At 34.5% G+C, this 288,358-nt stretch overlaps 4 protein-coding genes across 32 annotated transcripts; 1 reads left to right on the top strand and 3 right to left on the bottom strand.

Annotated features, from left to right (window-relative positions):
* Window positions 1–30,017: 30,017 nt before the first annotated feature.
* On the bottom strand, window positions 30,018–46,345 carry LOC143253863 (uncharacterized). Of its 8 annotated transcripts, none has more exons than XM_076508340.1 (5): window positions 46,157–46,313; window positions 39,788–39,860; window positions 37,187–37,350; window positions 34,851–35,010; window positions 30,018–32,777 (listed from the first exon to the last, which is right to left on the bottom strand). In XM_076508340.1, the coding sequence occupies exons 4-5, from the start codon at window positions 34,944–34,946 to the stop codon at window positions 31,311–31,313; spliced, it is 1,563 nt and encodes a 520-aa protein (XP_076364455.1). In that variant the 5' UTR covers window positions 34,947–35,010; window positions 37,187–37,350; window positions 39,788–39,860; window positions 46,157–46,313; the 3' UTR covers window positions 30,018–31,310. The 8 variants fall into 8 exon arrangements, with proteins under 8 accessions (XP_076364455.1, XP_076364463.1, XP_076364456.1 ...); XM_076508348.1 differs by having other exon boundaries at window positions 30,018–32,773; XM_076508341.1 differs by having other exon boundaries at window positions 37,207–37,350.
* Window positions 46,346–86,082: 39,737 nt separating this feature from the next.
* LOC143253860 (uncharacterized) lies at window positions 86,083–89,026 on the bottom strand. The gene has a single exon (XM_076508326.1). The coding sequence runs from the start codon at window positions 88,336–88,338 to the stop codon at window positions 86,086–86,088; it is 2,253 nt and encodes a 750-aa protein (XP_076364441.1). The 5' UTR covers window positions 88,339–89,026; the 3' UTR covers window positions 86,083–86,085.
* A 4,125-nt stretch (window positions 89,027–93,151) lies between these two features.
* LOC143253858 (small G protein signaling modulator 1-like) lies at window positions 93,152–155,493 on the top strand. 17 transcript variants are annotated; one of them, XM_076508313.1, is made up of 25 exons: window positions 93,152–93,393; window positions 93,529–93,572; window positions 109,491–109,566; window positions 119,187–119,367; window positions 121,914–122,063; window positions 122,671–122,738; window positions 123,012–123,172; window positions 123,526–123,669; window positions 124,503–124,648; window positions 125,806–125,873; window positions 126,573–126,737; window positions 127,703–127,849; window positions 128,090–128,321; window positions 128,646–128,710; window positions 133,085–133,299; window positions 134,840–135,050; window positions 135,982–136,085; window positions 138,558–138,672; window positions 139,769–139,992; window positions 140,240–140,364; window positions 140,856–140,938; window positions 141,245–141,354; window positions 144,905–145,001; window positions 151,664–151,831; window positions 152,120–155,493. In XM_076508313.1, the coding sequence occupies exons 1-25, from the start codon at window positions 93,366–93,368 to the stop codon at window positions 152,206–152,208; spliced, it is 3,216 nt and encodes a 1,071-aa protein (XP_076364428.1). In that variant the 5' UTR covers window positions 93,152–93,365; the 3' UTR covers window positions 152,209–155,493. The 17 variants fall into 17 exon arrangements, 16 of the variants coding, with proteins under 16 accessions (XP_076364428.1, XP_076364426.1, XP_076364424.1 ...); XM_076508311.1 differs by having other exon boundaries at window positions 121,911–122,063; XM_076508309.1 differs by having other exon boundaries at window positions 121,896–122,063; window positions 141,248–141,354.
* A 70-nt stretch (window positions 155,494–155,563) lies between these two features.
* LOC143253859 (uncharacterized) lies at window positions 155,564–278,839 on the bottom strand. 6 transcript variants are annotated; one of them, XR_013029871.1, is made up of 20 exons: window positions 278,411–278,839; window positions 273,226–273,282; window positions 267,963–268,016; window positions 230,601–230,720; window positions 220,196–220,300; window positions 218,306–218,341; window positions 204,463–204,489; window positions 171,701–171,740; window positions 163,270–164,338; window positions 162,462–162,703; window positions 161,446–161,629; window positions 161,077–161,124; window positions 160,333–160,404; window positions 159,515–159,544; window positions 159,030–159,189; window positions 158,762–158,839; window positions 158,525–158,602; window positions 158,149–158,395; window positions 157,712–157,744; window positions 155,564–156,899 (listed from the first exon to the last, which is right to left on the bottom strand). XR_013029871.1 is itself a non-coding variant. In XM_076508325.1 (14 exons), the coding sequence occupies exons 1-13, from the start codon at window positions 278,660–278,662 to the stop codon at window positions 160,350–160,352; spliced, it is 2,289 nt and encodes a 762-aa protein (XP_076364440.1). In that variant the 5' UTR covers window positions 278,663–278,839; the 3' UTR covers window positions 159,052–159,189; window positions 160,333–160,349. The 6 variants fall into 6 exon arrangements, 1 of the variants encoding a protein (XP_076364440.1); XR_013029873.1 differs by lacking the exon at window positions 267,963–268,016 and having other exon boundaries at window positions 278,411–278,838; XR_013029874.1 differs by lacking the exon at window positions 273,226–273,282 and having other exon boundaries at window positions 278,411–278,838.
* Between the last annotated feature and the right edge of the window lie 9,519 nt (window positions 278,840–288,358).

The raw sequence follows: 288,358 nt of genomic DNA, 5'->3' as shown, positions 1-288,358 counted from the left end.
CAGTTATCCTGTTAACGATTAGTAAATCGACAGTTTTCCTCTGACGCAGGAAACTGCTAGGAAATGAAAATGGTACATTCAGGAAAGTCACAGATACTGAGAGTTTGTTAAAAGTGAAAAGCACTTCCTAGTCTTGAGGGAAGATTGATATTTATGACAACTTTAATACATCAAGTGTACCCACCATACGTTACTTTACGTACAAGAACGTATCTTTCCGTCTTTGTCTATCTCTGGCTAGACTTGCAGGAATCGGACTTATTATGGTCATTTAATGGGATTGCTGACTTAACCCTCGCTAGGTATGGAGAAGTTGTATGTCGAGCGCCCCCTGTGTAACGTATGCAATTTTCACTATAGTATAAACTCAGAGTACCTTTTGTATTATTTTTATTGCCATAATGGAAATTATTAAAATAAATATTTCTCGGAAGATGTTAGCTACTACTGTTGTTAGGCTTAATGGAACACCATGTCAGGTTCGTCAGGTTATAATTTTCTTTTAAACTAGGGTCACCAGATAAGATTACTTTTACCACATTTGACAAAAGAGCTGGAACCAAGGCTCTGACTGGGCAATCTTAAAATATTCAATCAAGTGGAATTTGAGGGACAAAATGCTAAACAGTTTTAGCTTTCACGTTATAACAACGGACAGCAATATAACACATTACCCCAACACAGAAATATCACATTAACACATTACCCCAACACAGAAATATAACACTAACATCTCTATATCACCACAACCTGTCATGAAAATGCACAAAATATGTATAACCTAATAAATCTTCATATCAAACCATCATCAAACGCGCGAACTCTTATTGTCGCTCGATTATTTCACCTCCATTTAGAAAATATATAAAAGAAGGTTATAAGTTCTAACAGGTCCCCATTTACCGCAACTCCTGATCAAAATATACAAATAACATACACCCCAAGGGTAAAACCGTTTATCTCCTTTTATTCCTACAACAAAATAACAGATTCGGTATTATTACTACCCTTTTGTGTATCTAATTATATATAATACATCAGAAAATCGAATAAAATACGTTTGTTTCCAAACCAAAGTATACAACAACACTTCACCGAAAATCGGTTAAAATCTAACATTAAAAATTAACATTTTATACACAACAACTAAGTATAAAGTCAGACACCGGTTTAAACTAGCCCTCTATAACGATTTTACTGAGAAATTAATTTTGGACGCTAAGGATAGCAAGTAAAAAAAGTAAAGTTTAGCATTGATATCAGACTAGTTTGATATTTCACTCACATCTCTATTAATGTAATATCCTGAGCTCTTGAGACACGTGTTAATATTCTTTGTGTTATAAAAGGTGGTGACTGTTACAAACTATGTACGTCTAGGTTCAACACGGTGAAGCCTAATAATAAAACAAAGAAAATCGGAACATATAAAATGTATCAACAAAGTACTAGAGGATTTTCTTCGTTACTAACAATATACCGAAACATCCTTTGAAGTCAGGTTAATTACAAGTTACTTTCTAAAGCATGACAAATAATTTAAAATATTCCAAATCATTGACAACCTGAAATGAAATAAACTAACTATTCCTATTGCGATATAAGCACTTAATATTCCTTTCGCTAACGTAATAAATTCAGCATTCGTATATTTAACTACCGTCCCTTTCAGTGCACTGTACTTCTCTGTAGTAAGGTATGTACTGTATGAGACTTGGTGGTTGATAGCACGTGTTCATCAATTCTGAGGGGGCGTTAAGGATTCTACAAAGGCATTTGCTGTGCAACATTTGTTGATATATTTGTATTCTGGAGTAGAAACGCTCATAGTTTTGACACAGAGGTGTTGCTGTAGCAACAAGATACATCTTCACCGTTGCTAAGTAACAGAAGGACAATACGAGTGAAAATGTATATAGATATTTGTCTACGTTAGGAGCTAATAATATGTTTTCATTTCCATTTTGCTTATTGAAAAACTGACAGCGTTTTTTTTTTTTTGGTTATCCGAGTAAATTAAACGTTTGTTTATAGCGTTTTACGCCTTTCATCCCGACTTTCATTTGCCAATCAAGATCCAATAACAGAGTGTGTTATCCAATGAGCTTATCCTGATCCACATAATGAATTACCATTGGTTTAGCTTCATTACTAAATCCTTCTTTGTAATGAATTATTATAAGTTTGGCTTCATTGTTAGAGCTTTTTGCACGTGCTTGTTAGAGCCGTCTTCTGAAAATGATCATCACAAGCTGTAGCCATGGGTGACGAGATGAAATTTAATACAATGTTCTCTGCAAATCTGGGTCACTTGGCCATACTAGATTGGCACCATGTGGTCGTGTGGAACCTTGGATTGTTTCATTACATTCGGTGTACACATGAGACCATATAGTTCCAAGAGAAATTATAGTATCTTTCCGTTTCATTAAAATCGAATTAGAAGGTTCTTAAGCATTCTTTTCTAACCTTCGATCGCTTGGATTTATAAAATAAACAAAGTAAAAAACAAAATTGTTAGTTGTTGTTTTTGTTTCGTACTTAAGGAAATTTGACAAACATTTAAGATAACAAAACCCTTTTGGTATCCAGTCTTGTGAAATAATATACGATAACTTTAAATAATAAAACTATAAATCTAACACTTGTGATTCCTGTGAAAGTATGAAAACATAACAGTTGAGCAGTAGGTGACAAGCCCCAGAGATTTCGTCGACAGACTCTAATTCCTCGTGGGGAAGTTCTACTAGCTTTCTTTCTTTATCAGTGTCATTCTATTTGTATGCTGCCCTAGTAACAGTCAATAGTTACTTAGAAACGGATTTTTCTTAAAGCTACAGTTTCAATCTAATAAGGAAAGTTGAAATCTTTGTTACGGGTGTGACATTATGAACAATTACGAGTTTGATTGAAAAAGTCGGTCCTTATCAAGGGCTTTCGCAACAATAGAAGAGCTTTGCTTATTATTACAATATGAAGAACAGATTAGTTCTAATTTCAGAGATAAACTTTTTCAAATGACTGAGCGTAATGATTGATGACAGGGCCCTTTATCATTTGCGGCTACTAGGCCTGACCAATGTCTCTAAGCTGTTTATTGTTATATTATTATAACTATTATTATTTATTACTGCTATAAATTGCTCATTTATGACTGTGTTTTGTATATTTAATAAATAAATTAAAAAATTATTTTGAAATTCTTTTTCATATTTTGAATTCTTACTCATAAATGTCGTTATCTGCATCGTTTTTATCTTCGCCTCATTCTTTTGTTGGTGAGATGACGATTTTGTATGTCTGGAACAATCGTTTATCCCGCCATGCGCCACAGAAAAATCGATGCAACAAACCGTACAAAACGCATGGATGTCACTGACTTTTGATGCAATGACCGGATATTTTGCACTTTACTATTTCCTAAATTTTTGATTCACAGTTTTAGTCCTTTTAGATTTGTCAGAAACAAGACAATCTGGTGAACGAGGCCTCTTTTTTTTCCATCTTGTGAACGATCGCATTGGTGTTTCTATGCCGCTTAGAAAACGAGAAATACCCATCTACGCGAGCGCTGATTGGCTGACAAGCACTGATGACGTAACTATGGATTCCCCCACGTACCCAGTATGAAGAAGCACCGCACTCAAACTATTGGTAGACGTCGGAGATACAAATATTTTTTATTATTTCAAACACAAATATGATTATCGCAAGTAGCCATTTGGACTATGTCTTTTATTTAATATCAAAATTCATTTGCATTTCTCTAGAAATTTTCTTTTCACCCCTTTCACGCCCTGGGGGAACAATTTATCACTTTATTGTATAAGCCAATATAATATATAATAATTTGGGAGTTGCAACAAGTCGTAATATTTGCGTGTATGAACGTATAGTCATAATGTATACACCAAAATCTTAATGATTACGCTCGAATCGTAATGGTTGGGATCTCTGTAATTTTAATAATCCGTAATGAAATACAAAGATGAGATTATAACTTAGTAATTCTGATCAATTAAAAAGTTTAATTCGGTGTTGAGCGTATAGCAATTTCAATAAAGGTTTAGGAATTATGTAAAAAACCTATCAGTTCTATAACCACTCAAAATTCGACATATAAACATGTAATAAAGAAAATTGTGTTTAATACGGCATAACTTGTGTTATACGGAACAGAACTGATGTTTCAATAGCTTGAACACACACTTAAGTGAAATACAACATAATTACTACGTTCTAATAAATCAGAAGAAAATGTGTTCTGAAAACAAGAGTCCATAAATCACAATAGACACAATTTTGAATTAAAAACTACAGGCAAATATCTAGAAAACACATAACACTTTGTAACAATCAAGTGTGATATAGTTCACACAAGTCTGTATGGAGAACATAATTTGTGTTAATGTGCAATATCACAATGCTTGTGTTATTTACAACACAACTTGTTTCACAGTGTTAAAGAGATTAAGTATGCTGTATTAAATATGATTTTAGAGCCTCACATGTGCCAACGTCCGGTGACGATGACAGCACATTTTAACACAAAGTCTACAGTATAGTTTCCATTACATAAAGCACTGTTGTAAGTCTGTCATTTCCAAAGCATACCAGTTCTCCCTCCAGGCACTCCATAGGTTATCTCTTGTACGAGTATGGCAGTTTCTTGTTTCCACAGTCTGATCGCATAGAAATACCCAGGCCAAAGTTTTAACCGGTATGTTTTCGTATGGAACAGCATGAATAACCATTTCATTCTCCAACTGTTTGAGGTATGTGACAGTTGAACGGATGTGTCATGCAAGCAACTTATAAATACGTGAATTTACTTTGTTTGAGGCGAATATCCTTCTTGATTGTTTTGCGACGTTGTTTGAATTGCGTGGACGGCTTTTGTCACTATTCTGTGCAATTGTGGATTATCATATATCAGAAGATGCCGCAATTTGCTTACCATATCAAGGGGTACGATGTGTTACAGGTTCTCCTTTTGGATAGTTCTGGTACCCTAAGTTGATACATGCACCTCCATTTTCCATTACCACTGCGTACCCCGTTCTAAGCACATATTCGTGATCTTAATGTTTACAAATATTTTTTGCCATAGAACACTGTTCTTAAGAGAAAACAATTTTCCGGAGCGTCACAGTACCCAAGTAATGCAAATCAGTGTCAAAACGTGGTTTGATACAATCAATTCCATAGTAATTTTTTTTATTCGTTGTGGTCATCGCGTAACTCACTGATTTGCTTATTGAAAATTGTTTTAATATAACGTATTCAACTCTTTCTGTGCGCCAGTTCAAGAGAGGAAGTAATTTTTTTTAATCACATGAACAAGAACTTGTCGTTTCAAAAGAAAGATAAAATAACTATTAAATAGGGGGAATTAAATAAAACCATTATTCTTGAAAAACTTGACAAATAATCTAATGATTAATTATATTTAATGTATTGTAAGTAAGTGATAATTTTAGTTAACTGATATGTTAGTTGAGTAAGTTATGATAAAAACAGGTTTACTATTTAGAAGGTCTGACCATAATGTATACATATAAGTGATAATGTAGGCGATATAACATACTTTACAAAGCTTCCGCATTCGTAAAATGTGGTTTTTAGAAAACTTTAAAATAATGACAAAATTCAAGTAATCTAGAACAGTGAAAAGAATGTCCTTGCTTCAAACAGGAATTAATTATTAAAAAAAAAAAAACAGGCCAGCTAATGAGAATACAAAACTTATGACACCGACAAATTATTCGTCGATTGCTTTTCTTAAGTATCGATTATTTGATTTTATTAGTCGAGGTTTACGACCAAATGTTTAACAGTGATAGATAAACGTTTAAAGAAAGAAACATGAGTAAGCTATGTCCTAGGAAGTTCCAAGAATGTTATACTAGTTACTAGGTAGAGATTAACATAGTTAAATGCGTGCAACTTATCAACCAGTTGTTAATCATTTTGACTCGCCACATATTGTTCTTCACCGTTTCGTTACGAAGTTTTTTTTTGTTTTTACCAACAATTTAATTATTTTCTAGAAACCAACTAAACTTTTTACATTAGTGACCAAACCTATAAAATAACCATTGTTGTCGCATGCTCTTTAGAAAACCTGGTCAGATTATAACGAATGTTCATTATAGTTACGTTAAAGATACGTTCATCAGTCGAGAAAAACAAACTTTTTACAAGCCTGTTAACATGAAAAAATATTTGTTATAGAACGAAATCGGAGCGCGTGAATTTACAGAGAAGCCACATTACAAACACTTGTATTTCTGGTGATTAACTAGAAAACCAAGTTAAAAACTATACGTGTTTCTATGGATTAACCGGAAAACCACATTAAAAGACCACACGCTTCTGGTACTTTACAAGAAAACCGCATTTACTCTACCGTTATAACTACACCACCAGGTGAAGCTCACTAGACAAACATAAATATCTTAGTTTCTAAGAGTCTCCACACTACTCTCCCCTAGTACAGCGGTAAGTCTGCGGATTTACAACGCTATAATTAGGGGTTTCGATTCCGCTCGGTGGGCATAGCAGATAGCCCGATGTGGCTTTGCTGTAATGAAACACACACCTACAAACATAAGTGCAAATTTCCTAGAATGTTTAAAGGAAAGGAATTCTTGTTTTATCTCTAACTTTGATCCATTATTAAATCTTTAAAAAGTAATATGAAACTTTACTATGAGCAAAGTTTCACAGTAGGCTATGTCTCCTATGTCGAAAGCAGGGAACGAGACCTAAACTTTAATTATGAAGGACAAATAGTGAATTAGTTATAGTTGTTGTTTGGTCGACATTAGAATGAATGTTTTATTTCGTTAACGTTCCCGAAATAATTGAACACATGTAGTGTCATCCTTCGAGGCCTGACAAAAATAAAGTTGAATATTTTCTCAGTTAGCATCACGTGTTTACATCAACATCATTAAATACTTCATCTGAACCCAACTCGGTTCGTCGAGTAAAAAAAAAACAAACAGATACGTCATTGCAAACAACACTAGACTTAGTTCGTCGAGTAATAATAGATAAGTTATTACAAACAATACCTAGAATTCTTATTTTCTCTTATTAGCTAGTGTCACAAGTTCACGAAACCTTAGCTGCAGTCGTTTCAGTTTGTATAAAAACATTGAAGTAATAAAACATTAAGCTGCTAAACTGCCAGAAACACTTACAAAAAAAAAAGCAAGTTTTACCCCACGTGTCGGAGAACTGCAGAATAAACATTCAGTGACCATTCACTCACAGCTGGTGTTTAGCACGTGACACCTTGGTGCATTAAGACTTGGTTCACAATAAATATGGAGAGGTGAAGTTTACATCAAAACCCTTTTGAACAGTCATCTCTCTCAATAATAAACAGCTTGTTGAACAACGTAGCCATTAAAAATAACAAATTTCAATACCAAACAAGAGAAACTCTTAAAATTTAACCTTTGAATAGCGGGAGAAATTGGGCCACTTCAAGTTTTAAAACGAAGAAAAATACTTCGAATGTTTTAAACTATTCATACCCACATATTTCTCCGAGAATCATCTTTAAACCTCAATCACGAGGTGTAAAACTTAATTCCAACACTAAATAAACCACGCGCTCATTTACACGTACTACACCTGAACAGGTTTATATTGATTACGTGGTACGCCACCTAGCGATTATAGTGCATTATAATAAAATATAAAAGTCATAGTACCGTACAATAAAATATAAAAATAAAAGTTATGGTATGGTACAATAAAAAAAATTTTTGATTAAAAATAAATCTCTGAAATTTATAGAACGAAGGTAACAACAAATACACTTAGAACACTCTCAGTTATTAAAATCCAAGTTTTATTCTGATTTTCAACTTTATTATATTTTTGTCGTTTGTCTGTAATGCTCTAGTGGCTAGAGAGTTTAACCTGTAATCTATGGGTTCAAGTCCCCATCACCGAGTATGCTCGCCCCTTTAGCCGTGGGGGCGTTATAATGGACGATCAGTTCTACTTTTAGTTGGTAGAAGAGTCGCCCAAGAGGTAGCGGTTGGCAGTGTTCGCTAGCTGCCTTCCCTCTAGTCTTACCCTACTAAGATAGGAACTGCTGACAGAAATAGCCCTCGAGTAGTTTTGCGTATAATTAAACACAAAACAAACAAAGAAGTTTTTGTGATTAAGCACAAAACCACACAATGGGCTATCTGTGTTGCGATAATCGGGTTTTTGAATTACAAGCTTTTATACCACTGAGACAAATATGGGGGGGGGGTATTTATTCTAAAACTCTTGGCGATTTTCACCTCTTATTTATTGTTTCTTTAAGCACGTGACTCTTATCGCTCATTGTTTTACACGTCTCCAGTTTAATATTACTCACGTTCAAGACGCCCCCTGTGTTTTAATTGATCATTATTTGCCAATGGAAAATGATAAATTCTCAAAAATATCATTTTAATAGCAGCGGTGAATTTTTGTACGGAAAGCTTTAAATATAAAAGTTATAACAGAGGTTATTGGCTCTCTTTATCAGAGATTCTTATATAGATGTTTGGTCAGTATTTAATAAAAGTTAATGACTTGTGTTATAAAACGGCTTATGTGGATTTGTGGTCACAACAGAGGTCAAGGACTTGCGTTGTTTTAGGGCTTACGTCGATTCTTATCGTAGCAAAGGATGACTTCTTTAAACATGAACGTAGGCCTACCAATACCTCTTTCAAAACAGACAACGGAAAACATATAACATGACGTCGACTACGTTGTCTTCACACGTTGTGGATATTGTTAAGGATATTAGTACTTAATAATAGGAATCGACAAAGTTATCAAATAATTCACGCGCCGAAAAACATCATCTTGAATTCCTAAGCGAAGAACCGAATCTCGAACCCATTTTTCTGATATTTCCTTCTTAAATATAAAGCGTGGGTTTTTATTTGTTGTGGTTTTCAGTAATTTATTAATAGAGCAAACAGCATTTTATAATTACATCTGTGATTGTAGTGAAAGTCCAAACAATTATTAATAATTTAATGATGAACACGTGCATACTGAAGTTGATTTTTTTATTACAGTATTTATGGTGCTTTCGATACTTCTTACAGAAATTCTACCAATAACCAAAGATCCCCGATTTCCTCCAAAATTCATTTTTTCTATATATAAAACTAATAGTAACTACACACACTTCCATTGAATTTCAATCAAATACACATCTTTTAAAAATTCCAATGATTTCTGGGCAACATTTAATTAAGAGTGTTTTTTGTTTGTTTTCGAATTTCGCGCAAAGCTGCACGAGGGCTATCTGTGCTAGCAGTCCCTAATTTAGCAGTGTAACACTAAAGGAAAAGTAACTAGTCATTGATACCCATAGCCAATTCTTGGGTTACTCTTTTACCAACGAATTGACGGTCACATATTAACGATTCCGCTGCGAAAACAGCGAGCATGTTTAGTGTGACAGGGCTTCGAACGCGAGATCATCAGATTACGAGTCGACCGCCCTAATCACCTGGCCATGTCAGGCCAATTAAAAGTGAAGCTAAGAGTCAGTTTGTGGTTCTGCACTGTTGATCTGAAGATGTATGGTTCGCATTTAATAAAGGAGTGATGGTCAAATGCCATTATTCGATTATAGTAGCCCGAGAGTTGATAAAGGGCACCGTAGAAAGTTTTACATTTAATTTATCCGAATTACACCAAGGGCTGCTAGTTTGGTTGTCCGTGGTCTCTTACATATGTTCGTGAACACATCAAATTGTAGGGCAGATATAATGTTACCTTCAGCATTTGGTAATGGTAAATTACGTCCGTTCCGCACTGGGAGGACAAGTTGTGGTAGATTACGTCCGTTTCACCCTGGAAAGATAGAGTGGTAGATCATGCCCATTCCATACCGGGAGGACAGCTAGCGGTAAGCCATGTCCGTTTCACACTGGGAAGACAGGTAGTGGTAGATTACGTCCGTTTCACATTGGGAAGATAGGGGGATGTTAGATTACGTCCGTTTCACACTGGGTGGACAGGTAGTGATTGATTACATCCGTTTCATATTGGGAAGATACGGAGTGGTAGACAATGTTCGTTCCACACTGGGAGGACAGGTAATGGTAGATTACGTTTAAGGACGTAAGAGTAGACAATGTATCCTTTAAAACAGAGCAGTTCCACGTGGCAATATTATGATAACTATACTGATAACGTCCATATTTTTAATAGTTGTGATAGGGAAACAGTTTCCTTAATTACGTCTTAATTGTATCTACATCCTTATTAACGAAACCCTAAATGTTGATAACACAATAAGTTCTATTGTTTAGCATTTTGATTAAGTTTCCTTTGAATTTGGCCTGGCATGGCCGAGCGCGTAAGGCGTGCGACTCGTAATCCGAGGGTCGCGGGTTCGCGCCCGCGTCGCGCTAAACATGCTCGCCCTCCCAGCCGTGGGGATGTATAATGTGACGGTCAATCCCACTATTCGTTGGTAAAAAAGTAGCCCAAGAGTTGGCGGTGGGTGGTGATGACTAGCTGCCTTCCCTCTAGTTTTACACTGCTAAATTAGGGACGGCTAGCACAGATAGCCCTCGAGTAGCTTTGTGCGAAATTTCAAAAAAACAAAAACAAACCTTTGAATTTAATCGCAATTAAACATTCCTAATTAATGTGCAGACAAGAAAGAAAGATTTACAATAAACAACAACCTTATAGTAATATTTGATCTTATTTTTAATAACAGTATCTAAAAAGGCAACTTAGATTCTTGTCGATCTATACAATAAATTTGATGTGTTTGTGTTTTTGGTTAAAATAATTTTAAAAACTTTGTCGCAAGTTCCGATATCCTACAACTGTAAAAGCGTCATCTGTCGTATGATAGGGATTTAAAAATATTCGTTAATTTATTCTTTTTCGAAGTGACGCATGGAATTATTCGCCATAGCAACTGTTAATCTCCAACCCATCTTTCTGCTGAGATATCACATTTTTAAAAATAAAAAGTGCTTTTATTTGTTATGGTTTCCAGTAACTTTGTTTGTTTGTTTGTTTTTGAATTTCGCACAAAGCTACTCGAGGGCTATCTGTGCTAGCCGTCCCTAATTTAGCAGTGTAAGACTAGAGGGAAGACAGCTAATCATCACCACCCACCGCCAACTCTTGGGCTACTCTTTTACCAACGAATGTGGGATTGACCGTCACATTATAACGCCCCCACGGCTGAAAGGGCGAACACGTTTGGCGCGACCGGGATGCGAACCCACGACCCTCAGATTACGAGTCGCACACCTTAACACGCTCGGCCATGCCGGGCCATTTCCAGTACCTTATTATAAGAAAAAATAACAACATCTAAGCATCTTTTAGTTACATCTGTAATTGTAGTGAAACTCTAACCAAACATTAATAATATATAATGATAAACAGTAGAACAACTGCAGCAACAATGAACACTTGACACGTATGTGATCAGTAAAAAACATTTACTTTTTGAACGTTTCGGATTATACATATTCCATCTTCAGAAAGCTATATTAAAACATTAAATAGGGTAAAATATTAGGAAGAAACATTTATAATGTTTAAACATTTTATAAAAATGTAATTAAAATACGGAATAACATGATGAAGTAAATTAAAAGACAAATGAATAAAAAAAAGAGGACAATACAACAAATGTAAGAATGTTATTCAGGACTTAACTGTAGTGATGTGTTATTTTTAAAAATAGATAAACTTTCTTCAATAAAAAGTTCAATATTGGGTGATCCAGATAAAGCGATTTTTTAATTCGTAATCAAAACAGATCGTTGGTATTTTCACTGTGTGTTTGTTTATTTTGAATTTCGCGCAAAGCTACACGAGGGTTAAGTTATCTGCGCTAGCCGTCCTTAATTTAGGAGTGTAAGACTAAAAAGAAGGCAGCTAGTCATCACCACCCACCACCAACTCTTGGGCTACTCTTTTACTAGCGAATAGTGTGATTGACCGTCACATTATAACGCCCCCACGGCTGAAAAGGCGAGCATGTTTGATGTGAGGGGGATTCGTACCCGCGACCCTATGATTACGAGTCGAGTGCCTTATCCAACTGGCCATACCGGACCCTTCACTGTGTGTGTGAAGTTTAACGGATTTTATTGTGTTTTGTCAATTCTACTAAATTTAATGATGCAATAGAGATGAAGGTTCCACATCTCTACTTGTCATGTATACATCCTTATCAAGTTCCTGATTCTCTCTACAAATAAAAATTATACTTTAAAGTAAGTTTTTACGTCATCGTTCTAGAATGTTACTTGCATATTTGAATATATCTTCTATCAGCTAATATATGATACACTAGATCATATCGGCCAGATTTGTAATCTATATAAAAATTTCAGTGTATGAATCTTTGGGTCTAATTTCTCAATAAACCTTGTTAATTACGTTTTTGTTTTGTTTTTCTTATTCACTTTAAGTAAGTAAGAATATTAATCCTTTCTGTAATCGGATTTTTATTAAACCGAGTGAATTTTATTAAGCCTTCTTTGCTTAATTCTCTCAATCAAGAATAACGGTTTTCTTTCCGTTTGTCGGTTTTCACTTCTGCTTCACAGAATTAAATTAAATTGTTCCTTTTAAATTTGTTTACAGACAGTCAGTTGTGTTTCTAGAAATGTTATCGATTTTTGTTAGTTTGATTACATTAACAGAAAATTGTTTTAGGTTTCCTTATATTGCCTTAAATATTCTAAATTCAATATTTACCGATAGAAAATTATACTGGGTTTTCTTATGCTGTCCTGAATGTTTTAATTTGATTCTACCCTCAAAGGTATGGACTTTCCTGTATTATTTTAAATGTTTTAATTTGATTCTACCCACAAATTTATGGACTTTCCTCTATTATTTTAAATGTTTTAATTTGATTCTACCCACAAAGTTATGGACATTTCTATATTATTTTAAACATTTTAATTTGATTCTACCCACAAATTTATGGACTTTCCTTATTACTTTAAATTTTTTAATTTGATTCTACCCATAAATTTATGGGCTTTCCTTATTACTTTAAATTTTTTAATTTGATTCTACCCATAAATTTATGGGCTTTCCTGTATTATTTTAAATGTTTTAATTTGATTCTACCTACAAATTTATGGGCTTTCTTGTATTATTTTAAACCTTTTAATTTGGTTATACTTACATTGTTATTTTGGGCTTATCTACGCTGCCTTGAATGTTGGAATATATAGTTGGCTGTTTTATATTTTAAAAAATGAATTTTGGAATAATTTGAACGTTTGTAATTGAGGACAAAGCTGCACAATAAGCTGTCTGTACTCTTCTTACTCGGGGTACTGAATCCTTTGTAAGTCTACAGATATACTGTTTGAAGGAGAAGATGCTTCCAAAGTTAATTTTATTTATGTTCTGTCACATTTTTCACAACTCTTTTTCTAGAATAATCTTCATTAGACTCTTGTGTGTCTCAAGAAATGTATAAAAATAATGAATCCATTACTTTACCTAACCATTCCTACGATTATGACTTCTTTTTACAAATTAAATTATATTTCATTTATTGTAAAACAACGTAAGACTGACAAGTCAGTGTGCTGCAAAACTGTCAGTTAACCTTGGTCTTAGGGCGATCCCCTCTTCACTAGAGTTCACAGCAAAACATCTCGACATTCGGCAAGGTACCACTATGATAAAATTACTTTCGAGCGAACGTGATCTGCAAATACCATAGCAGGACTACATATATAAGACCTATATTAATTATACATGTTTTGAAACCCATGATTAGACAGCACTTTAATAATATTGTTAAAGGATGCATCACTTGATAATATGTCGTTAGTAGATTTAGACTAAATAATTTAACAATATATCGTTAGCAGATTCACATTGAATCATTTGACAATATATCGCTAGCAGTTTCAGATTGAATCATTTAACAATATATTGTTAGTAGATCACACTAAATCATTTAACAATATATCGTTAGTAGATTCAGAATAAATCATTTAACAATATATCGTTAGTAGATTCAGAATAAATCATTTAACAATATATCGTTAGTAACTTCAGCCTAAATCATTTAACAATATATCGTTAGTAGATTCAGAATAAATCATTTAACAATATATCGTTAGTAATTTCAGACTAAATCATTTAACAATATATCGTTAGTAGATTCAGACTAAATCATTTAACAATATATCGTTAGTAACTTCAGACTAAATCATTCAACAATATATCGTTAGTAACTTCAGACTAAATCACTTAACAATATATCGTTAGTAGATTCAGAATAAATCATTTAACAATATATCGTTAGTAACTTCAGACTAAATCATTTAACAATATATCGTTAGTAACTTCAGACTAAATCATTCAACAATATATCGTTAGTAACTTCAGACTAAATCATTCAACAATATATCGTTAGTAACTTCAGACTAAATCACTTAACAATATATCTTTAGTTTCTTCAGGCACTTTGCAATCGACCGCCATTCCTTCACTTCTCGGTGAACTGACTTTAAACTTACTAAGGTTATGCCTTGGTCCAATATGTCCAGAACGTTTTGCGTTTATTTTTTTATTTAAGCCTGATTAAAAATTTTATAGGGCCAAAGATAAAATAGCCCCAAAATGTTTATTTTAGACTTCTGTACGATCATATTTACATAAATCAAAATAAACATATTAGAAATACAAATTTTATGCGTCCAATACACTGACATAAAATTAGTTGGATTTACTCATTTTGAGTCTCTCTAGGTGGATCAGAGTTTACAACAAACATAATATTGGCGGTTATGGTCAATTAGTCGTCCGTAGTTTTACAAATTTACATGGAATTTAGTAAAAAAATACTTTTTTACAAGTTCCACACGCTCACAGACAAAATTGATGAACTTGTCTACTTTTAGTAATTACAGGGAGGTCAAGATGCCAAAAAAAGCATTATAGAAGGTTCAAAATGTCACAAAGAGCATAATTTTATGGTTTATTGACAACTACCCCGGTATGAATAAGAAATCAATCAAATTTATAAACACACATACACATATGTATAGAAACAGTAAAGTAATTCCTCACATAGTTATCATTTATAATAATCTAGATGTAAGAAGTGTGATTTAATTTTATATATTTACTGACGGCATATTGTAAATCGAATCATGTTTGCAGTGGAATGACTTTACGAACATCATCTAGAATTTAATTAAGGGTAAGATACCTCTGGGTTTTGGTTTCTTTCCACTGTGCTTTAGTAATCTATCTTTCAAAATAACTTCAGTTTTCTTACTTCTCATACCTTTGCTTTTTTTCATCTTATTAGAGCGAGTGCTTTAGCTTCGCCTTATAATCGAGTTAAGTAACAAGATGAAACACAAAGAACTTTGAAATAGCGGGTAGAACAAAAAGCCCATTTCTCTGGAGAAAAGCACGAATTGTCTGGACGCTCCCCCTCTTAATCGATTCGGTAGACAGGTGAAGTCTAATTCTATAGTATCCAAGAACATGATCTATAGTAACGTTATATTTGTTTTTCCTAAGTTGGTTTTCAAATTTCGAATATTTTTCTAATTTTTTACATTTCGTGTGTGTGTTTGTTTCTTATAGCAAAACCACATCTGGTTATCTGCTGTATTCACCGAAAGGAATTAAACTCTTGATGTTAACAGTATAAATTCAAAAGCTTACCGCAATCCCAGCAGCGGACTACATTTTGTAATTTTTTTTTACGAACAATTTTCAGTAATGTTAAATTTACGATGAAAATAAATGATTAATCAAAACATGTCTTAATTGAATTAAAAATAATTAAATTCTCGATACATAATATCACAAGAATAAATAATATTCGTTTAAAATATAATTTAATAAATAATCAGACCTTAAATCGATATTTAAGACATGAGAAGTAAAACTTCGCCACACTACACCAAATTTTATTTACATTTTTGCCCTCCAGCGACGACAAAACGAAATAATTAAGATGGTTACCTTCATAGAATAAATTGAAAAAAATGTTGAAAATTATTAAGTGTGTTCAGAAAACCAATAAAATATTTAAAAATTAGGTTTGCTCAAACATTTTACATCAAAAACGTGAACAAAGAAAAACAGATGAAAACAAAGTACATTTTCAGCTGGTTTTACTGCTAGAGGATAAAAAGTACATTTTCACCTGGTTTTAATGCTAGTAAATAAGTTTTCTGGTTATTTGATCTTATTCTTTAGTTATATTTGATTTTAATATAATTTCGACCACAATAAAACCACACATGATTAGGTGTTGTTTCAATCAGTAGCCTCTAGATGGCACTGTAAATTATAGTGTGTATATGTACAGAAGTTTCGAGTGGTCTTTTTATTTACGATAGGAATCTATTTCTGTAAAAAACAAAACTTGCATTTTTCACTAACAACTGCACCATTAAGTTAGATCATTTTAATATTCCATTTCCTGAAGTTACAGATGAGGGGTGGAATTCACCAAATCGGTATAACAAAATACAAGATGTGAGTTGAATGATAGACATTATTTTTACTAACTGCAGAAAATCAGTGTTTCTATGAACGCTATTATTTTCAGGTACATCTATAACTTAATCTTCTAAATGAATTCGTTTCAAACCCATAATAAAAGAAAACAGAATACTTTGAACGCTCACAAATTCACATAAGTATCTCAATATAACTTCAACATAAACGTAAGTAAACAAACTGAAAGTAAAACACGTGCAGCATCTTAATTAAACATATATATACAAATTAACGTGCAACATCTTAAATAAACATAATTATACAAACTAACAGCAAAGCACGTTCAACATCTCAAATAAACATAAATATAAAAAGTATCAGTAAAACACGTGTGTAGCTTTGTGCTTAAGTTCAAATCAATAAATAAAAATGTCCACTATATCAAAAGATTTCGGTAATCTATAACCAATTCGCCCTATCAATCTCGAGGCATGTAGAGATGTAAAATATTTGTAAGCCTATTTTTGATGTACTTAGCTGGTGTGTCATGTTACAAACTAAAATTATTATTAACATTACACAACGGAATGATAAGCTTTATAACTTCTATTAGTTTTATCATTACCTACTCTCTAGCACTGAAGTATCCCAAACTATACTTAAATAATGGACGTTTTTTAACAGTAAGTCTTTATCAGACAACAACAGAATGGCTGTTCTTCGAAACTGTTAATGACAGAAGAAGATAACAGACTTGGCGTACCACTGAACATAAACAACGGTACTATCTCAGAACGTTCTCCACTTTTCACTTAAACAATAATGCTTCTTGGTGGAAGATAGTATCAAACGATTAATATTTCTTCACAAACTGAAATTGTAGCTTTTAATTGTCAGCAAAGTTGCATTAACCTATGAGTTACCTTCACAAAGCTATTCAGTCGACTTCCGAACGTCTAGTGTACTTCGTATATTCACGAAATTAGGCCTAACAAAATACGTTTATATTACCCAAGGATTGTTTTTAATGTTTCGTTTACGTTTGTTGTCATTATTATTATTAATTCTTTACAGTTCCTGTTTCTAATGTTTGACATAAGTACTATCTAGAATTAAAAATAATATAATACTTATATATGAGAGCCATATTTTTGTTGAGCCTAACATCCATCGACTATAACACGTCTAAAACAAAAGTATCCGCTGGGATAGCAGTAAGTCTTCAAATTTATATTGCTAAAATTAAGGGTTCGGTTCCCCTCGGAGATCACAGCAGATAGACTGATGCGGCTTTGCTACAAGAAAAACAAACTAAAACAAAGTTGGATCACATTTGTAGAAGAATTTCTAACGTTTGATGATTTTTAATTTAATTTTGGTTTGAGTTTATAATCACCAGTCTTTTTTATTCTTATAACTCGTTCGTTGTTTTTCATCATCAGTATCATCACATTCTTTACGTGGATACAAGCAGATATTTGAAAAGTATCAAAACTACGCCTCAGATTCTGTTCTATACTCTGCTCTAAACGACAAGACGGCTCATCCCACAAATAACGAGATTAAACGGAATTACTCAGCGTCAGTTTAAATAATTACAAATATCCACATCACAAAAATGACGGAATGATAATAAAAAAAACTTTACCATACCACGAAGTTCCAATAAATAACAAGATACAAATACCAGGTAGATTCTGACGATTAAATAAAACTCCACCTACAACTGAGCTCGAACGTTCATAACATAACGTTGACTGAAGAAAGACGTATTTATAACAACCACCCCGAATTATCCAGTTCGTTGCATTCGGATTGAAAAGAACTCACAAAATGATCAAATAATATTTTTTGACTTTTTATGAATAAATTAGTATTTTACGTTTGGCCCCCTGTTGTTTTTTTAATATTTTATTTTAATTTATTAGAGCAATAGTAATGACAAAAAGTAAATGTTATGTAATCCAATAAACTGATGCAGTGTTTAAAGTTCTTGTTTTTTTTAATAATATAAATGATATTTTAATAATTGTAATGTTGATATTTGTCTATAACTCTTCATTATAATCTGTCTTCAATTCATCAAATACAATTGTTTGTGCATTAATTGTTAAGTAAATGATACATGACCGAAAGTTTAACTACAGATGTTTCTAGCGCCAACAAAAGAAAGCAATTTATTTAAAACAACCACAAAATCAATTACAGAATCTAGACACAGTGGCCAACGTTTTGGCTGGCCAAAGAAAACGTTCAGCAAAGCGGTTTATGAACTATGTTAGGCCTTCAGTTTTTTAATAATCTGGTCTTCTACTCACTTTTATATTACCGTTTCAAATTTTAAAATGTGGCTTTTATTTTGAAACTTATTTGAAATAAACCAAAACATAATGAGCTGCCTTACTTCACCAATTTATGTTTAAGAACACAACAATCGTGAAAGTATCTTCATTAAATAAGAAACATCTAATTATAAATTATAAATTAATTTTTAGTTATAAATTAGCAATTAATAAACCAATTAATCATCAATTATAAATTAACAATTACTAAATCTATTAATTGTCAATTATAAATTAGAGATTAATAAATCAATTAATTGTCAATCATAAATTGACTATTAATAAATAAATTAAGTTATAAAGTAGCAATTAATGAAGCAATTAATAAATTATATTCTATGGAGTTTTATACTACAACAGTATTCAATTCAGCTGAGATGAGGTTTCAAATCAGTGAGAGGCCCGGGCATGGACAAGTGGTTAAGGTACGCGACTTGTAATTTGAGGGTTTCGGGATCGAATCCCCGTAACATCAAACATGCTCGTCTTTTCAGCCTTGGGGTATTATAATGTAAAGGCCAATTCCACTATTCGTTGGTAAAAGAGTACGCCAAGAGTTGGCAGTGAGAGACGATGAGTAGTTGCTTTCCCTCTAGTCGTAAGCTGCTAAATTAGGGACGGCTAGCGCAGACAGCCCACATACAGTTTAGTGCAAAATTAAAAACAAACCAAATAAAACCAACTCAGTGACGGAAACACAAGAATCGATTAAAATTGTCGTTAATAAATTATATCTGGAAAAGGAGAGAAATTAACGCAGAAAGTATTTCTCATGCACATTTTTAGAAATTAAACTATCTAGCAGTAGGACACCAAATATGTCACATAAAACAATCGTCAAGTTTTTTGTAAATCCAGAGTTATAATAATAAAAAAATATAGAACTGTTGATGTATATCATGGACTGTAAATCAAAGGGTAACTTTGAATATTATGCAGGAACCTAATCGCATTCTACAGAAATCAGTTCATGTACGTCTAGGTGTTTTGAAGGAGTGTATTTCACGTACGTGTACGTTTATGACAATACAAAGTAAAGATTCAAGTCATTAAATTTGTCGTCCTTCCCTCTAACTGCTCAGCGGGAAGTCTTAAAGCTCATAACGTTAAAAATGGTTTTTTTATTCCCCTGGTGGTCAGAGCAGACATGACACAATGTGTATGTTTCTGCTTAACACCAAGCAATTAAGTACGTCTCAACTGAACGACTTCTAGGAATGCTACACATTTCGTATTAAAAATACGAAATAAAATGGACCAAGGAGTTCAAGTCAAAACTGTCTCGTAACACTGAAACAACGAGACTTAACACTTAACTTTTAATGTAAGGTTAGTATTTTGAATCAGTAGATATATATACTCATTGCTATATTGATAAAGTAAATGAATTAAATACTGTGTTTACTTAGCGACTGTCAGAAATGGAACCACATAAATAAGAGGGCAATCTTATCTTTCGGTTCCCACATTAACTCTTTCTGGTGAATAATAAACACAGTTAACCCATATTAACACCTTCCGGTGAGTGGCACACATAGCCACCACCGTTTACTGTGCTACCACTGGTATTCCCATGTCATAACCGTCTTCGAAATAAGAACGAAAGCACAGTTTATTAAACAGTTGCTAAATAAAGAATGTTGTCGGTGGTCGTTTGGTTTTATTTGCAGTTTCTAACGCTTGAAAAATGAGAGGATTTGTTGGTACACAGGAAAAGCTGTCTAAGGTTTTTTTTAAACCGTCTTATTTCGAAATACGTAAATGTACGAGCCAAGAATGGAAGCAACCACCGTTAAAGATTAAACGATTCGATAAAGTAGGGGGGCATCCACTCTTTCTCACCAATAGAATTGGCTATAAATATAACAATAAAATAAAAACCCCAGCAAAGACCAAAGGAAGATAGTATTAGAAGACCAGTTCGAATAGCCTTTCCTTCTTCTCCGAATGTGGAAGATTGGCTGGTACTAGAGTTACGGCGGCAAGATTTTATTCTAGAAACGAACGGATTCGAACCCGTGATTTGTACGTCTAAGATGATGGTTCCAAGACTGTACTTTCTCCTTCCCAAATTGTTGGCACGCGCAGCCCCAAACATGTAATAGTAAATCCAACTCATTTTAACGAAAGGGACAGATAACCCGACAAGGGTCAATAATCCAGCACAAAGCATGCTCGTAAGGTCATCTAGTGGACCAGAAAGTATACAATGATTCCAGGTAGGTTTGAACCTAATCTTGAAGACACCAACAATAGGTGGTAAAACTAGAAGAATGGACACAAACCAGTTACTTGCGATAAAAGATGCTGTTTTTAATCTTGTATTTGAAGATGTGTATTATAGAGGATTAATGACTGCTCTGTTTCTATCAACAGAAATCAAAACCAACGAAGAAACTGTTTCCAAACCTAAACAGAGTGATATGGTTCCGCTCATTTGGCACCAGATGTCGTCAAAAATCGATTCTTCGTGAATTACTGAGATCAGTGTGAATGGTAGTAGGAGCAAAGAGTGTAAGAAGTGAGACAGACAGATTTAATACAGACCTGTTTGAGCTGGTACGAAGGAGATGTTTTTTGTAAAACAGAATTAAAGCAACACCATTAATAAATAAACTAGCTATTAAGATAAGAAGGGACGTGCACGTTCAAGGAGAAAGCTGTGTCTCTAAAGAGATAAGCACATGTGCTGTTTCATGCAGAACTTTCGCTCCAAAATTCATGTGAAACTGATTCGTTAATCATGAGGTCATCCTTTCCAACACCCACTTTGTCTCGTGGTCCCCTAACGCCGTAGCCACTGTCTGTTCTCACTTTGAACTGTAAGTAGGAAGAGAGGTCATGATCAGAAAATGAAGTGATTTATAAAAATATAATTATAGCCACACGGTTACGTATAGTTTGAATAATTGTTAGATAAAAGTAGATCACAATAAATCGGAAATTCACTGTCTTAAATTTAAACAATGCGAAAGGTATAACCACTGTTACGAAATATAATATAATCTCTCAAATTTAAAAAAAAAATACAGAAAATAGAAATTGTTCTAAAGGAATCATCAAATGCATGATGTTTTGAAGAAATCGGGTTTTGATACCCGTTGTGGGCAAAGCACAGATGATCCACTGTGTATTTTTTTTTTTTTTTACTTAAAACAACAAACAACAACTGTTTAGATGTAGTTATCGCTGCATCGTATTTGTAACTATTAGGTTTTGGTTTCGGTTCGTTCTAGAGGATTCGAAGTTAAACACAATTAGAGCTATGTCTGATTGTGACGTCCGAGATCATTCAGTATCTTACACTATGTTAGAGGCTGTATAATTTTAACTAATACATCTTGGAATAATCTGGAGTAGCTGTTAAGTCTATATCGTAAATGTTGCGTCACTAACACACAACTTTGGCCGTCGATTTACACACTAAACGTAAGGTCGTTTACCTACGTCAATGTCGTAACGTGCGAGTAATTTAAGTCAAAATAAATTTTGCAGCTGCGTGTGTGAGTTTTAAAGGAAGTGGTGTTTTTCTATTACACTTTGACCAGTAAACATCTTATTACAGATCCATCTCATGGAACGTTTATTCTTTTTTGAAACTAGATAAAATTTAACTAGAAGATCTGTAATTACAGTAAGACCTACTGAAAACATGGTCAAATGCATCGGTTTAGGAGCACGTTCTTATGTCGTAGGAAAGCAACAGACTGAAGAAAAATTAAAGAATATTTTAGTCCTTCTCGATGTTTCCAGAGTTCGTTAAATCTCGTATGATTTAACTAAGTTAAAAACAAATGTCAACCTAACAGATTTGTATCATAGAATATGTATCACTAGTGAAAGGTTTCATATAGTAACTTCAAATAGACAGATAAGGAGGTAATGGTTTGTTTGATGCATTCTGTGCAAAACTACCTCAATCAATGGCTCTGTGCTAGTTGTTTCCAATTTAGATGTGATACGTTAGAGGAAAAACTAGTCAACACCACCGACTGCCAACTCTTGGGCTACTCTAATCGAATAGTGGGATTAGCAAACACATTATAAAGCTACTATAGCTGAAAAGGCGATCATGTTCGTTAATGGGATTCAAATTCACAACCTACATGTTGAGAGTCGAGCACCCAAGCCCTAATTACCAGGCTATGTCAGGCACACAAGTATTGGAAACACAAGGATACATAAAGGTGATAGACACATACATGGATAGTGATTCCTACATTAAATCCGGTGAAAACTGATTTTCCTGATGACGTTTGACGCCGTCTATCGTAAACACCTGCGCTTCAAGAGTTTCATATTGTCCCCGCCCACATTTACTGAAGAACCCGGTAATTGGTTCTCTCATCAATGAATCTTTAGACCTGAAATGTACATATAAAATAATGAACCAAAGATTTTGTATCTTTCATATTTCAACGAAATTTGGCTAAAAGATACCACTATCTGTTTAACATAATAGTAAAATGGGGGCTTCCAGATATTTTTTAACCTTTAACATTGAAAAGAGGTCAACTTATCTGTTTTTATTTAAAACAATATTTTGTCACGTACTACAAAAGGATTATGAAAGCTAATGTTACCATCACCGATTCTCTCAATACACGCGTAAAAAATAAAAACTATTTATCTACAAACATTTAAGGATAGTTTTTACTATTCAGTTTTTGAGAGTGTATCAGGTTTCGTTATTTAGGACATTTAAATAATCGTAAGATTATCTCATGACCAAATTCCTCTAAATAAACCTCATTAGACAGATATCTGGATGAAATAACCTCAGTAATCAGATACCTGCATGTACTTGAAATGTCTATAAAAATATAAGATTTTATTCTCAAGACGACTGGTATTGGTATTAAATCTTTAATTAAAATAAAGTACAGAACAACGTTTCGACCTTCTTACGTCATCTTCAGGTTAACAAAGATATTAAGTGTTAATACCCGTACCAGCCGTCTTGATATACATTTTACTTCATCGTCATCATGAAAACATAAGATTGTTATGCGAGTAAGACATTTTTTTAATGTACTATATATATGTATTCCATGTTACAAGGTGTTTCGTTATGAGTTTGGCTTATATAACAAGTTGTGCCAACAAAATAAATGAACGAAATAAAACTGTGGAACAACGTCTTGTGTGTATTATAACAGATATGTATTCCTGTTAAACGAAATAAAACTGTGGAACAACGTCTTGTGTGTATAATAACAGATATGTATTCCTGTTAAACGAAATAAAACTGTGGAACAACGTCTTGTGTGTATAATAACAGATATGTATTCCTGTTAAACGAAATAAAACTGTGGAACAACGTCTTGTGTGTATAATAACAGATATGTATTCCTGTTAAACAAAACTGTGGAACAACGTCTTGTGTGTATAATAACAGATATGTATTCCTGTTAAACAAAACTGTGGAACAACGTCTTGTGTGTATAATAACAGATATGTATTCCTGTTAAACCTTATTTACACTAACTCGCTTTCCGAGCACTAGAATGTTTGTGTGTGTAAAATTAAATGTCATGGATCAGTTAATTAAGTAACATTTTCTGGTATTGTTACGATAAATAAAGAAAGTTGATCGGTTAATTAAGTAACATTTTCTGGTATTGTTACAATAAATAAAGAAAGTTGATCGGTTAATTAAGTAACATTTTCTGGTATTGTTACAATAAATAAAGAAAGTTGATCGGTTAATTAAGTAACATTTTCTGGCATTGTTACGATAAATAAAGTTTATCAGTTAATTAGGTAACACTTTCTGGTGTTGTTACGACAAATAAAGGGAGTAGATCGGAAATTAAAAAAAAACAAAAAACTTTATAGCAAGCACGTGATGAAGAGATGTCCAAACTGAATGATCTGGTATATAAAATACAAGAGAGCGAGTATCTTTATGCTATAATGATGTTTTATTGATTCTGTACACTTGATGCTATCAAAGTAACAAGAAAACGGTTCATGTTTTGCAAATTACTGTTTGTAGTCACAATAAAATATTAAACCTTATTTTATTTACACTAACTCGCTTTCTAAGCACTAAAGTGTTTGTGTATGCATTTTTGTAGCAAAGCCACATCGGGATATCGGCCGTGTATAGCGAGAGGAATCGAACCTATGATTTTAGCGCTGTAAATCCGTAAACTTTCCGGTGCCCCCCCCCCCAGCGAACAAGTCTGTTTATTTTGATATTATGCAGAAAATTACACAAAGGGTTATCTGTGCTGTGCTAACCGCGGGTATCGAAACCCAGTTCCTATTAGTATAAGTCTGCAGACATACCACTATGCCACTATTCATACATAGAAAAATGAAACACCGTCTTATGTGTATAATAACAGATATGTATTCGTGTTAAATCTCTCTCTAGTGTTACGCAACATTAGATATTGAGATTCCAACTCACTGTGTTTGTGTTACACACTTAGAAAGAGCCTTTCAGTCCGAAATCCTTAAGAAACTGTGACCTGATTACAGAAATATTCCGAGCAAATAGAAGTTCAATGGAACATTGACCGATCTCAATCAATATAGTGTAAAACAAATACACAGAATTCGAAATGGTTAAGGATGTTTACTTTCAAGTCCGCGTTCCACTGTAACGTCAATCAGTTGATCTTATTATAATTTCCTTGTTTAAAATTTCTCAAAACACATTTTATAAATTATTCTCTACGTATTAAATGCACGTTTTATATTCACTTCGCAGCTTCAGATCGCTCGTGGTTCACAGAAAATCATTCATTGAATGCCACCATGTCCAGAATTTTTTGATTTTGATTAGTGAAAAAATATTTAACTGAAACTTTTGTTTCATTTTTGACTTAATCCAAAAACTGATCAAGACGTTTACTACACATTGTTAAGGAAAGTATAAATATATGAGAAAGTTTAAATGTGTAAAATATAATAATCTTTGTACTTAAAACTTCTACTTAATTATTTTTGAAATGCGAGATTGTATAAAAAGACTTGGGTTTTACCATTGAAGTTGAGAAAATAAATTACTAATAAAAACCTAAACCTCTTGTCGTAGTTTGGAACAAACGAACAGCAATAAGCAGTACTATCCGCCAATTCTTAATTGAACAAGCATCGAGTTGAACTACGAATACTGTTCGCGACTTCAACCTTTGGCCTTCCCATATGTATCTCAAAATATCGTTAGGCCAAGCAGTGCTAGTATGATATGTTTCTAGAAGTAAGGCTTTTTACGGTAATTCTAACTAATTTCATTTTAATGTTTAAAAAACAAATATGACAGATTTCACAACATAATGAGTTTTATGTACAAATTCCACCTTCCCATAAAATGTTTTTTTTCTACAAGAATTAATTCATCTTTAAACATGTGTTTACACTTTATGAAACCTGTTTAAGTGGATATGCTAATTAGATAACACTTTCTGATATTGTTACAATAAATAAAGTGGATAGGTTAATTAGGTTAACACTTTTGATATTGTACATCCGTGTACAATTACGAACAGAGGCCTACAATATCTAAACTTTAGAAAAGTTGGTTTGATTTTAATAACAGATTTTCAATAATTCAGCTGCACAGATTTTAAAAATAATTTTTGTTTTCATCTATCACGTAAGAATTTCTTGTAAATCGTGAATAATAAAAAAACAGTTACTTAGATCGAATTATTAATTACCATAATGAACAGTTTTTATTATCAATTTGGTTGACAAAAATACAAACCAATCAGATAAAAAGCAAGAAGACTGAAGCCAAACTAGTATGTTTTCTCATTCCGTCTGATTTGTCTGTGTAAAACTTACATTTTTTAGTCTCGAAATTATAAAGTTTTGTGAAAAATCTGTACGTGATGGAGAAAAATGGATACTATTTTCGGATCTACCTTATTTCAGTTATCGTAAAACATGTAAACATCTCAAGACCACAAAACTATCGTAGGCTTGTGAAAAATGTCAGTGCTCACATTTAACATTTTAAAACGTTTTCACTTTAACAATCTAGTAAGACAACGTTTTAATCCCATGGAGTCTGTTTTTCTGGAGGAATTTATTTTATCAGTATCATATAATTTTCACTATTGCTTGTCTTATGGTTAGTTCTACTCAAACAAACCAGAGTGAAAAGTTTTAAAGATGAATCATATATAACAGGAACATCAGTACTTATAAACGAATGTTCCTTCTTGAACCTACTTTTGGTTTCAACCCCCCCTTCATCCCCCCAGCGCTTGCTGAAATATGACCACTAGGTTAAATATAGGACATCGGAATACCATGTTCGTATTTAGACTCACGACACTAACATGCTCCCTTTTCTTTAATGCTTTTAGACTATTGTTTTACCTGTATGTAGGATTTTAGGTCGAACTCTCAAGTTTTACCACCATCCTGTAATTTTTGACTCGCTATCAGTTCATCAACAAACACCAAGTCCAAACTTCAATTCTAAGTTAGTAAATAGCAACTTCTTTTTTGCTTTCGAATTTCACACAAAGCTAGCCGTCATGATTTTTGCAGTGTAAGACTGGAAGGAAGACAGCTAGTTACCACCATTTACTGCCAACTCTTGGGCTACTCTTTTACCAACGAATAGTGGGATTGACCATCACTTACAATGCTACAGAGGCGAGCACGTGACGAGAATTCGATCTCGACCTGGCCATGCAGGACTTTATCCAACAGTTAATAAAGCCAGTTTATAAGTCACCAACTTGTTTTAAATAGTTTATTACTGTTGGGATCCACACAATTAATCACAAGTAGTAATTCTAAGTGTCTTTTTTTGCCTTTCATAACATTCAAGAAAAAAAAACTGTACGAAATCCCCTATTTCCTTCAAGAATACACTTTGAGTGGTGGAGTACCTCAGCAGTGTTTCGTGGGGTAAATTGAAAATGCTGACCATTAATTTGTTTTCATTCTTTGTGTGACATATATGTTACTAGGGGCCCTGGAACCAATAAAATAGTGGGCCCAGATGCAAGTACGTATTTTAGAAAAATGTATTAAAGACCAAACGTTCGTGGTTGTATTATAGGCTTAAGGCATACATGTAATATATTGTCACAATTTAAACATTTAAAAAGGAAGTCACGTTTTTCCTCATTTTTATTCCACATTCTTACTGTTAAATCAAGCCTTTAGCCTCATTCATTCCTTAATCCTAGTGAACATTTTTCTAACAGCCTATTTTTAACGTTTGTTTAGGGTGTATGTTCAGAATAAATATACCATTGGTCTATCATCACTACGTAACATATGTCACTCTACCCATAGCAACCACTGGAAACAAACATAAAAGTTTTGTTTCTATGTTTTAAGCACAAAGCTACAAAAGGGGCTGGCTATTTACTCAGTGCCTCTCGCAGACATGAATTAGAGTTGGTGGGTGAGGGCTTTTCCCAGGAAATACGTTTCTATAGTTATTACAACAATTCAGTAACCGTGTTTTTCTCTTAAGTGCAAAGCTACACAACAGCTTATCTGCTGTGCCCACCACAGGGATCTAACTCAGAATCTTAGCAACAGAAATGCTTACTCTCGTCAGCTTACAACACCAGAAAAACTAATTCATACCTAGCGTACAAACCATATTAGGGTTTTTGATGTCAGTTAAAGGCTACATTTTGTTTTAGAAACGTTTTGATTATAGCTTAACCACTTTTCGAAACGTGTTATATTTTAATATTATGAAAGACAGTGCTATGTTTGTCTAGCCTAGTCACGTCCCACCCAACTATGATACTAAGTGTAGGTTACATTCTATCTTCAGAAAGTGTTGGTTAACTTCCAGGTTAACCGTTCCCTACTCTTGTCCTGTGTCTATCTATAAACTGTATCTTCAAGGAGACTTAATACTTTAATCAATGTATGAGATTGTCATAACACACTTGTTGTCAAACACGTTTAAACACTGCTTCACACCATTATCAAATATGACTCCACATTACACTTCACACTGTCACCGAGCTTCAGACTACACATTACACTTCACACTGTTTACACTTCCTACCTCTTGTATCGTAACAACTCGTGAATTATGTTTCATAAAGTACTTTGCTCTAATGTTTTTTATTGCTAAATTGTGTTTTGAATGGCGTGAAAAGTATTTTTACGTTATTAAAATAACCAGTGTTAAACAACCAAATATTATGATGTGATGGAAACTGAATATCTCCTTAAGTTGCACAATATTATATTAACATCGTATGTTCACTAACCAGATATGAAGTTATCACCTTTTTCTGTACGAGTCTGTTGGTTAGTTTATTACATTTTATTATCCACAATTAGTTATGTATTCACGTTACTGCAGTGAAACGGTAATAATGCACGTGTCTTACCACATTGGCTGAATATTCGCATATCATTACAGGATAAATCGATTTCACTTGAGGCATCACTAGTTGGTTGTTTCCATGGTTGCACGAATAGTTTCTTTGTTTGTTTTGAATTTCGCGCAAAGCTGCACGAGGGTTATCCGTGCTAGCCGTCCATAATTTAGCAGTGTAAGACGAGAGGGAAGGCAACTAGTCATCACCACCCACTGCCAACTCTTGGGCTACTCTTTTACCAACGAATAGTGGGATTGACTGTAACATTATAACGCCTCCACGGCTGAAAGGGCGAACATGTTTGGTGTGATGGGGATTCGAACACTCGGATTACGAGTCGAGTGCCTTAACTGCCTAGCCATGCCAGGCCTGCACCAATAGACATGGTAACAGTAAATAGCGTTCGAGGGTTTTATTTGTATTTTTACTGCTTGAAACTAACAGCAGTAAAATCAAGAGGAGTTCGGATTTTCATATCATTTAAAGCTGAAATTGATTTTTTTTTTTTAAATATTACATATGATATGCATCGGAACGCCCTAACCGTTGGGAAGGAAATGCTATTAGTATATTAGCCAAAGAATTGCACGAGATATTAAAGTGTACTATAAATGAATCTATTATACAAGGTTTTTTCTAAATCCAAAGCTAAAAGTAACATTCGTTACCGAGATAAGGGTGACTACATACAAAAATCATGCGTTATGACAAGGTACTGAGTCGTGCCATCTATTGTTGGACTTCGTTACTAGCATCCTTTAATTCATTTAAATATTATTAACTTTTCACTTGTAATAATAATTTTATTTTTGGTTTAAAATAATTACAAATTCAAACTATCTTTTATTTCGTACATGAAAAATTATGTTTCTTGCACTTTATTTTCGTATAAAGTATTACAATTATAACCACAATCGATAAATATATCACATTTGGAGTTTAAACAGAATTAATTTATCATTGGAATTGAATGAGAAAACTACAATTATTTTAATTTCGTGGTTCGTAGTAACTTCTAACGAGTACCCAAGGAACTAAATCAAATGGGCAGTTTCGGTGATAAATAATTATTATTATAATTAACATGCAAAGAAACGAAGTCGTCAGTGTAGCCAAACCAGAGATAAAAATACATTTACCAAGTTATTATTTTCGTTTTATGAAACTTCAGGTAATAATTTATAGTAGAGAATGCATGAAATAAGAAAGCACGACAAAATGTCAAAGAAAACAATTTTAAAAGCGCCATCTATTATTAACTACAAATAGCATGTTAAATAACCTGATTAGACGCCAACCATTTCACGTTTCATCTGACGTCGATGTCAGCCAAAATATACGCGAAGCAGATTTTATAGCAGCAAAAAAACAATGGAAAAGGTTTCATCCCTCTAGCGGTGAGTCAATAAAATATATTAAAGTACAGAACATGCCATTTAAGTGCCATCTGTATTACGAAATTGAGCGATCTGAATAACGTAAACAAATAATTGTACAGTTTATGTCAAAATACATAACCAGTTATAAACCGTATTTGATCAAAAATTTAGTTACACACGTTTGTTATCGGAAATGATTTTGGAACACAATTCGCTTTCTACAGTAACCAATACCACTTGTGATGTGAGAACAACATGGACGGGAAATGGGATGTGTGTACAAAGTTTGTGGGTTTTCAAAAAGTTTATCACGTAAATCATGGTCAGAAAAATGACCTTATTATAAAGATGGCTATCACGTGCACATTTATGACAAATGAGACGAAGGAAGAAAGCTAATTATATTTCGCAATGTGTTCATTTCGTAACAGTACAACAAACTTCTGATGACCAGTGGTAAAATCCTTCTTAAAAGAATACCTCTGTCAAAACCTGAGGCCATAGTCTGTAGAGAGTCAAGTATTTTTTCCAGGTTTAAAAAATAGTCCTCTGCTTGTAATTATAACAAGATCCAATATGGAGTTCAAGTAAAAGAACTTCACCATTGTGATAGCCCTCACAAGCCCTCACATTACAAAGCTTCCATGACTCATTTCCTTTTTATACACCACGATTATTCAATTCCCCAATTAGGATAACAACTGCAGCCTCTGTTCTTTCCTACATGGATTTTGCTCCATCTTTAGTTGCCACCTTCATACTTCTCTCCTTTTAATAATTTCACCTCTGTTTCGAAAGTTTCTGTTTGCAGAATCAATAGCTTTCACACACATCTTCCAAACACTTTGATCAGTCTTATCAAATTCGTAAAACTTTTCAACAAGATACTTTATGTACTTGATTTTAGCAGGATTTAAGGGAGGTTTTCTACATCCATTCACATTACCAGATAATCTTTCCTTCTCTGTAAATGTTTTTCTCATCAGAAAAACAGCAAAATGCTGAGGTGAATTACAACTAGCTAGAATCTCTTCAAGTTCTTTCTCACTGAGTTTATACTGCTTCTCAGGAATAGCTTGAACCTCTTCATTTTCTGTTCCACCAATTCGCTTCTGTTGATGAGACTTCTGGAATTTGTAAGAATTCTCTCGTAAGTGCTGAACGCAGCATCTGTCTACTTCAACACTTTCTTCAGAAAGTTTGTTGGCACTTGTCTCTAATTCAAGATTTTCTAGAGGTTCTTCTGTGATTAAAGTGGAAAAGTTTGAAAACTGATTTTTGATGTATAGTGGTCCTTTCTGTATTTCATTTACTAAATGGTGAGGTTCAGACAGTGGTAGCATTGCCTTTTGTTCTGTGTTAGAAAACTGTGGTGAGTCAGTAACACCATGAGGATGTACATTCACTGCTAACAAAGACTGTTCTCTTTGCTTCTTCAAATCACTTCTAAAGACTTCCAATAATCCTTGAATGTACTTTAGTTCCTCCATAACTTTTCCAAGTTGTGAGTCACAACTGCAGTGTAAGTGTACATTATCAGTTGCAGCACCTTGAGGCACAGATGGAGTAACAGAAATAGATGGACCTACAGTTTGAAAAGGGTTAGAGATCTGGTAAGGTGAGGCCTTTCTGAAAGATGATGTAAATGAACAAACTTGAGAACTGGAAGAAGGATTCTGAAAAGATGCATGTTGATCTCGAGAATTTGGGTTACTTGTTCTGTAACTTCTCTGAGTTGGTGCACCATGAAAAGATGTTATTGCAGCTTCTACACTTTGAACAGGATTCTGTTTAAGTACTGTTTCACTGGTTTTTGTAGACTGAGTTTTTTGCCTAGACCCAGTAGCATTAGATCTACCTGTAGGTGATGAAGATGATAACAAATGGTGGTACTGCTGATGAACTGGAATGCATGTCCTGAAATGCTGTTTTTTAGGTTGAATACGTAAAGAAATGTTTCTGCAATCCTTTTTCTCAATTCCATTATGGCCAATATCACTAAGTGATGCATCATCTTTTGAATAACTAACCATCAATGGGCTTGTAGCCTCATTTCTAGAACCAGGATGAGGAACCTCCTGTTCTGTCAGTCTTAGGAGTTCTTCTGTTAGACACCTTTTCTTTGGATCAGGTTTTCTTGTTTCAGAAGTTCCATTTATTGGACTGCTGGTGGAAGATGGTTCCTGCATTTCCTTGGAATCACATTGATCTGATGTAACTGTCTGAAAAGTTAAAATGTGTAATATAAAGTAAGGTAATTTATAAATATCTTGAACATTATTGGTGATTTCAACTGTTTATGTGCAACAAGTTTGCTTATAGTTTATTATTTTTATAGAAAAGCCACATCTGACTATCTGCTGTATCCACTGTGTGGAATTAAACCCCAGATTTTAGCATTCTAAGCCCATAGAATTACTGCTGTCCTGCTAGGCTACTTTTCTTATCATAAAAAAAGGAATTTGGAAACTAAGAATAGGGTACTTAAGGTTTAGATAGGAATATTAAATAGTCTTATAGAAACACTGGTAGCCATTACCAAATATGTATGAAAATGTAAACAACTTTGAAAAGAATGACAGAATATTTTCATCAGTGCAGGATATAGTTGAGAAAATGTTAATAACCATTTTACATATTTCATCTAAAACATGAAATAAATATATAAAAGAAATAAAATATTCTATAATCTAATCAAATATAATGACTAGAAGTCATGAATAACAATCAAATTAAATTAAAACAACTTTATCCAATGCTGCAATATTTTTGAAAAATTGTCTCTCTTCAATTTGAAGCAAAAAAAAAAGAATCACCAAAAACGTGCAAGGGATCATAAAGGTTTCTTTTTACAGATATATATTGTAGCATTTCCAACCAAAGTAAATCAAACATATGGATGCTGGTCTTGGATGTAGAAAACCAGTATTTCCCAACGTGTGGTAAGCACACCTCTGGATGTATGTAGAAAACCAGTATTTCCCAACGTGTGGTAAGCACACCTCTGGATGTATGTAGAAAACCAGTATTTCCCAACGTGTGGTAAGCACACCTCTGGATGTATGTAGAAAACCAGTATTTCCCAACGTGTGGTAAGCACACCTCTGGATGTATGTAGAAAACCAGTATTTCCCAACGTGTGGTAAGCACACCTCTGGATGTATGTAGAAAACCAGTATTTCCCAACGTGTGGTAAGCACACCTCTGGATGTATGTAGAAAACCAGTATTTCCCAACGTGTGGTAAGCACATCTCTGGATGTATGTAGAAAACCAGTATTTCCCAACGTGTGGTAAGCACACCTCTGGATGTATGTAGAAAACCAGTATTTCCCAACGTGTGGTAAGCACACCTCTGGATGTATGTAGAAAACCAGTATTTCCCAACGTGTGGTAAGCACACCTCTGGATGTATGTAGAAAACCAGTATTTCCCAACGTGTGGTAAGCACACCTCTGGATGTATGTAGAAAACCAGTATTTCCCAACGTGTGGTAAGCACACCTCTGGATGTATGTAGAAAACCAGTATTTCCCAACGTGTGGTAAGCACACCTCTGGATGTATGTAGAAAACCAGTATTTCCCAACGTGTGGTAAGCACACCTCTGGATGTATGTAGAAAACCAGTATTTCCCAACGTGTGGTAAGCACACCTCTGGATGTATGTAGAAAACCAGTATTTCCCAACGTGTGGTAAGCACACCTCTGGATGTATGTAGAAAACCAGTATTTCCCAACGTGTGGTAAGCACACCTCTGGATGTATGGCAAAACCTTTACCAGCACATTCAGTAGTCTCTAAAAGGAGACTAAATCCCACTCTACAAAGTTGGAGAACTATCTCAGTAAGTTACCAACACAAACCAGCCAGACTTTGGAGAACTATCTCAGTAAGTTACCAACACAAGCCAGCCAGACTTTGGAGAACTATCTCAGTGAGTTATCAACACGAGCCAGACTTTGGAGAACTATCTCAGTGAGTTATCAACACGAGCCAGACTTTGGAGAACTATCTTTGTGAGTTACTAACACAAGCCAGACTTTGGAGAACTATCTCAGTGAGTTATCAACACGAGCCAGACTTTGGAGAACTATCTTTGTGAGTTATTAACACAAGCCAGCATTATGCATTCATGTATTGTTGACTCATTTTGGAATAATTTTCTCAAAGATATTTTATATTAAAAAAAAACTTGTTGGTACATCTAATCTGTTAAGGTATATGACATAAAAAGGTTCAGAACCCTTGCCATAGATTAACTAAAGTTTTTGACTACAATGATTCAAACATTCTCACCTTCTCTTGATGCTTTGAAGATGACACCATTTTTCTTCTCTTGATATTATCTGGTTTCTCTATTACAGCACCTGCTTTTGTGATGAATCGTTTCATCAGCAACTTCTTTACTTCCTTTAAAACACTCCTCAAATTATACTCTGTATAGTTTCATTATTATCTGTAAAGAAAAATATAAAATGAATATACATTTATTTACTTGTCTTTCATTAACAAAGAAGATGACAGATACTGATAGTTTTATGTTTGCTTAGTTTAATTACTAATATCTTTACACTTTATAATATCATACACTGCAACACATGATTTTACAAACAGTCTTGTTCTATTGGTTGCATCTTTAACACTAAACTAATTTTTGAATAACTTAAATGCTTTACTTCAAAGTTTGTAATACAAAACTTTTCTACATGCTGTCTGTATACAGCTATTCCCAATTTTGAAATGTTAGACTAAAGGAAAACCGTTAGTAAACAAAACACTTTGGCTAATTTTGTTTCATTGAATAGTATGATTTGATCGCAACTCTTAAATTAACCTAGGCCCCAAAATGCACAAAATATGTTTGCTGCAATGCACCACAACTATGAATCCTCCAAATAACATTATGATCATGCTACTTATTAGGCCACATCTACCCTCGTGTAAATAACTCCTTGGTTAAAAACTTTCTAGATGCCTCCCTAACCCTTAGCCATAGCATACAATGCAAGTCGTCATACTTAACAAGTGTTTTAGTTATGGATAGACTTAGCATGAAAATGTTATTTCTCTACATTTTCACACAAAATTGATTAGTTTTAAAGGAACATGTCAAACCCATCAAACAAAACATTATAGCTAATTTTCTGTTTGATATTAATTTGTTTTTTAATCTTTAACATAAACTGCTAGCAAGCAGACAATTACTGAATACAAAACTAATGAACCAGTGGTAACTTATCCCTACCATGAAACTACTGAGCTAGATACCACACACCACCATCACACAATTACTGAATACAAAACTAATGAACCAGTGGTAACTTATCTCTACCATGAAACTACTGAGCTAGATACCACACACCACCATCACACAATTACTGAATACAAAACTAATGAACCAATGGTAACTTATCTCTACCATGAAACTACTGAGCTAGATACCACACACCACCATCACAATTACTGAATACAAAACTACTGAACCAGTACCATCCTACCTTTATGGCATAACCAATGAATACAAGACTATTAGACTAGTACAAAAATGTAAACTTTGAAAATATAAGACAGTCTCAGACAAAACAAAACCCACAGTAGAGCAGTTGAAGTAGCACTTCTATACCAGTGGTTGAGGTAAAAAATACTATTATAAACACACATTATTTTAAGAAATAAATTTATTACATTTATAATACTAATGTGAACATTTAAATTTGTTCCATATCTGATCAGAGTATTCAAATAATTCAGCTGAACACTTCATAACAAATAATTTTGTTGCATCCCTTCCAAATTTGCCGTTTTTGAAATCTGCAACCAAAATGTCATTATTTCTTATCCCCATATGCAGCAAAACATTGAACCTAATAGAGCAATGACCGTGTTCTGAGTTTCCACCTTATCGATAATTTCCATATTTGAAGTTAACAATAAATCTAAAACATTTTTTCTAGTGGGTGCATTGATTAATTGGTGAAGAAAACCATCCCAAACAGTTTTCAAAAACCTTTCTCTCATGGTTTGACTGAAGCATTTCTCAATCAATATGTCTGAAATTAAAATCATCCATAATCATGCCTTAATTAACAGCTGAAATTTTAATCTCACCGTAAAGTTTCTCATCAGTTTCATTCAGAGATCTGTAACAAATTCGTACTGAGAGTTATTCTGCTTGATGTCCACTAACATAAACCCAGAAATCTAATCTCCTTGTTATTATCCTTAATATTCTTGACTTCAACAGGAATTAACTGACAATTTGAAAGAACAATCACTCTTCCTAAATCTTTAATATTCTATCTTTATTAAATAGTCTGTGATCCTGTATTTGGAAGAAACTTCTGTCATTAAAACTGTTTACATTAGACCAACTAAATAGTAACTGGCATATGTATCAAATGTTTAGTATATAACATCGTAAAACTTAATTTAACGTATAATGAGATGTTACCACTTTAACGACCCAGTAACAATTGTATCTTTAATTCTTCAGAGTCTTATGTGTACCAAAAAAAACTAGACATCTTTTACTGTTAACAAAATTAACTGTGACTGTAGTTCTAAATGTTTTTGTTGGTAATAAAATAAAAAAAGAATTGTTTAACAAATTTAATCACCAAAATTATTCTTACATGTTCAAATTATAGTTTACCGTTTGCTGCAATGACAGTGCCCTGAAACTTGTCTCTTCCAGCCTTTATTTCTACTCTCCTTCCAGGAGCAATCCAACCTTCGACTTTTCTTTTTGGAACTATGGTTGTAGTCTTGTCGTGAGTGAAGTACACAAGTATAAAGGCTGGAGCGAGATTAAACCATAAAAAATGACATTTTACTTAGTTTAGGAATGTCTATGGCCATTAAGCAAGAAACTGTAGGCCTATTTTACAATCTTCATTATTGATATCATAATTATAACTCATGAGTGTGATTTGGGAGTAAGAGGAAAAAAAACTGTTGAATTATTGTGAATGCTGTATGTATACTATGTCCCACAGAAAAATGTAAAGGTACTACCCCTCCCTCTTGGAATCCTACTAATGCTGTAGCTCACATTGCCTAAAAATATAAATAATACTAAAGTTGCATTATTAACAAACATAACAATTAATTTCATAAATTTGAAAAAAAAATCATAAATTTAATATTTCATTCTTTCAATTATAGAAAAGTTAGGTGAATGAGCCCTATACTGTGGGCAGTGTTCATTAGGTCTACTACAAATATAGTAAAAAAATCATAACCTTTGTCCCGTTTTTTTTAACGTGCATTCACTTAGGACGTCAAGATGAAAGACAAACTTGAAAAACAGCTAAAAGGTTCCTAAATATTTGAGTGGTTTAATAAGTTGTCATTTCTTATTCTACTAAAGCTGAACATTTGCAACTAAAACCAATTTTGGCTTTTAGTTTTCTTTTTTAATCTGCAATAAGCCATTGAGGAATTTAAAGGGAAAACACCTGAGATAATTTCCTGTGAAAGATTAGAAAAAACACAAAATCTGTTTCAGGTTTTTACAAAATTAAAAAAAAAAAGTTAATAAGTTTGGTTTGAATTTTGTACAAAGCTACACAAGGCCTATCAGCACGAACTATCCCTAAATTAGCAATGATAGACTGGATGGAAGACAGCTAGTTAACACCACCTACCACCAGTTCTTGCACTACTCTACCAATAAAAAGTGTGATTGACCACAAATTTATAATAGTCCCCACGACTGAAAGGGCAAACATGTCTTCTGTGACAGAGATTCTTATTCGAGACCTTCAGACTGTAAATCAAGAAGCCCTAACCAGAATGCTATGCTAAACCTTAAACTCAAACAGAATTAAAATATATTGTTTTTGTGGATTTCTAACATAAGCACGTTATTTCTAAAAATATAAAAATATCATTACAAAAATAAAGAAAAGATTCCCAATATTGATACAGATTTGATAAAATAAAATTCGTACAAAACTCGTGCAGTAAACTAGACTCGACATCTGAAGCTATGTAAAAACATAGTTAATTAATAATTTAGTTGATTTAAAGCTTTCACAATTCACTAAATAGACATTAATTTATTTGTTGGCTATAGCCACACACAAAAACTTATGAATATAACCACAACATATCACATTAATGTTAATAATAGACATGTTATTTTGTTTGTTGACACTAACCACACACAAAAACTTCAGAATACTGTGAAAGTAACTTAAATATATGACAGCACTTTAAAAGTTGTTCGATTGTGATAAATAATCATGTTATCAGAGGAAGGAATGGGACAACACAGAATCACCTTCCTCCAAAGTTACAACTTTGTTAACGTTATAGTGAAGTATTAGCAACCAACTGATTAAACATTTTTATCTTTCATGTCGAAATTGGCTCTAGGTATGTCGTATAAAAACAATACCTACTGATTCGTAGCATAACCAAGTCTAAAGTCTAAAATCGCAGTTTAAAATTCTCGAGGTGAGTCCGTCACAGGTAACCAATAATGTGGCGTTTTTGTTTGACAACGAACAAACGATTTCTCCAAATAAAAAAACAAAACGTTTTAGTTAATTTTCACAAGTTACATCCCTATTCGATAACGCATCAAAACAAAACCTGCTCTGTACTGTATTAAAGGTAGAGAAAATGGCCCCATGTATTCTTAAGATCGCTGGTAGGGGTATTTGTTTTTGAATTTCGCGCAAAGCTACTCCAGGGCTATCTGCGCTAGCCGTCCCTAAGACTAGAAGGAAGGCAGTTAGTCATCACCACCCACCGCCAACTTTTGGGCTACTCTTTTACCAACGAATAGTGTGATTGAACGTAACATTATAACGTCCCCACAGCTGAAAGGGCGAGTATGTTTGGTGCGACGTGGATTCGAACCCATGACCCTCACGTTACGAGTCGAACGCCTTAACCCACCTGACCATGGCAGTCCTGGCTGGTACGGGTATTAAAACTTCATTTAAAATAAAATACAAAACAACGTCAACCTGAAGATGACCCAAGAAGATCAAAACGTTGTTCTCTACTTTATTTTAATTAACGTGTTAATACCCATACCAGTCGTCTTGAGAATACATTCTTACATAAGAAACACAAGTCTCAATGTTTGTACTGGTGATGAAGGTTGCGGCATATATGTCCCCTAACTGTCAAAGAACAATGAAATATGACGAAATGAGTTCTGATCCTGATGTTTAACAAAATGTGACTACGAGCACTTTAATAGAACATTTAGAACTTACTTTGCATTCGAATACGTAGTCCAACAGCACTTTCAGGGGCTGTTGCTGTCATGCGTGAAGTTAGTTCTTGTGTCTGTATAAAAAAAGAAAAACAAAAGTTATTTAAAACAAAAATAACTCACTTTATACAAAGATAATATAAAGTCCGATCTTGCAGGATTAATTGCAGCTATATTTTCAATAACTTGTGTGTGTGTGTGTGTGTGTGTGTATATTAGGCTTAATTCATGAGTAAAACACATATTACCAAATGGCGGTGCTAATGGGAAGATATACGTTTTACTACCACAAAACAACTTTTTGTTGCAGTAGCGTAACGAAGTAATAAAATACTGGAAGACGAAGCGACTGTTATTGGGTTAACTTTATTTTCACTTGGAAAGCTCGCATTACTTGGTGTTGAGAAAGTTAAGTTTATAATCAAATGTCAACCAAGTGTTACGTATTATAAATGATCTCTGACGAGTTTCCGATTTATTATTTTACATATTACGATTTCAAATAGCCTGAATTTTAATCTAGAAGTGAATCGAACGTCCATATTCATTAAATTTACGATATTTACCAACAAGATTGATATTCACAATTTTCTTTCTTAACACAAATATAATTTAATATACAAACAATAGTACAATTTACAATACCGCTTATGACAAATAATTATTTATATACAATAGTTTTACAAACTTACACACAATATTGAGTCTGCTATCTGATTTGGAACTGAATATTTTATCGACGGTTCACAATGAGCGAATTAATTTTGAGTTGATATTGTTAAATTTCGCTTAAGCGAGCTAGTTCTTTAATCTTGGCTGGCCTCATGCCGCTTAGAACTTGATTTTTCTCAGACGAAGATAACTAATGTACTCGTAGAAAAATACCATTCGAAGTTAATTCAGTGAAGTTAAACGGTTTGTAAAGTTCGAAATCTGTAAACTTCCTGAACAAATATCTGTAGTTTCCCGATTAGTGAATGTTAATCACAGTTGTAGCTTCCGAGATTTATAGTATACTAACTGTAGCAAACCAACAATATTATACTGTCTTTTGGCGCGTCGATTTTGAAAACTTTATGCGAGGTTCTCGAAAGTCCAATTGGCAACAATATGTTACATACACACATCGCGCATTGTTGATTCTTAGACTCGAGAATCTACTACAAATTTAGAAAATTTCACAATACATATTTTACGATATAAGTTAGTACATTTATACATATAGACTAACTTACATAAATATCGATATATATACATATAATCTTGGCGAAAATCTTAAGGATAATGAACATAAAGAAAAATATGCATTTTGCGTTGTTAGACTCAACCACTTATTTGAGTAGAGCTTCGAAAGATGAAAATAAGAAAAGGGAAAATAAAAAGTAAAAAACTTTTTTAGTATTTAATAGAGAAAAATGTGAACACTATGAAATTAGCCTAAATACAACCTGATCAAACGTTTAAGACCATACTAAAAAGAAGTCCTTAACAGGGTAGGAAATGCCCAACAAGAAGTCTCAGTAATGAGTTACACGGCCGTCATTGCGAATAACTCGTACATTCGCTTTGGCATGGTCGATATAAGCGTTTGCAGAAGGCTGGCTGGAATGTTATCCCATGTGGTGAAAATGGCTTCACGAAGATCATTCACTGTTTGGAATTGACGTCCATTTCTCTAGACTTCCCTTGCCAACCACCCTCAAATGTTTTCAGTGGGGTTCAGTTTGGGCAAACACGTTGGATGGTCCAAAAGAATCACATTATTCGCCATAAAAAAGTCCTTTGTCCTGCGGGCATTGTAGATTGCAGCATTGTCCTGCTGAAAGATCCAATTATTTCCACGCAAGCGAGGGCCTTCAGTCAATAAGGATGCTCTCTCCAACATGCCAATGTAGCCAGCTGCTGTTTGATACTGGATGGTCCAGATGGCTTCCAACGTTACTGGCACGATAAGGATATTCCACCGGAGACATTTTCTACATCACACAATGGAGGAGATTCCATCATGATCTGGGGTGCTTTCTCCTTCCATGGAAAAATGGAGCTTCAGGTTAAATTTTTTCTCATCAGAGAACAAAACCTTCATCCACTTTACTACGTCCCATGTTTGGTACTTCTCAGCAAAGTTTAACCAAGCCGTTTTGTGGTGTGGAAGGAGGCGTGGCCTTTAAAGACGTTTACGGTTTTTAAAGCCTTTCTCTCGTAGATGCCGTCTTATTGTTCTTGAACTGCATTCTGCTTCCGTAAGGGCCTTAATCTGGTTCGACGATCGACTGGTGTCTTGCCGAACAACCCTTCAAATCCTCCTGCTCAACGCCGGCGAAATTTTCTTGGGCCGACCACTTGAAATTCTCGTTCCGTATCCCTCAGGATTTTTTAAGAAATTTGCAACAGCAGTTTTACTACGCCTAATTTCACCAACGATGGCACGTTGAGAGAGACCTTGCTTTTGCAGCTTGACAATTCTGCCACGTTCAAACTCTGTCAACTTTTTATCCTTTGCCATGTTTTTACTCAATGTAACACAGGAGATGTCAGAGGGAGATGTTGGCAATGCTAATGCTTGAACACAAATGACTAAATTTTGTTACGTGTTTACCAATTAGATGATCGCTTCGTTTCAGTATGGTCTTAAACTTTTGACCAAGCTAATTTCATAGTATTCACATTTTCCCTGTTAAATGCTAAAAAAAGTTTATTTTTATTTTCCCTTTTCATCTTTCGAAGCTCTACTCAAATAAGTGGTTGAGTCTAACAACGCAAAATGCATATTTTTCTTTATGTTCATTGGCCTTAAGATTTTGGCCAGCAGTGTGTGTGTGTGTGTGTGTGTTAGTAAATCCATTACACACGCTAAATAACACACACCCATATAGAGCTTATATTTTTCTTTTGTTTCTTATGTTGTCTTCCTGAACTTCCACACGCAAAGCATGTAAACAATCAAACTTCAACCACAAAACAACTGACCACTATGCTCCACTGCCCCCACCGTATATACCCAGTATGTATGTAACTGGTATTATCTGGCTAATTTACTGGTTTGAGACATGGTCCAGTTTTTCTGTCTAAAAAAATGTAGTCGTGTATAAGTAACGTTCGGAGATGTCGCTATGTGCTTAAAAGATTCGAAACCTCGTCCATAAGTGCGGGAATTTATGGCGTTTTATTATGATATTTAATATGACTTTCCATTCTTATATTCCAAGACACCAACTGGATATTCGGGGCACTGTCAAATAGGATTAGAACAAGATCCCCGACCACTAGCGCCGAGCGACGTCTCTGATTATTATGCATACTTTGCAACGTCGTCACACGTGTGAGCATCGTCTGCTGAGGATCTACATTTTGCTCACGCGTCCAACTTGCGCCATCTGTCCTAATATACTTGCTCAAATAAACTTTAAACTCCCGGATTTATGTACGTGTACAATCAACCTGCGTCCATATTAATCACATAACATTTATTCATACTAATATCATATATTTCATCGATTAAATCCATACCACGAACATCAAACGAGAAACAACAGACACCCACGAATCAGGAATGTCTTATAATGTACTTAACTTTTATCAAAATTTATCTGACTTTTTACCGACCTTCCTAAGAGAAAAACATTAACGTGCACCAGCACTTAACGACGAAAGTTAAAAAAGTGTGTATGTGTATATATATAGTAATTTACTAAGAAATCTTTACTGTTCCATATTACAACTTACCTTACATTAAAGTATTTCAAAAGTTGTAAGAAAACGATATATTAAATACTTAGAAAACAGTTTCAATCACTTTTACCCTAACTAAAAATAGAACTGAAGAACTGTTCCTGTTAATGATAAAATTATATCGTAAGAAACCTGTAATATAACACCTATTTTGCACACAACCTTATAATAATATGCATTACTGTAATTACATTACTGTAATTTTTCTTTAATGTTCAATACAATACAGCGAGAACAGTAAAAAAAAAAAGAACATTGTATACTTTAGGCTATTTAAGTAAAATACATAGTTAAAGTTGGTGCACACTGTATAAGCTAACACTTCGTATAGGTCTAACACAAAAAAAACTACGTGTAGAAATGGGTCTCATGAGAAACTGCGGCCCGGCATGTCCAGGTGGATAAGGCACTCAACTCGTAATCCGAGGGTCGCGGCTTCGAATCCCCGTCACATAAATATGATCGCCCTTTCAGCTGTGAAGGAGTTATAATTTGACGGTCAATCCCACTATTCGTTGATAAAAGAGTAGCCCAAGAGTTAGCGGTGGGTGGTGATGACTAGCTGCCTTCCTTCTTGTCATACACTGCTAACTTAGGGACGGTTAGCGCAGATAGCCCTCGTGTAGCTTTGCGCGAAATTCAAAACAAACCAAACCATAAACTAGTCCTCGTTATAGTTTGGTTACATGGTCGTGTTCTTACTTTATAAACACCCATGTTAACAGTTTTTTAAGTATTTTTCTGCGTATTTCTGTACTTCTAAAGTACTGGTCGTCGATATTTGCCGTTTATCTAATGTGATACTGAAACACTCATGAACGGACAATTAATAAACTTTATGTCTTTTATTATCAACTGAACATTATATCTTTATTTAAATCGTTGTATGAGCTTGAATGTGTCCTTCCTTTAAATTGTAATCTACTCTACGGTTTTTAATTTTGCTTTAACAAATTAGGGTGATAAAGAACCGGAAAATTGTCAATGAAGGTTCAAAAATCATCCTACAGTCTGCACATGCACGCATATTACTATATTATCTGGGCTATTCTTACAGAGGTATAATGTTGGGGGAGGGAGTGGGGTCAGATCCGACCTTTTGTCATTCCGTGGGTGAGGCCTAATGGTGATGAGGTTTGACGACAATCAGTAACACAATCACTTTATTACTTCATCTGGTAATAATTATATAACTCATTTTATCACGCGTTATGTTACTACTTTTATTTTTTATTTACTGTTTATTATTATGTTTTTATTATAACGATTACTTAGTTCTGATAACCTAATATATTATATTTTAGTACTAGCCTAAACCTAATCTGACAGAACCTTGCGAGATATTGGGATTATAGCCGAAAATATCAATAGTAGTGAGTATACTCAGCTGATGATACGGTGCATTATTACCTTTATATGCAGAAACTCAAGAAAAGTATACTTAATTAGCTAGATTGATTGCAAGGTTAATTTTTAACAGAATCGTCAGAGGTGACTAAAAAATTCGGGATCGGACTCACCGACGCGGGATTTTTTGCGTTTCAGTTTGATATCGTTTAAATTTTTTTATTCTGATTTTTCAAAACACCAACTAGAGATTCGGGGCACGAATTCCGTATACTAGCATCTAGTGATGTCTGATTTTTAATTTCGCTTTAAGTATATAACCTGCTCTGATTTGAAGTTAATATTTATAATAAATCAAATATTTCTTATAAACAAGAATTAAACTTCTTTGTCAATCATTCGTCCTTTTTTTGGAGATATCTTCTGTAGTCTGATATTTTTATTACCTTTTATAATTAAGTTACAAGCTGAAGAGATATTTAATTAGTTAAACTATGCAGAAATTTTGAAATATCAGTTGTATGCGCGCATGCGCAGGACTAAATGATCTAGAATTTTGCTTAGAAAATAAGGACCTAAGTTTTAAAATTAATATGAACATTTTACAGACGTAACTGCAACCAAACACAAACGTATTGAATTAATTCACTAGACAATTATTCTAGTTTCATTTCACGCCAAAAACATAATGCGCGAGCTGAAGAGAAAATTGGCGAAATCGCGAGATGTGCAATGTCTATATTTCTACCATTGCGACAACGTAACGATCTCAATTTCATGTTCTTTTATTTCGCGAACTGCTCTCTTTACGAGCATAACATATGAAACTTTCGTTTTATTATTATATAATATTCAAAATGGCGCATTCAATACTTTCAACGCTTTCTTCTGGCCTCGAACGTCTGAAAGTATGAATTCGCCTACATAAATTTTGAAGCCTACATCTGAATTTCTACTTTAGAACATGTACATAAATTCTCGCTTTCTTATTTTGTTATGTATAACGTTCAAATTGAATCACCTGATTTCTGAATGTATGAACAAATACAAACCAATAAATATTTTTTTTAATATAACTTAAAACTAGTGCGCCAGTTGAAAGCGATGCGCAATAATACGATTACGCCATATTATTCTGTACGCCCTCCTTTCGTGACTACTAGACTACTCTACCATGTGAAAATAAATTAAAATACTTTACATTGGGTAATCTTTTGATGTTCACACTTGACTTATTAATCATATTTTATAATACATATCATTCATTTATCTGATCAAACGAGGAACTTACCTACTTATTTTTATAACTGGAATCACGATTTCTTCGTACCGTTATAACCAAAATACAGAGACGCGTTTAAGACGAGATTCCTTAACACTCATGCATTCAAATACTCAAGGACAAACAAGTAGCACCAAAAAAGGACGCTGCATTTCTTCCTGCACATATTGTACCGCACCTGATGTTTCAGTCTGAACTGTTTATTCTACTTTTAATATGAGCACAAAACCTTAGGCGATGAAAGTTCAAAGGTGTTACGATTAAAAACAGTTGCTAAATTTAAATATTATATAATGTGGTAGGCTGTAATTTTGTGGAAAATTAAAGTCAGCTCGTAGTAGCTAATCGTGATTTTCGAGTTCAAACTTTCATGAATGATTTGTGCTTTTTGAACAATTTATATAAACCATTTATTCTGGAACTGACAAAATCTAATTACATTTATTTATTCTTCAAATTTTATTTATATGACGAAGAGTTTAAGTCGTTACGCAGCCAGAAGGTCACTGGTAACATATAGGTACTACCACTTGCGAGGTAACCAGTCTCCACGACAGGGATGAGCGCTTATTGAGGCCACTCTGATAATACGCAAATATTAATGTGCGCTTTTTCTACTATAAGTAATTAACACTTTTATCACTTGTTTAGCTAATTGCTAAACAGAGACTTACATAAGGAACGATTTGTTAACCACCACAGGTATCAAAACCCAGTAGTCGTAAGCCTACAGACTTGCCACTAACACATTGGAAAGAGAGCTAACGATAAAGAACAAATCTCGTTATGTAAAGTTTTAAAGAAAGTCATATACTTAAATTTCTTTGTATTTTAACCATAATCTTATATACTCCTGAGAATAATTTTCACTGAGAGCTAAATTCAACTATACTCTTCAAAAAAAGAAACGCAAAAGGCAAAATTTGAGACATATTGTTAACAAGTTTATTCCAGGTATGACATGTGTGAAACTTTGCACATTCACTGCTGAACATCCAAAGTCTGCAAAGGCGAAGTCCACGCTCACTAGGTGAAGTTTAACGTCACTCAACGTCAATAACGAGTATGCCCCCGTGAGCATCAATAACTGCTTGGCATCTCCTGCCCATGGAAGCGATGAGATGACGAATCACATCCTGTGGAATGGCTGTCCACTCAGTCTGCAAAGCTGCTGCAAGCTGAGGTAGAGTCTGCGGTTGAGGTTGTCGCTGTCGCAGACGTCGGTCCAACTCGTCCCAAAGATGTTCGATGGGGTTTATATCTGGTGATCTAGAGGGCCAGGGAAGAACGTTGATGTTGTGGTGTCTCAAGAAGACAGTGGTGAGTCGGGCTGTGTGAGGACGGGCGTTGTCATGTTGAAAAACGTCGTTGACGTTCACCATGATGGGTTGCACATGGGGACTAAGAATCTCGTCGACGGTTGCGTATGGTCTGATCGGAAATCTTACGCAGCCCTGGTATGGTTGAGGCAGTAGACGTCGCAGTGGTGGTCCTATACCGAAGGTGACGTAACCGGATGTAGCGATCTTGTACGGGCGTGGTCACACGAGGTCTGCCAGATCGTGGACGGTCACGAGTTGATCCATGTTGTTGGTGACGATTCCATAGCCTTGTGATAGTGCTTGGGTGGACATTCACAGCTCTAGCAACATCTGATCAAGATTCGCCTGCTTCCAATCCACCAATAGCGTTGTTGCGTTGTGCTTCAGTCAGTCTTGGCGTAACTGTATTGCGTGTCGGTGGCTTAACGCTGAGCTATGGAAACTGAGAACCCGTCACTTTTATAGGGATTTTGCACATGTTGCACTTGCAGAACATGCAGATCTCTCAAACAAATTTATTGGACACAAATGCGTTTTGGCGAAAAATCCGATGTTTTCCTCCGTTCAAACTCAAACTAACGTGGCAGGGGTTTAGTTTAGAGAGAGAGAAATCGTAAAAATTCTCTCTCCAACTGGGGTATTCAAGAACGTTGTGGTTCCTCTTCGTCCCCTTTCGTGAAAGGTTATTAGGTTTAGTTTTAGTTATTTATTTATTAAATAATTTTTTACTCTTTTTTGGGTGAAGAAGGTCATTCTTAATGTTATCCTAGACCGAGGCAAAGGCAGCACCAGAGAGAACGGCCAGGTCCCGTCCCGAAAGGCAGAAGTCAAAGTAAATACAAACATGAAATCAAACGACCCGACTCAGGGTCTGGCAATAAAGTTGCCTGTGCTGGGATCTAAAAATCCAATGCCTAAGTTTTTGCTATGAGGGGAAACGGGAGTGCCCCGAAAAAACCCACTTTCACAGGACAGGCGCCGAAAGTTTTTCCTGTCCTGTGCCCGATATCTGAAAAAGAGGATACATATTATTAACATGAGTTTAATTCTTTAGATACTTTGTTGTGTAACTTGTGATTCTTGAAATATGTTGTAAGGTGAAATGTATTTTGTTGGTGCACTAGTTAATTTGTATAGTGATGCCGTTAGTTTGTTTCTGTTTTCTGCTTTTAGATAATATTTGTGTGATATTTCCGTTAGTCTATTTCTTAGTGTTGGTAAGTTACTGATTTGATGTATATAATTTACTGGCGTGAATGACGGTAGACTGAATGCAGATCTTAGTATTCTGTTCTGTTGAACTTGGATTTTCTGGAGTGTGTTATTTGACATATTGTATGTTAATTGACATCCGTACTCTATTAGTGGACGGATGTAAGCCTTGTATATTTGGATAATGGTGTTTGGTGAACATTTCGATTGTCTACTGGTTAGAGTCATTAGGTGTGAAATCCGTTTTCTAATTGATGAGTGTATATTGTTAACATGTTTTTTCCATGTTAGTTTTGTGTCGAAAGTGATGCCAAGGAATGTGATGTTTTTGCTCATGTTAATGGTCGTATTTCCGAGTGATAATTTTATTTTTTCTAGATTTTTTCTTTGCTTTTTTAATTTCCTGTAGAAGGTGATTGCTTGTGTTTTAGTTGGATTTAACACTACTCTCCACTTGTTACTCCATGTTGAGACGTTGTTTAGTGATTCTTGTACGCGAGACATGGCCATCACTGGGTTTCTGGAGGTGCTCCAGATAGCGATGTCGTCTGCGTATTGTGAATTATGCGTGTATGTTAGATTTGGGAAAGGTATGTTACTGACGAAAATAATATATAAAAGTGGTGAGAGGACTGATCCTTGGGGCACTCCTGCGGTTATATTAAATGATTTAGATATAGTTTTATTGACATTTACTTGTGCTGTTCTATCTGTTAAGAAATTTGAAATCCATTTAACTATAGTGGGATTTATTTTCAGGTGTTTTAGTTTGTATTTGATGGCATTGTGCCATACGCTGTCGAATGCTTTTTTGACATCTAGGAATACCCCAATGGTTACTTGGTTGTTGTTGAAAGGTTTATAGATTGATTCGGTTAGTCGCGTGAGGTGATCTGTTGTTTGCCTGTTTTTCCTGGAGGCATTTTGGGATTATGGAAGAATGATATTTGATTCACAAAAATGGAGAAGACGGTTGGAGATAACTCTCTTCATCAGTTTGCCAAGGCAGCTTAACAGACTGATGGGACGGAAATTATCTGGATTAGTTCTGTTGGTTTGTTTCTTTGGGATCGTGGTTATAATGGCTTTTTTCCAAGTGTCAGGGTAATATCCAGTTGCTAGTGAAATGTTCATGATGTTTGTGAGGTGTTGTAATAGGAGAGTAGAGCTTTTTTTCAGAATAATGTTCGGAATTTGGTCATGTCCGGGGGAAGTATCATTCAAGTTTTTGATATTAATTTTTAGTTCAGTTATGGTTATTTTTCTATTGATTGAACTTAAGTATGCTTCTAGTGTCTCGCCAGGGAACCGTGGTGAGAATGAAGCTTAGTTTGTATTTATGAAGTTGTTGACATGATGTTGGTGCTGTGTGTCAGTCGACTGAATTTAGGTCGCTAAAAATAGATTCGTAGTAGTCAACTAATAGGTCAGCTTTCTCTACGTCCGTCCTTGCAATTTTATTGTTGTGTGTGATATGTTGTAGCATGTGATTTGTGTTTTTGTCTGAAGCAATACTCTTGAATTTTTTCCAAAATTCTTTTGGATTGTTCTTGGTTTTTTCTAAGTTTTTACAGAAGTTTTGCCAATTAGTTTCTTTTGCTGTTTTAATTTCTTGTTTAATTTTTGCATTTGTTCTATTGATTTCTGTTTTAATGTGTGGATCACGTGTAATATAGTGTGTTCGTCTTAATTGTCTGCGTTTGATTATTAGTGCGTGAATTTCTGGTGTTAGAGTCCATTGATTATGTGATTGCTTTCTTCTTGTTTTAGGGACTGTGTTTTTTATGGCTTCTGTAACTTGATTTACATAATTGTCTAGTTCTGTTTTGTTGTTAGCATGTTCAATTGGGTGGGGTAGGTATGAGTCCAGTGTAGCATTGAAAGTGAGCCAGTCAGTTTTGGTATAGGTGTATGCAGAGGGAGTCACGTACACCACAGCAGGGTGACGCGGGTGAATCATACATGAAATGGGGAAGTGGTCACTAGTGATTTCATCATGTACTTTAAAGTTAGAGATTCTGGATGCTATGATGAAATCAAGTACATCGTATGAGCCGTTGGCGGCTGAAAAGTGTGTAGGTGTATGGTCGTTAATTAGGTGCATTTTGTTACTAAAAAGAAAATTTTTATGCACAACCCTCTGCGTGTGTTTCTGTTTCCCCTTAGTTCTGTATGCGGAGAATTAAAATCCCCAATAATAATTGGTTTGGGTTTGCGATTTACACATTTTTGAAGGAAGTTAATGTCAATATCTTTAGATGGTGAACAATATATGGCTAGAATCGGAATAGTTAGCCGGTTATTAAAGTGTATATTACAAAAAATGGTTTCATTTATGTTAGATCTAAAGGAATCTTCTATTGATATTAAATGCGAAATTTCTGTGCTAAAGTAGGCTATTATACCTCTGTTGTTTTCTGAGTAAGGTATGCTGTGCGTGATGAATCCGGGGATTGTGGTGTTTTGTTTCTCTGTGCAGAGTGTTTCTGATACGATGATAATGTTGGCATTTATATGTTTGTTTATGTTGTATATTTCTATTATTTTGTCTTTGAGGTTTCCTTGGCAGTTGATGTGTAAAATTTTAATGTGTTGTATCATTGTGTTGTTTTACTTCCCTTGCATGAATTTTAAGTGAAAGATGGTGTGGTTTGAGATGGGGAAAGTAATAACTTGCAAGGCTACAAAGAGCCTTGAGTGATTCGTGCCTTGATTCAAATACAGGGAATTCACTCAATTCTATTAGCATTGCTAATAAATTTGTGGTGAATTCTGTGGGGTTGAATGTATGTGTTGTTTTCGAGCGTGTGACGTCTGCGTATGTATTTCCTCCGTTTTCAAAGTGCACAACTTTTATTGTCATTTTGGTCTAGCAATCAGTGCCTTAACACATGTTACATCACATACTCTGAGCTTGTAACGTTATTACATATATTTCTCTTTAAAATAACAAAAATATCCCTTTTGCGTTTCTTTTTTTGAAGAGTATATATTTTTTACTCATTGAATTTATTACTATCTTAAAATAGTTCTTTGTGTTGATATATTTCACAGTAGAATACCCCAAGTTTGTGAAATTATGCTAGAAATGCTGATTGGAATAATCTAGACATTTTATATGATGAGAAAACGACGAAAAGTTAAAACAGGGTTATGTTTATTCAAGCATTTCTTCAAGGACCGTCCTTCTAGTTACACAATGAGAGTCTTACTTGGGTAATTTAAAGTATGTAGTATGTGAGTCATTGTGAGACAAACAATGTAAGCAGGTGGCTACTCCTGAAGTTCTATAAACGAAATCTTTAATGATATAACCTCGTTGTAGAGTTTGTGGTTATCTTTTCATCACACAAAAGAAGCCAAATTTAGCTGTAGGACTAATACAATTTTGTTATGTAGAAGAAACCTCGACAATTCTTGTCAGAAAAAATATGATTGACTCGCAAATTCAAATTAGCATTTTTTTATAAAGAAAATTTGACAACGTTTCAAAAAAATGGTGACAAAAATAATTTATTTACTCAATGATAGCACGTGAAACTACGTTTTATTAACCAACAAAAAATATTCAATTTGCACTTGGCAATCAAATTAAATAAATTTTATTTCGTCACATTTCTGATCATTCCATGACAGTACCTGTTGGAAATCATGCTATTTCAGCTACATGTTGGAAATCATGCTATTTCAGCTCACTATTGGAAATCATGCTATTTCAGCTACCTGTTGGAAATCATGCTATTTCAGCTACATGTTGGAAATCATGCTATTTCAGCTCACTATTGGAAATCATGCTATTTCAGCTACATGTTGGAAATCATGCTATTTCAGCTCACTATTGGAAATCATGCTACTTCAGCTACCTGTTGGAAATCATGTTATTTCAGCTACCTGTTGGAAATCATGCTATTTCAGCTACCTGTTGGAAATCATGCTATTTCAGCTCACTGGAATAATGATAATTATTTTATTAAATAGGCTATTTGTTCTGTTTATCCCCCGGAAATGAACTTTTGATGTTAAAAATGTAAATCCGTACACTTACCACAATCCCACTAGGGACTTCTAACCACAACGTGTGAATGCAAAATGTTATATGATATTCCTTTTATGCACTTATGTTTTTATATACTGTTTTTGATTAATGTACCCATGTGTGGGTGTTTTTCTGTCATTCTTGCGTGAACATATACCCATTTTGTACAAAAGTTTTGTGGTAGACTTTGGTGATCCATGCTAAATTAAAAACAATTATTTGAGAGACAATCATATATGTAATGTGGTGTTATTTTATATATCTTAGATATGTATATTAGTTAGTTATCACCATTAGATTCCATCTAGGAACATAGGGCCGCAATCGCTTGCGGATTCTTCAACAAGTATTTAAGTGAGTAGGTTGTTAGCCCACTGCACCGAGCCGTCCCTAATTTAGCAGTGTAAGACTAGAGGGAAGGCAGCTAGTCATCACCACCCACCGCCAACTCTTGGGCTACTCTTTTACCAACAAATAGTGGGATTGACCGTCACATTATAACGCCCCCACGGCTGGGAGGGCGAGATGTTTGGCGCGAACCCGCGACCCTCGGATTACGAGTCGCACGCCGTACGCGCTTGGCCATGCCGGGCGATATGCATATTAGTACTTTGAAATTTAGAGACAATATCAATATCATGGAAGCATCAGTTACTAAAACTAGCCACTAACTTTGGGATGATGATGGTTATGATTGGTCGAAACACTAATAAAGTCTAACAAAAAATAAAAATAAACAATCTACTCAAAATTTGTATTTCTGGACTTTTTATTTTCTTAAATCAAAAAGTTAAAAACTCGCCTCTCACTTTAGGTAAGTTTTTGTTGTTTAGGTCTGTCGTTATGAATGTATAAACCAGTTCTGAAAACTTATCACTGGTTTGCAGTTAGTTTTCTTACTTAGATGTAACAATATTCTTGTCTAGACTAGTTCTAAAAACTTAGTATTATTCAGATAAGTTTTCATTGTTATGTTTATTTTGTGGATATTTACATCTATCTTAAAAACTGGCCACTCGCTTCAATAAGTTTTCAGGTTAAACCTATCGTTATGAAGGTGTTGACCACTCATGAAAGTTCGCAACTGATTTCATCTTACATGTTAGGCCTATTAGTATGAATATATAAACCAGTTCTGAAAGCTAACCACTTACATTCTTTAATTTGCTGTGTTATGCCTTTGTTATGAACATCCAGACGTTAGGTCTATCAATATGAGTTTGTGAATTAGTTTCTTAGCGTTATGAAAGCTCAGATTCAGACTTGCCCCTGACTTGAAAATGTTTTCTGTGTTATATCAATGTTGAAAACTTTCCATTGACTCCAGGAAATTTCTATGTCACGCTTATCGATATAACTGTAGAGATCGGTGCTTGAAACTCGTTTCTTGCTATTGTAAATCTTTATTCACCAGGTTTGGCCATTAATTTGGCCCATCACATCACTTTGTTTTATTTCCACATTGAAAGTTTTTTCTTTTTTCTCTATCACTTTTAATTTGTTTAAATCTCATTGAATAATTTCACAAACTAAAAATTTGCTTGTGATTTTAATTTGACTATCCGAAGTTTTTTGGAGATAATTGTTTTGACGAGAAAGATTAGGTGATGTCATTTTCTGATACATGTTTACGAAAATATGACGACATAAAAATGTATATTATTATTGAAATTATCATTTAATTTTAATTGTTTTTCTTATATTACAAATAGTACTTTTTAACGGCTCTTTTAATGCGTTTTTTAGGATGGGTGTAAAGTACAGAACACTCTTTTTATAACAAGAAGTGAAAACAGAAATAGTCGTTAGGTGTAAGGTATAATTTTTAGGTTATTTTTACGAACTCATTACATAGGTAACAAAACAAACCGTATGAACTCATTACATTGGTAACCTCAAACAAACCGTTCGAACTCATTACATAGTTACGTAACATAAAACAAATTGTAGGAACTCATTACATAGGTAACATAAAAGAATCATATGAACTTATTACAAATATCTTGAACGGATGACGATATACAATGATTGAAGATTGTCAGAACCCTACTACCTCTGAATTGTATGTATGGAAACGCATTTTGTATCATTATTTTAGTTCTCCTAAATTAGTTATTAAAGGAAATGACTGAAACGAGCCTCAGGTCTTGTAACTGCCACTAGATGACGCTTAAACGTAAATAACCTAATAAAAAGAATGTAAGAGAATTGCATGAAATTAAAATACATAACAAATCAACATAATTATAGAGAAATAAAGTAACTAACTTAATATATTGTCATCATAAATTCATTCACAGGAAACCTAACGAAGCCAGAAAATTTCGTAATTCTAATAAGTATAAATATGAAGTATTGTCTTCTTTGGAAATCTAATTACGCTTGTTACATTGAAAACATGTAAATATTTCTTATCTCTAACTTACAACATTGGTAAAGAGGTGTTTAGTAATCAGTCTATAATTACTTTAACTTGACTGACTCACCAAGTTTGATAGTTCTTTCCAATTTTCAAATTAAAACGTTTTGTCAATTTTACTTTGTTTTAAGCTTATTAAATTATTCCATAAATCAAAAGTGTACTTAAACCTTGAATGTTTGGACACGAATATAACATTCGAACATTTTAAGATAACGCAACAATAATAAACAGAATTACACACTACGCACAAACCAAGATTAATAAAGACTGTACCATTGTAACACTGACGAAAGCTAAGCATTCCTAATCAGAATGAATTTCCGCACTACTGACTTCCCGGTTATACCAAAACGTAGATGTGAGTAAACCTTTAAGACAGAGACCATACCCAGGAGGTAATAGGTACCACTCTAAAGGTATGGAACTACATACTTTAATTCATGTGTCGTTGTTTTTTATTTCTGTTTCTTTAAATTCATTAACATTCATTTCATTAATATAAAATGTACATTATCGTATAAACACGTTAACAAGAAATTTGGTTTTGAGTTTTTAGGCTTAATCAAAGTGCTACACAATGGGCTATCTGTGCTCTGACTACGACTGGTATCGAAACCCGGTTTCTAGCGATGTGAGTTTGCCGACATACCGCTGAGTCACTGGGGGGGATAGCAAGAAATTACACTGAAAAATATATTACACTGGAATTAACATTACCGTATGTAACATAGTAACTAAACAAATTTATAAGCGTTAAAATGGTGTACTGTTTTTAGTAGCATTATAAAATGTACAGTCATGTGAAAAAGTTAGGACATCCTATAAAAGCCTGTGAATTTTTGTTACCTTTTTGGATATATAGATATTTAATCTCAATTTTAACAATACTGAGAGATTATAGGAATATAACTAAACAATTAAAACTGAAGAAAAGACTTTTCAAAATCTTCTGTAAATGTAATTCTACCAAAATGCATATTCTAACTGAGGAAAGGTAAAGACATCCTACCCCCTAATAGCTAGTGTTACCCCCTTTGGCTGAAATAACTGCAGTGAGACGCTTCTTGTAGCCATCTACCAGTCTCTGATATCGGTCTGAAGAAAGCTTGACCACTCCTCAATGCAGAATTCTTTCAGCTATCAGATATTTGAGGGGTTTCTTGCATGTACAGCCCGTTTCAAGTCACCCCACAGCATCTCAATGGGATTAAGATCTGGGCTTTGACTCGGTGATTCCAGGACTCTCCATTTCTTAGTTTTCAGCCAGTCGTTGGTGGATTTACTGGTATGTTTTGGATCATTGTCGTGTTGCAGGGTTCAGTTCCGCTTCAGCTTTAATTTTCTTACAGATGGTCTCACATGATCCTCAAGCACCCTCTGATACACAGTAGAATTCATGGTGGATTTTATGATTGTGAGCTGCCCAGGTCCTGCTGCAGCAAAGCAGCCCCAAACCATGACACTTCCACCTCCATGCTTTACAGTTGGTATGAGGTTCTTTTACTGGAATGCTGTATTTGGTTTATGCCAAACACGGCCTCTGTTCTGGTGTCCAAATAATTCAATTTTGGACTCACCTGCCAAAGAACATTATTCCAGAAGTCCTGGTCTTTGTCTACATTCACTCTCGCAAACTTTATTCTGGCCTTGATGTTTCTTTCAGAGAGCTAAGGTTTCCTCCTTGCACACCTCCCATGCAAGTTAAACTTGTGCAGTCTCATTCTGATTGTAGAGGCATGCACTTTCACGTCAACAGTAGCCAGAGCCTGCTGAAGGTCCCGTGATGACATGTTAGGGTGTTCGGAAACCTCTTTTAGCATATTGCGGTTAGCTCTTGGGGTGAACTTGCTTGGACGACCAGACCTGGGCATGTTAGCAGTTGTTTTGAAAGATCTCCACTTGTTGACTATTTTCCTGTCAGTGGAATGGCTGATTTTAAAATCTTTTGGGATATTTTTAAGTCCCTTACCAGACTCATAAGCTGCTACAATTTTCTTTCTGAAGGGCTTAGACAACTCTTTTGCTCTCACCATGGTGCTCACTCTCACTTCAACAGTCAGGAGCACATCAAACTAAATATCTGAGGTTTAAATAGGGCAAGCCTCAATCAAAATGCTGACTAACGATCCTCTGACCATGCGCACCTGGTGTGATACCCCTCTCTGTAAGCTGAGCCATTTTAAGTGGGAATAAATGTAGGGGTGTCCTAAGTTTTTCCTCATTTAGAATATGCATTTTTGTAGAATTACATTTACAGAAGATCTGGAAAAGTCTTTTCTTCAGTTTTAATTGTTTAGTTATATTCCTATGATCTCTCAGTATTGTTAAAATTGAGATTAAATATATATATATCCAAAAATGTTACAAAAATATACAGGCTTTTATACGGTGTCCTAACTTTTTCACATGACTGTATGTCGGTGGAAGCGCTCGCCTTGCATTTCTGAGTATGCTCCTATGTTTTCCTTAGATTTGTTAAGATGAGCATCAAGGATATGGACTTTCAGCTACGGGAAAACGGGCTGCAGTTCTTCACCAGAGTCTCAATCAGTTCCACATAATTTTCGACCTTGTGATTGCCCAAGAAGCCCCGAACCACTGCATCAAAGCTGCCCCAAGCTCTTTTTTCCTTCCTACTGAGCTTCTTGGGGAATTCTGTGCACCCCAGGATCCTCTTTATTTGTGGTCCAACAAAGACCTCAGCTTTGACCTTTGCTTCAGACAGAGTAGGGAAAAAGTCTCGAAGGTACTTGAACGCTGCAGACTCCTTGTCAAGAGCTGTGACAAATTGTTTCCTAAGACCCAATTTTATGTGCACAATGGTGGGAACAACACCTTCTGGAGGTCTACTAGTGGCTCACACTTGACATTGTGCCTCACCACAGAGAACTCGGTCTGTTGTGGCCTGTTGTGGTGCGCTGCGGTATCCACACTGCCCAAAAGGCAAAGATAACAGAGAAACATGGTCAAGCCTCCTTGGAGACCCATCAGGAATACCACCATTTTGAAGTCTCCGATGATCTCCCAGTGATACTCATCATACTTCAAGGCTTCTGGCAAGGTATTAACACTGTTGTATTCCTCTTTGAGGTGCACCGAATGAGTCAGGACAAAATACGAATACTTATTCCCGTTATTGAGCAGCACAGCTTTGAAGCTTCTGAATGAGTTATCAAAGAAGTGGCGAAACTCGTTCTAGTTATAGGCAATTCCAATCGACTCGTACAGATCGGATACATTGTGGCAGAAGCAGAGCCCACCTTGACGAGTGAAGAAGCTTGAGAAATGTCGGTGACGCTTCCTCTGACTTTCGACTTGCACACTTTCATCTAACAAATCCCCATTCTCTGGATGTTAAAAGCTCGGGATTCGACTTAGTTAAATCAAGATCTCTGGAATGTTCAAGACAATGGGTAAATTTGAAAATTTCATTATCCAAGTCACAATAGCAAAGTTTGAAGAGAAAAATAGATCTTTTCCATGTACTTCTGGCATAAGCAATTGGGAAATAATACTTTCTGCCCAGGAACAATAAAAAGTAAAAAAAAAAAATATTACATAGTGTAATAGTGTGGCTACTTGTTAATGTTATTACATAGTGTAATAGTGTGGTTACTTGTTAATAGTTTTAAGCTTTCATTTGCACTGATTCTTTCCTAAAAATGCAATAAAAGTGTTTTATGATCAGATTTAACATTTTTCTAAAATACCGTACATCATATTACTTTCCCATTTAACCTTTCCCTCCCTAAATGTACACTGATGGAACAATAGAAAGAGATAGATCACAAATGCCTGTCAGAAAAGTATCAATATGTTTGTAGAGAACGAAAATGTTTTTTTAGCAGAACCCACGTGCCAGAACTATGAATGTAATATAGATTAAGGAGGCATTAAAAAAAGACAGTTAAATGATGGAACTGTGAAAACGCTACTCAAAAAAACTTACGAAATGAATTCTGTCTCTATTCATATCCTAGGATTGTTGTTATTGTTGCTGTTTTGAATTAAGCATAAAGCTTCACAATGGGCTCTCTGTACTCTGCCCACCACGGGTATCGAAAGCCGGTTTTAGCGTTATAAATCCGCAGACATATCTCTGAGCCACTGGGGGGCCATAGCTTAGGAAGTGATAGCATTAAACTAATTCCGTATATGTTTTCCCCTTTCGGAAATTGGAATTTGTGAAAACAGTGTTTTTTGTTAAAGTTTATTCGTAGTTTTCTCTGTGCGAGCTTTACAACGTATCATACTCCATGTCGGAAACAAATATGGATTCAAAACTGTATCCCTACATCGTGCTTAATTTCGCTTCTTCTTTACGTTAAAAAGTTCCTTCCAGAAAATAATCCCACTCCAGTTTTCCATTCGCGTACTTTTTTTTTTAATCTGCAGAAAGTTATGAGGTACCAATTAACGAAATCAAGGTTTATTACCTGTTCATACGGTAAACTTCATTGTGTACTTCTTTGTTATTCGCTTAAACATTAACGTCTGTTAGTGCACACCAAACTCACTGCCACCTGTCAAGTTTTACTAGCTTCGTGTGTGTTTGTTTTCTTATAGCAAAGCCACGTCTTGCTATCTGCTGAAGCCACCCAGAGGAATCGACCACCAAATTTTTGCGTTGTAAATCCGTAGACATACCGCTGTACTAGGAGGGAGAAAATTTACAAATGAAATCTCTGATCTGTTTTCTTGAAGCACTCTTGTTGAAGGAATATTGTATGCTTAGTTATCAATCGAAATGTAGAAATATTTTCAGATGGAAAAACAAAATTCATTTAGTGAGAAAAACAGACATGTCAGTTTAGTTTGTTTCTTTCAACTACAAACTATAGCTCTGAATACTAGCAGGATTACTTCTTACTATTCAAACACCTGTACTAATGTTATACAAGCAGTCAGTAGGGAACAAGTGGAAAATATTCACACAAATCCCTGTTTTTATCTTCAGGCAAGTTTATCTCCGTTTAAAATATCAGTTTGTTTGTTTGTTTGTTTACAATTAGCCACAAAGCTACAGAGTGGACTATCTGCGCTCTGCTTACCAGGGAATATCAAATCATTGTTTCAAGCGGTGAGGGTCCGCAGACATGCCTCTTTGCCACTAGGGGGCTTAAAATATCGGAAATAAATGAGAAACATTAAGAATTATAAAGTTATTATTTACAATATCACGATTGAGATTTTTGTGTTACTAAATTTTTATTGTCTTTGTAGGTAATACATAAAGAGAGTCAATTGTTGGGTCTTACTTAAAAGATAAATATTATATCTGATGTTTTTAAAAATTAATATGATCAACCCATTTCTTTAAAACAAAGACTGATGATGAAATTTTTCAGTTTTGTATTATATATTTATTTATATCTAATTACACATTTACAACATAGCATTAGGTAACTACTCATTTCTCAAAGCATCGTGAAAATTGAATTTCAAGACTAATTTCTTTATCACAACTATTTTTTAATTTGTCGTATACATCAGGTCATCCAATAAGTAATGCCGAAAATTTAATACAAAAGTACATCATCATTTATGTCTTTGTAAAAGGCTTTAATGATTCTAATATATAGTAAGACGTCTATAAAAATGTTCAAACAAATAAAAGAAATTAATATAACTCTGCGCGAAATCCAAAACAGAACAGACAGAAAAATTACAGGAACAAGATATGTAGTGTAACGTGAAAATACAATAGCAAAAAATGAGTATGAAAATAAACTTAATCTTTAAGGCCTAGAATTAACATTATTCCTGCAAGATACAAGTATTTATTTTGACAATTCTAACTGTTAGAATTTATAAAATTGAGTTAAAATAGTAATTTGTAGCTGGATATGGTTTTTCATACCAATGCAGGGAAGAGCACAAATGGCTTATTTCGTAGCTTTACGCCTGACGAGAAGAAAAAAAACAGACAAGTCACTTGTGGTAAATGGCTTTCGATGTAATTTGTGAGGGTCTAAGTGCAGGTAGAAAGCAATAACACTTATGAAATAGAAAATTTAAAAAAAGTTATTAATATATCTGTATATATGTATAAAGCAAAAATATTCGAACCATAAACCAACACACATTATTATGAAACTAAAAAATATATATATTTAAAACACGCTGCACAATTTTTATTTTAAAAAAGAGAGTAATAGGGTACAAGTTACAACGTGGAATTATAAAGTGTATCCTAGGTTTTGTAGACGAGTGATAAAGTACCTCAGACCTTGTTTGAAAATTCGAACTTAGTTTCCCGTTGTATAAAGGTATTTCAAAGAGAAAGAAAGAAATTTTGATGTAAAATTTACAAAATTAAGACTAAGTAACTGTCATATACTTGTTATTGAAATGTCAAGCAAGATGTTTTGTGAATTTCTACATAACACTTCCAACTTTGTCAATATTGTAAACATGTTAGTAGTCAGAAGAAATGTACTAGCCCAAACTGAAAGTTACCAGTTTATTTATTTGATTGGCATAATGAGTTAATTATTATAAATTGCAAATGTATACATGTTTTATTCATTGAAATGACTTATTTCCATCCGCTACATTACTTCTTTTCACATGAAGAACTAGTTTCCTTTGGTGCTGCCCTCTATTTGTAAAAGGTTTTTACGTGTACCACAAGCCCCCTACCACCGTTCTATTGGTTTGTTTTGTATTTCGCGCAAAGGTACACGAGGGTTACCTGCGCTAGCTGTCCCTAAATTAGCAGTGTAAGACTAGAGGAAAGGCAGTTTGTCATCACCACCCACCGCCAACTCTTGGACTACTATTTTACCAACGAACAATGGGGATGACCGTAACCTTATAACACCACCTTGGCTGAAAGGGCGAGCATATTTGATGTGTCAGGAATTCGAACCAGCGACCCTCGGATTACGTGCTGAGTGCCTTAAACACCTGGCCATGCCCGGCCTCCGTTCCACAGAAAATAATTCATTGCAACGTGTCACACATACAAATTATTATTCGAAAATCATCCAGTATAAATGCTACACATTATTGTTACGTACATGATTCATATTCAGTTCTTCAACACTATCGTTTCATTTTTGGAAGGGCTCTTGTTTAAACGTTTGAAGTTTTTCTTTAGTGCGCTCCCTGTTTGTAACTTAAATAGTTTAACTTTCGAAGTGGGCTTTTTTATTAATCGTTTTTAATTATGCATCTGACATTTTATTTTAAACTCACTGTCCAATTTTTATTGTTTTGTAGTTGGGTTTTTTTCCCTCGCACGTTGTTTTCATCTATCAATCAATTTGTTCGATTTATTGCTTATAAATTTCGAGGTTAATGTTACCACTTTGAGTGCCACATGTTTTACAAAACATTTTTTCATTGGTAGCAGGTAGGGTAATGCAACGGATGTATTTGTGATTATTATCCAAGATATAGGTTACTGTATGGGTCAACCACCTTTACCTGGACCTCTCCGACTTCTCCAGGAACGTATTATGCCTGCCCAGTTTTATAAAGGCCCGTAGTGGCAAGGTGCGTTAAGGCGTTCGACTTAACAATGGAGAACAATGGAGGAAGGTGTTATTCAGTGACGAGACTCATTTCTTCGTACAGGGTCAAAAAAGCCTGCATGTTCGCAGATCTCCAGGTGAAAAACTTCGAGAATCTTACATCAATCCGTTCGTAAAACATCCCTTGAAGAAGATGTTTTAGGGCTTTTTCAGCTACTATGGCGTCGGAGGCTTATATATCATAAAAGGTATGATGCGAGGACCACAGTAACTATGTTAAAACGTAGTTGAAAAAAGAGATTTTCAGATGGATCTGGCATTTTTCAATTTTATCACTAGAATTTAGGTATGTCTTTACATACCAGTATATTACATATTCTATTGATATTTCTTTTATTATTTCAGTGGGTCAGCAGCTGTATATATAGCCACAGACAGAGAAACCGGGTTGACAGTTGCTGTTAAGAAGATCTATATATCGCAGCAACCATACAAAGAAGATTTAATTTCTGAATTGTTATTCCTACGCGAAATGAAACACCCAAACGTAGTGGTCTACTTGGACAGTTACCTCGTAGGAGATGAACTCTTGGCAAGTGTTCTTAGTGTTACACATTAGTCAATTCTCTTGTATTTTCAAGTTTACATTCCATAGAGTGCACGTTAAGGTACTAATCTTTATTAAACTTAGTAAGTCAATATTGGTTTAAGAATAGTTTCACACATCATTCTAACAGGTTTGCTTTTTAAAAAATTTGTTTCTAAATAATACATGATTGGGAGACAATATTCTAGATAATAAAAATCTAACTCTTCAAGAGTTACTTTAATTTTTACCTCGTGAATAATTATTTTGGTATTGGTATTTGTTTTACATATATGATTACTGACAGAATCTTAAGTCAGGAAAAAATATTATGTCTCATTGTTTATGAGAGATTTTACTAAAGAATAAAATGTAACTGAAATTTTAAATTTTGTTTGTTTAGGTAATAATGGAATACTTAGCATTTGGCTCTTTGGATAATGTTCTGATTAAAACCCGTCTGTCCGAAAATGAAATATCATCAGTTTGTAAAGAAGTATGTTATATTGACAGTTATGAATAGAGGTTCTTGTAATTTTGTTTTCTAACAGATGTCTAATGATTACAATTTATTTAAAATCTGTTCAATAATTATTACAGTTTCTTTCCCATGTCTGTTATCAAGCATTATTATATTAATAACATTGCTTATATATAATAATAATAAAAGCACGTGTCTGTGTGTGTATGTTAAAGTCACAGCTTGAAGAAGAAAGAACCCAAAAACCAAATATTTTGCACCTGTACCAAGATGCTCCTGAGGGTACGCACCTGAATATTACTTGTCAACGTATATGTGCATCTATTTAAGGAAGTAAATTAACAAAATCACATAGAACAGGAGCTGTTCGTTGCATTACAAATACAAATCACAGACAGACAAACACATGTGTGTAGGTGTATGTGTGGATCTTTTTAAAGAAGGAAACTATCAAAAGATCTACATCGAAAAGAAGTTGTTCCCTATATAATAAATTTTAATGTATAGAAAAGTCAAGGCACAAATTATACTTTTATGCTAAAATGGTTTCTGAATTTTCACCATAACATAAGTGTACAGTAGAGGTGGATGGACTGACCCCTTTTTGAGGGCCATGCCATTTCATTATGAGTTTGTTCCCATACCATGCCACCAGCAGTGACAGTCATGTATGACCAATGCGTTTCTAACGAGGAGTGACCATGTGCCATGATACATGGTTAGTTAACGTCTGTCACTTGGAATATAACAATGTAATAACCTGAGTACAGCTGGATACTTTTATTTATAGAACGACACTGAATCTATAGTAAAGCCAATTTGATTTACTAACATTCCTTTGTAACAATGGCTTTCATGTCATGTCACTTAGCTACAGAAGTATGTTTTAATATCGCTGTTATTCTGTGTACTGAAAATACATGAAATGAAACAACTAAATAACAAAACTGGAAACTATTTGTTGATTTTTTTCAATTTAGAATCTCCACAGGTTAAAGAAGGTTTTATTGTCGGTGATATAAAAGAAAATACCTTAATTCGGAAATGATTTGAGTTTAAAATTGCACAGGGGCAATTACTCAAGGTGGTTGGTCTCAACCTGAAAAGCCCACGCTTTTCTCGTAGCCAGTTTTATGATAGGTGCTCCAGTGTCAGTGAGAACTTTTTCATCTTGGCAGCAGATGGCAAAACAACTAATATATCAACCCAATCAAAGCTTAGTACTTCTGCTGGTTATAAATTTAAACAAGCTTTAATATTTCTTGTTCTACTTGATGTTTGTATTGTTGTCTTCAAATTACATTATATATATTTAAAGTATTGAAAACAACAAACACACTGAAATTAAATCATAGTGATATTTAAAAATATTTATCTTTGAAATAAATTTACATCTCACGTTGGTTCTTCAGGGAATAGAATTTATTCACGTCAACAATGTAATACATTGGAATATCAAAAGTTATAATATATTAGTTGAGATGAACTGGAGCATAAAACTAGGTAAATTTTAAGACACATATGTCAGGTTTGGTTATTAGAAAAACAAGTTAACTTCAGATGTTTTCTTTTTCCAGATTCCTAATAATTTGTCCAATGTTACTGAAAACCAGGTGTGTCTAAAACCCTTCAGGATTATCTTTAATACACCTCTAATTTGTAGCCAAAATGTAGAAATTAGATGAATATGTAAAAGGAAATACACCTGCAGCTATCTTGTTTTACAATAATTTTGAGCTTGTACAATATTTTAGTAATTTACAGCATTTAGATTGTAATATTTAATAAGTTTTATACCATTTGTATAGATGTTTTCATAGAAACTTTTGTCTCTCACCATCCAGCCAAAGTGATAAGCTAATTATTGAATAAAATCTTTTTTGGCTCTGACATGTAGGAGACAAAAGATAGAATTGAAATGATGTTTTCGACACGCCACTGGTATTGAATCACAATGGACAAACTGAGAATAATGTAAAATAAAAACACGCCATCTGCATTTAGCTTGTTTTTATTAGAATTTTGAAATCAGTTGGTTTTCAATATTGTGCCAGCATTCAGTGCTCGTGCAATGATTTTTGTTACTAAAGCCATTACTTTCATTCCTACGTGAACAGAAACACATATATTATGAAGATGTTGAAACGTTACATGTAAATCATGTTTACTCAGAAATATAAAATATTTACGTATAAGAATTAGTGTTTCCAGATCTCATGTTCAGTACAATATTTATACATTTTATAATTTAATACATCTTCATAATTTATTTCCAAGAGAACATCTCCAAGTTTTCTTTTATTCGTCTTAAATAGTTCCTGTTATTTTTCGTATTCTTATTGTATGCTGTGGTTGTTTATTTCTTCATTTTTATTTTAATGTCAAATTTTTAGGTATTATTAAAAATGATTCATTACTAAAAATACTCTTTCTAATTGTGTGAAGCATGAATATTTTATAATCTTAATTTATTTTTTTGATAAAGTTACAATATATAAGGAAATAAAATCAACTACATAGCATAGCTATGTATTATTCTTTTAATAAATGTGTATATAATTTGACATATAAGTCAGGTTTTACGTATGCTTACCAGCAATAACACAATCATGTGCCAAGTAATTTTCTAGCCTTCTTTACTGAAAAAAATCGCCATATAATACTTGGAGGTGTGTAAGTAAATAGAATTCAAAAGAGAAAATAATTTTACTTTTATAACTGTCTTTATAACTGTTGACCCAAGATATCATCAAATTATATAATAATTTAATTGGGATATTACGTTTATTTTAATACAAGCGTCTTCCAAACACATTTTATTAAGAATATTTGTTCTGATAATAAGCGGTAAACATGTATAAAAAGAACAGATTTGTAGCAATATTTTGTACGTTGAAAAGGTTTATTTGTGCATTTGGATGATTAAATATTTCTATTTTTCTATCAAAATTTGGAATAGAAGCAACACAAATCAAAATTACAGTTAACTATTTGAATATTTCTGTTGTCAATGTATATGTAACAAATGATAATAGAATTTTATTTCATTATGAATTATATCTCTGAATATTAAAAAGATAGGAGATTGGGCACAAATAATGTTATCTTTATGTTGTCTTGCTCTCAAAAAAAGAATATTATACAACTGGCTGAAAAAGTAGTTTTAACAGTTTTAAAATTTTACTACCTAATTGATCCTAACATACTGACTACAAAACTGTGAGAATTATTAATATACTTTAAATTCATTTTGTAAGACTATCTTGAAATTCTTTTTAAATCATTTCTGTCTTCATTTTTACTGAAATTAAAATTTTATTCTTGGTTCTTTCCATCATGTAGCTGACTTTGGATTATGTGCCGTTATAACACCACAACAAAGTAAACGAACATCAACGACCGGCACTCTGTACTGGTTGGCTCCCGAAATGGTTAAAAAGAAAAAATATGGACGTGAAGTCGACATATGATCTTTTGGCATTACAATTATTGAAATGATTTATGGGGAGCCTCCTTATTGTAATGAAGATCCCCTCACGGTAAGTGTTGCCAACCAGACCGTACAGCCATGGAAAAAAAGAGTAGATTGAATTTCAACTTTCTCCTTATTTGAATGTATTCTCCTTTTTGTATGCAAATACTTTGATGAGATGAGAGTAGAAAATTATGATTGAATAAATCTATAAGAGTCTTCTTCTGGATAAATTTAAAGTATTTCATAATCAGTTTCAAGATCTTTTAAGAATTTGGGTGAATTAATGCTTGCGTTAGTTAAAGAGAAATGTTTCTGTAATAATATTACTCATAAAAATTATCATTGTTTCACAATACCCAACTTCTTAATAGTGAGATTTCTTTTACTTGAAAATACAAATGATTGTATGATTTGGTTGAAATGTCTTCCAGCAACTCTAATAAGAAAAGACAGAACAAGGCTTGTCCATTAATCACACATATAGATATACATAAAGTCATGATGTCCCATTTCTTTTTCAGATATTTGATCTCATAGTGAAAAATTGGAAGCCTAATATTAAAGAAAAAGATAAGATGTCTCTGGTGATCCAAGATTTCTTGGACAAGTGTTTAGAAGTAGACGTACAGAAACGATACACAGCTTCTGAACTCTTGAAGGTATGTTGTTAATTACTGTTACTTCATCATACTATTTTGTTTTGCTTTCAACCTATTATCCTAATGACATACATCAAAAAGCAATATTAATAAGTAGAGGAATTCGTTGTTGTGCTTGCATGTTCATTTTACAGTTTGAGTACATCGACTTAAAACATCACTGTATAATTTATCATTTTTATTTTGTAATATCCATCAATCCCATACAATATCACATTTTACTGCTGGTACAATTCTTACATCCCTCACCATCTGTTGTGTAAATATTTTGACATTGACAATTTTTTGTTCACGTTTTGATATTACCATAACATTGGGAATTCTACAAGAAATTATAGAAAGACTCATGTAGGATTGCTAATGAGCAGTGAGTTGTATTTTTAAAATTTTTGTGATAATCTTTTTCTGATGCTTTTTATGATAAAGTTTTTCTAACATTTTTATCGGTAGAAAATTCGACCTTGAAGACATTTGTTTAGAGATAAATGGATAAATATTAATTGTTATATATTCATCTACAACGCCAGTTGGATTTACACTACACTTGCTTTCTTATTGTTCATACAAATCATGTTGGTAGAGAGTTGTAGCTTAACATATGGAGATATATATACTCTTTATTTGTCATAATATCTTTAGTATACTGTGCCTTGTAAAATATATTAAACTTCTCATACAGAACTGTACAAAAGCATTAGAACAAAGTCAAAAATAGATTTCAAGATTCCTCAAAAGAACAAAGGAAGGTAAATATCAAGGAAATATCAAATTGTATTAATATTATTATCATAACTTAGCACAATAGAAACTTAGTGAGAGTGACTGAGTACAGGAAACAGTTAACATTTTGTATGTCTCTCTCTTTTGCTTTAATAACTACAGAAAGCCTTTTGGATACTACTGTAAGATATTTAAATAAAGTATCTGAGATTTTACTCAATTGTTCCTAATACAATCATATAAAACTTCTTTAGAAGTAACTTTTGATTTCTCAATATTTTTATTTGACAACTCTGCTCAGTTGAATTGAGATTGGGGCTCTATATGGGCCAATGCATCATTTGAATGATTCTAACAGCTTCTTAGTTTAATTAAGTAATTTCTGCATAGGTTGTATGAGTGTTTGGAGACATTATCATCTTGGAAGTAGAAATGTTTACCAATAATTTGCAAACAAATGGGTGCACCATGATGGATCAGTACTTGACGTTCCTTGTGCTAGTGTGTTATTCCATTTATATTGTAGATATGTTCTGTCATCTCAGCAGAAAAACCACACACCATTTCTCCTATGCTTCATGGCAGGTGATATACATAGAGATAATTATCTTTTGGCGCTCTTCCGCCAGACATACTACCTACATTTTGACCTAAATACTGCAAACTAGGACTCATCCATCCATAACACCTCTTTCCAATTATTAGCAGTCCAGTTTTTGTGTAATTTGTTAAAGTAAATATCTTATCAGTTTTCTTTTAACTGCTTCACAACCAAATATTCCATTATCATGGAATTTTCTTGATCCTATACATCAGGACACTTTTCTGTCATTTAATATTTGCTCATTTACCTCATGTTTGAGATCAGTGGTAGTCTTCCTTTTGTACCGAATGCTCCGTAAAAAAAATACTTAACATCAGAATCAGTGAGTTTAACTGTTCTGCCTCTTCCTTTCCCATGTTCAAATTAACCTGTCTTGACCTCAAGATATATGGTGTACTTAATGGCGATTGAGGAACAGTTCAATTCTGCAGCAATTTGTCGGAGAGTCCAATTAGCATCACATAAAGCTTTTATGCAAGTTCTATGATTTCCTGACAATCCTTCATGCCTTGGGGGCTGTGATATGGCAACAAAACTTAATGTATGGTGTTAAACACTGTTTTTATGAAGGTTTATTTGTGGATTGCTATTAAATGTATTCTTCCCAGTATATAAATGTTTTATATGCTAAGTTCTCTGTTAAGACACTGCATGTGGTTCTATGACAATTATTCCAAGCCCTATATTTCATTCAAGCAGGAATTCTAAAGAATATTGATTATTCTTACGCTGGTTCATTCAGTTCTCAAGAGGGATCAGTGAAGAGTTACCATTGTGTTGAAATTTACAATCAGTTACCGCATGAGAGAATTATATCCGTAAAATAGAAATAGTGACAAAATATTATCTTGTCCCAGCACTTTTGCACAGTACTGTCTGTATACAGAGACTGATTTAACAACATGTTTATGATGTAGATTTAGTACTTTTTTAAACAAATGATTGTTTTTTATTTTTCACACAGCATCCTTTTATATTACGATCAAAGGAATGTGAACTACATAACTTATAAAAAGTGATGTGAGACAAATATTCATCCTCGTTGAATTTTTATGTGTGTATTCTATGTGTTGTAGTTTTTTATATATTGTAAACACTGGCACTTTAAATATTTATGAAGTATAAATTTGCCGATTTGTTTTATATTTATTAATGTTATTTGGTTGTTAAATTTCACTATATGTATATGTTTTATAATGTATAATATTATAATAAGGGCCTGGCATGGCCAAGCGCGTAAGGCGTGTGACTCGTAATCCGAGGGTCGCGCCAAACATGCTCGCCCTCCCAGCCGTGGGGGCGTTATAATGTGACGGTCAATCCCACTATTCGTTGGTATAAGAGTAGCCCAAGAGTTGGCGGTGGGTGGTGATGACTATCTGCCTTCCCTCTATTCTTACACTGTTAAATTAGGGACGGCTCGGTGCAGTGGGCTAACACCCTACTCACTTAAATACTTGTTGAAGAATCCGCAAGCGATTGCGGCCCTACGTTCCTAGATGGAATCTAATGGTGATAACTAACTAATATCATAATAAAATTAAAAGAATTAGAGGGGAATTTAATTTGTTTGAAATTACATTATTTTGTTCATATTTGGTGATTAAATCAACTCTAGGAAAGAATAAATAATTAAATATTATATTGCCATTTTTGGTCAGGGTTATCGTTTTATTTTCACAACGGATAATGTTTGTGCTAAAAGCACCCAAATATCTACAAATAAAAAATATAGAAGTTTTCAATAGTTTAATTGGTATTTCACAAGATATATCAATCTTACACAAAATATTTCAAATAATATAAGCAATATCTTCATATTTTGCAGTTATATCACTGAAATTACAAAACATTAAAGAATAAAAATAAATATTTCTAACAAATCAGCATGACTATTGATAATTCAACAGGAACACCATCGCTGTCTATAAATTTTGCTTATTCAATCTTACATTGTCGCTTTTAGCTTTGCTTTCAGTTTGGGATTTTAAACGTTCTACAAACTCTGTGTAGATATCGCAAACAAATTTTGTCATTATGTTTCTTAGTATTTTGGAGATTTAATGTTCCTAATTCGAGAATGCTGTATAGGTGAAATGCAATTGCACAAGGACAGTTCTTACAGACACATGAAACTGACTGGTTTAACTTCTGTGGTCATAAAGGTGTGCAGGCCGTAATGGTAGGTAACTGGTGGCAGTTTATTATCCATCCGTGATCATTGAGAAGATAAATTGATATATTGTTAAAATCTGCACTTTTGTGGATTAGTGTAGCAAGAGCATCTCTTTCGAAGTGTTACATGAAGGCATTCTCTGTTGGAAGAGAACCTTTAGAAGTGATGTATTGTTTGTGAAAAACAGTTTTGTGAGTGAAGTGTAGAGAGGAGTGTTATGAAGTAAGGCATCCATGAAATTGTTGGATATGATAAATATCATCAATATACCTTCTGTAGAGAACAGGTTTGAAGCTTTAATGGCAATTGTCAACCCATTTGTGTTCTTGGTGACTGAAGAAAATGTTGGCAAGCCTAAAACTCGTGTATGAGACATTACTAACGCCATCTATCTGCTCGTATAGTGTTATCAAAGAGGTGTAGAGAGTCTTTAGTTGAGAGTTCAAGCTCAGATTTAAAATAAGATTCAGAAAGTCCAACACCAGCAGAGACGTAACCCGAGGGCGCAGTCCTTCTGAAAAATCAACTCGTTTTATAGCATTGAATGAAAAGTAAAACGTATGTAAACACTTGAAAGAGAGATTCACGAGCTAAGCCATAGACTATACACATTATCCAGTTTTACTGATACGAGGGTATGATAGATTTTGAACATAGAATATCGATCCATTCCTCAAGAGGTGGAAGAGAGAATATGGAGGATATTGAGCACCAGTGTACACTTAACAGGAAGTTTTTTAACACGTGAAATACATGTAAATACACAGTCAAGGATGAGCCACAGAATCTTAGTCTCAACTACCATTGGAATAGCATCACCAACAAGAAGAAGCTGTGGGTCAGCAAACATGTAATGAATTACTTACAAAAAGAGAAGGGGAAACCGTTTCTTCTGATCCACCCCAGCAAGAAAGTGTGACAATCTGTAGCTGCTGCACAATAAATGTGAAAGTCGTCAACATATAATGTGTTGGTAACAATAGGAGAAAATTGTTCAGGGATAACATTGATTGTAATAGTGAAAATGTGATAATCAAGACAAAAACCTGAGGAGTGCTGTCAACAAAATCCGCATTAGGTGAGCGAGAAGACGTTATTTAGTTCAAGGATCCAAACAGACATGAACCCACTTCCCTGAAACTACATAAAGACAGTTAGGTATTCAAAGCTGGAGGTGGTAATTAGAAGCATCTCAGAATCAATGCTGTCAGGTCCAACTGATGTAATGTCGGACCAGTGAAGAACATCTTTCGTTCCACCAGCGTGAATGGGTGATAACAGCTATAAGGATGATTTGTTTTCACCACCAAAAAAAGAAAATGGCAAAGGGTCAAACTCCCGATTAATTACCAAGACAGAAGGGTACGAAAAAGTGTTGGTAATGTCATGAACAATAGCATCTTATGGCCATTAAAGAGCTAGATCTAAAAGGGAGAGAAGCATACTTACTACCAACATTCCAAATCATGTGCCAGAAGGCTTTGAAGTGATAGTAGAACAGATGTTGGTAGTAGTCATGTTCGACGACTGACATGAGATGTGAAAGTCGTCAACATAGAGCATGTTTGCATCAGTAAGAGTTGTTCATTAATCTTTATACTTAAAAGTGTGACACTCAGAACACAGCTCTGAGGGGCTCCATGTTGCTGTAAAAAACAATGGGAAAGTATTGAACCCACACATTCTTGAAATATCCTGCCCATTAAAATATTTTCAACAAAAATGGGCAAATGGTCATATAACCCATGTACGAGGTCTGTTCAAAAAATACGCGGACTGACGTCATAAAACAAAATGTACTTTATTTAGAAGTTATAGGTCTGGGACCCCTTCAAAGTACTCTCCTCCCCAACACACACACTTTTTCCAACGGTGTTTCCACTTGTTGAAACAGTCCTGGTACGCTTCTTTTGTAATGTCCTCCAGCTCCTTCGTCACATTTGCCTTAATCTCGAGAATCGTCTCAAATCTTCTTCCTTTCAAGGGTCTTTTGAGTTTGGGGAACAAGAAAAAATCGCACTTCACTTAAAACCGCGTAGCTAATACACAAATGAAGATATCTGCAATCGGGAAATGGCGTCGTAATCAGCTGATCTGTGTAAACCTAGCGACACCAAGCGGATTCCCCTAGAACCAACTGGAGCCGCGCAATTCAAACAGTCCGCGTATTTTTTGAACAGCCCTCGTATTATTACCGAACATATACCGTTCCGTACATCTTACAATTTTAATAGGTCACTCTTCTTTAGTCAATACTTGGTGGTAGTACTTGCATATTCCAACCTATGAACACAAAGGCGAACGATAAATGCGGAGACAGTGAGCAGAACAACAAATTTCCATCGTTCACGAAGCCTCCTCCTTGGAATATGTCTCCTCTTACCGCATCATTTATAATCTGATTTTCAAGATGAAATCTATGATTTTTATGTTTAAAATAGGTTATAGTTATTTTTTGTTGAGAATGTAACATACTGACTAGACTGTGAGAGCAATATTGTGCGGGTTGTATGCTAAAATTTCGTTATTGGTGGTTTTATGTTGAACTATGCTTTAGAATGTTTGTTCAGTCAGGTGATTTAGTTGCTCGACTCGCAATCTAAGGGTCGTAGGTTCGAGTCCCAGACACACCTGAAATGCTCTCCCTTTCACCCGTGAGGGTATTGTAATGTGACAGTCAAACCCACTATTCGTTGGTAGAAGAGTATCCCAAGAGTTGGCGGTGGGTGGTGATGACCAGCTGCCTTCCCTCTAGAGTTACACTGCAAAATTAGGAACGGCTAGCGCAGATAGCTTTCATGTAGCTTTGTGCGAAATTAAAAAACAAATAAATAAACTTCCAGATTCAAATTTCTGGCTATTTGAAATATATTGTTTAATTTCGTAACATTTTTTCTGTGTTTATGTTGTTAAAGTACACTGTGTTTCTTTTCACTGAATTTTATTAAATGTGCTTTACTCTGGGTGGATCGTGTTAGTATTTTGTTCAGGAGGAGTACTGTTAGTATTTGTTTTGTGTTGGTAGTATCAACTAGTGTTGATACATATAAAATATGTTTTAACAAAATTGGAAGTTGTTTTCCTTAATACAGAACCTAAGGCTAGGCATCTGATTGAGTGCTATTCAAAAAATTCACCTTTTTACATAGGTTTTGTAACCTTCAAATCAAATATAAACTATTTTTAACTTTTCTTCCTTGAAGCCCCCCCCCCATCTTCTTTATTCGAGAGATTGACAAAACTTTGTTGGATAACATCTATAAAGTGACTATAATTTTCAAACCGAGAAATATTACCCATAACCGACACTGTTTTGTTTTATAACATTGAGAAAGTGACTGGAGTTTTCAAACTGAGTCCTACTGATATGATTAACATTGTTTAGTTACATAATGCCAACAAAGTGACAAGTGTTTTAAAACTTAGAATTATTACCCACAATGCTTGTCATGATGGATTTACTACTGCTACTAGAATTCGAGTTGTGCACATTCAGCTAGCTTTAATTTTTCTCATGTTTTTATTTACGTCTTTCGATCGTTTCGGAGCGAATGGAAACGTCCAATTTTCGTTTGATTTATTCATTTCATGATTGTCGATAGAGGTCTGTGTTGGTGAAAGGAAGTGTTTAGAATCGTTATGAGAGTTCACCTTACTCTCGATATCGGTTAAAAGCGGAGTTGACAGCAGAAGAATCGACGCTAATTCATCAATGTTGATCTCTGCTAATGAGGTGTAGGAAGAGATACAGGTGCCACTTCCCTGGTTCGGAGTATTGCCAGTTTCAGTTCCATCTACCTTCTTCCTACCCATGGCCTTAAAAATATTTTTCCTTTTAAATCTGTAAAATCAGAAAGTAATCACTACTTTTGTGAAGACCATTGATGCTTCTAATCAACATCATGACATTTGTCGTCTTTCGAGAATGTGTTTATCGTCAGACTTTGTAACCGTGCGAGTAATAGAATTGAAAAAAAAACCTTTCTCAAATAACAAACTGAAAGTTTGAGATATGAAGTACCACATCCCCATTTTATAACACTAATTCTTGTAATTAAATCATTAAAATAAAGCAAAATAGTTGGTTAATTTGCTGATGTCTTTTGACAAATACCAAAAAATAGTAGATTATTCGGCACTGGAATGGTGTTTTCCTATGCAACAATTTATTTTTCTACATTGCATGAGGATATATTGGATACGTAAATTATATGAACAGTACAACATTGAGTGTTTGTATGTTATAGTAATATTAAATTTTTCAATTAAAAATTCCAGTGTCTAGCTAGTTCAGGACATGACTGACAAAGAGATGCACACTCCCACATATGAAAATCAAACACTGTGCAACTAAAGGTTATATTTACGTATATCATTGTTTTTGAGAGAATAAAAGAATAAAATTATATGTCGACAGTCAACACTTTTTGACTTTAAAACTTTTTGATGTGTTTTAATTATGTTTTTTTTATTTCCTTATTTCAATAAATTAAAGTAAGAAATAACATACACATGGTTGTCCTCATTACTGCAATCGTAAGAAAAGGATTATAATTAATTACTCTTTAAATGACGATTATAATATTAGAAGTATATCCACGTTATAATAGTAAAATATGAGTAAAATCAATGTGTGTTGATTCAACACATTCAGTTATGCATCAAATAACGTATCAGATTATTAAATAACATCAGCCACCGAAGACAGATGGAGTTTATGTATGACCTCCCTGTGTATATTTGTTAGCAATATTTCTCGAAAATGGCTGAATGGATTTGGAAAAATGTTGGTAAACATTAAGGTTATGACCCAACTTAGAAGATATTTATTTTTGGAGGGTCAAGGTCACAGTAAGGACATGAATATTCAAAAAAATCCCTATCTATTAACATGGTGGGCATGTATAGATGATTATTTTGCTTTAAAAATCTTGTAAACTTCTGTTCGTTTGTTTCTTTTTTAAATTTCGCGCAAAGTTACACGAGGGTTATCTGAGGGGAGGCAGCTAGTCATTATCGCTCATCGCCAACTCTTGGGCTACTCTTTTACGAATGAATACTTCAATTGATTGACACATCATTACACCCCTACAGCTGAAAGGGCGAGCATGTTTAGTGCGACGGAAATTCGAACCTGCGACCCTCAGATGACGAGTCGAGCGCCTTAACTTCCTGAGTATGCCAAGCCCACTTGTGACTGAACAAACGTACTTTAAAAGTTCACAGAGCAATGATGTATTTCTGCATTGTTATTTTAGTTTTCATAATTTGTCAAATACTCCTTTTAAATCAAAATGCACAGTTATTTAGTTTCAAATGTTTAGGAAAAGAGGAATACACCAATTCAATCAAAAGCTCAATTTCAGTTAGTGAGGGAGAAATATTAGAAACAGATAACGGTTTCCAAAGGATAAAGAGAGGGAAATGAACACTACATACGAACGTCATGTAAGCACTTAAACATCGAGAATTAGCACATACAGGACATAGAAGGTTAGAAATGGAAAGAAGGTTAAGCCACTGTAGTTTCTGGGAGGAAATAATGATTCAGATAAAAGAGAAGATATGTAAGATGATAAACAGTATGTGAAATAGTGCAGGCTAAAAAGTCAGCCCACCAATGTTCACAGGCTAAGATGAAAAAGGAAATAAATTTATAAGAAATAGTCAAACAAAGTTCAGGTGAAAAGTGTAAAGCAGTAAGGCAATGACGGACCCCATTAACATTTTCAGTCCAGAAGATCAACATGTTACAGAGGACAATGAATCTGGAAGAAAGTCATCAATAGAGAAACATTGATAAAAATGGAACGTGTTGAACAAGGCATCTGATAATTGCTAAACGAAGAAACAGAAAATGTTTAATCAAAAAGTCTAGTAAGAGACTGAACAACGCGAGGAACATTGAACCGCTAAGCTGACCGTCCACTGATTCAGAGATAAATGGCAGAAAACATTCCATTTATGGTGATAAACTTACATGGATGAAATGAACTTAATATTACAACAAGCCTGATTTGCTCCCAAAGACCAGATAAAACCAAGCATGAAGAATGAGGAAAAGAATAGTGATATGATCAATATTACCAACAAAGGAAATGAAACAGAGGTAGTTAGATAATTAACATAAATACAGATGAATAGGCCAGTGAGGAGCAATCAGAAGAACTTGACATTAAATGGTATGGACGGAATGAAATCGTCCAATGAAAAAGTTGAATGGGAGAATCAACATACAGATATTTACTGACCAAGTCCTGACTAAAAGTGCTGATTGTCATAATATGTTTGGGCCCGGCATGGCCAAGCGTGTTACACTGCTAAATTAGGGACGGCTAGCGCAGGTAACCCTCGTGTACCTTTGCGCGAAATACAAAAGAAAACAATAGAACGGTGGTAGGGGGCTTGTGATACACGTAAAAACCTTTTTACAAATAGAGGGCAGCACCGAAGGAAACTAGTCCTTCATGTGAAAAGAAGTAATGTAGCGGATGGAAATAAGTCATTTCAATGAATAAAACATGTATACATTTGCAATTTATAATAATTAACTCATTATGCCAATCAAATAAATAAACTGGTAACTTTCAGTTTGGGCTAGTACATTTCTTCTGACTACTAACATGTTTACAATATTGACAAAGTTGGAAGTGTTATGTAGAAATTCACAAAACATCTTGCTTGATATTTCAATAACAAGTATATGACAGTTACTCAGAACTTGTTTGAAAATTCGAACTTAGTTTCCCGTTGTATAAAGGTATTTCAAAGAGAAAGAAAGAAATTTTGATGTAAAATTTACAAAATTAAGACTGATAGACGGTCTATCTCCACCGCAGTGTGGCTCCTACTTTCTCACTCGTCTACAAAACCTAGGATACACTTTATAATTCCACGTTGTAACTTGTACCCTATGATTTTCTTTTTTAAAATAAAAATTGTGCAGCGTGTTTTAAATATATATTTTTTAAATTTCATAATAATGTGTGTTGGTTTATGGCTCGAATATTTTTTGCTTTATATATAAATACAGATATATTAATAACTTTTTTAAATTTTCAATTTCATAAGTGTTATTGCTTTCTACCTGCATTTAGACCCTCTCAAATTACATCGAAAGCCATTCATCACAAATGACTTGTCTGTTTTCTTTCTTCTCGTCAGGCGTAAAGCTACGCAATAAACCGTTTGTACTCTTCCTTGCATTGGTATGAAAAACCATATCCAGCTACAAATTGCTATTTTAACTCAATTTTATAAATTCTAATAGTTAGAAGTGTCAAAATAAATACTTGTAGCTTGCGGGAATAATGTTAATTCTAGGCCGTAAAGATTAAGTTTATTTTCATACTCATTTTTGCACTTTTGTATTATATTTTCGGACATTACTTATTGGATGATCTGATGTATACGACTAGTTAAAAATAGTTGTGATAAAGATATTAGTCTTGAAATTCAATTTTCACGATGCTTTGAGAAATGAGTAGTTACCTAATGCTATGTTGTAAATGTGTAATCAGATATAAATAAATATATAATACAAAACTGAAAAATTTTGTCATCAGTCTCTGTTTTAAAGAAATGGGTTGATCATATTAATTTTTAAAAACATCAGATATAATATTTATCTTTTAAGTAAGACCCAACAATTGACTCTCTTTATGTATTACCTACAAAGACAATAAAAATTTAGTAACACAAAAATCTCAATCGTGATATTGTAAATAATAACTTTATAATTCTTAATGTTTCTCATTTATTTCCGATATTTTAAGCCCCCTAGTGGCAAAGAGGCATGTCTGCGGACCCTCACCGCTTGAAACAATGATTTGATACCCCTGGTAAGCAGAGCGCAGATAGACCACTCTGAAGCTTTGTGGCTAATTCTAAACAAACAAACAAACTGATATTGTAAACGGAGATAAACTTGCCTGAAGATAAAAACAGGGATTTGTGTGAATATTTTCCAGTTGTTCCCTACTGACTGTTTGTATAACATTAATACAGGTGTTTGAATAGTAAGAAGTAATCCTGCTAGTATTCAGAGCTATAGTTTGTAGTTGAAAGAAACAAACTAAACTGACATGTCTGTTTTTCTCACTAAATGAATTTTGTTTTTCCATCTGAAAATATTTCTACATTTCGATTGATAACTAAGCATACAACATTACTTCAACAAGAGTACTTCAAGAAAACAGATCAGAGATTTCATTTGTAAATTTTCTTCCCCCTAGTACAGCGGTATATCTACGGATTTACAACGCAAAAATTTGGTGGTCGACTCCTCTGGGTGGCTTCAGCAGATAGCACGACGCGGCTTTGCTATAAGAAAACAAACACACACAAAGCTATTAAAACTTGACAGGTGGCAGTGAGTTTGGTGTGCACTAACAGACGTTAATGTTTAAGCGAATAACAAAGAAGTACACAATGAAGTTTACCGTATGAACAGGTAATAAACCTTGATCTCGTTAATTGGTAACTCATAACTTTCTGCAGATTAAAAAAAAATACGCGAATGGAAAACTGGAGTGGGATTATTTTCTGGAAGGAACTTTTTAACGTAAAGAAGAAGCGAAATTAAGCACGATGTACGGATACAGTTTTGAATCCCATATTTGTTTCCGACAAGGAGTATGATACGTTATAAAGCTCGCACGGAAAAAACTAGAAATAAACTTCAAAAAACGCTGCTTTTACAGATTCCAATTTCCAAATGGGGAAAACATATCCGGAATTAGTTTAATGCTTCCTAGGCTATGGCCCCCCAGTGGCTCAGAGATATGTCTGCGGATTTATAACGCTAAAACCGGCTTTCGATACCCGTGGTGGATAGAGTACAGAGAGCCCATTGTGAAGCTTTATGCTTAATTCAAAACAGCAACAATAACAACAATCTTAGGATATGAATACAGGTAGAATTCATTTCGTGAGTTTTTCTGAGTAGCGTTTTCACAGTTTCATCATTTAACTGTCCTTTTTTAATGCCTCCTTAATCTATATTACATTCATAGTTCTGGCACGTGGGTTCTGCTAAAAAAACATTTTCGTTCTCTACAAACATATTGATACTTTTCTGACAGGCATTTGTGATCTATCTCTTTCTATTGTTCCATCAGTGTACATTTAGGAGGGAAAGGTTAAATGGGAAAGTGATATGGTTTACGGTATTTTAGAAAAATGTTAAATCTGATCATAAAACACTTTTATTGCATTTTTAAGAAAGAATCAGTGCAAATGAAAGCTTAAAACTATTAACAAGTAGCCACACTATTACACTATATAATAACAATAACAAGTAACCACACTATTACACTATTACTTTTAATTGTTCCTGGGCAGAAAGTATTATTTCCCAATTGCTTATGTCAGAAGTACATGGAAAAGATCTATTTTTCTCTTTAAACTTTGCTATTGTGACTTGGATGATGAAATTTTCAAATTTACCCATTGTCTTGAACATTCCACAGATCTTGATTTAACCAAGTCGAATCCCGAGCTTTTAACATCCAGAGAATGGGGATTTGTTAGATGAAAGTGTGCAAGTCGAAAGTCAGAGGAAGCGTCACCGACATTTCTCAAGCTTCTTCATTCGTCAAGGTGGGCTCTGCTTCTGCCACAATGTATCCGATCTGTACGAGTCAATTGGAATTGCCTATAACTAGAACGAGTTTCGCCACTTCTTTGATAACTCATTCAGAAGCTTCAAAGCTGTGCTGCTCAATAACGGGAATAAGCACTCGTATTTTGTCCTGACTCATTCGGTGCACCTCAAAGAGGAATACAACAGTGTTAATACCTTGCCAGAAGCCTTGAAGTATGATGAGTATCACTGGGAGATCATCGGAGACTTCAAAATGGTGATATTCCTGATGGGTCTCCAAGGAGGCTTGACCATGTTTCTCTGTTGTCTTTGCCTTTGGGACAGTGTGGATACCGCAGCGCACCACAACAGGCCACAACAGACCGAATTCTCTGTGGTGAGGCACAATGTCAAGTGTGAACCACTAATGGACCTCCAGAAGGTGTTGTTCCAACCATTTTGCACATAAAATTGGGTCTTATGAAACAATTTGTCACAGCTCTTGACAAGGAGTCTGCAGCGTTCAAGTACCTTCGAGACTTTTTCCCTAGGCTGTCTGAGGCAAAGGCCAAAGCTGATGTCTTTGTTGGACCACAAATAAAGAAGATCCTGGGGTGCACAGAATTCCCCAAGAAGCTCAGTAGGAAGGAAAAAAGAGCTTGGGGCAGCTTTGATGCAGTGGTTCGGGGCTTCTTGGGCAATCACAAGGTCGAATATTATGTAGAACTGATTGAGGCTCTGGTGAAAAACTGCAGCCCGTTTTCCCGTAGCTGAAAGTCCATATCCTTGACGCTCATCTTGACAAATTCAAGGAGAACATGAGAGCATACTCAGAAAAGCAAAGCGAGAGCTTCCACCGACATACAGTCATGTGAAAAAGTTAGGACACCCTATAAAAGCCTGTGTATTTTTGTAACATTTTTTGATATATAGTTATTTAATCTCAATTTTAACAATACTGAGAGATTATAGGAATATAACTAAACAATTAAAACTGAAGAAAAGACTTTTCCAGATCTTCTGTAAATGTAATTCTACAAAAATGCATATTCTAAATGAGGAAAAACTTAGGACACCCCTACATTTATTCCCACTTAAAATGGCTCAACTCACACAGGTATCACACCAGGTGCGCATGGTCAGAGGATCGTTAGTCAGCATTTTGATTGAGGCTTGCCCTATTTAAACCTCAGATATTTAGTTTGGTGTGCTCCTGACTGTTGAAGTGAGAGTGAGCACCATGGTGAGAGGAAAAGAGTTGTCTAAGCCCTTCAGAAAGAAAATTGTAGCAGCTTATGAGTCTGGTAAGGGACTTAAAAATATCCCAAAAGATTTTAAAATCAGCCATTCCACTGACAGGAAAATAGTAAACAAGTGGAGATCTTTCAAAACAACTGCGAACATGCCCAGGTCTGGTCGTCCAAGCAAGTTCACCCCAAGAGCTAACCGCAAGATGCTAAAAGAGGTCTCCGAACACCCTAACATGTCATCACGGGACCTTCAGCAGGCTCTGGCTACTGTTGACGTGAAAGTGCATGCCTCTACAATCAGAATGAGACTACACAAGTTTAACTTGCATAGGAGGTTTGCAAGGAGGAAACCTTAGCTCTCTGAAAGAAACATCAAGGCCAGACTAAAGTTTGCGAGAGTGAATGTAGACAAAGACCAGGACTTCTGGAATAATGTTCTTTGAACAGGTGAGTCCAAAATTGAATTATTTGGACACCAGAACAGAGGCCGTGTTTGACATAAACCAAATACAGCATTCCAGTAAAAGAACCTCATACCAACTGTAAAGCATGGAGGTGGAAGTGTCATGGTTTGGGGCTGCTTTGCTGCAGCAGGACCTGGGCAGCTCACAATCATAGAATCCACCATGAATTCTACTGTGTATCAGAGGGTGCTTGAGGATCATGTGAGACCATCTGTAAAAAAATTTAAGCTGAAGCGGAACTGAACCCTTCAACACGACAATGATCCAAAACATACCAGTAAATTTACCAACGACTGGCTGAAAACTAAGAAATGGAGAGTCCTGGAATGGCCGAGTCAAAGCCCAGATCTTAATCCCATTGAGATGCCGTGGGGTGACTTGAAACGGGCTGTACATGCAAGAAACCCCTCAAATATCTGATAGCTGAAATAATTCTGCATTGAGGAGTGGTCAAGCTTTCTTCAGACCGATTTCAGAGACTGGTAGATGACTACAAGAAGCGTCTCACTGCAGTTATTTCAGCCAAAGGGGGTAACACTAGCTATTAGGGGGTAGGATGTCCTAACATTTTCCTCGGTTAGAATATGCATTTTGGTAGAATTACATTTACAGAAGACCTTGAAAAGTCTTTTCTTCAATTTTAATTGTTTAGTTATATTCCTATAATCTCTCAGTATTGTTAAAATTGAGATTAAATATCTATATATCCAAAAATGTAACAAAAATACACAGGCTTTTATAGGGTGTCCTAACTTTTTCGCATGACTGTATGTCATTTTTTGGTTATGTGTAACAAGTCTGACTCCAGTAGCATCTGAATGTTACTGGTGCTATATTAAAACTGTTTATTGAAAACATGCCAAAGTACGTAGTCAATAACTCAAGTGGAGAAGCGTTTCTCTTCTGTCGCCGTCTGTTTAGAACATCTTTAAAACAATTATAATGAACACTGACCATATGTATCTAATGTTAAACGTGTTTTGTGATGTAACTCATGAAATAATAACATCTTTTATTAATACAATTCTGTTAATCTGACGACTATTAATATATTTCATTGTTGGTAATTAAAACAACGTATTCACCTATTTCTGATAATTATTAATGTATTTCATTTTTGGTAATTAAAACAAATTATTCGCCTAATTCTGATAATTATGAATGTTATATTGTTAGTAATTAAAACATTATTTTCCTAATTCTGATAATTATTAATGTATTTCATTGTTGGTAATTAAAACAACTTATTCACCTAATTCTGATAATTATTAATGTTGTATTATTGTCAATTAAAACAATGTATTCACCTAATTTTGACAGTTATTAATATGCATTAGTCTGATACAGTTTCGTCAATAATAAATAGCTATCACGTAATTGATGAAATGTCTTTGAATTCCACAACATTTTTAATACTAATATCTCGACCTTTATCTTCTTCTGGATACAACAAATATAGGCCGGGCATGGCCAAGCGCGTAAGGCGTGCGACTCGTAATCCGAGGGTTACGAAACATGCTCGCCCTCCCAGCCGTGGGGGCGTATAATGTGACGGTCAATCCCACTATTCGTTGGTAAAAGAGTAGACCAAGAGTTGGCGGTGGGTGGTGATGACTAGCTGCCTTCCCTCTAGTCTTACACTGCTAAATTAGGGACGGCTGACACAGATAGCCCTCGTGTAGCTTTGTGCGAAATTCCAAAACAAACGAAAACAAATACAACAAATATAAATAAGTATATAAACGTTGGTTCATCTTAATATAAACCCTTACGTTAAAGTTCCACGGTCTCAAAGTCAACTATAAAGTCTGTAAAGCAGGCAAAACTTGAATTTTTAAACTGAATGTTATGGTATTCATTCCGAACAGTGTTGTATTGTCAAAAACATTCTAGCAAGAAGATTAGTGTTATAATTTCTTTTCAGGTATTTTGTATTAAAAGTTTTAAAAAATCACAAAAACCTACGTTCTTATTTTTCACAATAAAAAGTCAAACATTTAGACACTACCCATGATTTTGGTAAGTTTGCTATCGAAACTAACCGGCTATAACTGATAATAAATATTTTAATTTTTATTGCTAAAAAATGTCGGTATTTTTGCTTTTTTTACTTTTAATTAAGGCTGAGTTTAGCTAATCACATAATTCATTTATGTTAATGTTACCTGATAATTTTAAGTCATCATGTTGACGTTAGCTAATCATACAAGACATTTGTGTTCAGACTCTGTCGTGGAGATTAGTAGCATTTTACACAGTTCAGATTATGACCATACAACGTATTCAGAGTATATGTACAAGCAGTGATTAATGTTTGACAGTTTCCGAGTTTGTTAACGTTTGAAATGTTATAAATAATTTAGTTTACATGAACTAGTATGTTGTTGGTTATGATATATGTATATTTAATTGTAACAAAGTATCCTGACAGTATACTTTCTAAATGGATTAGTTATGTGATGTTCATTATTTGGTTTACTTAAAGATACAATAATGAAATCATAAATGTGGGGGTAGAACATTGGATGTGACGTTTCAGATTGGTATTCAACAAAACATTGTTGTTCTGAGTGGAAGAAATTGACACGTCATAGATTGTTAAAAACCCATTTAATCCGAATATTACGAAGCGAAAAGTATTGTCTAGGACTTCTATACAAATATTACATGTATACAGAATAAAGTTTAGAATATAATAAAATTATGAAAACTGACTGTACGACAAACCAACACGTACAACGTTTTGTAAGTATTACACACACACCAGTTTATTAAATATCAAATAACCTGTGCAATGTATGTGTGTGTTTTTTCTTAGAGCACAGCCATATCAGGCTATCTGTTGAGTCTACGTAGGGGAATCGAACCCCTGATTTTAGCATTGTAAATCCATAGACTTGCCGATGTACTAGAGGGGACCTGTGTAATGTAAACTTGTTATAGTCGTCATGGGGAAATGGCTTTATTTTAATAAAACATTCTGATAGTTGGGGGTAAAATATTGACCACTTTAATGAACTATTCTGGAGTAGTTGTTTGTTTGATGTTTAACAAGTTTCACTGTGAGCTTGATGTCTTATAAAGTTAAAATTCGGGGTTTGATCTCCCATGTTGGACACAGAGCAGATAGCCATTGGGTAAAACTAAGAATACTTAAGGTATTTCAAAATACCTCCCACATTCTAGTGGACTTTAAAACACTAAAACCAGTAGTTAATCATTTAACGTATTTCTGTGTGTTCACTGCAGGTAAAAACGGCCATAGGTTGAAAACCCATTATATTATATTACGTTTCTTTTAATTAAAAACTACGTTTCAAAGCATATATCTGAGTTATATAATAATGTTGTTTGTTATTTACTTACAACTTTCTAAATCTTCATATTTGTATGATAAAGCTAAATCTTGGAGTCCTTTCCCCCCCCCTCCTCTCCCTAACATCTATAATGATTTAATATTAGCTAAATGTTTAGCGGTTATTTTCTTCATTAGACAAAACTAAATCTTGGATTCGTTTTCTAAGAACCAACGCAGTTACAGAAAATGAAGTAGAAGCTAATGTCGTCTGTACGGTTGGCCATCTTTGCCGCGGGTAGGTTTTACTCAGACATTTTATGTTTTGTCGAAAAAGAAGAAATATTCTTTTCTTACAGGTAAAAGCGATGAATATAAGCGCTCCCTGAAGCCCTTTGAGAACAATGAATGGGTACCACAATACAGAGATTCCTGAAAAGGCAGCAATAAATCCAAAAGTCCAGGTTATGCCCAAAGCTAGAACCAGCTTAACGTACAGGAGAAATCGAACTTTGTCGGATAGTTTGGTCACTCGCTTTGTTTGTTTCATTGTTTTGTTTAAACTTTTAGCTGTCAGAATAAACAGTAAAAAGTTGACAGAAACAATTAATCCAACAGGTAATGCAAAGAACACCAAGAGAGCCTTTTTCTTGCTGAACCAACACCAGAACTGACCATAAGCTGGTTGGTATGGGTTATCTGTAACAAAATTGTCCACTAACACCGATAAAATAACCACAAGTGCAGGAGAAAACCAGCTATAAAGAGCATATTTTTGGAATAGGTGCTTTTGATCATGGAGTTTCTGACGACAAGTCCGAAATGTTTGAAATGTGTCTACCGCCATGACGTTCATCCAGAAGAAAGCTGCTAGATACAAGAAGTGTGTTGTGATGCCCAGAATCTGACATAGAAGACCGGTTCCCTGACTGTAGTTTCCAGCCAGAAAGGAGCAATCCGCTAGAAGCAACGAGGTGGATAAAGATATGAGAACTTTACCAGGCAAGTTCCTGAGTTGAGACACTATCAGAAACACCATAAGGTGAGCCGTGAGACAAGTGATTGAGAAACAGAGAGTCACAACTGATATAATATTTTGCAGTGGTGAAAACTTGACAATAAACTCTTCCAAACACACCAGAATATGTTTGACTGTTCCATTGACCTCATGCGACACCTCATACTCTCCAGGTTTGAATACTTTATCAGAGCTTTTCACATAAATTGAATTGTTAGACAAGACAACAAACTTGTGATCTTCCAGCTGAACTTTCAAACAGTCTTTTCTAATCCCTGTTTGGTTGATATATTCGCTATCATTTGTTGGTGTGCAGATGTAACCTTTTTGCACATAGAACTTGCCACATGACACTAGCAAGCATTCTGGTCCTTGACCTATGTCCACATATACACCTTTACGACCACAAGATTGTTTCCCTACACCTATCTCAAGTAATAACACTAGCGATGGATGTGTGTGGATATCTAACCAATCGTTCATGCGTCCTGATGAGGTAGGAAAAGAACACGATAAGTCTTTGGAAGAAATGTTATTACATTTAGCACAATGGATATTTCTGTAGGTTCCAAGTAGGTTGTTGTGGCGGTCGACATTATGAACGTAAGAGGTATAAAAAGCACATCTTTGCTTCGTTGCCTCGTTGTGCCAATTTGGAGAGCAGTTTGAAATAGATTGCTTGCATCGACGAATTGGATAATAATGGGATAAACTCTGGAGAGAAACATTAGCCTGACAAAACAAAGTTTCATTTTCCTTTGTAACTTTCCAACTTGTGGTCTGAGGACTGTACTCACTCTTCAGTAGCTCGTGAGCAGACACTTGAGAACCGCTGTTGTTATTGTGCCCAACACAGGAAACTACCAGATCCCAGTACTGAACGTGAGGATCATTATTACATAAGGCACAAAAAATATTTGCATACAAGATGGACGTTCTGTTGCTATACACTGGAAGTTGTCTGATGTAGGTATAGAAGTCGCCGTCTTCCAGCTCAGATGGATCTCTTTCGCAGAATGAACGAACGATTGATGATGTCCATTGGCTGGTACACGTCGCTACCACATAAAAAGAAAGCCAATCCCCAAATAATGAGCGACAAACCCAGTGGACATCAGAGTAAGGTCGCATTCCTGCAATGTCTATACAACAATCTCCGTAATCAAAACAGTCATTGTCACAAAAACAGGCACGTTGACTGAAAGCGGTGGAGTTCATCATTGTTGGGTTTTCATCATTATTGTTAGGGCTAAAACAAACGTTAGTGGATTCTTTCTCACAAGAAAATAGTTCTTCGCTTTCTTTTCTTAGATCTTCCCATTTAATTGTCCATGACCCGCTTTTACTAACACCAAAACGTAACAAACAAATAAACTTAACTATGACCAACAAAACTCCGTTAACACTCATTCTTACTACTCAGTACTTACGTTGTAGTTATCTCACTAGACGTGTAACAGACACTTTGAGTTTATCACATAACTGACATTTAATCTGTAACAGAAACCTTAAGTTTAACACTTCGTTTACAAAAACCTTTAGAACACATTAATTGTTAACGGATCAAACACAGCCTTGACGATTATCAAGAAATAAGGTTTAACAGTTATTCATCAGGTGAGATGGAGTACGCCATTAACTCTTACTCACCAGGTCGAGTCTATAACGTTATTAACAAACATCCGCCAGGTGGGTTTGTAAAATCCTTAATAAATGGTTCCTAATCCATTAAACAGCAATCAATATTGACTCGTGTGTATATTAAACATACACGTAAAAATAATATATCCATGTCAATATAGCCATATTAAACGATCGAAGATAATATTAAGCGTGTAAAATACACGTTCATCCCGACTTCAGCCATTTTAACAAACGTTAACATTGAGGATTCAATTCTTGCCGTTATACACTTCTTAATAGAAACAGTTTCAAGGAAGAAATCTGTGGTTTCTTAATCAGAAACAATTCCATCACACTAATGCTTCTAACCTTTGAGAAGTACCATGTCCAAGCTCATCTGTTAGCTACAAGATTTACCTATCTCACTCAATTAACTAGTTTCAAGATGAAGATAACTAGCGTATGATTATCTCTAAACTCTCCGTCTGACTACACCGCTTTTGGTCCAGGATGTTGTCTTTATTGGCTTACATTACAATAATAAACTTAAACTGGTGCCCTAGCTTGTGTTTGTCATCAACTTGCACGTGCTCCAAAGAGTAGGGCGAAAGAGAAAAAAAATAAAGAAAAATATCACTGGATCGTCTGCTGTCCACATTTCTTCACCTGCTCCTCTAACAATTTAACTGGTAAATGTTACGTCATTAAAACTCGAATTTTAGACACTTCCTGAGACAATATTTCTCAAATATTCAGTGTGTGTGAATGTATATATATACATATATTTAAGACCAGATGTGAAAATATTGTAGAATTCGAATCATCGAATAAAGAAACTTCAAAAACTCGAGTTTATGCGCTATTTTAGAAAACTACTACTTGAAAAAACTTACTACACTTTTGTTTGTTGTTGTTGGAGATTAATCATTCCTCAGTGGTTGTCTGTAAAATATCACTGACAGATTTTACTTAGAACGCTGAAGAAACTAATAATAACAGAATTGTTTGAAGCAAGCTGTAAGTATTTATTGTGAAGAAATGTGTTCGAAATACCAGAATAAAGACATTGAATATTCATGTGAAATTTATCGTTTATTAAATCTAATCCAAAGATAAATTTTCATTTTCAATTAATTTTTATTTTTTGAATTAGAAATATCAATTCTAAACACAATAACTGTAAAAAGTAGAAAAAGAAAATAACTATTAATGTAACTCCTAATAATTTAGTTTGGTTATTATGCACAAAACTAAACAATAGGCTATGTGAACGCTGCCCACCACGGGTATTGAAACCAGATTTTTAGTGTCATAAGCCTGCAGACCTATCGTTTAGCCACTGGGGATTGTTTTGTTTTTTGAATTTCGCGCAAAGCTACACGAGGACAACTGGGGGAAACATCACAACAATATGGAAAAGAAAATAATTGTTAATCTAAATAAAACAATCTTAAAAAAGAAAAGAATTGTTAATTTTAACAATCTTAAAAAGTGGAAAACAGCCAATATAAACCTCAACAAACATTGTAACCCTCATAATTAATGTTTCATAAAAATAAACTAAATTCGAACAAACTTGCAGATTTTATTGAGTTTACTCTGTACGACCAAGGGAAGCTGTCACGTTTCCTCACGAAAAACTGTTTTCTCGGTAGTTAATATTTACTGGAGAATATTAGAAATTCCTGAGACGACAAAACTTGCAACGCTGAGTCCAGTCTTCATACAGTGTTGTAGTACATATTAATAGTGATACTTCATAATCTCATGCACTAACTCAATATTTGTGCAGTAAGATCAGGAACATGCCAAAACTTGCAACGCTAAGTCCAGTCTTCATACAGTGTTGTAGTACATATTAATAGTGATACTTCATAATCTCATGCACTAACCCAATATTTGTGCAGTAAGATCAGGAACATGCAGAAATGATGCTCTACACTTATTATGGTAAATTATTTATCCAAAGAAGATACATAAAATATAAATAAAATATATTATTGGAGTTATCATTTGTCGTTCAGTTGTATCGATTTTAGGAAATTAGAGGTAAAATGTTAATAATGTATCTACATGTATTAACCTCTTACTCATCTTGAATCGAGTTTTTGATTATTTATATTCTGTTAAATTTTCTGTTCTGTCTGACTTCATCTTGTATGTGTTTATGATGAGTTCGTGTTATAAAAGGAACAATTATTACATAAAACTACAACTCAAAAGATAGGAAAAGCTGAGAATATTCAGTAAAAGTGATCAAAAATTGTAAAAGAATGAGTTTAATCTCTAGTGACGGTTTAGGCTTTGCATGACCAGATGGCTAGGATGCTCAATTCACAATCTGAGGGTCACAGGTTCGAATTACCGTCACAGCAAACATATTTGCCGTTTCAGCCGTTGGTGCGATATAAAGTTGCGGTCAATCCCACTATTCGTTGGTAAAAAAATAGCCTAAGAGTTGGCGATGGATGGTAATGACTAGATGCCTTCTCTCTGGTCTTACGCTGCTAAATTAGGGACGGCTAACGCAGATAGCCCTCGTGTAGCTTTGTTCGAAATTATAGAAAAAACTACCAGAAGCTTAAACGATAGAGATAACGTAAGTTGTAGAGATGGTGGCCTTTGTTTATTACAGCGCTGTTAATACATATATTAGTTTTGTAGTTTGAGGGAAGTTTAGGTACAAGTTAAAACTCGATACAAATTCATAGTAAATAACGAGCAAAAAGAAACCTAAATCTATGTTCAAAGAATCTCTGTATTCAAACAGCATACCTGAAAATAAAACTTAGTTTTAGTAATGAAGGTTCCAATTATACAATGCGTAAAAAACTGTAGGGGGAGGAAAAACAATAAAAATGTTGTTACATCCCATCGTATGATTGACGTTAGTTTTATACCTAAATAGCGGGATTTTTTGTCTTTATATTGTACATGAATATCATGTAATTTAATTAGATCAAGATAAAGTATTATAACGAATGGCCTAATTTTTTTATTTAGTGAAAAGAAATGTCAGGTAAGACATATGTTTTCCTATTATGGTGAAAACGTAAAGTTTTCTGTACTATGTCGTTTTAAAGTAGTGTTTAAATATTTCGTTTTTTCTAAAAAATAATACACCAGATTAATTGATATATAAAAGTAATGTCATTTTGTTCTTCTACTACGCGTATCTGTGTGGAAAAGTAATGAAAAGGAAAACTAGCAGTAAATTCAGTTCAAACACATATTACTTCTATATCCAATAATAGTTTCATCTTCCGTCACTAGACGGTAAAACACATTGTTTTTGTACGCGAGCAGTTTAGGACTTTTCCATCCAGAAATGTATATCTATCGATACAGTTTCGATAAAATTAAGAACGAACTAACCAAGCAGCTGAAGTCTTTGCATATGTTAAAAAGGTCTCTCTTTAATAAAAACAGTTTCTTAATTATCAAAACAAAATATTATGTAATAGTCCCTTTTCATTATAATCTTCAATGGAGCTGTATTTGTATGCGTAGTATCCTGGGCCGTGTCAGATCAGGTAGAATCTCGTTTTCTGTTGCCTTTGTAGGAGCATTGTCATTTTTAGGATCCTTCTGTGTTCTTGTGCCGTTAGCAACCAAATGTGTCGCCTCTCTTCTGTTGCCATACGTCACTGGTGTTTTGATGCTTTTGAAAATTTCCCATTCTCTTTTTATGTAATTTTTCTAGTATTGTTTATTTTCAATATTCGTTCAGTTGTCAATTCTGTGTCGTTGATTGAAATTTCTTGTTATTCTTGTGATTAGCTGTTTACGGTAGTTCGTAATGACTTTTTGTGTTAATATGTACTTCTCTATTAGAAATTTATATATATTTTTTTGTTTTTATTTACAAATTTCGTGCAAAGCTACTCGAGAAATATCTGTGCTAGCCGTCCCAAATTTAGCAGTGTAAGACTAGAAGGAAGGCAGCTAGTCACCACCACCCACCGCCAACTCATGGGTTAATCTTTTACCAACGAATAGTGGGATTGACCGTCACATTATAACGCCCCCACAGCCGAAAGGGCGAGCATGTTTGGTACGACATATTTATAATAGTCTACATACTACGTTTTCATAAAAAATTACTAACTGATTTTTACTTCAACAAATTGCATTCGAGGTTCTTTATAGCTAAATAAAATTAGTGTCTGAGACATGCAACTCAGTTTAAAACTATCTTAAAATAAGCGGTGTGTCAAACTTTTATTTTCCTAAAATAATTACAATAAGTTCTATGGCGCATCAACAGATGCCTCTGTAGTCTGATTTAGTAATGGTGGGCGTATGTCGGTCTGCTCAATAAAAGCTGAAACATTTAAAATAAGAGCTGTTATTTCGTAAACAAAAATCTCTCACAACAAGCATATTTTGCCAAAACTATATTATTTTTTAAACAACACTTTTATCCGGGCATTCCAAAATTTCTTGTTGACTACGTTTTTGTAATTGTACAGTATTAATGGCTCAAATGAACAACCACCGTACTTTTCCAAAAATCATTGCACCGGAAGTGTGGGTTTCTCCTTTTCCGGTAAAAAAATGATCTAAATTTATTAATATTTATTCCTAAATAATTTGTATTGTAATGTTAGTAGAAAGTTTAATATACTTAAATACTCTGCTTATTTGTAAATTAAGTTTTCTGCTGAAGTTATGACAACAGTTGAAGGAATTTGTGGAACTAGTTGAGAACTGCGTATTTGTACAACTGATGCTCACGGCTGGAACCCAGACGAAGTGTATTTGACAGTACGAACACATGCGGGTGAAAGTTTATACCGGTGTGGGGTTGGTTAATGAAAATGGCTGATCATGTTGCGGCAGGTAATACCGCTAATAATAATAATATGTTCGAATATTTCTTGAGTAATTAATTATGTTTCGAGTGTTTGTTTTATATTTGTTCAGTTAGATACAAAAATATGTAGTCTTGTTTAATCTTATTTTTTTCTTTCTCAGAGAAGGAATATCGAGAGAAATTGCTGCGTATGGTGAAAAAGGAGGTGAGAGATTTTGTGACGTTCTTTACCAAGATAAGACTAAATTATTTATGTTTTGCTTACCTGACAGTAAATCAACAGTCTTTTTTTAGTTTCACTTGAAAAATATTTTGTTCTTTTGTGGAAATAACAAAAATCTAATTTTGGTTAGTTAGCTCTAAGGTATTGTGATTATAGTTATTTTTCTGATGAAATCAGTTTTTGGTGAACATTGAAATAAATTTATATTTATGGTATTTACTTATTTTGAATTTAATTTTCTCAGGATAAAAAAGTACAATAATATTATAAATTTCTTTAGGTGTTAAGATATATAATTTTCCATGTTATTAGAAAGAGAGAATGGTATTTTTTCAAATCCTGTCATTGAATTGTAACTGTTAGTATTAATTGTAACATAGAAATTTAGAAAAACTAGTATAATGATAAACAGAAGGATAACTTGATAATGTGTGATGTTCAACAGTTATAGTTAACTGGTCCATATTCCTGCTGGAGAAATACAATATTTTGGCATATTAATGTAATTGTACAACACAATAAGATTTCTTGGGTATTGTAACATAACAATCCTCCAAAAATCTGACATAGTAACATAATTCTACAACATGGTAATATTTCTTGGATATTGTAACATAAGTCCTCCAAAACTGACATAGTAACATAATTGTACAACACTATTAAGGTTATTTCTTTCCAAATTATGATAACCCATATATATTATCTCACACTGATTATAATTGAACTCATCTGCCATTTATATGTCCAACTCACTAAATGATCTAAATAATTTTGTAAATCACCAGTATTCTCTTCACAGCCAGCAACATCCAATATCTCAATATTATCTGCAAATTTAAGTAAGTTATTGACCATTCATTCATTTATGACCTTCCTTTAAATTAGAAAGCCGAGGTCCTAAGACTGAGTCCAGTGGTACCCCACTTGTGATAGTAATCCAGATAGACTGAACACTGTTTATAACAACTTTTTTTCATCTTGCCAATTTTGTATCCAATGAACCAGTCTGTCCTAATCACTTAAGATAATTTTTCAACAGTTAATTTGTGTGGTGCTTTGTAAAAATACTTTGTTCTGTCCAGATACACCAAATCTACACCCTTACCCTCATGTACATAAGTAGTCCCATTTTCAAAGACTGTCAAAAGATTTATAAGGCAAAATTTTCCCTTACTGAAACCATGTTGACTGTCCAATAAAATTCTAAACTTTGTTAAATGACTTTATAAAGTAATATTTTAACAGATCTTGCAAAGTCTTTCCCACAATTTATGTAAGACTAATGGATCTATAATTACTGAGACAATTTTTATCACCTTCCTGGAAAATAAGAGTTATATAAGCTAACATCCAATCCTCTGGTACCTATTGAAGGATTGACAAAAATAGTAGCAAGTGACTCACATATTGAATCCTTAACCTCCTTCACAACCTTTGGTAAATATTGTCTGGCCAAATAACATGGAAGGTTAGAATTAATGTGATTGTATTGTTCAATATTGTCTCCATGTTGAAGATGAGGAATGTAACACAACTTTTCCTGGTATGAAGGTTTTAATGCTTGACACTTAGATTAACAGAGATTATTCATAATAATTTATAATTCTATTAAAAGTTTAATAACATAATTTTAAAACTTATGAACTTGGAGCTTAATGATGGGATGTTTGTAAATAGAGTATACACACAAACTATAAAAGGTTTATATCAGAAGTTTGATTTTCTATAATTTATGTTGTCATCTGAAGATAGTTGAAACTGTCCTGTTACACACTGTATTGTATGAATGTAATCATATGCATAAGAAAGCTGAAACTCTCCTGTTAGACACTGTATTGTACGAGATGAATGTAACCTTGTCTATATGAAAGTTGAAACTGTCCTGTTGGGAACTGTATTTTATGAGATGAATGTAACCATGTCTATAAGGAAGCTGAAACTGTCCTGTTAGACACTGTATTGTATGAGATGAATGTAACCATGTCTATAAGAAAGCTGAAACTGTCCTGTTAGACACTGTATTGTATGAGATGAATGTAACCTTGTCTGTAAGAAAGTTGAAACTGTCCTGTTGGGCACTGTATTTTATGAGATGAATGTAACCATGTCTGTAAGAAAGTTGAAACTGTCCTGTTGGGCACTGTATTTTGAGATGAATGTAACCATGTTTGTAAGAATGTTGAAGCTGTCCTGTTGGGCACTGTATTTTGAGATGAATGTAACCATGTGTGTAAGAATGTTGAAACTGTTCTGTTGGGAACTGTATTTTATGAGATGAATGTAACCATGTGTGTAAGAATGTTGAAACTGTCCTGTTGGGCACTGTATTGTATGAATGTAATCATATGCATAAGAAAGCTGAAACTGTCCTGTTAGTACATATGCTGTGAAACTTCCTGTTAGACACTGTAGTACGAGATGAATGTAACCTTGTCTATATGAAAGTTGAAACTGTCCTGTTGGGAACTGTATTTTATGAGATGAATGTAACCATGTCTATAAGAAAGCTGAAACTGTCCTGTTAGACACTGTATTGTATGAGATGAATGTAACCTTGTCTGTAAGAAAGTTGAAACTGTCCTGTTAGACACTGTATTGTATGAGATGAATGTAACCTTGTCTGTAAGAAAGTTGAAACTGTCCTGTTGGGCACTGTATTTTATGAGATGAATGTAACCATGTTTGTAAGAAAGTTGAAACTGTCCTGTTGGGCACTGTATTTTGAGATGAATGTAACCATGTGTGTGAGAATGTTGAAACTGTCCTGTTGGACACTGTATTTTATGAGATGACTGTAACCATGTGTGTAAGAATGTTGAAACTGTTCTGTTGGGAACTGTATTTTATGAGATGAATGTAACCATGTGTGTAAGAATGTTGAAACTGTCCTGTTGGGCACTGTATTTTATGAGATGAATGTAACCATGTGTGTAAGAATGTTGAAACTGTCCTGTTGGGCACTGTATTTTATGAGATGAATGTAACCATGTGTGTAAGAATGTTGAAACTGTCCTGTTGGACACTATTTTATGAGATGAATGTAACCATGTTTGTAAGAATGTTGAAACTGTTCTATTGGGCACTGTATTTTATGAGATGAATGTAACCTTGTTGTTTACAGTTTGAGGTTTAAGTACTCTTTCTCACTTGTTGAAGGAAAATGACTACATTTACAAATTAGGAACTAGATTTGTTCTGAAAACAGTCATGAGGGGTATAAAGCTACCCTAATTTTCTAATTTATTATAAAAGTTAATACAGGTGTTCTTTATTTAGTATAATGTTAAAATATTTTCGTACGTTAAACCTTCCTTTGGTACTATTGATGTAAACAAATGAATTTTAAGATCTGTTTTTACTAAACTTCAGTCAGTGGAATAAATCAAGAGGCAGCATAATCCACTTTCTAGTTTTCTGGCCTCAAAATCAGAAGTTAACATCTACTTCTATCCAGTTTTTCTGGATACTAGGCCACGTTGGTATTCGCAGGAACGAGCTTGCAGACACTGCAGCTAAATCTATCTGCTCTGGCACTATCACCACTGTGCCTATTCCATACATGGACTTTGGTCCTGTATTCAAGGCTTGGCTCCGTGCCAGCTGGCAGTCAACTTGGAGTGAGCAACGCGACAACAAGCTTTTCCAAATAAAACCCTATATTAGACTTTGGCCATCTAACTTCCGTAAGGTTTGGAAGGAGGAAGTTGTTCTAACTAGACTACGCATTGGTCACAGTTTTTTAACTCATCATTTTCTTTTATCTAGAACTGTTGCACCAGTGTGTAGTCTGTGTAACACTCAAATCACTGTAAGCCACATTTTACTTTCTTGCCATCGTTACTACTCTCAATGACAGCACTATTTTAAACATGTTCTGTCTCAAGGTTTGTCCATAACGTTAGACAGTGTTATTGGTGATGGTGACACTGTCCAGCTTGGTAATGTTTTTAGTTTTTTAATGGCCATTAATCTTTTTAATGTCATTTAAGTGTTTGATATTCATTCATTACACCTTTTTAATTGTGGTTTCCTTTTAAGAGTCTCAATCTCTCTAGTTCGATTTGAAATTGGAAAATGGCCAGAACATTAAATAACTCGACACCAGGACTGGAAAGGCCAACTTCAGGTGACTAACGCTGCTGTTTGAACTATTTGTTTGAACTACCCGTTAGTCATTCTGGCGAGTTGTTATTACAATTTTACTGCATGTCTTTTAACACTTTTATTACTTCTTGATACTGGCCATAATGACGCATCACCCGGAACCAGGACTGGAAAAGCCAACTTCGGGTGACTGACAGTGGTTCTTGTACTTATCTGTTTGTCTTCCTGGCGAGTTATGATCATTACCATTATGCTATAGGAAGCCCGTTACAACATTGTAGACTGGATGTCAACACTGGTTTTATGCCATTTTATGTGTAATTGCTGTTTTGTTTTTACCTTCATTTCCTTTTATGAATTTTACTACATTTACTTTACTTTTACTTTTTTTACTGGACGTTTGGTGCAATAGCCTAGCTGCTTTGTGCCATAAAACTAAATCAACCAACCAACCCTTACTAACTTCTAAAGTTGAGAGTTTTAGGCTTACTTTTAGCAGGTTTTGTCCTTTACCCTAGTTATTTCAGGCTACCCTGTTATTTGATGAGTAACTGGGGGTTAATTTGTAATGGATATGAAACACCAGTCGACTGGGTGGCTACAGAATTGTTAGACTAACCTTTCATGCTGTATTTTTTTTTATATAAAGGATTATATCTTTTATAAGTTAAATCATGAAAAGTAGTGGTGGAGTAGGATATTATAGAATAGTAGAAATACCATAAAAATTTCACAACCATATAAATGTCTTCTCTACTAAAACTATATAGTTGCTAGTATGGGTGATTACTTAGTTCAGGAGAAATATCCAAAATAATAAAACACTTGTATTGCAGAATGACATTTATCAGAGAGATTTCTTATGAATGACTCTATGTTTCCTGTCACAAAACATACTAACATTGTAATGGTTTATTTCTATTAGTAATACCATCTGAAAGTGATGTATTCTCTTTGCTTTTGAATAAACTTAACAGTACAGTTTACAAGGAATGCTGTGCTGTCAGATTTGTTGATTAATCTCTTTTAAACTAACTTTAAAACTCAAAACCATAATAGAATATTTTAAAAACATGACTGAACAGTTTATCAAATTTTATTATTAACAAATTAAAATATTCCCAAAAAAGTTCAGTCATACTGTAACTAAGGATAGTTTTTACCATGTTTATTTTTCAGTGAACTTAAGTTATATATTCCAATTAATATAAAATAATCTTACTTTAGACTGATTTATGTGTTAATTGAAAGTAAACTTGTGACAAACTGAGAATGTTATAATATAATAGTTGAGAATAACTCTGCTTTAAGCTATGGCTGTTCTATTTATGAATTTATTTAATAGGTAATGTTATGTTTATTTGAAACAATAAAATAATCAATATGCCCAGTTTTCAGATATTTTTTTAAATAAACAGAACATCTATTGAAATATGAGAATTGATGCTGATTTACACATACAACATTTTAAAAAATTGAAAGTGGTCAGTAATTTGTGTATGTAACATAATATATGAAACAAACTCTTCAAAACATTTAATGTGTTACAAAACTTAAATTTATCATTTCTCTTTTTAATCATTAATACCTCTATAGAGGATACGCACTCTCTTTTTTCTTTGTTTCTTATACTGTATTGTTGTATAAAAATATATTAGGTATTTAGAACATATCTAGTAAGTGAATGAAATGAAAGTTTCCTTCAGATGATTCTGTCGACATGTTTTGGGGTACTCTGCCATTCAGAAAGAAATTGGTGCTTTTTAAAAGTAGAAACAGTATTCTTATCAGAAGTTTTATCTACAAGTTGTTTTATGTGTTCATGGAAGTCACATAGTTGATGAAAATTGTATATTGCTAAGCTCTGTTAAAAATAGTCACATGATTGCTGTAAATCCTATATAGCTAAGCTGTGTTCAAGGAAGTTTCATGGTTGATGTAAATCCTGTATTGCTAAGCTTTGTTAAAAATAGTCACATGATTGCTGTAAATCCTATATTGCTAAGCTCTGTTCAAGGACGTTTCATGGTTGATGTAAATTCTTTATAGCTAAACTGTTCAAGGAGGTCACATGGTTGATGTAAATCCTATGTTGCTAAACTCTGTTCAAGGAAGTCACATGGTTGATGTAAATCATATATATCTAAGCTTTGTTAAAAGAAGTTGCATGATTGCTGTAAATCCTGTATAGCTAAGCTCTGTTCAAGGATGTCTCATGATGTAAATCCTATATAGCTAAGCTTTGTTTAAGGAATTCATTTGCTGTAAATCCTCTATTGTTAAGCAGTGTTAAAGGAAGTAAACGTGGTTGATGCATGTTTTTTGGAGTTAAACCTTGTTAGCGGTTAGTTTCCACACGACTCTCGTGACATCACATAATGTGTTTGTGTGGTATATGTACGTAACTTGACTTACAACAGTGCGATATTTGGTTTCAGAAGGAACGTACGAGTGAATAGACGCTGCTACTTAAACCAGTTGGTTGTGTAGGGAGTGCAGCACTCAAAAGGAAAGACATCTTTACAGGCGACTCCCGTTTCGAGTTGATTTTGTTGTTTGTTTTTTGTCAGATATTTTGTCAGATGTCTTCTATTAAGAAACATGAAATCAGGAAATTATGTGGTAGTAATTTACTTGTTGTGAATTGTTTTACCACAGTTACAGGAAGCGATTTCCACCTGTTCTTTATTTTGTGTGTTCCCTCTTTCAGACGGTGATGTTCGAAGTGATAAACATTTTTAAGGTCTAGGCTGTATGTAAGACAGTTTTACATAGTGCTTAAAATAGTTAATAATTTACTTTTCTGGTATATTCTTCAAAAACTACTCGAATCTGAATATAGTGATAATGAAGGAAAAACATGTTATACAATTATTTTAGACTGCTTAGCATAGGAAGGTTAAATTGTATCAGAGACATTGAAAAACAAATTTTATTCATGGAAGTTTGTACGTGGTATATGCTGTTTCTGAAACTTCATACGACATGGGGCTCATCAGGTGTTAACATTCCTCTATATGCTGTTTCTGAAACTTCATACGACATGGGGCTCATCAGGTGTTAACATTCCTCTATATGCTGTTTCTGAAACTTCATACGACATGGGGCTCATCAGGTGTTAACATTCCTCTATATGCTGTTTCTGAAACTTCATACGACATGGGCTCATCAGGTGTTAACATTCCTCTATATGCTGTTTCTGAAACTTCATACGACATGGGGCTCATCAGGTGTTAACATTCCTCTATATGCTGTTTCTGAAACTTCATACGACATGGGGCTCATCAGGTGTTTACATTCCTCTTGTGGATCTCAACAGTATTTTGGTCACGTAAAATTAAATCTGGATCCGTAAAAAGTGCAGAACGTGGTTTTATGACTTCATAACCATTTTTGTTTGTTAACGGCAAATTTGGATATTATAATGCTGAATATCTGGGTTCGATACTCGCAGTGGGCAGAACACACACATGACATGAGCCTTACTACGACCTATGAACTGGACTCGAGATTTTCATAGGCCTACGTATGTACTGTTGGTACTGACGACGCCCTTACAACTTTATTCGCCATTATCGCAAACAGCTATTTTTTTATCATCTCTTTCTTGACAGCGTAAGATTGATTTGAATAAATTGTATTACATTACAGGATATTGCGGGAATCGATTAACACAACCCAGAATAGATGGCGCTGATAGTAAAATAATTTAACGACTGGCTTGTATGTTGATTTAGAATGATGAAACATTTTCTGTGGCGCGTACTGTGTATTTTTTATCTTTTGTTTTCACAATGTTTCTGGTAAAATGTTTTTTTACAATAATCATGAAATTTATCCAGCGACATCATGTATCAGAAATAAAAGTTTCTGCGGTTTAAAAATTAAACTTTAACTACACGATGCGTGAACATATTTTTAATTTCCATAAGGTAAGTAGCGTTTTTAATCAACGAGCAGCTGTTACATCATCAAAAGGGTTTACTTTATTTGATCGTATCTTGGGGTCACCTAACAACAACAAAAAAGTCAATCGTAAGTTTGAAGACCTCTGACTATTAACTGTAGTGTTAGTATAAATTTTCTACAGGAGCCCCGGTGGCTAAAGCACTCGACTCATAATCCGAGAGTCGCGGGTTCGAATCCCCGTCACACCAAACATGTTTGCCCTTTCAGCCGTAGGGGCGTTATAAGTGACAGTCAACCCCACTATTTGTTGGTAAAAGAGTAGCCCAAACGTTGACAGTGGGTGGTGATTACTATCTGTCTTCCCTCTTATTTTACACTAAATTAGGGACGGCTAGCGCAGATAACCCTTATGTAGCTTTGCGCGAATTTCAAAAACAATAAAATCTTCCATACACATTGTTTTGGGCAATTTTAGTACGATTTTTTGTTATGGGTATAAACCGTGTGGTTACGTCATTTGTTGAGAATTAAAATATCTATCAACAACCACTTTAAATCGAACTTGTTGCGTGTGCTTACGGATTAATTATTACCTCAGTCTTATTTTTATAACATGTTATGGGCCTATTGTCGTTTTAAAATTATCTACGGAAACCATATTGTAATTTTTGAAAGAATGCAGTATAAGAAATTATTAAAGCCCGCCGTTTACGTAAATACAGGGAAATATTCGTGTGTATTTGTGTTACACTAATAAATTATTTTATATTGTCTACGTGGTGCTCTATAATACGCTGTAATAAAATCCGTTGGTTCGTTAATCACTGTGGTGCAGTTTTAAAAACTGTTATCGTCTATAAACACTCGTATTATTGTAGAATTAAATGGTCAGTTTGGTTTTGTGTGTGGCTGACCTGAAATTATTGTTAGACATTCTGATTGTTGTTTAATAGAACTTTTAGTAAGTAGTTTACTCAAAAGTCATAACTAATGACTCTTTTACTGGGCTTTAATTCTCAAAATTCTATCACCATTACCTGTTTCTTTCTTGTATATATTCTTATTTCTAACCTAGCCTGAATTTAGAAAGAAATCGAGAAAAATGATCAGGGTTGGTTGTTGAATCAGTTTTTCCTTATTGTCGTATTTTATTTGTTGTATTGAAACGCAAACAATGAGTGGAACCATTGTGTTTAATTTTTCACTGTGTTTGTATGTGTATATTTATTTATTTGAAGTATACTTTAGGTCCACAGGGATTCAGATAATGTATTCAGGTTAAGCTGGTATAATACCCTGGAAGTTACTAGCGCCCCCGTTATAAAAGATAGTGGTTGTTGACACTAGCTTGACATGGTTTTATTGAAACAAACATCTCGAACTTTCAGTTTCCTCTTTTAAACATATTAGGTGCTCTCGTCGTTATTTGTCATGTTCGATCAGACAACATCAAACTGCACTTCGACTTTCAATCCCTGGATATGACCTTTACGTAATATAATTTTATTTGAAACGGACGCCTGTGTGTAGAACAAAATAAATTTGTAATTGGTTATACTTGTCGATTTAACAGATCATTGAACAGAGAATTAAAGTAAAGTCGAAGGTTAAACAGACTAATATTGTGAACAGATGGTTACTCCACGTGTAGATAAATTAGAACAAGCTGATATGTTTTTCTTATTCAAAAATGACATTTTGGTTTTATTACTCTGAAGAAAATGTACATAAATCGTTTTGTTCAGTCTCTTGGTCTTTAGTTCTTTTATTTCTGCATCATACTGTCATTAATTTGTTTTACAGGATTTGCAGTCTATACCTTCGGAGTTTTTACTGATTGCCTTCTCTGGTATTGTCACAGAATTATAAATGTTTGTAATAGTTTTGAGTTCATACTTCAGTCTATAAACGAATCTCGCCGTGAAAATCGACAATAGTATTAAATATGGGAAACTGGTTAGTTCACGCTTTTGAAAAGAACATGAACGTGCTTATGTGACTGACTGCACGTTAATTAGGTTTGTTCGTTTTTAAATTTCGCGCAAAGCTGCTCGAGGGCTATCTGCGCTAGCCGTCTATTATTTAGCAGTGTAGGACTAGCGGGAAGGCAGCTAGTCATCACCACCCACCGCTAATTCTTGGGCTACTCTTTTACCAACGAATAGTGGGATTGACCGTAACATTATAACGCCCCCACGGCTGGGAGGGCGAGCATGTTTGGTGCGACCGGGATTCGAACCCGCGACCCTCGGATTACGAGTCAAACGCCTTAATACACTTGGCCATGCCGGGCCCCGTTAGTTAGGTGCGTACGTGACTAACCCTTCGTATGCTGTCAAGTCAATCTGCGCGTGTCACGACGTTTAAGTGAGTAACATTAAAAATTTAATTAAAGCACTTAATTATTATGGTACGAACAAACTTGAAACAGAAATAAGCAAGTCAAAATTTAAGTTCCTAATTGTACAAGAAAATATTTAAAAACAATCTCGAATTCCCCTGGGATGAAAAGTTGGATACTTGTTCTTAAACCTTCTCTTTTTCTGAACTTTTTGTTCACTCCATAGACAAATACGAAATGTAATGTGTTCTCTATAATTTCTTAATCGATATTCTGAAGTTATATTTTTATATTATCCAATCTTGTTTGGCTAAAGAGCAATCGTTGACAAATCATAAACCACTTTTAATGCCTATCTCTGACAGGGTCTAATTTACACTTTATTATTAGATTTTTCTGAGGCTGACTTTTGTAAATTTCTAATTAATAGAAAGCCTAGATTTCAACTGATTCGTTTCTATAGTTGCCATACCACATGGGCGTGTATAGATAATTGACAGTTTGGTTTGATGTGAAAAAAAAAATTCCCAGGATCACTCACTGGGAAGAATAGTTGAATTTCTAACTGCTTTTCCTGTACGTTCTGTTCTTACAGTTTACCTCCTCTGGGATCTAAAAATCCACCTGCGTGTTTGCCGTGCGTGGTAATCCCTGAAGGGGAGGAGAGAATCCTGGTGATTGAGGAGTCCAACTCCAACACACCACTTTGGCCTTGAATTCCTGTAAATGGGCGGTCTTGGGGTGGCCCCCACAGGATCAATCGGCTAGTCCTTTTGGGCCAGGGTCAGCTGAGTACCAGCATAGGACGTCCACAACGGGTGTTGTAGTCCTTAAGGCACTGTAGTGCGTCCGCTTGTAGTGCTCCACGGTGGGTGGGGTCAGTGAGCACCGAAAAATTTTCTATTTATTATGGATAGTCCTAAAACAAAAAAAAACACAACTTGAAACCATCGAGAAAAACCCAACTACTGGAAAACGACCACACATTGATAAATCTGTACAGCCTAAATCACCACTTGAATCTGTCCTACGATTCTTAATTTTGCATTCCTTAAGTGACAAACCTCTAGGGCAAATGTCCCCAATTTTTATACAAAAGGGCTTGCTGGCTCCCCTAAATCGATAAAAAAAACCTACGTTCGGGTGACATCTTAGTGGAATCATAGACCCACATACAATAAAGAAAGAAAACGCGGTCGTCAACAGAAGGACTCTCTACCGTCTTTTCTCTGAAATAATTACACATGGCCACACTAATCCAATGGAACTGTCGAGGTTTCCAATCAAATGTGACTGACATCAAAGATCTGATTGACTTTTATCATCTCATATGTCTTTCTTTGCAGGAAAGATTTCTACAGCCTACAAATACAGTTACTATCTGCCACTATTCATTATACTGGAACGACAGGCTATGTGTAGGACGGGGACATGGGGGAGTTGCATTGCTAGTTGATCAGCATGTGCCTACCCGGTCTCTGTCATTGACCACACCCTTGGAGGCAATACCCATCCGTGTCTCCTTGGGTTGTACTATCACTATTTGCTCTCTATATCTTACACCTGAAACGCAGTATAATCAATCAGACCTCGATACCCTCATTGAGCAACTGCCTACCCCCTTTTTAATCTTGGGAGATTTCAATGGGCATAATCCCCTCTGGGGTGGCTCCCGTATTGATATGAGAGGGCGCACCATAGAGCATACACTCCTGAACCACAACCTGGCTCTATTCAACACTGACTCTAACACATTTTCATGCACCTAGTCAGTCATTTACAGCTCTTTATCTTTCTGCCTGTTCCCTTCACTACTCACTCACTTTTTCTGGGAGATTGGCATTAATCCACAAGGTAGTGATCATTTTCCCATCATCTTACGAGAGATCGGCCGTGATCAGTACCACCCGACCCATGTACCTCGGTGGAAGTTGATCCCTGCCTACAGGCCTTCTTTCACTTGGAACTTTTAAAACTTGGCCTGAACACACCACCTTTACGATCTCAGTGTATGGATATATTTCTCTGGTACATACCTTTCCCAGGGGCTATCAGTTTTTGATGTACTAATTGTCTACAAAACACAAGACACTGTCAAATGTAATATTTGTAAGGTTTGAGTCTTTTTAATTCATACCTGCCATGGCCAGGTGGTGAAGGCACTTGACTCGTAATCCGAGGATCGCGGGTTCGAATCTCCGTCACACCAAACATGCTCGCCCTTTCAGTCGTGGGGCGTTATAATATTATGGTCAATCCACTGTTTGTTGCTAAAGAAGTAGCCCAAGAGTTGGCAGTGGGTGATGATAACTAGATGCCTTCCCTCTAATCTTATACTGCAAAATTAGGGACGGCTAGCGGAGATAGCTCTTGTGTAGCTTTGTGCGAAATTCAAAACAAAACCTTTTTAATTCACCATACAGTAACCTGAATTAATTTAGGCATGTGATTAATGTTGTGATATTGTGCCTAACTCAGCTATTCTCTCTATTATAGAGCATTTAAAGGATTATAAATGTGTTAAAGAACTCTTCTTTTTCACCAAAGGTAAAATTGAAAAGGGAATCTGTGACACATTTGGTCCATTGTATAATATAGAATATTAGTTCCAGTTTCATAACAATATCCACATATCTAAATTAATTTAGTTTACTATATGCTGAATTAACGAAGTCTCGAATCCCATAATGTTTGTTATATACGCATGATCAGCGTAAGAAGCATAACTGTATTTCTTTGGTTTGCTGACTCATCTGTGCTGATGACCCTTGAATAGGAGAAACTACAGTTCACACAAGATAGCAGAACAGTCAAGGAATGTATTAGATCTCTACTCACTTGCCTAATCATTTAGAGCAAACGACCCCTAGTTTCTATTTGGATGGTCATATGAAAGTTAACATCCCATACAGTCAGATCAAATCACCTTTAGTTTCTAGTTGGATGGTCATTTGGAGTTCAACATCTCAAAGAGTCAGATCAAATTACCCCGAGTTTTCTGTTTGGTTGGTCATATGGAGTTCAACATCCCAAAGAGTCAGATCAAATTACCCCGAGTTTTCTAGTTGGTTGGTCATACGAAGTTCAACATCCCAAAGAGTCAGATCAAATTACCCCGAGTTTTCTAGTTGGTTGGTCATATGAAGTTCAACATCCCAAAAGAGTCAGATCAAATTGCCCCCAGTTTTCTAGTTAGATCAGTGGTTCCCAACCAGGGGTGCGAGATAACATTTGTTTTGGCCACCTTCACCTTTATTCTTTAATAAATAATTACTGTGAGGGGTGCGAGAACATATTAACATTTTTTAGGGGTGCGGGGCATAAAAAAGTTGGGAACCACTGAGTTAGGTGATCATATGGAGCTCAACATTTCGAACAGTCAGATCAAATTAACCCTAGTTTTTAGTTAGTCATATGAAGCTCAACATCCCAAACAGTCAGATCAAATTACTCCTAGTTTCTAGTTGGATGATCGTATGGAGATCAACATCCCAAACGCCCCTTCAGTCTCCTCAGAATGATACATAATGTTATAATATATTGAGATACTTAAAGTTCAGTGAAAAAGATAATGCTGCAAACATCACTTGGTCATCAGTAAATTTACATTTGTAATAAAAAGATATAGGATAATGAGAATTTTGTTTCTTTTGGTTAAACTGACCCGTTTGTTTTCTTGCTTCACTTGAACAATGACTTAGATTCTTGTTTTGTTTTCACTCGTTGTGTGTGTGTGTGTGTGTGTGTGTGTGTCTTCCTGATGAAACGAGGTAAATCTGTGGTAACCATTCCCTACCTTGAACTGTCCACCAGATGTTGGTAAAATCTGTGGAAATCATTTTCTACCTTCAGCTGTCCACCAGATATTGGTAACATCTTAAAAAAATCATTTCCTTCCTTTAGTTCTTCTTCCAATGTTGGTAACATTTGAAGAAATCATTCCCTATCGTTAGTCGTCAACCAGATGTTAGTAAAATCGTTCCTTTTCTCGAGCTCATGACTTCAGCGACTAGTATGTGGGAGTTTTGGCAGAAGGCAAAGGACGAAGTGGAAATTTCTGTGTTAAGCCTTGTTACATCTTAATTTAAGTTGAATAACGTAACGTTTGGGAAAGAACTGTACAGTGAAAGTATTTTACTATAGAAGGTAAACCACAGCAGATTTGTAGCTATTTATATTTATCTTGGGGAGAAAACTAATTATAGTTACGCCATGTTTACTTCTGTAAGTAAGCCTTATTGATTACAAACTTAGAGTACTCAGTATCTGTGTGTATCATTGTGTGATGTCCTTTAATTAGGAGGACTAACTACTAAGCCACTTTCTGTCAGGATAAAATACTGGCAGTTCCAAACGTTAAAATACTGAATTGTTTATATAAACCATATTTTTTGATGCTCTACATGAAACGGAAGTACGTAGGAGCACGTGCCATATCTATGTTTTTACAGAAACTTGATTAAAGTTTTTAGGCTGTCGTTTTGAAATTTTTCAGTGTTTGTGACAAACAACTCTGGAAATACTTATTAGCTACTTTAGAGCGTAAACAAATACGAGTGAAAATATGGCGTAGAAAACGTACTTTGCACTAATGACGTCAATTTTAAATGTTTCTTTTAGATGACATCAAGTAATGCAACTGTACACTGTTAACACAGTGCAAGTACTGTTTTGTTCTAAACGCCTGTCTTAGACCATGTTTTGTGTTTGAGTGTTGATATATTCTATAGTAGTAGTGAATGTTTATTGTATACCGCATGTAGTAGTGAATATCTACTGTATTTCGTATATTTAGGATCAGAATGTTGGAAGTCGTCTTCAAGGTTCTTTGTTCTTTTGTCAGATAGTAAAATAAAGTTTCCCTGTAGAGTATATTGTCTCGAGTCAGGAAAGTCTCTCCATTTTCAAATATTAGATTGGTAAAAGCTTTTTACATTTAGCGATAAGAGCTATTACAACACAGAAGAAGAAAAGCTAATCTCCTGAGTTAAGAACCATGATTTCTGTTGGTTTCTGTTAAGATGTTTTGTGTTTTGTTTGGAACCCGCTGGATTATCTCTCTCGAAGTCGAAAGTGAATTGTTTTGAAAGCTTTCTGTATGTTTCAACGTCGTCCTCTGGTGAGACGGCTCTTATTAATCTATTTGTACGTCTTGGAATTTCACATACTTCAATATATTAAATGCGCATTGGACAGGAAAGTTCCATCATAACCCAAGTAACTGTTTACATTTATAAGTTTCCACATTTCGCCATAACTATTTTCTGTTTATTTTGCATCACAAACAAAACGTTGTTTGTTTCGTTTTGTAACTTATGGGTAATGTACTTTACTGCAGAAAGTAGGCCCGAGGTTCGTTACACGATATTTATATCTGGTGGCGTTATGACGAAATAGCCATTTCGGTTGAGAATGATCGTGTCAGTAGTGGGTGGCCCTTAATGGTTAACAGCTTTAATTTAAGGTCTGGACATTTAGTACGTATGGTTTAATTTTATGGTTTTCTGGAATAAGTTTTGTCGTAACTATTGACTTGTATTTTTCAGGTGAAGCAGATAATGGAAGAAGCAGTTACGAGAAAGTTTGTACATGAAGAAAGTAGCAGTATCACTTCGTTATGTGGTAAGAAATGTTCCAATTTAAATATCACAAAGAACTGGGTATAGTATGGCTGTGGAGTTTTACTGTTTCATTTCTCAGTTGGATTAATTGTTATTGTGATGTTTTGTACAACTTTGTTCTGTTGGTAGGTTGTTTACATATCATTCTACTACCGTTATCCTGTCTACTTCTGTAACGCTTTATCATTATCATGTACAGTTTTGTAACACCTTACCGTTATCGTGTCTTGTTCTGTAACGCCTTACCGTTATTGTGCCTATTTCCGTAATGCTGTATAGTTATCATTTGTAGACAGAGAGAAAGGTGTAGTTACAGTATAAATATAATAAAACTTTTCTCGGTAACCACGTTGTATGAGGATGTGAATTAAAGTCAGAAAACAAAAGAAGACACATAATCCTACAAATGTATTTACATTTTAAAAGGTGTTCCATAAGTATGAATTATAAATTAGTAGATAGGCTGAGCGTTTCGAAGCTTGTGTTTTTGATGTTGTTTGACGTAAGTCACACCTTCCCATACCCTCATTTAAGTGTGTCTGGAACTAATGTTTGACAATTCATATGACAAGAATATTAACATGGCGACTTCAACTTGTCGAAGGAGACATAAGTATAAACGAAAAGATAAACATTCGTCGAACTATTTCAACTAGACATTAATAATCACCTTGCCCTGGCGGACAACATCCGAACCATGGTCGTTGAGTCATTATAATTTACTGTGTATTTTTTTTTGTCTGTAGTTCATAACCAAATGTTGGTTTGATGAACTAACTACTGAAAACAATTCCAGTCTGTCTGTTTGTCAAGATAGTTGCTACAACTTATCTCTTTACCCTAGATTTCCACTTCACCGTCTGAATGGTTGCAGAGTGTATATATATTACACACAAAGGGCTTTGACTTGTTACAAGTGTTACACAGAACGTGAACTAATGTGGATTATTACCACGTTTACATTCACACTTGTTATTTCGTTAGGTCTTTGTGAAAGTTGGTGTAAACGGTGAACACATGTTGACATTGATTTAAGGATAACGTTGATATGTAAACTGTTCAGTTTACATATTGAGTAAGTATATTTTATTACAAGTTATGGCTTTTAAAGTTTATTTTCAGAACAGGTACGACATTTCGATCACTTGTACGATCATTATATGGTACACAAGTTTTTACAGTAACGAACGGTTTAGTATTAAATCAACATTCAACAATCCAACAGTGTATTTAAACTGTAAATGTTTATGATTACTTGTTCATGTAAATATCGACCCGTGTGAATTGAAAGATTAAATATGACTAAACAGAAAAACAAAAGTGAATTAATATTAAAAAGGAACATTTGTCAGATTATGAATATAGGGGTCATAACGATCAAAAATATCACTGGATATCTGTTAACTGTGGAATTGTTTGATTTTATTAATAAAGCTTTCTCTGGTTTTTCTTCTGTTAATACTAGGTTCTTGTTTTAGTTCTATTCAGAAAAAAAAACTGTTTTTACTCGTGTTTATGGACTTGAAGGGTTTTTTGGTACTCAAGTTACCACTTGTGTAAAAGGTTGGGAAACTTTGTTTTGTAATGTTTGATGTGACGTGTTTAATTTTCATTCCAGTGGTGGAAACAGATTTAGCTGTTAAGATTATACTTCCATGTTGGTCTTTTCCCGGTTTCTGATACAGATACAAGTTAATATTTTTTATATATGCGATAGTGTAACTGAGTTTGAGTGTCCCTTGTGTTTATGTAGTAGAGAACTGGTTGACCCTAGTATTAGGTGTCTAACTTCTCTATCGATGTTTCCCGTGTAGTATAGAACTGGTTAACCCTGGTGTTAGGTGTCCAACTTCTCCATCGATGTTTCCTGTGGTATATGTTAAATTTAGGAGACTTTTTTAGAGTACCTAACTCCTGGTGGATTACATGACTAAGAAACACCTGTTTATATAATTTCTATGTTTTTCTATGAATTTTAATAGTGAAACCTTGAGAGGTTTTGTGATGTTAGCGTTTAAAAAATTAATCATGTGGTTGTTTCTATTTTCCACTGTGAAACGTTTGTCTTTATGTAGATTGTTTGTATGTTGGAGATATTTTTGTTTATTCATCTAAAAAGTATGACCACAAAAAATGTCATTTACATATTTAAGCCAAAAACCAGGTTTCTGCGTAGAAGTGACCAGGTCATGGTGTTCTATGTGATGTTAAAAAAGTTATCAAAGCATCTGATAATAACTTTCCCTTGGCAAGTCCGTGTAATCGAAGTAATAGTTTTTGTATTGAAAGCAAATAAATGTTGCTAGTTGTAATATTACGTATTCTGTTTTATGTTGATTCCATTTTTAGGATGTTGCGAAATTATTTTTGTATTGTTTCATGATAGGGGGTTTGAGGAGACAGGTTTATCTCATCAGATTGACATGATGACGTTATTATATAAATATTGTAGAAGGCGTGGTATAGTTTTTAATTGTGTGCTTATTTTGGAGACAAAGTTTTTAAATCCAATATAAAATATTTTGCAAGGTTATAGTTTAGACAGTTATAAGAAGACAAAGGTTATTGAGTTTTCATGGACTATAGATTTTTGGTCCTCAAGGTTGGTTCGTATACAAAAAAATGATAAAGTTTAAAAGTAATACTTTTTCTTTTAATAGTAACTTGCATAATATGTTTACCATTAAGGAATCATATTAAAAACAGAGCTTACTTACTGTAACTTGTACTGAACTGTAAACACACTGGTTTATAATTTTGAGGATGACGAAGGTGGCACATATTAAATATGGTGGGTTTTTATTCATTAATTTTTCTTCATTTTTTTATATTCTAGTTTTTCCTGTCATAACAACAGTATAAAGGTACAGCTTATTTACCTTTAAACTTGACAACCTTACCTTAAACTATTTGTTTTATTTTTAAGATTTCCATTTTTCAAACCTCCTCCTTAGCTCTAATTATCCTATCCGTTTATTACCATTTTTCTCACTAACCTGCTAGCTTAACCTGTTTTTATAAAGGCATTGTCATGAATTGTATTGTTAATGTTGCAATTTGTTTGTTAGCCTAACAATTTCTAAAGTGACATCATGTTTGTTCGGCTTTCTCGTACATTATAATACTGCTAATTATGAAGTGTGTAGAATTATAAGACAGGAAGTTGAATCAGCTATTATGTTATTTCTGATTATTTGAATCTGTTTGTTATCGCGAATGTAGAATTTCTTCGTACATATAATTTGGTTTGTTTTGCGTAAATGTTAGCCGTAAAGTAGGCCGAAAACAAGCGATCAAGTCTGTGAAAACGCGAATTTAAGAGAACCCTCCGATAATACTTAAAATTTCTTCAAACTTAACATGTTTTAGTGACGAAACTGATACCTAAGGTATAAATACATATTTCTCCCTTACCCTAAAAGTATCCCACTGTCCCCAACTCTTATTTTAATATTTCTGCTAACATCTGAAGTGGGTATTTGTACGTATTAAACATCTTTTCTGATGTACAACATGTGCTTCTACATGCACGATGAAAAAGGAAAACAATTCGACCATCTGGAAATGAAAACTTAATTCTGCGGGAACAAGCGAATGAACTGGTAAAAACGTGATAGCAACAGAACATCGGTCGATCCAGTATTGACGGGGAAGTCATCCTCAAACCCGACCCACTTCGCTCACAGGCTTGAATGAAGTCTTTACATATTTTAATAAATATTATAGTATGCAACATCCTGGAAAGGTGGAGAAGACCAGATGTTAAATGTAATTATGAAATAAATCGGAGAAGGCATGGCAAGAGACGCGTTTCTGAATAAGAGAATATATTGTCAAATAGTAAAATTTCCATGGGGGCAACATCCCCATGTGGGGAGAAGAGTTGAATCAGTTGAGTTGGGGTTCTTAAGGTGCATCTTGAAAGTAACTACAATAGAAAGTTGGAATTTCTCAAACGTGTTATGAAGAGAAAGAAATTGAAAATCTGATCATAATTGGAAAAACTAAAGGTGGGAGAAACCGTAGAAAACAGGATAACACGTGTCAAGGTTCAATCTAAATGGATAAATGTACGGACATTGGAATTTCTTTGGCCGAAAGGTGAAGATATCTGTGGAAGAAGATGGTAACCAACGACCTGTTGGGTATAGTATGTAGAGAGAAAGCCCACATGAACCATCAAGAATATGGTAACAAACATTCTGTTTGGTATGGTACGTAGAGTCCACGTGAATTATCAAGAACATGGTAACCAACATTCTGTTGGGTATGGTACTAGAGTCCACATGAAGCATCAAGGACATGGTAACCAACGTTCTGTTGGGTATAGTACTAGAGTCCACATGAAGCATCAAGGACATGGTAACCAACGTTCTGTTGGGTATAGTACTAGAGTCCACATGAACCATCAAGAACGTGGTAACCAACGTTCTGTTGGGCATGGTACTAGAGTCCACATGAATCATCAAGGACATGGTAACCAACATTCTGTTGAGTATGGCATGGAGAGAGGGAGAGAGAGTCCATATGAAGCATCAAGAACATGTTAACCAACGTTCTGTTTGGTATGGTACGTAGAGAGTCCACATGAACCATCAAGGGAAGTTTTCATAAACAATACTGACGTCATTGTTTAGGCAGAAATTCATTGGTTGTGGAGACAGAAGTGCCAGGATCTCATTAGTTTATCAATACAACACATCTTGTTCAGTGTAGTGATGCAACAATGTGCAATGCAGTAACAGTTTTTCATGTGCGATTTTTTAAGCAATGAAAATATTAAATCGAAAATATAATAGCAATTTTTACATTAAGCAAGTCTATATTTTAATAATTACGTTTCGACACAATATTGTGTCGTTATTGGGTAAAAATTGCATTAAAGATATTCAGAGTTAAAAGAACCTCGAAATTTAATTCGGAAAACTTAATGAACGTTTCGTAATGTACACGTGGTACGTTCAGCAAGCAAGATTTCTGAAGCTCCAACATTTTGTAAACAGAAATTAAAAATACAATGTGAAAATATGAAATTACATGTTGTTCTGTTCGAAATTATTCGTGTTATTAGCGAATAACTTAAGAGTTTGTTGATACCTTACGGTGATACATTTGCTAAGTAAATTGGCATTAAAGTTATCTGGTATAATTAATCTACGCAGTTACTGGGTTTTTTGGCGAGGTATTAGCGATACTCACTGGGTCGGAATGTGCTTCTAGTATTTCCCGAACTGTAGCTTGGCATTACAAGTTTCCTAAAATGAATATTTGTTTTTTTGTTTTTTGTTGTTGTTAGTCAAAATTTCGATTTTGAAGATGGTACGGTTTCCATGGAGACCTTGTTAACTGTCACGTTTTTTGTGATTCGTGTTTTTTTATTTTACATGTGATGGATGTATAAATATTGCAAATCCATGTTTTTATTTAAGTGCATCACGTTCGTTACTAAAGATATTTTAAATATTTCAAGTATTAATGGTTAAGAGAAAACACTATAAAGTAAATAGTGAAGTCCCAATGGTGGGCTTAACTCGGGTAGCCCATCGTATATTTTTGCGTTTTACAACGAATAAGATTGGTTTACGTGTTTTCAACGAATGTATTCAGTCGAACACCAACCAACACGTGTGGTCTCGCGCACTGGGTCGACCAATTCTTCAAACAACATACCGAATTTTCTCTGAACAAAAATATGTTTCGAAGAAAAATGTTTATAAAACAGTTGTTTGAACTTAAGTGAGAGTAGAGATTTGTATAAACTATATATTACGTTTGTCTGAAGTTGGTACAAAATTAGTCTAAGACTAACTTATGAATTGTAAATTACAGAGAAGGCAGCTAATCAGTACCGCCCACCGTTATCTCTTGGGCTGCTCTTTCACCAATGAATAGTGGGATTGACCGTATACTTATAATGCTTTCCAAAGATCAAAGGACGAGTATGTTGGGTGACGGGATTCAAACTCGCTGTCCATACGTTTTGAACCGAGTGCCTAAAACTAAATCTGTTTTAAACAAGCATGTTTAGGATATTAAACTACGAAGTCCATGGTTTCTTAAAACGATAGATAATGTATTGGAGGAATATGTTAGAAACAGAGATTGGTTAATCGCCAAATGGCTGCGAAACACTTAGTCTCATTACAGAAAGGTTATGGATCAAAAACATTGTTGAATTTAAGGTGTGGTTTGATTGGATACACGGTAAAGGAGGGTTTCACTGAACGTCAAAACCAATGCAACAAGTAGGCATATATTAGATTTCTCACGCTTAACTTAACCACCAAATAAGGAGTACCACTCCAGAACTGTGTTTAATAAGTCACATCTCGCTATCGTAGTATTAAGGTATTGATTTGTGGAATGTTTCTTTGGTGAGGTTGGTGTGACTGTTGGTAAACATTGGCGAGATGAACTGTTTGTTCACCTGATTGTATGGTGTGACTGTTGGTGAAGAGTGGTGAGACTGGGTGTGACTGTTGGTAAAGATGGAAGCATGTGGAATCCGTACTGCTAGGCCTCGAATGTAAGAAGTATAAATATTCTTGAACGTCTCCAGAATGTGAGTTTGAAGCTTTAATACGTAAACAGATCAAACTGGTATAGAAGAAAGACTGGTTTACAATAAATACATCACAGTTATGTACGTGAACGACTATTAACTTGTTTATGGTGTAAGCCATTACCATGTGTAACGTTTCAGTTTCCTAGCAGTGCGCAGAAGTAACCCCTCACACACACCCACACACGTGCATACATACATCCGTTGTTTTCTGGAAGTCAGTTTTTGTTTTAAACTGTAAACAATTACCTGTAAGATTTGAGGTTACGAGCCGTGATGTCCGTAACTAACGAACTGTTCAGACACCAGCTACAAGTATGTATCAACAGTAAAGACAGCTGTTGTAAGTGTGTGGTGTATCAACAGTAAAGACAGCTGTTGTAAGTGTGTGTTCTACCTTAATTCTTTCACTGCTGTGGGTATAGCAATTTAGTACGGACCAGAAAACAGAAAACAATTATTGATAAAAGATAGTGCATATTGTTACAGCTTTTTGCTACATATACCAAAGAATTAATAGGTGACAGAGTTTTTACATATTTCTTTTCATGATACATCTCTCTCTTGAGTCTTACAACGCCCACGTCTGACATTCACCTGATAGTGTTTCACAAAATAGATTAGTAAATTGCATTTATCGTGAATTAATGTGACTTTATAGTGTATTTTATTTGTTATATGAATTAATGTGACTGTTCAATATATTTTGTTACATGAATTAATGTGACTGTTTAGTGTGTTTTATTTATTATCATGAATTATTGTGACTATTGTATATTCTGTTTGTTATTATGAATTATCGTGAATATCTTGTACAGTTCTGTTTGTTATCATGAATTGTGACTATTGTATATTCTGTATCATATTATGCATACTTATTTAATAAGAGGTATGTTTTCGTGTGAAGCCCCAACAACCAGATGAGGAATTCGAACCATCATATCCTTTCTCGATATAACTGTTAGTTTGAACAGATAATGGTGAACTTGATGATGTCCATTAATTGGTCCAACGTCAAAAAAAAAAAAAAAAAAAGATCAAAACTACATCTGCTACTTCTACAGATTCGTGTCCGCACGTTCCAGTGGAACACTTAACTGCAGCACACGGTTCTACTTGAAGGCACTTCAGTGAGCTGTTAACGAAAACGCACGTTTTTGTTAAATCTGCCAGTAGATTTTCACAAATTTCTTAGACTTTTAAAGTAAGGGGAAGAAAATAAGAAATGTTGTTCTTCAGTTCCACCCTTAAATAAAACACTCACTAATTTCTGGCCATGCGTTTTAAAAGCTACATCATTTTGAAGGAAATTTTATCATTTTAAACTTACGCGATGTAATGCTGGTTTGAACTACAGGAACAAGTGTTTTAATCTTCAACCACTTTCTGTGATATGTTTATTTCATCATGAATTTTAGTGTTCTCTAGTTTGTTTTTCACCCAGTCTTTACGATTTATGGATGAAATATTTAAGGTTTTATTCGTAGAATTCACAAACTATTTAATTAGAGGCTTCTCGCTTGTGTGGCCTCGTAGTCGACGAGATTAAAGATGGTAGTTGCAGTTATCCGTCTGTCACGTGAGGATGGATAATAGGAAACATGGATGCTTGTCACGTTATCCAACCTCTCGCGAAACATGAATGCTTGTCACGTTATCCAACCTCTCGCGTCAGGATGGATAATAGGAAACATGGATGCTGGTCACGTTATTCAACCTCTCACGTGAGGATGGATAATAGGAAACATGGATGCTTGTCACGTTATTCAACCTCTCACGTGAGGATGGATAATAGGAAACATGGATGCTGGTCACGTTGTTCAACCTCTCACGTGAGGATGGATAATAGGAAACATGGATGCTTGTCACGTTGTTCAACCTCTCGCGAAACATGGATGCTTGTCACGTTATTCAACCTTTCGCGTGAGGATGGATAATAGGAAACATGGATGCTTGTCACGTTATCCAACCTCTCGCGAAACATGGATGCTGGTCACGTTATTCAACCTCTCGCGTTAGGATGGATAATAGGAAACATGGATGCTTGTCACGTTATCCAACCTCTCGCGAAACATGGATGCTTGTCACGTTATTCAACCTCTCACGTGAGGATGGATAATAGGAAACATGGATGCTGGTCACGTTGTTCAACCTCTCACGTGAGGATGGATAATAGGAAACATGGATGCTTGTCACGTTGTTCAACCTCTCGCGAAACATGGATGCTTGTCACGTTATTCAACCTTTCGCGTGAGGATGGATAATAGGAAACATGGATGCTTGTCACGTTATCCAACCTCTCGCGAAACATGGATGCTGGTCACGTTATTCAACCTCTCGCGTTAGGATGGATAATAGGAAACATGGATGCTTGTCACGTTATCCAACCTCTCGCGAAACATGGATGCTTGTCACGTTATCCAATCTGTCACGTGAGGATGGATAATAAGAAACATGGATGTTTGTCCCGTTATCCAATCTCTCGCGTGAGGATGGATAATAGGAAACATGGATGCTTGTCACGTTATCCAACCTCTCGCATTAGGATGGATAATAGGAAACATGGATGCTTGTCACGTTATCCAACCTCTCGCGAAACATGGATGCTTATCACGTTATCCAATCTGTCACGTGAGGATGGATAATAAGAAACATGGATGTTTGTCCCGTTATCCAACCTCTCACGTGAGGATAGATAATAGGAAATATGCATACTCGTTATGTTATCCAGTCTGCCACGTGAGGATGGATAATAAGAAACATGCATGCTCGTCACGTTATCCAACCTGTCACGTGAGGATGGATGGTAGGAAACATACGTTATCCAACTTGGAATCTGAGAATGGTCGATCTCAATTGGTTACTTTTCAAGTCTCTTATTATTTCATTGGCTACATTCCATATTTTTTTTATAATCATATGTCGCCTACGTTTTAAGTTTATCACGAACTCTTGTTAACTACGTTCTAAGTTTTTTAGGATCTCGTAGGCTATGTTTTTTGGACTGCTATATGCTAATAAGAAGCCGTCACGTTAAGTTTGTAGATAACGTCTAGAAGAAGTGTTTGTCTTCACAGCTGCCGTTGACGCATGTCTCTCCCATGGCCTCAAGAGACGAGCGCTAGGGCTATTCAAAACCAACTCCACGACAGCCCTGCTCCAGAAACTCGCTAAGGATTTTGAAGGTGCCGCCCTCATCGCCCGTATCGTCGAGGAGATCGAAGCAGCCGACCCAAACAAGTAAGTGTGCGTGTGATTACTTATTACTATATTTTCTCCATGAATAGCTCATAAATTTGTGGTGGCTCCGGTCGTTCCTGTGACGACCAATCTTAGAATAAACAAACAAACCAAACTACGTGTTTACTCCCAGTAATAACATGAAAACAACTATGAAATTAAATAAAGAAGAAGAGAAAAGAGAGGGGCAGAAACCAGTAACATTATTTATAATATAACAGTTCCTTAAGAAACCTGTGTGTGTAGTTTATTTGTTGGGTAAAAGTCCACATTTTAACATTAGTGGTCATGGCAAATGATAAGGTATATTCTAGAGTCAGCTAATAGTGAACTGAATCCTAACATTGAAACTCGGTTGTTGGTATTATCACTTAGATTAAAAAAAAAAAAAAAAAGTGTTTATTGGGTGTTTGGTTGTTGGTATCATCACTTGGATAGGAAAGGTGCTACTGTATGTTGTTTGGTTGTTGGTATCATCACTTGGATAGGAAATGTTCTACTGTATGTTGTTTGGTTGTTGGTATCATCACATAGATAAGAAAGGTGCTACTGGATGTTGTTTGGTTGTTGGTTACTTTATTCAATATGGTTAAGTTTTGGAATGTAAAAACTTTGTAAAGTAAGCTTTAATATTAATCTATCTAATGTTGATGCTGATTCAAATAATTTTTGGTTTTTTAGTTTCTAATTTGTTAAATATGTGACCACAACACTTCTTTCATTTGTAGATGTCAGTTCCCTGAATTAGGATTGATAAAGATCAAAGTAATGCCTTAAAATAAATGGTTGGTATATTTTTGTACAAACAGACATGGTTGAAATGGAGACATACTAAACTGTTTTGATAATTAGAAAAGTGAATAGACCAGTATGCATTTAGTGTGTGAGCTCTCCTTGAGGACTGTAAAGCAGCTGGGTGTGCATGTCATAATGTTAACATTCAGGAATTGATTTTGGTTTGTATAGTGTAACAGTCTGTGGTTGCAGAGTTCCATCTTCACCATAGTTTATTGCCCCAAGCTTAGCAGCTGTTTCAGACTTTAAGAAATGGATCTGTGATGTGAAGAACACAGTTATTGATTAGTAAATAATGCCCAAAGAAATAAATAGTCAAGAAGTATGTGAAAAGTATGTTTTTTGTTTTTAATTTAATTATAGAATTTAGTAGGAAAACAAAATTCAGACTTGTACATTGTGTGTGTTCTAATATAAATATTAGAATTTATTAAAGTAGTAGAAAGAAAATTTTGCATCATTCAAAAGGAATGTCTTGTAACAATGTCTGTTGTCATGTTTTTGTAACTTTCCACCTATTGGTTGATAAACACACTAAAAATACTAAAATGTTTCATATTTCATACAAAGAGCTCAAAGTTCATAAATCTATTTTATATATACATTGTTTTATTTGGTTATTTATCCTTTGTAAGTAGGATAAAAATTAACTGACTCATCTTTCTTTGAACCTAAATGATTGTGAATTAGTTGAGGATGTCCATGTTTCAGTGTTGTACCTACCAAGAAAGAGATGTTTACTTCATTTACAAATTGTAGTTTGGTAACAAGGGTGGAGGTTGGCCTTATGATAGATCTCTTAAATCCATGCTATAACAAATAATTTTCACTGCATTTTAAGCTGTGAATGCATTATAATAGTGAGATTCAATTCCTTAGTGTAGGTGATTGGGTGTTGCTGTCTTCCCTTTTATCAGTTGTTCAATGGTTGGGGATGGCAGCAGATAACGTTTAGTACTTTTGCCATAAATATAAAATATAAATTTGACTGTATCAAAAGACACAAACTTGTCTTTATACTAGCATTATATAAATATATTTCCTTTAGTTATTTCTTCTTTATACCTTTCTAATCACTTAAATATTTTTTTAATGTTGTTCTTTAGGGCAGTCGTTTGGGTTTCTCACACTTATTATTATCTCTTTTGTGTAATAAAAACAAAGTACTTAGAAGATGTGAAATAAATGTTCGTTTAAGAGTTACTTGTTGTATAGTTAAATAAAGTTTGTTATATTTACTTTTTGAAGGTGTGTGTAATAAATGTAAACAGTAACTAAGTTAACTGTGTTATTTCTATTTATTGTTTCTTAACTTCCTGGTACAGTTATACTTCAAACTTGCAAGGTTTAGTTACCAGTTTGAGTAATAAGCTAAGGCTTATATGAGTAAGGAAGAATATTATGATAATATAATAACAGACAAGCAGCAGCTATTTTTAAATGTAAGAAAGGGTTTTATTTATGATGGGACAAACTACAAGTTTTGGCAGGATATTGGCCTGTCTTCATTAGGTAAGGCTTAAGAGATTTTGTTGCATCTACTGGACTATCAATAACTGATATAAATCACAATTTAGTTCCATCCTTGATAGAAGGGTTAAATACTTGTGTATAAGGAACACAAATGCAAATGATTTAGTTTAAGTTTGGAAAGTACGTTATCTGTAATAATTAGGGTTAACTGGTGACAATAAATGGTTGTTACTGTGAAATGTTAATTTTTGTTTAAACAGAAGATCTTCCTCAAGTAGTGACAGCACAAACAAGGTGAAACATCCTCCACAAAACAGCAAAAAATCCATTACTACAACACAGTACAATCCACGTTACCTCTGGATCAGACTGGCTTTATTTAACAAGCTTTTAGCTAAGATTGTGGATCACTTGGTAAAGAACAGTAGGTAAGTTTGCTGCTCGATACCAAACAATTGTTATTTTTTTCGGTGATAAAGATAAATGTAGCTTTACTGTATTGTCTTTGCTGTGGAAATCCCATATTACATCATAAGCTTAAGACTGGGCCTCTGGAATACTCATTGCTGTATACACACAAGAAACAAGAGTTTGTGAAGTTAAATTTGCCCAATAAAATAATTCTACTAAGTGAATGCAAGACCTAGCAGTAACAATTCATGCTGAAAAATGTATAAGTTATTTATTGTTTTGTTTCTTACTCTAATTAATTTTCAGTGACTCTTTGCTTCAGGTCAAGTAAAATCTCTATAAATCTGTTTTATTTCAAAACTTTTTAGTCTGTAGTTAAGCACAAAGCTGTTTAATGGACTTATCTGTACTGTGTCCACCACAGGTATCAAAATCCCAGTATTTAGTGTTGTAACCCTAAAGAATTACTGCTGTGCTCTTGGGGATCTGATCTAAATTTATATAATGGGAGGAAATATTTCTGAAAGGTTTTTTTTAATATTTATCATCTATTTTCATTAAGTTGATGGTTATTGTTGAATTTTTCATTCATCAGTTGAATAAGTACTTTTTTATAATTTCCAGTAAGTACTATGAGAAAGAGGCACTTATAGCTGACCCTGTTTCAGGACAGATCTTAGCTTCCTTGTTAGGTAAGCCTGAAATCTACTGAAAATAGAAACCTTTAAACTGTTGAATTTATAACGTTTTAAGCATTTAATCTTTGTCTACAATTCGAAGAAGTAAATTCATCTCTTGACAACACTTTCATGTATGTAAAACATACCTCATTTCCATACAATTGTATGGAAACTTTACATCAAGTCAACTTTAAGCAAGAATAACATTTTGTAATGTTAGAGAAAAGTGTGTGCCTCACTTTGTTATAGATATGCACTCATCTGATATTGTTGCTTTGTTTGCAGTTGGTCCTTGTGCTCTCGACTATTCAAAAATGAAAACTCAGGACCATTTCTGGACAGATCCACGTGCAGATGAGCTTGTACAAAGACATCGATTGTCAAGTGGGCTTCCCCTTGTGAATGGTTCCAGCACACCTCCATCTAATCGTCGACCAGGCCTTCAAGTTAGTACCTCTTTGTTTAGCCTAACACTTACTGAAAAGCCTCAAGAGATCGGTTAGCGTGGTTTGTTATACCTTTCCTGATTTCCCAAATATTGAAAGAAGATTGAAGTTTAAACAAGTAATTGTGTAACATTTTTTCCAAGAAATGTTACAGCAGTCACTGGTTTTTACTTAATTGAATATAGATCTTGAATTCACTAAGAAGTGTTATGTAATATTGTTTCAATATATGTGCTAACATTTCCATTGGAACTAACTCTGCATTTCTTAGGCTGTTTTTTTTCATTATTATTTGAATTTTAACATGAACTATAAATAAAGATTTTGCTGTCTTTTAATGTATATTTCAACAGTATCGGAAAGATGCCAGGACATCAGGTAGTTCAGAGAGTGAGCATCGAACAATTCCGTACGTCGCGAGAGATTATGTGGAGTCTCTTCATCAGAACTCTCGATCCACGCTCCTCTATGGAAAGAATAATGTTTTAGTGCAACCAGTATGTTGATGTGTGAGAACCACATTTTGTTGAAAATAATATATATATCTTATCAACTCAACATTGTAGTTTAACTTGTATGTTCAGTTTCTGAACAGTTAAAGAAAGTTTTGTTATATTGTGTTGGTATGAATTTGAATTACGTTTGGCACATGAGATTCTAAGTAAAAAGTAAAACATACCAATCTTTTTAAATGACACCAGAAATATGCTGTCCTTTTAATAAGTAAACTGTGACACATAGAAATCTTAAACTTAATTATTTTATATACTTCTGTTTCTTTCTGCTCTTTGTGTTATCCAAAAACAGATTAGTTACCATTTTCTTGTCTTTTAAACAGCAACACTTTGTTTTGTCACAAAACAGGTTAGTTACCACTTTCTTGTTCTTGTAAACAGCAACAGGTTAGTTACCACTTGTTCTTGTAAACAGCAACACTTTGTGTTGTCCAACAACAGGTTAGTTACCACTTCCTTGTTCCTGTGAATGGCACTACTCTGTAGTTTCCTTCTGTACTCTTTCTTTATATGTATTATACTACAGTAGCTTAGTTGTAGGTTTATTTATTTTACAAACATTGATGTTGAAAATGCAAGTTTGTCCAACTGAATGGTTATGTTTAATAACATTTCTATTTCTTTAATCTTCTCTAAAAATGAATGTTGATTGTATGTTCTCTCATCAGATGTTAAGGTAGGTATTGCCACTGTAGCTAGTTAGTCCTTGTATATCATTTTCAATGGTCTATCTTTTGGTTATAAATCTTAGTCAAAGAATTTTTGTAAGGTTTTGGAGAAGGCCACAGATTCTCACCATGGTTTTTTCTCTGCAGCGGGAAAATATAGCAGTTATGCCTGGCTATCTGTCACTACACCAAACCCCTGAAAACCTGACAATCAAATGGACTCCAAACCAGTTGATGAATGGATGTTATAGTTCTGAAACTTGGAACGAGTCATTTGGTGGACAAGATAAAAGGTGTGAAGAAATACAAACACTTAGGAACATTGATTATAGAATTATCTGTAAGTGTATAAAGATGTTTTGGTCATCTCTACATGTTGCTGAAGATCAGTATATCATCATAACATTCCTTTTTTATGATATGTTTACATACCTAATGTTTCATTTAACCTTCTGCTTGACTTATCTTTACTGACAACCATCCTGATCTACCATACCAACAACCATACAGACTACCATCATGGGTTAACCTACAGACACCATCCTGATCTACCATACCAACAACTGTACAGACTACCATCCTGGGTATACCTACAGACACCCTCTTGATCTACCGTACCGATAACCATACAGACTACCATCCTGGGTTAACCATCAGGCTACCACCTTGGGTTAACCTACAGATTATTTAACAAGAAATATGATGCAGCTGAGCAGCAGTTTGAATCAAGAATTATCATGGTAAAAGATTCTAGTCAGAGGTAGGATGATGAGGTGGTTAATAGATCTTCAGTAAACAAGAGACTAGACGTAGAATGAAACTATAATTGTCTACAGTCAAGTTCTGTGATTGGATGGAAAAAAGGTGTTTGACGTGTATGTCTTGAGTCCTGTAAGTACTGAAGACACAGTTACAGTCCATGCTTGTTGTTAACAGAAGTTTGTACAAGAAAAGAAGAAACAGTTGGAAGCAGAAGTGAAAAAAAGCAATAAGGCTGTGGTGTTTCAGAGAAACACTGAGATTGACATCTGCTAATAGAGTCAATTTGATTATGTATGGTTTTAAAGTAGAAGAAGCATAACAGGAGATGGTTAAAAAGAAACAAAAGTTTAACAAGGTTTAATGTTGCTAACCTGTTGTTTGTTATTCCTGTCTTTATGTGAAACAATGTTAACTACTAAGCTTATCTCAAATGTTAGTACATGTATTGTATATAAGGTCAGTGATGTTGGAACTCTTTTTGTAACAGTGGTGCTTAAAATATTGGACAGAACTGTAAACTCTATAAATAATGGAAATTATGTATTTAGTTCTTGTTATTGTGTTATCATGGTAACACCAACAGGTTCTGTCTGCAGATCTTGTTGTTCTGCAGGCTACTCTTTAAGCTTTCGTAATCACTAGAAGTATTTGATTGTAAACTGTTAGTTTGATGTTTATTTTTTTTCAGCATCTACTGGGAATTTGCCATGAGTTTTAATGTGGATGACATAGTGTACCTTCACTGCCACCAGCATGGTAAGTGTTTAATAATACTAAACAGATAAACCAGGTCGTGTAGCAAGGTACTCTCATTATAGTGGTCAGTGTGTTGCAGGCTAGCAGGAGTGTAACAATGTATATCTTGTTAGTTAAGACAGGAAATGAGTGGTTTATGTTGCATGTGTGTGACTTTATTGTGTGGTTTCTGTTGTATCTAGGTGGATTTATTGTGTCATGTGGATAATGTTGTGTGGGTGGCTTTATTGTGCATCCTATCAAACAAACCAGCTTCTCAAGTGGAGCTGTTTAATAAAGGATTAAATTGTAATGTCTGTTATACTCGCTGATAAATAACAAAATAATGTAAAATCAACACTGTTTGAATGTAACAATCTCTAAGGTCTGTGTGTGTTCTGTTGGTAAATTAATGTACAATAATGCACTCAGAGTCAAACACTGTGTACAGTGGTTTTTTGTACATCAGATTAACTAAAGATCCATTGTAACTAGTCTTTAACTTGTGTTATTCCTTATGGTTATTGTTTTAAATCTGTAAAGAGAATTAATGTGAAATGAGTATTTTCTTCTAATGTGTGTTATCAAACAAACTTTAAACTCTAAAATTATCAAAGTTGGCTTTAATTTGAAATATTTTAATACTGTAATCTAGAAATTTTTGCAACTTGTATAATAAAAAATACAATGTTTAATTATAGTTTTGAATTTCTTACTTAGCAGACACTGGAGGTACAGTTGTTCTTGTTGGACAAGATGGAGTCCAGCAGCCTCCTATTCACTTCCCTAAAGGAGGCCATCTTCTGGCATTTCTCTCGTGTCTAGAAAATGGTCTGCTTCCTCATGGACAGTTGGATCCTCCTCTTTGGTCACAGAGAGGAAAAGGTGTGATGTCATCATTTCTTTATTGAAACACACTAATTGGTTAGTGAAAATATTAGGTGGTACAGAATGTTGTATCTTGAAAATTAAGTTTGCATGTACATACCAGTGAAGAACTAAATTAATTTAATTATACTCCAGCACCTTTTATTAACAATCCAACATCAGATCTTAATTACCTAAAGTAATAAAAAGGTATTTTCCCAGTCCTGAGTCTTCTGTCAGATCATCACATGAATTAATACATTAGAAGAGTTCAAAGTTGTACTAATTTTAAACAACAATCACATCCTTGTTCTTTGTTTGATGTGGGTTTTTAGTGTTGTATCTTGTTACATTGTAAGCTATCACATCTTAGTTGTTGTGTGGTTTTTACATTGTGGCTTAATGAACTTTTTTTATCAAAAGTTATATTCATTTAAGAATATTCAGATTGGAGGGGAAGATGTATAATTTTAATACTGACTATAAAATGTCTAGTATAAATAAAATTACTTCTGTTGCTAAACTGCTCTGTATTATACTACTACTACTACTATCAGTACACACACTATAAATAAAGGAATCTAGCCCTGCATTCCAGCTAGAAGTAAGTTATTCAGTCTCCTAGATCCAAATCCAATGGGCATAAAGGTGTGAAGTCAACCTGTGAAGCAGTAGTACATTAAAACGGATAACAGTTGTTTAAGTTGAATCAGAAATGAAACCCTTCTCCTCCTGAAGGTCCATGGGAGCCAAAACCTTACAAGTATAACATTCGTGTTGCCATTTAGAGTGCTGCAATTATAAGTTATTTAATAAGTTATATGCAGGTAACCGTATTGAACATGAAAAACGTTTTAAAAGCTACAAACCGCTGTAACCTTTTTTCCACCCAGAAGAAATACTTTCAGTAATGATGAACCTGTTGGGTACAGCTCGATGTAAGTTAAAGGTCTAGACTGATCACTTGACATTCTCATTCATAGGTAAGGTATTTCCAAAGCTTAGGAGGAAGGGACGTGGCTCCACTCGTAAGCGATATCGGACCTCTGAGGACCAGGTCTTAGAAGAAGAGGAGGAAGCTGCTGATTATGTGTTCCGTATTGTGACATCTTTGAAACCAGATTCTATATGTACGTATTAGGTTGTCCTTCTGTATCTTGTGATGTGTATGTAATTTTAGAATTCCACCTTATGAAGAGTTATTTAAAGGGATATAAGACTTGTGGTTTAAGAAAACATTGTATTTTAATGTGGTACTTTAGCCTCCAAGTTTCCTTTTATATCAGTATATCTATATTTAAATAACATATAGTCAAAGTATGTAAATAATTTGAAGAACTCTTGTTAACTCTGCTATTACACTATTGAAGCTCAAGAAATGATGGATCCTAAAACAACTCGTGGATCTTTTCCATTGCAATCTGGTGGTCGAGCTGCTCGATTAAAACATCTGTCATCATCTTCATCGTCAACATCTAGCAGTAAATCTCTGGCAGAAGATAATGCTCCTGCAACAGATGTGCCTAAGTCAGCTGCTCCAATTCCAAAGAAACAGGCTCTCTTGACAAAAACTTCAGGGGCTGAGGAAAGTCCATCAGCTGGGTGCGTAGTCAGGCCCATTTAGTCATGACTAAGACATTGGCAGATTCTCACAGAAAAAACTAAATGTGTTAAAACTTAGGTTGTTGATCTAATTTGTTTAAACTTCCAGATTTGTTTGGTAGTTAATTAATTTGGAGTAAAATACATGTTGAAAACTTACATTACTTTTTTTTGTAAATTTCAGATTTTGAAATTGGTTAATTCAAAGAATAGCAAGTTACTAGATAAAAATCCTAAATTATGACATCTATATTTATGAGTTTGTCATATACTAGCAATACATATTTAATAAATATATATTGAAACGTGTTACTTTTTGCTTAGGGAATCAATTCAAGTTTTATGTAACACCATGAGAAGACAGATTATTTCCAGGGCTTTTTATGGATGTAAGTGTTTGACATTCAGTTGTTTGTGTATTGTTACATAGACTAGAAGAAATGGTGATATTTGCTAGACTAAACTGTTATAACAAATGCTTTAGTTATGATTATGGCTCATAGAGGACAGAACTTTTCATTTAAAATAATGTTAAGACATTATTTATTGGTCATTGGTTAAGCTTATTAACATTACCAGCTTGTTTTTATCTTATTCACTACCAGTGAGGTTTACATATTGAACAGTTTCATTGTTTAGCATGTTACACCATTCATATTTTACTGGGCTTCCACTAGAAAAATAACTCTTTAGCCACTGTGGCTAAACAAAGTAAATTTCTTTTAGCCACAGTGACAGTTGTTTAGCCACAATTTTAGGTTGCCAAAAACTGTGTGGTGCGTGACTTTTAATATGCATCAATTTCATCCAGTAAAAAATAGTTGTAATTATGTGAAAATCTACAAGACATTAAGTTTTGTACTATTTTTTATTCCCCAGCAATCTTCCCTGCCAAAAAAACAAAAACAAAATAAACATGATAGAAGAAAATAAAAAGATACATTTCTTAAAATAACACAGAAACAAAAAAAAGACTTAAAACTAGAATATGGTAGCATGACTAGTAAGTAGGTGAATCCAATGGCAGCTCTTCAGCCAAATCATACTCAACAGAAGATGTGGTAGAAGTTGACACCTGAGTTTCCAAATCACATTTCTTTAACATGTCTGTCTTTGTGAGTGACCCAGTATCTGAATGCAGAGTCAAAATTAAAATGATCTAGAGGTTTGGACTCCATGGATAAGTTCAATAACATTTCTGTCTTGGCCACAGACAGACTGCTCCTGGCATCTGTTTTGATGTTGTTGTACCTGCTATAATTCCCTGCTCAGAGTCAACAGATGTAACTGGAATTATTAATCCAACTGTTGCAAGCTGAGATAGATTTGGTAAAGTGTGATGGGTCTGGTGGACGTATTCCTTGTAGAAGCTCTTTATGTTTCTGTTTTTGTGAGCATCCTGTTCCATTATGTTCCTTAGTAGCAGCCATTCAGTCAGTGTCTCATTCTCATTGATGAAAGGAGAGAAGTGCTGGATGAGTTTCCTCATATCATCATCTTTTGCTGTGACATGGGCTAAATATTGAAAAAATGACATGATGTTAGTGTCTGGGAATGCTACTTGTAGTCTTGTGATCACCTCTTCAACAAATGACTCAGCAGCTGATCTGTACTTTTCACGTTGTTTCTCAATATCTTTGATGTCATGGCCTCTGTAAGAAGTGTAACCACTGGCATCAGGAGCTTGTGGGAGTTCCTTCAGTGCAATCTGTGTATAAGGACCAGGGATGTGTACCAGTGACAGAATTGACCCATCAATAATTGCTTTAGCCTGATCATAGATAAATCAGCTCTCTGTAGAGATCTTGGCAAAAGTCCAAGAATTCCAACAGCATCAGCCAAACAATGTGTCATCATGACAAAGCTGTAACATGGCATTTGCTGGACTAGACCATGTAGCAAGGCTTGGCCTGGAGTACCACGTTCCATTGCTACGACCTGCAGGCAGCTTATCACAGTTGACTAGTGCTTGGACAGAATCATTAAAAGAGAGTCACCGTGTGAAGAACACTTGCTTGATTTTGTTGCTTTGCTCTCTTCCAGAACTTGACACAACTTGAGAATATTTCAGGCTTTTTGCAAACTGGTTCAAAACTGAAATGTACTTCACAAGGTATGGCATCTGGTTTGTTGCCTTTTCAGCTGCCAACTGTAATCTATGTGCCAAACAATGACTTGTTATTATCCAGGGGCATTCCTCCTTAAATTTTGTAGCAGCACCTGTTGTTATTCCCACTATGACATTTGCACTATCAGTTGCAAGTCCAACCAAGTCAACATCAAACAATCCTCAATCTGCCATGACTGAGCACATTGTGTTGTAGATAGAATCAGCCCCAGTGTTGGTCAGCTCATGCACAGCAAGGAATCGACTTGTAACCTCACCTAATGATGAAAGATACCTGATATAAATTATCAGTATAGAGGTGTTTCCTGCATCAGTTGCTTCAAGAGCAAAAAATGGAAAAGGATGCCTGAAAGTCTGTCTGCATTTCATCCTGAACTATATTATTTAGGGCACTGTACATATCATCCTGAGACTAGCTGTGGGTGTATATGAAGCTCTGTGTTCCATTTTGTGACTGAGTCTGTAGTTTTTCTCCCTGTTAAAAAATATATAAGAACTTGTGTTTTGAAATAAGACCACCAATTAAAGTAATAAATAAAGATATTTGGAAGAGTTGGCTAGCTACTTAATTTTTGATAGATATTTTCAAAGTGTTTCACTTTTAGAGAATTGTCAAATTGCTTTTTGTTTTAAGAAAATACTGTAGAAAACAAAGTATCTTATAAATACTAGAATGAAGAATATTCTTACATTGAATACTTGTAGTGAAAGGAGGGAATGAAACTTCACAGTTGGGATGGCTTTCTTTGTTTGTACAAGTAATGTGGCCATCTGTGCCTAAATGCTACCTTTACACCCCACATACACGTTCACAGCAGCATTTGACATGTCCTTCTTCAAAACTTGTGATGCTACTGCACTGCGATGATGATCTGACCGTGCATGCTTCACCAAGTTGTCTTTTTTAGGCTTAGTAGCAGTTTTCACAGTGGTAGCATAAATGTTTGTCTTGTTGTTGTCCTTGCATAATTTGCAATGAAGTGTATTTTGTTGAGAAACATGTTCCAGCCAAGGAAACTGTGAAAACCAAGTTTCTTTAACAACTATGTGAAAATTACGGGTATATATTTTTTTCACACCGACAGTCTGATCACTGCTGCAAGCTTCAGTTTCTTCAGAGCTGTCTTTTCTTTTGGAAGTGGATTTCCCACCTTCAGTTGATGTTGTTGCTTTGACCTTCTTTTGAAAAAACTTTATATATCTAACTGTTTAGATGTCTTTTTATCTGATCTAGGAGTTGTCATGATCTAAATTCAAACATATGTCAAACGAAACTTGGGATTTCCACTTTGATACAGAACATATGTTGGTTTGACAAAAGTCAGGTTTTCTCTGATTACTGTTTGTGTACCACGGGCAGAATCAAACATGTAGCATAAGAAATGAAAATAAAAGAAATTATTAGCACAGCTGAGTAATTTTTTTTTTTAATTTAATTTGTTGTCATATCCCTGAAATCATAGAAATACATATATAAATAAAATATATATTACGGTCAGTGGTAGATTTTAAAGATGTTTCTTGTTCCTTCAACTCTCTGGGGGGCACCTCTGGTTATTTGTCATCATTAACCTGTTGACTGCCAAGTATTTCAGCTGCTACGACAGCTCCTATGCTGGGTATTTTCAGCAAAATTGAGTAATTTTTAAAACAAAGGAAATAAGCAACAAATACTTTTTTTTTTTCTCTAAGCCAAACTTATAGTAGTACAGAAAATGAAGAAATATGTACAAAACATGAAACAATAACTCGTCCGTGGCACTGTGTTACTGATCAGCTTGGGCGAGTTATCTACGGCACTGAACAGGTTAATGGCGTGGATGGTGATAAAAACCACGTAAGCTGTTAAGACCGAAACTTGAGCAGAATAAATAAAGGAAAACCATCCAAGACCGAAAAAATACCTTTGGCCACTGTGGCGAAACCAACACTAGATTTTTTAGCCACAGGCTGTTTCTTTTTGCCAATGACGATGTGGCTTATGGCAAGCGGAAGCCTAGTTTTATGTAAAAGATACATAAAGGATCCTCACCATTAATTAGTAGGGTTAACTGCACTTTTAATGGTAGTCTGGTCAATAAATTATTTCTGTGGCTGGCTCAAGCAGCTTGGTGAAAAGTGGTTTAGAAACAAGCCTACAAAATGTCAGTGGATTCAAAAGAACACCATTAGTAATTCTAGGGCTATTGTACCATGGAATTGACTTTGCAACACTTGTACTAGATATGTAAGTAGGCTTAACTTACTAAGGTTTTGAAATCAATAATTTGTATAATGGAAATATTTCCTAAACTGATATGCAATATCTTGTAATTTACATTTTTTCAACCCTTATTTAATGCAGCAATGTTGAGGGCAGATATAAAAGGGATAATATTGCTATTAGGGCTACTGTATTTTCATCAACAGTATGCCCTTAAAATTATAACTAGTTTTGACCAGACATATGAAAAAGTTGTTGGGGCTAGGTCAATGCCATCACCACTATGTAATTCAAATATTAGCTATATGGTGAGCAGACATAATAGGATATTATTGCTGTTAGGCCTAGCTAAATGTCATTACCACTGTGTAATCCAATTTTCAGCTGTGTGGGCCAGATATACAATACAAAAAAAATTATTATTCCTATTAGGGCTAGCTCACTGTCGTCATCTACGTACAGTTCGTACTCACCTGTCAGGACTCGTGAATGCAACAATTGTTTCAGATACTGAGCCAACCAGTGCAGATGCAGGACTAACTTCAGAGGTGTGGAAGAACCTTCAAGAGAATGGTTGTATCAGAGAAGCTAGTGAGATATACAGATTAACTTACTTTGGTGGTATAGAACATGGCATCAGAAAAGAGGTACAGTTGAAAGAATGGCTGTAAATCGTTTTAATTTTTACTTTCACTTTAGTCATTAGACAATTTAAAAAAATATTCAATTTTAAGAAACTTGGATGCAGTGTTGTCTCTTTGCAAGTTGTCAACAATCAGAAAATATTTTTTATTGTTGCATAGGTTCCTTTTTATCAAGTACTCTTTGATTACACAAGCTGTATTTCTCAGGAAGTATCTATCATAGGTCCTTTGATGTATTTTTAACCAACAATAGAAGCTTATAAAATTTTAACTTGATTATGCTTAACTCTCGGGATTAATGATATACCATAATTTTGTTTTAATTACGAAGTTGAGAATCAGGATTTTGCCTCTCACTCTATATTGTTTTAAAGTCTTGTGAAACAGATGTTTAGTTAGTAAAAGATTTGTTGGCAGTGGCTTAAGTAGGAGAGGGGGGCAAAGGACCTAAGGAGTTTAAGAATTGATGAGGAGAACAAACATAGGGGCCAATCTTTGTAGTTATCTTAGGTAAAATATCAGTAACACTGATAAAGTTCTCGATTTTCATTAGGCTAATGGATTTACTGAATAGTTCGTGAGGTTTGTGTAACTGTATAAAAATATTTGGATGACTTGGATTTACTGAATAATTAGGTTTGTGTAACTGTATGAAAATATTGATGTCTTGGGTTCACCGAATAGTTTGTTATGTTTGTGTAACTGTATGAAAATATTGATGTCTTGGGTTCCCCGAATAGTTTGTTATGTTTGTGTAACTGTATGAAAATATTGATGTCTTGGGTTCACTGAATAGTTTGTTTGTGTAACTGTGTAAAATTATTTGGTTGGCTTGGATTCACTGAAGAGTTTGTTAGGTTTGTGTAACTGTGTAAAATTATTTGGTTGGCTTGGATTCACTGAATAGTTTTGTTTGTGTAACTGTGTAAAAATATTTGGTTGGCTTGGATTCACTGAATAGTTTGTTTGTGTAACTGTGTAAAAATATTTGGTTGGCTTGGATTCACTGAATAGTTTGTTTGTGTAACTGTGTAAAAATATTTGGTTGGCTTGGATTCATTGAATAGTTTGTTTGTGTAACTGTGTAAAAATATTTGGTTGGCTTGGATTCACTGAATAGTTTATGTTTGTGTAACTGTGTAAAAATATTTGGTTGGCTTGGATTCACTGAATAGTTTATGTTTGTGTAACTGTAAAAATATTTGGTTGGGTTGGATTCATTGAATAGTTTGTTAGGTTTGTGTAACTGTTTAAAAATACTTGGGTGACTTCGGTTCACTTAATAGTTTGTTAGGTTTGTGTAACTGTATAAAAATATTTAGATGACTTGGATTTACTGAATAGTTTTAACACCATAATCAGATGATGTGAATTTATTGAATATTTTGTTTGGGTACCAGAATCAGATAATGTGGACATATTGATCTATTTGTTTTGGTGCCAGACTGAGATGACATCAACTTATTAAACAGGTGTTTGGATGCAAGGTTGAAGAAAGTTGGATTTATTTTATTTTTTGTTTGACATATTCATGCATGCATAGGTTTGGCCCTACTTGTTGGGCCATTACCAGTTTGGCAGCACTGCAGAAGAACGCAAGAAACATGATGACAGCATACAAACTGCATATGAGACTACAATGTCGGAGTGGCTGGCAGTAGAAGCCATCGTAAGACAGCAAGACAAAGAAGTCATGGAAGCAAACTTGGCCAAGCTATCATCAGAGAGCACCAATAGTGAAATACCCCTTGTTGGTAAGTATCAAAAAGAACGTTTTATTCTAGTCTTTAACTAATGAACTATAAAGTTTATTTAATGTGTGGTTTGTTCATTGGAATTAACAGATTTTTGTTTCAATCCAAATATAACATTGCTAAATAAGATGTCACAACTAGGACTATAGAAACATATATACAAGCACAAGGCATGGCGTATAATTATTTATAACACACATTTTTGGAAGGTAAATCATTATTATAATACTGTATTATGCAGCTGACTTTAGTTTTTATCTCTCTGTTGTGTACTATTTATTGTTATATTGTCATACTATTAATCTTCTCTGAGTCTTATGATAACTATTTTTACATGTGTTATGTTGTCACATCAGTAATCTGTGAGTCTTATGATAACTATTTTTTACATGTTATATTGTCATACGATTAATCTTCTCCGAGTCTTATGATAACTATTGTTTTTACATGTGTTATATTGTACACTATTAATCTGTGAGTCTTATGATAACTATTGTTTTTGTGTGTTTTATTGCCTTTTTTCCTGTGGTGTAGTATTGCTATACTGTTAATTATAAATTATTGCTCATTTTGCTGTAGTGTTGCTGTATTATTAATTGTAGATTATTGTTTATTTCACTGTAGTATTGCTGTACTGTTAATTTTAAATGTTTATTTTGCTGTATTGTTAATTGTAAATTATTGTTTAATTTGCTGTACTGTTAATTGTAAGTTATTGTTTATTTGCTTATCGTCTTAGATTTTATGTTTTCCAGGTTCTAAGGGATGTTACAAATGCAGTTTTAAAAGTGTTAAAAACATAATTCCTTCTAGTAGTAAAAACAATTCATTCTGAACCAACACTACTATCATTATAATGGGTTTATTACTTGGTTGTAAGGTAGCACGTTTCTCATTTTTCAATTATAAAAAAAATTTATCACCTACACAGGTCCTAAAGATGCCAATTTGAGTAATGAAGTATTTGAAGATGTCAGTCCCAGTGAATCATTTGAGGAACATGAAACCTCTAGAGATAAATCTGACATCAGAAAGGTAACTGATGGCACTAAGAGTAGATAGTGATATAGCAGTGGTATATGGTGGTATATTTGTAATTGTTCTGTTTTTTTGCACATAGTACATAACCCTTAATTACTTACTGTTCACTGCTGCTCTGGTCTATATATTGCATAGTTTTAAGTAAGTTGATCTTTTTGCTTCTTAAGACAATTGATTTTGTTCTTTTATTTTGTATCAATAATACACAGGAAACTTGGGTAGTATTTATGATACTTTTGTTAACCCTATTACAACAGGTCACAGGTCAAAAATCTTGCCATTGCGTTTGTTGACTTGCATTCAAAATGTTGTTGAACTACTGTTTTATGAACTTATCTCAATAAGTTTGGTATCAAATTTTAGTATTATACATTAGTTAACTTCTGAAAAAGAACACAACTACATATTGATTTTTGTGAGTCATGTGGTATGTTGAATGTAGCACTGATACAACTTAGATGTTTGTGATGTCAAAATACTAAGTCTATAGTTTTGTACAAATTAGGAACTCAGATTATCAATAATAACAAGCTAGATATAATATAAGAACCTCATACTTTCTTATTTTACTGAGATATGGCTTTTGTACTGAATCAAATACAGTGGCCCCATTAATATCTTTTCATATTTTGAAATGGTCCCTTATATATTCTTACTTCAATATGAGACTTTTGAATAACCAATCAACAGCTTAGAATGTCCTCCAGTTGGCCATTGTAATCAGCTTGAAGGCTTCCTTGTTCTTTCAAACCAAGATTTTTAGATCTAAATACAGCCTAGCTAATAAGTTTCAAAAATTTTAGTACAATTCCCTTGTATCAATATAGTTATTTATGATGATGTTTGGTTATACAACTAATATATAAAATCAATTTAAAAAAAAATAATCTTTCACGCACAGAAATCTAAAAGCCTTATCAACCTATATCGAGCAACAGCAAAATTCAAAGGTCATTCAAAGCTGGAAGAAATAATTTTTTGATTTACTTTTTTATGTATTGTTCTATAATGTAAGAAAAATAAGTTTAACTTATTTCAAAACATTAATCTATATACGCATATAATGTATAATAATTGAAATGTGACTGTATATTACAAAATACTAGTTCAGTAAGGCACAGCCAAGACAGGTCACTTTTATAATAACTGGATACAATAACATGAGTGCACATACCCTCATCAACTGCAATTCTTTAATGTTAGCCAAACATAACTGGAAGGTCAATGTATGATAAAAGTAATGACTTTATATAAATATATAATGTTGAGATTTAATCTATGAAGACTAAACAAAAGAAGCATAATTTATATTTCTTTCCTTATGTTTTTTATGGTGGTTATGAGGTGGGTAAAATTTACAGACCCCAACATGGTTAAAATAGAGAAAATAACAAGCAAAATGTAATGTCTTACTCAAAACAAATGTTTGAAATGTATTTATGAGGTTTTAAAGATTAGAGAAATAGTATTTAAGATTTTTGGAAGGAAGAATAGTTTTTAATCATAACACAAAAATCATTTCACACTCGGACTAGTAACAAAAGACTCAACATGATCATGTTCAAATCTTTAGTGACAATACTTCATTAAAAAATCTGATTTTTTGTGTATTAAAAACCTGTAGTCTTTACTAAAGGTCTACATACTTTTGTGAATAAATACACACACACACACACACACACACACACACACACACACACACACACTGCTTCAAAAGTTAGAGTATCTATACTTAATGTGTGCAAATGTACATAGAACTTGAATATATTATGCCAAGCCCTGTGTGGAATAGTTAAGTATCTTTTCTGTGCAACTCATGCTAGTAGTAACACTGTAACCCACAATTATAGATCCACCAACAAGATAGTATATCACTAATTTAGATGATGCTAGTGTTCAGTAGTTATCTGGTTAAGAAATGTTTCATGTATATTATTTTAGATTTGTAAGACCGAGTTTGAATAAGAAATATTCAAAAACTGAAATGTATATTTTGTTTTGTAGATACAAACTATTGGGTATGAATTACAATCAAAATATCAAAAGTGTTTTGAGAAACTTCTGATACTTTATTTTCACTGCCTAATAGCTAATTAATTGGATGTTTAAATATCAACTCAACACCACTGTCTTAGACTTAAGGTTGAAGAAAGGTAATATAAGTAAGAAAGAGGCTCTTTTCTTTTGTACAACAGGAATAACTACAGGTTATTTAATTTTGTCATATGTCGCTTTTCCCTGTCTTTCACACTGATCATTAAATCTTAAAGTATCTTGTGATAAGCCTTCTTCCATGTTCTCCACTTACTGTCAGTTAACATTGGATTGTAAAAATTTAGGTTTATTTATTGATATAAAAGAGAATATTGTTTCACAAGCTAACTTTATTATTAACTACTGAATGGTAGCATAATATATTGTTTCCAAGTATGGATACTACATACTGTATTAATTACTCTATGTCAGGGTCGTGAAGAAGTATTTTCATCATCTGAGGAGCATTACTCCAAAACTACAGGTGCCGAGCCCCAACCAATATCGCCAAAATATATTAGAGGTCGTTTGATTAGACATTATCAGGGTAGGTTATTCTATAGGAATAATCCAGAAATGTTGTGAATCATGTAGCTATAACTTGCTTAAGGTCAGTTATGATAATATATCGTACTTTAATCTGGCATTCATACCAAATAGCATGATAACTATATTGGACATAGTTTGTCTATCATAATAATACTCTATTTTTGTTTGTCCAAAAAATACACGTGCACCTTACTATCTAAATGTGCATATACACACTTATTTCAACAGATAAACACACTTTAGTAAACATTTTGTAGCACAATATGTTAAAGCTTATCAAACTTTTTTAAAAAGGACTAGTGTTAGGTAATACAATAAAATAAAGTTTAGACCTGACTAAACTAAACCAAAATAATTCAGAAATTGAGGTACATTTGTCTCTTTTTATTGAATATTGGCCATATTTAATAAGGCTTAACTAATGTTAGGCCTATTACAAGTGAACATGTAGATTTTGGTGTTTTTTATTAAAATTCATTTTTATGGTTCTAGAAATCCTGTATTTAAAGAAGTACTATTACCATTAAAACTTAAATATTGAAAACATTTCTTTGTTTATGAAAATTCGTGCTGTCTACAAAGCTTTTGATTAAGAATCTCTTAGTGATTACAGTTTGCAAAGGATGTGTAATTTGCCCATAATTCTTCACACACTCACTTTCTATGTTGCTAAGTACAGATTATAAGCACTACTTTCCCACCATAATTTAGATTTTCTTATTGACAGTTAAATTTACTATGATGTTTTCCTGATTCAGCTATTTCTGCCATGATCAGAGTTTCTATACCTTAGGCCTACTTATGTAATCTACTGATGGTAAATATAAAAAACCACGTAAAGGCTTCACTTGTATAAAGCCATTTACTTTAGATTTTGATAAAGATCAGTTTTTATCATTTTCTTTTTGTTTTCACTCTTGCGAAATTGCCATTGGACTTTACAAAGACGGTTGTGTTTGCTACAGCAACTAGCTCATTTCTAATGGCTGTCGACTTTATACACTACCCTGATGTTATGAACTTTCTCACAAAGAGTAATTGGGTTCTGATAAATATTACAGAAAATAAGGCATTTTTCTTTTCTCCTTTTATAGTTGACAGTCAGAGCCAAAGTATTATTGTTACAAATCCCTCAGTGGACATCAATGGTGGCGAACAGAAGGATGAAAACGATGATGATAATGAGACAGAAGATAATGAGGAAATCACAAAAGATGAACTTTTACCTGGCGATTATGGAGATGGAGACAGCCAGCTATCAGCAGACTCTAGGTCGAGTTGTATTTCTCCAGCATCTTCCAGTGGTGGTGTCTACTCAGTAAGTACTGTCATAACATCTTAGTTTTTAAATCCATGTGATTGTTAATTAGTGTCTTAAGTCTGGAGTAAGACACATAAAAACGTATCACCAGGTCAAAGTAAAAGTACACCTCATTGGTCAACCACTTTTTTAATCTCTTCTTGTTATTTGAACAGTGTTAAACACTTCTTTTGAGACCTGGTATATTCAACTTTATATTCACTAGTACATAAAAATACTATCTTAAGTTAATTTTTCCCTCCAGATGGAGCTTTTAGACCAGTTCTCCCTAAATCTCCACAGAATTGAAAAAGATGTCCAAAGATGTGACCGTAATTACTGGTATTTTAGGGTTGAGAACTTGGAAAAGCTCAGAAATGTGATGTGCACGTGAGTGATTTAGTGTGTTTACAAAGAGAAAATCAAGAATCATCTTAAACAAGAGGATGAAATATATAAACATGTTAATTTTCAGTTAATTATTAGTTTTTATCTGTAACTGAACTTAAGTCAACTGTTTATTGTGACTAATGTTAGTTTATTTAAACTAAGTATTTTATGTTTAAGTAAAACATCTATTACATATTAAAGATACTTTTCTCTAATGGAAACTAATAACAAAGTAGTTCTTTCTAAAGGTTTTAACTGTGTGAAATGAAGATTAGTTTAATATTCTAAAGAAGAACATTAACTTAGTTTTAGCAAAGACTGATCCGTCCGATATATTTCTTACATTTTTAAAACTTTAATTTGTTTTTAGGGAAGCAGTCTGTCAGTGTATTGTTTTTGTTCGATGTGCATAACTGATATTAAAATAATCAATGTATATTAAGTTTGTTTTATATTATGGTGGTTTGTTAACCAGATATTTTCTACTGTAGCTATGTATGGGAACACTTAGATGTTGGCTATGTCCAAGGGATGTGTGATTTAGTTGCACCTTTGTTAGTAATCTTTGATGATGGTAAGTTGCTATGTATGTTAGAATAAAATTATAATATTGTTACTATTATTACAAACGTTTATTATTACTATTAATGTGATGCTGTAACTAAGAGCTGAGAATGTTGCTACTCATAACCTGTTCATAACATCTCTATTTAAGTGACTGAGAGAAAGCATCAAATGTTTGGAATAAAGTGTTGAATAAATGTTATGTATTACAATCACCTGTGAATTTTACTGGTTTTACTTTGTATTGCTCCTTTGAAACATGTCATTAATGAAATAATTTTCTGTGAAACTAAAACTGTTTTAATTTTGTCAACAGAAGTATTGACATATAGCTGTTTCTGTGAACTCATGAAGAGAATGGCTGCAAACTTTCCTCATGGTGGAGCCATGGATGCACACTTTGCCAACATGAGATCTCTTATCCAGGTAGTTGATACTAATCCCAGTAGTAATGGAACTACTTAATACTATGTCTTCATTTATGTAGTGTTGTTACTAATCCCAGTAGTAGCAGTAATAGTTGTACTATCAGTAGCAATATAGTACTAATATGGATAATAAATATAGATAAAATACTAAAATAGATAGTACTAGTAATACTATCAATACTGACAAGCTAGAATAACAAAATAAGAATCTTATCTATTTTTATTTTGCTGAGATATGGCTTGTGCATTATATCAAACAGTAGCTCTATTCACCTCCTTCCATGTTAGAAATGTGCCCTTGTATACAGTTACTTCAATAAATGACTTGTGAATGACCAATTGATAGTTTAAATTATCCCCACAGTGGTTTTCTTGGCCATTTTAATGTGTTTGAAGGCCTCCTCCTCTTTCAAACCAAGGTTTCAGGGAGGTAGGTTGTGTCTTTAATCTGCTCAAACTTACTTATTTTTTAGACCTAAATACAGCTTAGTTACTAAACTTGATAAATTATAGTGGAATTCAGTAGTACTTGTATAGTAATGTATGATGTTCTTGGTTATTAAAATGTGTGTATGTGTGTGTGTACAAAAACCTAAAAATACTTTTTCATATCTTCCAAGTGCTGCGAAGTTTTAAAAGGCTTAGCAACCTACATCAAGTGACAACCAAGTATGAAGGACATAACTAGAAGGAATAATTGTTTGCTTTACTTCATGTATTGTTCTGTATTTTAAGAAAAATAAATTTAATAACTCATTTCTAAACAGTTATAATCTATACACATATATAATGTATAATAATTGATATGTGAATGTATTTTACAAAATACTAGTCCAATAAAGCACAGCCAAGACAGGTCACTTTATAAAGACTGAAGGTCAGTTTTATATTATTGAATACAGAAACATGAATATGTGTGTGTGTGCTTCATCAACAAAAGTTCTGTAATGTTATCTAGGCATGACTGGAAGGTCAACTGAATAAAAATATGTATAAATGCTATGAGATTTAAGCTAATTAGTCTAAACATTTGTGTTCTTGAACAGTCATTCCAGAATGGGGGGAAAAAAAGCATAATTTATATTCATTTCCTTATGTTTTTTATGGTGGTTATGAAGTGGGCCAAATTTAGACCCCAGAAAATATAGTCTTAGTGAAAACAAATATTTGAAATATATATGTAAAACGGCTGGTTTGGGTTGAGAAAATTTTTTATGAAGAGGAGCGAACAACGTTTCGACCTTCTGCAGTCATCATCAGTTTGCAAAGAAAGAAAGAGGTAACTGGCCGATAGCTGACCACATGTTTGAAGGGGGTTGTGTAACTGAGTGTAGGAATGTAGAGGGCGTGCTTAGATGTTTGAATATATAATTTTATATTATTTATTATATTATTTTTAATATAGGTATAAAGGTGTTCCTTTGTATTGGCTTATTTTGAGCTTGAATTATTGTATAAGTAAGGCTTTTTTAATTTTGCATTTGTTTGTTTGTTTCTTTATTTAGTATTTGGGTGTTTTGTATGGTTATGTTGTGTTTATTTGATTTGCAGTGTTCGAAAACATGTGGTGACTTTTTGTGTTCTTTGAATCTGGTTTCCATTTTTCTACTTGTTTCTCCAATATAGAAGTTGTGGCAGTTATCACATTGTATTTTATAAATAATGTTGGTGTGGTGTTTGTCAGTGTAGTTTTTACATAGTATAGACCTCAGTTTTGTGCCTGGTTTTTAAATAAATTTGGTATTAACTGGAATGTCATATTTTGCTACTAGTTTTTTGCCAAATGTTGGTTATTTGTCTGCTGATGTCAGGAATATATGGTATGCAGCAGTATATGGTTTTGTGATTTTTTGATTCGTGAAATATATTTACTTTTGTTGGTTGATTTTGCTTTTTGTCTAGGTGTGTGCATATAATGTTTTCTACGGTTTTGGAGGAAATTTATTGATGTTGATGAAGTATTGTTTTATTTTGTCTAATTCATCATTAATTTTATCTAGCAAGCATAGTTTTATGGCTGTGTTTATTTGGTTTCATAGTATGTTGAGTTTTTGTTTTGTTTCATGTGCTGAGTCCCAAGGAATGTATAGTCCAGTATGGGTGATTTTTTGGTGGATTTCTGTTTTAAATAGTGTATCGGTTCTTGTATTTTTGAGGTTAAGAAATGATATTTGATTGCTTTCTTCCTGTTCACATGTGAAGTTAATGTTGGGATGTATAGAGTTAATGTGATTGAAAAAATTAAGTGTGTTCTGTAGATCTAAACCCCACAACAGTGTCATCTACATATCTGTACCAGTATAGTGGTGGATGTAATGCTGTGTTATTTGCTTGTGTTTCAACCTGTGTCATAAAAATATTGGCTAGAACTGGTGATACTGGGTTGCCCATGCTTAGGACATTTATTTGTATATAGTTGTGGTTGTTGAACATGAAGTTTGTCTTCATCATGTTGAATTCTATGAGGATTGCTAGTTGGTTGCTGGGAATGTCTGTTGATGGGTTAGGATCTTGGATATAGAATTCCAAGGCTATCTTGCAGTCTTCTATGGTTGGGACTTCTGTAAAGAGGGATATAACATTGAAACTGGCCATTAAGGCTTTATGATCAAGTTGATTAAGATTAGACTTGAAATTAAAAGAGTCTTTGATGAATGAGCTGGCTGATGTTATATATTTGGAGAATGCCCATGCTATGTATTTACCAAGATTGTAATTAAACGATTCATATGTGGACATTATTGGTCTTCTACATTAATAGAAGACACTATTGCGGGATTCACATCTACAGAACACACATTTAATTTTTTCAATCACGTTAACTCTATACATCCCAAAATTAACTTCACATGTGAACAGGAAGAAGGAAATCAAAAATGTTCTCAGCCCAAACCAGCTGTTTTTACATATATTTTACTCTACAAGTGGGTTTTTGCATCATCACTAAATATTTGAAATGTATTTAGGAGGTTTTATATATTATTCAAATAATGTTTGAGAGTTTTGGGACAAATAAGTTTGTTTTTTTAATCATAACATGAAAATTATGTCATACTCAGTAATGAAACAGATTCAGTGTTTTCAAAACAAATCTTTAGTAGCAATACTTCATTAAAAAATATGATTTTTTTGTGTAGTAAAATTCTGCAATATTTACTTAATGTCTACCTACTTTTGTGAATATGTATGTACTGATTGAAAAGTTAGTATTTATACTTAATGTGTTTGAATGTATAATATACTGAGCCTATAACAAAACAGTTAGTAAGATCTTATACATATAATAGACTCTGGTATAACTTCTTTCTTAGGTATTGTACATTTAATTTAAAAGATCAATGTGTTCCTAGATAACTATTGTAATATATCATATTACTTATTATCCTATTTAATTTATGAATTAACGTTAATACTAACAGAAATACCATTCTATTCAGCTGTGTTTTTTTAGTTTATGTAAGTAGTGTTAATATCATACTTGGTACTTTAGGACTTTCAGAAACTGAGATAATGTCTTGTCATTACATGAACTAAAACTTTTATTCCAGATACTTGATGGAGAAATGTTTGAACTGATGCATAAGAATGGTGATTATACTCATTTTTATTTCTGTTATCGATGGTTTCTGCTGGACTTCAAAAGAGGTAATTATGTCAGAACAGTCTATGTTAAAGAATAATAGAATTTGGTCTGCTTTATATCCTTGGTTTTTGTAAAATAATGACAGTAAGAAATCTCTCTGGTTAAAAAATGAAGTGAATTACCATATTAAGATTCAATACTTCTGAATGTAAACCTCTCAAAAGTTCTTGGGTTTCTTACGGTCTGTTAAGATTACTAAAGGGTTAACACAAAATATTGCATAATTTATACACTGCCTAACTGTTTAAAATTTATTTGATTTTTAACAATTCAAAATTGCCCACTCTTGTTGTTTCAACACATTTTAACACACTACAATGTTAATACATTATATATTTACCTAATTTTATGACACAATTTGACACATTATTTTATTGCAATACAGTTTTTCATTTATAACATGATGCTATGTTAATCCAATACAGCTTACCTAATTTATAAAAATACAATTTGACACTGTTGTGTTAATATAATATAGTTTACCTAATTTATAATGACACACTGCTGTGTTAATCCAGCATAGTTTACCTAATTTATAATGACACACTGCTGTGTTAATCCAGCATAGTTTACCTAATTTATAATGGCACACTGCTGTGTTAATTCAGCATAGTTTACTTAATTATAATGGCACACTGCTGTGTTAATTCAGCATAGTTTACTTAATTATAATGGCCCACTACTGTGTTAATGTAGTATAGTTTACCTAATATGTAACGGCACAATTTGACATTGCTGTGTTAATCCAGCATAGTTTACCTAATTTAGGACAACACACTGTTGTGTTAATCTCCTGTATGTGGTGAGGGGAACCTCCCAGGGATGGTTCTGTTTTTTCAGTTTACCTCCTCTGGAATCTAAACATCCACCCATGTGTTTGCTGTGTGTGGTGACCCATGAAGGGAAGGAGAGGATTCTGGTGGTTGAAGGGCTTAACCCTAACACACTGCTTTGGCTTTGAATTCCTGTAGACGGGCAGCCCACTTGGGTTAGGGTCAACCACATACCATTGTTAGATGTTCTCAATTGGTGTTGTGGACACTGTATCTGATGCTGGTGTTTGGGTATAGTGCTCACAAAACCTGGACATTGCTGCAGTGTTCTTGTTTGGCATTGTAGTGCATCCCCTCACAGGGCTCCATGATGGGTGGGGTCAGTGGTCACCAAAATATTCCTTTTATGAGGAATCCTCCAAATAAAAACTTAAAATAGTGAAAAAACAGTCCACAGGTAAACGACCACATTTTGAAGATTCAACATCTGTAGCATCTGTTGTCCCTTATTTTCAGATAAACCTTTAGGACAGATGTCTCCCTTTTTCATTCAGAAGGGTCTAGAGGGATTTTCTGGCTGTCCAAAGTCAGTAAAGAAGCTTTGCTCTGGTGGCATATTGGTGAAAACATCCACATCTCAAAAAAGTGAACTCCTCTTGCATTCAAAGGTGATTGGGGATATACCTATTGAGGTTACACCTCATGCTACTTTGAATTCATAATGAGTTATTATTGAGAGGGATTTGAAGAACATTCCCGAGTCAGAGATACTTGCTGGTTTCTCCACCCAAAGAGTTTCTGCAGTAAGGTGTATCTCCATTTGCAAAGATGGAATTATGATGCCAACCAATGTCTTCATCTGATATTTACATCACCATGTACACTTGCCACCATCAAGGCAGATTATCTTAATTGCAGGGTACGGCCATACATTCCAAATCCTCTCAGATGTTTCCAGTGTCAGCAGTTTGGTCACTTGAAGACATCATGTTGTAGTTGCTTGACGTGTTCATTCAGGTGACAAAGACCACAATGCCTATGAGTGTGAAACAGACCTTCATTGCATCAATTGCAATGGCTCTCACCCATTCTACTTTCATTCTTGCCCTAAATGGTTGGAAGAAAAAGATGTGCAGCATTTGAAAATGATTCATAACATTACTCATCCTGTCCACCACTCTTCATCTTGGACATGCTGTTGCACTTTGTTCCACTGCTACTGTCGGAGAGTAGATGGATCTCTCTATGCCTCCACAAGAATAGTTCTCAAACCAAAAGAAAATTCTTTTGACCTCCATGGTTAAGAAAGTTGATGAATCAACTTCAACACCCATTTCTGTCCCTAACATACATTTCAGCAAATCCCAAGACCCACTTCCTTTGGTTCCAGGTATAGGCATTTCCTTGGACACATCTTATTCTCCCACTCGAAGATGCAAAACGATCATTCGTTCACATCCTCGGTCACTAGAATCCTCTTCCAACAGCAAATACCTGCCCAATCAATCCAGGGCATGATCCATGGAAGTATATAGACTTCCCTCAATTAAAGACAGTAAAGAAAAAGATGTGTTCATAAACAGAAGGGTTCTCCGCCTAATTTGCCTACACAAAAATAAAACTAGCCACCTTGATACAGTGGAACTGTCGAGGTTTAAGTTTTAATCTGGATGGCATCAAAACACTGATTGCTTCCTAACATCCTTGTATGTCTTTCCTTACAGGAAACACTTCTGAAACCTGCCAATACAGTCACCTTTCAGTGGTTTTTCTTTGTACAGAAATGACAGGCTGTGTAATAAACAAGTGCATGAAAGGTGGCACTGTTAGTTCATCAGCATGTGGCCACTCTACACACACTTGAAGGCCATAGCAATCTGTGTTTCCTTGCATTGTACCATCACTGTTAGTTCTCTCTACCTGTCACCTGGAGAGACCTATGATAAATCAGACCTTGATGCTTTCAGTGAACAGTTGCCATCTCCCTTTTTAATCCTGGGGGACTTTAATAGGCATCATCCCTGCTGGGGAAGGGCTTATATTGATGGAAAGGGTCGCTCCATTCAGTGTATGCTCTCAGATCACAACCTTTCTCTTTTCAAGAACAGTTCTTATTTTCATGCACCCAGTCAGTCCTTTACTGCTATTGATCTCTCAGTTTGTTCCCCTTCATTATTCTCCCACTTTTCATGGAGGATTAACAATAATCCACAAGGCAGTGATCATTTTCCTACAAGTTTGAGAGAGAGACTGGCTGTGATCGATGCCAACAGACCCACTTGCCCTGGTAGAAGCTGGATCAAGCCAACTGGCCCTCTTTCACTGCTCTCACAGAACTTGATCCTGCCATCATCTGTAAGCCATCATTAAACGACTGTGTGGCAGTAGTAACTGACTGTATTATACAGGCAGCTGCTCAATGTATTCCCCAAACCTCGACACGTTTTCCATGATATCCTCATCCATGGTGGAATCATTCCTGCCACATGGCACAGAAGGCTCAAAAATGGGCTTAGGATACTTTGCGTAGGCAGCCCACACACTCGCACCGTGTAGGTTTCCAGCAGGCCCATGCACGTGTTTAGTAGGTAAGACGTCAAAGCCAGAAGAAACCTTGGATTAAGTACACAACCAGTATATTTTCTGCCACCAGTCCTAAAGTCATATGGAACAAGATTTGAAAGGTCAGTGAGCAACGTAATTCTGTCCCTCTCTCGATCTTGCTCTCATATGGCCAGGAAGTAGCTGATACTCATAGCATTGCAGATACTCTAGGTGAAAGCTTTGGCTGGGTATCCAGCACTTCTGCTTCATCCTCCACCTTCTTAGCCATAGACTCGGGCAGAGCAACTACCTCTTTCCTTTCAAGCTGATTGTCTCTATGACTATAATCATCCCTTTACAGTGATGGAACTCAAACTGGCCCTTCATCAGTCTGGCAGTACATCAGTTGGACCTGATGATGTACACTATGAAATGCTGCACCATCTATCTCCTGCTTCTCTTGCTATGCTTCTGATTGTTTTTAACTTGATCTAGCAAGAGAATGTTTTTCCTGATGTCTGGTGCCACGTTATTGTCCTACTTTTCTCTAAGCCTGGTAAGGATTCCAAGACTTCTTCAAACTATCATCCAGTTGCTTTGACGAATTGTATCTGTAAGACCTGAGAGAGAATGGTTAATGGTTGTCTTGTTTGGTTTCTTGAATCAAACAATATACTCTCGCTCACCCAGCGTGGGTTCCGATAACAGCACTCCACCATGGAACATCTGATTTGATTTGAAGTGTCAAATCAGAGAAGGCTTAGGATGCAACATGGAAGTATGGCATTTTGGCCTCCATATACATAGGTTATGTGACCATTTGCCTATTTCTGTTGAAAATATTTTAATGGACAGGAGATTTCAAGAATGTGTGGGTTCAACACTTTCCTGTTGTTTTCTACAGCAACATGGAGTCCCTCAGGGCTGTGTTCTGACTGTCACACTTTTAAGTATAAAGATTAATGAACAACTCCCTCTTACTGATGCAAACGGATCTATGCTGACGACTTTCACATCTCATGTCAGTCGTCGAACATGGGGTATATTGAGCAGCAGCTACAGACTGCTCTCGATCATTTACTGAAATGGGCCACAGCAAACGGCTTTAACCTCTCTCTCTCTCTAAACCCATTTTCATGCACTTGTGCCTCCAACGGGGTATTCACCCTGATCCTGAACTCCATATCAGTGAAGTTGTGCTGCCTGTAGTCCCTGAAACAAAGTTCTTGGGGCTTATCTTTGACCATAAGCTGACCTTTATACCACATATCAAGCAGCTACAGGTCAAATGTACAAGAGCATTGAACATTCTCCATCTCCTCTCTTCCACCACTTTGGGAGCAAATTGATGTTCTATGCTACAGATATATCGAACTCTTATTCCATCGAAACTCAACTGTGGGTCACTGGTCTATGGCTCTGTCAGGATCTCAGCCTTAAAAATGCTGGACCCATTCATCATCAAGGATATCGGCTCTGCACTGGAGCATTTTGCACTTCTCCAGTTCAGAACATACACACAGAGTCTCCTAAACCTTCTCTACACCTCTGCTGTTTGCAACTGTCTTTAATGTATGCTTTGAAATTTTATTCCTTACCAAAGCATCTCACCTGGGGTTGAGTTTTCCTTCCTTGGTGGGCCATGCTTTTTCAGAACAGACGATCTGCTATTGCTCCTTTTGGCCTTCATATCCAGGTGCAGTTGGATGAATTGGGTCTGTTCTAGGATAACATTGCTTTATCCACTGGTCAGCTCATCCCACCATGGCTTTTTACAGTCCCCAAGCAGACACACCCGATACTGTCTGTTATTTGCTGAACATCTTTTGAACCATCCTTCCATTCCTATTTATACAGATGGTTCAAAATCAGGTAGCTGTGTGGGCTATGCTGTCGTTTGTTGTGGTTTGCTGGTTGCATGCAGAATCCCCTTTACAGCTTCTGTGTTCACTGCTGAACTGTACTCCATTTCTCATGCCCTGGATCATGTAGAAGCTGAGCAGTACTCAAACTGCACTATTTATACTAACTCGCTTAGTTCTCTACTGATTCTGGAATTGCTTCAGGTTAGTTCTCACTGATATTCAAAACCGACTGGCCCACTTCTCTTTAACATCTACTTCTATCCAGTTTTTTGGATACTGGGCCAAGTTGGTATTTCCAAGAATGAGCTTGCTCATACCACAGCTAAATCTATCTGCTCTGGCACTATCACTGCTGTGCCTGTTCCATACATGGACTATGGTCCTGTATTCAAGGCTCCACTCTGTGCCAGTTGGCAGTCAACTTGAAGTGAGGAATGTGAAAACATGCTTTTCCAAATAAAACTCTATATTGGACTTTAGCCTTCTTGCTTCCATAAGGATCGGAAAGAGGAAGTTTTTCTAACTAGACTATGCATTGATCACAGTTTTTTAACTCACAGTTTTCTTTTATCTGGAACAGTGTATAGTCTGTGTACCACTCAGGTCACAATAGCCATATTTTACTGTCTTGTCATTGTTTTTGGCACCATTTTAAACATGTTCAGTCCCAATGTTTGTCCATAGCATTAGACAGTGTTATTGGTGATGGTGACACTGTCCACCTTGGAAATGTTTTAATGTTTTAAAGGCTATTAATCGTTTTTATGCTATTTAAGTTTTTAATTTATACATTATACCTTTTTTAATGTGATTCCCTTTTAAGAATCAAAGTCTGCTTAGTTTAATTTGAAATTAGAAAATTGCTGTAATGTCAAAATACTCAGAACTAGGACTGGAAAGGCCAATTTCAGGTGACTGATGGTGGTTTTTGAACTTACCTGTTAGTCTTCCTGCAGAGTTATGATGATTATAGTAATGCCCTTTACAACTTGTATTACTCTAGTGTTTCTGTTACTGCTGTAAATGAGATGTAAAAATTGGTTTTAATGCTATTTGTTGTTGTTTTTTTTACTTAATTTCTTTTTATGAATTTTGGATGTTTGCCACAGATAGCCTAGTTGTTTTGTACCATAAAACACCAAATCAACCAACCATGTTACTCCAGTATAGTTTACCTAATTTGTAATGACACATTATTAATTTATTCCAATATTGTTTATCTAATTTTTCAATGACAGATTTTGCTTTCTTATGAGATTAGTTTTTCTTAATTTTCATTTATGGAATCATACATTAAATGTCATGAATAAGCTGTCTAAGAATAAAGGAATACATTTTTTTTTAAAGTTCCTTTTTTATTTTGTGAAATGTGTTTTCTTGATTATTATCTCAATGACAGTTTATCAACTTTTATTTGGTAGTAGGCAATACAAAACTAAATATTCACAAGTAGAGAACTTAATTTGACTTGGTGTCTTGTAGAACTGCTTTATGATGACATCTTCAGTGTGTGGGAGACCATATGGGCTGCCAAGCACATTGCTTCAAGTCATTTTGTCCTCTTCATTGCACTGGCCATGGTAGAATATTACAGAGATATCATCTTGGAGAATAACATGGACTTCACAGATATTATTAAGTTTTTTAATGGTAAGTTTTGTTGCATGTCCAAGTACAATTTTTCAGTAACATTATTTACTGAAAGTTTATCTGTATATAGTTGTAGGTAATGTTACAGGTTTGTAATTATGAAAATTTGTTGAGCTCAAACTACACAGAGAAGTAATGTCCTCTTCAATTACTGTTGGTTTCTGTTAATTCAGTTTAGTGCTTTAGGTTTCAGTTTGGTCAAGTCGTTGTAGGTTTCAGTGAAGGCTTATGGTATTAGGTTCTCTTTTGCTTGACTTTGTTAATTCAGTAGTTTTTTATTTATTACAGAAATGGCAGAAAGACATGATGCGAAAGCTGTACTAAAAGTGGCTCGAGAGTTGGTGCACCAGATTCAAACTCTGATTGATAATAAATAGGCCATGTTTATGTATGAGTAACTTGTATCATGAAAACAAAATAGCTTATTATTATGTCTGCAAAACCCACAGAAACACACAGATTAGATTGACTGTAGTAGGAAGGTTAGTAATAAACAGTGTAGGCTGCAAGTTTTTTTGTTTTTATAAGTATACTGGGTAATATTTGTGTTATCTTTATGATAAAGTAAGGGTGAATACTGGTGTTCTAAAGAACCAAAGGATTATTTGTATGCTTAAGTTTTGAAATTTTCTCATTTTATTGTTTCAAACTGTTAAAGTGCTAGCCAAAACGTACCCATGAATTTTTATGCAAGGCTTTGGATTAAGATTTTAATACCCTGAAAAGATACAAACATACTCAGCCCTTGAGCAAGGACACATTCTTCCACTTTGATAATATCCATAAATATCAGTTCTGTTACTTTTTTCTTAAAAGTAAAATTTTGAACTCAAAGACAGCAAACAAACCCTTAATGTGAGCTTTTAAAGTAACATTGGTTTAACATTATTTACAATGGTAATACAGAGATGTAATCCACGTTAACTATTATTTCAAATGAAACTATTGGTTTTATTATCATGGTGTTTGTGTGATATTAACTTAGTTTCATTGAAGCCCAGTGTAATGTTCACAGATAATACAGTTTACTGTTGTTTTTTTACTATATTGGATGTTTGTATCATAAAGTTAACCTCAATCAATACCTTTGATTCCTGGTAGATGTCTTTATTCTTGCTAAATATGTAAGATGAGACACGTTTTCTAACATACATGGCTTTATTCGTTTTTAATGTTCATCTTTTATCTACCAATAATGGGGTGATTAGGGTCAGTCGATAAAGGTAAATGTGTGGATCCTCTAATTATCTGAGATCTAACTGAATTACAGTTAGGCCATCTTCAGTGTATATGCCATGTTTCGGCTTAAAACCTTCTGTCTCTAGTCACCCTGTTTTACAGTATTTGATTGGTTGAAGATTTCTCAGTATAGTATGCTTGTTTTAAGAAAGCTTTTATTCTTCTGTAGTTGCACATGCTAGCCACTAGAGGAAGATGTGTCAGTGTTTCATATATTATGTAATAAATGTTGGCTGTGATCCTAAGATATCTGTTACTTCAGGTGGGATCTGCACGTTGTTTCCTATTGACTTGGGTCACAAAAAATAATAATAGACTCTGTTTTATGCTCATTTTAATGTTATGTACGTACACTGATGACATTTTTTTAGTTTTGAGACATAACCAATATCAGTTTAAGAATAAATGAGTATAACCTAGGATTAAATATGGCTATGAATAACAAAAAGTGATATACATATGTGACAAGGTTGACTGTACATGTTGTTTAACTCTACACTTCAGAAGTTCTGTATACCTTAAGTTAAGAAATGAAAACTGGTATGTGTGTATGACATTATTTTGATTTATTTACAAGTCTCTGTGACTATTCATTTTTAACACTGTAGCCTTACTAACAGATCCCAGTTGAGACTTAGAAATCTCAGCAAGTGATTGTGTGCATTCCTAAAGTTTAGATGTGAAACCTTTAATATAATTTGCTACAGGCTGCCCTATAGAAGTTAAAAATATCTTGTTTTTTCTAGTTTTGTGTAAATAAAATGTCTATATTTTTGAAAGCAGTCATAAAACCTTTGAACTAAGATATGTGTAAAATAAATTGTATTCTGTTTTCTTGTACAAAACATGAAACCAGTTGAATTCTCTCTCTGAAGAAATAATATTTTCCTTTATAATTTCTTTGTTCAAAATAGATAATTTTAACACAATCTGGTTCTTGTGAAGAAACTGTTTGTCAAACTTAAAAGTTTGTAATTTAATTGTAAGCATGTTCATTGGTCTTGTGTTTTCAAGAGCAATATTTAATGGTCATCTGCTGTTTCCCAGTTTGAGGTAGGCACAAAATAGATGTTATGGGTTTATTATAACCATGAAACTTATAATTGTTATCATAATGCTCAAAGTGAAACTAATTTGCCCTAATAAGTTGCTGTGGTTTTCTCCATTCCATAATTATGTGTATGAAGGAAAATTATAAATATAAATATCTTTAGATTTATATATAATTCTATAGTACACTATTCAATGTCTCCTTAGAGATGAAATTGTAGCTTCCTTGCTTTTTAGGTATATTTTAAAATCAATAGTCCAGAATTCAGTAAGTGGTCCTAAGATTGTAGGTTTAGCAATTATAAATTGGTTGTTTCAACATCTTGTGTGTGATGGTACAAACTTTAGAATGTTTTACTCAAGAGAGTTGTGCAGTCTGTTGTTTGTTCAGTTGTAATTTTTATTCTGCTATTTTCTACTGAAAAATCTTTTAGAATGGCCAGGCTTGCAAATAAACATTAACTCCATATCTGAGTATCAGATACTTGTAATTCACGACGAAGGATTTGAAAACCTTGCATAACTTAATTAACAATTAATTTGATTGAAATATAGGACGACAAATCGTGGAGGTACGAGTCACACCCCAGCAGTACACCCATCACATGTTATTTGAGGCATAGATACCAACCAAGCGGTCATGATCTCCCAAAATTGAAGTTGGGAGGGTCCAACTATTGTGCTGACAGTAATGGAGTTTTTTCTATGCTGTTGGCTAGCTTTACCAAATGAAATAATAGGAGACTAAAATTCTTTGTAAAATTATAAATATTAAACTGTGTATAATTTATAATGTTTTAGTTTCTATAAGAGATAGAGTAGTAGAATCCACTGTAGAATGTGAGTCTAAGAAAAAAGTGCAGGAATGATTTTTGTTTCTTTCCTAACAATGTAACAGCTGATTCAATGTTTGTCATCCAGCTTGTGGTAGAACTTTCCTAAATTTATTTTCTTGCAAAGTAGCTACCCCATACTCTTAAACTAAAATGGTTAATAGAATATCCCTTTAAAAACACACACAAAACTACCCTCTTATTTAGAAGAGACATTAAAGTTAAACTGATGGATGCAGGGTTCACTCAGGAAAGAATCTTTAAAATTATTTTCTCAGAATTTCTAGTGGATGTTGAAAAAAGACCCTTATTCTCCAGGTAATAAGTATTTTAAAAGCATTTCAATGCTGTGATGAAAATTAGCAGCAGAGCAACCATTGTCCAACTTTCTCTTAAAATGCTGATGAAGCAAATGACCATTCACATTTCTTAAGCATGGTTGTTTTTTGATGTGTTCTGTGACAGAGGATTCAACAGGTTTCTTTTAAAATTAGATGTAATGTGAAATCTGTGTCATTAAAAGGTATTTTAAAAAAGCTATCCACTTGGCTTGATTTATACATTTCTGGATAACAGCTAGTTCTCTAGGAGTAATTGATGACTTCCAAAATTTCAATTTGCAAGGCTTTTATTTGGTCTGTACACTAAATAGAAATGTTTCCATATCCACCTTGTTCACTTATAAATAAGTTGTCTACCGCATCTGCCCCAGAAGTAGCAAAATAGAAATTTCAGTCTCTAAAGAGGATGATAATGTAGGGAGATTGTGGGTACCCTTGACACAGTGGAGATGCACTCTTTGATAGTGGGCAAACCAAGTGCTGACACACAAATAATAAATATCAAACAGTGATGAAATAAAAGTTGTATGGTTGGAAGAGATCTATGTATAGGAAATCATTTAACTGCAGTTGAGGAAAGAATATGCTAGAGGTAGGGAAATTGCCATGATATGTGCAAGGAAAGATATCGGTGTTGAAAGAACAGCACTGTATCACTAATTACAATCATAATGTGGAGAGGTAATATCCTAGATTTTCAATATGTGTTATCTGGGTTGTGAGCTGATTGTTGTGAAATATGGAGTTAGAGTTTGTTTCTCTTTATTAAACAAAGGTTTAATGGAGTTTAGTCCCAACTTGGAGCTTACCTGCAGGGATGCACCTTGACTGTGATGGTGCAGAGAACTGGTAGTAGATGGAGCATTTGAACAGGGAATGAGAGGGGGCGGAACTGCACTCACATAATTAGCAGGAAAGTCTATTTTATTTCTGCCAGGTGGTATATTGTTCAGAAAAGTAGTACTAGGACAATACGTTCCTTGTTTACTGGCTGAGGAGGGAAGGCCTGAAGAAGAAAAACAAGATTGGCTGGGTCGTAGTGGAGGAGGGGCAACTTTGGCATGGTCCTGCAGTAAGTGGCCACTGGAAGATGAGAAATCTCTAAATCTGTTGTGGAACATCACAGAATTAAGGGCACTATACCTCTGCAAAACATCTTCCCTATCTGAATCTTGTGGCAGTGTAAAATCAAAAGTGTCTCTGTGATTCCCAGTAGTACTTGCAACAGAAGACAGTAACTGATTTGATTCACAATTTGTTATACCAACACATTCTATTGGTTGAGGATGCGACAGTGAGGAGACTATGGATTTCATCATAAATTTATCAGATTTCACTGACTCTATAGAGCGTATTCTACTGTGGTCTGAGACCCCTGGAAGTGAAGTGGATGTTGGTGCACTAGGAGTGCATCTTAAATCTGCTTGAGGCTTGGGGGGTTTAACTCTCAATTCTGTGTTTTCTAAGACACTGGGCTCTTTCTGATGATGGATGGGAGAACGAGATCTTTCTCTATGATCCCATTCTCGGGTTCTCTCCCCTACCTCTCCATTTTGTATACCTTCTACGCTGTTCGCCTGATGGAATGTTCGATTCTCCCTGTCCCTAAAAACCAGTACAACATATTAACATCTTTTGTGGGAGCCACACAAGGTATATAATAAACGTTCTTTATTATTATTTAATAATTATGTGCCACATTAACTTACTTTCTACCAAACAATTTCTGTACAGTACCTATACTGTTGAATTACTATTGTATGAAAACTAAACAGTAATACTCAACTTCTCACAAATTTCCAACTCTTTTGCTGTGAGAATTAAACTACACTTACCATGGTAACAGTGTTTAATCTGTTCATAAATGTGGTAGGTTTGTGCTGATTATTATGTTTTATAATGCACACATCATTTTTTGTTTCCTGATGAAGAGTTAGGCATTTTGTCCACTTCAGACCCAAGAGGAAGACAAGTATGGCTATGTGAACAGCTCCAGTGCCTAGCAAAACCACCATTTACAACATGAAATTGCATTTAAGAGCAAAGTTAACCCACACATATATATAGAGAACAGCTACCTGACTGTTAGAAGCTGAAACAAAAAACTATCTGTCTCATTGGGAGGACCAGGACTTTTTTTTTTTTAGTGTGTGGAGGAAAGAATGGTATATGAGCTACTAAATTGGAATCTGCAAGAGAGGTTGATTGAATGTGTTTTGGGTTTGTAGTATTCTCAGTTGAGCCAGTCCAGTTACATATGAGTAAGTAATTTGTTTGTTAATTAATGACTCAGCCAACTTTCCAAATGAAAGGGGAGGAGGAACACGTTGCTCCACTTTGTGTTAAACTGGGGTATTAATCATTTCATAATGCTCAAACAATTCACCATTGATACAAAACTGTCAACTCCAACATACCTTTCTTTCTGTCTATGGTATTTTCTCTTCTCTCTGCAAGAAAAAACAAATAGTTCTACCTGAAAGCTGAAAAAAACATGCAGATAGACACACTTTAAAATAATAATTTTTGTTACTTCTAGCACGGTTAGGGGAGGAGATGCTCATTGTTACTGGAAGATACCAAAACATGCCCTATTTGATAACTAACTGTCTCAATTGTTATAAATCTGGTAATCCAAAGACCAGTTCTAACCTGGCTTTATAGTACTAATACATGCAAACAAGAAAAGAAAATTTATAAATTTAATTGTGATAGTACTGTTACCATCCTCACTTTGTCCAAACACTTAGATTTGTCTAGTATCAACGGTGGGTATACTTAATGTTTTAAAAAGTTACTAAAAAGGCTTCTTATAACCAATGATAACCAACAATAGATCCATAAAACATCTCACCGGTCTTGTCCTCTACACTTTTCTGAAACTTCTCTTATTTCTTTTTCGAGTTCTGTCTTTCTTTCTTTGTCTCGTTCAACCTTCAAACCTCCCCAAGGAGCAGGATTAGGTATACCACCAGAACTTATGGGAATGGATATGGAATGAGGGTTTCTGGGGATGTGGGCCCAAGGATCTTGTGATGGTAAGCTTAAACTAGAGAGTGCCGAAGAGTCGCAGCCATTGAAAACATTGGCACTTCCAAGACCTAGAATGAAAAACAAGCTATAGATGTGACATTTCCAGTGGTGTAGCAGCACTGGTAGAAATTATGTTTGAAGACAATACAATGTTTAATAATGGTTTAAAATAAAAACATGATCTGCCAGAAACATACCTAAAGATGAGATCCTTCCAAAGGTGCTGCTAGGTCCTCCAAAACTTGGATAAGGGGGTCGAGCAAAAGGTGGTAAACCTGAAAGATTCAAATTATTCATTATCTGTTTGTGAGGTGCAATTTCACCATAAAACTTAATTCAAGTCATGTTCGAAGTTATTCTCTCTTTGTATTGTAGAGAAAATATATACTGTGACAGAAGGAGAGTTGATTCTGTATTACATAAATTACACTCACTCAGGTGGGCTGCAGATGAGTTGAGGAATGAGTTAGGATGCGAAGAGCCTTCAAATGGAGGTCTGCCATTGGGAGGACCTAGGAAAGTGTAAAGATACTGGTTTTGTAATATGACTGAATAAAACATGGAAGAATGTTTGTCAGGAACTTCATAAATACACACTGGTCTGCTTATACTAAAAGGATGGAATGGAATATTTTAAATGCATTTTGGATAACTGGGTCTTCAAGAATCAGAGTTTTAAACCTCCTCCACTGAATTATGTACCTGGGGTGTTCAACAGTAGTGACATGTGAAAATCTCGGGGTCGTTGTAACAAATCATCAGGTGTAGTACTGGCCTTGTGCAGTTCAGACTGCTGTTTCTGTTGATGGTGATAAATTTCCCAGGCTATTCGAACATGCATTGCACACCACCTCCCCGACTTCTACAGAGAGAAAGACAAGCCATTCTGTATCTCAGTCCAGTGTTTTGATACCACAAAACAGCTGCACTTCAAACTGCCATTATTAAGAATTACATCCTCACAAGTTGATTGTTACTACATGTAAGTATTATTTAAGTTTTAAATAACAACTAAAAATTATGTTTCAGAAGACAAATACCCTACAGATACTTGTATTCTAACATCTAGTCGACACCTCAAAACAATTTTAAAGTTTACTAGGGTAATTATGAAAACAATTCCACATGTCTAGCTTTGTATATTTAGTAAAATGTTTTTGTATAATCTGATTAATATTATAACGTACCATGTTCTTGGTCTTAAGAAGGGGATTCATCTGGAAATTTAAAAACAACATTCAACATTTTGATCTTTTTTCTACCTAAGACTGCTAACAAAAACACTTGTCTCCCATACCATTTAACATATCTCCAATACATCATTTGATGTTTTACTTCTAATTTGTAAATAACAGATAAATCTACAATTTGGTAGGGAATGCTTTTAAATGAATTGTTTTTCCTGTACCAATTACCAAGAGTCTTAGCTGTTGTTGTAACGAAGAGAACAGTTAAACAACCCTGCAATATTCGTACATCTACATGTTAGCACCAAAGTGTTACAAATCATATTAACAGTGCTTTCAAGTAAAAATGTAAATATACTAAAATCAAATGAGAAGATGTTTATTACACATTACACGGGGTGTTTTATAACTGATATATATTCAGAGAAAATTAATACTAAGAATTCAGTAAACAAAATCAAAAGGAAGGACTGCATTGTTTTTGAACATTTTATGTCTCAAATGAGAAGGTTTGATTTGCAGTTTCTCTTTATCAAAATTTGCTACAACAAACAGTACGTTACATGTAGTACATCAAAACCTGTTAGGGTAATTAACACTATACTTTGATTTTAGTCATTTTATATTTGACAATACTACAATGTTATTAACTGAAACAAAATAGACTATAACCTTTTCCTGTACCTATTGTTCTATTCTACTATGGTTTTGTCAGAACTAACTATATAACAGCCAGAACCTGTAGACCAAGTGGAAATCTTTAAATATATACATCACAAAATAAGTCTAGAGTTGAAGTTACTATAAACATCACTTACTTTAGTCTGAAAGCTAGTCAGATGTCTCGGAGGAACAAAGGGAGTAGCCCCACTGTATCCTGGTAGCCCAAGCTAGAAAGAAACATTTCAGAGCATAGTATTACTGGATACATATATAATTTTATAGAAGAAAGTTAATGAAATACAAACAAAACAGTCCTTGAGGTGGTTTTGTTATTTGGCTTTCAGTTTCTTGCTGTGTGAGGTTACAAGCATGTAACCAGACTGGCAAGAGGAGGATTCTTTTTTTGTCCAAAGTGGAACTCGGTGTGTAATTTTAGCCCTTTATTGTCACCACAGGTAAAGAGTTATAGTAAATTTCTTGTTCTAAATATGAAAATGGTAATAGGCAAGGGGACATCTGGCTGGAAGTCACACATCCTGGATGTTAATGACTGTTCAGTGTATGTCTATCAGCCACATTTGTTCATTGTATAATTAACCCACAACTACATTAATCGATTCAGTGTGAATATGGATTAGGATAATGTATAATACTATCCAGTCTAAGTATTAATTTCTTCTCATTACCCAATGCATATGAAAACCCATATTCACCAGTTATAAAAAAAATTATACTAATGAAACAGATGGTGTATCTATTTTAACCAAATCTCTCAACCTATATGAAGAATTATGTTTACTGTTAAATATAATCTAAATGCAAGTTGTATTTCATATGTACCATCTTCAGAGCTAACTTATAGCAATGAGTAATGATAGAAACACCACTTAGGTACTTACAGGGTTCCTAGTATATACAGGGCTGTCCAACTTAGGAAACTTGTCATACTATAATGGAAAACAGAGATGTATATGTATACTGTAGACAAAATGTTAACATGATAATATTTGTAAACATAATTCAGAGGAGGAATTAAGATTGATTTAGTGTTGACTAATTAGATTTACTAGAAAGACACATACCTATCATGTTTGTGGACAAATAAGTTTATCATGCATACACTGCTTGTTTCCAATAAAAAGTTCACTTACCTTTACTACAATATACACAAGTTTAGTAATATCAGACAGCTGGTGTTGAAAAACAAACATTGCAAAAATATTAAGTCTGAGTTCTACCTTTATTTGTTAACTGTACAAATCACTCACCAAATGCCCAGGTGGTGGCTGTGGAGAAAGCAGTGGACTCCCAGGTGTGGGGGTAGGAATGGGCTATGTTGATGGTGGTGGTGGTGATGTTCTGGCCTCATGAATGGCGGAGGATGAATACCAAGTGTTCGATCATGCGACACTAAGAACCTCGTGTCTAACTCACGTCGTAAGAAATCTGCATCTAGAAGAAATAAGTCAAATTTTGATGTTGACATGTGATGAGTACAACAGTGAGGAACTTTTGTTTATTTTTTCTTAAACAGAAAATAAGTTTCTGACAGTACTACAAAGTTTAGTCTCTTACTTTGATTTCTCATCTATAATAAAAATACTTGAAAAGAAATATTTTACTAAATTTCCATCTTACAAAAGCAGTAGTTATAATATGGAAAAATTACTACAAATGAATTTAATATAAAAATGTAACTTGTTTCTTTCTTAAAGAACTGAAAAAAAAGTACAGGGCGTTCAGAACATCACTGTGCAGTTTTGTAATCATATTTTATTCACTCTATTTCAAGCCAGCAACTGATATCGGTGTTTAGAAACAAAATAAGAAGGATCCAGGCCTGCATTGATGCTAACGGGGTCACTTTCAACATTGTTTATAATTGTCATTCATATTTACCTCCTGTACTCTATATTCAAACATGTTTGTTAATAAATATACAAGTGCACAGTGACTTTCCGAACGCCCTGTAGATTAGAAGCAAGTTATATTTTTGACACAATTCATCATAAATTAATAAAAACATTGTGATACAATACTCTAAGTTAACACCAGAACTAGCGTTGTTTATTTCAATACTCTGAATAAAACACCGTGTTACAGATGCTAGAAGTTTCAGCTAAAATGTAAGGACAAAATCTAAATTGGAATAATTAAAGATCGAGGCACAAAAAATTATCTCGCTTACTGAGAGGAAAAGCAAGATTTAAAACTAATATCCCACCCTAGTTTATGTCTGCAACAAACAAGTTAGAATATGTGTTAAATAAACAGCAGGGATTACTTGGTTGTGGATATATTCCATCGCCTGAAACATAGGTTGATGGACCACCTGGAGAACCAGATGCTGCTAATGAAGCTGGACCAAATATCACAGGATGTAGTGTAGAATGGCCTGGAAGGTTACCAAATGGAGAGGAATGGTGGTTAGTGGACAGTGATGGAGGCAGTGGGATGGAAGCAGAACTTCCACCTGATCGAGTTAAGGTAGGCCCATTACTCCCACGAATTGGACTTGCATTTGACCTGAAAGAAATGTTCATTGAGCACTGAAAACAACTAATAGATTGGTTATAGGGTGGAAAATTTAAAATATTTGTAACACATGCGACTATAAACTACATCTCTGATACAATAATTCATTGGTTAGTACCATTTTTAACACAGAAATTTTAGCTTATGCTACAAAGCCAGTATAACAAAATCATGACCTTGCTCACAATATTCTACTCCACGTGATGGTTGTTTTGAAGGTGATATTCTAACACCAACTATGACTTATGACTCATTCATACTATACAGCATGTAGTGTGGTAGAGAACTTATTTTTTTAAACAAAATGTAGTAACTAAGCCACAGTCCTTGTAATTCTACTTCCATCTATTATAAAGATGTGGTGTTTTTGGTTGACTAGATTTTTTCAAAATATTACATTTTAAAAACAAAACTGTATTTAAAAAATATAAGGTTACAGTGCATGTTAAAATAATTGTTTGAAATAGAGAGTATAAACTCTGTAGGTTACATGGTATTACTTCATGAATTTGATAGGTAGGTTAGTAGTTTTTAGGACACGTGAAATGAAAACCTACCTCCCCCAGGAATGGGACTTGGTAAACACTAGACTAGTGCTTCCGTAAGATGCAACAGTATAGGCACAAGATGTAGTGTTGTTTGAGACACCCGGGTCGTGTCCACCAAGAGCTGCAGCCGAAGACGCGCTCAGAGCAGGCGTGTTACCTCTCGAACTGGTACTCTCCTTGTTGTTGCTATGCAAAGAGTGACTCATCTGGCTGAGACTGGACACACTACTGTTGCTGTGGCTATCCCTGCTGCCCGTTAGGGTAGATGTCTTGGAGTGGGTTGTAAGGCTGAGATTTAAACTCGAATGATGATTAGGGAAACTGTTTTGGATAACTGATGAAGTGGGTTGGGAATTAACAAAGGTGGAGGGAGTGTGTGAAATATGAGAAGAGCAAACCAGGGTGGAGGATGGCAATGGTGCAGACCTACTCAAGGCTGTCGTAGAAATGGGTGGTGGCAGTTCCTGAGGAGCATGTGAAGATGAAATACAAAAGGGAAATGATGATGATGAAACAGGTACAGACGTTTTAGGCAGTGCTGACAAACCACTCAGGTCGCTGCTAGAGATAGATGTTTTTACACCATTTATGACAGGGAAAGCATTCTTTCCTTGAAGAGAAGTATGACTAACAGGTGTAGTAAGTATTGGCAGTGACTTGGATGAGTTAGTAGGTGAAGAAACAGGACCATTATTCTTCTTACTTCCACCAGAAAGACTGCTGGCATTTAAAGATTTGGTCCGAGAGATGCTAAAGTTACTGTCAGAATTCGGTAGAACTCCAGAGATAATAGGTGAAAGACAAGGAGGGGAAGGGCAATTTTCTCGAAGTTCTGAGGTAGCAGAGACTGATGACCCATTAATTGTTACCTTATTTGTTAGAAAAGGTAGTTCTGGTGTGCTAACACATACAGCTTTTGATGTTAGTCCTGCAGCTGAGCTCAGCACTGGTTCAGGAGAAGAAGAATTCATTGGCTCATCTCCTAATGACCCATTTTGAAGAGGATATTTGAAGTTAGGAGAAAGTCTACTGTTTTCAGGGAGGACGTTCTTGTTTCTCAGTGTTGGTGACAGCTCTCCTACAGAATAAAAAAAATTATCAGAAGTTTTACAAATCATGGCACTTTACAGAAAGATCAAAAACAAAAATGTATTTCATGATACTGATGTGATTTAAATCATACTAAAACATAATTCACATTCTTTAATTAAACAGAATACATAAACAGTTAACATACAACTATCAAGCTATATTAATATATTTGTCATACGAAATCATGTTACGTAATCCTACGATCCTGCAAAAACATATACCACCAATAACTTGTTTGAAGAAACTATTAAAACACCAAAAATTACTAACAGGTTATTCTTTCTAATAAGCTAAAAGGTCCTGAAATACCAGAATCTACTAGTCTAAATCCAACAACTTAAAACATCGGAACCAACTAACAAAATTTCAACTTTGAGCATCTTAAGCATCAAATCCTAGAAAACCAGAACCTATCAACAAAATCTTACCTTTAAATAGATGAATCCTAAAACACCAAAACCTACCAGTACAAATTATTACACTTACAACCTTTAGGTACCAAAACCTACCACAATAAATATTGTTTCAAGTAAACATGAAGTCATGATCATGAATATAATCAAACTTTCCATTAGGTGGACGGCAAGTAATCTAGTTGATTCAGGCTTTTATAAAATTCACTTTACATGATTAAAAGAGTAGGTGTATTACAAACGTTAATAATATATCAACAATAAAACATAACCCATAAGACAACCAATGATACACAAGAACTTTCTTTTGAAAATAAGCAGAACTTGTTCAAAATTGAAGGACAGGCTCACTGAATTACGAACGTCTTCCACTAACCAACACTCAACGTTCACATACAGTGGGTGGGTTTTCTCTCTAATTATTTTAATTTGCTTTTTTATTGTTATACACCAATCTGTACTTTTTTTAACAAATTATATACGTTCAGGGTAGCCGCTGGTTTGACTGGGGATACACGTCAATACTCACCTGCAATCTGTCATGCTCTCACGGAAAAATAATACGCCACCAGGATCGCTTTGGTGTGATTTTTATTGGTTTATAGCACCGTGTAACAACAGTAGAATATAACTCGTTGCTCGGTTTTCTGTTCAATCTTTTTACTGTTTTATAGTAAAACCTTTCCATCGTTTTTAGCGCATTAAACCTAAATCTACGAGAGAGAATCTAACACTTTCTGCAGTAAAGCACATTCATTAATGTAATATAATTTGTACAATGAGGTATTTATTGCGTTATACCAGATGAGCACATACAGGACCTATGTCTATTGAAAATCTGGTTACTAACTCCACGTGTGTATAATAAAAAATAGATTTAGGATACACTATTGTGTACTAGACAGATTAAAAATAAAAATAAAAAGTTGGGTTTTTGTTTGAAAACTGAAATACGCAGGTTGCGTACGTTATATTGAAACGATTTTTGAAGCCTCACATAGTTACAATCCATGTTGCAAACTCCGGCTAAAATGTGTCTGACGACCCTACAATCCAGTTTTCAATGCAAAAGGTCCTCTTGGAAGACTGTCATTGATAAGCACATTGCTTATTGCACGCTTTCCATAAGCCATCTATTGTAGAAAGGTGACGATTTCCTACTACCCATTTCATGCGTCTAATTCCCAAGAAACCCACAGGTGCTGCATCCAGTGCCTTGGTTGGTATATTATTTTATGGAATAGCATGAATACCTGTTTCATTCTCTATTTGTTTGAGATACGTGACGGTTGAACTTACATATGGTGGAAGCAGCTTATGTGCATGTGACTTGTGTTGATTGAGTTACAGATGGAGATTCTTTTTGATTATATTATGTACTGTCACCTGAGACACTTGAGTGGTTTCTGATACTGATATTTATGGTAGTGGAATCTCATTTGTGACACGCTATTTTTACAGTGACTGGGGTACGACTTGTGTCAAGCCTATTTCTGGTTCCCCACGTTGATCCATATAACTTTGTGTTTCATTTCTATTAAGTAGATGGAAAACCTCAGTTTGGGACATTCTAAGTTCCCAATCTGAATACATTTGCATAAAATGGGTGTTCAAAGAGGCTGTTACATAACCTTCCTAAAAATGATCATTTTCTGGTGACAGTAAACTACCTACAAAACGTCAACGTCAAATATTAGTTTTGATAAATGTTGTCCCACTGCAGCTTTATATCGACTGTAATTGTCACATTACTTCATGATTTACATATAAGAAATCCTTTTAATTGTTGAGTATGGTAATATTTAACAGTAGGGATGGACAAGGTTTACAAATAATTCACGTGCCGAAAAACCACCTTATTAAATTCCCAAGTAAAATCAACGACCGTTAAAACTATTAGTTACGATATACCATGCACATATATACCAATAGTACGCTAGAAATTATGCTAACATTTCCTGTATAACAATTTTAAAATGTCTAAACAGCAACCTTTTCATCTACTACCTATGTAATCACGTCAACGGGGCTAGTTAGACGCTCGGACTATCGTTACATGATTGCTCCAGCTTACTTGACTGGTTTGTGTGTATCCGATTTTGATATTCAGATAAATACATTTTTTTATACAAATGGTAAACATATTCTGCTCCTACTTATATAGCTTTTCAGCCCAATAAATGACGCTACCTATCGATGGTTGTTGTTGTTCAGCACAAAGCTACACAAAGGGCTATCTGTGCTATACCTAACACGGGGGTTGAAACGTGGTTTCAAGCAGTACAAGTCCGTAAATATGCTACTGGGAGGCACATATCGATAGATAGACACGTTTCTAAAGTAATATATTTTATACAGGTATAATATAAAATGTAAAAAAACATGAATTTTAAAATGAAGCATCCTTTTTTGCTATTTATATAACAAACTCAAACCTTTGTAGTAAGTAATCTATCAGAACGAGTGTGTAAAGAGTTTTAACAAATATGGAGTTTAGTAGGTTGTTTATAACAATAATTCATTAGAAGTTAACAATTCTTATCACAAGGAACATTTCTTTGATAAACTGTTGAGGCAGAGTATCCCTTCTACGAAGTTTTATCAGAACATTTCTAATAATCGTAATAAAGGGTGGATTTGTAGAAAAACACCTCCGTAAAAAACTGATATGTCTGCAGATTTAAGCTGCGTTTCGATACCCGTCGTGGGAAGAACACAGAATTGTGCTTAATAGTAACAACAACTGAAAACAGTCAAATGTACAAACAAAAACAAACTTATGTCAAAGTTTCTAAATATCATTTTTGAACGAGTTTACAGGAAATGTTTATAGTCGCAACTTGAGAATTTATTTCTGAAATCCCGTGGTGGGATGTGACTTTGGATAAAAAGTGTGTTTAGTGAATACTCGGGTCTTAAAGTTGGATCAGGAGAGAGGCAACGTGTTGACAACTCTATAGCATACGTTGTATATTTATGTCGTGTTAGAGCGTCACCAATCTTTTCTTGTTATTATAGCGGTCTTTCTTGTCTTACACGAGTGGAGAAAGAATTTTCTACAAGGAAGTAAATGTAGGGATGATTTACACCGAACCTTCAAAACAAAACAGTAGATATGACATTTGTATCATCCGTATGTAATGTCAGGTGATTGAATAGTTACATATATACTGCTACATGTTAATTATTACCTGTGTTATTATGTAAGAACGATATAAATGGTTACATTGTGTTTGAAACGTTGATATTAACCGTCCCCACATTTACTCCCTTTTGCGAAAAGTGTTACTTTACATGTTTTTATAATTCAGTGTATCAATAGACATAGGAAGATGGTCACAAATACAATAAGGCGCCACCTATAATATTTATTTTAATATTTTGCAATAATTCCTGATTCACCCTGTACTTCTTAAAACAATACCAAATTTCTGTATGAAAGTTAACTTCATGAGGTAACGACAGCATCTTTTGGTGTGTTTCTGTTTTTCCTACTTATCAATGATATTTATACGACGGATACTGGATGTAAAACTGTCACCTCAGTGAAAGTGGTTGACATCATGGTTTTTGAGTTATCACGTTATAAATAATTAAAAGAAAAAATTAAACTTGTTGCTATAATATCTGTGCGTGTGTGTGTGTGTGTTGTGTTTGAAATTAAATACAAGGCTACACAATGGGCAATCTACACTCCGACAACCACTGATATCGAAACCCAGTTTCTAGCGTTGTAAGTCCGCAGACATGCCGCTGTGCCTTTTACAAACATTCCCAGAACTTGTGACTCCAGACATTACATAGATATTGGAAGTTCTGTATACAAATAGCTTATGTTCGATAGTTTTAACAAAGTGCGGTGTAGGGTTCAAATATCGCTTCGTTAATACAATCAACTTATTTACATAGATATTGTTACAAAACGTAACACTATAGTATTATAAAGTTCTGATCATCTATTGAGAAGATCTTTAAAATAAGACTTTGATGAACAAACCAAGCGGTACCTACGTCGACCGTAGTGCCGCCTGCCTGATTGTAAAAAACAAAAAGGAAAATAATGCATTTTCTCTCATTTGTAAAATGTTCATTTTTATCTCTGTATAGATTAAAAGTGTACAATATGTACACGTATCGCACAATCAACTTTAGAGTTACAAGCCTGAAAAATATGAGAAAATACTTTCAGGCGTAGACAGTTTTTACTTAAATACACAACAAGGCCTAACTTTACATTTTAAATTGTAAATTCTATATCACGAAACGTTTAACGATTAAAATAAAAATTATATCAAACATGGTCTTCATCACACTTTATAACGTTAGTGTTTTAAGTTCTATTTGTAGAACAATTTCACAAGAAATTGTATTTAAAAATTAAAATTATATAAAAGCGATAAGTACAATAATATAAAGTATTGGATGGAGGTATTCATTCAATCCTGCAGGAATATTTAATATGCTAATATATTTTCATGTCCTTCCCGCTACTGAACTACAAAAGCAACCAGATCTACATTCTGTCTTTTATCGATGTAGTGTATACATAAATTTATAGATATACAAGTTGCAACGATGTGAAACCATATTAAACGATGTCCTAAATATTTCCTGCAATGCTATTCACAATACGGTGCCTCCAGTGGCATGCCTGCGGACTTACAACGCTAGAATCCTGGTTTCGATACCTGGGGTGGGCAAAATACAGATAGCCCTTTGTGCTCAAGTTATCGTGTTGTGTTTGTTTGTGGTTGAAACAGTGCAATTTTTTCATGCAGGGAAACATTAAAATCACACAAAACAGAACCGGGATGGAAACGAATTCCTGAAAGTAACTAAATCTTATTATATTCGAAACTTGTACTAATTTGCGTACTTTTATCGAAATATTTCATCCACAATCACCAAGATCCTTTCCTAGTAAATTCTTTACGTAAAAACACCATTTAGTTTATTAAAATACCGAGAGTATAATTACTGAGAGACTAGCTAATGCATGATAAAATGACTGGACATCTGTATAACATAAAAACGATCTTCGTTTAATATAAAGATCGTCTATCTTGTATTTATGGTTACTGAAACTAACTGAGAAAACAACCGAAAAATCAAAATGCATCTTCTTAAATATAGAGTATTGAAAACAATGGTTGACCATCACAAGTAAGGACGTACAATGATTGGTCATCACAGGTGAGGATGTTGGAGTTTTGATTTTTCTAACGGCAGTTTAACCTTTGCCGTTTCACAAATCGCATATAAATATTATTTTCTATCGCTTAGGAAGAAACAAACTTTAATACAACACACTGTCACAACTAGAAATTGCTCAATTTATTCGTAAATTGCTACTAACTCCCTCTTGTTGCAAATAAAAGCAACAAAAATCGAACCAATTCTAGTCACAGTTTTCCCAAGACTTTATAGGTGTGCGTGAGATTAGAGTTAAGAGTTATGTTTATGTTCAGGTCAGGTGGTTAGGAACTCGACTCGTAATCCGAAAGTCGCAAGTTCGAACCCCTGTCACACCAAACATGTTCGCCCTTTCAGCCGTGGGGGCGTTATAATGTGACGGTCAATCCCATTATCCGTTGGTAAAAGAGTAGTCCAAGAGTTGGCGGTAGGTGGTGATGACTAGTAAAATTAGGGACGGCTAGCGCAGATAGCCCTCGTGAAGCTTTGCAAAAAATTCAAAGCAAACTGATGTTTATGTTCAGGAAAGAGATAAGGTTTAACTATAGGTGTGGGTGAAATTAGTGTTAAGGTTATGATCAGGATGAATGGATAAGTATATTAAAACACGTGCTTATCTTTTTTTCTTTTGTTTCTTTGCGTTTTTCTTCCGACATTTCTCTTTCTGTAACTCTCGTCTAGCTGTTTCTAACATAATTTTGAACAAACGGTTTTACTTGTTTCAAAATTGTCGCACAAAGCTACACAAGGGATAACTGCGCATAGCCGTCCCTGACTTTGTACTGACACTCTACAGACAAGGCACCTAACCAACAGATTTTATTTTTCTGATTGGATAGCGATATTTCACCATTACTGTTACAGCATATCTGATTCGATAGCAGGACTTTACCAGCATTGTTACAGTACATCCGTGGCCCGAAAGCAAAGAAGATATTCTTGCGGCAACGAGCCACGAACAACAAACCTTCGAACTCACAGTACAAGGGCAATAACTACTAGGCTACGCCCAGTTCTTTGAAAAACAAAACAATAAACAAAACCCTAAAAATAACTTAAAATCTTAATCCTATGTTGAACTATAACGATCATAACTGACCTTTCAGTGATGATTCTCAAACTATGGGGAGAGTGGGTGGTGGGTGTAAGAGAATTGATGTACTACAGTATCCACACCAACTTTACAGTACACGTAATACATGTATAACAATAACAAACAAACTCTTTATAAGAAAAATCATTTCTACAAAATTTATTACCACTATAGCAAGGACAGTTTATACCACTCTCTAAACACAAAAACGTAAAATGTCGCCACCTAACGGAATTCCGACAAATAAGAATACATAACATTAAATGAATAAAATGTTTCCACTTTTAGTAAAGTTTCACTTTAACCTATCTGTGTATTTGTTTGGACTGTTTAAATCTGGAAACAAACTGATTTTCCTCGTCTTCTCCAAGCTGCAAACGTGAGAAGTATATATTCATGGATAAGTTTCTGGAACTTAGTAGAACCTTGTTTTATATTTAAATTCGTTGGTTTGTAGTGTTTGTACTAATGAACACGTCAAAGGATGTAAAAAGAAAACGAGACAGGTGTTACTATTTAAAGTTAAATTAATAAATAAACTTACTTATTTTGTCAACCTGAGCAAGTTGTATACTTGTATATGTATCTCCAACTGTATCCCATATTTATATAGCCTATTAAAGACTATAAACTAAAACCAACGACTTACTTTGAACTGCAGTGAACAGATCCGATCCTGAGTTCGAACCCTGGAATAAAGAAATCCAGAAATATATTTTACTTATATTTACAAATTAACCATTATTAGAAAGACAAATATTCACGTAATGACAATACATATATAATACACATTTACATGTATTGAAAATATATGTATATATAAAAGAAGAAATATATACATACTTCAATGGGAACAAACATTTTTAGTTTTGTATAATTTATTAAAACAATGACAGCACTAACGTAAAATGGGGCCGTATCAAAGGACGTAATTTCGAAACAATCTTGAAGAGCACCTAGAGATTCTCACGTTCTCCGGAGAAAAGCCGCAGGGGCTTAGAGAAGAAAATCGGGATAAAAACACTAATTGTGGAGTGTATCGTATCTCCTTTGTAAAACACACCCGACTGCACACAACGCATCATCAGCGGTCGTTACTCAAGACGAGAGAACGAGCAATGTGCCGTGAACGAAACACGATCCTTCAGTGTCAGACTCGGGACGTCAAATCTCATAATTCCAGACTTTTCATGGTAACTCAGGGTTGCCTCAGTTAAAATCACACGACTAGTGACGTGGATGGATACCGGAACTTTGCAGTAACAGTTGAAAACGCATGTCAATAAATAGGATTCTGGTAAGAGTTGGTACTGGTGAAAAGCTGGCTTTAATAACTCGTAAACATACTGACCTGATGTACCCTTTTACACACACACTCGTTAACATACTGATGTGGACAAACTGGTAGCTAGTCAATAAATCCACCAATAGTGTCGTGATCGTGTAAAGGATAAAAACAAACCCACCAATGGTGTTACGATCATATAAGTGATAAAAACGGATCTACCAATGCGTAAGTTAGAGACTACAAAGTCAATACAAGTGGTATACTATACAAATAACGTTATTCTATTAACTCGAAGATTCAATAGTCATACTAAATTGTCGAAAACCTAGACCTACGCCTTCATTAATAACTAGCTTTATTCTATTTAATAAACAGTACTGAGCTTGTGCAATTCTCAAAAGAAACAAAAAAGGTACGATTTGTAATTTAATTATTACGATAATTATAAGTTGATACTGTCTTACTTAGAATTCGTTGTATTCGACGATTTGATCAAGAATGTTACATATTGGAATTAAAATGACTTAAGGATAGAAGAAATGTGATATTTTGTGAAAATAATAACTAATTCTTCTTAGTTAAAGTTGCAAAACTCGGTAACACTCATAGCATCCACTCACTACCTGACATTAAGAACAATTGTTACTAAGAAAAATCCGAAAGCCAACAAGAGACGATTCAGAAAGTACGAGATACTTAACAACAAAACTAACAGTATTATATCTTCATTAAAAGTTGACTCGACCGTTGTTAATAAAGATAAATTAACTTCTCAAAACGTTCCTGTATATCCGTTTCAAACTTCTGTTATTTAACTCGCTATATTTCTCGTTTCAATACATGAGCAGTTGAAAAATATAAATCGGTGACAGTCACACGAACACTAGATGGCGTTAGGAATTAACTGATGTTTGTTTGTTTTTTGAATTTTGCACAAAGCTACTCGAGGGCTATCTGTGCTAGCCGTCCCTAATTTAGCAGTGTAAGAAGAATACAGTTAGATATCACCACCCACCGCCAACTCTTGGGCTACTCTTTCACCAACGAATAGTGGGATTGACCGTCACATAATAACGCCTCCACGGCTGAAAGGGCGAACATGTTTGATGTGACCGGGATTCGAACCCGCGACCCTCAGACTACGAGTGAAAGCCTTAACCAACCTGGCCATGCCGGGCCGATTAACTGATGCTGGTAGTGCTGTACCCTAGATAATATCGACAGCATCACACATTCACTAACTGAAGATGGTAGTGCTGTACCCTAGATAATATCGACAGCATCACACATTCACTAACTGAAGATGGTAGTGCTGTACCCTAGATAATGCCGACAGCATCACACATTCACTAACTGAAGATGGTAGTGCTGTACCCTAGATAATATCGACAGCATCACACATTCACTAACTGAAGATGGTAGTGCTGTACCCTAGATAATATCGACAGCATCACACATTCACTAACTGAAGATGGTAGTGCTGTACCCTAGATAATATCGACAGCATCACACATTCACTAACTGAAGATGGTAGTGCTGTACCCTAGATAATGCCGACAGCATCACACATTCACTAACTGAAGATGGTAGTGCTGTACCCTAGATAATGCCGACAGCATCACACATTCACTAACTGAAGATGGTAGTGCTGTACCCTAGATAATATCGACAGCATCACACATTCACTAACTGAAGATGGTAGTGCTGTACCCTAGATAATATCGACAGCATCACACATTCACTAACTGAAGATGGTAGTGCTGTACCCTAGATAATATCGACAGCATCACACATTCACTAACTGAAGATGGTAGTGCTGTACCCTAGATAATGCCGACAGCATCACACATTCACTAACTGAAGATGGTAGTGCTGTACCCTAGATAATATCGACAGCATCACACATTCACTAACTGAAGATGGTAGTGCTGTACCCTAGATAATGCCGACAGCATCACACATTCACTAACTGAAGATGGTTGTGTTTTACTCTAGATAATAGTTCTTATCTGTACATTAAAATAACCCGTTTTGCCATGAACTATACATCAGTTATCTGTAACATTTCAATAAATAATTCATAACGGAAATGTTTTGACCTTTTCTCTTTAAAAATAAAATAAAGGCTCGGTGTTTATTCTATATGTGAACCACTGATAGGATAAATGGTACTTCATGAGCTATATGATTGAACTAGCCAGAGCATCAGGCACGCCCTCTGGGTGTAAATCAGTACAGAGAGAAGTGCACATTATGTCATTATATTCGGATTAAGTTTAAAACACTTCGAGCTATTTATCATTTCGCTCAAACAGTGAAGATAAACTGTTCACTTTCTCAAGAAAAACAGGAACTAAAACACCTTTTGAAAAATAATAAAAATGGGCGACTTCTATCACGAAGCTGAATTTTATTTTACACTGTTAGTAATAATTAAATTTATAGACGTATATCGTTCAAGTAAACTAAAGTGAGGAAAGATAGAGTATTTTTATATGTAAATAAAAAAATATTTTCATTCAAAACCTAACAAATTACTAGTTATTTTCCGGCAATGAACCATGTAATGTTCCATCCAATCTTCTAACGTATGGTCCGCGCCACCTGTACAGATAAAGTATAACTATGTGCGTGCGTTTCCTTTAACCCAGATGTCGTTATTCAGTCACCACCACATCTGGTACTCTCGTAAACAACGATCTCTATAGCTCATTAAAATACAAACACTGGTAGGCTCTCCTTTTTTACGATGCTATCAAGAGATCAGATGAGCTAACCGGCTGCAAGGTGGCAGCACCAGCACATGGTCCTTCAAATATGGAAAAACCATTAGACTCAGTTTGATGGGTAAACCAAGAACGTACAAGTTAATAAAGAAATAAAGTATGTATTTCCATTGTTTGTTCCCCACGTCAACAGTAGGATATTTTTATATTTACGTTTTTAGATCCCGTGAGAATCGAGAGTTTCGAACATTTTTTTCTAGACTAGTGTGTGTATATATATACACACAGACAAGACTGCAATTTCTAACATAAACGGCGTCCTATGCGCACGTAGGCAAAATGGTAAGATCAGAGCTTCCTGAGATCAGGTATGTCACCATTCCTAATTCTGAACTAATGACAAAAAAAAAAAAAGGTAGCAGGAGCCGCTCCAAGGGCTGTGAACAAAACAGTAGAATGTAATTTAAAAACACCCAATGTAATTACTAGTGTGTTTGTTCAATTTCGCGCAAAGCTACTCGAAGACTATCTGCGATTACTGTCCCTAATTTAGTAGTCATAAGCTAAAGGAAAGGAAGCTAGTCAACACCACCCTCCGAGAACTCCTGAGATACTCTTTTACTAACAAATAGTGAGATTGCACGTCACATTCTAACGCCAACACGGGTAAAAGGGCGAGCATATTTAGTGATAGGTCTCGAGTCTGCACCTCGTAGGTTGTGAATGGTGGAATACAAAAAAAAAAAAAAGTTTATACACTGAATTCAGTGAAACCGTAACACCCATAATTTCTGTTTCAACAGAACCACCACGGAACACGTTTTTCACGAATTCAGAAAACCTATACACGTCAAACTGGAAATCTTCCATTCTGAGGTTTCTGTCGTTGTTCAATTGAAAGTGAGTAATTTTTAAGAATACGCCAAAGGTTGTAATCCAGTAGCTCATCTAGATGGGGTCGGGTTATAGATAATGGGGCTGAACACACCTTCCACTTTCAATTAAAAGCCGGTTAAACCAATAGGCCTAACATTATATGTAGAGTATATAGTTCATTCTTGATTCTTGATGACAAGAAACCCACTTGAAATAAAAATGTAGCTCAGAACGGCTGGTATGGGTATTAACACTTTTACTAATAAAGCAGAAGCAACGTTTCGACCTTCTTAAGTCATCTTCATGTTAACAAAGAGAGAGTTTTGCAACTGACCGTTGTCGGGCACATCTTAGGGACGAGAGTATAAACGGGTACGGGATTGTAGGGAGCGTTGCAGTTAAATGTTAGGTTATTAATTAGTATAGGTATAAAGGTGTTTCTTTATATTGGTTTAATTTAGGTTTCAGTTGCTGTATAAGTAGGGCTTCTTTGATCTTGCGTTTGTTTATATTTGTTTCCCTACCTAATATCTGGGTGTTGAAAAAAACACAACATAACCAGATAAGTCTTTCGAAAATCATGCAGGGAGAGGTGGTGAGCTTTTGGCATGATAAACTTTTGCAATGAAAGCTATACATAATCGTTAGGAAGAACACGACCTGGCATTATACGAGCCGATATGCCGCAGCTAACAACCCGTTTTAACTTGCTATAACAATTTGGTCATTAATTTTACAACACTTGATGTCACCTAATTTAGAGAAAGGTGTCAGGAATAATAGGAAACCGAAACAAGGAGTTTTTGTGTCTTTGAAGTTAAGCACAAAGCTACACATTGGACTATCTGTGATCTGCTCACCGCGGGCATCGAAACCCGATTTCTAGCGCCGTAAATCCGCTAATATACCGCTGTGCCACCAGAAGGAGTAGGCGAAAAGGAGAAAAGCAAGTGGAAGTACAGAGACATGAAATATAAATTTGATTAAAGCAAGTTTAAGGTGAAAAATGATACTTGAAACGAAAACACACGACTGAAATCAATTGAAAATGGAAATCGAGGGCATTCGATAGGAATGCTGGGTAACGGATGTCAAAGTTGATAAGAACTCCAAGCCCACACTGACTCAGAGTTAAATCTTCAGACTTACGACGATAAAAATCGGTTTTCGATATCCGTGTTAGGTAGAGCAAGGATAGTCCATTTGTTTCAGAGAACTTTACAAGCTTCGAGTAATCGTTTATAAAACGTAAGCCTTAAACGATATACGAAAGATATGAACCTTATAAGACTTGAATGCTTGTCCAATGAAGTCTACAGTAGAAGCTAAAATAAATGAACTTGACTTCATTTATGACATGCCTATTTTTTAAACTATATTCACTACTACAGAGTCCTGAGCAGATCTCATGATTATGAAGTGTCTGGGAACATGTCTGGTCATGTTATCATCCTGAGAAAAAAAAAAAACGATTTCAATGTAACCACTATTATCACATTCACACCAGGTGAACGGCTTTTGTGCTTTAATGTCTGTTTGATGACTGATAAAAAATAGATCAGATGATGAAATGTACCCCTTTCATTGTAAATCCACTTTTAGGGCAAAAAGTGATAATTTATTCGTTGTTTCATCGACTGTTAATGGTTGATTAGTAGGGTTTGTAATATCAAAATGAAAACTGCAAGAGCTTGAACGTGAGAATCGCAAAATAAACGACGGATACGACAATGACTACGTGAAATGACAAAATATTAACCTAAACACCGGATACAACAGTGTACTGTGAAGGACCTGAACCCAAAATTAAAACCCCTAACGATGAACACAATAGTTACCACATGAAAAATTAGAATAAAATTTATTACTACAAAAATCAAATGGTCACCATGACTTATCATTTTCCGGAGAAGATGCTCCTGCACAGCTGTTAATAACAAATATACCACAAGATGGCGCACAGATAAAAACTGCCGACATTCAAAACCTGCATTTAAAATAATTTGGAATGCATACAGGTACAGTTTACTCCGAGGAGAAGGGAGAGAATGTTTGGTGTTATTATTTAAAATCAGTTACTTAATACACGAGTACGTTAGAAGGTTCAGCTTCCAGGAAGTCTAGTCCATCGATCTGGCTTTAGCCACTAACGTAATTCTCTTTCTTGTACACGCGGGGGCCTCAGGGACAGGGGTTCACTCCGTTCTCGATTTACGAGTAGCAGGAGCTATAGTAGGGTTGAGCTTTTGTAGATGCAAGGGTCATGTCCGGTCCATAAAACAGCCTCGAACTGATCCACGCAAATCGTTCACATAAAACAGAAATAGCGCATTAAGTCGAGTTATGTGCGCATCGCCTCTGTGCTGCTCCTAGTCTCATGCCACAGCTTTGGACCAGCATCTAAGTATTGCCGCAAAAGTCATTACTATAAAAAACCTTGGGGACTAGAGTTTATTGTACTACACTTATACCTAAAGCGATGTCTTTGTTTCATTACACGAGTAAACAAGAAAGTTAGAATCGGTTGGACAAATCCGTTTAACGTGTTTCAACGTGGTAGGATTTTATCTTTATCCCCACGAACTGTCGAGACTGACACAATAAAGAGGGTTTTATGTTTATCCTCACGAACACTCGAGACTGACAGTAAACAGTTCTATGTTTATCCTCACGAACACTCGAGACTGACACAGTAAACAGTTCTGTGTTTATACTCACGAACACTCGAGACTGACAGTAAACAGTTCTGTGTTTATCCTCACGAACACTCGAGACTGACACAGTAAACAGGGTTTTGTGTTTATCCTCACGAACACTCGAGACTGACAGTAAACAGGGTTTTGTGTTTATACTCACGAACACTCGAGACTGACACAGTAAACAGGGTTTTGTGTTTATCCTCACGAACACTCGAGACTGACAGTAAACAGTTCTGTGTTTATACTCACGAACATTGACACTAAGCTCCAGACACAACTTCATGATTTCAACAGGCATTCGTAACTACAATGAAAACTGACATTATAAACATGTTTAGTATTGTAACAAACAGAAAACAATGCATTAACAACTTTCGTTTTTGTTCATGTTTTATAACTTCAGGGTAATTACATAACACGTTTCTCAACAACAACTGAATTTAAAGTTATACTATCACATTCCTCTGCACAGGTTTATCATATAGATTAAACTGTTACTCCTAGGTTGTTTTCAAGCACGGGATATTTCTTTAGAATAAAAAAAAAATATGTTTTTCTGTGCGTGTCTGTTTAAGCGCAAGGATCTTCGTTCTATGCCCATTTCGGAAATCCATCCCTGCATTTTAATGTTATAAGTCCTAAAGTTTACCGCCAGCCCATAAAAGGTGTATATCTTACAAAATGTAAACACGTTTCTTTATATAACTATTATATTTCTTCTTTAATTAATTAGCATAACCAGAAATGTTTCACAGCTAAAAACACACACATATATATAATATATAAATAAAATAATAATACTGGAGGTTTCAATAAAATCAAACAAGGGTTATATAGATGTGGGACGTTGTGGGCTTAAACACCCACTTCTTGCTCTTCTAATTTCTATCATTTATATTTATATTGCTATTCCTTTATTTCTCTTTATCTTATTTCTTTATGTGAGACTGGCAAACGGAGGTTACGATTGACAGATGGTGTATCCCCACCGCAATGTGGGTCCTACTTCTTTATTCACCTTCAAAACCTCAGGTAATTTTATATCCCACATTATAGGTTGTACTCTGGGATCCTTTCAATTAGTGCGGCGTTTTTCACTTGCTTTTAGGCTTGTTTTTGGTTATAACAAACTATAATATAATATATATATATTTATAAACAGTGACTTACATAAGCGCTACCTACCTTGTAAAACACTTGAAGCAGATTTCCAATGCTGTGCATACATTTGAAACTAATCGTTATCAACACAGATCACCCTATCAGACATCCTCTTCAAAGTAATGACAGTAAGATAGATAATTTTGTTCTCAGATCACACAACACTGTTTACACAGTTTTACCAGTACGAGAGTAAACATGTCTTATCAGAGGTGCAAACTGATCCACGGAACCAACCTTATAAACAGCGTGTAAATCTTAAACGTACACAACTTCAACTAAAGTACAACTTTTAGCTGTTTATTGTATAACGAACACAGGACTATATAAGAGTCTTTCCAGTAAACAGGAGTATTACTTCTTGTTTAACGTATTTAGAGAACTATATTAGTGTATTTCTGGTAAGGTGGTGTCATTTTCCTTGTTGTTTTCAGTGTGTTGTGTCCAAAATCTTTACACCAAGTGTTGAATTATTGTTAGTTCTTTATACAAATTGTCACATTATTTGTTTGTTAGATTTTCTAATGGGCTTTAATTTTGAAGCAGTAGGGAAAGCAAATAGTCAACTCGGGTTACTCCGGTAGGGTTTCACTGTCAGTCTTATAAACACACCAAAAGTACGTATCGCAATTTTCTTTCCCCTGACAATAGTGGAACCATATTCGGATTATTTATAAGGCACAATGGGCACAGTGCCTAGGGTCTACGAAAACTATGGGCCCATGAAAATTTTCCTTAAAAGTTAATTTTAAAGGGTCAAAAAATAGAGGGAAAGCAATTAGTCATCACCACTCACCGCAAACTCTTAGGCTACTCTTTTACCAACGAATAGTGGGATTGACCGTTACATTATTACGCCATGTTTGGTGTGACGGAGACTGGAACCCCGTAACTCTCAGATTACGAGTCGAGCACCATAACCACCTAGGCATGCTTAGCCCAGCTACACGATGGGCTATCTGTGCTCCAACACCACGGGTATCAAAACCAGGTTTCTAGTAATATAAGTCCGTAAACATGCCGCTATGCCAATGAAATAAACTTGAAATTTACTGATATACACTTTTCACGAAACTCTGTTTCGCATATTCAACCAAAGACAGAAGGCTAGCTGCCCCTAAATTTGAACTTGGGGGTAGGAGAGAATGACATCGGGCCTCTCGACTAAGAGAAAGATGGAAATACAACAAAAATAAAACTGGACGTCTCTTAAAAATACAAGTTTGTAACCGTGTCACTATGGTGTCAGAGATATCAGTCGTTTCGTATCAGCCTATTATTTCGTAATTTGTACTTAGCATGTTTTTACTGCTTGTAATTCTGTAAATATTAACTCAATCATTTGACACAAGATCCGTCGTCGTAATCTTATATTTACTATTAATATCAGAATCAGTTTTCTGTATAGTATCTACACATTGTTTACTGAATCACGGTTATTAAATAGTACTCAAATGTATTTCACAAGCTCAGTTCCGAGGGAACCTACTACAATTACTACATTTACTCCAGGCCACCGCGTGCTTATTCCCGCCAAGGCCGGATTAAGGGTTTTATTGGCCTTAGGTTTTTCAACTTACAAAGGTTCATTCCAGAGAGAACCTCTACGTGCAATAATTTTATAGCCATAGTTTGAGGCCCCCTAATTGGTGTGAGGCATGGGCTTCAGCCCCGTAACCCGGGGTTGATTCGGGTCAAGAAGTTTCCTAACTATCCACCAGATATGTCAGATCAAGTCACACAGGAGAACACGTTAAACATAAATCATTTAGAAATTTTATAGGTATCTCTATTTGTTGTTAAGCAAAAGGACAACATAACGTGTCACGTGTGCTGTTCCTACCGTGGGGCCCCTTAGTGGCACGCTGGTATGTCTGTGGACTTCACTTCTGGAAACCGGGCAGAGAAGAGACAGCCCTTTGTGTAGCTTTGTGGTTAATAACAGACCGTAGGTATCGAGATTCTATCACTAGCGTTATTAGCCACCAAATTTACCGCTTATCCAATGATGGGTGAAATTATTAACGAAATTGTCATCTTAAATATTTCTAAACAAAGAAAATAAAATAGTAATAAACTTTATTTCATTTCAACATGAGTCCGAGAAAACCCATTGGAAGATAGAAAAGACATTGGTCCTTACTAACACATCTATTTTATAGTGTCAACCAAGGTTTGTGTCCACTCTGTGTTCAGTCCTCACTAACACATGTATTTTACAGTGTCAACCAAGATACATCTCCACTCTGTGTTCAGTCCTTACTAACACATGTATTTTACAGTGTCAACCAAGATACATCTCCACTCTGTGTTCGGGCCTTACTAACACATGTATTTTACAGTGTCAACCAAGATACGTCTCCACTCTGTGTTCAGTCCTCACTAACACATGTATTTTACAGTGTCAACCAAGATACGTCTGCACTCTGTGTTCAGTCCTTACTAACACCCGTATTTTATAGTCTCAACCAAAATATGTTTCCACTCTGTGTTCAGTCCTTACTAACACCCGTATTTTATAGTCTCAACCAAAATATGTTTCCACTCTGTGTTCAGTCCTTACTAACACATGCATTTTACAGTGTCAACAAAAGTACATCTCCACTCTGTGTTCAGTCGTTACTAACACATGTATTTTACAGTGTCAACCAAGAAAAGGCTGCACTCTGTGTTCAGTCCTTACTAACACATGCATTTTATAATGTCAACAAAAGTACATCTCCACTCTGTGTTCAGTCCTTACTAACACATGTATTTTACAGTGTCAACAAAAGTACATCTCCACTCTGTGTTCAGTCCTTACTAACACATGTATTTTACAGTGTCAACAAAAGTACATCTCCACTCTGTGTTCAGTCCTTACTAACACATGTATTTTACAGTGTCAACAAAAGTACATCTCCACTCTGTGTTCAGTCCTTACTAACACATGTATTTTACAGTGTCAACAAAAGTACATCTCCACTCTGTGTTCAGTCCTCACTAACACATGTATTTTACAGTGTCAACAAAAGTACATCTCCACTCTGTGTTCAATCCTTACTAACACCTGTATTTTATAGTCTCAACCAAAATATGTTTCCACTCTGTGTTCAATCCTTACTAACACCTGTATTTTATAGTCTCAACCAAAATATGTTTCCACTCTGTGTTCACTCCTAACTAACACATGCATTTTATAATGTCAACAAAAGTACATCTCCACTCAGTGTTCAGTTGTTACTAACATCCGTATTTTATTGTGTCAACCAAAATATGACTCCACTCTGTGTTCAGTCCTTACTAACAGCTATATTTTATAGTGTGAACCAAGATATATCTCCACTCTGTGTTCAGTCCTTACTAACAGCTATATTTTATAGTGTGAACCAAGGTATGTCTCCACTCTGTGTTCACTCCTAACTAACACATGCATTTTAGTGTCAACAAAAGTACATCTCCACTCTGTGTTCAGTCCTTAATAATACCTGTATTTAATAGTGCCAGCAAAGATATGACTCCACTCTGGGTTTAGTCCTTAATAACATTTGTATTTTATACTCTATCCAAATTCAGTCACTCCAAATACATGTATTTTACAGTGTCAACCAAGATACTCCTCCACTCTGTGTTTAGTCCTTACTAACACCCGTATTTTATAGTGTCAGCCAAGGTATGTCTCCACTCTGCGTTTAGTCCTTACTAATACCTGTATTTTATAGTGTCAACCAAGGTACGTCTTCTCTATCCATGTTCAGTCCTTACTAACACCTGTATTTAATAGTGTCCACTCTCTGTGTTCAGCTTTTAACTAGCACCTGTATTTAATAGTGCCAGATAAAGTACGACTCCACTCTGTGTTCAGTCCTTACTAGCACCCGTATTTTATAGGGTCAACCAAGATATGACTCCACTCTCTTTGTTCAGTCCTTGCTAATACCTGTACTTTATAGTGTCAGTGAAGGTACGTCTCTACTCTGTGTTCAGTTCTTACTAACACATTTGTTTTTACTAATGTTAACCCAGGTATGTCTCCTCTATCCATGTTCAATCATTCTGAGCACCTTTATTTTCTAGCGTAGATTACTTTATTATACACAAGATGAAACGTTAAACCTTACACTGTGTGTCCAATCGTAATTAAAGTTTTATCACGACTCCTTTAGTTGTCCACGCTCATATTCGTGCATTAATTATCCAAACATTTTATCACTTGGGCTCTAACATCATTCTGTTTGTGTGCCTATATGTACATACGATTTGTTTCATAAACATCAATATTTAATGTCATTAAAAACATCACAAAATCATACGCAATCTAATTTCCGTTATTACACGTAACGTGAAACCACAATTATTAATTCACGAACACAGCTGTAACAGAATCATGGTTAGTCTCAACACCAGCAACGTTTTAAGACAGCGCTTTGATCTAACAGTAACTATGATACAATTCCTATGTACACATAATCGAGTAGTTGTTTTGCTGAATTTTGGACAACCCGAAGGTTACATATTCTTAATTTAGAAACGTCAGATTGAAAGGGCTGTACATGGTTTATATTACGTATGTAACACTTCTTAACAGGGCAGTACTTGGTTTATGTTAGTTATCTAACGCTTCTTCACTAGGCAGTACTTGGTTTATGTTAGTTATCTAACACTTCTTCACTAGGCAGTACTTGGGTTATGTCACTAACACACTAGGCAGTACTTGGGTTATGTTAGTTATCTAATGCTTCTTCACTAGGCAGTACTTGGGTTATGTTAGTTATCTGACGCTTCTTCACTAGGCAGTACTTGGGTTATGTTAGTTATCTAACACTTCTTCACTAGGCAGTACTTGGGTTATGTTAGTTATCTAACACTTCTTCACTAGGCAGTACTTGGTCTGTGTTAGTTATCTAACACCTCTTTACTAGAATGTACTTGGTTTATGTTTGTTTGTTGTGAAGCGCAAAGTTACACAATGAGTTGTACATTACTTAAGTAGCCCATCACGAAAATTGCAGCCCGGTTTTCAGCGTTTAGTTCAGACTTACCGTTTAGCAGTATGTAAGATTTACTGTTATACCTTATTTTAGTGCCTTCGTTTCTTTCAGTCTATTTCTGTTTTACTGCATGTGACATATATTCTTCACTGTGTATTGCGCGAGTCCCACCTGTTCTCGAAATTTATAGAAGATTCTTGAAATTAAGAATCGATAAGACTTGTTATACGAAAACGCACTATAACATTGTTGAAATTTCTATAAACTGGAGTGATTCGTATAAAAAGCGGCTGGCCGAAAGACAGAATATCATCGGTTAGCTACAGTCAGTGTACTATAAAACTTGAAAGCTATTAATCGTAAAACTACAGAATTGTACCAGGAACGTTTATAGATTTCGAACATTACAAACCGTTATAAAGGACCGTTAGCTTAGTGAAGGTGCAGCAAAATCAACTCAGAATTAATTTACTCATCGTGATGGTACCCGGACGGTCGATAAAATATTCAGTTCTTGACCGGATATAAGCCTTAGTATTGTCTGTAAGTTTGTAAAACTTGTATATAAAACCACCGTTTGTAAGGTAACTATTAGTAATACCCATTATTATAAACTGTATTGTTTTATTTTTAGTTTGTATATTAAGATATATTTAGGTTTAAAAAGGAAAATGTGTGTATCAATCTTGTTGGCAGAACATTTAATTAACTTCGAAATTCAAATTTCCGGTTATTTGAAATAGTAACGCGTAACATAATAAATCGGAGACTCGTCCGAAATAAATTATAATACGTAACACCTAGAATGGAGATCTGTCAGGTTGAAGGAGGTAAGCCCATGCGTGCTATCATAAACACTATAAAGAGAAATAATTAATTGCTTCGGTTTTGACATTAGGATTACTTACGACGTTTAGTTTATGTTATATCCGTTAAGTGGCGCTTGAAATATCTCATTTTATTTTGTATCTCAGGGCAGCTGGAATGGGTATTAACACTTTTACCAAACTGACTAAACACTTGGCGGTGTCGAGATAATAGTTTAAAGTTAAGATAACGAAGAGAGTTGTGGAGTAATAGACAGTTTACAAACGGTACAAAAACAATAAATATTAAGTTATTACGTAACATGAATTCATACTCGGATAATAACGTTTCTTAGCACTAGCGAGCTGCGAAAAAAGAACAACAGCAATGAAATATCGGTCTCTCGTCATCCAATGTTAGCATGGGAACGAGAATATAATCAGTTTCCACGAAAATGGCGTCATTTACCCCATTATCTCCGGTAACCGGAAATCGTTAAAATCCATTAAGTGTTTAATCTATTTCCATCCATATGGTCGTACGAAACTAGCCGCAGTTCATACAAGCAAAAACTTTTATATAAATCAGACTCGTTCATGAGATTGCTTGCGCTAATGCGTGAAATGCAGGTACATCTATAATCTATAATCAATACACGTGCAGATAAAGTGTCTTTTCGTATTTCGAAAAACACAAATATTGTTGTCTCTACAATCAAAGTTCTTCCTATTTCAATTTCCGGAAAAAAGTGTTAAAACTATAAATCAAAATTCACGTACAAGCGTGAAACAGCCTCGTGCTCAGCACGTTTACAATACATTCCAACTGTACTGTTTGACTTAGGTACGTAATTCTTGTGTATGCTGGTTTTGTAAAACAAAACCCAAAATTTCACTCTTTCACGGAAGCAAATATGATGTCCAATGTTTGGGGTATTTTTTTTTATTCATTCACGTGAATAACTTACCGATTCTAAATATATTATCTTAATAATTCCTAGTAATTCTGAGAACACAGAAATATTACAAATGTACGTTAACCTTGCGAACCAAAAACATGAATCACAGAACTGACACAGTTCTCGACATGACACACATGGTTATAAAGACATTAAAACAAGCGATACTGTACATATAATAAAGACAGAGTTTAGAAAACCATATTTTAAAGAGAAATCATGGTTCTGTCACGACTACATAATGACTCGTTTTCTAATTCTTTTTTTTTAATCTTCTGGTTCCAGAAACAGGCAATGCCTCATCTGTTGGACTATCAAGGCAGTCGGTCACAACACTTGTCAGGTCCAGAAACAAACAGCCTGTTTCATCTGGTGGACTACCAAGACAGGCGGGTACAACACTTGTCAGAAATAAAAAATCTGCCTAATCTGGTGGACTTCCAAGACAATCGATTACAACACTTACTAGGTCCAGAAACAAACAATCTGTCTCATCTGATGGACTACCAAGACAGTCGGTCATAACACTTACCAGATCCAAAAAGAGACAATGTGCTTATTATTTTTGTTGTGTACAAAATCATCATCATGTTGAGAATAGTTATGTATAGCAGACGGATTCTGTTGAGAGATTATTTTTTGGTCGTAAGGTACAGCTATTTGAACCATTGTCTTGACTGAAGATTATTTTCCGCCTAAAGACAATATGCACGTTTTAGTAGTGGCATTTAATGACCTACAATATTTAAAAACCTTTATCCCAAAAATAAAGTAAAATTAATAACCATAAGAAAGACCACAGTCTAAGTTTCAACTTTCACACGTCATTATACCAGAAAAGTTAATATTAATTTGAATATTTCCTTGATGTAGAGAACGAGTTAACGCAACTGTTGTGATGCGGCCCCTATTAGCCTAGAAGCGAATTTTTTTTTTTAGTATGGCGGACTCACGATATATGTAGAAGAGACATGCTTTTTTTTCATTTCTTTTTCGTGAAACTGACATATTGCATGAAGATCATTTTTCTGACCTCTCTAGCTAAGATATAGGAAACTGAAGTCTAATTATTTTGTCGTAGAATTTAGAATAAATGGTAGTTAATTAGACAATCATAAAGGAATACGTGATAAGAATGGCGGTAATAAATACTAGGCCTAATCCTGTGTATAATTGAAACCCACAAATAATTGCGTACCTTCCAAAGTTTTTTCTATTTTATTCTTGACATGTGAAAGAGCGAATTATATGCTATTGTTCACACAAAAACACAAAAATTAAAACAGTCACTGAAAACTTAGGGATTGTAAGAGCAACACCGTCTTTTCTTTCTCTTCGTGCTCATAAAATGATAAAGCCAAAGGGAGAAATATATATATATATATATACACACACACACACACACACACACACATCTTGTTTCAGAATTAATTTCTTGAAACGGGTTTCAAGGCTGACTGAAACAGCGCGTAGACATTTTCATCAAAAGAATTAAATTATTATTTTCAAGTAAGACATTTTGGCTAGCGATTTACTAATTCTAAAACAGCACTTGACGGCAGGCATAGTCTTGACAACCATGTTGAAAAAAGAATCTCAACGTGCGATTACTCGGTTAATCATCTAACACATCACGTGCTTTCAATATCAACAACCGTTTTCTGGGCCCCAACTTTTCCTTCTTTTTTTTTCTTTCTTCCAAATTCAATTTAAATTTTCCTGTGTACTTTTATGTTTGTCTGCCGCTGTTTTTATACAGACAAGTTTAAAATATAAGTATTTTATAGTCAGCTAAGAGAAGTAAAAACGATAATTGCAACATCAACCTCGAAATGAATCGGTCTGTTAAGTCGGTTTTATGTTCTATTTAGGAGTGTGTTTTTAATAGCTAGTTTGAAAACTTTCCCATCAACGGGAGATTCTAGAATATAGATGAACCTGATACCATGAGAACAGACAGCCGATGTTTCATCCATAGTTAAAGGTAACTTCACAACTGGAAATAAATTATCAGATATAATTAATTACATTGCTGTTTATATGTTAAATTTTGTTTTTAATTCATAAGACGGTGAACGAATTCTCTTGGCCACTATTTGTTGAATTTCGTAAGAATGTTTCAAACTAAATTATAAAGATTTAATGACAGTTTTCCATATTAGATTGTTACAATAAAAAATGGTTAGTATGAACGAAATATCACCTGGACGCAACCTCATCAAAGAGAGACTACGAGGTCTGTTCAAAAAATACGCGGACTGACGTCATAAAACAAAATGTACTTTATTTAGAAGTTACAGGTCTGGGACCCCTTCAAAGTACTCTCTTCCCCAACGCACACACTCATCCCAACGGTGTTTCCACTTGTTGAAACAGTCCTGGTACGCTCCTTTTGTAATGTCCTCCAGCTCCTTCGTCGCATTTGCCTTAATCTCGAGAATCGTCTCAAATCTTCTTCCTTTCAAGGGTCTTTTGAGTTTGGGGAACAAGAAAAAATCGCAAGGAGCAAGGTCAGGTGAGTAGGGGGGGGGGAAGAACAGTGATCGAGTGTTTGGCCAAAAACTCACGAGTTCTGAGGGCTGAATTTCGCAGCAACGCGGTGCATCTTCAAGTTTTCGGTCAAAATCTCGTAACAAGATCCAACTGATATCCCACACTCTTCAGCAAGCTCCCTGACAGTCAGACGTCGATTTGCCCGCACCAGGGTGTTGTTTTGTCGACGTGTGGGTCGTCAGTTGACGTGGAAGGACGTCCAGGACGCTCACCATCTTCAATGAACTGTCGACCATCCTTAAAACGTTCATGCCACTTGAAACATGCCGTACGATTCATAGCAACATCACCGTAAGCCGTGTTAAGCACAGCAAAAAGTTTCAGTCGCAGATTTTCCAAGTTTAACACAAAATTTCACAGGAAGTCGTTGCTCCTTCAGGTCATTCATTCTGAAATCCGCCAAACGAAAAAATCGCACTTCACTTAAAACCGCGTAGCTAATACACAAATGAAGATATCTGCAATCGGGAAGTGGCGTCGTAATCAGCTGATATGTGCAAACCTAGCGACACCAAGCGGATTCCCCTGGAACCAACTGGAGCCGCGCAATTCAAACAGTCCGCGTATTTTTTGAACAGCCCTCGTATAGTCAAAAAACGTGCTCACCTTGTTCCCTGGGCAATACGTTTCAGTTTACAAGTAATTTAATTGTTCGCAAATTAAACCTGTTTCGCCGCAGATAGTGTCACTTTACTTCATAAACTATTTAGTTTTGATATATAATTCGTCATTCATGGGCTATACACGAAAGCCAGCCAAATTGCTTGCATTCCACCAATATAGAAGGCCTAATTAATTACACTCCACAACTACTGTATTAGGCGTAGCTATTTAATTTCTTTGCTCATCAAAGCAACACTGATAAAATTGTGAAACTAGTCGTCCGCAGCGAAAGTAGCGAATCAAAGAACTGATTAGGCCTAACGTCATACTTTCTTTATTTGAGCTCACGTTTTGATGAGGAAATGATTTTACAAATAAATGGCCTAAATTATGTTAGAGAAAAATATCGTTTTTACCTTAAGATTTTATTGCAATTAAACATCGTAACCTATAAGTCATCAACTAGCCTTGCCAACTTTAAGCCAGTTAGAAAACAAACAATTATTAAAGTTACATGTCGAATCAGGTGTGATCGTATAAAATTTAATCACGCGACATAATTAGTTAAGTAACTTTACCACAAAGATTATAATTAATCAGATATCAGGTAACTTACATTCAATCAGTCAAGTAAAGTATTACCACACAATTATTAATTAATCAAGTGCATTAAATCAGGTAATCCTGTTGATTAGACATCAGAATATTATGATATTTAACCACATATCACGTGACCTATTGTAAATCGGTATTATCTACGCAAAGTTATTTCATAACCTACATTAAATTACACAAAAATGATGTTTAATAACAAGTGGTTTATGTTGACAAAGCATGCTTGCTACACACATACTTTAACAGACGGTAAATTAAACAACGAATTCAAACTTCACGTTCGCATTGTTGACATTATCATGGGCACCAGTTACCATGGGAACCACCTCGAACATGCATGTATCACATACACTCTTACAAACAACATATTACACAAATAAAACGCACGTGTATTCAAACAAAGGACTGATACATAGCTACGTAAACGTAAATATAAAAAACTTTAGCAACTCCACCCCGTGCACGCGCCTGCCCCACCCACCGAAGCGCTGCTCTTGGCGTCACACATGTATAGGGCGTAGTGTTACAACACCAACAGTATCTGGAGTTAACAATTTCTCCCAGTGGGGTTCCATAAAATAAATATAGCTGAAAATTTAATATGTGTCGGCCAGCCTTGTGTTTTAATACGTTTTCTTTCTTTTTTTCTTTTTTTTGAGGTAGATGTAATACTAACCGATGCGCGTACTTGCATCTGAGACCCATCCAGCAGTAATCCCCCCGTACACAAATACATTCTCTATACGTGTCTGTGTCTAGACGTTCGGTACGTCTACTTTATAGATCATATAAAGGAAACATATCACCAGAAATAAATTTCACGTTCCTACAGAGTTAAAAAACTACCTTTCAATCAACGCATATCCACCCTCACTTTAAAGTAGAACGTGCCCATGTAACCACGCGATCACAGTTTGAAGTCAGAACGACGTAGCCAGTTTTGTCTATTTCGTTGATTTGAATAAACTTTGATTCCAGCTTGGAAAACAAAGTAAATGTTCTTTAATAATACATCAGCTGTCTAAACAGAAATAAATGTCTGTTGAGTACTATCAGAATAAAACCTTTTACATGACTTTTATTAAATAGAAGTACGCGTTCAACAACAAATTAAAACATTTTTAAACCTTTAAATTAGAACTACAATAGACATCTGCTTGTACCCTAACAAAAACAGTGTAGTTTTAAATGAAATGATATTCCAATCCAAACTTTAGTCTAGATTAATACGACACGAACATTGCAAGCAGTAAGTAAAAACAGTTTTACCCATGGTTATCGCAGAGGATCTATCAGAGGTTGGGAACCCGTGACAGTGCATGACACAAACAGTTTCTCTGTAGGATCTATTCTTTTCCTTTTAGTATTAGTTACATTAAATGTACTGGTTAAAATATTCATAACATATATGTCTATTTTTTTATAATGAAAATTATTTGCATTGTTAAGTTAATATTTGCATTTGAGACTAATCTTAGTCCCTGAAGCTGGAAAAATCTCGAAAGGTATTGATAGGATTACGGCCCAAAATATCGATAACACTGAAGATATCGAAGTGACGAAATAAAGTATTCTAATTAACATAATAAAGATTGGTATATAAAATAAGCTACACTTATTTCTGGTTGTTCTATACACTCAGCTTGTTTTCGTGATGAGTGTGAGAGAATGTCTTCAAGACGGTGAATCAGTAGCATGAAACTGTTCAGAACGGTAGCATCTAATCCCAGCATTCACTGTTCACAAAATATATTGTATTAACATATTTAACCTCGTTTGTCACTGAACTGATCACGTAACAACAGTGTAAAGTTCACACCTTCTAACCACTATTATCACGTAACAACAGTGTTACAATTCACACTTTCCAATCACTACGATCACGTAACAACAGTGTACAGTTCACACCTTCTAACCACTATGATCACGTAACAACAGTGTAACCACTTGATGTCTAACACTAGTTATAGAATAAAAACTTGTTTCACCTCCGTGAATTGAGAGAGAATCCATACTAAGAAAAGAAACGTAACTTTCGTATCTTTCTTTCCGAAAAGTAAATATTGAAAATAAAAAGTTTCTAAATCATACAACGTTAAAACCAGCGTTAGAAGTATTTCGTTTAATTTAGAACGTTTCATTGTCCAGGGGAGAAGTGTACTTAGATATATCTATAAAACCAATCCTGGGAGAAATGTACATACATATATATAAAACAAATCCTGGGAGGAAAAGTGTATATACGACACACGTTTCGTTTCTTATAACATTCATCAATAAATAGTCCTCTATTTTGTGCCTGGGATGAAACATTAATCATATTCGGCTATGATTAAAACAACAAGATATTTATATTGGATGTTTCGTTTTCTTCGTGTCACTTCAAGGGCACATTAACTGATTGTCATCTGGGCAGTGCTTCAATAATCGGTCAAACCAAGGCTCCGTAGGGTAATAGTAAAATTAATTTTACAAACATAGAAAATTCATAAAATAGAGAAAACATCTTTAATCCTCCATATTTATATTAAAATTAAAATTACATTTTCTTTTACAACCGAACTTACAACGACATCAGAATTCGAGAAAGTAAGAAAACAGTGAAATAATTCACGAGTTATTTTATATTTCAAACTTAAAAATTGAACGTTATATACTCTGGTTAAAACATCTTTACTATTGTAAACATTGAACGTTATATACTCTGGTTAAAACATCTTTACTATTGTAAACATTGAACGTTATATACTCTGGTTAAAACATCTTTACTATTGTAAACATTGAACGTTATATACTCTGGTTAAAACATCTTTACTATTGTAAACATTGAACGTTATATACTCTGGTTAAAACATCTTTATTATTGTAAATATTGAACGTTATATACTCTGGTTAAAACATCTTTACTATTGTAAACATTGAACGTTATATACTCTGGTTAAAACATCTTTACTATTGTAAACATTGAACGTTATATACTCTGGTTAAAACATCTTTACTATTGTAAACATTGAACGTTATATACTCTGGTTAAAACATCTTTATTATTGTAAATATTGAACGTTATATACTCTGGTTAAAACATCTTTACTATTGACTGCGATGAGACTCCGGGTATTGTCTACCTTTATAGGCACGTGGAGAAGAGTTCTAGAACCGTTTGACTTCTGATAAGCCTTTACCTCTAACATTTTTGCAGCAGAAATAAGGAACACCCACAACAAAGTAACCCACTAGTTCCACAAAATTCTCTCGTTCTGTCACGCATCAGACTATCATCTGTAATTAGTTGGTACATAAGGGGAGAAACCTCTTCATACACTAGTAGAAGGAAGAGCAAACTCGGATAATACTCATTCCTGAGAGAAGTGTACGTAGATATACATAAAATCATTACTCAGAGAAGTGTACGTAGATATATAAAAGCATTCCTGAAAGGGAGAAGTGTACTTATATATATATATATATAAAACCATTCCTGAGAGAAGTGTGCATATATATATATAAAACCATTCATGAAAGAAGTGTACACAGATATATACAAAACCATTCCCAAGAGGACAAATGTACACAGATATATATACAAAACCATTCTTGAAGGAGAAGTGTACTTAGATATATATATATATATAAAACCATTCCTGAGAGGAAAGGTGTACATAGATATGTATAAAAAACCATTCCTGAGAGGAGAAGTGTACTTAGATATACTGTATATATATATAAAACCATTCCTGAGAGAAGTGTACTTAGATATATATAAAACCATTCCTTAGAGGAGAAATGTACATACATATATATAAAACAAATCCTGGGAGGAAAAGTGTATATACATATATATAAAACAAATCCTGGGAGGAAAAGTGTATATACATATATATATAAAACAAATCCTGGAAGGAGAAGTGTACTTAGATATATATATATAAAACCATTCCTGATAGGATTGGTTGGTTGATTTGGTGTTTTATGGCACAAAGCAGCTAAGCTATCTGCGCCAATCATCCGGTAAAAAGTTAAAATTAAATTTAGTAAAACTCATAAAAGGAAATTAAGATAAAAAACAAAGTTAAAAAACATAAATAGCATAAAACCAATGTTTACATCTAGTCTACAACGTTAAGAGAAAAACTACAGTAATACAAGTTGTAAAGGACCTTCTGTAACATAACTGTAATTATCATAACTCGCCAGGAAGACTAACAGGTAAGTTCAAAACCCACCGTCAGTCACCTGAAGTTGACCTTTCCAGTCCTGGTTCCGAGTCATTTGACGTTACGGCCCATTTCTAATTTCAAATCGAACTAAACAGACTTTGATTCTTAAAAGGGAATCACATTAAAAAGGTGTAATGTATAAATTAAAAACTTAAATAGCATTAAAACGATTAATAGCCTTTAAAACACTAAAAACATTTCCAAGGTGGACAGTGTCACCATCACCAATAATACTGTATAACGCTACGGACAAACCTTGGGACTAAACATGTTTAAAATGGTGCCGTTGTTGAGAGTCATAATGATGGCAAGAAAGTAAAATGTGGCTTATTGTGATCTGAGTGTTACACAGACAACACACTGGTGCATCAGTTCCAACCTGGCCAAGTATCCAGTACTGGTCAGCTTCTACATGATCCAGGGCATGAGAAATGGAGTACAGTTCAGCAGTGAACACAAATGCTGTAGAGTGGATTCTGTGCACAACCACCGAACTACAACAAACCATGGCAGAGCCCACACAGTCACCTGATTTCGAACCATCTGTATAAATAGGAAGGATGATTCAAAAGACGTTCAGCAAATAACAGACAGTATCGTGAGTGTCTCCTTTACGTAGATGATTTAAAGATAAGTTACATTTGGGGACTGTAAAACGCCATGGTGGGATGGGCTGACCAGTGGATACAGCAACGTTATCTAAGAACAAACCCAATTCATCCAACTGCGCCTGGATACGAAGGCCAAAAGGAGCAATGGCAGATCACCTGTTCTGAAAAGGACGGCCCACTGATGAAGGAAAACACAACCCCAGGTGGGATGCTTTGGTAAGGAACGAAGTTTCAAAGCATACAGTAAAGACAGTTGCAAACGGCAGAGATGCAAAGAAGGTTCATGAGACTATGTATAGGCTCTAAACTGGGGAAGTGCAGAAAGCCCCGGTGCAGAGCCAAAGTCCTGGCAGAGCCATAGACCACTGATACATAGTCGGGTTTCGATCGAATAAGAGCACGACATATCTTTAGCACAGAACATCGATCCTCTCTTCCACCACTTCAGTGCTCTTGTACATTTGACCCATAACTGCTTGATGTGTGGTATAAAGGTCAGCTTACGGTTAAAGATAAGCCACAAGAACTTTGTCTCAGGGACCACAGGCAGCACAACTTCACAGATACGGAGTTCAGGATCAGAATGAATACCCCGTTGGCAGCAAAAGTGCATGCAAACGGTTTCAGAGAGAGAGAAGTTAAATTCGTTTGCTGTGGTCAAATTCAGTAAACAATTGAAAACAGTCTGTAGCTGTCGCTCAATATACCTCATGTTCGGCAACTGACGAGAGATGTGAAAGTCGTTGACATAGAGCCCGTTTGCATCAGTAAGAGGGAGTTGTTCAGTGATGGCATGAATCATTATACTGAAAAGTGTGGCACTCGAAACACAGCCCTGAGGGACTCCAAGTTCCTGTAGAAAAGAACGGGAAAGTGTCGAACCCACATGAACTTGGAATCTCCTGTCCATTAAAAAGTTTCAATAAAAATGGGCAAGTGGCCACGTAACCCATATATATGGAGGTCTTGCAAAATGCCATACCTCCATGTTGTATCATAAGCTTTCTCAATGTCAAAGAATATTAATACTGATGTTGTCCTTTGAGAAAGGCTTCTCTGATTGACGTTTCAAGTCGAATCAGGTGGTCCATGGTGGAGCGCTGTCGTCGGAATCGACACCGAGTGGGCAAGAGGAGGTTGTTTGATTCGAGAAACCAAACAAGACGAAAATTAACCATCCTCTATAAGGTCTTACAGAGACAATTCGTCAAAGCAATTGGATGGTAGTTTGAAGGAATCTTGGGATCCTTCACAGGCTGAGAGAAAGGTAGGACAATAACCTGGCACCAGACATCAGCAAAAACATTCTCCTGCAAGATCCAGTCAAAAACAATCAGAAGAATAGCAAGAGAAACAGGAGATTTCATAGTGTACATCATCATGTCCAACCAACGTACTGCCAGACCGATGAAGAGCCAGTGTGAGTTCCATTAGTGTAAGGGGACGATTATAGTCATAGAAACAGTAAGCTCGAAATGAAAGAGGTGATCATTGACTCTGCCCGAGTCTTAATGGCTAAGAAGATGGAAGAAGCAGAAGTGCTAGATAGCTGGAAAAAGCTTTCACCTAGAATATCGGAGATGCTCCGGGTATCAGTTACATTCCTGGCCATCAGAAAGCAAGATCGAGAGGGGCACAGAATTATATCACCCACTAACCATTCTAATCTTGTCCCATATGACTGTGGAACTGGTGGTAGAAGATATGCTGGTTGTGAACTTAATTCAGGATTTATTCTGGTTTTGACGTCTCACCGAGCATGTGCACGGGCCTGCTGGAAAGCGATGTGGTTCGAGAGTGTGGAATATCTACAGAAAGTATCCCAGATGGCCATTTTTATTTATGTGTAGGTGAATTGGGTGAAGAACCCTTCTGTTTACGACCACATCCTTTTTCTTTATTGTCTTTATTCGAGGAAGGTCTATCAACCTCCATGGATCCTGCACTGGGTCGATTGCTGTTGGAAGAGGATTCCAGTGACTGAGGACGTTAACGAATGACCGTTTTGCATCTTGGGATAGGAGAAGATGTATCCAGAGGGAATGTCTGTACTCGGAACCAAAGGAAGTGGATCTTAGGATTTGTTGGAATATACGTAAGGAACATAGATGGGTGAAGTTGATTCATCAACTTTTTTTAGCCATGGAGGACAAAAAACTTTTCATTTGTTTTGAGAACGATTCTTTTTGGGGCACAGAGATCCGTCTGCACTCCCACTGTAGTAGTGGTACGAAGTGCAGCAGTATACGTCCGCAATGAAGTAGTGAACAGCAACTTTTGAGCCTAATGATAAGTTATGTTATGAATCCCTGATGACGAGAAGCCCACTTGAAATAAAAATATATCTCAGAACGGCTGGTATGGATATTAACACTTTTACTGACAAGGAGAACAACGTTTCGACCTTCCTAAGTCACCTTCAGGTTAAAAAAGAGAGTGTTTGAATGTGACCGTTGACGGACAGGTCTTAGGGACGAGAGAAAAAACGGGTACCGGATTGTAGGGGGCGTTGAAGATGGATGTTAGGTTATTAATTAGTATAGGCATAAAGGTGTTCCTTTGTATTGGTTTAATTTTGGTTCTAGTTGCTGTATAAGTAAGGCTTCTTTGATTTTTAGTTTGTTTATATTTGTTTCCAGCAACGCCAGGGTTTCGTGAACACTACATCCAAACACCAGCATCATATATAATGTTCACAAAACCTGTTGAGAACATCCAACACTGGTACTTGGTTGACTCTAGCCCAAGTGGACCAGCCGATTGACCCAAGGGGGGCAACCCCAAGGCCGCCGCCCGACTATAGGAATTCAAGGCCAAAGTGATGTGTTAGGGTTGGACCCCTCAACCACCAGGATCCTCATCTCCCCTTCACGGGTCGCCACGCTCGGCAAACACGTGGGCAGATGTTTAGATCCCAGAGGAAGTAAACTGAAAGAACAGAACCTTCCTGGGGAAGTCCCCTTATCGCGTACAGGAATCCACACCGAGGGGTGCTGAGAGGAGAAGTGTACATATATATATATATATATAACCATTCCTGAGAGGAGAAAATGTATATAGATATATATATATAAAACCATTCCTGAGAGAAGTGCACGTAGATATATATAAAACAGGATATTAGAAGACACGCAAATATGAAGTCATTTTGTGATATCGCGTCGCAGACAAGAAATCAGTCACAGGTTTACGGGTTATTATTTACTAAATATTTACTAGAACAAGCCCATTACCTACGTGCAGTTTCTTTATACAAAACTAACTAGTTTACTTCCCACGTGACTTATAAAAAATACAATTGTAAGTTGACTTCCAAGGTGGCATTATAAAACTACTTTTGTCAGTTTACTTCTCACACTAAGTTATAGAACTACCGTTGTGGCACCCCAGTGGCTCAGCGGTATGTCTGCGGACTTACAACGCTAAAAACCGGGTTTCGATACCCGTGTTGGGCAAAGCACAGATAGCCCATTGTGTAGCTTTGTGCTTCATTCAAAACAACAACAACTGTTGTGAGAGTATTTTAAGCAAGTAATCGAATACCTTTTCACTCAACTGATTTACAAAAAGAAGCTATGTTTGGTAATTAACACTGAACCACAAGCTGCTAACACAAGTCTCAGGACATCACAATCGACTTGGCAAATGAACTAACAATTAAAGTTTTCACCCCAGACATTTGTATCATAATGTACATAATTACCTAACAGAAACCATCATACAAGTTTCAGACTACGATAAATCACGTTATGTTAAACATTCTTTCTTACTAAAAGTTACTATGGTGTTTTTCCTTCCTTCGATAGCACAACAAACCAATATATCTCAACACAGTGTTAATCCCCAGAAGTTCGTTGGAATAATCGATAGCACGGAAAACACAAATCAAACACCCAAACATTTCTCAAGACTCAAACACCCGGCATTATTCGTTGTATGAAGGAAGATCTTGTGGTTAACGTAAGGAGAAATTGTATAACATCAATTTTTTTTTAAATGTGCAGTGTTTTTCTGACGTTTAAAACCAATCCGTCCCTACAAGAATAATAAAAAACTAGCCGTCTGTTAAGATGACCTCTAGGTTCTTGAAGCCAGAGAACCCCTTTCCCAATGCCATACATTAACAATGATTTTGTTACCTCGATTTCGAGTTAAAGCCTTGCCAATGGTAAAGTTTCGAACTTATAGAAACCTACCTGTATTCAGTTATATTCCTTACATTCTTACCCCACGGGTATCCTCATAACAAATAACCAGGATAGAAAAATACCTTTCAACCTGTACAACAGTTAAGAACTGATTAACGTACCGCGCACTACTGAAGTACACTAAGACTTACAAATTTTAAATAACTAATCAAGTCAGCTACAAGCCACGCCGTCAGGTAAAATGGTCAGATTCAATCTGACACAGATCGCCACGGCCCTCTGTGAACAGTGTACCGTGCTGACGTCAGATCACAATCACGATGTTTACTTCAGATATTTCGGATTAATGTTTCTAGCTTTGCGAGGGATTCTAGTTGCAGCAAGGAACATGAGGTAGTAACTAATACATTATTAGCTCGTCTGCTTTACATCCTAATAGATGGCGCTCAACATCCACGTTTGTTTTTGTTTTTTACAGAAGATTGTTTTAGATATTATACATATATACCAGTGTACCATTACGTTGGTATCAGTGGTGCGAAAAACAAATTCTGAATGATAGGTAAATAAAACGTGTATATATAAATAAGTTAAGTACATGGAAGAGGCAACAAAACTATTAATTCAATAACAAGATCAAACTATTTTAGCAGAAGAAACCACAAAATACCCTGATGTACCTTCATTAAAACCAAACGACTCAATTCAAAGTTCACGATACATCTTAACTTAAAGCACCAAGACTTCGAATAAAATGAAGTTATTCCATTAAAGACATAAGAAATCTCCACCTACTGAAAACAAATGTCATATTTTTCAACAAATACAACAACTAATTTTCAGTAGGTCCAGTTGTTGGAGATCACGTTATCTAAGTCACGTGCACCTACAAAAACCATAAAGCTACTAATGTCACGTGAACACGAGTACATCTAGCACTGCAATCATCTATGGCAGACGAAATATAACCCTAATATCACGTGACGTGCTGCATCTAGCATTATCATCGTGTGTGGTTGACGAAATATAAGCCTAATATCACGTGACGTGTTGCATCTAGAACTGTGATAAAGTGTTTCATAAATGTGCAGTATATAGTAATACGAACCTACAGTAGTAAGAAAATGGTTTCAAGCAAATACAAGCAATATTCAATTCGTTATAAAAAAAAAACCTTTGTGTGCGAGATCTATGGCAGTTCCTACTGTTGGGTAGAATTTATACCCATTACTAAACTCTCGCCAGAATGACGTATACACAAACATACAAAACTAAAATATACTTACGAATATGGTCAAAGTTTCAAAATACACACGGACGAATAGAAAATAACAATAATAAACACAGTGTATTGTAGTTCACTAGTAGAAAACTGGAAACACAACCAACCATCCCGAGTATGGAGACCATAGTGTTTCACCAACATTCACAGTAAGAACTACACTATTTTATTACACTGGCTCAACATAATCAGAACGTAAATCGCTCGTGTTTCTGTGCTGATAAAAATAACAAACTCTTAACTGGAAATAAACAGAAAATATGTTAACTAAACAGAGATTCTATGAAATTAAAATATTTTATCGAGGAAATACAAATACGCCATGGTTACCACTAAATAAACAATGTAACAATAAGACATTTTATCGAGGTAAAACAAGTAACAACAGTATTGAGCCTGTTATCTTTATTGTAACAATAATAAAATTGTTACATATATTGTTGTATCTTAATTGTTTCGTCTGTAAATAAAACCTTTTGTGATTTCGTGATTCACTTGAGTATTTATTTATTCCCAGGTAAAATAATGTATCCTATCGCCAAACCGGAATTATTTCTTAGTTTTAGGTCGTTGATTTAAAAAGCTCATATAAATATTATATATAGCGAAGAAATGACCGCCATAGCATAAAAATGAATATAAAATTAAAACAGCCCAATGTACACGAACTCTACTTAGCTATCTGCCTTCGTTTTTCAGTCATAAAGAGCAGTTCTGGAGAAGTCGTTTTCATGTTATTGCTCGTAAAACACTGAAGTATTATATCGAAAAAGGCACGTTCTGTACCTTTCATCAGTACTGCAAAAGTTTATAGCACTATTATTAAAACAATTACGCCAGTTATAGCTGGGGTTATAAATGATATCTCTGTATCTAGATCAGCTTAAGTCATATCACTGTTTTATAAAACGGCTGTTACTTTTATAAGTGAACACAACCAACAACATAAAGTTCTGTCTTTTCTCCCCCGTGTGTAACACAACCAACAAAGTAATGTTCTGTCTTTTCTCCCCCGTGTGTAACACAACCAAAATGTTGTGACAAACAAGTCTGTACAATATTATGCATATGGCGGTATGTCTACACTCCCTTTGTTTTCTGTTCTGTATCTCATGGAGGTTTTAGTACAAAGAAATAAACATACAGAGGCCCAAACAACGAGGTACAGATACACAAACATACTAAAAAAGATACAGAAAACAGATACGTTAAGGCAGACCTAATGATAAAATATAAGGAAATGATTGAAACGACATTAAGACAACATACCAGAATGTATAGGCTATTTGCCGTATCCGTCAAACATTTACATTCGGAAATTAACATTGGAAGAAGACAAAGTTACCCGAATGTTCCATATAATAGTTTGTTCGCGTGTAACGAACGACTTCTGGAAACGTACATTATAATAATCACATAGACTCAATCTGTATGTGCACGCTCTCGAGGTCTGTTTTACGTATTTATTGTTAGACAGCTTCAAACCCCACACACACACACACCATACAGTCAATTCTGTAGCAACGACTTGCTTCGAGACCTTCAGTCACTTCAATTGATCGATATAATAGTCACTTTAAACAACGTAACGCAGGGATCGAAGTTAGAAGTTTTCATTACGAAAACGTCATTTTACTTTTAATCAGCAGTTAGTCCACCTTTAATCAGGAAACAACTCATCCTTAATTACAAGATAATCCACATTTAATCAGGAAACAACTCATCCTTAATTAGAAGATAATCCACATTTAATCAGGAAACAACTAATCCTTAATTAGAAGATAATCCACATTTAATCAGGAAACAACTCATCCTTAATTAGGAGATAAATCCACCTTTAATCAGGAAGCAACTCATCCTTAATTACAAGATAATCCACATTTAATCAGGAAACAACTCACCCTTAATTACAAGATAATCCACATTTAATCAGGAAACAACTCATCCTTAATTATAAGATAAATCCACCTTTAATCAGGAAGCAACTCATCCTTAATTACAAGATAATCCACATTTAATCAGGAAACAACTCACCCTTAATTACAAGATAATCCACATTTAATCAGGAAACAACTCATCCTTAATTATAAGATAAATCCACTTTTAATCAGGAAACAACTCATCCTTAATTACAAGATAATCCACGTTTAATATGGAAACAACTCCTGTTTTAATCCTGACTACACAACAAACTTCAAGTAAGTAGCTGTCATTTTATTTTCATGCAGTCTCCTTGATTAATAAAAACTGTTTGAAAGCATGGACAGCTCCAGAGAATAAAGAATCATTAGCGACCAAAGGTTCAGTGAAATAGTGTTTTATGGTACGTCAATTTAATTTCCTCCCTCGGAAATATCAACGCTGACATTATTTATTGGCAGTTCCACCCATATTAGAGAGCACACACTATCTCTGGAAGGGATAGGAGAGAGGGTGGGAATTTATTCTGATGGATTCTGCGGCTTTGACGCCATATTGGCTTTGTTAACGGATTGCAAAGAGATGGCTAAAGTGAATGGAACCTGTCATCTGTGATGTAAGGCCCGTTACTTTACCATTACCTCGTCTCACTATATACGTACCATACAGATAATCATGGTGAAAGAAATAAATTCCAGCAAGAGCGGTTACCATGGTCAATAGTAAATAATTCCGAGGACTAGCGTTCAGAAAAACGGAAACTGTGAGCAGCTTATGATAATATTACTTGTTGGAATATTTATACTTGAAAGATAATAGAACACAATGCCCCGACGAATAAGAGAAAACGTATCTTTATATCGTATTTCTTACACCTATACATGGGCAGGTTCCAAATATTCCAAACATAAGGAGCCCTTGAACATAGATACAAACTAAAGGAATAATCAGTTAAGTCTGTTTCCAACTTTAACAAAGATATTAACACAATATTCGGTTAGGCCTATTTGCAGGTTTAACAAAGATATTAACGTAATACTTTGATAAGTATGTCTATTTGCAGTTTTAACAACTATCAATATATTAACGGAATACTTGGATAAGCCCGATATGTAGTGTTAACAAACATTAACATATTAACAAAATACTTGTATAAGCCTGATATACAGTTTTAACAGAGTAGCTCTACTCACACATCATGAAATATCTTTGCGAACAAACTCCATTTCGTTATAAATACCGTATTCATAGGACTATAAATTTTACACATAAAACATAATCATGTATTTCAAATATAAAAACATGGTTGATTTTACATCATAAACACCAAGGTTTTCACACCTAATAGCGACATCTATACATCATACAAACATAGGACCTGATACTCAGAACACATACACTCGCAATTGGCGGCTCGCGGAATCGAAATCTGTCACCGAACATGCTCACCATTTCAGCCGTGTGTGATCGAAAGGCGTAGCTCAAGAGTTGGCGATGGGTGGTGTTAATTACGTGCCTTCACTCTAGTCAGAAGTTTTTAAGTTACAGACGATTAGCTCTGCGCGAAACTCAATAAATAAAAAATGTCACTGAAGTTCAATATACACAAGAAACGTGGATAGTTTAAAACTGACAGTTAAATCCCACTATTGGAAAATATTAACGGTGTCTAGGTATCGGTCTCGTAATATATACATTGTTATACTTTAAGACAAATAGTCCATAGTGCAACAAACCACGTTATATGGGGAACATCCGTTTGTCTTATGAAACAAATAGTCCTTAATACACCAAATTTAGTGTGACGTTTAAATATCTCGAGTAGCAACGTGACGGGCTTTTTAACAGTTGAATAAAAATATTTGAAAAATATAAATTATTATAGTTCCATATCGACCAGTAGCTTACCAGTGATGTGACATACAAGTTAGGTTTAATTAACAGTCAACCTATGCTCAACTTATAACTTCTACTCACCTTGTCTTCTTCACTTTCACTGTCACACTGCGGAAAAAATAAAAAAATAATTAATATTTTACAAAATGTCTTATGGAGAAAGACAAGAGACAGAAAGAAGTGTTTAGAAGAACTGTTTCCACACGCGCGGAATGAGAAACGAACAACTAGCTACAGAGAAAACCAGTCAGAAAGTAAAGTTATGAAACGCTCCGTAATCCCCAGTAAACGCAACACTTAAAAATTATTTAGACAAGACTACAGTAAATTAATTTCTGAGACTATTGTTTCTTTTACAGTATCTACATTTTTGTATGCAATCAATAGCAAGCGTGGGGGAGCATATACCCGATTCGATTTTATTACTCATCAGGATCGCTACAAGCACACCATCAAATTGAAGGAAGGATTAAAGTAGATTAATCTGAGACGTTGATCGAAGTAAGTTGCATTAATCGAAAAGGTTTGTACGTCTGACTCCAAAACTATAATTATACCTTAAATCTGTCAAAAGATAACGAAGCTATGAGGTAAAAAGTTGTACTTCAATAAAATAAGCTCAGAACCGTTGTATGAACCGTTATGCCGCGGCTTAAAAGTGAGAAACAAATACAAGGAAATAGACACAACACGGACAACCATTAGAACATTAGTTTTGCTTAGGGCAAACTTTAACTGTGTCTTTTGGTGTTTATCAGTATTTTACCTTCGTCTCTTTTCTCTTCTCTGTCATTTTTCACCATGTAATATATTCTAAAGAACGATCAAAAACTCTTGGCCAGTATATACTGAAACACAGTTACTAACATTAATCGCACAGTTAAGCCTGACACGATAAAACCTCGACTTCGATTGATCGTCGTTGTTCTGAAAGAGTAACACAATAGTATTGTCTGTATGTGTGTATGCGTGCATGTTGCACGTCAGAAAACAGTTATCACGTGACACTGCGCGCGCATCTTTCGATATCGAGAGAGGATTCAATGAAAACATGAGCCATTTCTCACTTGGTGTTCATTGTATCCTAAGAACACACAAATATATCGAGAGAGGATTCAATGAAAACATGAGCCATTTCTCACTTGGTGTTCATTGTATCCTAAGAACACAAATATATCGAGAGAGGATTCAATGAAAACATGAGCCATTTCTCACTTGGTGTTCATTGTATCCTAAGAACACAAATATATCGAGAGAGGATTCAATGAAAACATGAGCCATTTCTCACTTGGTGTTCATTGTATCCTAAGAACACAAATATATCGAGAGAGGATTCAATGAAAACATGAGCCATTTCTCACTTGGTGTTCATTGTATCCTAAGAACACACAAATATATCGAGAGAGGATTCAATGAAAACATGAGCCATTTCTCACTTGGTGTTCATTGTATCCTAAGAACACACAAATATATCGAGAGAGGATTCAATGAAAACATGAGCCATTTCTCACTTGGTGTTCATTGTATCCTAAGAACACACAAATATATCGAGAGAGGATTCAATGAAAACATGAGCCATTTCTCACTTGGTGTTCATTGTATCCTAAGAACACACAAATATATCGAGAGAGGATTCAATGAAAACATGAGCCATTTCTCACTTGGTGTTCATTGTATCCTAAGAACACAAATATATCGAGAGAGGATTCAATGAAAACATGAGCCATTTCTCACTTGGTGTTCATTGTATCCTAAGAACACAAATATATCGAGAGAGGATTCAATGAAAACATGAGCCATTTCTCACTTGGTGTTCATTGTATCCTAAGAACACACAAATATATCGAGAGAGGATTCAATGAAAACATGAGCCATTTCTCACTTGGTGTTCATTGTATCCTAAGAACACACAAATATATCGAGAGAGGATTCAATGAAAACATGAGCCATTTCTCACTTGGTGTTCATTGTATCCTAAGAACACACAAATATATCGAGAGAGGATTCAATGAAAACATGAGCCATTTCTCACTTGGTGTTCATTGTATCCTAAGAACACACAAATATATCGAGAGAGGATTCAATGAAAACATGAGCCATTTCTCATTTCTCACTTGGTGTTCATTGTATCCTAAGAACACACAAATATATCGAGAGAGGATTCAATGAAAACATGAGCCATTTCTCACTTGGTGTTCATTGTATCCTAAGAACACACAAATATATCGAGAGAGGATTCAATGAAAACATGAGCCATTTCTCACTTGGTGTTCATTGTATCCTAAGAACACAAATATATCGAGAGAGGATTCAATGAAAACATGAGCCATTTCTCACTTGGTGTTCATTGTATCCTAAGAACACAAAATATATCGAGAGAGGATTCAATGAAAACATGAGCCATTTCTCACTTGGTGTTCATTGTATCCTAAGAACACAAAATATATCGAGAGAGGATTCAATGAAAACATGAGCCATTTCTCACTTGGTGTTCATTGTATCCTAAGAACACACAAATATATCGAGAGAGGATTCAATGAAAACATGAGCCATTTCTCACTTGGTGTTCATTGTATCCTAAGAACACAAATATATCGAGAGAGGATTCAATGAAAACATGAGCCATTTCTCACTTGGTGTTCATTGTATCCTAAGAACACAAATATATCGAGAGAGGATTCAATGAAAACATGAGCCATTTCTCACTTGGTGTTCATTGTATCCTAAGAACACAAATATATCGAGAGAGGATTCAATGAAAACATGAGCCATTTCTCACTTGGTGTTCATTGTATCCTAAGAACACAAATATATCGAGAGAGGATTCAATGAAAACATGAGCCATTTCTCACTTGGTGTTCATTGTATCCTAAGAACACACAAATATATCGAGAGAGGATTCAATGAAAACATGAGCCATTTCTCACTTGGTGTTCATTGTATCCTAAGAACACACAAATATATCGAGAGAGGATTCAATGAAAACATGAGCCATTTCTCACTTGGTGTTCATTGTATCCTAAGAACACACAAATATATCGAGAGAGGATTCAATGAAAACATGAGCCATTTCTCACTTGGTGTTCATTGTATCCTAAGAACACAAATATATGTATACATTTTACCAGCAATCGTGTTTATAGTTGACTCCTTTCAACTTGTCTTTATTCACTGGAAAAGTAACGAACATTATAAAATACATTCTAAAATGGTCGCTTGAACAACTTGTCATATGTTTATACCAATAGCTTCTATATAACAACACCTAGAAATAATACTATAACGTAGAAACTCTGTTATACACAAAAACTTCTATGTAACAAATATATATATGGATATCTTTTATCCTACAAACATTAACTGCTATATAACAGTAATATATAACTTCTATATAACAGATATATAGATATATAAAACTTCTCTATCAGACATATAATACCTATATAACTTATGTTGCTATATATCTGCTCGCTTCTGCTATCACTTCTAAAACCCAAAGTACACCATACTTCAGTGACACCACATATCAAAACCACAAAAGTGTACCCCAACCGTTCGTCTTCACTTTACTTCTCACACGAAGCAGTGGCGACACTGTTTTTATTTCTACAAGTGTTAGCAGCTTTAATCACACAGTTATCTAGAAATATTAAAGGCATAGCTAGGAACATTCACAGTTACAGCTGTGGATATTATGAACGGTGTTAGCTAGAAAATAGAAACTCTAGTTTGAATATCAGAGACGCAGTTAGCTGAGAATATTAAAGTTAGGTACAATTAGATGAAGATATCACGGATACATTCAGCTGGGAGTATTAGGGTTAGGTACAATCAGATGAAGATATAAGGGATTCATTCACCTGGGAATATCACAGACATCTGAGAATGTTCAGTTCACTAGACATATTTTGTTGACAAAACGTGGTTATTCCTAAAAGGTGGTTGAACGTTTCTTCTCACGTCTACATGAGGTTCTTTGTTACAGAAGTGGTCCCTGGTTCGAGTGTCGATGTCATAGACATCACCAACGTGATATCATTATACCTCTTCGCTAGCTGCTTCAATAAACAAGAATTAACGACCGGATATTACTAATTAACATCAAGATTTACTTCTATTGACTGCGTGAGTTAAATGCTTGGATGTGAAAGCTACCTAGGTTAAATAAAATCTCACCAAGAGTACGAAATTGCCAAATAGCGTGACAAGAAACGGAGTTGACAGCTAAACTGTATTCGACATAGTAAGCCAATCATTTAATATTGTACATAACACAGTTTTCACATTCTACAGACACGCACAAAAACATTCTATAAAGACAGACATACGACCAGTGTTCTATCCAAGTTGCGCCGCCACACAACAACAGATCAAGTGCCACGCATTTCCTCAGTAATGATGAGGATTATCATGTTAACGGCCCTAATGCTCCTGGCCGTCGATAGGGCTAAACCCCAAATAATTAACTGGTAGCGCCGGAGAGCGACCGAATGACCCAATATGGTTGATGATCTAAAAATACCCCATAAGAAACTGGTAGTGCACATCAGCACATTGCCTTTATACTGAAGCACATTAACACATTCATTAAGCACATAGAATGAAATAATTAGAGGGAAGAACCAACTTTTCGAATCCATACAGTAAAAAAGTCAACACCATATTCTATTTGGTAACTAAGTTTAACAAATCAAAAAGAAAATATACAAAATCTTTCTTCTTTGAAAGAGAACATTCTGACTCTCTTATCCATGTAGCAGCAACAAAACCTTACTCATACACCCAGAAACAAACATTCAAGCCCTAAAACAATGGTATTACACTTGTGTTGTATACAACCCGACGAATGAAAATATCAAAATATTACACTAAACAACAACACAATACTTAGTAAAAATCTAAACGCTGAAGTCTATTTCCAAGGGACCATCTAATATTACTTACACAAAACTGAAAGTAACTTCAGAACTTTCAACAGATTGATAGTTAGTTAACTTCAACCAGTTAAACCTCACAACTTTAATACCGGTACAAAGGTTGATGGTTAGTTTACTTCAACCAGTTAAACCTCACAACTTTAATACCGGTACAAAGGTTGATGGTTAGTTTACTTCAACCAGTTAAACCTCACAACTTTAATACCGGTACAAAGGTTGATGGTTAGTTTACTTCAACCAGTTAAACCTCACAACTTTAATACCGGTATAAAGGTTGATGGTTAGTTTACTTCAACCAGTTAAACCTCACAACTTTAATACCGGTATAAAGGTTGATGGTTAGTTTACTTCAACCAGTTAAACCTCACAACTTTAATACCGGTATAAAGGTTGATGGTTAGTTTACTTCAACCAGTTAAACCTCACAACTTTAATACCGGTATAAAGGTTGATGGTTATTTACTTCAACCAGTTAAACCTCACAACTTTAATACCGGTATAAAGGTTGATGGTTAGTTTACTTCAACCAGTTAAACCTCACAACTTTAATACCGGTATAAAGGTTGATGGTTAGTTTACTTCAACCAGTTAAACCTCACAACTTTAATACCGGTATAAAGGTTGATGGTTAGTTTACTTCAACCAGTTAAACCTCACAACTTTAATACCGGTACAAAGGTTGATGATTAGTTTACTTCAACCAGATAAACCTCACAATTTTAATACCGGTACAAAGGTTGATGGTTAGTTTACTTCAACCAGATAAATCTCAGAACTTTAATGCCGGTACAAAGGTTGATGGTTAGTTTACTTCAACCAGATAAATCTCAGAACTGTAATACCGGTACAAAGGTTGATGGTTAGTTTACTTCAACCAGATAAATCTCAGAACTTTAATACCGGTACAAAGGTTGATGGTTAGTTTACTTCAACCAGATAAATCTCAGAACTTTAATACCGGTACAAATATTGATAGCTACCGTCATGGGCATCCGTTCTGTCAACCTATCTTGTCAAACTAACGTGTCCACTTCGTGTGTCACGCGATCAAACTAACGTGTCCTCTTCATCACGTGTCACACGACCAAACTAATGTGCCCACTTCATCATGTGTAGGCCCGACATGGCCAGGTGATTAAGGTACTTGACTTGTAATCCGTGGGTCGCGGGTTCGAATCCCCGTCACACCAAAAATTCTCGCCTTTTCAGTCATGGGACATTATAACGTTACAGTCAATCCCACTATTCGTTGGTAAAAGAGCGCGCAAGAGTTAGCAGTGAGTGATGATGAGTAGCTGCCTTCCCTCTAGTCCTACACTGCGAAATTGGGAACAGCCAGCGCAGATAGCCCTCAAGTAGATTTGCGCGAAATTCAAAACAATCAATCATCATGTGTAACACGATCAAACTAACGTGCCCACTTCATCATGTGTCACACGATCAAACTCGCGTGCTCGAGCTACATGATCAAGCTGTTGTTAGAATCTGTGTATAAAAACACTTGTTAGTCCAGTTCTGGTCCAATTTGTATTTGTATTTTGAATTTCGCACAAAGTTACTCGAGGGCTATCTGTCCCTAATTTAGCAGTGTAAGACTAGAGGGAAGGCAGCTAGTCATCACCACCCACCGCCAACTCTTGAGCTACTCTTTTATCAACGAATAATGGGATTGACCGTCACGTTATAACGCCCTCACGGCTGAAAGGGCGAGCATGTTTGGCGCGACGGGGATGCGAACCCGCGACCCTCAGATTACGAGTCGCACGTCTTAACACACTTGGCCATGCCGGGCCTTCTGGTCCAAAGTTTCGCAGAACTGAGTGGCAGCACGCAGTGATGATAGAACCTTCTAAACAACTATTTAAAAATATTATTTTCTCTAATCAGATAATCCGCTAGATAACGATGTTTGAGAAAATTGTAAAAATGTATAATGAGCTTTATTTAACTAACTTTTCTCAGATTTTGTTGTCCTGTTTTTTATCTTACAAAATATTATTACATCTTCGTTATCTCTTCTTTACAAGCAGCGCATTGTTTTTTTTTTACTTACTAGCACCAAAAACCAAAGTTTGATAAAAACAGGACAACAAATAAATAAAGGAAACCAGACCAATTATATTCTACTTCCTGTCTGTTTCCTTTTAAATAATTCAACGCTGTATAACTAATATTTCCTAAGATAATAATTACAAAAACAGGGTGACACCTACTCTACCTTCCAAGCAGCCACGTGCTTCTCATTAATTAAGCTCTTTTGCTCGAGGTGACAGAAAGTATCCTTACTTTGAGTCAAACAAAAACTCTGTCATAAAGTAGTATACTAAATATTTTCCTTTACTACAGAAGACATTAAATCAGAGGAGTAGAAAGGACAACCATTTTGACCACAGCTAACTTCGACCGTCTAACCTTCTCTTTCTTCCTGATACGATTCAACCCCCCTTCTCCTTTTCGCCTCTCTCAACGGGACCTTTTCCATTAGCCTTGGCAACATGGAAGTTATAATATGTAACATAAAGCGACAGAACTTTAAATGAATACAGGCTGTTTGTTACTAGGCAATATACGAGTTTTTAGTTCTATTGAGCCTCGACCCAGGTAAGCTAGGGTATACCTCAGAAATTAAGACACATAATATACACAAAAATAATGTGCGAGAACGAATGTTTTGTTTGGAGATCTAATAACATCAATATCTTCATAACTATAAAACAAAGAACCTGATATAAATATAGAAGCTCATGTTCGTTTCGTTACTTGTGGTATAAGTGTTAACACCAGGAAGTCAGGATGAAGCTGGTGTCCAATTCATTCGTTACTGCGAAGTCAAAGGTTAGGATAAAGTTACCACGAAGTTAACAACGAAACATTCGAAGTGAAAACTAACTGACCACATGTTTATACTTGTTACCAGCGCAGGTTAAATACAATTTATATGAACAATTTGTGTATATGTTGATATAAGGTCGCGTTGTCGCACTTGCGAACGGAGCGACATATTTAGTTCCTGCATGTTTAGTTTACAAGTTCCGTTCATTCTGCAGTGTAATGGCTCCTGTGATAACCTTTGGTCTTTGTCAAGGGGATATCTGTTAAGCTAAAATAGCAAGGCTTAGGAAACGGCAGTCTTTACGTGACTACACAACATTTTTCAAAGCATAAGAAACCAACAGGTCATATTGCTATAAAAGTGATAATTGTGTTGTCTATGTTACCATTCAACACCCAGAGTTTACCAGGTTAATTGTCGTTTTTTTTTTTTTTATTAACTGGAAACTGTCCTCTGATTTACACGGTATATTTTGTTTCAAGATTTCTGCCTGAAGAGAGTATTAAAAAAAAAAGAGAGCTTGAAACAGTGTACATTTCGACTTTTCACTTTGAATTCAAAGACATGCGTACTTAATCGGTTAAATAAATCAATTATTAACTTCCACAAAGCAGAATAAGCAATTAGCTCCTAATGAGGTCATTGGGGAGTTAATAACAAAATCTAAAGGAAGGATGGAATTATCTAACGTTGTCTTAGTTTGTAATAAACATCACGTACACTGCAGATGTTCCTTTTTGCAAGTCGATTAATTTGTCCACTTTAAATTCCGTACCAGAAACAAGTAGAAACAGATCTGTTCTTCCTATCTAACAAAACAAAATGAGGAAGAATTCATCTGCAGAGCACGTGATTTTTTCTATTACAAACATTTGGCCCATTTTAAACAGCTTTGCCACCTATCGGCATTAAACCGCAACTTTTAAAGTTCCTAGGTTTTTTCGCGTCTACGTGGCTGTTTTAGCAAGCATGCTCCGCTGTGTCCACACCAGAACTCTAACCTCGAGTTTACCACTGAGCCAACAGAGAACTTTCATACAAAGGAAAATTAATATTATACTATGCTCAGAGTCAAACAAAAGGAACTGCATTCACCATAAACGAAGGTTAATTGCACTAAGTATACACAGCATAATTCTTACACTGTGTGATCAGGACACCAAAAAAGTTATGGCTTGATCACAATGGCATGTGACACGTCAGTTCATTCATACACCATGAATAATTAAACCGGTTGCCATAATAACTGCATCTCTGAACATACCGGTAGTGTGGTGAAGATATTATACAAGTTTCTTTACCTTTAAGTCAAAAGAACCTATAAATGCAGGAGTATATGGTTCGATACGTCGTGTGGTTCAAGATTGACCTCGCTTCTTTTGCAGAAGTTTGTTAAGGATAATTAGAGTTTTAAAAACACGTGACAAGGAAGAAGATATTTCATGACAGGCAACACAAAACTAGAATGTTCCTCTGAGGAACTTTGCTGTAGAAATGAAAAAAAAAAACGACTCAGTTACCGAGTTTCTGTAAATCTCTCCCATGACGTGTCATTTCTTGGGGCGTAATAAAAAATGTAGGGAACTTTGGATTTCATACAAAAAATCCGGCAAAATAGTACGCTGACTGATGATGACAGAACACAATAAAAGTCTGGATCTTACAGAAAATCCCAGGGATTGTTACATTACTTTGTTGAATAACAGAATGGAGTCCTGTGATAACGTTCCTATCAGAAAAACGCGGATTATTGATATACCACATTATCACTAGTTTAGTTAAATTGTTTGTTTTGAATTTCACACAAAACTACTAGAGGGCTACCTGTGCTAGTCATCCCTAATTTAGTAATGATAAACTAGAAGGAAGGCAGATAATCAAAACCACCTACCACCAACTCTTCGATTGCTCTTTTACTAAAGAATAGTAGTATTGGCCATCATGTTATAACGCCCTCATGGCTGAAAGGGCGAGCATGTTCGATGACAGGGATTCAAACCCACATTTGTTTGAATAACCGCCTGGTCAGATGTTCTAATCAAGCAACAAATATCAAACTGACTCAAAGTAGGCCTGGCAGTTAGGGCGATCTGATTTACACGTGGTGAGGACCAAATAAACCTAACTACACGTGAAAATCAGTATTATGTGGCTGAGAGAAAACAGTTGAGAATCGCCATGTTCTGTAATTTTTATGAATGTACTTCGTTACTCTGTACTAACGATAAATTCTGATCAAATAAATCGAACTACGTACTACAACTTTTCAAGCCATGTTATATCTGCAAGTTAAATTAAGATATTTAGGATTTCAACACTTATTACACAAAATATTAACAAATCCAGTGTTCAAGCTATAAGGTAATTAAGCCAAGGTATATACTATGTTCTATATTAGGTCAATTAAAGCTTTACTGATGACATATATTAATAGTTACGAAGATTTTTTTCTACTGAAGTGTCGTCATCTCGTGGCCAAAAAGTGAAAATACTTATCTGAACGAACAAAGTTTAACATCATAGTTTAGTATAGCTTGTTCATTATTTATTATTACGTACTATACTAAGTATTTTCTAGGGAACAATTACTGCAGTAAAACAAATTCACTTAATTTGTACAACGAAGTTTTAATTGAGCTAAACTAGATGGATGCATATAGAACCTACATGTATTGAAAATCTGGTTAGTAATTCCACATGGGTGTATAATAAAAAAGCAGGTTCAGGATAAACTACAGAGAAAATAAAACGATTTGGGTTGTTGCTGGAAATTTGAAATGCGGAGAGTGAATACGTTATATCAAAACTATTTTGAAGCCTCACATAATAACAATCCATGTTGCCAAGTCAGACCAATCAATATCTATCTTGACAACAACACTGCAGCGTAGTTTTTATTGCAAAAGGTTCCGTTGTGAGGCTGTCAACCTAAAGCGCATCCCTTCTTACTGCAGGCTTTCCATAAGCCATTTATTGTAGAAAGACGACGGTTTCACACCACCTCTTTCAAGAATTTTATTTCCCACACACCCATAGGAGCTGCATCCAGTGTCTTAATTGGTATATTCTTTTATGAAATAGCATGAATATCTGTTTCATTCTCTATTTGTTTGAGATACGTGACGGTTGAACTTACATATGGTGGAAGCAGCTTATGTGCATGTGACTTGTGTTGATTGAGTTACAGATGGAGATTCTTTTTGATTATATTATGTACTGTCACCTGAGACACTTGAGTGGTTTCTGATACTGATATTTATGTTAGTGGATTCTCATTTGTGACACACTATTTTTACAGTGACTGGGTTACGACTTGTGTCAAGCCTACATCTGGGTCCCCACGTTGATCCATATAACTTTGTGTTTCATTTCTATTAAGTAGATGGAAAAATGTCAATTGGGGAAATTCTAAATTTCCAATCTGAATACATCTGCATAATATGGGTGTGCAAATAACTTGTGTTGAATTTCTGGTGGTATCAAACTACCTACAAAACGTCAAAGTCAAATTTTAGTTCTGATACATGTTGTCCCACTGCAGCTTTATATCAGTTGTAGTTGTCACATGACTTCATGATTTAATAATAGGGATCGACAAGGTTAACAAATAATAATTCACGTGCCAAAAAACCACCCTATTAAATTCCTAAGTGAAAAAATGACTATTCAGGTATTGGTTATGATAATACAGTATTGAGCAAAAGTGATATGACAAGTGAACCATCAGGTTTCAGGCTACTTTCTAAGAAAAGTGAAAGATGAATCACATGTGAAACATCAACATTTTATTAACCTTCATGTTTAGTCCAACAGAAATTCAGTGGAAGTGTCTGAGTTTGACAAACAGTTAACATCTTGTGTCCACATTTGTTTTAATAACTGTAAACAATCTTTCAGACATTGCTGTAACATAATTAATCACCATGTCCTTTGGAATTTTACTGCAAATATTTCTAATATATTCCCATAAAGTTTCTTGGGAAGTAACTTTTGATTTGCCAAGATTTTCATCTGTCAAATCTTCGATCTGCTCAACTGGGTTGATGAGACTAGGGCTCTGTGAGGTCATTGTATCATTTGAATGACTCAAGCAGCTTCTCTCTCTTAACTAAATAATTTTTACATAGGTTGGATGAACATTTGAGGTCATTACTTTCTTGGTAGTAGAATTATTTACCAATAATTCAGAAACAGCTGGGTATATTATGATGGACCAGTATCTGATGGTACTTGCACTGGTCCATTATTCCATATATTTTGCAAATATCTCCTGTTGCCTCAACAGAAAAAACCCCTAAACCTAAGTTTATGGTAGGTGCTATGCATTGAGGTGTGTTTCACCTTTTTTTCATCGGATGTATAACCTATATTTTAACCCAAATGTTTCAAACTTGGACTCATCCATCCATAACAACCTTTTCCAGTCACCAAAGTTTTTGTACTTATTTCACAAATTTCAGTCTCTTGACAACATTTAGAGATTGAAGTAAAGGTTTTTAACTGCTACATGGCCAAATATTCCATTCTTGTTGAATTTTCTTGATACTGTGGACCTGAACACCCCTGTCAGTTGGTACATGGTTGTGTATCTTATGCTTGGGTCTTCCTTCTGTCCTGAAGGCTTCATAAACAAAGATACTTAACATCATTTAGTATAGGTGTTCTGTCTCTTACATTCCTAGTTTGAAATTTATCTGTCTCGGCCTCACGATTTTGGATGTACTTAACCTGAGGGAATATTTCAAGTCTACAGCAATTTGTTTTGAGAGTCCAACCAGCATCAAGTAAGGTTTTATGTGAACTCTCTGATCTACTGACAATTCTCTACACTTTTTGAGTCGTGACATAATAATAAAACTTAATATATAGTGTTAAACACTGTTTTTATCAATGTTCATTTGTAGAGTGCTATGAAACTGATTTCTTCTAGAATATACTGGTACCATATGCTGGCTTCTTTCAATATAGTTAAGACGCTGCATAGGTTACCACGACATTTATTTCAGACCCTAAACTTGATCAGTATGTTCCTTCACACAAAATCCTTATTATATGTCCTTGTTACAAGTATGTGGGAATTATAAAGAATGATAAGTATTCTCATCCTGGTTCATTCAGCTGTCAACAGGGATCAACAAAACATTACCACAGTATTGACCACAGTGTTGAAATTTACATTCTGTAATGGCATGGAAGAATTAGCCCCATAAAATGGAAAGATTGACAAACTATTCTCTTGTCCTAATACTTCTGCACAGAATGATATTATGTACATATTCACTAATAAGATGCTAAAAAAGTCGCTAACGTTTCCGGTAAAACAATTCAAAACTTTCTAAAACATCAAATGTCACGTCTGCTACCTACATACCTGGTCAAGTCAGCGGGGCTAGCCCCTAGACGGCTCAATATTGCACAAAATATCTCCATCTTACTCGACTGGTCTGTGGGTATCTGCTTTTGATATCCCGATAAATACATACAGAATTTTATAAAGGGTTAACAGATCATGCACGTACCTAAATATCTTTTCAACACAACAGATGACATCACATATTAATGAATGAACAAGCAATAATTTCTATGGATGAAGCATATACTTTGTACAGGTGTAACATAAAAAGTGAGGAAGAATGAATATTAAAAATTATGAATTTCAAAACGAAATATGGGTAATGCTACAAAAAGTAATCAAATAAGAATCAGAACCATCATCACAAATGTATAAAGTTAAATCTCTACTGTGGCAGTTTTATATATATTTATCTATAGGCCAAAGTAAGGATTACATATTCTAAATTTGTGATTGTGGTCATAATTCATGTAAAAGTTATAGCATTAAAGGATATGGCCGTATAGAAAATAACATTGTAACATGCTTAGAAGACAACCTTTCAATGGTATCCTAATCTTGGAACATGCTTAGAAGACAACCTTTCAATGGTATCCTAACCTTCGAACATGTTTAGAGGACAACCCTTCAGTGACATCCGTACCTTGGAACATGTTTGGAGGACGTTTCTGTTAGTCAAATTAAAAATAAAAAATGTTCATACAACTAAAGAAAATATTGGAGGGAATGCAGAGCGTTCAACACTGAAAACACGTCTTGATTAATCAGATATATGGTGTTTGAATGTAGATGTCTACTTACCATATATCCACTGCCTGAGGTAGAATGGTTACTAACCTGAAATTAAATGACAAACATATTGATTTATTATTGGTTATTATCATTAATCAGCTTTAATTCCCATTCTATAATATTAGAAATAATAAAAAAACAATCACAGATTATTTCAAATAATGATACAATTTTAATATTCAGAGCCATCTTCTGGTAACATCTTGAAACATGACTCGACCATAAATAGGCTTTTACTTTCACAATACGCAACTGGTCGATTTACAACTTATTAAATACCAATTTATTCATTATTGTGGCTTCTTATTTGTATAACTGTGACACTCTCGATACCAGGTGTTCTATCCAATCACCATCACCAGTACAATGGTATACATTTTAATACTCTCAACACCACAGTTATTGGTACACCTCGTATATGGTTTCTCGTCACATAGTTATGTTTCATAAGATTCACGAAATAATTTTACACGTAAACTGAGCAAATAAAATCGTGTAATGCACCAAAACAGTGACTATTCATGTCACGTGCGAGGCCGGCATGTTCAGGTGGTTAAGGCACTCGACTCGTAATCCGAAGGTTGTGGGTTCGAATCCCCATCACACCAAATATGCTGGCCTTTTCTGCCATGGAAGCGTTATAAATTTACTGTCAATCCCACTATTCGTTGGTAAAAGAGTAGCCCAAGAGTTAGCGGTGGGTGGTGATTACTAGCTGCCTTTTCTCTAGTTTTACACTGCTAAATTAGGAGCGGCTAGCACAGATAGCCCTCGAGTAGCTTTGCGCAAAATTCAAAACAAACCAAACAAACAAAAATTGTCACGTACAGAACCAACCAGTTATTAAAAGCGATCCGATTCCGACCCTATGGCGTCACACAAATAGACACTTAAGAGTTATTTATCGATGATCAGTATCTTATTGCAAAGTACTGTAAAAGTGATACCACTTACCAGGGATGTGAAAAAGTAATAAAAAAACTACCACGTAACGCAATCAGCGAGACAATGTACCTCTTGCCATATACCGCCATGGCGCAAATCTCGCTAGAGTCACACGAACAAACACAGTTGTACGAGACTTCTTTGTATTTTTAATCTCGTTATAGTTTAACCCATTTTATGCCCAGTGGAAAGTCTGAAATATAACATTAAAAATTGGGTTTAGATACCAGCGAAAATCACAGCACAGATAGTCTATAGTATAGCTTGGTGCTTTTCAGAGACTTCAATATAAGATTCACTGTGGCTCCATGACCAGACATGCATGACGTCATGCCTGTAGGAAATCATAACTAATTAATAGTTCGATGACCAACAAACAGGACATATGATGACCCACGAAGAATAAGCTTAACCAGGACAACTCGTCATCAAGACGGTTTAAAAAATGGGCTACACATCTGCACAACAGTTCGTAATTTCGGACAACTAGTTAACAACACAAACCCCCAATCCTTAGGTTACTCTCGTCTGCCCGAATAGTAGGGTTGACAGTTACCTTTATAACGCACACATAACTCCATGGTGCGGAACGAGATTTTTTGGGGTGGAGTAATAATGGGATGCGACCATGAAATCCACAGCCAGGCACGCTAACCAATAAATCCACAGCCAGGCACACTAACCACGGTCATTTTTTATTATATACAAATATTGGTACGTCTGTTTTATTGAAGCTTTAATGCCAGCATTTCTACATGTATAATCCTAGACGTTACGACACAAAATCAGGCTGTTGCTACCTAACTGTGATAAAAACGTGAAACCAATTAAAAGGATAAACATGTTGCTGTTTTCACTAAAATAACAAACAGAACAACAATACTGACAGTTTTAGTTTAAGCCACAACTCAGACATTTTAACACGGTTTTAAATCAAAGTATTACTATACTTACGTCACTCAGTTGGATAGGCGTAACAGAATGGGAATCATTTACTTCCTCTCTAAACCGGAAGTTGTCATCACTAGTGACCCCTGAGTCGTTCTGATCCACGTTAAGCTATCAGAAAAAAAGAGTTATTCATAGAAGGATAAAAAACATTCAAATAAAAAACTGTAAACTGTGTAATTTATTCCCTAACGTAACAGTATTTTTAACAATACATTTCTGCTTCTCCTTGTTGGTTCCTTTTCTTCCTTTCTACAATTTTTAAACATTTAATTTTTATCTTTACACTGTTATTCTCTCCTTCTATTAACAGACTTCTGTTCCACTTCTTTTGTCACTTCTAATTATCTCTTTTTCTCAAAGTGTGGGTGATAAATAACTTTCTCATTCACATACGGTTTAAATTTATTCCAGATGAAACTTATAAGACATTTAACTAGAAGGCGCTTCGGAAAGAAAATGTATTTTTTTTATTTATTCGCATTAAGAATAGAACAGTTGGTAAAACAAAACCGAAACTTAAGTTCTAACTCAAAAAATAAACATGAGCAACAAATATTAACGGTGAAGGAAAACATCAACGTATATAAAATAGAAGTAGAAATGAGGGAGTGTTAGTTAAGAAGGTCGGAGCAGCTCGGGGATGGGATTCCTGACTTCATTCAACTAATGTAACAACTGTATGAAAAGTTGGAAAATTAGAACTGTGTACTAAAATAACTAACACTTATTTTTAACTTAACAGTCCAGCGGGTCAGCCCTCAGTTTGGATTATCTGACCGGCTTGTACTGACCTTTGTTATGATCAGTCCGACCCAATCAATAAAGTTCACAATGTAAACAAAATGACAAACAGGAAATGTTGGTGATGTAAGTAAAATATTCATATAAACAAATGAGCGAGAACTACCGATATATTAAATATGTGTGTCTAACGTAGGGCCACCAGAGCATTATACGATAATCACAAGAAAACAATTAATAAATGGCCCTAAGTTATGATTACGACTTATTTTTAATTTAAATATAATTCGGAGATTACGTTATCAAATAGCAATCCTTACATAGTTATAAAGCGCCACCTCGTGGGAAACGAACACAAACAAAATATACAACGTTCGGAATCATGAAATCCAACCAGCGATATCTCTTGTTCTTCCTGAAGCTCGGAAAACCTCGGAGAAGTTACTTTTCACACTGACGCTATGTTGGAAACAGCGTGAGCTCGCGTGCCGAACTGAGACACAAAAAGTCACGCATATTCCTTAAGCAGCAGGGAGCTGAAGAAGATTATCAAAACCAACCATCAATCATCTCACGCCCTCCCAGTTCCGCCTCCACGTGCCACGAGACATCTAGCATTCAGATCACACGCTACTACGAAATGCACAATGATAATTTCGTTTTCACGGTGAGACGAAACAACAGGGCCCTCTACCTTACGAACCAGTATAAGGGATTAGTCCGGAGACAGATGACGGAATATATTATACTAGTCGAAGATACGGTTAGAGATAAACATTTTTAAGTGGTTAACTTCCAACAAGTTTAAGTACGAGATGCATAGATGAATATCAGAATGTCAATACTTGGTTTGTGGAATGTAAAATCATTGTTCACATAACCTGTGAACTGTGGACATTTGAGTTGATTCAGAATGTTAAAACATTGGTTGACCAACACAACACTAGAAACATATCCATTAAAACCAATATCAAACAAAACCGTATTGTTGGTTGACCAGCACAACATTAGAAACATTTACATTAAAAACAATACCAAACAAACAAACAAAACAGTATTGTTGGTTGACCAACACACTACTAGAAACATTTACATTAAAACAAATACCAACCAAATAAAACCGTATTGTTGGTTGATCAACACAACACTAGAAATATTTACATTAAAACCAGTACCAAACAAACATACCGTATTGTTGGTTGACCAACACAACACTAGAAACATTTACAATAAAACCAGTACCAAACAAACATACCGTATTGTTGGTTGACCAACACAACACTAGAAACATTTACAATAAAACCAGTACCAAACAAACATACCGTATTGTTGGTTGACCAACACAACACTGGAAACATTTACAATAAAACCAGTACCAAACAAACATACCGTATTGTTGGTTGACCAACACAACACTAGAAACATTTACATTAAAACCAGTACCAAACAAACATATCGTATTGTTGGTTGACCAACACAACACTAGAAACATTTACAATAAAACCAGTACCAAGCAAACATACCGTATTGTTGGTTGACCAACACAACACTGGAAACATTTACAGTAAATCCAGTACCAAGCAAACATACCGTATTGTTGGTTGACCAACACAACACTGGAAACATTTACAGTAAATCCAGTACCAAGCAAACATACCGTATTGTTGGTTGACCAACACAACACTGGAAACATTTACAATAAAACCAGTACCAAACAAACAAAACTATACTGTTGGTTGACCAACACAACACTGGAAACATTTACAATAAAACCAGTACCAAACAAACATACCGTATTGTTGGTTGACCAACACAACACTGGAAACATTTACAATAAAACCAGTACCAAACAAACAAAACTGTACTGTTGGTTGATCAACACAACACTGGAAACATTTACAATAAAACCAGTACCAAACAAACAAAACTGTACTGTTGGTTGACCAACACAACACTGGAAACATTTACAATAAAACCAGTACCAAACAAACATACCGTATTGTTGGTTGATCAACACAACACTGAAAACATTTACATTAAAACTGATACACAGTAAAATATTATTTATTATACTCTCATTACTCAGTCAACAACTCCTTTCTACTTTAAACCAAATTACAAATTAACAGTCAAAACAACTCCACCCACTTCGATAAACACAGCACGTGTTCCCACAGGTTAGGTCAGTGTGTGATGTGACAACGAACTAGATACGGCCTAGATTAACAAACATTTATTCGTCAGTTAATACAAACAAACGATGTACAATTATGACAGTAGAAACAAAAAATGTATCGTTTCCCGGGTACCATTTACACTGACCCCAGCGTTAAATACTTGTATTTACACTGAGCCCTGGGATTAATACGTTTACCCTGACTATGCAGTTAATAACTTTACCCTGGTCATGAAGTCAACAGCTTTACCCTGACTATGGAAGTTAATAACTTTACTCTGTCTATGGAGTTATAATGCAAATTACTACAACAATCAGTATATTGTAACTAGACTACAAGACAGGTTTACAGTAGAAGTTACTACAACAATCAACAGATTGTAAGACTACAAAAGAGTACAGATTTCCATCAGATCTAACAAACCGTATCATGTACACTTCCTACGCAATGATAATTGTCTTCGTTTCTTTTATCAAGTGGAATTTTCTAAAAATAAATAAATAAAAATAAAAAGTTCTTAAGACATTTCAATAACATTTCACAAAATTCCCTCGAATTGATTTGTTTGGTTTCCAAACTATTTTTTTTCTGTACCCCAGAACGTATTTTCAGATTAAAATTAAAGATAACATGACAGAACAACAAATCAGAGATAGAAACAGACATGATGAAACAGCTCACGTAATTTTAAGTCCCTTCTCTTTGCACGTGATCTCAATATCCTCTACCAGTACCCATTGTGTGTGTGATGTGATACATATCTAAGTTAGGTGGTTTCTGTTTATTTATTTATGTATTTTTATCACGTCGAGAATACCACATCACATGGTTGAATTCTACACGAGGACAGAATATTTTAGGAGTTCGATATGTCTGTTTCTACTTTACACCTGCAATAATTTATTTGTTTGTCTTTGTTTCCGGATATCCGGATAAAGCTACACAAGGGCTATCTGCGCTAGCCGTCCCTATTTTAAACTGATGATACAGTGGGGCCTTTGTGAATAAAGAAAGTACATTTGAAACCTGGAAGTGAATGAGTTGTTTCTCAAACAAGAATCTGACAACTGATTTAACAAGTTAGAATGGTGAACTTGAAACTTCACATTAACGCAGTTACATTTATAATATATTGCATATACAGTCATCAAGTGAGATAATTACATAGATTCTTTAATACATTGATACAGACAAACAGAAAGAGAGGTATAGTTATACAGTTACACAGCCAGAAATATACCCATTACTTGGTAAAAATGATGTCCTCTTATGTAATAAGAGACCCTGTGACTCACCCATAGCCATCCCTAATGTATAACTAGTGACCTGGGAGGTCAACTAGGCAACTGTTCCAACCGCCTGCATGGCTATTTTTAACTCTGAATGTCACAGTTATAAAGCCTACACAGCTAATAAGCGTTCTGCACGAAATATCGCGATTCGAACTTTGGGCCACAGATATGATAACCTCTGCGGCGTATTCGGATTGGTTTAACACTTGCATATAATGACGTCACTATTTGAAAAGCACCAATCTCGAAAGCGCATTGAAACACATTGTCATCTGCAGGAAATATAAATCGCATCTGGTTCGAGAATAAAACTGTGGCACATAACCTACATATGTGTTGATAAAAATCATGGCTTATTCTGTACCAATTTACATGTTTTTTTAAAGAGCGATATATATTATTATATACTTTTCCTTCGTGTGTGTGTGTATATATATACACACACACATAATGAAACATAAGCCAACCAAAACTGAGTTTTCCAACATGTATTTGTTACTTTGTCGCCCCAAAATAGACATAAGAAAATAAGGAAACCAAAAGCTATCATGAGCAATATCGCCTTTAATTAGTATTTCTCCCAATATTTACTTATCAGTTACTTTCTGATCTCGTCGATCGATTATTGCAATAGTTTTCTTAAAACCACATTTCTTGAAAATGTTTAATCATTGTTCAAAAACTTCTCTTCGAAACAAACAAATTAATTTCACTCAGTGCTAAATAAAACCCAGTTGTAATAACTTTCTTCTTCACGGGTTTCTATACACCAGAGAAAGTGTCGAAATTGAGAAGCTTTTAATGTCTATGTTAGCAATTGAATTAAACTAAAACAGGAACGAGTAATCAACAGAGTAAAAGTGGAAGTAGACTCGTGTAACTCACGAGATTCGTAGAAATCGAGTATGACGGACACAGTTGGCTTTTAATCATGCGTGTGTATATATATGTACGTTGTGTATGTGTGAATATAAATATATATATATATATACACGTACAAGGTGTTCTTAATATTCTATGTACATATACCTCACCTCGAATAGCCTAACCGATAGCTCTGTCATCTATAGGGGAATTCTCTTCTTCACGGTACACACTTTAAAACTTATAAAAATAAAAAATATAAAAAATTGCGTGCAGAACAAACTGTATAAAAAAACACCGAAATTAATGTTAGTATGGTAATCATTCTATTACGCATCTGGCTTTTATGATTAGACAACGTTTTACGAGCTTTATTTCGTACGTGTTTTCTGTTCTGTTCTCCACCTAAAGTTTCGCTTCAGAAAATATCGGTACTTTACTATATTGGATATTAGGGTTAAAACACTTCAATGCGCTACATTACTACGTTTTCTCATATTATAAAATGTGTTACTCCTAACAAAACTATCCCAAACCATTCACAAAAATTCGGGTAGCCGTAATGAAATGTTATCTGCTTTGAACTCTCAATTAAATTTGAACCACAGCTGGACAACAACACCCCATCACCACCCCTTGGCTATATTCTTGTTTGATCGTACATCACAGCTAGACAACAACACCCCCTCACCACCCCTTGGCTATATTCTTGTTTGATCGTACATCACAGCTGGACAACAACACCCCCTCACCACCCCTTGGCTATATTTTTTGTTTGATCGTACATCACAGCTGGACAACAACACCCCATCACCACCCCTTGGCTATATTCTTGTTTGATCGTACACCAGACGTAGACAACAACATCCCCTAACCACACTTTGGACTATTCTTGTTCAATAAATAGATAAGACAATTATTTAAAGGAAATTAGTTCTGTCTGTAAGTCTGAATATTCGTGGTACCGTGATACTGTATTCTATGGTTGTGCTGTGACAGTGAAATCTATATTTAGTTATACTAGCCCAAGAAACGGTGGTGGGTGATTTTGGCCTGCTCTAGTGTGGTTTATTAGCGATAAAACCTGCAAAATAGAACGCTTCAAACGATTTGTCTAGAAATGAAACAGCATATGCTACAAAAACTGAGAAGATCGATAGATATCCGGCTTCTGTTTTTATTCAAAATATCCCTTCACAGTTAATTCATAGAAAACACCTGTCAACTCAACCGTTTAAAATGAATTATTCATTTAATTGTAGGTTTAAATGTATTCCCAATTACTTTTATATTCAATCATCTGTCGACAGGTTATACTCTCCATTTTAAAGTTTTATTATCAATGTGTAGGGGTCAGCACAGTCTGCACACAACTAATAATAAAATATAGCATGAGAAATCTGAAAACTGATCTGATGATATCAATAGGGCAAGAGCCAATCAGCGTATTTTAAAGTCTTGAAACTGTGTTTGTTCTGAACAAAGCTACACGAGGACTATCTGCGCTAGCCGTCCCGAATTTAGCAGAAAAACACTAGAGACAGTTAGCCTTCGCCACCCACCGTCAACTTTTGGGATACTCTTCTACCAACGAATAGTGGGGTTGACCAAACATCATAATGCTTCCACAGCTGAAAGGGGGGGGGCATGTTTGTGTAACAAGGATTCGAACCTGCGACCCTCATATTACCACCTGACCACGCCAGGCTGAAGGGAACTTATTGGTCGTTTATTTAACCACATGAAGTATAAAAAAACGAGTCAGGAACTTGTAAACATTAATACTGATAAATGACCTTGGTATTGGTTAGTAAAAGTTTCTAACATTCGTAACCTGAAAACTCGGTATATGATAGTAAGGACTCAGATAATGATTACTAAAAGACCCTTTTCTTTGACTCTGATATAACTCACAAAAATACTTCAATATTAAGTCCTAAAATCTCGATAATGTGTTTTTTTAGCCGCGGCATAACGGCTCATAAAAATGGCTCAGAGTTTTTTTTTAAGTACAAAAAAGTACATAGGTCCATCATTTCTTGACCGATTTGAGAGTCAATTACAGTTTTGGACTTAAGAGATCAAACCCTGTCTACCGATAATATTTAACCACGTCCAAGGTATTGTAGATTAATTTACTCTAATCCTGTCTGAAAGAATTTCAATTTAAGAGTAGACGGGTAGAGACCCTGATGAGTAATAATATTGAATCTGGTATACGCATGCCCCGTGCTTGGTGTTAGTTGCATACAAAAATATAGCTAATTTAAAATAATTTAAAGTTCCGCGGGTATTGAAGATTCCCTTTTGTTTCGTAAACAAGCACCTAAAAATAATAGCTTTGGAACAGGTGGGTCCATGCTTCTATTACAAGTAAACCACTGTTTTCAGATTTGGACAATTAGAAACTTAAAGGCCCTGAAAAACGATAGAAATTTATATACCTTATACTCCATTCCAAATGTCAAGAGTTTAAAATACATATATACGAAAAAACTGAACAAAAATCCCGTACTGTCGAAACGAATTGACTTTCAATATCATATCAGTAAATATGTGAAGTAGCTACATTCACGTGACTTTAACTGAATTAAACATCTACATACTTTCTTCTTTTAGTTAGTAGGTTGCGCTGTTCTTGGCAGCGCACATGCAGCTTGTCAAACTACAGCTGTTTATTGTTAAATTGTCTGGACCAAAATTAAATAACTGGTTAAAACATCGCCAAGTTATTTTTATTTTAAGAGGATGACATTCGAAGCTGGTACTGTTCGTCAAGTTGTACATATTATGTCAATGATATGATACTAAGTACATATTATGTCAATGATATGATACTAAGAGACAATTCATGTCGACAGTACAAGATTTTTTGTTGTCCAGTTTTTCATACATATATATTTTAAAACTACCGACATCTTGAAAGGAATACAAATTCTATTAACTTCTACATTTTTGGCCGTCAAATCTTTATTGCCACACTTTGAAAACAATGGCGGAGAGTGCTAGATCAAAAGGTCGTCCTCTTTGAATAAAAATATAAAAAACTTGACGACTGTTTTACCTGTTCTTTAATTTCGATATATTTGTCGCCTTTTTGTTAATTATATACATCTTAAAATCCCTGGAACAAGCAATTAATATTTTATTTTAAAAGATGGTCTTCTAAAAATGTCGTTTTTCAGTGATAAGCCTAATACAAATTATGTGATCTTAAGTAATAACAGTTTTAAACGTAAGAGAGATGAGTGGTTATTACTATGATAGTTTTGTTTTATTAAAATTATTATTATATATCATTTAATTTTGTTTAGACTTACCTTCAGAAATATAAAACTACCTTGCATATTGATAGCTATTTTCTAAAAACAATGGCATATCCTTTTACCGTACATAACAGTGAAACCCAATTTTCCCGATTAAATAGTTTTTACGCCATCTAGTGAGAATAACTAGTACTTCACACAACATTTTTGCACATTATACTCTATTAGCTAATTACCAATGTTTGACGGTTGCCTTGAAAGTTTATGGATATGTGATAACCACACTTTCATCGATTATTAGGCATACTTTTCCTGGTTTTAACCTCGAATTTCACCCTACACGTTCGGTTATTAACTGCTTGTTTTACAAGGGAGCCTAAAGATGTCTAAACCGCTGTCTCGTTCTCTATACTTGCATCAAACTACTTCTACAATGACGTTAACGTCATGGTGACGGTGAAAGTCAATGAACTACAACGATGATAATACAGTAAAGATGAATTATTTTCATTTTTTTACAATAAGTTGTTCACGGACGCCTTTCATTTCACATGTACTAGAGATCTTACATAACCATCTTTCTAGGTTTCATCTTCGCGAATACCATATAAATAACAATTCGTTTGCTCTTGGATACTTGCGCAAAGCTACAGAAATAACTATCTGCACTATCCGTCTCTAATTTCGAATCGGTAGGCTAGAAGGTAGATAGACAATAGCATCCACCGCCAACTCTTGTCTGAATGAATAATTGGATTTGAACGTCCCAATTATAATGCACCCAAGGGTTATGATAAGAGATTTTCTTCCAATTTTTTTTTGATTAAAAAAAAACTAAAATAGTGAAACTAATTACAACTTCTAGAAACGTGGCAACAGCAGCAGGAAAAAACAACAATGTAAAAACCTAAAATGGATAAGATCTGAGTTGAATACTCAAAGGTTTACTTCAAAGGTGTAGATTGGAATTCAACTTACAGAATTTTCATTGTATTTATTAGATGAGTTCCTGATGTGAGAAAAGGAAAAACTCAGTAGAAATAGTTACTTGCTGTCACACACTTCGCTAAGCCTCGCTAACATTTAACGTTTTGCTACACCAATATTGTACTTAGGCCTAGGAAGAACTTGTGGAATCTGAAAGCATGGGAGACTTAATAGTGTACTTACAGGTTGTTTAATAAATCGCTAAGCCTTATCAACAGTCAACATACTGCTACATTAGTGGCGTACTTATGCCTAGTAATAATTTGTAGAAGCTGACAGCATGGAAAACTGAATATTTACATGTCATTTAATAATTCGCTAAGCCTTATCAACAGTTAACTTTCTGCTACATCAGTAACTAGTTAGGCCTAGGAAGAACTTGTACAATCTGATAGCATGGAAGACTTAATAATACATGCACGTCATCTAATAACATGCTAAGCCTTATCAAAAGTTAACTTTCTGCTAGAATAGTGATAAGAGTAAGCCTAGAAAGGTCCTATAGAAATAAACAGAAATAATACTCCCCTAACCCTATTATTATAATGACGTTGTGTAAGTAACAGCAAACAGATTATTATAAAAGAAATAAAATAAAATTATATTTCCAGTTATTTCATGTAATGTTACAGCAAAGACTGGAGGAAGGTAGGAAGTTGCCTCTAGTTGTTTAGTCGTGGAGTGGAGGGATCAAAGATCGCTTGTGGGATTTTTCACTAATTTCTACTGTATGTAGGAGAACTCCTGGGACTCAAAAATGTTAATTTTGTGTATCCTTCAAGGGGTTCCTTTCAAAAACTGGGACTGAATTAGGTCAGACAGGTTTCCAGGAATTTGTCTGAACAACATGCAAGTCGTTGGTCACACCTTGTTATAAGTAAATATTCCAAAATTCCTGAATTTCACCCATGTAATTTCACAATCATCTTTCGTAATTGCGTGTAATGATTAATTCATAAATATACATAATGTCAATTAGAGAATAAACAACCACGTGAATTTAACTGCAAACAAAGAAACAACAACAAACAAAACACACTACATACTGTTGTCTCACGTACTTATTAAACTTCGATCTTACCTTATTAGGAGAAATCCTACTGATATTTAACACGTTTTCTGATTTCTTCTTACTCTTTTCTGACTTCGAGCTCAATAATGTTGAGTCTTGGTTGAAAGAGTTCTTGTTACACTGGATGATCTACAAAATCAAAGAAGAAAAATAACTTACTGAAAAGTTCTAAATCGGGAATGCACTGCCCTCTAGAATTATCTTGTCCAGCTACTCCGGTTGCTTCACTATCGCCTGAAATCGTTCTGCTGTATGATTTGCACCATCCAATCAAAACCTTAGACAGTGTTGAGTTTGCGCAGACCTTTCTATCTCCCGGATGTTTATTTACAAAATGTCGTACGCGTTGTTAAAGTGATAACAATCACTGAAAAAGAAAAAAAAGTACTGTCAAACACGTGTGTATAAGGTACACATTTATTGAAGCTAATATGTAGAAACATGATGGTGGCTCCTCCTTACAATTCACAGCGACACCTAGCGTTTCCAGTTAGTTGAAATTTACGATATAGTGCATTCAAGTGTTAATGAAGCAATCGGATAGCAACAGTATATAATGGCTGAGTTATTTGGTTCACTTACTAATTGAAAAACATACTGTATTCTGATCTATGAAACACTAACACGAAACTTGCTAGTTGCCACTGATGTCTTCAAGTGATTCATTGACCAGTTCAGAACACACAGTTACAACGAAACGTCTGCCAGGTTATCTGGCGATGAGATGACTTTTCGAACCACTTTTGTCAACATCATATAATTATCATTTCACAGTCACATGTTTCAACAACAAAACATAAATTAGAAGTTTTTTATCTTTCAGGGTGTTGTTTCTGGAAGCTATTCTAAGACATCATGTTCTATAAAGTTAAAAGTCCACTGAACAAAGAAGCCAATGTGAAATCTTTAGGTGTTATTTCTGAACAAGTAAACGAGTATGAAATATACATGTTATTTCTGAATAAACAAACCAGTGTGAAATATACATGCTATTTCTGAATAAACAAACCAGTGTGAAATATACAGGCGTGATTTCTGAAAACGAAATCTGATGATTAAATTCTAATTTTGCCATAAAACTAAACAATGAGATGTTTTCATATTCTTGTTTGATTTGTCCTCCATATTACGATATCATCATCTGGATATATTTGTCAAATTTTCATTCCGTCTCTATGTATCTTCGTATTAAAGTAAACTTGTATAATATAAATACTATAAGCTTAACTTGTGTTGATGTTTACATATCATCTGACGAGTTATATTACAGTTATCGTCAACACAACACATTATTTCTAGACGTTATCACAGCTCAAGTGTCAATTTATCTGAAAGTAAACAACTGCTTATATCGTACAGATTGGTGTAATGTAAGACCTTACCAATTAATCAGCGTTCGAAAAGTGTAGGAACATAAACGTATAGAGCCATAATGAAAATAAGTCTTATATAAATAAAACAATAGCAATATAATGGTCGGCAGGAAAGCCACCATTACAGGATGTATTGCTTCAGTTTCTGAGAGACGTATCGAATGATTTACTGAATTATGAATCATTCATTTTAAGTGAACCCAAACACAATACAATCTGAGATTTTCAGTATTTGTATTTAAGAAAATTTGAAAGCATGTTAGCTTCTAATGAATATTATACGCGTGCGTGTACACATGTGTTTATTCCGAACCACTGCATAAGAAACGAACGTATCTATCTAATACGTAGTACATTCATAAATACTTTCCTTGTGCATGAAAGACGTTTATAAAAGTTCGTACAAACTGTATACTTCCAGCATTCTCAGAACCCATGTCTTTGTGGTGGTACTTATGAAAGAACTCCGCCAGCTGGGAAGGTCCTCAGTTCGATAATTTAACGGGAGGGTCTGGAAGAGGGCGAGAGGGTGTTTTCGTTTATCTGTTCTTAAACACATGCACTGTAATTTAAACCTGATGAATCAGTTAGAGTTGATAATTCGAGTTGATAAATTTTTATAATCAGTTGAATGGTGATAGACAAATATATAAGTACAAGAGCTTTCGTTCATGATGTCACAGGAACAGCAACACGAAACTTTCCACAAATGAACATGTCTGTGACTTGTTCAGTAGTTTGGTGTCTTTGTAAATACAAAAAAAAAAACTGTATTTTAAACTGCTTGTCTGGCTGAATAACTCACAATAATAAATTAGCAGCATCATTAGTGCTAGATATTCTTGAAATTCTTATGTAAATGTTGGATTACTGCAAAAAAACATTTCAAAACAACTTGCTTCGTTCTAAACAAACGTGAGCACATGAGCTAACAGTGGTTAGATGTTACGTGCTGTTGGCCTTTTATCACTAGCAAACTTGTCATAAAACATTTAATACATTGTTAAACACTACATTCTTAACCTTAGGGAGTTTCAGAAATAGGAGTGTGTACAATAATGTATTTCTCAACACACTATATTTGTCATATCTGTAACCCAATGTTCTCTCTGAACTGCTTCTTGGAATAGCGCACGTACAAGACCTTTTGGTTTTAGCCTTATTTTCAGCGTACACTGGACTTTGTCATCAATTACTTTTATAAAATAATACAGTATTTAGTTCTTTTATATTTTATTAGATTTACTGTTAGGTTTAAAAACATGAACTAAGTTATTTCTTAACATTAATTGTTTCTCTTCTGTTATTGTAGAAACTCAATGCTATTCTATTGTTGGAGTTTTTGAATCATAAAACACACCGACATAAACTCAAGTTATATTAAAACTACAGAATAAATAATAAAAAAATGGCAAAAACTTGCTTGTGTTATTAACACTAACTTTTCATAAAAGCAAACTATTGACTTGGATCAAAATTGAAAAGAAACATGGTATTGAGTACAGCTAATTAAGTACACTTTACTTACTCGGGAAGGTTAGTGCAACAGAAACGGTTATTAAACTAACAGTCATCAGAAAAGCTTTTTAAAGACGTCAGAGAAGATACGTCTCTAAACACGACAGCATATATCTAGAGTGTAACACTTGTAAATTCGATAACCCTAAAGCTAGTCAATAAGACGAAACGACAAAAAATATACATGAAACGTTATAACACCAAGTGAGATTTAATATACTAACACAAAATGACAGCCACGACATAATTTGTACAAAAACGACTAGAAATACAAAAATGTCTGTGTAGACCGTGACGGTTATGATGTCATAAGGAGTCACACAGGATATATTCGGCTGAGAAACGATCATAAAAAAGTTCGTATTTTTCACGATATAAAAATATACAATTATTTTCGACCTACACAATACAATGTTTCGTTTACACATTTAGTAAAGTAGTTCTGCAGGGGTCAGCGAGGCCCAATGGTTGGGGTGCTCGGGCTAAGATTCGAAGATTTGTGGTTCGTAACCTGTCGCCACATAAACGCTTTGTACAACATGGGGTTGTAGGTACAGTCTAAACGTAACGATCAACTTCCACTCTTCAGTCAGATAAGAATGACAGCCTGAAAAGTTGGAGTAGTTGGCCTAAACTATATAAGATAACTATGAGGTTTTGTTTGGGAGAAACTTACACATGTAGACCAACATGGATATAAATACAGTAATATACAAATAGGAGAACAGACACATAGACCAACATGGATATAAATACAGCAATATACAAATAGGAGAACAGACATGTAAATCAGCATAGATGTAAATATAGCAATAGAAAGAGAGGAGAACAGACATGTAGACCAACATGGATATAAATACAGTAATATACAGATAGGAGAACAGACATGTAAATCAGCATAGATGTAAATATAGCAATAGAAAGAGAGGAGAACAGACATGTAGACCAACATGGATATAAATACAGTAATATACAGATAGGAGAACAGACATGTAAATCAGCATAGATGTAAATATAGCAATAGAAAGAGAGGAGAACAGACATGTAAATCAGCATAGATGTAAATATAGCAATAGAAAGAGAGGAGAACAGACATGCAAACCAATGTTTTCTACTTACAGCAAAAATTTCTGGATCATAACGTCATGCTGTCTCTAGCAAACAAACAAACAAACAACACCTAAATGGAATATTATAAATACAGCTCACATAAAGTTACGGTTTGATAAAAAAAGAAGATCATAACCCAGAAACATAAATTACATACATAATATGGTGGATAATTTAAATATAAAAGAAATTCTAGAAAATTCCAGGAGCTAAGGCGTACAGCCGCATTTCTCTCGACTGCAGCTGGGAGTTTGTTTTTTTACTAAATCTAAAAGTTCGAATCATGACACAGAGAGGCATGCTAAAGTGATAGTTTACTAGAACTGAAAACACTTTGTTCGTGTTATGCTACACATTTATATTTCTCGATGATAACAGTGCAGGATTTCCGTTAGAGGGCGTTTATTTGTCTGTTTGTTTAGAATTAAGCACAAAGCTACACATTTCTTGATGACGAGAAACCCACTTGAAATAAAAGTGCATCTCAGAACAGCTGGTATGGGTATTAACACTTTTATTGATAAGGAAAGAACAACGTCTCGACCTTTCTATGTCATCTTTCTTAACCTGAGGATGACCTAGGAAGGTAGAAACGTTGTTCTCTCTTTATCAATAAAAGTTTTAATACCCATACCAGCCGTTCTGAGATACAAAGCTACACAATGATGACGGGTAACGAAACTCGGTTTCTAGCGGTTCGAATCCGGATACACAGCGCTGTTCCATTGGGGAGCCGAGGGAAAGGTATTTTAAAATCTTTCCAAAAACACAACTTTCAGTAATTAACTAATGTTTTGATAACGCATTTCTTATTAAACTTGTAAGAAATTATAACATTGTGTGTTTATCACACTCAACTCAGAAGAATAAAACCACTGTTATGAGGATTTCACAGTGAAGTGTGAATTTAGTGTTTATAACACAGTAAACACTATGAAACAAAACTCTAGGTTATAAGTGAATTAAGTCGCTGATGTATAGTACTAGTATTCTTTCTTCTATATTTAAAATGAAATTTTATTGTAAAACAAACCAGGTTAACAGAACCAAATTAAAAACAACCATTTAAATATTCTACTCTTAACACCAGCATCTTCGGAAGTTTCATACCACTTCAATTATATTATTATAAAGATATGTTTTGGACCTCTTCACTTCAATTATATTAGTATAAACATAAGTTTCGGATTTTTGCTCATAAATAAAAAATTATCAGATTAGGCTAATAGACGTATTATATATTATAAATATTATACTAACATACATCTACATAATTTTTATGTAAATTAAACGACAAATAAACTGTTTATAAACAAATAACCAAATATAGAAGGAGAAGAAAGTGTTCGTACATTTCAGAACGTGTGAAAAAACTGATATTCCCGTAAAAATTTTGTTTAGTTTGGCGAATAAACTACATTATACCATTCCAGAACTAGACACTGGGTTCATAATTATTGGAATTTAACCAGCAAAAAATTTACTCCAGTAATTTAGCGCCATCTCCATCATTATCTGCTTGGTGATCATGACGAACAGGAAACAACTGTCCAGTGATTTAAAAAACTGAATTATTGTAAAATACAAGTCTCGTGTGTCTCTTTCCGGTATTGTTACACAACTTAATGTGCCGAAATCTACTGTTCAAAGCATAATTGCCAAGTTTAAGCTTACAGGATCAACTGCTAACCTCCCTCGTTTCGGACGCCCCATCTAAATTCCAGAGAGAACCAAGAGGAAGGTTCTCAGAGAAATTAGAAGGAACCCTCGTTTAACACGTAATGACATACAGAAACTGGTAATGGAAACTGAGGTTGAAGTAAGCACCTCTACAGTTAAGAACATGTTACGCTCTTCTGGGTTCAAAGCATGCCGTCCTCGTAGAAATCCATATTTTAAGCCTGTTCATTTAGAAGCACGATTGAGATATGCAAGAAAGCATGTACATAAACCCTTTACCCATTGGAAAAGTATTCTGTGGTCAGACGAGACTAAAATCGAGCTTTTCGGCCACAATGATGTTTGCAATATTTTCCGTAAGAAGGGGGAACAAAATCTTCCAAAGAACACCGTCCCTACAGTTAAACACGGAGGTGGCTCGATCATGCTATGGAGTTCCTTCAGCTCTTCTGGTTTAGGCAGCCTTCACCGCGTCAACGGAATCATGAAAAAAGAAGAGTACGTTAATATATTAGGCACTTATATCAAGAATGATGCTCGGAACTTGCGGCTTGGGCGTCGTTGGATCTTCCAGCACGACAATGACCCTAAGCACACATCGAAATATGTACAATCCTGGTTGCAGAGGAACCATATAAGCGTTCTGGAGTGGTCATCGCAGTCACCCGAACTCAACCCAATTGAAAAAGGTTGGCATGAGTTGAAGACAAGGGTTCATCAGCGTCATCCGAAAAACTTGCAAGAGTTGGAGACCTTCTGTAAAGAAGAATGGAAGAAAATACCAGTCGAATACTGTCAAACGATCATGGAGGGCTATGAGGAGAGATTGCGCCAAGTAATTCACCTGAAAGGCTACACAACTGACCATTAAAGTAGATGCATGAACACTTCTGCCTCTCCTATGATTGGTTATTTGTCCATAAACAGTTTATTTGTCGTTCCATTTACATAAAAAGTTATGTAGATGTGTGTTAGTATAATATTTATAATATAGTATAATTTCATTATCCTAATCGTGATACTTTTTACGTTGTGAGGAAAAAACTACTCACGACGCAGGAGTACGAACACTTTCTGTCGTAACTGTGGTTTTGGTTAATTTTATTCAACATTTTGTTTTCAAGTATGGAATGTCCAATTATTTACTCGTGGGGGTGTCCGTGTAATCCTCTCATTACAACTATTTTAAAACTTCCATTTCACGTGCGCGAGCTAGGAACTATTTTTACATTTTTTTAAACCAAAGTCAAGTTAGATTTATATTTTCGATTAAAAAATCGAATTTGTGGAAGTATATTTTTAGAAAGCATTAAACATTTATAAAACATCAAGAAATCGTAATATATCTGTAATATTAAGTCATCTGTTGTTTCGTAACACGGTATTTGATGTGTTACTCACGTCGTAAAAAAAGAACATTTTATCAAGTAATCACGGACCTTGAATTAACAAATTTTAGACAAACATTATCCAGTAGATTGTGTTTGTTTTTGAATTTCGCGTAAACTCTATATGCACTAGATGTCTGTAATTTAGCAGTGGAAAACTAGAGAAAAGGAAGGCAGCTAGTTATCACCACCTACCACCAACTCTTGGACTACTTTTTTTTTTACCAACGAATAGTGGGATTAACTGTCACATTATAACACTCTCACGGCTGAACGGGCAAGTATGTTTGGTGTGAATGAGATTCGAACCCTCAAACCTTCAGATTACGAGTCGAGCGACATAACCACCTAGCCATGCCGGACCCACCAGTGAATTGTGACTAACGCTATGAGAAATAGGTGGCTTTCCTTCTTACAAATAAAACTGGACTCCCTTCTTTTTAGATATAAAGAAACCCTGAATTAAAGCTGGGAATATTAATTAATAAGTACTTTAATTTAGGTAAGTTTATCCACTGACACTTCACTGTCTGCAAATTTCCATCTTTGGCTGTATATAACTTGAACTATGTGAACAGTTTACAGTGCTGTCCCCAGTGGCATGTCTGCTGGCTTGTAATGCTAGAAACCGGGTTTCGATACTCATGGTGAGAAAAGCATAGATATCCCACAATACCAGCTACAGAAAGTCCTGTAGATACATATTTCATGAAAACTCGTAAACATATCAGTGTTTACACATTTCAAATGACGAACCTATCTACGATCCCACACTTTCCTGACACAGTCAATGAAACATGTGCAACAGTTATTTTATACCTGCTCTACCATTGCATGTTAGAAAAGTCATACCTTTAAGTCCATTTGGTGGCGAGGTCTGTCGAACTTGAAACGATCCAATAGCTACGACAGATATTAATAACAATTATTTTAACACTACTACGTTTATCAAATCGCGTACTTTAATAAGGAAATAAACTTAAATCATGTTGTGGTCGTCATTACCCACTCACTGTACAATGTATGATTAAAAACTGTTAAAACGTACACGTACGTTCACATGTGTTTCATTCACAGAATTCCTCTACAAAAGGATATATGGGCGGGTTCCAGAGTCGTAGCAACTGTTAGATGCTACACCAGTACCTCAGTGTGTACCTAGTAATAGCAGATGTAGTGTTACGGTGACACAAAGAAACTGTAAGTAAAGCATCATATACCATTAATACAGTTAATACAGTGTTGTTTTGAAACAGAGGAACTAAACAAAAGTTAATACAGTGTTGTTTTGGAAGAGAAAGACTGAACAAAAATTAATACAGTGTTGTTTTGGAAGAGAAGGACTGAACTAAAGTTAATACAGTGTTGTTTTGGAACAGAAGGGCTGAACAAAAGTTAACAGTGTTGTTTTGGAACAGAAGGACTGAACAAAAGTTAATACAATGTTGTTTTGGTACAGAGGGGCTGGATAGGTAGGATCTCATCCGTTTCATCTACCCCAGTTCTCCCTCCTCCGTTCCGTCAAGAAGTGTGAAGTATTTACGGCACGTGCACATGGTTATGTGTAATCACAGATAAGTCTTCTCGGCGTGCCAAGATCGAGAGGTTCACACCATGACCGTATTCACTCCCGATTACACGTCAATATTTGAACTATAAGTTAAAGCTGTAGTCATAAGTTTTACACAGACCGCAGATTATTTGTTGCCTCTACCAATTCAGAATCTTCCCTGCTATAAAAGGGCCATTAGGGGTAGGTTAACCATGGTGAACAAAAGATATATATATATATATATAATCTAATTACATGTACGTTTTTCTGATAACTGAACATGACTTGTATCCAACGCAACATAATTCCCATACACCGTTAACATGAATAATGCAATCCTGACTCAAACAGGAGTTTTGGTCAGTTACAATTCAATACGATCATCCAAGTGTAATTAATAAAAAATAATTAACAAATAATTAAAACAGTTTAGTATCCACCATGTTAACTTGAAGTAATTATAGTAAAAAATGTATGCCAGTTAAATACAAGATGACACAAATCCTAATATAATAGGATAGTGAAAGCAACATTTTCGTGAGTATTTTCAAGTCTTTATAGCTAGTCTCACGAATTTTACTAACAATAGTGTTTAAAACAATGATTAAAATTTAATATTACTCAACTAAAGATTAATTGAAACTTTGGGGCTTAGAATTTAGGGCTAATCTATATATTATAAGCTAGCCAAACCTCGTGGAATATTATTGTGATTATGGCCGAAAACGTCGTTAATGGAGAAAATACCCAATTGACTATTCATTACATTCTATTCATAAGAGGAGTTTAGCTATATTTTGTGTTGGTTAATAACATGAAGTACTTCTAGTCATCTTGTCAGGACAATATTTAGGTTATAAAATACTTTTCAAATAATTTCACTTTTGATCAAAAGTTATTAATGTAGTGCATATCATAAAAATATTAGAAAAATACTTTTACCAAACAAAAATCTTATAAATATGCCGAAAGCGTTTTTTTTTAATTTTCACTACACAATTAATGAAAAAAATAAGTTTCCAAAAGTCTACTTTTATTTTCCTACAGTGGATTAATAAACCATTTTATCTCAATCAACATGTCGTCAAACCAAAGTAAACGATTATTTTAAAAATAATAATAATAAAAATTACGCACGAAATTATTATGGCAAGTGGTAGCCAAGCCTAATCCATCATAGGCTACTAATGGGGAACTAAAAATAAGGTTGGTGAATGCACCTAAACCAGAGGATTCTAGCCAATTAATGGTGTTTTTAGCCATTTTTTTGTTTTCTTTACGTGTATTGTTCTGGTCGAGCCAATTCGAGTTAATGGTGGATTGATACACGCAGTCTTCATTGTAATGCTAATACTTCGTCAATATGTATTATCAATGTACAGAAAGCACGCGATTCTGTATTATCAGATGCAACAAACGACACAAACCACAAACTGTTTCTCAGAAAACACAAGCAACAGCCCCCACAACCCCTATACCCATAAAACCATGCGCGAACACGCACTTTTACATCATTAACCTTTTTATTTCAAGTCTTTAAAAAACAAAAAACGATTTAGGGTTACCTACTCAACCAAACCACGAGTTAATTTTGAAAACGTACAGTAGAATGTCAAAATAATAAAAATAGTTCCTTACTTTGTCTCTGAGCCTGGTGAAAAAAAATCGTTTTGTAACTTTTCTTATATGAAAAAATAAAGGTAATAACAAAAAGGGGAAAGGATGATTAGAACGTGACGAATTCCTGACGTCCTATTTGGATAATTCCTGAATCCTGATATAAAATGAATATATTCCAATTTGTTATTTGATATATTTTTGAAATAACTTAAAAGCCGATTAAAAACAAATAATAAATTTGATCACACCTTAATTTTAAATTGATAGAATTTTAAACAAGGGTTTGTTTACCATCGATGGTGTTCGTTTACATATCACTGTAACCCGCTTATCTGTTTCCAATAACAGGACCTCGTCACGTACAAGATAACTTTTATTTGTTTCCTGAATTTTCAACAGATGTCTCTGTTTTGTTGTTGTTGTCGTTGTTCACCGCCCCGTTTTATCTAAAATCAAGGAAGTCATTCATTTAACACAATTAAAAGTTTAAGTATCACGTGATATCTCCATCCAATCGCAGCGTTCAACACTAATGTATAAATCGTAAATCTAGAACCGAATTGTTGGCATTTATCAAATAGCATGCCTGGTAGGTTTACGACTAAAAATTGTATTTATAAAATAGCATGTCTGTTAGGCTTAACATTAAAAATCGCATTTATCAAACAGCCTGCCTGTTAAGATTAACACTAAAAAGGTTTATTGAAATGAACCAAAATTAGAGTAATTCATGTTCATATACACCAAAGAGAAAATAAAATATAAAAAAAAACAACTACACACCGTGTGTAAAGTTGTTCGAATACGCCGTGATCTGATGTCTTGCACTGGAAAGTAACCATTACAGAGCAAAGTTAGAGTTATGTGTGTTGTGTTTACATACACCCAAAACGTGGTATAAAGCTATAAGTTATGTACAAAGGTTTTGTAGTTCATTGAAGTAAGAGCTTTGTGAAAAAGGTTATTTAATCTATTCTATATAATTTTCTTCTTTTTGCCGGGTTTTCTTCACAAACACTATAATCATCAAGACAATCAATAACTATAGTAGCGCATCCTTGTGGATTTTATGAGCTAATAACATATGACAGTAGTATACAGAACGTAACAAAAGTAGCAACAGCTCGTGTACCAAACTTCATATTGATTGTCACCATTCGGCACGACACACGTCATTTTGATCTTCTACACCTAAACTATTTCCTTTCTTTCAAAAGTTGCGTAACTCTACAGAAAAGCTATCTGCGGTGGTAGCTTAGAGGGCAATAACAGCACCCCAGGAACTTTTGGTTAATGCTTTAATAAGCCAAAGCTGTGTTTGATCGTCACTCTTATAACGCTCTCGCGCTTCTACGGTGCAGAACTTAATTTTGTAACAAAGGGGCATGAACCTGGGACCTTCGAATTCACAAACTGGAAGCTCACTAGAACAAGTCAGGCCTACGTAATTGATCTGGCATAGATAATCTAATCACCAATAAACCTTCAAGTTAGCTTTGGTAAAAAAAGAACAAGGTTGCTAATGGATACTAAATATAAAACATCAACAATGGGTCTTCAAATGATGCCTGGTAAAAATAACAAAGTTGCTAAGAGATACTATAAAATAAAACATCAACAATGGGTATTCAAATGATCATTGGTAACTAGAACATGGTTGCTAAGAGATACTAAAAATAAAACATCAACAATGGGTCTTCAAATGATGCCTGGTAAAAATAACAAAGTTGCTAAGAAATACTAAAAAATAAAACATCAACAATGGGTATTCAAATGATCCTTGGTAACTAGAACAAGATGAAACTTTGTAGAATGGATGGCAACTGCCTGTTGAGGAGACTAAAGTGTAGAGGACGACGTTTCAAACGTCTTCTGCCTTTCGTCCATTCTACAAAGTTTCATCATAAATACTCTGCCTAAACAATCTATCAAAGAGCAAGGCTGCTATGAAAAAGCTATAAAACAAGCTGTGAAAACTTCTTATAAACAAACTTGTATCAAACCCAAACTTTCTCTTGTTTTTGAAACAAAAAAACACTCATTTTATTAAAACTTTAACCTTTAATAACTGATTCACTTACACTTTTAATTATTACCAGTCTTTGACCTTTAATAACTGATTCACTTACACTTTTAATATTTTATTTATTACCAGTCTATGATCTTTAATAACTGATTCACTTACACCTTTAATATCTTATTTATTGCCAGTCTGTAACCTTTAATAACTGACTCACACCTTTAACATTTTAATGATTACCAGTCTTTGACCTTTAATAACTGATTCACTTACACTTTTAATATTTTATTTATTACCAGTTTTTGACCCTTAATAACTGATTCACTCACACCTTTAATATCTTATTTATTGCCAGTCTATAACCTTTAATAACTGATTCACTCACACCTTTAATATCTTATTTATTGCCAGTCTATAACCTTTAATAACTGATTCACTCACACCTTTAATATCTTATTTATTGCTAGTCTGTAACCTTTAATAACTGATTCACTCACACCTTTAATATCTTATTTATTGCTAGTCTGTAACCTTTAATAACTGATTCACTCACACCTTTAACATTTTATTTATTGCCAGTCTTCGACCTTTAATAACTGACTCGCACGTTTAATGTGTTTTTGATATTGGAAGCGCAAGTCCCAACAGCGACGATATTTTTCTGTTTTCACTGTATAAAACCAGGGTATCTCTAATAACGAGAACAGTCTTTTAAAAAAGAAAAAAATAACAATTTTCAATTTCGAGTTATAAACACAATACAGAATAAGAGAAAAAGAAAGTACTTGAAAACTGGCACGAGGAACAGCCCGTACTCGGCGCACCCAGTTACGGCACGTTCACGTTTCGCGAAAGGTAGACGACAACGACCTTTCGAAGGTCGCGCGCACACACATCCGGCAAATTTTATTTTCATCGTCTCCCAATGTACGTGCAAATCCCACAAGTGTACTGCATTACCAATCCAAAAATGAAACAAAGTCACATTTCCGAAAAAAGAAAAAAAATTGTTGTATTTCAAGAAAAAGAATGTTCGGCAAAGAACCATCCTGCTAAAAAAAGGAGATAGATGGCGCTGGTATATTATTCCTCACATATAGTGATTTTAAATTGGTGAGAATAAATACACTTTAAGGGAAACATTAGTTTAGGAAGTTGTGTATTTCTCGAAGACAGGTGTGCGTGGGGGGGGGGGAGGTAACCCTTGGACTGTCAAAAATTATCTATATCTCTATATCTACACAGAACAGTATCGCAGTGACGTGATTTAATTATATACACAGAACAACAGTATTACAGCGACGTGATTTAGTTATATTCACAGAACACTATCACAGTGACGTGATGTAATTATCTACACAAAACAACAGTATCGCAGTGACGTGAGGTAATTATCTACACAGAACAACAGTATCACAGTGACGTGATTTAATTATCTATACAGAACAACAGTATAACAACGACGCGATATAATTATCTATACAGAAGAACAGTATCACAGCGACGTGATATAATTATCTACACAAAACAACAGTATCACAGTGATTTAATTATCTACACAAAACAACAGTATCACAGTGATTTAATTATCTACACAAAACAACAGTATCACAGTGATTTAATTATCTACACAAAACAACAGTATCACAGTGATTTAATTATCTACACAGAACAACAGTATCACAGTGACGTGAGGTAATTATCTACACAGAACAACAGTATCACAGTGACGTGAGGTAATTATCTACACAGAACAACAGTATTACAGCGACGTGATTTAATTATCTACACAAAACAGTGTGACAGTGACGTGATTTAATTATCTACACAGAACAACAGTATCACAGTGACGTCAGGTAATTATCTACACAAAACAACAGTATTACAGTGACGTGATTTAATTATCTACACAGAACATTAGTATCACAGTAACGTGATGTAATTATCTACACAGAACAACAGTATTACAGCGACGTAATATAGTTATCTCTACAAAACAACAGTATTACAGCGACGTAATATAGTTATCTATACAAAACAACAGTATTACAGCGACGTGATTTAATTATCTTCACAGAACAGCATCACAGTGACGTGATGTAATTATCTACACAAAACAACCGTATCACAGTGATTTAATTATCTATACAGAAGAACAGTATCACAGCGACGCGATATAATTATCTACACAGAAGAACAGTATCACAGCGACGCGATATAATTATCTACACAGAAGAACAGTATCACAGCGACGTGATATAATTATCTACACAGAAAAACAGTATTACAGTGACGTGATTTAATTATTTACACAGAACAACAGTATCACAGTAATTTAATTATCTACACAGAACAACAGTATCACAGTGACGTGAGGTAATTATCTACACAGAACAGTATCACAGTGACGTGATTTAATTATATACACAGAACAACAATATTACAGTGACGTGAGGTAATTATCTACACAGAACAACAGTATTACAGCGACGTGATTTAATTATCTTCACAGAACACTATCACAGTGACGTGATGTAATTATCAACACAAAACAACAGTATCGCAGTGACGTGATTTAATTATATACACAAAACAACAGTATTACAGTGACGTGATTTAATTATCTTAACAGAACAGTGTGACAGTGACGTGATGTAATTATCTACACAAAACAACAGTATCACAGTGATTTTATTATCTACACAGAACAACAGTATCACAGTGACGTGAGGTAATTATCTACACAAAACAACAGTATTACAGCGACGTGATTTAATTATCTACACAAAACAACTGTATCACAGTGACGTGATGTAATTATCTACACAGAACAACAGTATTACAGCGACGTGATTTAATTATATACACAGAACAAAAGTATCACAGTGACGTGATTTAATTATCTACACAGAACAACAGTATTACAGCGACGTGATTTAATTATCTACACAGAACAAAAGTATCACAGTGAACAACAGTATTACAGCACGTGTTTTAATTATCTACACAAAACAACTGTATCACAGTGACGTATTACAGTGACGTCAGGTAATTATCTACACAAAACAACAGTATTACAGCGACGTGATTTAATTATCTTCACAGAACAGTATCACAGTGACGTGATGTAATTATCTACACAAAACAACCGTATCACAGTGATTTAATTATCTATACAGAACAACAGTATTACAGTGACGTCAGGTAATTATCTACACAAAACAACAGTATTACAGCGACGTGATTTAATTATCTTCACAGAACAGCATCACAGTGACGTGATGTAATTATCTACACAAAACAACCGTATCACAGTGATTTAATTATCTATACAGAACAACAGTATCACAGCGACGCGATATAATTATCTATACAGAAGAACAGTATCACAGTGACGTGATTTAATTATCTTCACAGAACAACAGTATTACAGTGATGTGATTTAATTATCTACACAGAACAACAGTATTACAGTGACGTGATTTAATTATCTCACAGTGACGTGATTTAATTATCTACACAGAACAACAGTATCACAGTGACGTGAGGTAATTATATACACAGAACAACAGTATTACAGTGACGTGAGGTAATTATCTACACAGAACAACAGTATCACAGTGACGTGATTTAATTATCTTCATAGAACAACAGTGTTACAGTGATGTGATTTAATTATCTACACAGAACAACAGTATAACAACGACGTGATATAATTATCTACACAAAACAGTATCACAGTGACGTGATGTAATTATCTACACAAAACAACCGTATTACAGTGATTTAATTATCTATACAGAACAGTATTACAGTGACGTCAGGTAATTATCTACACAAAACAACAGTATTACAGCGACGTGATTTAATTATCTTCACAGAACAGTATCACAGTGACGTGATGTAATTATCTACAAAAAACAACCGTATCACAGTGATTTAATTATCTACACAGAACATTAGTATCACAGTAACGTGATGTAATTATCTACACAGAACAACAGTATTACAGCGACGTAATATAATTATCTCTACAAAACAACAGTATTACAGCGACGCGATATAATTATCTATACAGAAGAACAGTATCACAGCGACACGATATAATTATCTACACAGAAGAACAGTATCACAGCGACGCGATATAATTATCTACACAGAAGAAAAGTATCACAGCGACGTGATATAATTATCTACACAGAACAACAGTATCACAGTAATTTAATTATCTACACAGAACAACAGTATCACAGTGACGTGAGGTAATTATCTACACAGAACAACAGTATCACAGTGACGTGATTTAATTATATACACAGAACAACAGTATTACAGTGACGTGAGGTAATTACCTAAAAAGAACAACAGTATTACAGCGACGTGATATAATTATCTACACAGAAGAACAGTATTACAGTGACGTGATTTAATTATCTACACAGAACAGTATCACAGTGACGTGATTTAATTATCTACACAGAACAACAATATTACAGTGACGTGAGGTAATTATCTACACAGAACAACAGTATTACAGCGACGTGATTTAATTATCTTCACAGAACAACAGTATTACAGCGACGTGATTTAATTATCTTCACAGAACACTATCACAGTGACGTGATGTAATTATCAACACAAAACAACAGTATCGCAGTGACGTGATTTAATTATATACACAAAACAACAGTATTACAGCGACGTGATATAATTATCTACAAAAAACAACAGTATTACAGTGACGTGATGTAATTATCTACACAAAACAACAGTATCACAGTGATTTTATTATCTACACAGAACAACAGTATCACAGTGACGTGAGGTAATTATCTACACAAAACAACAGTATTACAGCGACGTGATTTAATTATCTACACAAAACAACTGTATCACAGTGACGTGATGTAATTATCTACACAGAACAACAGTATTACAGCGACGTGATTTAATTATATACACAGAACAAAAGTATCACAGTGACGTGATTTAATTATCTACACAGAACAACAGTATTACAGCGACGTGTTATAATTATCTACACAAAACAACTGTATCACAGTGACGTTATATAATTATCTAAACAAAACAACAGTATAACAACGACGTGATATAATTATCTACACAGAAGAACAGTATCACAGCGACGTGACAATTATCTACACAGAACAGTATCACAGTGACGTGATATAATTATCTACACAGAAGAACAGTATTACAGTGACGTGATTTAATTATATATCAGTCGCGTACTAACATGGCTGGTTGATTAACTAAATATATTACATTATTTACATTACACTATGTTACTTTGCATCACATTATATTACATTACATTGTATAACTTCGCATTATATTATATTACATCACATTATATATTACATTGTATAACTTCACATTATGTTATATTACATTGCATTATATTACTTTACATTGTATAACTTCACATTATGTTATATTACATCACATTATATTACATTACATTGTATAACTTCACATTATGTTATATTACATCACATTATATTACATTACATTGTATAACTTCACATTATGTTATATTACATCACATTATATTACATTACATTGTATAACTTCACATTATGTTATATTACATTACATTGTATATTCACACATTATCATTATATTACATTACATTGTATAACTTCACATTTATATTATCATTACATTACATTGTATAACTTATATTACACATTATTACATTGTATAACTTCACATTATGTTATATTACATCACATTATATTACATTACATTGTATAACTTCACATTATGTTATATTACATTATTGTTATATGTACATCACATTACATTATATTACATTACATTGTATAACTTCATTATGTTATGTTATATTATTACATTGTATACATTATTTATTACATTACATTACATTGTATAACTTATATAACTTCACATTATGTTATATTACATTACATTATATTACATTACATTGTATAACTTCACATTATGTTATATTACATTACATTGTATAACTTCACATTATGTTATATTACATCACATTATGTTATATTACATCACATTATATTACATTACATTGTATAACTTCACATTATGTTATATTACATCACATTATATTACATTACATTATATAACTTCACATTATGTTATATTACATCACATTATATTACATTACATTGTATAAATTCGCATTATGTTATATTACATTACATTGTATAACTTCGCATTATGTTATATTACATTACATTGTATAACTTCACATTATGTTATATTACATCACATTATATTACATTACATTGTATAACTTCACATTATGTTATATTACATTTCACATATACTTCACATTATATTACATTACATTGTATAACTTCACGTTATGTTGTTATATTACATCACATTATATTACATTATTATAACTTCATTGTATATTCACATTATTACATTGTATAACTTACATTACATTGTATAACTTCACATTATGTATTACATTACATTGTATAACTTCATTATGTTATATTACATTTGTATAACTTCACATTATATTTACATTACATTGTATAACATCACATTATATTACATTACATTGTATAACTTCACATTATGTTATATTACATTACATTGTATAACTTCACATTATGTTATATTACATCACATTATATTACATTACATTGTATAACACATTATGTTATATTACATTACGTATATAACTTCACATTTATATTACATTACATTGTATATACATTACTTATATTACATCACATTATATTACATTACATTGTATAACTTCACATTATGTTATATTACATCACATTATATTACATTACATTATATAACTTCACATTGTTATATTACATCACATTATATTACATTACATTGTATTCGCTTCACATTATGTTATATGTTATATTACATTACATTGTATAACTTCACATTTATCACATTATATTACATTACATTGTACTTCACATTATGTTATATTACATTGTATAACTTCACATTATATTACATTATGTTATATTACATCACATTATATTACATTATGTTGTATAACTACATTTATATTACATCACATTACATTACATTTGTATAACTTCGCATTGTTATATTACATCACATTATATTACATTACATTGTATAACTTCACATTATGTTATATTACATTACATTGTATAACTTCACATTATGTTATATTACATTACATTGTATAACTTCACATTATGTTATATTACATCACATTATTACATTGTATAACTTCATGTTATATTACATTACATTATGTTGTTATATTACATTACATTGTATAACTTCATCACGTTATATTACATTACATTGTATAACTTCACATTATGTTATATTACATCACATTATATTACATTACATTATATAACTTCACATTATGTTATATTACATCACATTATATTACATTACATTGTATAACTTCACATTATGTTATATTACATTACATTGTATAACTTCACATTATGTTATATTACATCACATTATATTACATTACATTGTATAACTTCACATTATGTTATATTACATCACATTATATTACATTACACTATAACTTCACATTATGTTATACATCATTATATTACATTACATTATAACTTCACATTATGTTATATTACATACATTACATAACTTCACATTATATTACATCACATTATATAACTTCACATTATGTTATATTACATTACATTATATAACTTCACATTATGTTATATACATTACATTGTATAACTTCACATTATGTTATATTACATTACATTGTATAACTTCACATTATGTTATATTACATTACATTGTATAACTTCACATTATGTTATATTGCATCACATTATATTACATTACATTGTATAACTTCACATTATGTTATATTACATCACATTATATTACTCTACATCATACATTACATTATACTACATTACATTACATTACTTCACACTACATTATATTACGTTACATTAACCGCACTTTAGGTTTTCATACCAACAACATTAAAACATTACTTATTACTGGGAGAGAGAGATAACAGCCATGTGGTTAACATTTATAATACAACAAAGATATACCAGTGGCCTCACGCCTAGCGTTTAACATTTATAATACAACAAAGATATACCAGTGGCCTCACGCCTAGCGTTTAACATTTATAATACAACAAAGATATACCAGTGGCCTCACGCCTAGCGTTTAACATTTATAATACAACAAAGATATACCAGTGGCCTCACGCCTAGCGTTTAACATTTATAATACATAATTATTAATACAGTGTTGTTAATAACTGTTACAGACGTAGTGTTTTTACTTTCACTAGTATTTATTAATAACTGTTACAGACGTAGTGTTGTTATTTTCACTAGTATTTAGTAATGACTTTTACAGATGTTGTTACTTTTACTGGTATTTATTATTGATGGTTACGTTTAAATCAATAATACTGTCCAAAGTCAGTTTTATTAGATTTATGAATAAACACAGTTTGTACAACACAGATAAAACGTGGTAAATAAAAGCTACATTCACAACTGAGTTTGATAAACTGAAATGATAAAAATCGTTTGTGAGTTTTATTATGTAATTCCAGAGTCGTTTTTCATTATCGTTGATGAAGGACTCGTGTGATTAAACACGAGATAAAATAGCGCAGGCCCCGAACACTGTCAAAACGTTAATCCATCTCAATTTACAAAACCTAAAAAACTGATAATTAAATATTAATCAAACACAGATATATTAAACGATATATCTTACAGAGAATGTATGTATATATGCTGTTCTTATAGCAAAGCCACAACGGGCTATCTATTGCGTCCATCGAGGGAAATCGAACCCTTGATTGTAGCGTTGTAAATCCGAAGACTTACCACTGTACCTGCGGGAGACATCTTACAAACAAAACAGCGATATCTGTTGTTGCTATGTTGATTTTTCACATAAGCTTTATTGTTCATCACTCAACATTTTAAAAAACGTCTTTCACACCGCACACATACATGAAATAAGTATTACATATAATACAGGCTGAATCCAATTAATCAAAACACAATGCACATAATCTTCTAGTTTGTTTGTTTGTTTTTATAGCGGAAAAATCGAACCCCGGATATGCGTATGTGTACATTTATCTATATAAAGCCGAGTTGTCTGTCTGTTTGTAACTTAAGTTGTGAGGAACTTGCTGAATCAACTTCCATGAAATGTTTGATAACACAAGTCAAGTGAACAACCAATCAAGCCCAAGATTCGAGTTGAACAGCCATGTTAATTTTACTACCTTACCGCATGTAGCAAATAAGGATTTCGACTGAGTGAATAAGTTGGTAGCAAAACACGTGAAATAAATGTCAAACGAAATTGAAATGTTTAACACACCTCGTATTATTGGTATCTTTGCACTGGAAGAACGGTCTATGTGCCACGGCTCAAAACAGTACAACAGGACGGCCCACATTTATAGCGCTGGTTTTTATCCCAAATATCTTAACTAGTATGCTCGTAGAATTTTCGTTTAATGAATCGTTGTACCACTTATATACCAAATCAACTAATATTAACTTAGTAACAATTCGTTATAAATGATCTAGCATTTAAAAAGTAAGAAACAAATAAGTCAAGAATAAAGTATTAAAATGGCCAAGGAATTTTAGGGTTAGATCTGTCTCAAACTGATGTGTCGAGCGAGAATTTAATGGAACAAAGTCACGTACTAACTAGTTAAAAGTACATATATACATAACGTGAAACTCGCCATTGTCAACCTCTAGGAGGACCACGTGATGTGAAATCAGAGGATCCGCTGGTCTGTTACCAGTCTGGGACATATCACTGCTTGATGAATCTTTGAAACTTAAGCGGTTGGTATACAACAGAAAAGAAAACCTCAATAAAACGAAGAGTTTATCGTGTTTGTCACTTCTGAGAGTTACTCATAAACGATAAAAAAATATAAAACCTGAAAAACTATTTTATAAGATTTACACGATGCAATGAATAGGCTCCGAAACTTTTATGGTCAATAAATGTGGAGTTTACTGTCGTGGAAAGAAACAATGAAATTTTCCATTTATTCCTAACCTTGACAATCAAATACTTATTACCGCTTAAGAATAGAGACTATGAAACCAAATAAACAGCTATTACTGGACCATGACCCACCACCACTCTGCTAATAGGTAAGACCAAAGACATGGCCAAAAAATGGACCTTTTCAGAATTTTGTGTATTTACTGAAATAGTTTAGATGTTTTTACAAAAAACGTGAAAAGAAGAAACGACCTTTAATACCAAGAAAATAATTAACGTTTCGCCATTGCGGCTTCCTATACCACTAGACCGATGAGGCTGCAATGGCGAAACGTTACCAGAAATTAAAACATATATATCTTGGAGAGTATAGTTATTTTTCACAGCTCTATAAAACGGTTAACTCTAATGTTCTAAAGTTTGGTTAACAAACTTCTCCACTAAACGTAAATAAAACAACGACTCATACCTCGAGAACATATCCTTATTAGTTGAATATGGATTACTGAACTTGTATAACATACATAGATTATACTGAATTAATAAAGATATATTCTGGAGAAATAGGTCGTTATATTACTAGCTTTACCAGTCGTATCTAATTGTTGTTTTTTTACTTTCACAACAGTTTACTGTCAAGGCACCAACAACAAAAGATAATTAGTAGTGCGACCAACAATAAAAGATAATTAGTAGTGCAACCAACAACAAAAGATAATTAGTAGTGCGACCAACAATAAAAGATAATTAGTAGTGCAACCAACAACAAAAGGTAATTAGTAGTGCGACCAACAATAAAAGATAATTAGTAGTGCGACCAACAATAAAAGATAATTAGTAGTGCGACTAACAATAAATGATAATTAGTAGTGCGACTAACAATAAATGATAATTAGTAGTGTGACCAACAATAAAAGATAATTAGTAGTGCGACCAACAATAAAAGATAATTAGTAGTGCGACCAACAATAAAAGATAATTAGTATTGTTACCAATAATAAAAGATAATTAGTAGTGCGACCAACAATAAAAGATAATTAGTAGTGCGACCAACAACAAAAGATAATTAGTATTGTTACCAATAATAAAAGATAATTAGTAGTGCGACCAACAAAAAAGATAATTAGTAGTGCGACCAACAATAAAAGATAATTAGTAGTGCAACCAACAATAAAAGATAATTAGTAGTGGGACTAACAATAAATGATAATTAGTAGTGCGACCAACAATAAAAGATAAGTAGTAGTGCGACCAACAATAAAAGATAATTAGTAGTGCGACCAACAATAAAAGATAATTAGTAGTGCGACCAACAATAAAAAATAAGTAGTAGTGCGACCAACAATAAAAGATAAGTAGTAGTGCGACCAACAATAAAAGATAATTAGTAGTGCGACCAACAATAAAAGATAATTAGTAGTGCGACCAACAATAAAAGATAATTAGTAGTGCAACCAACAATAAAAGATAATTAGTAGTGCAACCAACAATAAAAGATAATTAGTAGTGCGACTAACAATAAATGATAATTAGTAGTGCGACCAACAATAAAAGATAATTAGTAGTGCGACCAACAATAAAAGATAATTAGTAGTGCAACCAACAATAAAAGATAATTAGTAGTGCAACCAACAACAAAAGATAATTAGTAGTGCAACCAACAATAAAAGATAATTAGTAATGCGACCAACAAAAAAGATAATTAATAGTGTCACCAACAATACAAGATAATTAGTATTGTGACCAATAATAAAAGATAATTAGTTTTGTGACCAATAATAAAAGATAATTAGTAGTGCAACCAACAATAAAAGATAATTAGTAGTGCAACCAACAATAAAAGATAATTAGTAGTGCGACTAACAATAAATGATAATTAGTAGTGCGACCAGCAATAAAAGATAATTAGTAGTGCGACTAGCAATAAAAGATAATTAGTAGTGCGACTAACAATAAAAGATAATTAGTAGTGCGACCAACAATAAAAGATAATTAGTAGTGCAACCAACAATAAAAGATAATTAGTAGTGCGACCAACAATAAATGATAATTAGTAGTGCGACCAACAAAAAAGATAATTAGTAGTGCGACCAACAAAAAAGATAATTAGTAGTGCGACCAACAAAAAAGATAATTAGTAGTGCGACCAACAATAAAAGATAATTAGTAGTGCGACTAACAATAAATGATAATTAGTAGTGCGACCAACAACAAAAGATAATTAGTAGTGCAACCAACAATAAAAGATAATTAGTAGTGCGACCAACAATAAATGATAATTAGTAGTGCGACCAACAACAAAAGATAATTAGTAGTGCGACCAACAATAAATGATAATTAGTAGTGCGACCAACAATAAATGATAATTAGTAGTGCGACCAACAATAAAAGATAATTAGTATTGTGACCAACAATTACTCAACTATGTAGAACTAATTCATTACACTTTTCTTATTAAACATATTTAATTTTATTGTCATAAAAAATCTGATGAACCAAATGAGCTCAAAGTAATTATGTCACGAACCAAACCAACTATGTGATTTCAAAACCGAATATAAATGCTTGGTTAATTCATCACCACATTACGTGGCGCACGGAACAGAGCTATAGTAAACCGAATGAGCTGGACGATGGTGAGAAACAAGTAACAGCTACAAGTAATATAAAACCTACTACGGACAGATACAACTTATAATATAACACCTGCTACGTACAGGTACAAGATGTAATATAAAACCTACTACGTACAGGTACTATAATATAAAACCTACTATGTACAGGTGCAATAACATAAAACCTACTATGTACAGATGCAATAACATAAAACCTACTACGTGCACGTATAAGTAATAACATAAAACCTACTACGTACAGGTACAAGTAATAATATAAAACCTACTACGTACAGCTATAAGTAATAATATAAAACCTACTACGTATAGCTACAAGTAATATAGAACCTACTACGTACAGATACAATTTATAATATAACACCTGCTAAGTACAGGTACAAGATATAACATAAAACTTACTATGTACAGGTGCAATAATATAAAACCTACTACGTACAAATAAAACTAACAATATAAAACATAATACGTACAGCTACAAGTAATATAAAGCCTACTACGTACAGGTGCAATAATATAAAACATACTACGTACAGGTGCAATATAAAATCTACTACATACAGGTGCAATAATATAAAACCTACTACGTATACGTACAAGTAATAATATAAAACCTACTACGTACACGTACAAGGAATAATATAAAACCTACTACGTACACGTACAAGGAATAATATAAAACCTACTACGTACACGTACAAGGAATAATATAAAACCTACTACGTATAGCTACAAGTAATAAAAAACTACTACTTACAGATACAACTTGTAATATAACACCTGCTACGTACGGGTACAAGATATAATATAAAACCTATTATGTACAGGTACAAGTAATAATATAAAACCTACAACGTAAAGGTATAAGTTATACATGTATTAGAAAACCTGCTACGTACCGACATGATAATATAACACAAGTCACACATACCTACCGTTACTGTGAAAAAAACAGGAATATGAAAATAGCTATTCTACAAATGCTATCTTTATATATACAGCGCTCAAAACATATTGTTTGTGATCTAACTGTTTAGGGCTGTAATGCCGATATTAATCTAGACAATGAATGTGAACTAAATAAATTACACAAGGTGTTATATTTACCCCAATATAAACACTGACTCTAAAGTGTTAACAAAAACCGCCTGTTTGACGGAAACACTGAACTACTTATTTAGAAAGATAACACGACAATTATCGTAAGTTCGATACCTATTCTTCGTCTAGGGTGATTTACCTTTTTTCTTCTAATGTTCAAATGTTGTTTCTGTTCACTGTTAAATTACTAGACGAAATAAAACGTGTCGTAATAAAAAGAAAAGGCATACACACACACGATTAGTTCATTTAATAAACACAACACAAACCAGAGCTACGTAAATAACTTACTGAGATATGTTATACACAAGAGTGATGGTAGTGATTTACTTTACTTCTATTAGTGTGTATGAACACCTTTCTTAGCCCCAGGGTCGCACGTTAAGTCGTAAAAACAAGGGGCGGATTTCACGTCCGCTGCATAACTAATACTGATCAGTTTTTACACGGTCTGAGATATGAAGAGGTGAACGGTTTGCAAAGCTTGGATAAATTAGAACAGGTGTTGGTCTGTGAAAGTTTTAAAAGTGGAACAATGTCTAGTGAAGTCAGAACAAGCTGTGGTCTGTAGTAATAAAAGTGAAACACACAATCCAGTGAAGTCAGAACAAGCTATGGTCTGTAGTTGTTTTAAAAGTGGAACACCGGCTAGTAAAGTCAGAACAAGATGTGGTCTGTACTTGTTTTAAAAGTGGAACACAATCCAGTGACGTCAGAACAAGATATGGTCTGTACTTGTTTTAAAAGTGGAACACAATCCAGTGACGTCAAAACAAGATATGGTCTGTACTTGTTTGAAAAGTGGAACACTATCTAGTGACGTCAGAACAAGCTATGGTCTGTACTTGTTTTAAAAGTGGAACACTATCTAGGGAAACTAGTCGTCGTTTTTCAGTTTTGTCTAATTCTGTACGTGGTAAAAACCACGAGATACAAACATTACTACCCACACTACAGTAGTAACACACAAGGAACTTTACAATTAACTGAATAAAAAATTTACGATTCTTATCTGTTCTCCACGCATCAAAGTCGTTGTTCAGAAAAATGACGACTCGTGAAAAAAAATGAAAATAACTAAACACAACCTTATTCTTGAGGCAGTGAGATTTTTATATGTACAACAACTTAGTTCAAACATTCCACATGTGAGAAACAGTTTAGTACAAGTTTACAGTTATAGCACGAAGTGTGAGGTCTCTTTGACAAAGTGTAGGTGATGTTTATAAAACGGATTTAAAAATAGTTTTCTTAAACACGCAGAATGAATCAGAAATATTTTATCCTTCTTTACGTCTCTCCCTCGGGCCTTCCCTCATACCCCACGGGTCTACGGCTGTAAAATTCATCATAAAATAGTGTTGTGACGCAATATATACACCCTTGTGCAAATTAATTGAAACAACTGGTCATTTTACAATATTTTCAGCATGGCGGCCGGTGTAGGCTTTGCTGGGCCCGTTGATTTCTTTTAATAATCATTTTTCACACAGACGGCGTCATTAGCTGTGTTTTGCAGTATGGTCGATCTATTTTTGGGATATATGACAAAATTTTGAGGAATATTACGTCATTCAAAATTGCGTTAGAAGGCAAGGAGACCAGTCAAAAAACAACTTCTTACCAACTCAATGAAGAAGAAACGGTATCAATGGGGTCTGAAATACAAGAACTGGACGCAAGAACAATGGAGGAAGGTGTTATTCAGTGACGAGACTCATTTCTTCGTACAGAGTCAAAGTAGTCTGCATGTTCGCAGATCTCCAGGTGAGAAACTTCGAGAATCTCACATCAATCAGTTCGTAAAACATCCCTTGAAGAAGATGTTTTGGAGCTTTTTCAGCTACTATGGCGTCGGAGGCTTACATATCGTAGAAGGTGTGATGCGAGGACCACAGTACATCGAAGTTTTGCAAAGAAGATACGTTCCAGAATTGAAAAAGAAATTTCCAGAAGGATCTGGCATTTTTGGGCAAGATTTGGCTCCGTGCCACGCATCGAAACTTGTGAAAGATTTTATGACTACAACGCGAATAAAGGTGCTGGACTGGCCTGGAAACTCTCCGGATTTAAATTCTATTGAAAATCTTTGGACGATTTGTAAAGAAAGACTTCGGGGAAAAGACTGTACTACGAAAGATAAGCTAATTGAGGCCATAATTTAGGTGTGTTACCGCGATCAAAAAAAAAAGGTAAAGATTGCAGTCAACTCGTGGACTCGATGCCAAAGCGGATTAATGATCTTCTGAAAAATAAAGGCGGTCATATCATGTATTAATTTGTGAGTAATTTTTGGATACTCAGAAATAAAACGCAAAAAAACAGAAAAAGTCGTAATTTTCCGTCTTGTTTCAATTAATTTACACAATGGTGTACATGACACAGGATTTTTCATTGTTCATTTAAAAAACAGATTTTAACTGGTTTAAGAAACACAAGTTTTACAACAATAAGACTAGAATTAATCTCCAACCGTACGTATTACATAAGTACGATGAGAAAATGTCTGAGCTACGTGGGTCTACACTGTACAAAAAAAACAAAAAATATTGTCTTTGTTAAATTTTTTTGTAAGGTTATATATAAATTTGTATGTTACATAATTCATTTGAAATTAAGCACAAAGCTACACAATGAGTTATCTGTGTTCTGCCCACCACGGGCATCGAAACCAGGATAGTACCATTTTAAGTCCGTACAGACATACCGCTGTACCACTAGGGACGCGTTACACAGAAGTAACATCATTCATTTGAGAAACCAGCAAAAATAAGTTTATGGTTTGTTTAGACTATTGTTTGGACGTAAAAGCATTCAAATACAGAACTGAAATATTTGTTCGTGTATTGAACAACAGGTACAACATTCCTTACATGTCAGACTTAGCAGTACAGCCCCTGGAACTAAAACGTCATGAGACAAACCTTGAAACACTAGAGAATGTACAACATTTCTTATATATCAGACTTAACAGTACAGCCCCTGGGAATAAAATTAGTAATTCTACAGAACACTGACCCTGTGGTATAGATACCCACTGACATAATAAAACACGGAATGGAAATCAAAGCGTTCTTAAAAAGATGTTTGTTGTCAACTCTCACTTGTAGCCCAAAGAGAAAAGGTCCCTAAGAGGGTCTTAATTAGAAACCAATTTATTAATTTTATTTTATACACAGCACATGGCTGGTGAGAAGTAAAGAGGATTTTATATTCATTATAGTACAAGCGACAAGATTCGATATTTCGAAGATGACCTATACAATGATGACCGAATTTGTCTCAAAGTTATAAATCTGCTATAAACCACGAAGAAATAAACATTCAACTATCACAGAATGTTTGAAAGGGACTTTTATTTTGTGAGATCAAAAGCCAACCCATTCAGTATGCAAAGTATGCCGATATCTTCGGGTCTGGGGACAAGCGATATTTTGAAGACAAAAATGCTGCATCAGAAGAACGTGGAATGTGCAGGAACGTCACAACACTGTATCTATAAAAGCACATTTATTTTTTTCATCACAAAAACCGAACCTTATACATGCGTGTTTAAATCGTGAGACTGTTATACAAGCAAGATTAAAATCTTTTTATGCAGACCTCTTTAACATACCAGTAATGTAGTACAATTTAGACGGGTGAACAAGAAAGAAGATGGTGGCCAGGTGAGTAAACCAATATATTCCTAAAGTTCCCACCTCTGAAAAGAAAGTGTATAATGTCCCAAATAACCCCTTCTTATTTACAAGTAATCATCTCTTGAAAATAAGCAAACTAAAGATTTTTGTACAGTTATGTATGGACTTTCTCTGTGTTAACATATTTTTATTTGCAAGCTTTCTGCCCTATCACCGGAACCGTCATCAGGTAACAACTTACTGTGTAACACATTCATTTATCTGTAAAACACCGATTTAAAATAGGTATCTCTGTAAGATCAAACAAGTTCCATGATGAAAAGCACTCTATATTTAGCAGACTTGCTGAGGGTTCAGTGGCCTCGGGTATCACGACAAGTAACAAAGTGTCTCCAACTAATGCCTCCACTGAACAAGCTGTCTCTTAACAGAAACACAATTACTTCTTCGACTCATTTCCACATCAGGGAATTTTTATGTCCTCGTGGCGTCAAGTGCTTTGGAACCCGAAAACCCATTATTATTGTCTTTAGTCGACCAATGTTTATCACTAGAATGGTCTTAAAGAACCACTAACTAATATTTTCTGCGGACACCTATCAAAAGTTTTGAGACATTATGGTTTAAAAGTAGGTGAAACAGAGATAAAATCGTTACAATATAAATTACTTTGTGACTAGGGTGCCCTTGACATCAGACCTATAGCTGATGATCAAAATGAACTGTCAAACGAGTAAAAGATTAATACATTATAAACTTAATAACACGGAGGGCGTTGTAGTAACCGTCAATAGTATACAAATATCTAACACCAGCGCTGATAAACTAGTGAAAAATAATAATTCGCATTATCTCGTACAAAGTGTCAAGGTTTGAACCTACTTTACAAAATTACATATTTCTCTAATCCCCTCTTCCTACAAAGTGGCATGTTTCTATAACACCCTTTCAAAATAACCAAATAAAATGTCCGCCCATATAATATATATGTTTGACACGTATGATAAGTTAATTATCTCTCGTAGTTAGCTTTAATAAGTTTTATTACCCCCACCTCCAGAATAAGGAAATAAAAGTTAAATTATCGGATGTTTGCAAATATGACGTCTATCTCGGACATAGCCACCATACCTTAATGTCATATCTGAGGCATAACCACCAGACCTTAATGTCACGTTTAAGACAGCCACCATACCGTAATGTCATATCTGAGGCATAGCCACCAGACCTTAATGTCACGTTTAAGACATTGCCACCAGACCTGATTAGACATACCACTAAAACTTTCTTTTATACTGCAGTAAGAGAGGATTACGGAACATGTCCTAATGAAGACAGCGAACTCCCCAACTTTAGAAAGGTATACTATGTTGGTCTTTAGTTCACCACACCACAAAACCTGAATAATATTCAGTTCACAAGCCTTATTGTGTTGATTTTACTTATGCATCACGTGTAGTGATATAAGTGTGAACGTGTTTCCAGAAGTGAACCAGAGCTAATGAAAAATGTATCTTCATACGCTCAAAAGACGTCAACAATAAATTTTAAACGCTCTTATAGCGGCAGATTTAGGGTTAACCAGATACGTAAAACTAAAGTCGCCTTTACTTTTGTCCTCATCAGAAACAGAGAAAAATGAATTTTTTCAATTTTTCCAGTTTCCCACTACCTCAGTATGAGTTTATGTCATTACTTCACTTGGAGAATCACCTGGATGAACCTTTGTCCGTACCTGGGAAAACAAAGTCTGGTTAGGTTATCTTTGTCAGACATCTCTAATCTAGCAATAATAGACTAAAGGGAAAGCAGCTATTCAACACTAACAACTATTGGCTATATGTTCTATCAATGAACATAGGATTGTGCGTGACATTATAACACCACCACGATCGAAAGGGTGAAGCATGTCTGGTGGGACGGAAATTCGAACCTACGGCCCTAAGATTGCGAGTGAAGCGCCCTAACCACCTGGATTAGAAGGCGCAACCTGCAAATTGCTAGGATTTCACCTGTCAGATCACACAGTACAGTGTTCCAGAATCTCACCTGTCAGATCACACAATACAGTGTTCCAGAATCTCACCTGTCAGAACACACAATACAGTGTTCCAGAATCTCACCTGTCAGAACACACAATACAGTGTTCCAGAATCTCACCTGTCAGAACACACAATACAGTGTTCCAGAATCTCACCTGTCAGATCACACAGTACAGCGCTCCTTCGCTCTGTGCTACGTTTTCTCAACGTAATTTACCTTTGGTCATCCGCAACGATTGATATCTGAAGGTCTGCTCCACCATGGCCGGAGAAAAGCAGAAACACTACACCTGTTTTTCTTTTCTTTTCTTTTTTTTTTTGAGTGGGTTAAAAGAACTTAGGTATGTTTGATTTATTTTAAATACACAAATTTTGTTGTTGTTTTTCTTCAGTGATTGTAAAACAACATGTAACAACCATCACAACGTATAGCAAATGTAAAGAGGTGTCGCTGTAATTCACAATTACTACAACCAATGCTGCAATAGGTGGAAACAAATGTCCCTAAAGCAAGTTTCGTGGAGCCGTGTCCACTGTCGTATCACGCTAGAAGATATGCCCCGGCATGGCCAGGTAAGTTAAGGCGTTCGACTCGTAATCCGAGGGTCGCGGGTTCGAATCCCGGTCGCACCAAACATGTTCGCCCTTTTAGCCGTAGGGGCGTTATAATGTGACGGTCAATCCCACTATTCGTTGGTAAAAGAGTAGCCCAAGAGTTGGCGGTGGGTGGTGATGACTAGCTGCCTTCCCTCTAGTCTTACACTGCTAAATTAAGGACGGCTAGCGCAAATAGCCCTGGAGTAGCCCCCCGCTAGCACAGCGGTATGTCTACGGATTTACAACGCTACAATCAGGGGTTCGATTCCCTCGGTAGGCTCAGCAGATAGTGTATGTGGCTTTGCTATAAGAAAAAAAAAAAAAAAACACAGCCCTAGAGTAGCTTTGCACGAAATTCAAAAACAAACAAACGCTAGAAGATACATAACTTGCCAGTCGCATTCTTTAACAGATTAAAAGCTAATTGTTAATTTCTTTCAGAAATGACAATCGCGTGACAAGCGACAGGTGTTCATATCCTTGCTCTATTGTTATATTTATATGCATAAATTAAAAACACGTACAAAGTAAGGGAAAACTGATTCGTATAGTTAAACTATTTCTTGTGATATATGTACTCTTTAGTGTGGTTAAAGAGACATATCTGAAAAGCACATTAGTTCCTTTTAGTTTTACGTTCAAACACTATTTCTTGGGGACCTTCCTGTATACTTCCAACACAAGAGGGGGTATTGAGTGAAATTACTATACACAAATTATGTCTGATTTAATGATGACGAGCGGATATGAAACGAATTATTACAAGTTCCGTCTCAGCCAATTATTATGTAAGTAGAGAAAGACCTATTTCGACGGAAATAATAAAACAGCTTCACATTCGAAGCTACTTGCAAGTAACGTTGATAGGTGGCAGTGTTCCAAGGGCAGGCGTATATATCCAGCCGGCTAGAACAAAAGACAATAACCAACACGCTTCAGTAAATATACACGGAACAAAGTGTCCAACACACAAGCTATAAATTCACTGTTCGATTTCTACTCGATAAATCATCTGTGGGCGATCTTTTCTCATATCTGTATTAAACTTTGTAAAACCACAAACATATGAATGTACAGTACCTTTACACTGGGTTTGTAAACCACAAGCACAAAAGTGTATAACACCTTTACACCGGGTTTGTAAACAGAAATACTAGAATGCAAAACACCTTTACAATGGGTTGTAAACCCCAAACACAAGAGTGTACAACATCTTTACATCAGGTTTATAAACCACAAACATAATATTGTACAACGCCTTTACACAAAATTTAACTACCTGTAGGTTCTACTGAATTAGCTGGTGACTGACAGGATCATTTTTTCACGTAACTACCTAAGGTTCCTACAGAATTAACTAGCAGTTGATAGAATCATTTTGTTATATGACTACTTGTAGGATGGGCGGGGGGTCAGTAAAGTGTTGGATATTACACAGTAGTTGTGTAGGATGGGCGGGGGGTCAGTAAAGTGTTGGATATTACACAGTAGTTGTGTAGGATGGGCGGGGGGTCAGTAAAGTGTTGGATATTACACAGTAGTTGTATAGGATGGGCGGGGGGTCAGTAAAGTGTTGGATATTACACAGTAGTTGTATAGGATGGGCGGGGGGTCAGTAAAGTGTTGGATATTACACAGTAGTTGTATAGAGTACTTTTGAAATATTTACGAATATATTTTTGTTTGTTAAATTTCGTGCAAAGCTGCTCATGAGTTATCTTCACAGATTTAGAAGTGTCAGATTTGGAGAAAGCCATCTAACAACAACCACCGCCAACTCGAAGGCTATAGCTTTAACACCACTCCCATTCAAGTGTCCTAACCACCAAGCCATGTCAGATCTCTCTGTTGGTTAGAGACAGTTGGATAAAAGGCAGATAATTATACACGTATTTACACTTCCTACTGGTCTTTGAGACAAATACATTTTCGAAAACTAGTTTTCAAACTACAAAACCAATGCCTTGTTTAGAACTACAAAGTAATTTTCAAACTGCCAAATTAGTGTGTATTTAAAACTACAAAACTATGTATTTTCACACTACAAAATGCTCGAGAAATTGAAAAATATGACATTTTTTTCCTGGGGTGATTTTACTAACTTGTTAAAACTCCTTTCAATATGGTTTATCTTATCCCTCTGCATTCAAAGAGTCTTGTCTTATCTGCTAAGTAAATTGTAAAGACATTATTTCAAAGTGTTATAAGAAAATGTCGGGGAAAAAAATAAAAGAGCCAGTCACGTTCTGAACCTTAGGTTGTTGTTCTGTACATTATAATACAAATACGTAACTTGTCTTATCTTTTAGGTTTTGCTTAACGTGATAAATCTCTGCTGTATGTAATTAACTTCCTATCAATTGTCACTGCTGGAAGGACAGCTCCGCCAACAGGGGGAAGATCCTAGCTTTAGCATGAGAATATATATTATACTTGTTGACGTACCCGTTCAATATACAAGGGTCCCCGGGTGATAATTCCGTTAAAGACGCCGACCCCCCACTACCAATGTCATTGATCTGGGGGTGGTGTTATACAGATGTTTAAGGGAAAGATTGAGCTACTTAACATACAGGATCATACGATAATTAGAACTTTTTATTTATTTATATGTTTTATTTCAAATAAAAAAGTTTCCATTGTTTTTCTTATCTTACAAGCATAAGCTGGAAACGTCAACACCCTGAAAATACTTCATCCGTCCCAACACCAACAGAGATTATTAGAACATCATGTTTCCAAGCAACAAGAAATCGTCCTTTTACCGTACAATAAACAACACACCAACTCTCACAAGAAGTCAACAGCAAGGCCTATTTATCATTACCTCAAGACGAGTAGCATGCAGTACCACATGTACTCGTTCTATTCATCAGAAACGGTAGTTCCAGGAAGTCCCAGACAATAATTCTCTGTTTCCTTCTTAAACAGATGTCATTGCCTAAATTCAGTCCTAGACACATGTAAGAAGAAAAAAACTGGATCACGTATGGAAGGCAGTTGTAACTGTCACTTTAGATTATCTATTAGCAGATAGGTATTCGTGACCTTTCTCACACATAATAGTAAAACCTTACAAAGGCCGGTTCCTTTGATCACAACCAATGTTCACTTTGAGAATAATAACTTAATATAATCAACAGTACAGTAAATATAAACCATATCTATAGTTCTAGTATACATTAAAACACCTAGAGTAAATATAAACCATATCTATAGTTCTAGTATACATTAAAACACCTAGAAAAAATATAAACCATATCTATAGTTCTAGTACACTTTAAAACACCTAGAGTAAATATAAACCATATCTATAGTTCTAGTATACTTTAAAACACCTACAGTAAATATAAACCATATCTATAGTTCTAGTATACTTTAAAACACCTACAGTAAATATAAACCATATCTATAGTTCTAGTATACTTTAAAACACCTACAGTAAATATAAACCATATCTATAGTTCTAGTATACTTTAAAACACCTACAGTAAATATAAACCATATCTATAGTTCTGGTATACTTTAAAACACCTACAGTAAATATAAACCATATCTATAGTTCTAGTATACTTTAAAACATCTACAGTAAATATAAACCATATCTATAATTTTACTATACTTCAAACACCTATCTAAACATAGAAGAACAAGACGTGTATCCTGAGTATGATTGTTTTTATCAGTTTTAATTTTATTATAACAGCAAATGTTTTAAATGTTCGTATATTTTCACTACAGTGGGTAGCTCAAGAGTTGGCGATGGGTGGCTAGTATTGACTAATCGCCTCCCCTCAAAATTATATTGGCAGCTAGACCTTGGGTAGGACTGAACAAACACACTATATTTATCTTCCTCTCCAGATAAAGATAAATGCAACATTCACAGATCGAAATGAAGTATATGTTGTTGTTTTTTGTGACGTTTGTTTTTGTATTAACTCTTTCGGGTTTGTGTGTGTGTTCCAAAGTATGATAAACTGTTGTGTGTTAATGACAAATGTATCATTTCCTAACAAGGTCCTGTCCTTCCTGTCAAACCAGCCAGAAGCACTGAAAACAGTGAAGACCAAAATAATAACAGCTCACATTCATCACATACAGTTAACACAAAACACGAATATATTCCATAAACTGTTAACACAGCTATACATCAGAAACGGTTAACAATAAATACAGTTACATGTCGAAAATAGTGAACACTAAATAAAACTCATCATACACGACTAGCACTAAAGAAAGTAAAACAGAAATGGTTAAAAGTAATATCAAAATGTACCAGAAGTTACCAGTTAAAACTAAAGTTCATAAGTGTTTTTATTGTATTAGTATGAAAACACGTGATATTAAAGACAAAAAACAACTTCTCTTGTTATTTACTTTCCACTAAACTCAATACATTTAGCCATGGCAATCTGTGTTTAGCTAATCATAATTTACGCTTAGAAACTGTGAATTTCACTGTAACTGGTTATAAATAATAAAACGTTTGTTTGTTTGTTTGCTTTACTTAATAACCTTCCTCTATAGAAAAGCTCTTACAACACAACGTTTTCATTACCTTCTACATTCAACACAACACACTGAATATTCGTTATGTTCAAAATCAGAAAAGAACGTCTAGTATCTAATACGTTCAGAACTAAACAGAACGTTCACATGAATATAAATATAAAATCACAATTGGTCTAATAAATCAACAATAGCCGAATGATACGTCTCAGTATTTGAAATGTAATAAAACTCGAATAATCGTCACCAGGGGTATATAAAAAATAAAAACAAATTTAGAAATCTCCTTTGAAATAGTTTAAGTATGCAGTTTTATACAGTGAAGATTTATTTTTTAATAGAGGCTATACTGCAGTCGAGCGAAAGTTTTATGATGGCGTCACAGGCATTCTCTTTCAGTCAGTTGTGATGTAATTCAAGATGTCTATAAAATAAGTTTTTATTACGTACACTAACATTGACCTGACTTGTTTATTATCAGAAAATACCGGAACCAGACATTTGAATGAGTAAACTGAACGTAATCTTCATTAAAAGATTTTTTTTTCTTACGTAGACTGTTCTTCCTAGGTCCCGATTCTGAGGCACGAGTTTCACCATAGCAAACTAAAATAATGAGTATCATGATCAACTCAGAACAAGATATGAACAGAAAAGTATTAAAGAACACAAAAATATATATAATTCTGTCGTCATTTGAGTTTGCAATTTCTAATAGCGTCATTTCTTTCTGGACCACTACATTGGTTTATAAAAATTTGAGATGAGTATTAAAATCACATAAGTTAAGAAATACAATTTTAGAAACTGAAACCAATTAAGCATATGATGTTGATTGTTCTAGAGTTCGGTATTTTTTAAAAAATGAAATTATCTAATATGCTAAGCATACTCTTAAAATCTTCAAGTAATAGAAAAAACAGAAACTACAAGTAAAAACAAATCATGAAAATATGAGATTGAAATTTCACAAGTTAGTACGATTGCGTAACGATTAACGAATATCAGATTGGTCGAAATAGCGATGATATTTTAAGTTAAAACACTGAATTAAAATGCGCTTGCACATCGTGTAACCTCTATGGACTTATTCCATTTTTAAAAGCTTATGATTATTTAATCGATATTAAACGATAATCAATACCATTTTTCAAAAATTATAGTATGAGAAAGTATATTTATCGTGTTTCAAAGTTTTATTATAAATACACATCCGGCCTGTGCTCTAACAAAACATAAAAGTGGATACTTCGAACATCATACAAGTAAGAGATTACTCCCAATATTAAAAAGTCGCATACTAATTACTTTCACAGATGAAGTCATTACAGAGGAGACTAGTGGTAACCGTTTTCAAGTTGTTGTTTTTTGTGAAATCGTTAAAACACCATGAACGGCGTAAAAAAGTAATATAAGGATCTACTGTTTGACGATTTATATGAAATATCTACACATATGGTGAAAGTAATATAAACAATTACTGTTTAGGATTAAATGTTTGAAGACTTATTGTACGAAACATCAACACATCTGATGAATGTAAGATAAACAGTTATTGTTTAGGGTTAAATGTTTGAAGGCATGAAATATAACGCATCTGCTGAAAGACACTGTTACTGTTTAGGGTTAAATGTTTGACGGTTTATTACACAAAATATCTACACACCTGGTGTAAGTAGGGCAACAGCTACTGTTTAGGGTTAAATGTTTGAAGATGTACCTTACGAAATATCTGCACACCTGAAGAAAGTAAGACAGTTACTGTTTAGGGTTAAGTGTTTGAATATTCATTATATATCTACACACCTGCTGATGAATCCAAATTATGATGTTTAAAATATATTGCACTGCTACAAAAATAACATTACATAAGCTGTTTAGAATTTTCAAGATGATAATATTAAATACTCAAAACTGTTTCTAAGTACCAGATAACATCGTGTAGATTCATAAATAGTGAAGGATTTATATAAAAGTTGACAACAGTATAAAACTATCATTGTAAGACCTTTGTCTAACATGTAAGTAATATATGAAAATACAGTTCTCAACAGAATCAGTAGTTCTTATACAAATTATAGTGTTTATTCTCTTGATAATTGTGCTGTTTTATTAACCTTCATAGAAAAATATAAATTTTATTTCCTCTTTTGGTTCATAAGAATTTGAGATGAGTATTAAAATCACATAAGTTAAGAAATAAAATTTTAGAAACTGAAACCAATTCAGTATATGATATTGATTGTTCTAGAATTCAGCATTTTTGTAAAAATTGAAATTATCTAATATGCTAAACATATTCTTAAAATCTTCAAGTAATAGAAAAAACAGAAACTACAAGTAAAAACAAATCATCATTTTATGTGCGAGATATTAATTTATGCTTATATTGTAACTAAAGATCTGCTCATATTTCCTGCTGTCTACAAAATAGAAACATTTTGTAGTTATCTAGGTCATCCAGATAATACAGGGTGTTTGGAAAGTCACTGTGCACTTATATATTTATTAACAGACATGTTTCAATATAGAATACAGGAAGTAAATATGAATGACAATTATAAACAATGTTGAAAGTGACCCCTGTTGGCATCAATACAGGCCTGGATCCTTCTTATTTTGTTTCTAAACACTGTTATCAGTTGCTGGCTTGAAATAGACTGAATAATGTATGATTACAAAACTGCACAGTGACTTTCTGAACACCCTGTACAAGATAAATACATCTGTATGAACTATGGTGTTACAAACAGCTACCTCTCTATGGAACCAAGGTCCATACTGATCTGATTACAAAAGAAGTCTTGGTATATGTTATCATAGCACATGGTTATATTACAGTTATCACAGTTTTATTGGAAGTGTCCACGTATCATATATTACAAATTCTGGAAATAAACTTTTAGTATAAAAATAATAATATGAAAAAGAAACTTCTGAAATAAGACAAACAATTGCACAAAAACTATTAAGCTTTTTAGAAAACTAACTGATAATTCACACTCTTCTTCACCAAAAATGTTATTGAAAGAAACAGGATTGTCTCAAAAAAGAGTGAGCTGTATTTATGTTTATACCAAACAAAATAAGTAAGTTACTACATCATTTATGCATGTGTGTCTTTAGAAGGTGTTCAAATACTTGCTACTATTATCCTATTAAAAATATCTTGTATCTTATTTAATATTTTTTATAATAGCACTGATTATTTATGGACATGTGAATGCAAGATAAACATCTTCAGTATTGAACTTATCTTCCAAGAGGACAATTTTAGCATGTACTGTAAATATGTATATGTATTCAGCTTATAGTAACTGATTTTGGGACACCCTGTAGAATTAGTGATAAAATAAAAGCTTTCTGATCTACAATGAAGCCACCTATTTAGATCTCTTTAATTTTGAAACATTAAACTTGTAGAACTGCTATTAAATGTCCTATTACTACTGCATGCCAGAGATTATTTCAAGTTAGTGATGCTACTTAGATAACTAACCTGGCTACAAGAGAAGTGAAGATTCTGAGTATTCAAGTTCAAATGTAATTTTATCAAACTTTACTTTAAACCCACTGTCACAGATATCTCATCACCTGGTTGTTGGGTAGTACCAAACATTTACATCATATGGAGTATCCCTAATTTCAAAGGTGTGTGTGTGTGTGTTTCTTATAGCAAAGCCACATCCGGCTTTCTGCTGAGTCCACCAATTTTGAGCGGGACCTAAATACAAGCTGCACAAGAAATTCCTCAAACCAAGTCACTTCTGTTCACAAAGTAAATAATGTTTAAACAATATTTATAAATTCTTTTCAATAAACCTTTATCACAATCTATATTAAACAACTACTCTTAATTTATCAAAAATACCACATTTCAACAACACTAATAAATAAGAAAGAGTTCATAACCAAAATATCATTTTCATTGTAGAAATCTTTGTCACTAAGCTCAGATTTACGAAAGTCAATAACCTGTTTTGCCTTGACCCTGGATAAATTAATTACATTTGATATTCAGTGTCTTCCTACGTGGTCCACAACCAGTACTAATAGCAAAGAAGTGATAGCAATATCACACATTAATTACTACTGCACATACAGCTCAATTTACAAAATATATTTTCAAAAGAAGCTTGCATCCCATAGTCTCATTTCATGATGAATGCTTTTTGCATATTTTTTTACCTTGTATATTTCTTTTACATTAGACTACAGAAATTGCATAACAAGTTAGCTAGATGTTAACAATTTTCACACACCAAACACAAATGCGTCACATTGATAAGGAGACTTAAGTATCAGAACAATATTGATACTATTACTTAGCCCAGAAAAAAAGTATGTAAACCCTCAGATTAATGTTATTGAAATGAACCATGCAACATTACATCTCTAGTTAGTAGTCCACCATGCATAATTACTGAGAAAAAATCTTGTTTCCCCCAAGAGTTAAACAGGAACCCCCAATAGCAAGATTACTATAGAATTACAATTAGTGGTTGACATTATACATATATAGTAGAACCATTACAATTACTAGTTGACATTATATATATATATAGTAGAACCATTACAATTACTAGTTGACATTATATAGTAGAACCATTACAATTACTAGTTGGCATTAAATATATGTATATATAGTAGAACCATTACAATTACTAGTTGACATTATATATATATATAGTAGAACCATTACAATTACTAGTTGACATTATACATGTAGTAGAACCATTATAATTACTGGTTGACATTATACATGTAGTAGAACCATTATAATTACTGGTTGACATTATACATGCAGTAGAATCATTACAATTACTGGTTGACATTATACATGTAGTAGAATCATTACAATTACTGGTTGACATTATACATGTAGTAGAATCATTACAATTACTGGTTGACATTATACATGTAGTAGAATCATTACAATTACTGGTTGACATTATACATGTAGTAGAATCATTACAATTACTGGTTAACATTATACATGTAGTAGAATCATTACAATTACTGGTTGACATTATACATGTAGTAGAATCATTACAATTACTGGTTAACATTATACATGTAGTAGAATCATTACAATTACTGGTTGACATTATATATCTAGTAGAGCCATTACAATTACTGGTTGACATTATACATGTAATAGAAACATTACAATTTCTGGTTCATTTCATACCTATAATTATTACAATTACTGGTTGACATTATATATATATATATAGGGTGTTCAGAAAGTCACTGTACAGTTTTGTAATCATATTTTATTCACTCTATTTCAAGCCAGCAACTGATAGCAGTGTTTAGAAACAAAATAAGAAGGATCCAAGCCTGTATTGATGCCAACTGGGGTCACTTTCAACATTGTTTATAATTGTCATTCATATTTACCTCCGTATTATATATTGAAACATGTCTGTTAATGAATATATAAGTGCACAGTGACTTTCTGAACACCCTGTACATACACACTGCAATTAGTGGTTGACATTATAATACAATCAGAACCTTTTGGCTGTTTTGAACAGGAATACATTATTTTGTAATTCATTTTAAGTCAGTTAAAAGGTCAAAGAAAATAGTGTTGTATTGAAACATTTACTGTCTATGTACACTAAATATGGACTAACCTTAAATTTAACCCTCACTAAAGTACTTGTGGTTTATATTATATTTTATAGTATTTGAATCTCTATAGAAATTGTCCTTTATAACCATCAGGGTGACTTAACCAATAATTATTATAATTTTCATGTTCATAACACCAGAAGGCCTGTCTTTCAAAAAGGCCTGTTCTACATACAAAATCCTTCAGAGTGTGTACATCAGCTACAGATTTTCTGATCATCTTTACATCATTCTGAAACAAAACATTATCAAGTATGTTAATAATCAGATAAAACAAACTTTGCTACAGAATGTGAAATCTCCTCAGATTTCTGAACAAGCACCTAGTTCTTGAATAACTACATTTTTACTTTAAATGAATGTACTGGCAATCTTATGCACAAGGTTTGTGAAATGCATACAAAAACTGTATATGTTTTGGTAGTAATTAACCACAATTACTTGGATTGATTTTTTTAAATACATGCCAAATTTTGACTGTGCATGAAAAACATGGTTTTTGTTGAGCTGTGGTTTCTGACATGACTCTCTAAGTGAGAAGTAAACTTAAATTTGTTCACATCTGAGTAATTAGTGAAATGTATACAACTAAATTTATCTGTCAGATATGTACACCAAGATGAAATTTATTTTTAGCATTATTCACACAAAGCCAAAAATAAGCATACTAAACCAAAATAACCATGGACAACATATGGTATTAAGATGTTGTTTTTTTTATTTTTCTTTATTCCTCTTGAGTATAACTTGACACCAAGTTTAAACATACCAGAAATAGACATATACAAGGACTCAACTGTTTATAAAACTAGAGAACCAATTCAACCACATACTTTAGAAAAAAATCTGGTTTTTCTTCACCTACCATCTGTGAGCCAACCATAAAGGTAAATAGCAATGTTGAAGTATGGCATGTTTTCTATCAATAAACTCTCACTGTTACCAATTAGATTATAATTTTGGTACAATGCTCTTCCATCATTTATTATTTTGTAGAAGTGTATTAGTTTTACAGAAGGATCTCTGCATAAAATTAGGAAACTGACATAATGCATAATAAAACTGATGTCTGTATTACATCTTAAAACTGGTTTTAGCTAGTGACATCCCAGGCTGTTATATCCTTGATTCAGAATATCTCTACTCAACATTCTTGACATATATAACCTTGATCAAGGATAGCTCTACTCATTATTCTTGACTGATATAACCTTGATTCATGATATTTTTACTCAACATTTTTACTGATATAACCTTAATTCATGATATTTTTCTCAACATTCTTTACTGATATAACCTTAATTCATGATATTTTTCTCAACATCCTTTACTGATATAACCTTGATTCATGATATTTTTCTCAACATTCTTTACTGATATAACCTTGATTCATGATATTTTTACTCAACATTCTTGACTGATATACCTTTATTCATGATATTTTTACTCAACATTCTTTACTGATATAACCTTAATTCATGATATTTTTCTCAACATTCTTTACTGATATAACCTTGATTCATGATATTTTTACTCAACATTCTTTACTGATATAACCTTGATTCATGATATTTTTACTCAACATTCTTTACTGATATAACCTCCATTCATGATATTTTTACTGAACATTCTTTAATGATATAACCTCCATTCATGATATTTTTACTGAAGATTCTTTACTGATATAACCTCCATTCATGATATTTTTACTCAACATTCTTGACTGATATAACCTTGATTCATGATATTTTTACTCAACATTCTTGACTGATATAACCTTGATTCATGATATTTTTACTCAACATTCTTGACTGATATAACCTTGATTCATGATATTTTTACTCAACATTCTTGACTGATATAACCTTGATTCATGATATTTTTACTCAACATTCTTGACTGATATAACCTTGATTCATGATATTTTTACTCAAGATTCTTGACTGATATAACCTTGATTCATGATATTTTTACTCAACATTCTTGACTGATATAACCTTGATTCATAATATTTTTACTCAGTCATGCTGATAAGAAGAATATTTGCAGAATAAATAAACTATTTTACACAACATATATTTTTCTTCTCAGCTTTAACATAGTTACAAGCTTCCTTCCCATTGTTATCTCAAAACTGTACTGAGTAAAAGAATGAGAATGAACTAGTTGGTTAAGAACTTTAAAACTAGGCATTTAGTATATCATACAAAACAACAACATTAATAATAGATTAATTATTTACCCTTGAATTCTTTATTGGTGAAAAGATTCAACTAATAATTTGTTTATTTTACCTACTGATAGGGAAACTTAGCTCCAAACTGCAAGTAATTGAGATTCTGTACTGTTCAAATCATTTTATTTCAAAATATACTCTTATAGTTACTGTCCTTCTTTTCTAACTTGTTGGTAAATAAGAAAAATTATCCATTTCATCTTTAAGAGCAAAATGATTTGGGATACAGAAGAGAAGTCAGCCACTGAATCATCTTGTAAGTTTGCCAAAACATAAAGAAGACAAAAACTTAGTTCTAATGCTTTAAGAAAAGTCTCATTGTACAAAGAGAATGTAAAATATTTCACTGGTACAGTCTTCTAACTTTAAGCAGGTAACAGAGAATGACCCACTTTCTGAACGAGAGCTGTGATTGATCAATAAGTGTGATATAAATGTTTTCCTCGACATGTATTTCTCCTGATCTTAACTCCCACAGCACTGACTCAAAGGTAGAAAAACTATCCAGAATGAATTACAACTAATAACAGTAGTTATAAGAACAAACAATAAACTCCTAACTAATATGGAGTTATTTTGAAAGTTAACATTCTATCACTTTGCCCAATAAGTTAGAATTAAGCTATAAGTTCAGTCACAGAAAACTCTAAAAAACAAAATTTAATATTTACAATAAATCACAATATTAAGTATTATGAACATGAATATAAACTGACATTGACTTTGTTTCATCCACTGTATGTGTGTGTGTGTGTGTGTGTGTGTATATATATATATATATAATTTTTTAAATGTCACTTAATCCATATCACTCTACCCAATACTTTTTATAAATGACTTAATCCATGCCATTCTATACAATCTTTCATAAATATGACTTAATTCTATACAATATTTTAATAATGTGACTTAATCCCCACCATTTAATACATTTTATAAATATCACTTAATTTATGCCATTTTATACACTATTTTATAAATGACTTAATCTCCACTATTCTATACACTATTTTATAAATGTAACTTTATTCCTGGCATTCTTCACAATATTTTATAAATATGACTTAATTCCTGGCATTCTATACAATGTTTTATAAATATGACTTAATTCCTGACATTCCATACAATGTTCTATAACTATGACTTAATACCTGACATTCTATACAATGTTTTATAACTATGACTTAATACCTGACATTCTATACAATGTTTTATAAATATGACTTAATTCCTGGCATTCCATACAATGTTTTATAAATTTGACCTAATTCCTAACATTCCACACGTTTTATAAATATGACTTAATACCTTACATTCTATACAATGTTTTATAACTATGACTTAATTCCTAACATTCTGTACAATGTTTTATAAATGACTTAATTCCTAACATTCTGTACAATGTTTTATAAATATGACCTAATTCCTAGCATTATATACAATGTTTTATAAATATGACTTAATTCCTAACATTATATACAATGTTTTATAAATATGACTTAATTCCTGACATTCTGTACAATGTTTTATAAATATGGCTTAATTCCTAACATTCTATACAATGTGTTATAAATATGACTTAATTCCTGGCATTCTGTACAATGTGTTATAAATATGACTTAATTCCTGGCATTCTGTACAATGTGTTATAAATATGACTTAATTCCTGGCATTCTGTACAATGTGTTATAAATATGACTTAATTCCTGGCATTCTGTACAATGTTTTATAAATATGACTTAATTCCTGGCATTCTGTACAATGTTTTATAAATATGACTTAATTCCTGGCATTCTGTACAATGTTTTATAAATATGACTTAATTCCTGGCATACTGTACAATGTTTTATAAATATGACTTAATACCTGACATTCCATACAATAACTTACAAACATAAATAATCAAACTACATAATTTCCAATATCTCATTTCTAACTCTGTTACTCCACAACTCAAACAGATCTCATGTACTTTAAGTCATTTGTGAACTGAAAGAATTATCACAATTTTTTTTTTATCAAAGTTGATTTATATCATAATAAACAATAAAATTTAAAGAAATGTCTTTTTTTCCATGTGTCTACATGTGTGTGTGTGTGAAAAACAAAAGTATTTGTCGAACATTACTCCAACTAGAATTAAAACTTACCACGTTTCTTGTAAAGACCCCAAAACAAGTTTATATATGATTAAACAAAATGCTAGCTGGTAATGATAAAATTACTGTTTTTAACATCTAAAACTGATTATGTAAGCCACAAAAAATTGGTACTATCTTATAGAAAAGTAAAGACTCTAACAATGAAATCATCTATTTGTTTTATTTAGAATCATTGTTTTCCACAATCCAAAGTATAACAACTCTCATTAAATGCACTGTTACATTGTACCCATTTGTTTCTCACAATCTATTTACACATGTTAGGTGTGTGAACGTTTTTCTTTAAGTATAAATTACTAGTATAAGCTACCAAACTTTCAATTAAAAGCTTGGTCAGAACATTTATCAAAGTGTGTTCTGTTGTGTATAAAACTGTTATAGCAACAATGTACTTTTTAAAATTAACAAACACCTAAGAACACTATTAATTAATAATAAGTCTTGTACAGTGCAACACAAACCATTTTTACCCATAAAAACTGTCATCTAAACATCTAAAAATAATTTATTTAATTTTTGTCAGCTCTCCAAAACTGACAGAACAAATTATTTAAGTAATACTATTTATTATAGTAAATAAAAATATGTATAATTTAAAAAATATCAAGACGAATGCATATAATACGTTGGTGCTAAGTTTAACCAACCCTATATTTTTGCTTTTAATAAATCAAATAAACACATTATTACCCTCGTCTATATTTGAATAAAGTTCTATTACTGTTACACCTATATGTTTAGCAGTCTTATTCATCGATCAAAAAAATTGCCACACAATAAAAAGAAATCAATAATTACATACGAGTCACTGTTAACACTGCCTTTCTTAAGTTTATGTAAAAATGTAGGAACGAAATGGCCTCATCCTTATATATAAGGCTGTTGTACTGACATACCGATATTATATCATCAATCGAGTTAAGCTTTTTAATAATAAAATAATTTATATCGGTTTCCCTTACCTCCAAGTCCTCATATGACCTAAAGCTCAGAATAGAAAATCCGTCGATTATATCCTCTTCAAACATTGGTTCTTTATTCCTTTTTCTACGATTCGGGGGTCGTTGAGGCTTCAGGCGATTAGGGGATTCATCCCCCTCCTCACCACTAGCACCATTGCCCAGACCCCGACCCTGTGCTGCCAGCTTTTGCCTCTGTATTCTCAATGCTCTCTCGCGTCGACGGTTCCTCTGATTTCGGTGTTTTGAATCCATGGCGATTGATCCTTCACAATTCAATTAGGCTGAGCACACTATATTTAAATCACATCTTCATGCTTATAAAATACATCCTTCATAAGGCCAAACGCATCGATAAACTCACTATTTCAACACAATATCCTCTAAATTCAAGCGTACTTCGTTTGTTCAGATCGAATGGCGGATAATACATTGAAACCGTTTTACTCAGCAATATTGGTACGGAAATAAATCCGCGTAAGAAACTTAACTCAAAAATTAGTACCATCTACACTGCACTGAATAAATTGTGAATAAGCAGATTATATAAGTTAAATTTAAAGTGAATTTTCGTATTCAAGCATCTGCTAAATATGCTGTGTGATGCAAAAATAAAAATATTAAAACTATTATTGTCACTTAGTTCTGAAGAGCTACATTCTAACAAACAACGAGATATTCGTGCTGTGTCCATCACGGGTATCGAAATCCGATTTTCAGCGTTATAACTTTTCAGAATTATCGTTGAGGGACACCATATTCAAAGACATTGTGAATATTATATATATAAAGTATAGAATATATGCATATTTTTATTAATATTGTATTTGTTTCATTTTGAATTTCACTCAAAGTTGCAGGAGAGCTATCTGCGTTAGCCGTCCCAAATTTAGCGATTGTTTGTTTGTTTTTTAATTTTGCGCAAAGCCACACGAACGCTATCTGGATTAGCCGTCCCTAATTTAATAGTGTAAGACTAGAGGGAAGGCAGCTAGTCATCACCACCCACCGCCAACTCTTGGGCTACTCTTTTACCAATGAATAATGGGATTGACCATAAATTATAATGCCCCCACGGCTGAAAGGGTGAGCATGTTTGGTGCGAGGTGGATTCGAACACGCGACCCTCAGATTACGAGTCGAACGCTTTAACCCACCTGGCTATGCCGGGCCCAGCTAGTCATCATCACCCACCCCCAAATACTGAGCTATTTTTTTGCCAGCGAATAGTGGAATTCACCGTGACTTATAACGCCTCTACTGCTGAAAGGGTGAGCATTTTTGTTGTGACGGGGATTCGAGACCACAACCCTCAGAGTAGGGAATGATTACCCTAACCGTATATTGTGTATAAATATAACATTTTTCAACATTGATAGATAGTGATTTTTTAAAAAACTAAATTAATGTTTAATTTCGTAAATTTATATAGAACTTCTAATCTCTTTCATAAATATATTGAAAAAATTAAACAAATTAGAAAAAAATACTATCTTGATGGAATTGTTGGCATCATGCCAAGCTTTACATCATTCCACCATTGTAATTCACATACTGTTAGCGGTTATTTTTTTCAAATGATCAAATACCTGCATAAAACAAATAGTTGTGTGCGTTAAATAAAAACACATCATGCTTTAATTGTTTTCACTATAGCGAATAAAAGATGAATCTAACTATATATTTATTATAGAAAATTAATGAATGAAGTTATTAATGGATTATATAGTATGTTCCTACCCGCTTTTAGTTACAAACAATTACTGGAGTAAATCTTCAGCACCTAGAAAGAAAAAAGATAAACAGGGTGGTTGCTAAGAGACAAAGGCAATAGTAAGGGTATCGTAGAAACAGAATAAAAGGTAAATTATAATTCTTTGAGGGATTTTTAAGTCGTTTTTTTGGTATTACAGATTATTTATTATTATTATGGGAGAGAAAATCTCTGAAGGTTTGAATTTAATTCACTTTTACACTTATTTATTGTTGATTAGATGGTATATGATATTTTGAATCAATATACTTAATATTATTTACTAAAATATCGCCACTTTCCAAATTGTTTCGAGTGTTACATGGAGGTTAACTGTGCATAACTGTGAGGTGATACTCAAGGGAGGAAAGGCGGTTATTCAACAGTATCCGGCGACAACACCTTGGATATTATTCTGTAAATTGTAGAAATAAGTCATCATTCTCATAACGTTCCCACAGACCCAAAATGTGGGGCATGATTTTGTGATAACAGGACGCGAACCATAAACCACCGAATTCATAGTTTGGGCATGTTAATTGTAATACTAGATAAAGTATACTTGAGATGCACGTGAAACAAAACGAATACAATGATCTGTCTGTCACAGATTTGTACAGAGGTAAGTCTACGGATTGACAACGCTAAAATCAGCGGTTCGATTCCCCTCGGTGGACTCGCCACATAGCCTGATGTTGCTTTTCTATAAGAAAAATGCACAAACTCGTAGATTGAAGAATATTTTTTAGCATGAAAGTTTTGATTGAAAGAAATGAGACATATAAAACGATCTTCTCGCGTCCTAATCGAAGTGGTTTGGTACTGTAGAATTCCGATTATTACTGTAGTAATTATACAAAATGTTTAAATATTTCATAAATGAATATTTACGACACGTATCTACACCCGTATCTAGGTATTCTAAGATCTACACTCGTGAGTATAACATTTATCTATATAAATACAATTGTACTGTTTATTGTGTGTCCGTATAACTGGGCCCGGCATGGCCTAGCGTGTTAAGGCGTTCGACTCGTAATCCGAGGGTCGCACCAAACATGTTCACCCTTTCAGCCGTGGGGGCGTTATAATGTGACGGTCAATCCCACTATTCGTTGGTAAAAGAGTAGCCCAAGAGTTGGCGGTGGGTGGTGATGACTAGCTGACTTCCCTGTTGTCTTACACTGCTAAATTAGGGACGGCTAACGCAGATAGCCCTCGAGTAGCTTTGCATGAAATTCAAAACAAACAAACCATATAACTACTTCGCAAGGTATAAATTGAACTTCACTAAAATTGTAATGGAAGTTCATTAGATCTATGCAGAGATATATACAAAATTTCAGTTCTAACTTTTGCGTTTTTTACCACTTTTCTCTTCATATTGATGGATCTTTGCCAGAATATATTTCAGAATTGTTTTTGTTTTGAATTTCAAGCAAATCTACACAAGGGCTATCTGCGTTAGCCGCCCCTAATTTAGCAGTGTAAGACTAGAGGAAAGGAAGCTAATCTTTACCGTCCACCCACCGCCAATTCTTGCGCAACCAACAAATAGTAGGATTGACCGTATCTTTATAATGCCCTCAAGGCTGAAAGGGTGAATATGTTTGGTGTGACGAGAATTCGAATCCACGACTCTCAGATTGAGGGTCGTGCGCCCTAACCACCTTCAAAGATTAAATCCAATTGTATTGAAACTACGGGGGGGGGCAGCTTTCACTGTATTTTATTTCATGGTGTGGACTGACCTCGTTACATGTAAGGGAAACAACTTTTCTTGTCCTGAGATAACCTCTCATTAATTATGAATTTACCTAACTTCTGTCCAGGGGACGGGTACTCTAGATAGCATATAATAAATCTATATTTTTAGCGTCAAGGTTGTTTTTAGATACATTTAGTTTAGTAAAACATAGAAATATAACACCCTATTTACCATTTAATGCTTTTATTCATATACATTTATTTCGACGAGAACAACACATCTCTAACAGATTTAAACCTGATATATTAATATAACGCTTACATTAACTGCTATTTCAATTCAGTTACATAATGCGACATCATCCAATAAGGTTTTTCTTAAAACCTTCATAACACATTGCTGTTTATATTCTTTTTCCAAAGATAGAGGCTGTTTTTTACTTCTTTGTTGTTTTTTATGCGTAAATAAAATACCAAATAACGTTAAAGAATGTGTAGGGTGCGATAAGAAAAAAACTTTCATCACGAGTGAAAGTGTGCAGCGAAATGATGAGAAACATGTACATTTTTAGGAACATACACATGTTTTTGGTTTTTCTGTGACCAGTCTACACTCACAATTTATAAGAATTTTTACAATCTTTCACTGGAATTTTCCAAGCGAAAAATTGAACGTCTTTTACTTATTTCCGGTTGTGGTTTCGTGGTTAAAATTATCTGGCTTGGGAAATATTTCTGTTATGGAGAGCTCTGTATTTCATTGTTTCTTGTTATGGTGAGCTCTGTATTTTATTGTTTCTTCAATAACGGCAAGGATTTTAGACTCACGCAGTTTTTAAACAATGGATGATGTAATCATCATTATTTTGACTATCTTCACCGTTTACTTTGTTTTTTTCATAAGTTTATGTGCTTTAAACGCTCGTGTTTATGCTAAACAATATAACTTATAAAATTAAAATTCTTAAATAAACGCAATTTTAAAGATATAAAGATTTTGTTTAACTGTGAAGGTAACACAAGTAATTACAAATTACACTCTCAACAACTGGTTAATATTGATGGAATATTTACATTAGTATTTAACATCTCACATATTATATAATGTCTTATTTAGCCAGAGGATATTTCTCTCTTAACAAAGAAACTCGTTTTGCAAGCTCCTATTGTAACTAGGGAAATATGTCACTTAATAACCAGAAACGTGGTTATGTTTTATTTGATTAAAAATATATATATGTATAGTGTAATACCATCAATATTTTCTGTAAAAAATAAAATCATAGTTTTAAACACTCATACAGTAGTTCATTACATCAATATGAATATTTTAAATGATCTATTGCTTTTGTTGAAACACTATACCCGCTCCCAATTCAGAACGATATATACATAAACTATCATATGTTTGGAACTGCCTCAGTTTTATAACAAACAAAATATTATGTACGAGGAAATAAAAAAAAAACAAAGCCTAACACACCTGTCTAATCTAATGTTCTTTAAATATATTGATCCTTTTATATGTATGATGAGAGCTACTTGGTGATTGGATCGATTAGACACGTGACAATTTTGAAAAATCCTGTGGGGTTGTCATGACGACCACTGTTCATCTTATTTGTATCGTTAAAGAAAATTAAATAGAGAAATGTTTATATTTATGATATGCTCGTGTAGTTTGTAACAGCGACTGTGTAGTAAGCACTCAAACTATTGTAAGATACAGGTATAAGATATGTAATATAATAGCTGAGCTGTTAGTTACATAAAATCTGTGCGTAAGGTTATTTAGAAATTCACAGATAGGGAAATAACACAGAAATAGAAAAAGTAGAGAAATGTTTGCTAGTAGTATAGGATGAGGCGTTGCGGGACTGCCCTACCCTAAGGCCATATTATTGTGGTCATTTTCAAGGTCGTGTCATTAAGAAGTTTATTAATATGTGTCCGAGTAGCCCTGGAAATTAATGCCTTTTTAAATGCTTGGCAACCGACAACACCCAGTGCAATAAAATTATACTGACTGAAATAGTTTCTCTAGCTTGTTTGCTTGGAGATTACCTTGGCAGAGAACAATAGTTTTTACTTTTTATATGAAACCTGGTCTTCCGAATAGTGGCCAGTTTTGCCAACAGCGACCCAGATGAAGAATGACAGGTGAAAAGTATTTTAGTCACACCGTGTTCAACAACCTCGAACAAAACTGAAGTTCTATCTGGACCAATGGACTGTCTCGGTTATAGCGCCACCTCTTGAAAGTTTATGTCTAGTAAATTATTATTCTTAGGTTCTACGACAGCGCATAGAAAAAACTACGTGTACTTAAAAGAAGGTTTGTTTGTTTGTTTTTTGAATTTCGCACAAAGCTACACGAGGGCTATCTGTGCTAGCCGTCCCTAAATTAGCAGTGTAAGACTAGAAGGAAGGCAGCTAGTCATCACCACCACCGCCAACTCTTGGGCTACTCTTTTACAAACAAATAGTGGATTGATCCTATATAAGGTAGTCTATGTGGTGGATCTGATTAAGTAATTGATCTTACATAAGATGGTCTCGGTGGTGGATCTGATCAAAATTACTGATCATACAGAAGATTTTCTACGTGGTGGATCTGATCAACGTTATTGATCTGACATAAGTTGGTCGACGTGGTGGATCTGATCAAAGTTATTGATCTGACATAAGTTGATCGATGTGACGGATCTGATCAAAGTTATTGATAAAATATAAGTTGGTCTACGTGGTGTATCTTATCAAAAGTATTCATCCAACACACGTTGGTCTATGTGGTGGATCTCAACAAAGTTATTGATCCTAGATAAGTTAGTTTATGTGGTGGCTCTCATTAATATATTTGATCCTACAATAGTTGGTCTACGTAATGGATCTGATTAAGTTATTGATCCTACATACTTATTATACGTGGTGTATCTGATCAAAATTACCCATCCTACAGAAGTTGGTCTACGTGGTGAATCTAATCAAGGATATTGATCCTATATAAGTTTGGTCTACGTGGTGGATCTAATCAAGGTTATTGATCCTATATAAGTTTGGTCTCTGTGTTGGATATGATTAAGTTATTGATCCTATATAAGTTCGGTCTCTGTGTTGGATCTGATTAAGTTATTGATCCTACATAACTTAGTATACGTGGTGTATCTGATAACAGATATTTATCATACATAATATGGTCTACGTGGTGGATCTGATCAAAATTATTGATCCTACATTCGTTGGTCTACGTGGTGGATCTAATCATAGTCATTGAACCTATATAATTTGGTCTATTTGGTGGATCTGATTAAGTTATTGATCTTACATACTTAGTATACGTGGTGGATCTGATCAAAGATATTGGTCCTGCATACTTAAAATACGTAGTGGATCTCGTGAAAATTATCGACCCTACTTCACTTGATCTACCTGGTGGATCTAATCAAATTATATATTTTAAAATGGCTGGTATGGATAGAGAAAGCACTAGTAGAGGAGCGAACAACATTTCGACCTTCTTCGGTCATCGATAGGTTCACAAAGAAATTGGTTTATGTTGAATATAACCAATAGAAAGGAACACCTTTATACCTATATTAATAAATATATCTAACATCTAAGCACGCCCCCTACATTCCTACACTCAATTACACAACCGCCTTCAAACATGTGGCCAGCTACCGGTCAGTGACCCTTTCTTTCTTTGTGAACCTGACGATGAACGAAGAAGGTCGAAACGTTGTTCGCTCCTCTACTAGTGCTTTCTCTATCCATACCAGCCGTTTTCAAATATATAATTTTCTCTACAAGTGGGTGTACTCGTCATTACGGATCTAATCAAAGTTATTCTACGTGATGGATCTGATTAAGTAATTGATCCTACATACTTAGTATACGTGGTGGATCTTATCACAGAGATATTGATCCTACATACTTAGTATACGTGGTGGATCTTATCACGGAGATATTGATCCTACATAAGTTGGTCTACGTGGTGGATCTGATCAAGGTTATTTATCCAATATAATATGGTCACGGTGGTGGATCTGATCAAAGTAATTGATCATACAAAAGATGATCTACGTGGTGGATCTGATCAGTGTTATTGATAAAATATAAGTTGACCTACGTGGTGGACCTGATTAAAGTAATTGATCCGAGATAAGTTGGTCTATGTAGTGGATCTGATCAAATTTATTGATTTTACATAAGTTAGTTTACGTGGTGTATCTGATCAAAGTTATGAATCCAATATAAGTTGGTCTAAGTGGTGGGTCTCATCAAAGTTATTGATCCTATATAAGTTGGCATGCGTGGTCGATATGATCAAAGTTATTGACCCTACATGAGCTTGTTCATGTGGTGGATCTGATCAAAGTTATCGATCCTACACAAGTTAGTCTACGTGATGGATATGTTCAAAATTATTGACCCTACATAAGTTGGCCTACGTGGAGGATCTAATCAAAGTTATTGAACCTATATAAGTTGGTCTATGTGGTGGATCTGATCAAAGTTATTGATCCTATATAAGTTTGTCTGTGTGGTGGAATTGATCAAAGCTATTGATCCTACATCAGTATGTCTACCTAGTGGATCTGATGAAAGTTATTGATCCTACATAAGTTTGTTCATGTGGTGGATCTGATCAATGTTATTGATCATATTAATCTGATCAAAGTTAATAATTCGGCATAAGGTAGTCTACGCGGTGGATATGATCAAAGTTATTGATCCTTCATAAGTTGGTCTGCGTGGGGGATCTAATTAGTTTATTGATCCTACACACTAAGTATACGTGGTGGATCAGATAAAAATCATTGATCGTATATAAGTTTGTATGCGTGGTGGATATGATTAAAGCTGTTGGTCCTACATCAGTATGTCTACGTAGTGGATCTGATGAAAGTTATTGATCCGACATAAGCTGTCTACTTGGTGGATCCGATCAGAGTTAGTGATCCTACATAAGTTGGTCTACGTGGTGGATTTGATTAATGTTATTGATCTACATCAGTTGGTCGACGTGGTTCTGATCAAAGTTATTGATCTTAGATAAGTTGGCCTACGTGGTGGATCTAGTGAAACCGATGAAAAAGTCGAACTCCGGACTTTGTGACCTTGCGAGCGTCTTAATAGTGATGGTCAAATCATTTGATTTGATGAAAGCAGTTCAACAGTTGGCGCTGGGTGCTATTGACTATTTATCTTCATTTTAATCTATCAATTCAAAATTAGTAACGGCTAACACAGATTGTTTTTGTGTAGTTTTGCACAAAACAAACCATACTTTCAGGATTTTGTATTTGGAAACTACGTGGAACTTTATAACTTTACATATGTTTGCAATAAAATTAATTTTACTTGTCAAGCTTCAGGTGTAATGGCCATCTAATTAGAATTCTCCACACCGCTAGTCGTGGCATCTAGTGGTTTTTATCTTAACTACAACTAGCTTTATTAATGTTTCAAACCGATGATAATAGTTCCCCAACCCCAAGTGGCACAGCGGTAAAGATGAGGATTTATACCTCTAAAACCTGGTTTCAATACCTGTGATGGGCAGAGCACAGGTAGCCTATTAAGTAGCTCTGTGCTTAATTTTAAACAAACAAAGAAACTAACCGTTTATAACAACAGTTTTAAAACATAATCGACAGTAAATTGGATTATATCACTATAGAAACCAGTTGTTTACCACTTGTCAATGAGTATTAGATATTCCACATTTAGAAACAACATTACTGTAAGATCCATCCGATAATTTAACACTGTTTACGTTCAAGGTGGGAGAATTGGTATCACTTTCTTTCTCTATAGAATATCAATCCACTCGACATTTTAAAGAATATTTATGGTGTAGACCTTGTCAACTGATAAAACAATGTTTTAACCCCCTAAAGAAAGAAACTGCGTCCCTGGTAGCTCAGCCTTAAATCTGAGCTGTTATCCCCAAAACTTTGGTTTGCTCTAATTGTCTTTAGCAATAACGACACCCTTCAAAAGTGCCCGAACCGTGGAGTTTGTTGATCATTTGTTCTTTTACATGCACTTTTTGTTAGTTAAGCACAAAGCTGCACAATGTGCTATTTGTGCTCATGATATTGATTTAGAATTATCAACAATATTACAAACTACTCAATCTAAATTTACTTAACCGACAGTTTGTTACGCAAGTACATCGTATTTTTTCTTTGTTTATCACAACAATATATACTTGTTTAAACGCTTTTCAAACGTTGTTTTCTATTCTACTCACGTGCTGTTTGTCACGTCTTGTTTGAATATTTCCCACAATCTATTACAAAAACTTCCCATTAATATTTTTTTGGTTAAAGTTTGTCATAACTTTTCCACAACAACTAACCTTATCACTTAGTTCACGCGTAGCTATTTATTGTTTAATTCCAGATGCTTTCCTTCTAAATTATTTATCACTAATTCATACGTTTAACCTCTCACTTACCTCAACAAGGGCAGAATGGCTGAAC

The sequence above is a fragment of the Tachypleus tridentatus genome, chromosome 6 (assembly GCF_004210375.1).
Source record: "Tachypleus tridentatus isolate NWPU-2018 chromosome 6, ASM421037v1, whole genome shotgun sequence".
In the NCBI taxonomy this organism is placed as follows: domain Eukaryota; kingdom Metazoa; phylum Arthropoda; class Merostomata; order Xiphosura; family Limulidae; genus Tachypleus; species Tachypleus tridentatus.
This window is presented reverse-complemented; position numbering and strand designations above follow the sequence as displayed.

Coding starts and splice junctions, on each gene's coding strand:
- LOC143253863 (XM_076508342.1), bottom strand. CDS start 34,946: ATGAAACGATTCATCACAAAAGCAGGTGCTGTAATAGAGAAACCAGAT. Junction 32,778..34,850: donor CTTCAAAGCATCAAGAGAAG/GTGAGAATGTTT, acceptor TTAACTTTTCAG/ACAGTTACATCAGATCAATG.
- LOC143253860 (XM_076508326.1), bottom strand. CDS start 88,338: ATGAGTGTTAACGGAGTTTTGTTGGTCATAGTTAAGTTTATTTGTTTG.
- LOC143253858 (XM_076508307.1), top strand. CDS start 93,366: ATGAAAATGGCTGATCATGTTGCGGCAG. Junction 109,567..119,186: donor CAGTATCACTTCGTTATGTG/GTAAGAAATGTT, acceptor AACGTCTAGAAG/AAGTGTTTGTCTTCACAGCT. Junction 140,939..141,244: donor GTTAGTAATCTTTGATGATG/GTAAGTTGCTAT, acceptor TTTTGTCAACAG/AAGTATTGACATATAGCTGT.
- LOC143253859 (XM_076508325.1), bottom strand. CDS start 278,662: ATGGATTCAAAACACCGAAATCAGAGGAACCGTCGACGCGAGAGAGCA. Junction 268,017..273,225: donor TACACACTCTGAAGGATTTT/GTATGTAGAACA, acceptor TCATTATTTTAG/TTTGCTATGGTGAAACTCGT. Junction 164,339..171,700: donor TCTGTTCACTGCAGTTCAAA/GTAAGTCGTTGG, acceptor TTTATTCTGTAG/GAGAGCTGTCACCAACACTG.